Source organism: Lynx rufus, unplaced genomic scaffold (assembly GCF_022079265.1).
Source record: "Lynx rufus isolate CCGP_SWC_20201006 ecotype Redwood Valley unplaced genomic scaffold, mLynRuf1.p SCAF_3, whole genome shotgun sequence".
Lineage (NCBI taxonomy): Eukaryota > Metazoa > Chordata > Mammalia > Carnivora > Felidae > Lynx > Lynx rufus.
In genome coordinates, this window is record NW_025814845.1 from 62091314 (window position 1) to 62359600 (window position 268287).

Below are 268287 nucleotides of genomic sequence, written 5' to 3' on the forward strand. Positions count from 1 at the left end.
TCTTGTTTTTCTAAAAATTAAAGAAGATTGAATCTCAGGCACAAAATACTTATATCAGGTTTGTTGCTGTCAAAGAGAAGACTTGTTATGAAACTTGAAAAAAGTGATTGTATTATGTCATTTTATTTTATTTCATTCAGTGCTCTTATTTATTTTTTAGGTTTTTATTTTAATTCCAAGTAGTTAACGTACTGTGTAGTTTTGTTTTAGGTGTACAATATAGTGATTCAATACTTACATAAAATACCTTGTGTTCATCATGACAAGTGCACTCCTTAATCCCCATTACTTGTTTCACCCATACTCCTCCCCCCACTCCCCACTGGTAACCATCAGTTTGTTCTCTCTAGTTAAGACTCTGTTTCATGGTTTGACCTCCACCACTCTCTTTTTCCCCCTTTTCCCCTTCACTTTGTTTCTTAAATTCCACATATGAGTAAATCATATGGTGTTTGTCTTTCTCTGACTGACTTCTTTTGTTTAGCATGATACTCTCTAGCTCCATCCATGTCATTGCAAATGGCAAGATGTCATTCTTTTTTATGGCTGAGTATTCTTCTATTGTGTGTGTGTGTGTGTATATATATATATATATATATATACCACATCTTTCTTATCCATTCATTAGTTGGTGGACACTTGGACTGTTTCCATAATTTGGATAGTATAGATAATGCTACTATAAACATCAGGGTGCATGTGTCCCTTTGAATTAGTATTTTTGCATTCTTTGGGTAAATACTAGTGCAATTTCTAGATTGTAGGGTATTTCTATTTTTAACTTTTTGAGGAAACTCCATACTGTTTTCCCAAAGTACTAATTAATTATTTTTGAAAAGAGCAAAATTCTTGCTCAGAAATAAAAGAAATTGACCCAACAAAACCTTTTTGAAAAATTTCCCATTGCATAGTCTCGCACATGCATGTAAACTTGTATCAGGATTTTTACAATAGAGTACTCTGCAGCTAATAAAAAGAATGTGGTTGATGTGTACATTTTCATGGGGAAATAAGAATTAGTTGTAAAATTAAAAAGTAAACCAGAATAGTGTATATTTTACATGCCAAGTGGTACTTAAAACTCTATATAATTTATATCTATATATCAGTAGGTATGAGTTTTTAGGTGAGAATTTTCTCCAAAATCCTCCAAGAAAATTTTGATAGTATAACTTCCAGAGAGTAAAGCTACCAGGATAGAATAAGGGAGAGGTACTTTTAATTGCATATCCTTCTATATTATTTGAATTTTTATTATAAGACCTGTAGTTTTCACAACAGAAAGAGTAAAAAGAAAATCGTTTTGGTAATTGGAATATAACTTTTCAGTATATTTCAGAATATAAATGAAACCAATTGAAGAACATCTCAGAAAAATATTTAATCACAGCATCGTTTTTTGTTTACAATCAAAATTGTCCAAAGGCAGGATTTACTGTGTCAAATCACCATGTCAATTCTATTAATAGAAGTGTTCAGGCATAGGCTTATAAGACAATAACTTTGGAGAAATCTATGCAGAGAATCTAAGCACTGAAAAGTAGTTGGACTGGATGATTTCAAGATCCTTTACATCTCTCAACTTTTAACAGTGTCCTTTCTTAAAGCATACAGAATGGTGTCTGGGGCACCTGGGTGGCTCAGTCTGTTGAGCGTCCAACTTTGGCTCAGGTCATATCTCACGGTTTGTGAATTTGAGCCCCGCATTGGGCTCTCTGCTGTCAGCACTGAGCTTGCTTCGGATCTTCTGTCTCACTCTCTCTCTGCCACTACCCCACTTTCTCTCTCTCAAAAATAAATAAACCTTAAGAAATTAAAAATAAAAAGAATGGTGTCATGCTTCAATAATAAAGTACATATACAAAGTGGTGAGACTTTCCTATTTTTTCAGAATTTTGGTAGGTTTCTGAATAATAGAAAACTATTATTATTACTTAGATATTTAAATATTTAAATATTTTAAATTGGCATGTTGAGATACCATAAGCATTTTGTCTCCCACAGGAGGGAAATGATTAGAACAGTGTGAATGTAAAGAGTGAGTCACATTTATTTGACCCAGTGGTATCAATGTTTTTTTCCTAGAAAATAAGTAAAATTTTGTGTCCCTCAAATTCAGATACAGGACTTAGTGGAAGAAAAAGTACGAGATTCAGTATTTTGAAATAAAAGAAACCTCCTTCTATTTACCTGAGAAGCAGAGCACAGATGAAAGAGGTGTGGTTACCATGGCTTAATGTAATCCTAGCTTAGATCCTAGTTTAAAACAAAAAAATGTTGGAATCAATAAATTTGATAAAGTTTCATTCATACTTCTTATTCAGATGAGAAGAAAGTTATACACATATACATATACACACATATATACATATGTATATATATACATATATATGTACATATATACATATGTATACATATATATACATATGTATGTATACATATACATATGTATATATACATATGTATGTATACATATACATATACATATACATATGTATACATACATGTGTGTATATACATGTGTGTATATGTATGTATACATACATGTGTGTATATACATGTGTATATATGTGTACATATATACATATGTGTACATATATATACATATGTGTGTATATATACATATATACACACATATGTATATATAAATGGGCAGAAGTGAAGAAAATAGGATAAACTGTTATGGGATCCAGGAATCTTTTATGGAACTGGCGGATCTGTTAGCAAGACGAACTACTGGAGTAAGGCGGGTTCTGCTTTGATTATCATCCCCTTTTTGAAAGGGTGTTTTCTTATAAATTGGAATATATAAGAAATTTATGTGTCAATAAGGCCCTGGATGCATGCTTCTAAAAGCTGAATATTTGACAAACAGCCTAGTAGTAGTATCAGTGTGAGTGTAGCGTTTTGCCAACTTAAATCTTACCATTGAATAAGCAGATGGAGAGAAAAATTATTGAACGGTATAAATGTCACCTTCACTTTTTTCCATACAAGCAAAGAATTGTGTGCCTACTTGCTTAGAAGATTTTTGCTGGACAGATGTATGCTCAGATCCAGCCTATTTATTAGAGAACAGTCTCGGATCTCATTTTCAATTTTAATCACTGTGTCAATTTTAAAAGGGCAGTTCTCATTACATAAACATTTGGAAGTTATAAAGCTGAAAGGTCAGGGTATAGACAAGACAAAAGATAACATGCCAGCAGCTGGCATGCACTTCCATAAGCAAAATTTTTCTCCCAGCAAGTTCAACCCTTAGATAATAAGGTCCTAAGACACAGGAATCATTAACCTTTCTTCTTTTTCTGCAGAAAAATAATTTTACTTGTATTGGGAGAGTTACACATATCTTTCCACCTAAGGAATATGGAAAGTACAATAAAATTTTATGATAGTTGATATCATGATTTGATTCAACAAAATATAATCTAGAATAATAATGATAATTACTACTGTTCATTTAGCAATACTATGTAGCAATTGTTTTCTCTGTGTTACCTCATTTAATCCTTACCACATCTCTGTGAGGTGGGTATTTCCATTGCCAACATGAAGAAATTGAATTAGGATATTGGGAAATTAAGCAATTTTCTCAATTATCATACAACAGGTATGGGTGCATCTGATGCTTTAACCCACGCCATTGTAACTCTGAAACTGTGACATTAACCTCTATACTACACTATCTCCTTTAATGAGTACTGCTTGGGCTGAAGGTTTTATTCAAGATGCAGTAAAATTTGTACTGTAGGATTCAAGAAATTCTAAAACACCTGAAGCGCAAAGGAAGTATCGTAAATCGTTGACATCACTTTATCATCTTTATCTAAAAGGTGCAATATAAACTGAATGCTATGAAGAGTCCTGTGGGGACTCCCAGTTAAATACGGCAATTTTTTTTCTCATTCTTTTTCTTTGAAACGAGCGGAAAATAATATTAAAAATACATGGGGCGCCTGGGTGGCTCAGTTGGTTAAGCGTCCGACTTCAGCTCAGGTCACGATCTCACGGTCCGCGAGTTCGAGCCCCACGTCGGGCTCTGGGCTGATGGCTCAGAGCCTGTATCCTGCTTCTGATTCTGTGTCTCCCTCTCTCTCTGCCCCTCCCCCATTCATGCTCTGTCTCTCTCTGTCTCAAAAATAAATAAACGTTAAAGAAAATTTAAAAAAAAATACAGAAAAACTTAAACCCAAAACATACTTGCAAAGTAATATAAAATCAGGACCAAAATGCAAGATAAAGAGGAGATTTGACCTCTTTTCCTCAGACTTTTCCTAAAAGTAAGGAGTGTCATCTCCAAGGGCCCATACAAATGTAACGTTGAGGAGAGAGACAAGAACCGGGGGTTTATGTGCATCACCGGAGAGAATGGATAAGACGCTGTTAGAGCTTCTGTTTCAGACCACAGAATGCAAAGGGAGGTGGACCTGAAGGATCAACTGTAGATCAGGTACTTTTACGTTCTCTGTGTCAGTGTGCGGAGCCACTGGAGGGGAAAATAGGATGAACGAGTAAAGGTATCAAGTGATTATATTGTAGCAGTACAGACAGCTGCCACGCAAAGACGTCTTCAATAAACCTCTTGGGCACTAAACAACAACAACAACAATGACAAGTAAATTGTCTTCAAGGCAAAGGAAATAACACATTTATTGAGTCCTCGCAACCGTAATTCCAAGAAGAAGCTGATTTCTCCCCACATGATTCTTTAACAAATAGTTAGCTTCATTTAAGGTAATGACAACAATGGAACCAGTATAAAACTTTTAGGTGGGGAAGGGGATAAATAAAGAACTGGAACATAGGTTAAATGCAGATGAAAGACGCATATCACAAGAGTAAACAGCTAAGAAAACAGAAAAGGAAATCATAAAACTAATTCTTTATGAATGAAATCTTGCCATTTGCAGCTGTGTGGATGGAACTGGAGGGTATTATGCTAAGTGAAATTGGTCAGTCAGAGAAAGACAAAAATCATATGACTTCACTCATATGGGGATTTTAAGAGACAAAACAGATGAACATAAGGGAAGGGAAACAAAAATAATATAAAAACAGGGAGGGGGACAAAACAGAAGAGACTCATAAATATGGAGAATAAACTGAGGGTTACTGGGAGGGGGGATGAGCTAAATGGGTAATCATTGTTTCACTATATGCTAACTAATTTGGGTGTAAATTTAAAAAAAATAAAGAAAATTTTAAAAAAACAATGAAAAAGCCATGAACTGTAAAAATAAAAAAAAAACAAATTCTTTATGGACATCATTGTATTTTGTAAAGACAAAAAAATACAACTAAGCTTTCAAAGATAAAATTACAAAAAAAAGGAAAAAAAAGAAAAATCAAGAGATGAGATTGGACCAGCAAACTTTAAATCAAATGTAAGAAGAAAAGTACATTCAGAGAAGAAATCTGCATTAAAAGTAGCAGCAAAACATATGTGACTTAAAAGAGAAAATGGTAGGTAGAATAGAGAAAATCACACAAAAGGACATTCAAAGAGATATACAGAAGTCCCACTTTTTACAGAACAGTTGTATTGAACTCATTGCACAGATAACAGTTATTAAGACATACAAAACAACCAAACAACCATATGCACCACTGAAGAGTAACCAGGAACAGACAACAGCTGGAAGAAAGTGAACCTTTTAAGAACCTTTAAAGAAAACAACAACAAAACAAACAAACAACAAACAAACAACAACAACAAAAAACCTTTTAAGAAACTTTTAGAAAAAACCTTTTAAGAAAAAGGGAACTGCACTATGTGACATGGCTTTTAAACTGAGGGCACTTCCCAGTGCTAGCAAGATAGTAAAAAGCTGTAGTCTTCCTAGCTGGAGAGGTACCAGGATAGAGTTTGGAGCAGCTAGAACCAGGAAGACGAAGGTATTGTGTTGGGGAGAGCCACTGGAGAACACCAAAATTTAGTGTATGAACTTCTCATTGTTTTGACCCAAGTTTGCAGATAAGTGGACTGACTCTGGTAAGAGCAGGAGACAACAGCTGCTAGCAAGTAGAAAGTTCAGTTAGCCTTCTGCAGGAGAGAGAGCTGAGTTTGAGTGAAGCCAAGTTAACTGCCTTCTCAAAGTAAAGCAACACTCTTTCAGAGAATATACAGAATTAGAGTCTCTACAGTGGATTTCCCAAAATGCATAGGATAAAATTAAAAATTATGAGAATTTCAAAGAAACAGGAAAATGTTACTGGTAATAAAGATAAAAAGTAGCCACTGAAACCAAACCTTAGATGACCCAGACGTCAGGATTAGCTTATAGGAATTCAAAGCAGCTATAAATGTTTTCCAAGACCAAGTAATGGAGGGTCACAATATATTAATAAACGGATCATTCCAACAGAGAAATGGAGGCTATGTTTTTTTTACAAAAGCAAATTAAAATTTAGAAGCTAAAATAAAGTATCTGAAATGATAAACTCACTGAATAGGCTTAACAGCTGCTTAAAGATGGCATCAGTAAACTTCATGACAGACTAATAGAAAATATTCAATCTATAAATAGGAGATTAAAAAAAAGTAAGCCTCAATGGACTGGAGAACAATATCAAGGAATCTATTACAAGTAACATATAATCTCAGACATGACCAAGAGAGAATAGATCCGAAAAAAAAAATACTAGCTAAAGTTTACCAAGATATTATAAAAAAACATAAGCTTACAAATGCAAGAAACTGAATGAAACCAAGCAGTCAGGTAAAAACCAAAGGTAAAGAAAAAATATTTAACGTTGCCAGAGAAAACAACAAATTATACACAGGAAAGAAGTGATACAAATGATAGCAGACTTCTTATTAGAAATAAGAGAAGCCAGAAGATAATGAAATGATATCTTTTTTGAAATAATATCTTTAAAATGCTAAAAGAATTCTATATTCAGTGTCAATGTTATTTATCAAAAACTAAGGAAAATATAGGCATTCCCAGAAAAATCAAAACATGGAAAATTTTAGCAAGACATGCTAAAAGTTCTTTTGGCTGAAGGTATGTGACACCAAATGAAAAATCAGACTTACAGAAATAAATGAGGAACACGGGGGATGATGGTTATGTGCATTTTTCTTCTATTAGTTTCTTTAAAAGTATGCAAAGGTTTAATAAAAAGCCGAAAGAAAAATTTTAATGCAATACTAAAAATTGTCCGATTATCTCAAAGGAAGGCAAAAGAGAAACAGGGATAAAAACCTGAGGAAACAAATAAAAAGAAAATAGCAAATGGTAGACATAAATCCAATTAAATAAGTTGATTGAATTGTATGTAAAATGAACATTCCATTTCAAAATCAGAGATTGTCAGACTATATAAAAAAGTAAGATTCAACTACATGCTTTTTTTTTTTTTAACGTTTATTTATTTTTGAGACAGAGAGAGACAGAGCATGAACGGGGGAGGGGCAGAGAGAGAGGGAGACACAGAATCGGAAGCAGGCTCCAGGCTCTGAGCTGTCAGCCCAGAGCCCGACGCGGGGCTCAAACCCACGGACTGTGAGATCGTGACCTGAGCTGAAGTCGGACGCTTAACCGACTGAGCCACCCAGGCACCCCTCAACTACATGCTTTCTATAAATGACTCACTTTAAAAGATAGCTGGAGTAGATAAATATGAAAACATATACCACGAAGACAATACGCATAAGAAAATTGTCACGACCATATTAACACCCAAAAATATGAAAGGTTATACCACCTTCATGGTTTGGAAGATTCAGTATTGTAAAATTGTAAGTTGTCATCAAATTAATGTATAAATTAAATCTAACCATATGAAAATTGGCAAGATGATTATAAAATTTATGGAAATGTAAAGGCCCAAGTATGTCCAAGGCATTACTGGAGAAGAACAAGGCTGGATGTTACAATGCTAGATATCAAGATTTATTACAAAGGTCTAATAATTAGGAATATATGGTAATAGTGCAAGGAAAAAGAAATAAGCCAATAGAACAGTATTTGAGAGTAGAGAAATCATCATCTCTTTTATGGTCTGGGTGACTATTCAATGCATTGCAGAAAGATAGTCTTTTCAATAAATGGTGCTGGGCAAGTTGAATATTCATAAAAAAATAAATTATCACCACTGTCTCACTTAATGTACAAAAATAAAGTCAAAATCTAAACATTAAAGTTAAAACAATAAAGATTTTAAAAGAAAACATAGGAGAGTATCTTCATGACTTTGGAGTAGGGAAATATTTTCTGAACAGGATACAAAAAGTGTTAACAAAAAAATTTAATAAATCAGACCACATTGTAGTCGGGAACTTCTTTTCATCAAAAGCACCATTAAAAGAGTAAAAATCGAGGCGCCTGGGTGGCGCAGTCGGTTAAGCGTCCGACTTCAGCCAGGTCACGATCTCGCGGTCCGTGAGTTCGAGCCCTGCGTCAGGCTCTGGGCTGATGGCTCAGAGCCTGGAGCCTGTTTCCGATTCTGTGTCTCCCTCTCTCTCTGCCCCTCCCCCGTTCATGCTCTGTCTCTCTCTGTCCCAAAAATAAATAAACGTTGAAAAAAAAAAATTAAAAAAAAATAAAAAAATAAAAAATAAAAGAGTAAAAATAGCAGAATATGTTTGAATTACATATACATTCAACAAAACATTCTTACCCAGAATATTTAAAGAACATCAAAAAAATCAATATGAAAAATGCATACAGCAGAATACAACAGAAAGGAAAAGGTGAAAAATACCTGAAGACAAAGGAGAACACACAGCAAGTACTCAACTTCACTTGTTTTTCAATGATGTTTAAATGATAATTATAATGTGATATATGTTTACCCCCAACAGAATGGCTAAAATAAAAAATACTCTTTCTGTGGAGCAACAGGCACTCACACATTGCTTGTGGACTAGAAGTTCGTAAAAGAACTTGGAAATTTGTTTGGCAAAATCTACTGAAACTGAATACGTGAATGAAATGTTCACCAAAAGACAGGTACAGCAATGCTTATGGCAGTTCTATCGGTAATAATTTCAAACTAGAAACAAACTGATGTCCATCTACCTTAGGGTCACCAAATAAATTGTGGTATATTTTACACAATGGACACATTCACACAGAAAACTAAAGAACAAGAATGGACAATCTACAACTACAAGAATAAGAAAGATGAATCTCACGAACAAAATGCTGAGCAAAATAAGCCAATTACAAAAGACTTCACGGTGCATGATTCTCTCGATATCAAGTTCAATCCAGGAAGCTACCTACGTGTTAGAGGTTGGTGTGGTGTCCACTTGAGAAGGTGAAGGAACAGATGGAAGGGGACAAGTGTCAGTCTGAGTCCTCCAGGGGGCAGGAGCTGAGGTAGATTAGGGGTGAGACAGGTTTATTGAGAAGTAACAACTGAGATTTAGAAGTGAAATGGAAGCCTGACTGGGAAGTGGAAGCCATTATACCCTATGCTGATCTGACATCTGTGAAAGGAAACAGACGTGAGCAAGAAGAGCCTCAAAGTCAAATGTGAATTTGCGAAAGTCTCATCCAATCCAAGGGGAAACTCTCCAAAAAGATTACCACATGGAGGAGTTCTACATCAGGCACAAATGGTCAGGCCATAGTAACCACCTGTGTGCTCAGCGACTAGCTTAAGCTGCCACAGAAAAGTGGCGGCCAGCTCACTGCACTCCTGGCAGATGAAGACAAGTGTTTTCTCACAGAGAGATGGGAGCGACACTTCCATGGCCGCCACGGGCGGAAGGGGGACCTCCGAGCTGCCAAAAATGTAGCTTTCTTCACCCCACTTCGGTTTATTACTCAAGTGAGCTCACCTTGTGAAAACTTTTTGAGCCCTAAGCTCATTATGTGGGTATTTTCTATAGTATATTATACTTTAATAAAATAATTTGCTAAAAACTACTCTAATCTCTTAATGTTTGGCATATTTTATTCTTACTTGGGCCAGTTCTGGCTTTTGGCCTGTTTTTGTTCAGCTCTGGGGCGGAGAATGGTTTTTAAATTTGTAAAAGATTGTAAAACGCCCCCTTCTCCCCCTACACACACAGAAATCATCACAGCCTAAAATATTTACTCTCTGACCTTCTACAGAAAGAGTTTTTCCACCTCTGCTTTTGCAATGGTTCTTCTAGAACTAACATGTCATGTGGTGAGAAAAAAAAAAAGTTATTTTTTTTTCTGGATGGAGAGGTGGCATGAGAGGCGATGTCCATTGGACACACCTGAAGTTGACCAGTGCACCTGGTGATCTGGTGACCTCGTGAGTCAGGTGGGGTTGCCAACATGTCCCAGCACGGAGTGGTGTCTAATAGAGGCAGCAGAATAAATCTAAACTTCAGAATATCTTTACTTTTTTGTCTCAAGTAAAACTCTATTATTAGATATTATTGTAGTATGTTCATTTTTGTTCTATTCTTTTTATCTGTATATATACATAAAACTATGTCTACAATAAAGGTAATTAAAAACAGCAAAATTATTTCTAGTTTTTGGAATGACGAATAATTTAAAAAAGCCTCCTTAGAACTTTTCTTAGTTACATGATTTATATGAAATGTGACCATCACAGCTGAAAACAATAAAACAATAAAATCTATTTATTTTTAAAAATAAAATAAAATTCTAAGTAGATTGCATAGTTTGATATCACCCCCACTTCACACACATACACGCGCGCACACACACACACACACACACACACACACACAGAGTTTAATGTAATAAGATATAGAACCTATTTGGTTATCTTGCTAAATGCTGCATTTCTTAGTCCTAGAGATCCACAGGAAACAGCAACATATGATGCTGAACTAGCATAATGTGATTTACAAGAAACTGGTTCATCAAATATTGGGCTTGGTGTGTTGTTTTCTCAGCAAGGAAGAAATAAATAAGGAGGAATCACATGAATTCTGGAAGTTCCCACAAACCACAGATGCGTCTCTCACTTCAGAAGCACAGTTAATCTTACCCAACACCATGTGATTCTTTCTTGCCAAATATCTTTTGATCTGTATGCTCCTTGTTGAAACAACCAGAATTTTAAAAACTTTAGTAAAGCCACATGTAAGGGGACATTTCCTATGACATTCTGTGACCTCATATACGTGAGACTTTACCATTGACTTGACAGAACTCTAATTCTCTAGTTCTTACTTCCTCTTCCAACCCTCTTTTCCTTCCAAAGAGTAGGGCCCATTAGAAAAAAATACTAACCACAGATAGACTCAAAGTCTTGTATTAAAATCTTTCTGCCTATCCTTGACAAAATTAGTTACTTGCACTGAGTCTCCATTCCTCGTTTGTAAAATGAAGTGAAAGGGGATTCGGATGAGTTTTCTATTGCTGTGTAACCAATGACCTACCTTAAACATAAGGACTTCAACACACAACAAATTTAATATTTCTTGTTTTCTGTGTATCACACAGGTTTGCTCAGGATCTCACCAGGCTGAAACTCAGCTGTCAGCTGGGTCTCTGGTTGCCATCTGTGGCTCAGGGTCCTTTTCAGAGTGCAAGGGTCGTTTGCAGAATTCCTGTCCTTTCTGGTGTTGAACTGACACCCTCATTCTCCTACCAGCTGCAGGTGTGGGACCAGTCTTACCACCTGGAAGATGGCCACATTCCTTGCCACGTGGTCCCGCCATCTGCAAAGCCAGCACTAGAGAAACCTCTCACACAAAACCTATTGTTTCTCATCTCTGACTTCTGTGTCTGACCCGCAAACCCAGACTTAAAGGGTTCTTGTGATTAGATCCGACCCACCCAGACAGTCTCTCTTTCTTAAAGTCAGTAGTGTCACCTAATGTAATGTAATTACAGAAGTAAACCCTATGAGATTCGCAGTCCCAAGAGCAATGTATAAAAATATTCAAGTATGGGGATCTTGGAGGCCATTTCAGAATTTTGCTTACTGCAGGATTCTTTTAAGGGTGAAATAAAATAACATGCAAAAATACTTACCTGAATACCTGGCTCTAAATAGGGGCCTACTAAAGTGTGATTTATTCTGAATATATTTGGAGGGACTAGTCAGTAGTAGTGAACTACTGGTAGTTATCTACTCAGTTGAACATGAGAAATGACCATTTTGTAGATTAAAAATAGTAATGTCTTAACAATTTCACCTGGTTCCATTTACCGTGTCTGCTTAATATTATATTTCACAAAGCATTGAAGAAACACCTCTCTATTGATTTTTCATCGGTAATTCATTCTCTTCTTTCATTCATTCATTGGTTCATAAGTCTGGCCTGGAATGTAATACTTAGGATGTACTAGCCACGGGCAGAGCAATTCAGAACATCTGGAAAAGAACAAGACAGCATCTCCAACCCTCAAAACTTTAGGATCTAATGGGTCTGAGTCCTCATAGATTTTAACAGTGCAGTTGATACTAAACAAAGCTGCTTCTGACAAAGCTAAAAGAAGCAACACATATAGCTGTTTCATGTGTCTAACCTCACATTGTTTATAATCATATGACAAAAACAAATGGAGAAGATAAATTTAGAAGAAACTCGGTACTACACAGGCTCTGTGACAAATGGAGTTTACAGTGTTGGCAAGCAGCCCCCAAGGTTTTTCAGTGCTCGCCGGCATCCTGCTTTGGAAATACCTTTCTTAGTTTCCCAGCAACAGTTCAGATACGACAAACAATTCTAGTGTCTCCTTTTTTGGCTTCAAATAAAATAGCATAAGCATATTTAAACATCTAGCTTCTTCTGGCTTCTAAAATCCTCTCTCGCATAAGCACTTAATTCATGGCTCTGTGCACCTTGCTAGAGTCTCCCAAGGAAAGTTTTCCAAACTTGCCTGGAAATTGAAAAGTTTCCTTTGTAACGTGACTCAGAATTCCGTCCTTTCCCCATTCATTCTTCAGAATGCAGGCAATTACTGCTGCAGGGACAGATTCCTTTTCCGTCCGGCTGACTGACGGCTCTTTGGTTGAGTTACACTGTGATAGAAAGACAATTCCCGAGTCATTTTTAAGTCTGTTGTGTTGATACAATGAAAATGATAAAAGATACAATAGAATATATCTTTGACACAATCTAGTCGAATCCCTCTTACACTCTGAACTCTTACTGTAATGTCCATATGCAGCTGACACTCAGTGTCTCCTCAAACACTGAGATTAAAGGGAACTCACAAGCAGAGAAGCATTGCTCACATATTTTGTTCTTGACTTCCAAGTGGAAAAAAAAAACTGCATTATAACTACATCACTGCTGAATATCTGGCATTTGGACTGGCAAGAAAAGACTCCCCCATTCTCCCCATATACACACACACATTAGATTAAATTCTGGATTTAATTAGCCATGGACACAAATAATTAACAGAAGCAATATGGACCACACAAGTGAGACACAGATGTAATTTATCTTGATGTGATTTTTCCTGGCCCTCCAGTTCACTAAAAAGGCAGAAACGGATAACACTTTGAACAGTGTAGGATAATGCCTTATCTATGAAAACAGTCTACTTTTTTTATACCAGGAGGCCTTTATACTCAGGATTTACAATATACTATATTATAACATATAAGAGTGGTACCTCCTTCCTCCCCCCAGAACCTGAGACTATGCTAAGTTTCTTGGAAAAGTGGGAATTAAGGTTGCAAATAGAATTAAGGTTGCTAATACTTGACTTTAAGGAGTCCAATGTGATCACAGGGGTCTCTTAAAATGAGGAGGGAGTCATAATAGGAGGTCAGAGTGATATGATGTGAGAAGAAATTCAGCCAGTCTTTGCTGGTCTTGAAGTTGGAAAAAGAGGGTCATCAGCCAGGGAATGTAGGTAGCCTTTAGAATCTGTGAGAATATTCTCCCCTAGAGCCTTGAGAAAGAAATGAAGCCCTACAACACCTTGGTTTTAGTCCAGTGAGTAGCTTTTAACAGTGACTTGATTTTAACTCTTTTTGACTTCTGACTTTCAGAATTGCAAGATAACATATTTGTGTTCTTCTAAGTCACTGATTTTGTAGTAATTTATTAGAGCAGCAAACCAAAAGCAACTACTCTTTAGTTAGGCTGGTTTTAGGCTCTGGAATAAGTCTATTATTAGCAAGTGTTCCCAGAAAAAAAAATTGTTTAGGGGTGGAGGGAAGTGACATCAGCAAGGAAAGGAAGCCACTCAAGGGAACCATTCCAAGCTAAGTCCATGGGACTTTGGCTTAGTTCCACTGGGGAGCTCTGGAGACAGTGTGGGTGACTTCTCCAAGTCATTCTAAATTAAACGTCCACGGGACTGAGTTCCTAATTCTCTTCTGCCTGGACATTGCTTCCTCACTGCCCATGGTGGTGAGGCTATAGGATTCAACTCCCAGGTATTTTTAGATCTCTATGCAAGTAGGAAAGTGGGATCTGAAGGTCTGAGGGCACTTGCCTACCAAGAGACTCAGTGGCTAGCTCTGAGAAGTAACAGAGCTCATGTATGGGAAATAATAGACACCTGACTGGGGATGGGTTGAGTGACACAGCGTCTGCCACAGTTGTCAATGCCTTAGGCATTGGTCTACCCTACGCATTTCCACTCATATGAAAGTTCACACAAATTAGATTTTTCTGTGTTTTTGTATCAAAGTCTTCATATACAAGGCCACATAAAAATCAGGGAAAGAAAGCAGAATCAGTGCTCAGATGGTTTTGGGAAATATCTTTGCCTTCTCAAAGATCTAATCATCATTAAACAGCTTGAGTCCCTACTGTGTTTCAGAAACAATTCTGAGTATCTAAGATTTATCTCACATTTCCTAGACTTCAGTGGGCATACAAATTTTAGATAGATAGATAGATAGATAGATAATCATATTGGGTGAGAATAAAATTTTAGATAGATAGATAATCATATTAGGTGAGAATAATCCCATTTTATATTATCTGTCATTGCCCTGCTAGTATGCAACTATATAACTCCAAATTTGTAAGAATCACCCCTGCCCGTCCCCACAGCCCCAACTTTTCTTTATTAACTATCTATAAGTGGATCTGTTTCTGGGAGAATTAGCTTTCCTACATTACTTTTGTAAGTTACCATTTACCTTGAATGGATATTGTCTTTAAGATGATATGTTCAAAACTGATCGTTTTCCCCTTTAAATTTGCTGTTTTGTCCTATGTCTTCCTTTATTGATGTCGCCACTATTATTCTGGACTTGTATGTTAAATGTATCAAGCTTGGATTTATTCTCCAGAGTCAACTTTGTCACTAAGTCTTGTGATATCTCAGCTGTGTTCCCCATGTCCCCAACTCCTGACACAATTTTTGTTTATGCTGCTGTCACAGCCTAGTGTAGTGAGTCCGGTCTGCAATGAATCCTTTTCCACAGTTCCAGAAATGTTTCCAAAATACTGTTTAGCACTTTCCACATGAAGGGTCAAAAGCCCTGATATATCTCTATTTACTAAACATTTTTTCTATTTGATGCTATCCTGTTTGTGTCCTTTTTTTTTTAATTTAAATTCAAGTTAGTTAACATACAGTGTAGTCCTGTTTGTGTTCTTTATAGCCTTTCCAACATTTGAAATTATATATATTCTATGTTTCCTGATTTATTTTCTATTTCTTCAATTAAACTATAAGCTTCCCAAGGGCAAGAGCTAGACCTTTATGTTCTCTGCATATCTGGTACCTATTAGAGGCTACTGTAGGTATCAGGCAAATAGAAGTTACTCAATAAACACTTGACATAATGGAGAAAGGAAGTAAGGGTGAAAGGGGAGGGGGGAATTGTTCTGGTTTTCTCACTGACCACACCTCCTGCTTCTTTCCTTCTCCACCTTCGCCTCACACATATACTCCAGGATAACTATCTGCCTTTTTTTATGCTCTACTTCCTCTGTCAGATGTTTTCCTGTTGTCCTTCCAAATCATCAACTCACAGGTCAAGTCTTGTCTCATCTCAGCTTTTCCTGATTTCTGCACCCATGCTCCTTCTAACAGAGGTGTTTCTCACACTTAACTCCCTGGTGGTTTCTATCTGTACAATTCTGAGCACCTGGTTACATATTTTCTTATGCTGTCATATAATTGTCTTAGCATTTGGTATCGTTTCCGCAAATAGGCGATATCCTCCAATGTTTGGCCTCTACCTCTCAGGTGCACACTGCCTTCTTTCCCTGCTTTGCTCTGCATTATTTTCATCTACTTTGACCAGGCTGCCTACTCTCTAGCTTCCCAGTAAATTCAGTAATGGGAGGAATTCATGGAAAGGGAGAGGGAGGAGAGAAAAACACAGGACACTTCTGTTTTTCAGCAGCCATTCTTGCAGGTGCCACACTTTATCCGTGGCTCCAGCTCCTGTCAGGCAGCATCTGACATGGGTGTGTCCTCTCACCAGATACCCCAGTTCCTGGGTTCTGATAATATCATGTCTTCCTGTTGGTTCCCTATCCATTAGGAAGGTCAAGACTTCCTGCTGACTAATCTCTGGGTTACCCCAGCCTGACTTGGTTTGGCTTCTCAGTTCTTCCATTGCATCTATCAGCAACTCCCTGCATCGAGTTTCTTCATTTGAAAGACTTGAAATGGTTTCTTTTGTCCCAGCAGGACACTGACTGATATACCTTCGTAACCAGGATAAATTGTGAATCCTGTTTTATAGGATTAGAAATTGCCCTACATTCTTCCACAGCTGGTTATATGAAAATTGCTTATGCATATGGATTATTCTCTATGAGCTCCACATGTTTACATCAGAGACAATCACCTGGAAAATACTCCACCGTTCTTTATAAACAAGAGTCAAACAGGAATCCCTATTGCATTAGAGACAGTGATTTTGTTTTCTATAGAGCTCACCTAAACTGCCTAGGTTTTACGTTCTCTGCATTTAACATTACACATAAAATAAGCCTTCTTCTCTCTCGTTTTATTTTGCGTACTGAGACACATCCTAGATGACTATAAGAAGTGTTAGCTAAGACTCTAAAGATAAGAATTCAGTGTTAAATTATAACTAAAGTTGCAGTCTCTGCTTTCAAGCATAACAAGTGTAAACTGTGTATCAGTTAATAGACAAGATGTAATTAAATTATCTTATTCTCCTCACTGGAAATGAAACAACCTCAAAGCTTACCACACACACGCCTTTTAAATATTCTGTTGTTGTTCAATGTATTATTTATTTTTTTATTTATATTCAAGTTAGTTAATATACAGTGTGGTTTTGGTTTCAGGAGTAGAACCCAATGATTCATCTCTTACATATAATACCCGGTGCTCAGCCTGAAAAGTGCCCTCCTTAATGCCCATCGCCCATTTTCCCCACCCCCATAAAGCCTCAGTTTGTTCTCTGTATTTGAGAATCTCCTATGGTTTGAAAACTGTACTTTTTTCTTACTTCATCCTACCACTGACTGAATCACATTATCATATTTTCCAGTGTATTCTACTTTTTTCAACTCAACAAATGACCATATTCCAGAAAATTAAATGTGAAGTTTTTTTGTTTTTTTGTTTTTTGTTTTTTATCAGAATAAAAGGCGGCAGGCACCAAGGTGGCTTATTCAATTAAGTGTCCAACTCTTGATCTCATCTCAGGTCATGATCTCATGGTTCATGTTATTGACTCCCACCACAGGCTTTGTGCTGACAGCATGGAGCCTGCTAAGGATTCACTCTCTCTCTCTTTCTGCCCTCCCCTTGCTCTCTAAATAAATAAATAAATAAGCTCTTAAAAAATGTGCATTGTTCACGCCTATCTGAGTATAAAACAGAACTGTAAAATTTCAACACAAAGGCTCTAGATCTAGAAAGACTGGATAGTGTAGTGGAATGGTACTAAATCCAGTGCTGTTCGAGACATGAAATGTGGTTTTAAGAAAGTCAGTGAATGGGTTGTTTCCTCATCCTCAACATTCAGAGCTGGACAGACTGATCTGTTAAGACTCTTGAGCTAAAGAAAGAAATTGATACAAACAAATAAAACCCAGAATCAGGTGGTACTTCTTTTGAAACTAGTAAAAGACCAATCACAAATCTTTTGTGCATTGAAGGACTGTAGAGATCGAAGCTCATACCAGGAGGCTCCAAGAACACATTTGTGATCATTGAGCCGGTTCCTTTATGGACGACTGAACATTGAATAGATTGAGAAATAATCTTTTTTTGTGGCAAGAGGTAAGCAAGTTTATAACATTCAAGACTGAAAATATAGGTTTAGTTAATGGTATTATATCATTTTAAAGCTATAAAGAGACCTTGGAAAACTCCATGCAGAGTTTTCTACCCTTTTGAAGGAAATCATTTTCCCATTGGAAAATCATTTGAAAGCTATGCATTTTTCTAATAAAAACCAAACAAACACAAACCTATGTAATGAGAAAATTGTACATATAATTTTGGGGCATATATAGACCTGCTGAAGTGATCTTTGTGACCCATGATCAAGCCATCTCCATTATTTAACAGGTAAGAAATTTGGTACTCAAAGAATTTAAACAGATACTCCAGAGACAGCAAGATACTTATAGTGAAAACTATACAAAAATACACATCCCTTACTCAATTACACTATTTCAAACTACTTACTTGGCTAGCAAATGTTAACAATTAATATTATTGATAAAATATTGATAGTTATTGTGCTACTTAACGTTATTGATTTAAAAAGGAAAAGAACATACTATTTGAACCAAGTGGTGAAATGTCCAAGAGATAGGATTAAAAGATATATATATTAGTGAAAGGCTTGAAGCAGGTGTGAGAAAAGCTAGTAGAGAATGTATCTGGCACTTTCCCAGTAAGATTAGTATAACTCAGAGAGTTATCTATCAAAAGAGCAGATAAGAAAATAAAAGTTAATTTCAAAATAAGTTCTCAAGTTTTTGTTTGAATTAATTGAATATCATGATGAGACTCCACAACCATACTTCTTTAGTTCCTCTGTCCTCATGTGTAAACTCTAACCCTCCCTGGCTTTGACTCCCCCTGGCAATGAAGTGGAGAGACCCCTTGTTGATTGTTGGGTCCCGCCTCTTGTCCTCTCTCTCCTTTTCCTCCTGCATCACAAAAGCATATCAGTGCAGGAGCTACTCGGGATTCCAAGAGAGGGTAAGAAACAGCATGTGAAATCAATATCACATTTAGCAAGGAGGGGTTATGGGAAAGACCAAGAATATTCATTATTTATCATTGCATTTGTTTCTGTGGATTTGAGCTACCATCTGGAGCCATTCCCTTAGCCCACTTGAGCTGTGTTCTCTCCCACCTCCTTTTCACTGTTAATGGCAAATATATTTCATCTCTATAGATCATAGGCTCAATAATTCATTATACATATATTGATTTGTTTTATACAATTGGTTTTTAAAATAGTTAAGAGAAGACAAAAAATAAACATTTGCACTCTTTCATAATTACACAATAACCTTTACAGATGTCCTTTGTTTTTTTGTTTTTGTATGAATTTGAAAATATAAGATCCTGTGCTTTTAGCCTGAAAGACTTCTTTTAGTATTTCTCAAAGGTAGATCTATGAATAATATATTCTTTCACTTCTAGCTTATCTCTTAATGTCTTTTTCCTACTTTCTCGTTTGAAATGATTCAGAATTTTCTGAATATTGGTTTCTTGGTTAACAGTTTCTTTTTTGAGCACTTTGGATTTGCTATCCCACTGTCTTCTGGCCTCCCTCGCTTCTGAGAGAATTTACCTGTTTACTTTATTGGAGTTCCCTTGCAATGATGACTCATTTATTCTTGCTCCTTTAAGATTTTTTCCTTGCCTTTGGCTTTCAGCATTTTTACTGTGACTTGTAGATCCCTTTGCATTTATCCTATGGAGTTTACCGATGTGGAGATTGTTTGTTTTGATGTACCTTGATGTATAGATCAATGTTTTCTAAGACATTTGGCACATTTTCAACTATTATTTCTTCAATACTTTTGTTTTTCTCTTTCCTCTGCTTCTGGTATTCACATGATTGTGGTTTGGTATACTTAGTAGTGTCTCATATTTCTCTGAGTGTCTGTCTATTTGTCTTCATTTTTTTTCTTTCTGCTCTTCAGATTGCATAATCTCTATCAACCTACTTTCAAGTTTGCTAATTATCCCTCCTACTAGTTCACATCTACTGTTGAGCTCCTCCAATGAATTTATCATTTCAGTTATTGAAATTTTCAACTCTAGAATTTTCATTTGGTTCTTTTTTTAAAATAATTTTTATCTCCTTATTGATACTGTCTGTTGCAACATTGTCATAATAATCTTTCTTTACTTCTTGAATCATAGTTTCCTTTAGTTCCTTGAGCATATTAGTGATAGTTACTTTGAAGTGAAGTCTTTATTAAATCTGACATTTAGTCATTCACACAATCTGCTTTTTCCCCAATGTATGGATCGTATCTTCTTGTTTCTTTGCGTGTCTCATACTTTTTTGTTGGAAATGACATTATGGATAATGCATTGCAGCAATTCAGGTACTGGTCCCTCCCCTCCAAGGATTGTCATTGCTGTTGCTTTTCTACTTGTTTAATGACTGGCTGGACTATTTTAGCAAAGTGTATCACCCACGCCATGCCACCCCCACCCACTACTTGAATAGCCCACGGTCACAGCCTTGAATAGCCCACAGTGACCCTGGTATGATAGGGTTTTGGCAGGACTCTCTCTGGTCTCTTTCTGTGCCCACACCTAGCTGAAACTACAATAATTGTCAGCTAATTGTTTTATTATTTTCAACAATGTCCTGGGGCAAGAAAGTTCAACAGACTGATCCAATCACATTTGGGCTCCGTTGAAGGGATAGCTCCTAGGCCATTGTTTGAAGTTTGTTCTAGCCCAAGGAGTGCTCCTCCCAGCTGTCTCTTTCCCTGACTCTCTTTGGCAAACTAGCTAGCCAACACTATTGCCTATGTCCCCAATGACTCTACCAATCTTTTACCCATTGTTTGGCACCACAACTCCTACTGATTTTGAAAGCAACCTTTAGGCTTGAATTTCTCCATACTCTGTCGCAAATGAAGTCAGTTCCTTTGGGAAGAGATTCAAAGCTCTGTAATATATATCCTGAATCTCTCTCTAGGCAAAATACATTAGTGATAACTCTGGAGCTAGGTATGGTATGATGGTTAAGTCTCTCGTCTCTCTCTGAGACATTTGCTTTAGTACCTGAGTGCTGAGTGGAAAGGGGCAGATAGCCTCAGGTCTTCTCAGCTTGTCTTTCTCAGCATGGCAAACCAAGAAAAAGCAAGCCTCAGGATTCTCGGTGATGCTGTACACCAGGTAGAGTCGCTGTTCCATGAGTGAGAGCAGAGTGGAAGAAAGGAGCCCCACTTGTCAGTCATACTGACCCAGAACTTAGCCTGAGCAACAGATAGCTCAGAGCAGGTTGAGAAATGCAGTTGTCCTGCTTCTTCTGGGAAATTGCCCTCTGACTTGGAGCTAGGATGAGAGGGATCCCTGGGTTCTTAGCTATACAAACCTAGACTGGATTTTCCACGTGGCTGAGACGGGAGAACAAAGGAGGGAGTGGGTCTTCATTCACATACCACCAACTCTCACTGTTCTTGCCAAACTGTAGTAGATTTTCTTGAATAAACACTTCTTCATTTACATCCCTTTACACGTTGATTTTTGATATTTGTCATTAGTTTTCAGGGAAGCATATCCACAGAACTCCTCATACTATTATCCTACTGGAGGTAGAGCTTGCATATGACCTTCTTTTATCTTTGAATATTTTGAAATACTTTGAAAAAAATTCTGTGAATTTAAGTATTATTATCTTGATTTTATAAAGAAATTGCTCTTATTTCCCATTGCAATTCATTGGTGAGCGAGGATTTGAATAGAGTCCTTAAAAATACAGATTTCAAAGCTCCTTCTCTTAATATATAACACTAACTAGTTTAATAACAAAGAGGGGATATAGAAGAGAAATAATTACTTCAGAAAAATTCTAGACAACTTACTTGTGATTTTGAAGTACAGAGGCTCATCAGAACAGGTGCCTTAGAGAGCAGGTGCCCTGTGTTATTTTATTTTGTGAGGGCTAAGGGAGTGTCTCGTAATAGAGATTATTTAATAGGTTTATTGCTGAGTTAATACAAAAATGAATTATGGTGGGGGAAACTTTAATGGCTTTGTTGTTTCATTTTTAATTTCAGTTGATCATTTTGAGATAATATATGATAATTTTGTAGATTATGAGGAAAAATTCTATGTAGAAACACTGGAGGTAAATAGCCTAAAGGACTCTATATTGGCAAAGATAAATCAAGTCTAAGAGCAATTAAATCATTAGGAGCATTCATAGGCTTTACATCAACTTCTGACACTTCAAGACAAAAGAATACACAAATAAATAAGCAACCAGCTCATGAACACTATGTAACCTCTATGTAATCACTTCAACATAGGTTACTTCTTTTTATTTGCAAATTTTCATGAAAAGTTTAAGGTAGATAGCGATATTAAATTAAGAAATGATTATTTTACTTAATGTTAATGGTTTTAGGTAATTATATATCTATGAAAATTATTTCAGATAAGTATACTCTTAGATAAGTATATATCCTATATGATTATGATCAACATTATACTATAAATATTCTGTCCTGTTTGTTGTATACACTTAAATTTTGATAAATTATATTTTAATATATCCAAATAGCTATAATAAATATTTGTGTTTTTACCTTAAGTATTCAAGTTTTAATTTATTTTGAGTAATATTTTTAAAGTATGAAAGTTTTTATTTTTCTTGTTTTTAAAAACTATATGGATGAAGTCTATACATTTAGCAATTTATGGTAAATGGCATCCTACAATCTAATGGTAGTTACTAAAATTACTGCCATAATACTTAGGACAGCATTTGCCCAAATGTGATACTCAGACTATCTGCAAAAGAAATTTCTAAAGTCCTTCTTACACATGTGCATCCTTTGGATCTACCCCACAGCCTTCCAAACAGAATCTCTGGCAATGTGGCTCAAGAATCTAGATTGTTTTGTTTTGTTTTGTTTTGTTTTGTTTTTGTGTATTTGTTTTAGAGAGGGAGAGATTGAGTGTGCGTGAGAAGGGGAAAAGGGACTGAAGGAAAGAGAGAATCCTAAGCAGGCTCCACTCTTAGCGGGGTTCAATTCCACGACTCTGGGATCATGACCTGAGTGGAAATCATATCAAAAGTAGGATGCTCAACCAAATGAGTCACCCAGGCACCCCCTCCCCTTCTTTTTTAGGAATCTAGTTTTTTATTATGCATTCCCCAGATGATTCGTAAGCACACAAATATTTGAGAACTATGGATCAAACAAATCAAATTCTAATAGACATACTTGAAACATCCAACCTATTCCCAATATATCAAACACTAACCCGGGATAAAGCAAAGAACCTTTGAAGAAGACACTAGAGCAATCAGAGGTGAAGGGATGAAAGGACTGTTCAGTGATGAAAAGTTTCTTTGCCAATATTTAGAGTTAATATGTAAAAAACTGTAAGTCCGACAGAAGAGACATGGAAAATGTTTATTTGGGATAAATAAGTTGCAAGCCACATATACAATCAGAACAAATTTTAAAAATATGTTTAGTCTTGTGTGTGAACGAGCATAATTATAGTCCCTCAGTCTTGGCATATGATAGGGCAGTTTAAGTTTGATATTTCCTTTTGACGGTAGACCTCTAAAGGGATGAAAAGTATAGAAGATAATTTCTCCTTTTTTTATGTTAGGTTAAATGGGTAACGGTATATTGAAGAATTAGAACTTCATCAAAGGTCATTTAAAGCAAAGCGCTGTAATTATTCACTTTTTATGGATACTAATTATGTTTTCACTCATGCTTTTCAGTATTTCAAAATGAAATTGCTGTACACTTTCATGCCAAAACATCTTTACAGAAGTTGTTACAGATTATTTCCAATACCTTTTGCTCAGCCATTTGGCGTCTTCACCATTCAGGCAACAATGTTCATATGGTAATAGTTAAATTTGTTTTTCACTAGGGCCCTCTCAACCAAATTTTTCATTTGTAGCTTGCACATGCTGAACTCTAGAAAGTGTTTTAATTATTTTATTTGAACGTGGGTATTTCTAATTCAATTGATCTCAGATATGTTGCCAATTTTTTTTATTTTTTTTTTTGCTGAAGAGTAGGCCTTACTGTACAAATTTAAGATTCCTTTGATTTTATTTTTTAGATTTCAGTTAGTCAGGCAGGCTTGGGTTTGAATTCCAACTCTACTTTTTCCTAGCTGTGTGACATTATGAGAGTGTTAACCTCTCTGAAATTCACTTCATTCATCTCTAAAATGCAGTAACACTCACTGTGCAGTATAGACAAGATTAAGGGAGTTGGTAGAGATAACGCGCAGAGCAGAGTAAAATGGCACATACTAATTGGTTGTTATTGCTGCCTAACAAATTACCCCCAAATTATGAGAGCAAACATTTTACTTTGTTCTTCATGTATTGGTTATATATTTGAGTAAAGCTTGGCTGGGCTATTTACTCTAAAGTTCTCTGATACTATTGCACTCAGATGTTGGCTGGGACTACAATCATCTGAAAGTCTAAATGGGCCGGATGTCAAAAATGGCTCGCTCAAATGCTGACACTTGGAGTTGACTGTAGGCTGGAAGCTTAGCTGCACCATTGCTGGAGTGTCTACCTGTGTCTTCTCCAGCATACAAATATCAAGATAATTAGATGTACTACATGGTTTCTGACTTCTCCCAGAGCAAACTTCCCAAGAGAGCCAGTTGAAAGATTCATGATCTTTTCTGATCTGACCTTGAAGTTGCATAGTTACATCTAGTACATTATCTTAATTACAAGAGTCACTGGGAGAGAACCAGGAATTCCCTGGGAATTACAAGATTCAATGGGAGGGAACTTTAGACCCCAAATCTTGATGAGCAGATATGCAAACAACTTTTTTTAAAGCACCACATAATCTTATAGATTTGAGATATGAATAGTCCATGTAATTTTGTTAACTTTTCTCTTAAGTTTTTATATTTTTTTATACCAGGAGTATATAATATATTGGTTATATATAGAGAGAGAGATGGGTAGATATAGAGTGTTTACTTGTTATTATACATGTACCTTACATGTTATATATATATTTTTATATGTGTGTATTTTATTTATTTATTTTTTTAACATTTATTTATTTTTTTTTGAGACAGAGAGAGACAGAGCACGAACGGGGGAGGGGCAGAGAGAGAGGGAGACACAGAATCGGAAGCAGGCTCCAGGCTCTGAGCCATCAGCCCAGAGCCTGACGCGGGGCTCGAACTCACGGACCGCGAGATCGTGACCTGAGCTGAAGTCGGACGCTCAACCGACTGAGCCACCCAGGCGCCCCTATATGTGTATATTTTATACATAAATTCTCCCAACATCTACATCAATCAATCAATCGATAGATAGATAGGTGTAGACATTAGGAAAATTCAACTACAATTGTCAGGTTTTAAAATAGATTATTAACGAACAAACATGAAAATATACTCAACATCACTCATCATCAGGGAAATGTTAATCAAAACTACAATGAAACGTTTCCTCACATCTGTTAAAATGGTTAAAATCAAGAAGATAAGAAGCAACAAATGTTGGTCAGGATGTGGAGAAAAAAGAACCCTCATGCACTGTTGGTGGGAATGTAAATTTGTATAGTCACTGTGGAAAACAGTATGGAGGTTCTTTAAAAAATTAAAAATAGACTTACCATATGATCCAATAATTCCACTATGCACTCCCATGTTAATTGCACTCCCAATAAGATATATGCACTCCCATGTTAATTGCAGCATAGCTTATAGTAGCAATACAAGGAAGCAACATAAGTGTCCATCAATAGACAGATGGATAAGGAAAATGTGGAATTTATACACAATGGAATATTATACAACCATAAAAAGGATGAGATCATGTAATTTGAGACAACATGGATGGACTTAGAGGTATTATGCTAAGTAAAATAGGTCACATTGAGAAAGACAGATGCCATATGATTCTACTCATAAATGGAATCTAAAACAATGAATAAACAAAAAGCAGAATTAAAACGATAAATACAGAGAACAAGCTGATGGTTGCCAGAGGGGAGGGGGTTTGGGCAAAACGGGTAAATGGAAGAGTGATATAGGTGTCCAGTTATGGAAGGAGTAACTTACAGAAATAAAAGCAGAACATAAAGAATATAGTCAATGATATTGCAATAGCGATGTGATGAGATAGATGGTAACTATAATTGTGGTGAAGACATCATAATGTATAAACTTGTCAAATCACTAAATTGTACACCTGAAACTACTGTGATATTGTGCATCAACTATATTCAAATAAAATAAATAGACCGATAAATAGATAAATAAATAGTGTTTCTTCCAGAGGATTAATTTTTTAACATAGGTGTGTAAATATAGGCAAAGACACTGACTACAAAATGTTTTAAAATTTATAGCAACCTAAGGGTTCTATAAATCCATATTCTGAAATAAAACAGAATACACAAAGAAATTGCAATTTTAGTCTATTCAGATACTGGTCGCCAAAAGAGCAAATTGAAAACATCTTGTAAGCATTCCTATCATATGCATGTTCTTTTGCTCAGTCATTTCATTGTTACATCCATGAAATTTTTCTGCTCAAGAGAATGAGTTCATACGTGAATGCTCAACTTTGATTCATGCCCCAGTATTCTAATACCCTAATTCTCCATGAGATTACTATGGTCATCGATAAACATACAGATTAAAAGCAAAGTTAAATAAGTTTCTAAGGACAAGTTCTTCATCAATGTGGTAAATTTCCAGATAGGAATTTGGCTTTCTTGCTTCCAGTGAATTAAAAATATAGGTATTCAGATCAGGAGTTTTTGCCTGCGATAACAAATACCTTTGTGGCCAGAGCTGCCCATCACAAGCTGGGTATTACCAACCAAACCAAATGATTCAGGGGGCATAATAGCAATCCTGTGTGTGAATGGGGAGAATTTTTCTTACAGGTTCAGACTTGAGCAGGTTCAGAAAGAACAAGCAAAGTACATTCACAGACTTCCATGGAAGCCATCACTGTTGTACCAATGCCTTTCCTTCCCTTCAAACCATATCTTCTAAAGGTTGACCCCTCTGGCATATGCTGAGATTTGCTACCCAGATCTCCCTTCAGGAATAAAGGACTCATTAACCCCACATACTGTGATAACCAGCCCTCAGCTGTCAGCCCTTTTTGGGATTGCCTCAGCTGAACAGAGCTTCCTTGCCTAAGATCTCTTCCTTTCTTGGGTAGCCTACATTCTGTGACCATTGATAAAGGATACAAAGAAAGGTCTGGTGCCTTTATCCAGCTCAGGACAGCTCTCAAGAGTCTTCTGGTCTTCAGCCTTCTCTTCAGGGCTATCTAAGGCATTCCACAGACACTGTCACAGCTCAATTTTCTTCCTGCCCAATCCTGCCCCCTCCCTTTTCCTTCCACAGATATTGTTCTCAAGAGCACACTCTAATAAATGTCTTGCATGTTAAATCTTGCATGTTAAACAGAGTCTGCTTCCTAGGAAACCCAACCTGAAACAATTATGTCCAAATAACAGAGAAGGAAAACCTCAGGTCTGGTCCACAGATGGTAATACATTGGGACCAGCCAGAAATGTACTGCGGCCACACCACAGCCTCACTCAGAGGTGGCCCCAAAAGACTGTGGTTAAGGAGATTCTATCAATGTTAAAAACTGTGAGCAGTACAGTTCATTTTTTACCATGTGTGGAAGGGATAGTTGAATTATGGGAAGGTTGAGTTATGAGTATACATTGATTCCTGTGCCTGAGGGAACAATAATAAAAAATCAGAGGCAAGAAAGTCTGGAGAATAGACCAGTTGATGGAACAATGGAAGTGGACAGAGTATGCAAATGTTCATGGCTTACATTAATAGCTACTGAAGAGCATTCAACACAGAAAAGGAAATCAACAACTCACTGGACAAGATGATCCATCTTGTGTCAATCATCATATTTATTGAGCCGAATGGGGCTGACACAATGAGTTATGAATGATGTGGCCATTGTGCCAGAGATAAAGACTACATATGGACTATACAGCATGGGCTCTCTCTCATCCAGAATGATCTAGCCTACCATTACTGAATGCCCTATCACCAGTGGCAATGTAGCACCGTCATGGAGGAGAATAGCCAATCACTTGATTTCAATTCCACTGCATTGGACTTCTTCCATCCTTTATCATCCTTACCAGAATTGACATCTGGGTTTTTCTTTTAGGTCTACAGAGCAACTCCAACACTACCATTAGAGTATTTGCCTAACAATGAACCATTGGCATGGTGTCACGTACAACGTTGCCTCACACTAACAGGTATTGCTTTTTACATTTCAGATGTATCATACATGTTTATTGCAATTCACAATAAGATGAAACACAGCACACGCTCCTTGGCATTGAGGTCTGACTCCACATCGTGAGCAGTCACAGTCTCGTGGGCAGCTCTTTCTTCCCTCTGGGGTCAGAGTTAAGGCAGACTCCTCTTCTGAGTACTCTATAGAAGAAGCTTCTGTTTGGTCTGGAAACTGGACGACACATTTCTCTTATGTACCCAATGCTGTATTTCCCTCACTTTCACTTTCACGGGTGTCATTGAAACATTCAGTTCCATCATCTCATGCTGCCAGGAGATGGAGACACACCCTGTAGCAAATTGAACAGAGAAGGTGTCATCTGTGGTGCCCAGGTGAGTTCCTTTCACTGTGGAGAACTGCTCAAAACCCAAGACGTCTTTGTAATAAGCTGCATGGGGATCGAGACAGAAAGGGGGAATCTAACATATTTACTTCCAGCCCCTTGAAGCTAATGTTCTTAAACACAGGGTGTTGTTTTCTCCAGCTGCTCCATGGCCCTCACAGCCCAGTTGTTGCTGAGGATTTTGGGTGAGTAACAACAGCCGCCATGTCTGAGCTCCAGCAGCAGCACGGACCTACCTCTCCTGACTGTCCTGACCCCTCACACGTGCTGTGCTGTGCCTACCTCATGGCCTGTATACACACTCTGCCCGCTCCCCTTTTGTGAAGTTTATTCTTTATTCAAAGTGTAAAAATGTACTGTGCTGCACTATTGCAAAAATTCATGGTTCAAAACATTTTGCAGCTAGTAAGATGGCAATAAAAAGTAGATTTTTAAAAAACTTTTTTTAAATTTTAGACAGAGGGATAGAGAGCAGAAGAGAGGGGCAGTGGGAAAAGGAGAGAGAGAGAGAAAGGAGAGAGAGAGAGAGAGAGAGAGAGAGAGAGAGAGAATATCTCAAACAGGCTCCATGCTCAGTACAGCCCAATGCAGGGCTCAATCCCTTGACCCTGGGATCATGACCTGAGTAGAAATCAATAGTCTGACACTCAAACAACTGAGCTACCCAGGTACCCCTCAAAAGTTGATTTTTAAACTCATTACTATCAATTATTCTTATAGTCCCTTGCAAATTCAGAATTTCAAATTGTATTTTCTTTTTCTAAATTGCCCACAGTACTCAAGGTGCCTGAAGCTAAGGCAGTTGTTGCAGAAAGAAGGAGAGTGAGGAGGAGATAGCAGACATCAAGGGATTTCCGTTTCTCTTTTGCTGCCCATGTACTTCAGGCCATCAGCCTGGCTCTATCTGTAAGCAAAAAAAACAGCTCTGCACCAGTCTGGATGGCTTTCTTAGCCAAATTCCCTATCCTGTGATCACTGTAAACAATCACAACTTTTGCATGGCACTTTGGATTTACTGAATAATTTGCAAAATGAATTTTGTTGCCCTAACAGGTTGCATCCACCACAAAATCATTATTTAAGTTGAATAGAAAACTGCACATGTATTTGTCATATACTTCCTTCTTCTCTCTGCTTCATCTTGAGAATAAACCCACTTTACCCCAAAAGAGGCAAAAGAATAGATATATATCCACAGAACCCTTTAGACTTACCATGTACGATATCAGCTGAAGGAGAAGAGCGGACTATAGACTATAGTAGAGAGGTTTGGCAAAGGCACCAGCTCAAGTAGCATCCTGTGAGGTGCAGTCCTCCAGAATGTGGTTTGTATTCTGAACGAATGGTTCATTTCTGGTTCTGTGCCCCCAGTTCATTGGATATACAGGTGTGGGAACCAAGGGTAGAAGTGGGGCTGGTACTTCTCACCATCACTCCTGGTGACACACTTTCAGAATGCATGCTTCTCATCACCATCCTTTACATTACATCATCATTAGTTCTATTTCCCAGGGTGCACTGCGAGCATTCTAGTGTAGCTGGAGGTACAACTACCATCTGGTCATGTTGGGCTCATCATGCCAGGGAACCAATAAGCAAAGAGTTAACTCTACAGGGGATAAAAATTGACCTTAACAACCATGGGGGAGTTAGTATTGCTGCTACACCTTGGGGACAGGGAGGAATATATCTGAAAAAGAGGAGGCTCCCTGGGACGTCTTTTGGTGCTTCAGCACTTAGTGGTAATTAAGAATCAGCAGGTACAGCAACCACAGCCCAACAAGGGCCAGGCGGCTAAGGCTTCAGGATAAAGGTCCCGAGTCGCTCCACTGGGCACACAGTTAGACCCTCCTACTAGTCAAATATAACGGAAATTCAAAATACATAGTGGAGGAAAGAAAATACTGATTATGGCTTTAGGATGTACATCCAAGCAGTGAGGATAACCTTCATTCAACCCACCTTTTATTAAATCCTCTCAAATTTGCCTACCACCTTAAAAGGGACTCTGTAATGGGAATGAGAGAAACTGAGAGGTAAAAGGGATGGACTGTAGTAGACGTGCCTTGAACTCTGCCTCAAACCCTCTCCACATCCTACTCCAGGACTGCCGTGATGACTTGTTCTTTGAAAGCTTCACCCAGCTTTCCATAGGGGCAACCTGACAACATTTGACTGAGGCCTGTGGTAAGTATCTCTCAGTTTCTACCTGGGTATTTTGCTTTTTTTTTTTTTTTAAGTTTATTTACTTTAGAAAGAGAGGGAGACAGAGACAGAGCATGAGCGGGAGAGGAGCAGAGAGAGAGGGAGACACAGAACCCAAAGCAGGCTCCCGGCTCCGAGCTGTCAGCACAGAGCCCGACGTGAGGCTTGAACCCACAAACCGTGATATCATGACCTGAGCTGAAGTCAGATGTTTAACCGACTGAGCCACCCAGGTGCCCCTGTTTGGTTTTGGTTTTGATGCACCTGTGTGGAAAGTATATAAGAACCTGTGCATCATTCAGAAGTGCAAAGGAGCATTAATGTGGTTTCCCTTGACCAGTGGGGGACAGAAGATAAAAGATGTATCCACCATTTTGATACCCTAGTTAGTCACTTCTGAAACACATACATAAGGCTCTTTAGAAAAACAAAACAAAACAAAAACAAAAACAAAAACAAAATACCACTTTGAGTACCACTGGTGTGGCCAAACTTGTAACTCATCCCTAAACTGGCTTTTCCTCCTTCCTGTTTGATCCTCCACATCTTGCTTTCCAGTATCATTTCCTTCTTGCCTTCCAGCAATTCATGAATATACTACCTGCACAAAAGCCTTTGCCTTAGAATCTGCCTTCAGAGAATGTCTAAGACAAGTGACTATTAGGAAACCTAACGTTATGGTAAGCCAGAATGGAGGGATTTCTGAAACATGATAGTGTTACCCAATTTGAGGCATTACATTTCTACACAGGAACCTGGGAAACTCGTTTGTTATATCAGGATTCACCTCAATTTGAAGCTTTCAGAAAACTAATTTATGGGGGCATTTTATCCCCATTGCATTTGATTCTAAGCCTGGAAACTATTCTGATAGCTAGGTTGTTTTAAAAATCCAGCACACGATGTAGCCAAGTCTAGAGGGATCTCAACCTGACACTCCCAGTTATGTCACTGGGATGTGCGCATGAAGGTCCAGAGACAATGCTTGGCTCGCCTTTAAACAAAGGGCGGTCTCCATGCTGTGGCAGACTGATTTCAAAACACTTCCACTCATCTCTGGACATTTCTCAACACAGCTTGGGAATCTGGTGCCCTAAAAATGCAAGAAGCAAGATGAGTTTGAGGTTCACAGACATTGCTTCCAACTTTCCTCTGTGTGGCACATTTTTTAAGCATTCCACATCAGTACACAAATGTTTCCATGTTTTCTTTGAATAAACAAATTCTAAAACATCACAGTCTCTCTGCTGGCATAGTAGATTTAAAGATTAGACAAAACATGTAATGCAAGTGATTATCAACAAAGTTTAATCATTCAGCTTTTCAGATTTATCACAAATTCAACATTGTCATGTCTGAAAATTAAATCTGGTTATTTTTAAAATCTAAAATAATTAAAAAATGTTTCCTATGTACATATAACACCCTTACCAAGCAAATGTGGAGGGCGCTGAAAAATTTTTTTGGGCATTTTCAAATTAGATAGCAGTGATAATTATGTAAAGTTAATAATCAGAAGTTATATGCTATCTTCAAACATAAAATGTATCATTTAAAAATTACTGTATCCTTGACTAACCTGAATTTAAATGAATAATGATGGTGATGATAAAGACGATCATAGTTAGCACTTACTGAGCACTTTCTGTGTCCCAGCATTTTGCTAAGCACTTTACATCTATCATTCCATTTCATTCTCCAACAACTGTATCCAGTAAATTCTGATGTCACCTCCATTTGGTAGCCACAATTCCACAGGCACAGAGAGATTAAAAGGTTCCACAATAATAGCCAGCTTGGAAACCATGAAGCAGCAAGGAAAACCGTTCAAAGAACCAAAATAGAGGGGAAAATCATTTCCTATCTCTGAGAATTCCAGTCATGACCATGTCTTTCAGTTTAGGGGAATGGGAGAAGAGTAAATGATAACAGATACTCCCTTAAAATAATTTTAGTACTCCTGGGGCGCCTGGGTGGCGCAGTCGGTTAAGCGTCCGACTTCAGCGAGGTCACGATCTCGCGGTCCGTGAGTTCGAGCCCCGCGTCGGGCTCTGGGCTGATGGCTCAGAGCCTGGAGCCTCGTTCCGATTCTGTGTCTCCCTCTCTCTCTGCCCCTCCCCCGTTCATGCTCTGTCTCTCTCTGTCCCAAAAATAAATAAATGCTGAAAAAAAAATTAAAAAAAAAATAACAATTTTAGTTCTTATTATGGATCTATCGACAATACTGAAGAGTCACTTTAGAAACAGGTTTAAAACAAAAATGAGGGGCGCCTGGGTGGCGCAGTCGGTTAAGCGTCCGACTTCAGCCAGGTCACGATCTCGCGGTCCGTGAGTTCGAGCCCCGCGTCAGGCTCTGGGCTGATGGCTCGGAGCCTGGAGCCTGTTTCCGATTCTGTGTCTCCCTCTCTCTCTGCCCCTCCCCGTTCATGCTCTGTCTCTCTCTGTCCCAAAAAAAAAAAAATAAATAAAAACGTTGAAAAAAAAATTAAAAAAAAAAAAAAAAAAACAAAAATGAGAGGCACCTGGGTGGCTCAGTCTGTTAAGCATCTGACTTCGGCTCAGGTCATGATCTCACGGTCTGGGGGTTCGAGCGTCGGGCCCTGTGCCGACAGCTCAGAGCCTGGAGCCTGCTTCAGACTCTGTGTCTCCCTCTCTCTCTGCCCCTCCCCCACTCATGCTCTATCTCTCTCCTGCAAAAATAAACATTAAAAAAAAATAGGTCACAATGGGATCAGTGACACTGAACGATTGAAAGGACTTTAAAAATATGTATTTCAGTTATGAAGATACTGTGGGACTTCACGCCCTATGGTTGTATCAAGAGCATCTGTTCTTAGGCTTTAGTAAACATGTCTGTCATATTACCAGGTGCTAAAAAACATACAAAACGTCTAGCCTTGTGGCAAGTGTCAGTTGCCCTTCAACGTGGTCACACTCTCAACTTGCATTTGGTTTGTCTCTTCTCACACTGTCCTTGTGCTTGATGAAAGTGCCCTTGGGCTCCTCAAGTTTACTCAGCGAAGGGGTTTCTGGACCCACTGTAGAACCCTTGGGGCTCTTCCTGTTCATCCCTTCCCAGGCTGTTCCCTCTCCACCTGGCTGGGTTCCTACTAGATGATGCAAGGCTGTGAAATGGGACCGTGTTTGGGATCCAGCTGAGGGGAGAGCATTCCGGAAAGGTCACAGAAACTTCCACATAAACATCTGTGACTTGACCGGTTGTGTGTTAGCAGGACTAGAGGCTGCTTGTCCTGCAGAGGGGAACACACAAACAGTACTCAACAAGCCCCACTCCAGAAACGCTTCCCTGTCATTTATGCACCAGTGGGAGGGGCCTTTGACAATGTTTGCCCTTGGCTTGTGAATAGGAATCATGGTCTCATTACAAATTATTTCACCACGTGATGAATCTTATTGTCTGACCTGCAGAGCAGGCCCTTAAGCACAATCGTGAAGCAAGCCAGATTCATCCACGGAAGCCTCCTCCTCTTTGGCGTCGTCCGTCACCATTATCTTTGCATTTTTTGTTGAATTTTGAGTATTTACTTTGTGCTAATCTGACGTCAAAGTGCCACACCTAAGCCTGATCTCCCTGATGGCTCAGTGGTCTAAAGCTTATCACAACCCGAATTTACTAGACACTGTCCGCTTCTTAGTTTATCACCTCAGAATCTGTGGTCTTTAACTGGCATGTAGTTTTCAAGAAGAGTTGAGGTGTTCATTAGGTTTAAATTTTGGACAGCCTTTTTGGCAATAAACCATTATGCCCCAAAGCAAAGTTCACAGGGAGAATTCAAGCCATACCTGACACTGGAGAGGGCTTTATTTGTGAATAGGTAGTTTCCCCTGTCCCTGTGCCACCAGTGCCTTCTCCACTTCGTGGTTATGTATTTTTGCCACCTCTGGAGAAGGCAGAACACATTTTAAAAAATTCCTAATGTGTAATTCTCTTTATCTTGTACAGTCATTTTGTTTATTGCTTGGAATTCTTATCTTGGAGGATTTCCCAGGGTCTTGTAATCCAGGTCTCAGCCCTGCCAATCCTTTCCAGTCTGTCCAGTTTGCTCACTTCAACCCCAGCTATGAGCCTTTCTCCAGCTTTATCTTTCTTAAAATAAAAACCAAAGGAAGGGTAGGCACGAGTGAAGGATCTCTAACACATACCCTCCAAAATTCTCAGCCTAAATAAAACTACTAAATAAAAATACTTACTAAAAAGTATGGTTTTTAGGGGCGCCTGGGTGGCGCAGTCGGTTAAGCGTCCGACTTCAGCTCAGGTCACGATCTCGCGGTCCGTGAGTTCGAGCCCCGCGTCGGGCTCTGGGCTGACAGCTCAGAGCCTGGAGCCTGTTTCCGATTCTGTGTCTCCCTCTCTCTCTGCCCCTCCCCCGTTCATGCTCTGTCTCTCTCTGTCCCAAAAATAAATAAACGTTGAAAAAAAAATTAAAAAGTATGGTTTTTATATATACAGTGGAATACTACTACTTGGCGATGAAAAAGAATGAAATCTTGCCAGTTGCCACAATGTGGATGGAACTGGAGGGTATTATGCTAACCAAATAAGTCAAAGAAAGATATATGATTTCACTCATATGTGCAACTTGAGAAACTCAACAGATGAACACAGGAGAAGAGAAGGGAAAATAAGATAGACAGAGACAGAGGAGGCAAACCATAAGCAACTCTTAAATACATAGAACAGACTGAGGGTTAATGGAGGGGTGTTGGACAGGGGGATGGGTTAAATGGGTGACAGGCATTAAGGAGGACACATTTCAGGATGAGAACTGGGTGTCATATGTAAGAGAGAAATCACTGGGTTTTACTCCTGAAGACAAGACCACACTGTATATTAACTAACTTGAATACAATGTTAAAAAAAAATAGGGGCACTTGGGTGGCTCAGTCAGTTGTTTAAGCGTCCAACTTCAGCAGCTCAGGTCATGATCTCATGGTTTGTGAATTTGAGCTCCGCGCTGGGCTCTGTGCTGACAGCTTAGACCCTGGAGCCTGCTTCAGATTCTGTGCCTCCCTCTCTCTGCCCCTCCCCTGCTTGTGCTCTCTCTCTCTCTCTAAAAATAAATAAACATTTAAAAAAATTAAATATGTAAGTATATCCTGTGACAAAAAGAAAAAAGAGAAAGAAATACCCTATGGAAATAAGTAAACAAAAGATGTTTTAGACTCAAAAAAAAAAAAGTATGGTTTTAATTAATAATCTGACTTACCCTAAGGGAATATCTACATTAGCCAGAAATGATCAGTTCTTCTTTTAAAAAAGTTTTATTTGGCTCAGTATTGTAAGCCTAGAGGGAAAAGGATAGAAACTAGAGTCAAAAAAAAAAGGGATGTTCAGTTCCCAGCTGTGTGGGCTTGAGCAAGTTAGCTATCTCCCTGGCTCTCAGTGTTTTTGTGAGTGAAATAGGTAAAATAAAATCTAGACTGCTACAAAATTAAATACCATGAAAGGATACACATAAATATCCTTGTTTAGTAACATACTTTACACACAAAAAGGAAGAGAAACTCAGCAATAAACAACCAGCCAAGAGCAAGCAAATGTAGGTCCTTAAGTGTTCTGTGGTCAATGCCAGTTCCAATGGCGTGTGTGCTCCTTAAGGATGTACGATTCCCCAAGGAAAAGAGGTAAGTAGTCATACAACATACAAAGACTTGTGGGAGCCAAGCTATAGTTTCTTCTCAGCCTTTTCTCCCAAGGCCTCAGTCTTCCTCCTTATGGTAGTGTCATCCCAAACTGCCTGAACTCCCTCAATTCCTCTGTCATGTCTGTCTCATCACTTTTTGCACAAACCAATCCGCCCACCTAGAAAATACGTTTCCATCTTAATTTCCTGAAGGAACTAAGACATTTGTACATACTCATGGGCGCCCACATGCACACACACACACGCACATTTACTCAGTTGTGCCCATGCTATACCACAAAGATTCTAAAAACAGGGTTAACCCCCAAATGCAGTTTCACAAATGACCTTCAGGAAATAAAATAAACTCTCAAAATCACATGCAGAGTTTTGTTTCTATGCGCCTTTGCACATTTTTCGCAAAAAGGGGTTTGCTGCTTTGATCACATTCTCGTGAGGGTCTGTGATCCAAAACAAGTAAGAACTATTGTTGCAGTTCTGGGTGCAAATCACCACTATACTGAGACATTGTTTGCAGGGATCATGTGTTCCTGGCCGCTAACGTGTAGAGTGCTCAAAAGGTATTTGATGGATATTTAATTGCATTTGCAAGAGAACATCCTCTGGGTACCGGAAATGATGGAAAAGTGTCACACGAGGAAAAGTGACATTCATAAAACAGAAAAGTCCATCCTTGCCCAGCTGCTATAAACTAAAGCTTGGTTGGTGGAGTTTACAATTTGCTAATAATTAGTGCTTTTCTATATACAAAATTAATTATAGCATAATAAAATCCAATAGCATTTGTTCTTAATTCTCCTCTGATCTGCATTCTGTTGTTTATTCTCATTTGTTCTGATAAGGTCCATTGTCTCTAATGTTGCTTCATAAAGGGTAAGAAATAAATCAATGGTATTTAGCTTTTCTAACCATCTGGTCTGGCAAACATCCCAAAATTAATGTTTAAATCTGGGTGCAGTTCATGTATTTTGTCTTGTCTTAGGGAATATCTCTGGAGAGGGGAAATGAGGGGTAGGAATTTCCCTCTAATCTCACTGAGAAATTTGATCTTTTTGTGGATAGTGCTCTATAAATACTGTAGGTTTTCATTGCATGTTAGGAGGTTCAGTTCTACAACAAAGGCCATGATTGGTCAGTTTGAAAGCTCTCGCTTAGGGCACTTTTTTATTTTTTAGAGAACGAGTTAGCAGACCTTTTCCACTAAGTGGCTATGTAGTAATGATTTTAGGCTTTTCCGACTATATAGTTTCTGTTGCAATCACTCAGCTCTGCTGTTGGTGCGAAAACAGCCATAGACAACATGCAAAGAAATGGATGTGGTTGTGTTCCAATAACATTTATTTACAAAAAGAAGTTCCTCTTTAAGTCAGATTACTGAGGTTCGTTCACCAAGGACCCTGCAGCTTCCTCCTGATTCTCCTGGGATGCTCACTCTGAGGATGCCTGCCTAATTAAGAATAGTATTTAACTCAGCCTTCTAGAACCTCCATATCCTGACGCTGAGCGGCTTTTCCTGCCTTACCCTGCTCTAACCCCTCCGTGTATGGTCTGCTCCCACATGTATCTTCTGTGACAGTGTCACCAGTGGGACATGTAGCTTCTGTGACACCATGCTGCTGCTTGGTGGTTGGGGTAACTGGACACTGAGAGGAAAGAAAACACAACGATTCTGGAATTCTGAAGTAGGATGAAGAAGAGGTATTACCTTTAGTAGAAAGGCTGAAGTCACAGTAGGAAACTTATTTGAAAGAAAACATGAATCTCTCTAGCATAAAACCATTGCAATCATGGAAATCCTGTCTTGTGTAACCCTCCCTTCCTTTGCACATCTCTCACTTTAGCCTATTGGACTGACAAAAACCCCATCCCGGTTAAGTTCAACTCTGATTGTTCTGTTCCTCCCCCAGGCTGAACACGGCTGGGAAAAGCACACAAGTTCAAATGTGCACCACTGTGTACCAGGCCCCTGATTTTCCTCAGAAACCACATCCATTTCCCTAATCTATCCACTTCCCCACAACTAGAGGACCATCTGGAACCTCCTTCTCTATGCTCATATGCCCCACATTTCTGCTTCCACCTTCACTTGAGCCATTGACCTTGCTTCCTATTCAACAGGGAAAGAGAAACAATGGAAATGCAACCCCCACAGCTTCTTGCATCACCACATCTAGCCACCTCTCTGCCTTCTTGCACATGCAGTCTTCCAAGCTTCCTATCATCCTGCAATTCTTTCTCTTTTCCCGTTTTCCCTCTCCACCAAATAACTTGCATACAACAGTTTGTATGCATGCTATCATCTCTCCCAGAGGAAGAAAGAAAGAAAGAAGAAAGAAAGAAAGAAAGAAAGAAAGAAAGAAGAAAGAAAGAGAGAAAGAAGAAAGAAAGAAAGAAAGAAAGAAAGAAAGAAAGAAAGAAAAGAAAGAAAAAGAGTCCTTCTCTTCTACTCACAGACCCCCTCCAGCTCTAAGTCCACACTGGTCTGGTCTTCCTTTTAGAAGTCGTTTGCATTCATGGTATTCATTGTTTTTAAGTTTCTTCTCCCTGACTCTGAGTTTTGCCCCCACCATTGTACTGAACTGGCTCTTCCAGGTCCCCAGTGACTTCTGCATTGCTAAATCCAGTGCTTAATTCTCAGTCCTTACCCCTCACCTCCCTTCAGGGTTTGACACTCTTCAAACTCTTTCTCCATCTGGCTGCCAAGATTTCACACTCTCCCAGTTGCCCTATACCTCCATGTCCACTCCTTCCCTGGCTCCCTTGTAAGTTTCTTGTTAGGTCCCCAACATCTGCACCTTGGCATGACCCAGAGCTCAGTCCCTCAGGCCGCCTCTCTTTTCTCTCTGCACACACGACCTCAGCGATTCATCCGGTTTTGTGATTTTAAATATCATCTATAGGATGATGACTCCCAAATTTACAACCCATCCCAGACCTTCTCCTGCACTTCAGACGCGTGTGCCCACCCTCTTACCTTATTTCTATTTCCATTTGGATGGCCAGTAGGTATCTCAAACTTATTGTATCCAAAACCTGACCCCTCCCCAAACTTCACAACTGTCAGTCTTTGGAACCTCAGTTAATAGCAATGTTTTCCCTCCTGTCTTTCAATTAAAACTTTGAAATTATCCATCATTTCTCTCCTCATATCTGGCCTATCAGCCAATTCTTTTGGTGCTATCTTCTAAATATATCCAGATTCTTACCTCATCTTCCGCATCTATTGCTTCCGCCTTTCACAAAGCTATTGTCTCTTGACTGAATTATTACACTGGTTTCCTAACAGATGTCTCTGCTTCCACACTTGCCCACACACTCTGCATTCTAGTCTCAACACCCGCCACATCATGTCAGCCCTTCTCCTAAAACTTTCTGTTCCATTCCTGGCTCATCAGAGACCACACCACCATCTTTAGAGAAGCCTGTGAGGATCTCTACATCCTGGCATCATCCTCTCCCCTCTTCTCCTGCTCTTCTGCCTGTCTGGTTTCTGTCAAGGAACACTTGGCCCTGGTGAGCATTCCAACAATGCTGCTGCCTTAGAGCTTCTGCACTCTGTTTCCGATGCCCACAAGGCTCACTCTCTCACTCCATTCAGGCCTTCATAGCAGTACTGTCTTCCCTGTGAGGTCTTCAGCGACCACCTTATTAAAAGTTGCACCCTATCCTATCCTTGGTCGCCTTTTCCTGCTTCCTTGTGTCTGTAGCACTTGCACCAGCTGACTCAATTTCAGCCTCATTCTACTCCATGGAAGCCCGGATGTGGCTGTGCAGCTGAGGCAAAGTCCTGTCGTGTTACAGCCTCACACCCCTGGTTGCTGCACCAAGAACTGGAGTAAAAATGGCCCAAGAAGATGTAAGACAGGACATGTGAGCACCCAATACAGATGTCAACTGGCATAATCATACTAAAAAATCAGTCTGCAGTTTCTAACCTATTTAAAATACTGCCTCTCATGACCTTCTCAAAACTGATTGTATGAAAATAGATTTGGAAACAGACTTCCCTTTCTCTATCTGCTTAACCTTTAAACCAGCACATTGATCTTCCATTCACTATTTGCTTTTTGTTTTTTTAAGAATTAAAAAAAAAATTATGCTTACCCAACTGTGCCTTCAGTCCACAAGTGAAAAATGTACTTGACTCTATTGACGTTTCTCTAATCCCAATGCTCCAGTTTGTTGCACCTCTGGAAAGGTGACCTTTTCTGTGAAGGAACAAGGACACAGAATTTTGCTATACTTAGTTATGCTTTTGTTGGGATGCCTTATCAAATAGGTTTTTTAATTCATATTCTAACAACTTGGTGTAACTAAATATGGAAGCTATGTCCCTCAATATGTGCATTTGTATGTTTACATGTTTTCCAAAATAAAGGGAAAATACATAATATTTGGGAATAAAATATGAAAATCATTTTCACAAGTTACAGATGCCCTGATAACTCAGAAGTGGTGAAATTATATAAGGTCATCTCTAATGAGTGAAAACATTTTTGGTTTCACACTTCCCACATCTTATACTCTCTTTATAGGAATTATTTAAGATCTGAAGATTTTAAGAATTTTTTAAGTGGTTATTTATTTAACTATCAGAACCTAGTAAATACATCTTTATACAAATTTGGTATTACTAAGCTTCCATTTAACACAAAGGGACTTTGACATTTTTTAAGTTGATAGCGGAAAGACATTTCTTATAACTCAGGGCATTCATCATAAATTCTGTTGTTTTATTTTCTGACCACTATAAATCAATCTACCTTAACATATTTTCCATGTGGCAGAGATTTTTTTGTGGGTTTTATGATATAATTGATCTCAGAACAAAAAAAAAATTTAGAAATGTATTCACTTTGTAGGCCAGTTCAGGGATGGAGTTCAGCAGTAGAAGCATAATAATTTAAAAAATATGTTTCACTAGCTTGGAGTATTCCAAAAATCACTAGGAAAGTAACTTGAAATCCTCAGCTCACAGCGGTCACATTAATTATGTGCACATTTACCATAACACCTTGCCTTCCATACCAGTGTGGAAAAGACAAGAAGAGACCAAGTAAAAACTCATTTATTGGAACCTCGGTACAAAGTGAGGTATGTGACTCTGACCTGACCACTCACAGTATCAATCCAATGGTCATGGTCACCAATTCAGGTATACATACAGGGGCCACCATCCCTAGATTTTTTCATGCAGAAGCTTTTGGGAACTTTTTCATTCCTGTGAGTTCCCTGAATTGGGATGATATGAACTCGAGGCTATGTATAAACATATCACCTGCCACATGGAAAAGTTTACATAGAGTAGGAGAGAATGAGACCAACAAAGACAGGTGTGAAATAATAAGAAATATATATAGTTCCTTCCTCAATGGTGTTGCACCTCTCCTTATGTTACAGCCTGTTCCATAACTAGAGAAAATGGAAACATAGCAGATAAAGTGATAATTTGGAAAACACGAGAAACCTAAATTCCCTCCAGACAATACATATCAGATGAATGAGAAAAACCTGCATCAAAATGGGTAGGAGAGCCTGAGACACAATCTCATCCGAAACCCCAGCCCCAGTGCAGTGATACACCATCAGGAGGGAACTCATAACCCCCAGCTTCCTCGGAGAAGAAGTGCTTTCCCCACATTTGCTACCCAACTTTTAAGACCTGTGCTGAGAGAACACATCCCAAAACATCTAGCTTTGAATGCCAATGGAGCTTGCATATACAAGACCCACAAGGCTATAGTGCCCTGGGAAACAGTTCCTAAATAGTTCATGCAGACTCACCCTGGCTCTACCCCAGGGCCCAGTACAGAAGCAACCAGCTCAAACCAGTCTTTCTGTGAGAAAGGCCTATTAGTTTATCTTCAGAGCTGTGGCCTGAGGGGCAGGCTGCTAGTTCAACATACTTCTAAACACCCTCTGTAATCCTCTCCAGAGACCTTAGAAAGGTGGGCACTATCTTTGTGTCCTCCTTCTGCATGAAGATACATATATTAGTCTCTGCCTCTTGTTCCTGCTGATATTTAGTCTTTGATCCTGATTCCTCACACAGAACTCTTAAAACCCGCGTAACTTCCTGTAATCTCTAAAGCACAAGGTTCAGAGAGCTTCCAGTTTGGTGAACACATCCACCTGCCAGGAGGGTGGCTCATCCCAACTCCATAAGGATAGAAGCTTCTGTACGTACGTGGGTCCCTTCTGGACCTTTGCCTGTGTATCTCTTCATCTGAATGTTCATTTTTATCCTTTATCATATCCTTTATTATATAAAATCCAGTAACCGTCAGTGAATGTTTCCTTGAGTTTGATGAGTTTTTCTAACAATTTATTGAACCCAAAGAGGGGGTTGTGGGAACCCTGATTTATAGCTAGGCAGTCAGAAATATAGGTGACAACCTGGGGCTTGTGACTGGTATCTGAAATGGGGACAGTCTTGTGGGATTGAGCCCTTAACTTCTGGAATCTGATGCTATCTCCAGGGAGATTGTGTCAGAATTGAATTGAATTGTGAACACTCAGCTGGTGTTGGAGAATTGGGCAGTTTGGGAATAAACCCACAACCCACACCTCTGATGTCAGAAGTGTTATTAAGTGTGGTTTTCCCCCAACAGCAAGAGATCAAGAGAAAGGGAGTCTTGGTTACATTGCTGGAATCCTGCAATCTTGTACCTGAGTCTTGCTTGTACAGCAATAGTAATAATAATAATAATAATAATAATAATAAAAGTTCCTTTGTTTCTTATGGTAGAGTTATGTTTGTGTCACTTTTAACTAAAAGAAACTTGATTAAGAGACAATCTAAGAAGTTAGTAAATCAATGAACTAATTAATTAATGTGTGATTAATGAAAAAAACTCCCCACTACTGGGACTATTAACTATTTAGTATGCAAATTATTTAATGGTAACTTAGAAACCTGAATAACCAGCATTTTCCTACTGTTTTAAAGCACTCTTAGCAGTATACTTCAAACCAAATGCTTTACTGCTTTATCTTTAAGCACACCATGTCAGAGGTTTAAAACAAGGGCTGCTATCAAGAAAATGGATTTCAAGACACAAGAAATAAATCACAATGACCTCCTTATTTGAGGAAAGTTTCACCTGCAAAGAAAGGAAAAGGGGAGTGTGGGAAAGTGTCTTCCAGAAAATTATATTTTCCCAAAGGTCATTTTGAATTTTAACAATTTAATCAGCCATCTGATTGTGATTTCAAGATTCAGAGGAGTTCTGAAGTGAATTCATAGAGGTTCACTTTATTATAAACAGAAAAACTTATAGTCATTCAAATATTAATGACAGAGAATATCACCATTAACGGTACCGAGCAGAAACCAGGAGCCAAATAAAGGAGAAAGATGCTTTGTTACTCATCAATTTTAGAGTATTTACCACCCCCCAGGACCATCCTAAAGCCAAAAGTGAGGAAATATTTCCTACTTTTGCACATAATGATTTTTACTCCCTTGCTTGCATGATCCGGGTCTCTGAAACTTGGTTTCTGTCGACGTAGCTACAGAAAGCCTTATCAGGGTGAAATATACATCTTTTGCAGGCATTCATGCGATCTCTGGTTTGGGGTTACCAGTGGCCTGAACGAAGAGAAACTAGGTAATGCATGGACAAGGAGAGAGCGGAAAGCACAGAGCTGCCCTAATGCCGTTGCTCTGTTCACAGTGAGGATTGAGCCATTCTAATCCCCTTGGATTTTTTATCTACCAAAACAGCTTGGGCCCATCAGCAAATTGCAGTGGCATATGGTCCAGGTTTACGAGTAATCTGGCACATGATTAAGGCAAGGGGGATGTCATCCTTCAGCAAATACTGAAAATATTGCAGGAGAATTTGGTGGGGTTTTAAAAAGTCAAACTGATAAAGATTATAATTATTAAATACATTCAAAATTCAACAATTTGGAATTTATCACGTTAAAATTTTCTTCAGATGTAGGAAGTTACCATGAGGGAGAAAAAAACCCATGCCCAACGTGTTTAGAATTAGTAGTTCTATTTCTCTGCTGTAGAATTAGTGACTTGAATGCTGGATCCCATTGGGCTATATACACTAGGCGTGGATTTCATTGCAGACAGTGTTTCTACTTCGTGGCAATCAGTTCGCTACTCTAGGGTCCCAGTGATGAGGGAAAAAAGTTCAAAGAGAGGTTGATGTGCAGAAAGGTATAATGACAGATCATATCTAATATAACCTCCTCCCTGGTCCTCAAGCTGTAGTAAGCCTCCACCTATAGCATTGGTTCTTACCCTTGGGCAAATTCTAGATTCACCTGGGGAGATTTTTAAAAATATCAATGCTAACAATCTTTCCCAGAGACTCAGATGTAATTGGGCTTTGGCGAGGCACAGGAGTTGGCATTTTTATGTAGGTACCCTAGTGTGTCCACTGTTCTGACAGAGCTTTGACCCTTTGAATTAGGGCAACTCCCGTGGGCTCAGCGGTACACAAAACTACTGGATAAAAACGGAACATGTCTCTCTGGAAAACTAATGTTACTCAAAGATTTGGGGAAGAAAAACTGGCATTATTTTTTCTTCCTCTTAAAAGGATACTGTAGGTATAAGACATTATATAGATGTAAATACACAGTAAAGCACAAAATTCACATGAGATTTTCAGGTGAAGCTGTGCCCCCAATACTTTATTCGTTCATTATTCTCTTCCTTCAGAGACATATTTTAAGTAATAAAATACATCAAATATTATAAGTTCATTGAAACTACCTCAGCACTTTCAATTTCTCCCATTTCTTTGCTCATACACAACAATCTAATAATTACATACCTGAATATTTATCTAATAACCAATTTAACAATATATGTGTGTCTGGATGTGTGTGGATGAGGTGATCTTTTAATCAGGAAAAAGATTTTGAAAAAAACAAACCCCATAATACTCAACTGCATCTAGTCTTGAACAAGTTTAGCACTTACAGGTACAGTTACATAAGCCTGATTTACATTCTAATTCCTTCACAGATTATTCAGCATTTATGAGTGAGAGAAGGCTCAGTAGCAAATCGAGCAGCAGAAAGAAAAGAGGTAAAAATTTTTATCTCATTCTGTTTAATACTGCAGTGTTCTTTACAGCCACAACATAGAATAAAATTTTTTTCAGGTTTTCTGGTTGTTTCAGGCACTGTATTCTTCCTCTATCAAGTTATTTCTCATTGGATTGAAGCTAGTTAGTAATGCAGAAATTCATGACCATATAATTCAATCTGTGTATAAAAGAGATTAAACTTCCCTGAATTTCCACATTCAGCACATGCCATAGGAGAAACAAGCCAAGTTTAACTTCACTGTCTTTTAGTCTTTGACCTTGAAAACAATACCGGCATTTGCTTCAGTAGGGTTCCAGCAACTACCCTTACCAATGAATGACCTTATGTTTCTTCTATTGTCTCTTTAGGGTTAATTAATCAAAATTAATCAAAATAATCAAAATTATTTATTGCTTCATTTTTACTACAGCTTCCGGGGGTGGGGGGGAGGCATAGTTTTATTTTACTCTCATCAAATTAATTTTTGCAAAATCTCCTGCTGGGTAAATCAACCAGTGACCACTTGGCCAGCTGCAGTGTCAAAACAGCATCACACCATCATGTGGAGACCCCCCCCTCACCCCCCACACTGTGTGGGCTTTTAGGAGGGCTCTGTGTCCAGTAGGACAAACTGACCCAGGAGAGCAGACATGAGAGATTCACGACTATGGCTCTGTTGAAAAAAAAAAAATGTCTCAAGTTTTCATTTAAAATATTCGGGTTGAACACTCAACATCATTTGGAAAACCCCACAACCATAAATCAAGAATATGTCACAGGAGGTTGGACTTGATCTTTGGCATTGGAGCAAAATCTTGAAAAGGCCACAAAGTCCACTGGTGGATGGGGGAAATGAGAGGTGGTTTCCAACACTGAAAGGAATCAAGTCACCTCCCCCACATGGAAAGATTAGAGTAGATTTTGGTGATCTGTGAGGAAAGTCATTTCAACGGGTGGGAGCTGTTTTGCAGTCTGTGGATTTTGAAAGCAAAAAAGCAAAAGGATCATAGCATGAGGAAACTGTAGGCTGGGCCAGAATCAGTGTAAAAGTGTTGGAAGCGATTTTCCTGGCTTTCCCATGAGTTATGTACATTCTAAGGGTATTAGAGTGAAGTTTTGGAAAAGGAATGAGCTACTTACCCCCAACAAGATGTTTTCAGGGCTGATAGAGAAGGAATTAGAGTCAACTGGGGCGGGGGGTTGTGGGGGGAAGCCGACATTCATCTAAAACACAAGATCCCAATGCAAACCCAGAGAAGAAACAAAATAGCAGATTAGGTAAGTCAAGGGGGTTTGCTGATAAAGATCATAGACAAATTATCCATGGGCACATTGGAGACAGTATATTTCCTATTAAGTAAATTAAAATAATTTCATGTTAATATTTCTTATTCATAACTCATGTGCACTCAGGATTTCTAGGAAAATTGAATACTGTAGGCAGTGATTGTCATTGGAACTCAAGAGTTTACAAAGTCAAAGAAAATTCAGGAAAGGTGCAAACTAACTAGAAAGGACAGCCACACACTCCCATAATGTTTTACCTTTTCCCAGGTTGAGTAGATTTGAAACAAGAAAAATATTTGTATTATTCACAGAATAAAAAAAGAACATCCTATATTTCTGCTTAGGGTGTCCAGGTGTAGGCAAAAAATTGATATAAAAAAAAACACAAAAAACATTTGTTAAAAGTAACCAGGTAGAAATGTTGCAGTTTTTATTAAAAGCAAGGAAGGCTTTTCACTTTCTAAGGAGTTAACTAATTCTGAAACTGGTATAACGTTTCTGGGTTATATATTCTGCTTGAAAGCCTGGTTAAATTAATATATATAGTGTATATTATATATTATATATTATATATTATATATATACACTATATATATAGCATATAATTTGTAGCTAGAGCTCTGATATATATATATATATATAAAATTGTATATAATTTGTAGCTCTAGCTATATGTGTGTATATATATATATATATATGCCAAAGATCAAGATATATATATATATATATATCAGAACTCTAGCTACAAATTATATACTGTCCTACCAGATTTCCTCCCAACAAATAAAACAGTTAAAGTAATAGTGCCATCAATAGTTGCCATTTACTGGGTGCCAACTAGGTGCCAGATGCTTCCAGAAATTCTGAAGTATAGTTACCAACCTAACCTAGAATTCATAGATAAGGAAGTTGAAATTTAAACAAGTTAAGCAACTTGCCCAAGATTTGGCCAGGGTCCTGACTCAGAGCTCTCTGATTTAAGAGCTCATGCTCTTAACCACTGCCCATTGCCCATTACCCATTGTCCCACCTCCCAGGATTCGCTCATTCCTTCCTTTAATAAATGCGGCACACTCGCTCTGTGCCAGGTGTGTTTTAGATACAGCAATAAACAAAATGCTACAAATTTCTGCTGTCTTGGAGCTTACAGCCCATGCTCTACACATACATTTCAGGGGCTATTAAGTGCTAGGAAGGCTAGAACAGGGTAGAAACTTCGATAAGTGAATGCCTCTCATCCTTCCTCACCTCCAAAAATGCAGCTTGACCTCTCAGTTATACTTTTTTCTTCATTACTGTTATTCCCAGCTTGTCTTTTATTCCTATCTCATGACAATCCTCTTATTCTTGTAAACTCTTCCACTCTCCTCTTCACAGGACATTTCCTAGATCTCAATGTCTTTGTGAAAATCTCTGTCTGATGATACCATACGCCTAAAAGCCCACTGAAGGATTATACTGAAAGTCAGCATTTGCAGTTTCAACTCTGTGTGGCCACACAAAATCTTTGCTTCTCTAAATTCTTGCAAAAAATAAGAGCTATATCGTGCACATTATCTCCATCTCTTTGTTTACTTCAGTCATCTCAGTGATACTTGGTTTAAGGTTTTCCTCTCTGCTTTAACTTTTATCATTGTTCTTAGTAATTTTTGCAACCACGTGGCTGAATTAGCCAACAGCAACTCCAGAACATATCTCATCTCCACTGTATACATGCAACCATGGCCCTAGCCAGGACTTCACCACCACCCCGAGCTCACACACCTCTGAAATCTTAAAGTTCTATGTCCAACCTATCCACAGTTTCCTATCCTTTGAGCTACTGTGTTTGTACTAATAACATGTTTGTTTCCCAACTTTAGTGAGACTTGAAGTTTATTGACTTCCCGAGTCTAACCCATCAGTCAGCCTCTTCCTGTCCCCAGTTCCATGGGGACAATAATCCAGAACTCAAACCACTCCTTCACACATCATATTGTTGTACCAATGCCATGATCCCCACTACTTAAAATTGATGGGGGAGAATAAAACATGAAACTCTGTAGGTCCATGTCACTGCAGGTTAATAGTGCCCAGTAGGCCCTTAATATTGCCTGAAAATACTGTCATGTTCCTAATCAGCTTGTCCCTCACTATCCAGAGTAACCATACCGTTTTACCTGTGTCTCCCAAGCTCCCTATCAATGTATGTATGTGATCCGTACTGAGCACTAGGCCTCCCGTCATGCTTTACAGAGAAGACAGAGACCATCAGGAGGAAATTTGGCCAACCTCATACTCACCACCCATATGTTTGCTATATTTGCTTTCTATTCATTTTTTTCTGTGGTTTCCCTAGGCAAGATATTCTATCCTTCTTTCTAAAGCTAATCCTGCCATCCCCTCCAGTTCCCATACAGCAGTGGTTCAATCATTTATTCTCTTATGGTAAATTCCCTGACTTCTCCCTCTTCATTGACCTGTTCTTTTTTGCATACAGGGCTATTCAAGCCTCTGCCGGGCAAAACATTTGCCTTTAACCTGCTATCCCCTTCTAATTTGCACTCAGTCTCTCCCCTTTTAAATAGAAGTCAGTTCAAAAAAATAGTCTGTTAATAAGTATTTTAATTACTTATCATTCACTTCACTCTTTTATTCTTGCCATCTACAACCCCACTCCAACTACTTCATTAAAATAATTCTTCTAAATGTAGTTCTTTGCGTAGAGAACTTCTGGTTTATACTTGTTGTCCTAACATAGTCATCAGTAACAATCTCTGTATTAGTCAGGATTCTCCAGAGAAACAGAACCAACAGAATGTGTAGACAAATTGATAAATAGATTTACAGGTAGATAGAAGATGGATAGATAGATAGATCACAGATAGATAAAGAGAAAGATAGAGATGATACAGTTATAGAGATAAATGATACAGAAAGGGCTTTATTACAATTATTGAAGCTGAGATCTGCTGTCTGCAAACTGGAGAGCCAGGAAAGCTGGCTGTGTGTAGTTCCAGTCCAAGACCAAAGGCTAGGAGAGTTGATGGTGTAAATTCTAATCCAAGTCTGATGGTCTGAGAACCAGAATTGCCAATGGTGTAAATCCCAGTTTGAGGGCTGGAGAAACCAATATTCGCACTCACCTGACTTCAGGTGGAGAAATGGTGAATTCTCCCTTCCTCTGCCCTTTTCTTCTATTCAGACTCAACCGATTGGATGGTGCCCACCCCAACTGGTGAGGACAATCTGCTTTACTCAGTCTAATGATTCAAATGTTAATTTCATCTGGAAACACCCTTACAGACACATCCAGAAATAATGTTTAGCCAAATATATGGGCACTGCATGGTCCAGTTGAGTTGACGCTTAAAGCGACCATCACAGTCCCTTCTCTCTCAAATTTATTCTATTTTGGATGATGATTTATATCATCACTCAACTTTTTGATCCTTAATTTACTTGATTGCATTGCAGCGATTACCTCTGTGACCCAGCTCTTTCTTTGAACTCCTTGACTCCGGGAGACCATTCTCACGTGGTTATACTCTGACTTCACCAGCTAGTCCTTCTCAGTCCCTTTTATAACATACTCTTTCTTTTACTTCTCCTTGAAAGTTAATATTTCTCTACCTATATCCCTTGGCCAACCTGACAAATACACCTATACTAATGATGGCAACAACTATTATGACTATTCAATAATTCCCTATTGTACATGTCTAAGTCCAAATCTCCCTCCTCCTGACTTCCAGGCTTTTATATATAACCACTTACTGGAATTTCCACTTGGATGCCAAAAAATATGCCATAAACAGAACCCATCTCAAAGTGAACCCATTAGCTTCCTTCCAGATCTGCTTCTTTTCTCAGATTACCCTAACTACATAGTTGGCAACATCCATACCCATTCTTCAAATCAGAGACTTGAATATCATCTTTGACTCATCATCTTCCCTTACTCCCCTATTCCACATCAAATTTGTCATCAGTTACAGTTAATTCTGCTCTTTTGGAGTACTTCCTGAATTTGGGGAATCTGCTTATGTCAACTGTGATTTCCTTGGTTTAAGACTTTATCAGTTCTCACTTTGTTATTATAACAACCTTTTATCTGGTCTCCCAACCTCCACTTTTAGCCACTAGTTTGATCTTTCTAAATCCTGCCATGCCTTCACAGTGACTTTAGGCAACACCTTTATCTAAGTCTACCCATCTAGTCCTTGCATTGTATATACCAATATACTCAACTCAAAATTGCTGATTTGAGCCAAGTCTCTCAGGCTTTTGTATATACTTCTTCCCCTCCCTAGAAGAACCCTCCTAACCTTTCCACTCTTATGTGGCCTCAATATCAGCTGCCTTTGAAAGTCTTCTAGGCTGGGTTAGGTAGTTCTTCTTACACAGCATCTGTTGCCTCCTTTCACCACAGAACTCATCTTCCTATAGTGCTAATTGGAAAGTTGGTGTTTGTCTCTATTACTAGACTATGAACTTTGGGACATCTCTGCATCCACTGTGCCTAGCTTAAGACTTGGCATAGAACAGGCACTCAGTTAAGTTTTGTTAAGTAAGTCATTGAATGGATGATCAGCCAATTAGAAACAATTTCTGCCACAATAGATGGAGTACAGGGGCCTGGGTGGCCCAGTCAATTAAGGAGCTGACTCTTGGTTTCGGCTCAGGTCAGGATCTCATGGTTCCTGATTTCAACCTCTGACTCTGACAGTGCAGAGCTTGCTTGGGATTCTCTCTTACCCTCTCTCTCTGCTTTTCCCGCACTCAGATGCACGCTCTCACTCTCTCTCTCTCTCAGTCTCTCTCAAAATAAATAAATAAACTTTAAACAAAAATAATAGATGGAGTACATTTGAATAAAACATTTATATTATATATATATAATTTCTTTTCTTAAAAAAGATTTTAGTTCAATCCAGAGACTTTACAGTGCTGCAGAAGTGCTTAAGTTACTTGCTAAGTTCTGCTACACAGTCCAGGACTTCCATTTCACACTTCACCATTTAACACCTGTAGCTTCACTTTTTTTCTTTGTTATTTATTATTTGATCATTAAGTCATACCCTGCTGTCTGTTATGGTTATATTAAGGCTGTGCTTGTGCAGTATTTCTGGCTTCCAGAAATGCAGGCCAGCCAGTATAGACATTCTTTTCTTGTACAACCACCTGCTTCCTGAGACATATGTTTCTCTCTTTTCTAATACTTGTGTTTCTGAAGCACTTTTAATCTAGACATTATTCTAAAGACCCTTGATATTAGAGTTTTACTTCTCTTTTAAACTCAAAAGGATGAGGGGGTAAATCTCGTTTTCTTGGCTAATTAGCAAAGTAAGATATTTTATACCTTGTTTAAAAGAAAAACAACGAAAGGGAAATAAGGATCTGTCATTAAAATGGGAAAAGGAAATCTTCCTGTTTTAGCCATGCTATCCCAATTGGAAAGTATGAAATAGTCATTTGCTACGAAAGGTCTAAGCAAGCATCAACAGGAGATTTGATAAAACGTTGAACACAGAAATATCTCATGCTTATTACCTCACAAAACAAAACAAAAATCCATATTGAAATATGGCAAATTCAAGTTGGAAAATGAAAGAAGCTGTCACCTATGGAAAACCTAGCTCACTTTATCCCTACGAAGAGTTTTGGGTGGAAGGAAATAATAGAAATATTTTTTATTCCACTAAATTTCTGTTAGAAAGTGTTAGAAAGCTTTCCCTTGCTCCCATTAGATCAAAAGTCTCTAGGGGCGCCTGGGTGGCGCAGTCGGTTAAGCGTCCGACTTCAGCCAGGTCACGATCTCGCGGTCCGTGAGTTCGAGCCCCGCGTCGGGCTCTGGGCTGATGGCTCAGAGCCTGGAGCCTGTTTCCGATTCTGTGTCTCCCTCTCTCTCTGCTCCTCCCCCGTTCATGCTCTGTCTCTCTCTGTCCCAAAAATAAATAAAAAATGTTGAAAAAAAATTAAAAAAAAAAAGGTCTCTAAAACTTCATCCATAAAGAATATTGTTGGTATCTGACCCTCTTCCTTAATCTTCACTGTGCTTTTCATAGCCTTACACAATGGTAAAATGGGGGGGGGGGGAAGACTATATAAAGACTTTGTATATGCTGCAGTGAAACTTAAGGTAATGAGAAATTATATAAAATATATCTAAAGGTGTGTCCAAAGAGGGTAGGGCTGGAATTACTCATCCAGCCTCCCATCCAATCCAGCAATCTCATTCAGTCTTTCTCTTTAGAATTCCTCGCAATAGAGGCATGTTTGGATGTGTCTTAACCTCAAGGTTCTTTCACTTTGTTTTTAGTCTCTGCAGACTCTTTTGTGCAGGCCTAAAAAGCATTTAGTTAAAAGTTTATATAATTTTTTCCATAAGTTTATTTTAGAATAATCTTCCGTACTTCTAGAAACAGGGGCACATCTTATTTCTTTAATATAAAGAAAAACCTGGCATTGGAAAAAGACTCTAACATAAAAGAAGAGGCCAAAGAAAAGGATTAAAGGAAACATTTCAATTAATTTTCCCACAGAAGTTAGAAATGAGTTTACAACCATGTAATAAGGACAGACTAACATAAATGGAAAACATTCAGAAAATGGGAAAGTGCTTTAGGAGATTAAAGATATGAGAGAAGAAGTATAAATAGCCAAGAAGAATGCTGTAAAATAAAGTTGAGGAATTGACTGAGAAAGTAGAACCAAAGGACAAACAGAGGGGGGAGGTCAGAAAATGATCAATATGGGACATCAACCTGCAACTTATAGGGGTTCTAGAAAAATAATCTTTCAAAAGAATCAAAGAGGAAAGTATTTACGACAAAATACAAGGAAGTTTTCTATTTTCTAGAACTTAAGAACATGTGTCTGTGATTTCAAATTTCGCAGCAAGAACACCCTAAATGGAAAAAAGAAAGATGGGGGAGAGGGGAAAAAGAGGAAAGAGGGAAAGAAGGAAGGAAGGAAGGAAGGAAGGAAGGAAGGAATAAAAGATTGCAAAAGCTTCCAGAGAGACAAAAAAGAAAGTCATTTACCAAGGATCAGTAATCAGAATAGTATGAAACTGCTTAGCTGCAGTGCTGGAAGCTAAAATAAGAGATAGTGAAAAAATGACACACAACCCAGAATCCTATAGCCAAAGTACCAATGGCTGATAAAATAGAATAGAGATATCTTCAGACATGCAATGCTTCAAAACATCCATCTCTTACACAGCTGTTCTCAGAAAGCTACTGGAGAATGCACTCCAACAAAATTAGGGAGTGAATCAATAGGGCAGAAAACATGAAAGCAATGTGAGATCCAAGACAAAACAAGGACAAGACGGCTGTGAAAAAATCCTGGAAGATCTGGCAATTGACAGGGAAGATTAGAAAAAGAAAACTGAAAGCTCTTGGAGAAATATTAAAGAACTCAAAGAAAAAAAATCATTAAATTGACCTCTTACTTGATGTGTTTGGTCAGTTCTTTCAGAGATTTTTATGACTGAAGAATGCAAAAGTAAATGAACTAAAAAAGAATTATTAGCTTTTAAAAAGACCTCAAAATGCAAAATGCAAAAATTGTGAAAATATAGGAAAGTCACTTTATTATATCAAGTGGCTTAGCAGTTGACATCTATATAACCAAAAATAATGTAAATACTGAATACCGACTTAATCAAAAGTGGCAAAACAACTGTATTAGAATGATAGGGGAGAGTCCCATGTACACCTGAGAGAGGGCTGTGGGAGGGATGGGGGTAAATATTTATTATCTGTAGTAAAAAATCAAATAATAAGGTCTAACATTTTTAAATAAAGAAATATTTTGCTATTTAGACAAATGGAGATGAATACCAGAAGCAAAAGCAAAAAAAAAGTTCACATTGAGAAGTGGAACTCAAGGATGGAGAATGTATGATAGGCGGACCACTTGCTTTACTTGAAACCTCTGTACATAGTTTAATTCAAACAAAATTTAAACGCACGGCTTAATGTATCCAAGAAGAAATATAAAACTTAAAACTCTATTAACCTTCAAAGGCTTCTGGCCTCTTCATGTAATAGTGGCTCTTCCATCAACGGCATGATTTCTGCCAGTTCTGCCAGTGAAAATCAAGTCTTGTGTGGTCCCTTACCTGGAACCCCACCTGCCTCTCTCCTGGGGCTTCTTCCAAGTTTAACTCTTGAAAAACCAGGTCATTCATTTACACAGTAATACACTACATTGCTTTGGTCACCAATTTGAGCAGCACAGGCAATGCTCTTGATGTACAGTAAGTTTGCAACTCTAAATATTCACTGTGCTTTCACCCCTTTTCACGTAGACTTCTGATGAAGTCTCAGAGCCACCGATGCAAGCCCAGATCATTAGAACTGGGTGCCTCAGTCTGAGAGAGCATCCTATTCTTACCTAAGGAGGCAAATGTCCTCAAGTCTGCTCTCAGCAGGGGAATCTTTGGAATTTACCCCTCACTAACAAGGAAGGGTTCCAGCTAGCAAGTTGTAAACCTCACCAATATGTCTTTTAAGCCCTTCCAACCCATACACTATACAGAGAACAATCCACTGTGGCCAAGAAGAACCAAACCCACAAGCAAAAAATAAATCATTAGTACACAAAAAATTCTGCGAATACAAGATTGGTTTGACAACCCTTTGAAATAATCATGCTTTAGTACTCACAAGAATGTGTGACAAAAATACATTTCACAATATTGCAATGAACTATTTTTAATTTTATCTAAACTTGGTGAGCTTTTGAGAGGTTCTTACACCTGTGGTAATTTGCCTCCTCATAAACATGTCTGGATTGCAGCACGTCTTGGCTTCTACTTAGATAGTTTTCTCTTAGTATGGGACCCAACCAGAACTAAAAATTCCTTAGAAATCTCATGATGAAGTTTGTTTTCAGAAAGTTTCAAAGTGAATTACAATTGTATAAGCAGCTTTTAAGAATCTCAGTGAGAGCAAGATGAAAACCCTTCCCAAGTGTGACCCCAGATGTAATTCCAACAATTGTTCTAATGCACCCAAACCCATTGTTACCTCTTTAGTCTTTGCAGAACCTAGACCTAAGCCATAGAGCACATTTCTCTCTGACTACAAACATCAGCTGTCCACTTGTGGAGGCTGATTTATGTCAGTCAAGACAGAAGCCACAAGGAAGCCAAAGTCACCATTTGTTTGCTGAAGTCTGGTACCATCTGGTGAATTTCCAGGAATTTAGGAACATTCTGTCTCTACTCAATGACACTAGACCACAGTGACCATTCGTGGGGTCCAAAAGTGAAGCAAATCTATGCCCAAGGAGGGAAAATGCCCCAACTCAAAGAGTTTACTCCTCCCAAAGCAAGCCACTCTTATGCCTGAGGAGAGACTCTAAGCTCATTATCTATTTAAAAGATGCAGACAACTTAGCTTGATATAAAAGTGAGTTGTTACCCAATTAACTGTCATAGAGGGTTGCTCTCCTTGTCAAACAAGCTCTCAGGGCTGCTGAAACGAATGACATTATAACTAGATCATAGTTAAGGAAAGACATAAGCATGTTAAGGAATAGGTCATCTCATCAGCCAGAAAGTGGATGCCAAGGAGAAAGCAAGAAGAAAGGCAAATAGGGTCTAATCAAAGTGATGATTTTTTGCAAAGGGATTTTCATAAGAATCAGTGGCCAGAAGAAAATTCTCAAATGGAATATTAACTTTCCATGACTCATGGCAAAAGAAATTGGGAGCACAACTAGCCAACAAGAGGAAATATTTCCTACAAGATATCCAACAAAACATGACTGATTACTTGACTTTTAACCATATTTTTGTACTGATTTATATTTTTTGGGTTTAAGAGATGGGGCCATTTGTCCAAAGAAATAAATTATTCTTAGAAAATATTCCAAAGGAGATGTTATGTCATATCAGATTTTGACAACTGAAGCCCCCACATAATAAATGACACACACACAAACACACACACACACACACACACACACACACACACACACAAAGAACATTGGGTCTCTAATAGAATAAATCATGTCATAATGAAGTTGAGTTCACAAGCTTTTCTAGTTATTTCTGTACCTTCAGCTAGCAAATGTTTACTGAATAAATGAATGAATGAATGAGTGAGTGAATAAATCTATTATGGTGTCTATAGCAATGACTAACAATATTAATAGTCTCTTATCTTAATTTCAACACTTCAGCCCTATGAGGTTAGATTTAGAATAGATGGCAGATCACAATCTTAGCCATGTTAGACCAGGGGCAATCCTAAGGATATTCTCACCTTGCTCACCTCTGAAGAAGAATGTACCTAAGGCCAGAAGAAACTCAGAGAGATGACTAATTTTCCAAAATCTATAAAAGATTTTTCATCCTGATTTACGAATTCACTGGCACCTGTGACTAACAGTTTGCTCTAAAGCAAAATTCAGCATAAGGCAGGTCCATCTTGAACTCTATCCAAAGGGGTTTAATTACTGAATCACACACAAAAAAATCTTGTTATAAAATGGATTTACCCAAAAGGCAGCCAGATGGCCTACTTCCAATGCATTAGTGAGGATAAAAAGAATGACAAACATGTTGTTTCCCCCCTAAGATGTTTGTTGTGTTGCTTAAAGGAGTCAAAACCCAGGTAATAAGAGGAAGTTGATGCCTGAGAAAGGAGATGAAATCCTGCATCAGCAACTGAATAGAATCCTTTGGGGTCTCAGCAGATACTGGGGAAAGACCATTCCTCTAGACCAGGATCACTGTTTCCAGAAAATGTGGGTGCTACTTGCCTCCATAAGCAACTGTATCTTAGGAACAGAAATTTTAATTGACTGAAACCCACTGTGTGAAACTTAGAATGGAAATTGGGTTCTCCACCTCCGCAGCACCTTTATTTTGGGCTATGAAGCTTTGGAAGGACAGCAGGGAGTATAAACTGGCTATTGGTTGTCTCCTGTATTATTCATTTATGTGGAAAAAAAGGGGGGGGGGAAGAAAAAGAAAAAAAAAACCTTCCTGGTTCTGAAGAAGTTACACAAAAGATAACAGCACTGTTAGAGGGAGGTGTGCGTGTTAGCTTATGAAGTAAACGAACCTTTTGTACATTTCGTGATGAAAGGAAGAGCAGTTGTCATCTGTCATCTCTGAGAAGAATGTCACCCATGAGAATTGCACCATCCCTCTGTACTGTGTAGCTTTATCCAACTCTGCGAAGGGATCTTCCAGAGGGCAGACACTGTGCTTTATTTATGCTTGTTGCCCCAGAGTCAACAGACTGCCTGGCACTTAGTAGGTTCTCAATAAATATTTGTGGAATGGAAAATCAGATGAACAAATGAAATAATGAATCCATCCTGTTTACACTTCTGCATTTTGTTAAGTTTATTTATTTATTTTGAGAGAGAGATCGAGCAAGAGCATGCGAGTAGGGGAGGAGCAAAGAGAAAGAGAGAGAATCCCAAGCAGGCTACCAGTGCTAACAGCATGGAGCCTGATGCCAGGCTCGATCTCACGAACCCTGAGATCATGACCTGAGCCAAAATCAAGTGTCAGATGTTAACCGACTAAGCCTCCAAGGTGTTTAGTATACTAAGCCCTGTATACTTCTGTATTTTTTAAAAAACACAAAAGTACATAGGCAGAGCATATTACAGAATAGAAAAGAAAATGATTCGTAGGAAAAGATCTTAAAAATCAGCAGGTTCAATGCCTTTATTTTAAAGATAAGGAAAACAAGACTTAGAGAAATTTAACATTTTATATTGACTAGAGATCTCAAGGTTTTGAAAAATACATATGGAATATGTGTGAATGCCACACTGTTTCAATCATATCCACAAGTGCCCAATTGTTTAATGACCTCCAACTCACTTCTGGGTTCCCTTCATGTTTATTTGCCCAAAGAATGCAAACTATTTTAAAATAGCTTCAGTAAAACCTAATTAAGTAAGCCGTATATGGAAATAGTTTCTAAAACACAAAAGGGCCTGGGAGAAATTGTACGTTAAAAGTGTGTCTTTTAGGTAGAAAAACTCACAGCGCTGCAGGTAGGTAGATAAGGATTCAAATTCGGGTGCCATCAACACTTTCTAGCCATGCAAACTTGGGAAAGTTAATCTTTTGAAATTCAGTATTCTATTTTTTTTTTTTAGTCAGTAAAGATTTGACATCTCATCTTTAAAAGTCATTACAAGAATTATATTAAATATTACACGCAAAAGCACATCAGTGCTTGAGGAATCGAAGGAAAGGGGCAAGGTGAGGAGAGCTGGTTTTGTTTGGTGATCAAGCATGTCTATTAGATGATCTGAGTTAAAATCCTGATTCTCTTAGAGGCTGTGCAACTTTGGGCAAGCTACTTAGCTTCTCTGTTTTTACATCTATAAATAAGAAATTATAATAGTACATATGTCACAGGATAGACTCAATGATATCATAGTGGTGACATGGTAGTGTTTGGGCTCAAAAAATTGAGTTTAGCTGCAGAAATGCAGCAGATGTATCTGAAGAGATGGTAAGTAAAGGGGAAGCATGTCAAGGAAACAGATAGTTAGTTGTACAGGGCCTTTAAAAGGAGTATCACCGGGGTCATGAAGATCTACTTATTCAAATATTTACCCAGGTATATTCATTTTTATTTTCTAGCATCTTTCTGAAAAAGCTGAAATTCTTTTAATCTGATGTCTTGGACTTATTAGTTGTAATCTGCCTTATTTTGATTTTGAATTTAAAGCTAGTGTTCAACTACTGGCCTTATGCATGTACTTAAAATTAGCAAGTGAAAACATAAAATATTTACATCTCCACCCTTGCCAAACTGACTACAGCTGAACCACCCTTCCCTTAATACTGAGGCTAAACAGATGAGGCTTGCCCTGTGCCCTGGAGGTTAGAGCTCTCAGGCTGCAGCAGAATAACAACATAAATGAGTTCCAAAATGGAAAATTCTCCACCGTCCTAGCAGAGTTCAAACTCAGGACCTGACGAAGTCAATGGATATCACTAATGGGAGCACTTATATCGCATCACAAGTTCTAACTTACCTTCTTCTTGAGATCAGAATCTCCTGGTAGTTATTGGAGTATCTGTTTGTACTTAAAAGGTAGGAAGTAAAGAAGTATCCAGCCACTGAGCTTGGCCGATGTGCCTGGTAGAGTGAAATACTATTGTCAAGTCAGTCCAGTCCTCTGTGTCTGGGCCCAACATGGGTTCCCGAATGAGATGGGTTAAATTATAAACTTCACTCCTGATCCTTTCCATTTCAGTCAGATGCTTTGCATTTTACTCTTATTACTCATCACATTTTACTAGTAAATGACGTTTTTCTTTTATATATTTTACACATAGTATAATGTACAGAGCTTATGTGTGGAGTTGGTTGAATGTTGACAAATGACACACTTATGTAATATCACCCACTCAAGATGTAGAATTCTTTTACTCCCTGAAGGTTTCATTTCTAGACAATCATCCTCACCCCTTCCTGGAACTTTATTTTATTATTATTTTTTAAATTAATGTTTATTTTTTGAAAGAGAGACAGAGTGTGAGCAGGGGAGGGGCAGAGAGCAAGAGGGAGGAACAGAATCCAAAGCAGGATCCAGGGTCTGAGTTGTCAACGCAGAGCCCCATGAGGAGCTCGAACTCACAGACCTCGAGATCAAGACCGAGGCTGAAGTCCGACGCTTAGCCGACTAAGCCACGTAGGAGCCCCGAAACTTTACTTTAAAGTTTTTATCACTTTAAATTAATTTTGCTTGAACTTGAACTTCTTATAAATATAATCATGCTGTATATACTCTTTCATGCTGTTTTCTTCTGCTCAGTATATTTTTGTGATTCATCCATGATGTTGAATGTATCAGTATTTTTGTTACTATTTTTTCATCACATGAATATAACGCAAATTGGGTTCTATTTTTATCTTGATAGACACTTGATTGTTTACAGTTATTGGCTGTTATAAATAAATATACCACAGGCATGAATGTACAAGTTTCTGTCAAATATATGTTTTCATATATCTTGGGTAAATACAAAGGAGTAGAATTGCTAGCCTATAAGGTAGGTGTATATGTAAGTTTATCAGGATCTACTAAACTGGTTAAACCACTTTACAATTCTACTAGATATCTGAGAGTTGATTTGTTCCATATCACCACCAACATTTGGTATTGCCTATCTCTTTTGCTTTAGCAATTCTAGTGAGTGCAGGAAAGTTGCATTTCTTCAACGACTAATGATGAACATCTTCTCATATACTTATTGACCGTTCATATACCTTTTTTCATTAAGTGTCCTTTGCCCATCTTTTTGTGGTTTATACTTTTAAGTTTATACTTTTATGATTTATACTTTTAAGTTTGTGGTTTATACAGTTAAGACCTTTTGTATACATGGTGGATTAATGCACTGTAAATGTTTTCTTCGAGTGTATCACTTGTCTTTTTATTTTTAACAATGTCTTTTCACAAACAAAAGGTTTTGTTTTTGTTTTTAGATGTTTATTTATTTTTGAGAGAGAGAGAGCGAGGGGCAGAGAGAGGGAGACAGAGAATCCCAAGCAGGCTCTGCACTGTCAGCGCAGAGTTCGATGCAGGGCTTAAACCCATGAACCATGAGAAGGTGACCTGAGCTGAAACCAAGAGTTGAACGCTTAACTGACCTAGCCACCCAGGCGCCCTCACAAACGAAAGTTTTTATTAATTTTGATGAAGTCCAATTGTCAATTATTATATTGTATAATTGTATTATAACTATGTAGTATTTAATCGTAAAGCACATTGTATTCTATTGTATATTTATAATTGGTTGACAATTGATGCATTATATTATATATGTTTGTCCTATCTAAGACCTCTCTGCCTACCTCAAGGTCATGAAGATATTCTCATATATTTACTCCTATAAGCTTTGCAGCTTTAGCTTTTACATTAAAGTCCATGGTCTATCTTCAATTAATTTTTCTGTATGCTGTGTAATACACAGTTTGTATATTTTGTTATGGCAGCCTGAGCAGACTAAGACAGCCCCTACCCTATTCACCAGGCGCTAGACACATTAACCTCCTTTTAGTTCAAGTTCAGCTAATCCCTCTCAGCTTCAGGACTTGCTGTTCCTCCTCCCCAGAATTAGTTTCCAACTCTTTCCATCCTTTAGATCTCAATTCATATCTTATATACTCTAAGAACTCTCCTCGAATAACCTTATCTGAAAAAGACTTCCCCAGTTACTCTCTACCTAACCACCCAGCTTATATTTTTCACGGCACTTTTTTTCATCTGTATTCATTTATTTATTTACTTACCGACTTGCTTACTCACTGTCACTCATCACCACTCCCCAAGCCACACACAATCAGTCCCTTCTGAGCAAGGAACCACATATTCACCAGTTTACTGCCAGCTTGTAGCATGCCTGACTCACTGCCGGGATTCAATAAATATTTTTTGAGTGAAGAAATAAATGACCAGTTAATGAAGATTCTGTGATCAAATTAAATTCTTGCTTTGATAATTCAGTTTATTGATAGACTTTATTGAGTGGCGACATAACATTGAAAAGAAAAGGATTAGGATATATTTTTTTAAAGGGGCAGATTCTGATCTGCCAGTGATTTCCATATGACTTTGCATAAGTCATTTACCCTCCCGGTTATTTTAAAATGGGTTTAATAGGGGCGCCCGGGTGGCTCAGTCGGTTAAGCGTCCGACTTCGGCTCAGGTCATGATCTCACGGCTCATGAGTTCGAGCCCCGCGTCGGGCTCTGTGCTGACAGCTCAGAGCCTGGAGCCTATTTCAGATTCTGTGTCTCCCTCTCTCTCTCTGACCCTCCCCCGTTCATACTCTGTCTCTCTCTCTGTCTCAAAAGTAAATAAACGTTAAAAAAAACTTTTTTTAAAAATTAAATGGGTTTAATAATATTTATCCTACCTGCATGAAAGAGTAATTCTGAAACTTGAGTAGGGTTCTGTATTTAATTGAGTTTATATATTTATTGTAAAATACTTTATAAACATGAGGCATTGCTTCCTGTTAAGTACCAGACACCTTAGGGAAGAGGAATAATTTGAAATATACTCTCTTTGGCATTGAAAACTGCATTGCCCAATATTGTAGCCTCTAGCCACATGTAGCTATTTACATTTAAATTAATGAAAATTAAATAAAATTGAAATTTTAGTTCCTGAGTTACACGAGACACTTTTCAAGTGCTCAGTAGCTAAATATGTCTAGAGAGTATTCTGCTGCATAGCACAGATATAGACTTTGTCCATCATGGCAGAGAGTCGTATTGGAAAGCTTCTGTCCAGAACTTACAAGTTATTTTAGGAGACAAAATAAATATCCTCGAAATAACCTGAAAACAACCAACATGATATGTTAGCATCTACAAAGTAATATTCTAAAAAATAAAATAATATCATATAAAATAAAATACTAAGGAAGCATACAAGACAAGGAGAGTGGGGGAGAAGTCAGGGTGTGGCAGGTGGATTCAAAAAGGCTTCCCTGGAAAATATGATTTTGAAATGTCTCCTTAAGGAGGTGAATCGGGAAAAGGACAGATGGACTTCAGGGGGGGGGAAAAGAGAAGGCATGTCAGGAAGAGAGACACCAAGACAGAGATTAGTATATGTGACATGTGAGTTTCTAAACTAGTCCAAAGATCAGCAGGCATTTATTTATACACTAAACACTTATTTCCTGGTACTAGTGTTAAGTGGTAGGAATTAAGAGTACACAGACTCATAATATATAGTTTCTGTCTATGTGCTATAAGAAATAGAAGACTACCAAAAAGGCCTCTAACATGCAAGTCCAAGTAAGTGTTATATAATTGTTATAAAGGCTCTAAGGAGTTGTGCACTTTTTACTGGTGAGGGGTTCCTGGAAAGGGTGCCAAATGAACAGAACTTAGAAGAACAAGTAAGATTTGGGGAAACATATGTGATTTCAAGGGAAAATACTGGAGAGAAGAAGAAGAAGAGGGGCGAATTCACCAGGCTTTGGATGGTCCAGCTGAATGGAGCCTAAATGCATACATATGAGAACTGAGAGAAGTCTGGAAAATATAAACCTGAGGATATAATGGTTAAAAAGATTCAATTCCTAGCCTTATACCTTGCAAGTAATAAGGAATCTCAATGCAGAATGATAGATCCTCTGCTGAAGAAAATACAGGTGCTCTGGAAGCATAGGGGGAAAGAGTGTCTAGCCAAGCCTTTGGGGCCAGTGAAGTTTACATTTAGAAAGTGTTCTGAGGGATGATATTGGAAAGTTGAGTAGGGGCTAACCAGGCAAAGGGTAGAACATAATGCTCAACAAAGACAAAAATGTTCGCAGATTCAAGAAGGGAGGGATGTGTTGCATTGAAGTATATTTCAGTGGGTTCAAGGCAAGAGGTTTAGTTAGAGAGACATGCTGGAGAGGAAAGCCAGAACCAGGTCATAAGAGCCACTGCAATCCACTTCCAGTTGTTCATACTCAGAAAATATTTGGGGGAACCTGGGTGCCTCAGTCAGTTGAGAATCTGATTCTTGATATCTTCTCAGGTCGTGATCCCAGAGTCATGGGATCAAGCCCCACATCAGGCTCCACACTGAGCATGGAGCCTGCTTAAGATTCTTTCTCTCTCTCTGCCCCTCTCCTCTACTCACACACTTTCTCTAAAAAAAGAAAAAAAAATAAAAAAAGTAAAAAAAGAAATTTAAAGAAAATATTTAAAGATTTTTGTCAAGGATGAGTCTAAATCAGAGTTTCACTCAGTCCCCCCTCCCTTTCTCCATAGCTCCTGCTATCTCTCTCCCTTACTGCAATGTGGATTGGAGAGAAAGGAGACCAGGAAGCCAGCCAGGAGGCTATTGTAGCATCTTTGGATGAAAGGCAATGGTGGTCTAAATGTAGGGAATCATCATGGGATAGAGAGAAGTGAAACACGGGCTACAGATGTTTAAGTAGTATAATAACAGGACTTGACCATTGATTGAATTTGGAGTTTGAAGGGAAGAGCATTTCCCCCTTTGATTTCTGGCTTGGGCAAAATGTGGGAGGTTCTGTTTTGGACATGTTGAGTACAAGTTGAGTCTGAATTATCCAAATGATTGGTATGGGACAGTGGGTAAAACGAGTCTGGAGTAAGAGAGACCTCACTGGAGATAAAGACTTAAAATTCTATGGCACATTGACAACGCTATAAGAGCTTCCAGAAAGAATATGGCTCAAGTATTTTCTAAGCAGATTAGCTTTTTAAAGATGGATCAACTCAATTTTATTGTGTTGTGGTAATTACCATGCCATTTCTTGAAGTAGTTGTTTTCATTTCTTGTCATTTACCTCCCCTATATATATATTAAAAAAAAATCTAAAATAATCTTCTGCATGAAAATCTCAAAACGCCTATCATAATCTCAATCCTTCCATTTAACTGTTTATTTTTCTTGGGATATTCCTAGAAACCTACTGATACTTCAATGTTGAAATATCAAACTTGATCTTAGTTTTGTAAAGTAATTACAGTTTGAGGAGGAAAAATATTGTCAAACACCTACCCTTTGAAATACCCCTTTTAAGATATTCTTTTCTGGGGTGCCTGGGTGGCTCAGTAGGTTAAGCATCTGACTTTGACTCAGGTCATGATCTCGCAGCTTGTGAGTTCAAGCCCTGCGTCGGGCCCCGTGCCCAGTAGTTCAGAGCATGGATCCTGCTTTGGATTCTGTGTCTCCCTCTCTCTGCCTCTTCCCCAGCTCTCTCTCTCTCTCTCTCTCTCTCAAAAATAAACATTAAAAAAATTTAGAAAATAAAAAGATATTCTTTTCTGTGACTTACATGATTTCCATGCGTGCAAAAAGAGTTTCTTGATCACGCACAGTGTTTTTGCTTCAGTGCAGATTAGGATTCCACAGATATCTTAATTTGGAAATTTGCATCCAATACAAAGTAGCATATGGAGTGAAAAAAAAAGTGGAAGTAAAAGTTCTAAAATCACATTAATCCCTCTATGATTATGAGGTGCTTTTCCTTCTTTAATTTTTTTGTGTGTTTTTATGATTTGTAAGCATTATTTTACATCATTAAAAAATAAATATTATTGATACAGTGGCTTCACTATCTTACTGCGTCGTATGTGTACAAAATATTAGCGTTGGTATTGTTTTTCATGCTTTGAATTGTATTATACAGCATTCCTTTAAATGTCTTCATTACCCATAGACTCATTTTAATTTTATTGTAAGCAAGATGTAGTCCAGGTACAGATGGTATAAGATGACTTAATAAGTAGGGAAAAATCTTCAGCAATCTGGTTCTATATCCATCATGAGACTGTAGTATTAAAAATGGTCTTTATCATACAGATAATGCTGAGGGAGTCGATCGATGGCTGTACAAGTTGCCACTACCTGGCAACTTCGCATATGGGGCTGGGGATAATTATTACCATTTTATACTTTTTAACAAGTCGATTCAATTGACCTTTCTACTTCCAGACTCAGTATAACTGGCAAATCAATATTATCAACAGTAATTAAAACTGCCAGCAATATGAAAGAGATCAGCCTGATAAATTGTATACAATTAAACTCTTATTTAAGTGGTTTTCTAAAATTATCACAAACGAAGGAACGAAGGATGAGAACCACATTTTCTAAAAGTGTAGCACATGCTCTATACTGGCTAGAAAAAAAATAATTCTGAGCACTCTTCTATTTGTCTCTCTGTAATCAAATGCTAACGTATTTGTTTTGAGAACTAAAACTAAGCATCCCCTACATACTCTATACTTCATGGAAGTTTTAAAAAAGCAGGAGAATAATGAAAAGAAAGAAAGAAATGCTCTAGGCACTCATCAGTAGTGTCAGGGAGAATAGTGTTCAACGAAGTATATCTTCCATTTTAAAATAATCAACTGGTTGATTACAAACTGCTCTGCACATAGAACAAAAGTCTCCTATAAGAGTTACTTAATAGTAGTTATAGGAAGACACATGAAAATTCAGATTTTATTATTTTTGTATTTAAAGTATTTTTTTTAACATTTATTTATTATTGAGAGACAGAGCATGAGCATGGGAGGGACAGAGAGAGGGTCAGTCACAGAACCTGAAACAGGGTCCAGGCTCTGAGCTGTCAGCACAGAGCCTGACGCTGGGCTTGAACTCACAAACCACGAGATTATGACTTGAGCCGAAGTCAGACACTTAAAGAGCTGAGCCACCCAGGCTCCCCGAGAATTGAGATTTTAAAAGGGCATATTATTTATTTACTTTCAGTAAAAATATTATAGTAATGCTTCTGTTTATTCACTAAGGCAATGGGAAGAAATGGAGTAATTATTGTATATAATACCTAAAACAATCTCATTTATTTCATTTCATTCATACTAGCCTAATATTTTGTTTTGTTTTTTTCTCTAATATAATAAGGTGTCAAATAACATAATTTCCTGTATATTAGTCATAGCCCTCTTTCTTTTTCCAAATAAAATGTTGGTGGCCAGATGCATAACCTACCAGAGTCCTGTTAATGTCTTCCCCTGGAACATTTCAGAGACAGATGTGCTGGCTGGTTTTTGGTTAAGTTTAGTAGTTCCTTAAGGAGAAAATTATTTGTTTTAAAAAATGAGTTAGAAGCAGTTCATCGCAAGGGCACAAATAAAAATCATTTCATCTCAAATACATCTCCAACTTCAAGTGATTCTAAACATGGAAGATTACTTTTTTCATATGCAAATGTATCTAGTGTCTTTTTAATTTTATATCCATTCTTTAGAAATTGTGGCTAACAAATATAATATTCTTCTCACGAGCATATGATTGTACATTTTTGTTCATTTTGACGTTACCTAATAAAGAGTACATGGTAGGTTAGAGCCTGAAAACCTACCTATAGAGAGGAGTGTAGAAAGCCAGAGGGGAAAGGGCAACATTAAAGCCTTCTGCTGAGACGTCCTTTCTGACAAGAGCCTGAGACAGAACACTCTTGAACAGCTACTTCTTCTTGAGCAAGTGATTAATGTTGTTGGCAGAAAGACATGACCACAACATATAGCTCAGCAACTCAGTCTCCTGTACCAGATTTATGAAGCCTGGGTCAATATAAATTGTTTTAAGAGAGCTCACAACCTTGTAATTCACTAGGGACAATGATGGAAAGGAAAACATGGCCTTGGTGTTGTCTTTGCTCACCATTTTCATTGGCAGATGTATAATTGAGTAAAAAACTATCTTGGCATTTAATGAGCAGGTAAAATATGAAGAATAGCTCTCTTTGAATCCCATCTTTAATCTTCAGTGATAGCTCAGGCATTAGAGACAAAGGTGAGTTTAAAAGGGGCAGAGTTGACACGCTATTCCATTAGAGGATTCATCAACCAAGTTCACTGGTTGAATTGAGGTATTTATTTTTGTGTTTTTACATTTCGAGTAAAAGAATTCTTTTAAAGCATGCACATGTTGGGAAGATATTTTGCATATGAAAACCATGCCTTTCAAAAGTACATAATTGAACGATTCAACATAATACAAAAAGTTCCTGACTTTGAAGTTTATTTTAAAGTCAAATGGAAACAACCACCTACACTATTATCTTCATGTAATATATATCCACCTAGATGATTTTTAAAGGACCTTTCAGGCCATTAGACTAAAATAACAAAATAAGTCATAAGCACAGCATCACAAGCTTATTATCACCCCATTGTCATCTAAAGGGCTCATTCCTTTTATTACATCTATTTCTCATATTATCCTCTTTTAAAAAAGCATTCACACTTAAGCAAAATTGTTCTCATCAATAAAAGCATTGTCTGAATTACATAGTTCTTCAAGTGTGGTGTTCACTCTTTAAAGTTACTCTATGGAACCAACTCAGAAAGGGCAGTCATTCATTTTTTTGAGAGGCACATCCTGGATCCTGAATGAGATGAACAGTATTTAATTTCAGTTGTAGTTATAGAAGGGAAAGGAGGAAATGGATGAGTCTCCAAGAAGATGTCCAAGTGAAAATCAAAATGGAAAGTTGGTAAATAACTGTGGTCATATCAACTTAGATTGGTTTACAGCATGTCACATGATTTTGCTACTCTATTTACAAAATGCATTTCTGAAAGTTAGTTTAATTTTTTTTTAACTTTTTAATTTATCTTGAGAGACAGAGAGAGCAGAAGAGGGGCAGAGAGAGAGGGAGAGAGAGAATCCAAGGCAGGCTGTGTGCTGTCAGCTCAGAGCCTGATACGGGCTTGAACTCATGAACCATGAGATCATGACCTGAGCCTAAACCAAGAATCAGACACTTAACCAACTGAGCCAAACAGCATCAGTTTAAATTTTAGTAAGACTATGCTGTACAACCTAAAAGTAAAGTAAAATAAAATCAATATTTTCTATTGTTTTATTTGTTTGATGAAAAAGCTAGATATCTGAGAACAAATGTCAGGGTGAATTTATCTTTCATCTGAATTGTGTAGCAAGAATATTACATATGTCATAATCTGAGTACTACCAAAGGATCCTTGTGGAACTGCATTTCCAACACAGCATGTCTGGACGGTATGTATGTCTCGAATTCATACTGTCAATCACTTTTTCAGAGGAAAGTACCAACAGTCCTTATTAAAGTAAGAAAACAATTCATTGACATAGTAATACCTCATTACAAATTAGTTTATGAGATTAGCTAAATAGTAAGATGATAGTGATAATATTAGCTAACACCTGTGATAGTTGAGGACACAGGGCATAAAAGGTTGGGGGCACAGTTAGGCCACATAGTATCAATGGTGTTACAAAATGGAGAATATTCTTCCCACATACACCCCCACAAAGAGAACTGTAATGCCTCACAGTCTTGCTGAGAATAGGTGACTTATAGACTGAGATGGAAAAAACATATTTGTGCATACACAAATATATATACGAATACATATATGCACACACACTTATAGAGGGATATGCACATATACATATATGCACACACACATGCATAACAGGTTTATATAAATGTGAATATAGCTGAGACATTAGTGATAATATGAACTAAAAGAACAATAGTGTCCTAAAATCTAAGGCATAGAATACCTATATGAAATCTACAGGGTTAAGTTCTAAGTACACTTTTCAGAAAATTATATTTAATTAGGTTCAAACAGGTATATCTCATTTAGAACTTTTTTCAAGTTTTGCCATTCTTTTCAGTCATTTCATTATCATTAAGTATTATTTATTGAGGAAATGCATGATTGTTTATTAAGGGATTGAAGTAATTATTATTTATTGAGTGCTCACAATATGCCAGGGACGGCTGGCAGAGCGTAAAGGGACACTGTCCTACCCTTGAAGAATTCATCAGATAAAGAGGAAAGACAGATGCACTTGGCCTTAGCCTTTAATGAGGTTATTGGTGCTTATGTTACACGAAGAGGATGTTCATGCATATGAGCGTGTGTGTATTCAAACAGTATGCCACTGACTTGACTATTTCATTTCATCACCAATTAATTCATAGAGGTTTGGCCCTCAGAAAGTTGAGATGAAAGTCACGTATCATGTTGGAAATTAGTACTATTATTGGCCTTGTATAATTAGGAAAGGGTCCCTGATGGTGTTTGGTTCCTTAAAATCATCAAGTACGAATGCTTTTAAACATAATAACAATAAAATAAAATACTATAATAGATACTTGTATATATACCAGTGAGAATAAACATATGTTAATATGTTTTATTATTATATTAGTTAACATCTATTGTATTTATTTATTGTATTATTGTATTATTTATTTATTTACTTATTTATTGTATTTATTAGGTGTCAAGAATGAGGCTTGACATAATTACCTCACAGAACCTCCCACTCCTTTCCATTTCGTGCTGACCAGAGGTACCTACACTGATGTGTATCATTCCCCTAGGGGTTTTTGTACTTTTATTCTGTCTATATTTATCCATAACATAACATATACTATTGGTTTGTTTGCTTTAAAAATTTATACAAATTTTACCATATGACATATACCTTTAGGTAAGTTACTTTTTTCACTCAATGTTCTGTTCTTGGGATTTCTCCATATTGATACATTTATTTTAACAATGTGAATGCTCCATGGCTATTCACCCTGTGGTCCACAAAAAAAGCATTAGATGATTTCCACTTTTTCATAAGCATTGGTCCCCAATAAACATTTGCACCCAAAACTCCATTTCACCATCTGCTTCTTAGAAACCAGCCTGTATAGCTCAGGGAGGTAGTTCCAGGCGCTGTGTTTTGTGATAGGTTTCTGATTCCTAAAACAGATATCCAGACTTTTATGGTGCTTATAAGCCCTACCCATTCTTATCCTTCTTATCTCAGTGACTCCCTCAATTTCCTGCTATTTCTAGAAGCTCTATTTTCACCTTCTCACCTTTTTTTCCCCCACCACATAAAAAGACAAAGAAAGGCCCACGTCCCATTCATGACAAGGCTTCTATGTGCATTCTGGATCTTATTCTGCTCTTTGGGGACTTGGGTCTGGTATCGCATGACTTCCTTCTCTACTGGCTTCCCCACACCTTGGTCAATAAATAAATTGAAGTCACCTTGTTTTAGAAGGAAGCAGTAACAAAAATATAATCTCTTTTGATCTACGAAGTCCAATATCTGACCTTTCCAGCCAACCTCCCCATTAACTTCTTATCCCACTGAAATCTGGCTTTTACAACCACTAGTTCACTGAAATTATTTTTATCAAGGTCCCTAGTGACCACTTGATTACTAAATCCAATGGATATTTTTCAGTCCTTGCCCTACTTAACTTTCTTCAGGACTTTCAAAAGTTAATCCTTTTTTGGAATTTTAACATTGTAAGTATTTCAAGTACACAAGTGTCTCAAATATAAAAATTCACATAATAAATATAACAGACACTCATTACTTGTCATTTGGATTAAACGAATACAGACATTTTGCCATATTTTTTAACTCTATTAATAAATAAAACATAAAAGATGCCATCCTTTCCCTGTTTCTTCCTCTCCAGGAGTAACTTATAACCTAAAGTCATTGTGTATTATATCCACTTCTTCCTTTTCCAAATATTATGATTCATTAACTTATACACATCACTCTTTCTTGGTTCTCTCACACAATTTGACTATCAGTTTTTACAATCACTTTTGGGCTCTACTTCCATCCATATATTCCTGCTACAGGTATTCCCTGACAGTCTATTGAAAATTGCCATTTATATATTTCACAAAGGCAAGTGGGTGGGACCAGAACTAAGTTCATTGTTCCCCCACAATAATTAGAGTGAAGCCTACTGCTGGAATAAATAAGCTTGTTTGTCCCCTATATTAGTGCAGTAATTTTAAAATATGTCCACAAATTCTTTGACACTCCCCCCTTCAAAAGGTGGAGCCTAATTCCCTCCCATTGACTATGAGCTGGACTTAATAACTCCATTCTAACGAATAGGATAAGGCAGAAACAATGGTACACAGCTTCCAAAACTAGGTCATTAGAAAGCATCGTGTCCTCTCTCTCTGTGTGTGTGTGTCTCTCTCTCTCTCATCTCTCCTCTCACACTTGCTCTGGGGTGAAACCTTCTAAGTCATAGGGACACTACTCATGGAACTCTGTCAAGAGGTTCATGTGTCTATGGACTGAGGTCTTCTGTCAAGAGCCACCTGAGTGAGTTATCTTAGAAGTAATTTTTGGTCCAAGTCAAACCTTTCCACATTAATGACTCTTGCGTGTCAAAGGGGCCAGAGTCAGAAACCTGTGGGATGTCTTGATTCCCCAACTCCCTTCACCCCATACAGGTAATCAGTCACAAATCTTGCTGATTCTAACCCCATAATAATTTTTTTTTCCAATACATTTTACTTTCTTTCTCTTCTGTCATTACGGCTAAGACCATGGCAACAATCTCCCACTGACAGCCCCACAAATTTTGCACACTCTGATCCATTCTCCTGCATAACTTGTCAAACTCCACATCTGATTATATCTCTTTTGCTTAAAAATAAATTTTAATTAACAAAATAGTCCTGATTAGTCCATTACCAAACAATTATCTTCTAAGCACTTTAAAATAGGGGGCAGGGAATGGTTAGACATGACATTGGAGTCTTTGAGTAATTTTCTAAGCTCATCTCATGACATTTTCCTCACTTCAAATTACAGATTTCAGCCATGCTAAACTTCTACAATTTCCCCCCAAGTGGACCATGTTCTCTTTTGCTTCATTAATACTATATATGCCTCTCTGCTCCTCCTTCATCTGTACTCTTTACCTACTGAGTCTCATTTAAAGCATCACCTTCCCCAAGAAGTTTTTTCTGAGTACCTAGTCGGTATTTGTCCACTCTCCTATAACCCCCTATGCACAAATATCTATCACTTTCTTTTCTCTGCCACTGGACCCTTTTGGAATTAGAAGCTTAACTATGCTTGCGTACATAGTAGATGTCCCCTGAAAGATTTTTTTGAGGCAGGGGTGGTGCAGGGGGAGATGGAGACAGGGAATCTTAAACAGGCTCCATGCCCAGCGCAGAGCTCCACGAAGGAGGGCTTGATCTCATGACCATGAGATCATGACCTGAGCCAAAATAGAGATTTGGATGCTTAACAGACTGAGCCACCCAGGCACCCCCCAGAAGATATTTTTAAATGACCAAATGCATGTATGGATGAAGCAAGTCAAATTGAAAATTTAGTTTCTCAGTCTTTCTAGCTATATTTCAAGTGCTCACATATGGCTAGTGGCTACTCTACTGTACAGTGTAGATTTACAGATTTCCATTATCTCACAGGTTCTATTGGACAGTGCAACCTAAGATTAGATTAACTGGAACAGGAATATTTAAGAAGAGAAAGGGAAAACTAATGATAGCTAGTAAGAAATAGGAGAATAAAGAAAGGAGGAAATTGGTTATGATTTCTAGATGTCATGATTAGTTGATGAGTTGACAGACATAGGAAATGCCAAGCTATGCAGAGGCCAAGATGAGAGATTATTCGTGTCGTTGCTGTGGTAGTTGTTGAGTGTGAGATGACAGTTGCACATCCGGTGGATATTTCCTGTGTCACTGTCCAAAGTTAATATAAAAAACTCTGTTCTACAACTTGCCTTTGTAACAGGAGATCCTTCATTAAACATTTTCTTGTTTCTCCTGTTTAATTTAGAGAACCATCCCCAAACAATGCTGGATTCTCACTGTCCTTATGATGTCCTACGTTTAGAATAAATGAGTTTGGTGAAAATCACCAAATTGGGTTGTTTCTCCATTCAGAAATATATATTTTTTCCTGTGTATTAAATTTAACCACTTAAAAAGTTCACAATGGTATCATGGGGTAAATGTATACAAATTTATCAAGCATTTGAACTTTTTTAAAAATTGCCCACAAAGACATCAAAGGACTTTAAAATTTTCTCCTAGAATGATACAACACTAACTCCTACTTTAACAACACTGACATACTGCTCCTTAAATGCTTCAATACACTACTCTGAGCTACTACATTTATCTTGTAAAAGGCATCAGGGATTTATACAAATACATATTAAGTATGATAGATTGATTACCTTAGAATTCATATTTTGTCTATAATGGAACACAGCTGTTAGTACTTGCCCAGTAATTGACTGGTTAAATTTTCTGAATATAGAGAATTTCCCTATTCCATAGAAATAAACTTTGTTTTTAAGCCAAATCTCTGAGCAGGATGTTGAAGAAATCTGTGTCCTAAAAGATCTTTGATATCTCATGCTCTAAATGTTTTAAAGAGCATTAAAAATTATACAAAATTCTGTCCAATTAATTAAATAAAACTGACTTGCGTTTTCCTTTTTATATATTAATCTCATATCACATAGGGATCAATAGATGTTTTTGAAATAAGCCATTTAATTTTTCTTCCAGTTTGTATATCTAAGCCAGTCATGGGACATCACGTTCCTTTAATTTCAGGTGCCCCCCCCCACTACCCCCCGCAACCTACTCCTCTATTTTCACGTGTGTTTTCCTTGTTAAACTTTTTTTGCTGATAATTAGTTTATGTTCTTCTGACATTTACATTGTTTAGTGGGTTTTATTTTTATGGTATTTTTATATTTACTCCAAAATGTAAGCCTTTTTTTTTGAACAGTGAATCTTTATATTTGACTTTTTTAAAAAAAAAATTATAATTTACATAAAAAGTTTTCTAAACACTTAGTTCTGTTGATAGTTTCTTACATCTATGTAACTATCACCCAAAACAAAGTACTGATTCTCAAAGGTTTGCATACATTTAAAATCTGTGAGAGGGCTTATTAAATACAGATTCCTGGGTCCCTCCTTCTGAATTCCTGTTTCTATTTCAGTAGGTCTGGTGTGGGACCCAAGAATTTGCATGTTCATCAAGTTCCCAGGTAGTACTTACATTGCTGGTCTGGACCACCCTTCAAGAGTGACCAGTTATAGAGCATTGTATTCATACCCAACACATTCCTTCATTCTCTTTTCTGGTAAACCCAATACTCTGCACACTGCCTATCTAGCCATTTGCTGACTTCTTTCACTGTAGTTTAGTTTTGCCTATCCTTGGGCATAATATAAAAGGAATGATTATTTTGTGTCTTCTTTCACTCAATATGAGCCACTGAATTTTTCAAGTAGTCAAACAGTCATTGTAACATATATGTTTGGTCTTCGGATATTTTGAATTTTTGATTTCTGTATTTTATCTTTCATTAACTGCTCATCTTTTTTTTTTAAGTTTTTTTAAGGTTATTTTTGAGTAAGACAGAGTGTGTGAGCAGGGGAGGGACAGAAAGAGGGAGACACAGAATCCGAAGTAGGCTCCAGGCTCCAGGCTCCCAGCTGTCAGCACAGAGCCTGACGCGGGGCTCGAACTCACCAGCTGTAAGATCATGACCTGAGCCAAAGTCGGTCACCCAACCGACTGAGCTACACACGTGCCCCACTGCTCATCTTTTATATTATTTGTATTTGATATGTTAAATTTTATTTTGATTTATGCTTTGCTATACTTATTTTATTTATTATATTTTTGTGTCATTGAATTAGACTTACTTTTACTTTCCATTCTATTTTAATCTTTCTATGATAAAATGGAAACCACTGAATTTTAAGAAAGAATTTAAGTAATTTTTATTTGTGATTGTAAATGATATACTTTATTTGTGATTGTAAATGATATACTTTATTTGTGATTGTAAATGATATACTTGGTCTATCATTCTGGAACTTTAGTTTCCATAGTTTGTCTTTATTTTATGGTTATTATATTGCTACTTTTTATGATCTTCGTATAAACAACTTTGTTTTGTTTAGCTTTATTTTTGTCTTCCTCAGTTATTTGGAAATAAATAATTTACTTTTAGCTCTATAAATGTCTACTTTTGAAATGACTTTAACATTTTTTTCAACATAAGTGATTCTAAACACCAAATTCAATAAATAATTTACACATTCTTATTCTCCCGTATGTAAAATCTCAACACAGGCTACCTGACCAGGTTCTGCGACTGCCCTTTGCTCTAGGTAAAAGAAGTGTGTTTTAACCATTCAGCAAACACCCAGTGTAATTTCTTTGTTTCTGCTCATGCTGGTCTATAAAAGTCTTTCTCTTCATGCACCTCTTTGGAGTTCCTTTCTACCTGTTGATTGGATGCTGCCTGATTCATGAATCGCTGAATAAAAGCCTATTTGGTCATTAGATTGTGGGAAAATTTCTTGAGACATAAGTTAGCAGATTAAGTGAGGTAAGTGATTTAGTGTAAGGTCTTTCAAGTTCATCATCATGGTTTTATCTTTTGTCTCTTTTTTCTTAATTTAAAAAGATTCTCTGTGTTTTCAATGTGACTAAAGATTCTGCAGCATCTATTCTGATAATACTGTTTTTTGTTGATCTAGCTATTCAAATTTTAGTTTCTTTCTAGTTTTTACCTTAACTCACTTAATTTCCTCTTCATCTCACTATTGTAGTCTTTGTATCTCACACTATTAACTTTTAATTTCATTCTTTCCTTTTATTATGGATATTTATAAATAGCTGCATCAGAGATTCCAATCCAAATGGCATTTTAAAATGGAAATATATCTGCTTTTGAGTAAAATTATAATTTCTTAAAAATAAAATTCAGTAGTATCACTCTTTTCTGTACATCAACTGCTATATTTAAATTTATGTATCTAAATCTTCATGTGCATTTATTATGTGATTTTAATAGTTTTTTATAATGAAATCATAGTATAGCTACATATTATAACCTAGTATTTTTAAATAAGTATATATATGTATATATATATGTATACTTATATACGCATATATATACTACACATTTCCCATGTGATCGAGTATTCTTCAATATATCATATGTACCAGAATTTAATTTATTGCTGCCCTATTATTGTTATTTAGATGGGTTCCAATCCTTTATTATTATTGATTTGTTACAATATTTAATCATATGGTTATAATTTTGTCTTTAATTTTTTTCTTTTTTTAGAAAACATAAAGCAAATTTATTTGATTCTAGAGAATGCACATACTAATTGCCTTCCAGAAGAGTTATTTATTCTCAATAACAGTAGAACAATATATGACACTAGAAAACTACACACACACACACACACACACACACATTCTTTTTTTTAATGGTGCCAATTGGTGATTGACTCAATATCCTCTTGCAGTGTTCTTTAGCTTTGTAACAGGAAAATTGAAAGCAATAATTCAGAATTAGGGACTTGCTATGGTGGATGTGTGGCCAATGGCTATAGACAAAGAACAATACTGTTGAGCCTTTCAAAATTACTAGTAAAGAGGTGTTGGTTAGCATGAGGAAAACCAGAATTTTTCCACCTGAGTTTCAATAAATTGGATTGATCTGAAATTAAAACAAACATAAATTTTCAAATGCCATTATGCAGATCTGAGTAATTTTTAATTCAGTTTCATTCTCAAAGCATATGATATGAATTTAAATTGTTACTTGAAATAAATTTATTTCAAGGAAATATTTTCACAGGCCAAATTCTTAAATTCATTCTCTATGTTAGTGTGATAGACAGAATAATACTCTCCTCACCCAAAGATGTCCAGATCATGTGATTATGTTACTTTACATGTCAAAAGGAACTTTTCAGATGTGATTAAGATGAAGGTCCCTGAAATGAGATTATCCTGGGTTTTCTACCCAATCTAATCATTCCTTAAAAGTGGAAGAGAAAGGCAAAAGACTAGGTCTGAGACATGCAAAGTGAGGAAGTCTGACTTGCCGTGGTTGGCGTTGAAGGAGGAGGAAGGAAGCCATGAGCCAGTAGATGGGGTTGTCCCAAACAGAAACCCAGACACCTTAATCCTATAACCTTAAAGAAAGAGATTCTCCCTTTTGGCTCCATAAAAAATGCTGTCGGACTTCTGATCTACAGAACTGGAAGATAGTAGATTTGTGTTGTTTTAAGACATCAGAGTTATGGTAATTTGTTATATCAGCAATAAAAAAAAACTATTAAAATTAGAGATAAGAAGCCTCGTAACATTCAAGAATCATGTTTCTATCTTTTTCACTGCTGTGAATCAGTGACCAGCAAAGTGCCTTAGCATGTTGCCAGTAATCAGTAAATATCTATTGATTTAACTAATTAATCAAGCTCCATACATTGTTTTCATTATTTTGGCTTTTCTTAGTAGGGGAAATAGTCTCACTAGAGTTCAGAAGAGGAATAGAAATTAAATTCTGTTTTGTAACTAGCTTAAAAATTTAAACAAAACCCTGGCAAAAGAGTAATTTCTTATGTGATTAGCTAAATATAGCTTTGTATGAATGGGGAGGTTGGATCCTTCCAATGTAATGCTTGATCTCATTTTATTTGATTAGGCAAATTATGGAACGACAGCACGAAATGCATTGCTATAAGATTGTTGGCTCTAAAATGTGAATCTCATTATAGCAGTGGCCTTGAGGCCTTTTAGTGTTGAATGGAAATGAACAAGTTATACTAGTTCAAAAGAATGTTTACACACACACACACACACACACACACACATTAATTATACTCTTTTGTAGAGGAAAGCTTAACTCTTGGGCTACAGTTAAGAAAAAAAAGAGGAAATGGCACATCTGTCAATTTATAAACATGATAAAAGTAGCCAAACAATATGAATGTTGCAGCAATTCCAAAAACGGAATTTCTGGGTGTGGAGGTTCAACTGAACTGCTGTTGCTCTCAGGGGGTGGAGGTGAGGCATGGTGGTCACTAGTTCAGCCTTGCAACCTGTAGTTAAGCCTCGTGGCTGCTAGTTGAGGGTGGCCCCTCAAGTCACTGCCTCTTATTTCCACTGGATGGAAGATGGAATCCAGCAGGAGAATCAGAGCTCACTGGCTGCTTCCATGGAGTGGGAAGGGGTTGAATGATGGAGGCACGGGGGCTTGGAACAGCAGCTTCCCACTTGGCTCCCGTGTAAACACCAGGGTTGGGTGAGCGTGGCCTGTTTCTGTTGTTATTTGGTTGGATTTGACCAAGTATTGCCAGAAAAGCTTTCCGTTGGTAGGCCCCCTTTCCCATATCCTTTAGCTGTTGAAAGAGGCTTTCTTTGGGGTTTTCTATGTCCTATTGGGGATTCCCAGCTGGAGGTTGTTGGGGAAGCCTTTCCAGGGTAATGCAGTAAGAAAACCCAGGGACCTGCATGTTATTCCTCGAGTTCTATGGCCTCTGCCTTCTTCTTTCCACCTTTCACGGGCTTCCTATGTTTTTGTTGTGTTATGTGCAGGAATTTTGGATTGCAATAGGGAGGACATGGGAGAAACTGGGAATACTCAGTCATGGAGGAACTGGAAGCCTGAATAATCAATTTCTAGCTCATTAACAAATATTCAGTGAGAGCCTAGTATGTGCCAGGCACCCTGCTGTTCTGTTATATCTATGTTGCTAAGTGAAGAGGACTAAAGCAAAGAGGGAAGGAAGGAAACACTACAAACCCTCACAGTCTCAGCGACAACTTCACTGCCCTCTCTAATGACTCACACTAGGTTATTCCCCTCCCATTACATGCCCCAATACCACTTTATATTTCCCCGTTACAGAACTCATGACCTGGAATTGTCTTGTTCAATGTCTGTCCTCAGTTGCCAGTAAGATTGCCGAGACCAGTTTGTCTTTCTCACTGCAATATCCCATCGCCCTGTACACAGACTGGCACTAGGTAGGCATCACCAGTATTCATTAAATCAGCTAAATATGTGAATCCAAGGCGGTTTCCTCTCTGCCTGACTTTGCTCTTACCTTTGCTTTTCATCCCTTGTAAAATGGCTGCGTTGACTTCTGACCTCCTTGGTCAGGTTTTGGCAACAGAACCAACTCCCTGAATTTAGGCATGGGGGGGGGGGGTCTTCACATTCCTGGCTACTAAGCACAACTAACCTTTCCTACCCCCAGGACTCCACCCCAGACACATCATGCCGCCATTCTCCAGGAGCTATGGGAACATTAGGTGCTGAAGGATTGTGATACCTGGCTTCATCCTCTGCAGCATTGTTCTTCACCTGCTTTGTGTAGGTCAATTGGTAAAATGGAGGGGAAACATCGATGTCAAAGTAGAATAAATACCTGGAAGAGTTAATCGTCACAAGATAAAAACGCAAACTATAAATCGAGTTCAGTTTTCCATGGTGAAGGGTCACTTCACCATATGATCCTTGGAAATTAAAACCAAGACTGAATTAATTATCCTTTTACTGTCTTGGGTTTTCTTTCCCTTCTTGTTCAACATTAACTGCCTCTGAAATTATGTTAAAGCAATGATCTCTATCATAATGTCCTTCAGCTGGCCCTGAAAACAATTTCCTACAGAAACCTTCATTTTTCCTAGGAATCATGTCAACCTTCTTAACCTCATCATTTTTATGGTATTTTGTTTTGTTTTGTTTACCCTTAGGGTATATTAAATTTTTATGTGGCTTAACTTATCTGTGAGTTAGACCAAAGTAATGTTTTAAAGTACGTTAAATGATTTAAAAGTATTTTGCTTCCTCAGGAAGGCTGTTAATATACACGGAAAATTGTGTGGCAGCAAAATGAGATACTCTCAGCGGTACAGAGTTTATCTAGGGTTTCCCATATAAAGCAGGCCTCATTTAGCATTAAATCTCATTTTATGTGATCAGGGTTTATTTTTAAATGGGCCACTCAGGATTCATGCTGCAAGACTTTTTTTACTGAGCGTCATGGGAAGGCCATTTTTTTTCCACCCGTACCCTTATACCACAATTTCACACTCAATTTGCGTAGGTTTTCACCAAATTTGCACTGTATACATAGTATGTAGCCAATACATATTTATTAAATAAAAACAATGAAAAATACATGTGGAAGTACTTTGGAAAATTATAAAAGGATATATAAATGCAAGTTATGAGTGTTAAGTGATTTGCCTGGTTTTCTTTGAACGTGCTAAGAAATCATTATTTTCAGATGTCAAAATGCTTATGTCAATAATCCGGATATCATTAGGATTGTGAAGCTGTACACGAAAGTTCATAGTTTGGGTCATTTATAGCATTTTCTAACACATATATGTTTATTAGAAGGAGCACGTGTGTGTATGTGTATGTGTATAGCTATATAAAGTAAAAAATATGAGAGATGTAAATGCTATTCCTATCGCATGTAGGGAATCTAATAATTTCTTCCTAAGAACTCAAGGTTCATTGGCACATGATATAATATTTTAGGGGAAATCTGGAGAAACTGATCCCTTTTATTTCTATCATTTAGAGTTTATCAATTTGATTGCTACTTGAACAATGTTTGAAATAAATGTGAGTTTTATTGACTTTAAGATCACTCTCCTTTCTTACTATATATATGTGTATATGTATGTATATATGTGTATATATATACACACACACGTATATATATGTATATATATGTACACACGTGTGTGTGTGTGTGTGTGTGTGTGTAATATATATATTATTCTAGGAAAACAGTTAATAGGTGGGGGCAACTTACTATATAAGATCTATATAATATTACCTTAAACCCATTCATCAGTTTTGAATGGCCAGTTCTCAATATTTTTGCACATTTTCAGAGAAGCTCATTTTTATATTAATCTTAAGGATCATTTTATCCTGCCTTGAAAGTTTTCCTGAACTCAAGCAACTTCCTTAAGTAACACAAAAACGGAGTTAGCCTACAAGTGAAATTATCAGGCGGTGGGGCTTACACTGCAGGAATGCCTGCCGTTGAAAACAGAGCACCAGGCATTTCCATTCTTAAAAACACAAACATCTCCTATCATTTTCTCAATTTATGCTCTAACCTCCTACAGTGTTGCTCAGTCCTTTTCTCTTCTTTTTTCTCCATTTTATTTCCCTTCTATTTCAGGGGAGGGGGGAATGCCTCCAAGATTTGTTTTATGCAGAGAAATTCAGTTTTGCTCAGCCGCCGCTGCAGAACTCGGATGGGAGATTCACGTCACGTGGGAGAACTGAACTGAAGCTTCGAAGGGACGACTTACAAGAGCCCCTCCTCTCTGAGTTAAGTTCTTAAGACAAAGGCTGTCATGCTCTTTCGCTCGTTACAAAGAAGGAAGCAAAGGCAGTTTATTATTCCAGTTACCCAAGCGCACAGGCAACTAGAGTACAAGATATTTTTAACTCCTCGTATTGCTTTGAATAATACCAACTTGAAATACAATTCCTCTATACGAATCGCTGTTCTTTGGGAAACATATGCATGAACTTACACAAAATTTTAAGGAAGAGAAGATCTTTCAGTACTTCACACACATCTCCCTGCTTCCATTTTTGATTCCTAATACTCTCCACCCAGGAGTTAGAGTCATTTTTTCCCATGTCTAAAGCATAACGCATCACTATCCTGCTCAACTCCAATAGCTTGCTTCCTATCATGGTGAGAGAAGTCCCGTTGTTTATTTTCTAGTTCCTCACTTGAATGTAAAATCCACAAAACCAGAGATCTTATCCCCCTTCGCTATTCTTTCCCCAAAACCTTTTTAAACAAATTATGACATAACATTAAAATGGGAGTCTTTTGTCTAAGGTGTAGCAGAAGCCTCAAGAGTTGAGGAGTGACATCCAAATGTGCATTACACTAGATCTTCTGGGCAGGACATGCTGTGATTGTTGAACTGGTTCCACAGGTCACAGGTCGCCTAGCATTCACAGGTCACTTCTAGCTAATGTGAGGGTAAGGAATCTAAGAATGACAAGAGACACAGGGGGAGGCCAGACCCCAGGGATCTAGGCACAGGGGTGACAAGTCCCACAGAGATGGAGTGGGGGGGGTAGGTAATACCATGGCCAAATTATTCAAAATAGTAGTACTCTTTTTGAATCTTTAAAAGTAACAGAAAAAAAAAAAATACAAGTGTGAAGCAAGAATGACTAGTTCTAACTTTAAACACATGGCATCTGTTTAAAACTGAGGGGTATGTTTTAATTGAGGCAGTAGAAACTAAATGCTCCCATAATTCAAGAGAGTATAACAAGCTCAGAAATATAATATCCAGACAGTGCAGTGATGTGAGACTTTAGGAGAGATGTTGAATCATTTGTGATACACCCTTTCCTTGATAGTCTCCTCTCTAATCTATGCCTCAAAATGTCAACCTAGTAAATATTGTTTTCCTGCTTTAGACCTTCAACGCTTTAGACTTTTCAACCTGAAGAGACAGTAAAAATTGTGAACATGGCCCTACACTGTCTGATCCTTCCTAAACCACCCTGTGCCATCCTTTTCCAGTCTTCTTGGCTCTCTATGCTGTAATTCATATCTCTTGGTCCTCCCAGGTAGCTTAAATTTCTATTAATTCTAGGGCATGCTTTTTCACTGTCCACAACATTCTTCCTTCCTTCTTCCTTTCTGTCCTTATCCTTCCAAGTTCTTGCTTCTTCCAGTTTTTCACTAAAACCCTCAAGCCAGTTAAATCTTCACTATTTGCAAACACAGCACTCACACATTTAAAATACGCATCCTACTTGTTACCTATTCACTTAAGGTATTTTCTTCTCCAGTAGAATGTAAGCTCAGCTTATTTATTATATCACTTCCCTAGTGATCCACATATTGTCTGGCCCTCAGTAGGCATTCAATAGTTATTTGTTGAATTTTCTGTTGTGGAGTGTGTGTTCTGGAGTGACATTATACATGGGACCAAACAATACGATTAAGACTCCATTTTAAGGGTGCCTGGGTGGCTCAGTCGGTTAAGCATCTGACTTTTGATTTTGGCTCAGGTCGTGATCTCACTATTGTGAGATCGAGACCCGCACTGGGCTCAGCATGGAATGTGGAGCCTGCTTGGGATTCTCTCTCTGTATCCCTGCTCACCCATGTGCACATACACTCTCTCTCTCTCTCAAAATAAACTTAAAAATATATATAGGGGTGCCTGGGTGGCTCAGTCTGTTAAGCGTCTGACTTTAGCTCAGGTCATGATCTCGCCAGTTTGTGAGTTTGAGCCCCACGTCGGGCTCTGTGCTAACAGCTCAGAGCCTGGAGCCTGCTTTGGATTCTGTGTCTTCTCCTCTCTCTGCCCCTTCGATGCTCATGCTCTCTCTCTGTCCGTCAATAATAAACGTTAAAAAAATTTAAAAATAAAGAAATAAATATATAAAATATATATATGAGGTAAGATAGCAGCCAATGACCTATATAAACACAGGGTGTGTCATGTGTGAATGCCACAGGATTTGGGACAAAATAGTCAATACAAGCATTTAAGAAAGGTTTTTCAAGTTCTTTTTTACATGTGTATTTCTGATGTTAGCAACATCCACTTATTTTTGTCCTTTGTCTCTAGTGATATTTAAATACCTTCTAAATAGATTTTCAGTACCATAGCATAAAGTATTACAGGGACTAAATCTAGGTTAACTTCTGGGCTTGTGCAGATAGGCCAGGTAAATTCTCCAGAGGCAACAAAAAACTGCCCATATGCTTCTCAGCCTTGTGTGAGGTTTATCATCTGGCAAAAAAAATGTTTCAAGAATTTATCCCTTGGCATTTTTCCTTTTCTGAGAAGAATTTCAAGTAAAATATAAAGCAGTAGAATGGGGACAAATGGAATTCCTCCAAAAACAAAATCACTTGTGTGATGACAAGATCTAAAGAATATGGGCAGGCAAGGATTTAATGGAGACAGTTGAACTCAACTGGTATATTTTCTTAGGGTGTCAGATGCAAGGAAAATATTTAGTGAAGGTAAATCATTCTAATGTTTGTGGTAAGCTGAATAATGCTCCCACAAGATGTTTATGTCCTAATCCCCAGAACCTGTGACTATTACCATACATGGCAAAAGAGACTCTGCTCGTGTGATTATGTTAAGGATGTTGAGGAAAGAAATCAGAAAAACAAAAGGTGACTGTAGTAGAGGTTGGAATAATACATTCTGAAGATGGAAGAAGGGGCCACAAGCCAAAGGTTACAGAGGATGACCAGGAAACTAGAAGCTGAAAGTGACCAGGAAACAAACTCTCCTCTCAGAGCCTCCAGAAGGAACGAAATCCGCTGAAACCTTAACTTTTTAGCTCATGGAAACTGATTTTGGACTTCTGACCTCCAGACCTATAAGAAAATAAATCTGTGTTTTAAGCCACTAAGTTTGTGGCAATTTGTGACAGAAGCAATAGAAAAGTAACACAAGCCCTCTCTTTTCAATTTAATTGATATCAAAAACATTTTTTTCTGAGTTAGAAATTATAGACATATGCATAATGTCCTTGGGTTGAAAGTTTTGGACTGATTTTGGAAGAGTTGAGGGAAATCTTTTTTAAAGCATAGTAATCCCTCCCATTTTATACATGATTAGAAAAAATAATTTGATGTGTATACTAGGTTTACTCTACCAGTTCAATGGATTTAATAATTTTGAAACCATTTGTGTATTGGTCTTTATCATTTGAATTGAATTTTTAAAAAATCATTGATTAAACATATCATTTCAATGCTTTCTGGATGGTTGTAGGAATACAGAGATACTGAACATTAATGCCACTGTGATTTTCTTTTTAGTGGTATGCCATATTATTCTAATCACATCAGTGTCCTTTAAAATGAGATAAAACACACTGAATATTTACCAATATAATTTGGTCTTTGATACCCTTTTAAAAAATATACCGGTTAACATCCAACTTCTGCTCAGGTCATGATCTCGCTGTTCCTGCGTTTGAGCCCCGCAATGGGCTCTGTGGTGATAGTTAAGAGCCTGGAGCCTGCTTCAGATTTTGTGTCTCCCTCTCTCTCTTCCCCTTCCCCATGCACTCTCTCTCAAAAATAAACATTTAAAAAATTAACTATATACGTGTGTGTGTGTGTATGTATATATATATGTGTGTGTGTGTGTGTGTGTGTGTGTGTGTGTGTATATATAATCTTTTAAAGCTTTCTGAAATATTCCGCTCCTTATGAAGAATCCCATGAAATTAATTATAGAAGTCATGGAACTTCTTCCATTTTTTTTAAACATTAAGAATTTGTTGAAGATATTTTACACTTGAACATATTGTTTAAAATATAATCTTTCTCCCCATGTGACAGCCTCACACAAACAAAGTATTTAAAGAAGATGAAGGTCTGTCATTGCTCTATTTAATTAACAGAGACTTTTCGGATTATAAGATGTTAAGAAAAGAACTCAAAAGAAGACTTTAGCGTGATAATATTAATCATCTCATTTCACATCAGAACTTCAACTGGTAATTCTATTTACAGGTGTCATTTGCTAGAACTAGTCAATCTTATTTTATATTGTGAGTTTTTCTTTCCCCAGCTACTTACACAAATCAGATGGTGACGTACAAAAGCATGGCTAGAGGTTTACATTCGCTTCTAATTTAGCCTATGATGTAACAATTTCTTTTTTCTATCATCCATGATTTTGGAAGCTCTCAGTTCCTTTGTTTTGCATCTACATTGTTTAATCACCTTGCCTTTTAGTGCATAAAGGCAATGCGTATCTTTTGGATAGTATACATTCTAGAAGATGAACTCTTGATGTTTCTAACCAAATTGAGATCTACTTAAATGTACATTTTAATAACTTTTACAATTACTTTTGGATTATCCACTGACGTTTACAATCTTGTGAATATTATTTACCTAAAACATAAATAACTTTATAGTAATTAGGAGACAACGTTAAGCATCCATTTTCTTTTAATTCTTACTTCCAAAGTTCTCTTCTACAATAAGACAATGGTAACTGTGGAAGTTTAGCAATTCTAAAATACTACATATCCTGAGTAGTATTGAAATTACTCAGTAAAATGTCTTCCACTGAATACTTCCCATGGGGGATATAAGCACAGTTATCGTCAATGAAGATTGTTTTCCAATTTCGACTAAGGAGAGAAAAGTTTAGTTTTTCTTAACTTCACTTAAAGAATAATTTAACTTTCTGCAGAGTACACAGTACCTCCTCATTAAAATTAGTAACATAAATATATTGTAACGATTTCTGTACATCTTTATACATGCCTTTGAGACACCTGCTATGACTGTAAAGTCAGAGTGAAATACACAAGATATGTTTCCCACTATCTTACTCATCATTTCAGAGGTTTCATCAGACATAAATTTTATTATCAGTTGCCTCTTTGACAAATTCTAGTTGTAAGAAATTAACTGAGAAATTGCTCTATTATGGCTAATTATAAAATTATGTAGTATGGTTCAATGTCTTTTTGGTAACTAAATGGCAGTTTACAGAGCTAATACTGCTGTGCTCTCCAAATGAGGAAAGTCATTAAAAATATGAAATATATAAGTACTAAAACCTCCAATATGACTGTATTCACAGAAATGTTGTCAGAGCTGGAAGGAACTTGAGACCTCTCCAGTGCACCTCTAGTCTATGGTTGAGAAGCTGATCAGTTCAGTTTCAGCAAGCTAGTTGTAGCTCACTCTAGGAGCCGGGACATCCATCACCTGATTCCTAACAGAAGATGATGTGTACCACATCACACTGACTTCCTCTCTTTCTTACACACACATACACACACACACACACACACACACTACCTTAATATAGTTCTTGTAATCTGAACAAGCACATTTTAATATAAATTTGCATGTTCTACTGTGTACTTTTTTATCAGCATTTTCTTTTGGCAGAAGAGCACCGAAATAAAGTACACTTTTAAAAAATAGCACAGGGCTTGCTGCATTATGAGTTTTCAAAAAAAATTTTTTTTCCTTTGACCAATTTGACTGAATTAGATCCTAGTAAGTGTAGGAATATACCAAAATTAAACCTCGAGACTAGAACACATGGCTGCACTCACTTCATTATCTACAGACAACATTCTCCAGCCTCACCTGCTCGTTTCTTTCTTTAAATATACGGCAGGTGTACCCGTTATTCTGATTCTACATTATACAGTTCCTTTCATATTAAAATAAAGAATGGATATATTTCTTTCCTGAATTACATACCCACCAAAAACTTTTTTGGTAATAAAACACTTATAAACTTCCTAAAGTAATGTGATGCTATCTGCCACTTAGTAGAAGCTAACCACGGGTTTTGCCATGGAGGAGGAGGTTACAGTGCTTTACAATACTGGTAATTGTGGCCTGATTATATTTTGCTCTCTTAAAATTCAAAAATAATATATGTGAAGCGATCAATCAAAAATGTTTTAGATGCCTTTTGGCCACAATACAGACAGTGTATTAATTTTAAACATAAACAAATAAATTGCCTCAGAGCAGTAAACAGTGGTCAGTGATACACAGATATTAAAGTTACTAACTTCACAGAGACACCCAGATCTTATATCCAGTAAAGATTTATTAGAAAAACAGATATTGAATAATTTATGATGTTAAATCGTTCAAATAAATTTCAGGTGGAATATAAGCAAATCATTTCTCAAACAATCTGAAATACAGGAGGTTTAAGCCTTCTATATTTTTGTCAAAATAAGAATTATCTGTAGATGGCAGGTACTGCGCCCTACTTAATGGAGGGTCTCAAATTTGACTCTGCATCTCATTGGGAAGGAAATATAAATTTTTAAAATAGAATTAACTTGGGGAAAGGCATCAGTGCTGTAACTCTTAGCACCAAATGTTTTTTCTTGGAGCACCAAATGCTTTAAGGAAAACATTCCAAGTATCAAAGTTTTCAGATAGATAAATATTTATGGATCAAATCCATAAAGAACAGACATTGTTATGAAATATATATAGATGCCTTCAAAACTTTCTTTCCAGGCAGAGTAGACACATAAGTTAGGAGTCATTTCCCACTTAATTGTCGTTGCAACCTTATGCAACACAAATGGATTACGGATAAAGACTTATTCGTTTAGACACAGAAAGTAGATCTTGACTGACATTATGTCCAGAAAATTAAACAGGACCGATTCCTCTCTACAAAATATTTAAAAAATGTTATTAAACTTATAGAAATGGCTTTATTCTAACCTTTTATTTTCCTGACTAAAAGGTATAGAGGTTTTGATTTAGTTCTTTGGTGAGAAAAGAGTACTCTTTCAAAGCAAATTCTTCTATTTGCTAGATAGCAAAATGAGAAAAAATGGCATAGATCTGGTTCGTATCTTTAAGTGCAGTGAAAATCCATCTGTCTTTGAACTTTATGAATTGTACTCTTTTAGTCTACACATACAGGCCATTGCCTCTCCCTCTTCACGGAGAGCTCTTCATAGTGGTATTAGAACTGGAACCCCATTTACATTCCAATCTACAGAAAGCTATTTTTCCCTTTAAGGGCAGAGGTCTACTCCCATTGCTCATGTAGCAAAACACTAACTCAATACAAATGCCATACGATAGTAGACAAATTCCAAGTAACTACTGAAGAAACAGCCTTGGCTTCTGTACTATCTTTGGTGCTCTTAAATACCATTTATGGGTGTGCATGGATCAGAAATGAAGTGCTAATTTGAGAAAACAGCAGTAAATGCCATCCCAGATATAAAAATGTAGAACAAAGGTCTACAAGAACTCATGGGGTGTGTATCAGGCTTCTAAGTCACACTTGCACACATGGATAATTACTGGCAATAGTATCATTTGTGAACATAAGCGACATTTTGGAACTGAATAGAATTCTGTCCTGAAACTAACCAGGACAATTATATATTCAACCAAACAAAACTTGAGTTTATGTGGGCTTAAAGAAAATGGTAGCAGAGGCACAGGTAAAATTTTATTTATGAATATGTAGACACATGACTTTGGATCCAGCCAGCCAGTGACATAAATAAACTTGAGCAAAAAGATTCAAGCTAGAGGATATGCATGTATACTTATATTTGTGTGTGCTTGAGTAAGGCTTCTCGGAGCAGTGCCACAGATCTGGACACCAACCAACAGAATCACTCCCGTCCTTTGAAATTTCCATTAAGAGCACAATGGGGGTAATTATACTGGGATGCTCCAAATCGCTCTTTCCATCTTGTGCACACACATGCCCGCCAAACATGAAATGCTCGCCTTCTCCCTTCCAATGTGATGGTTGTTGAACTTATTTTTAGTGTCATTTGATAAGCCTTTGTGCTCACAGAGAGACATCCCACTGACCCAGCCACTGGTCATTGTCTATACCAGTTCACATCAAAGCAGGCGCGCTTTGTCAGGTTTCGAGTCGAATATCCATTTCGCATCTGAAGTACAGTATCGAAAGTGACTAGATCATTTGAGCTTTTTTCTTCAGCTGCTGCCTTCTTCCTCCCCCACAGTGTTTCCACTCACGCTAACATAATTTGGCATCGTCGACGTGACACGATGGTGGTTTTTCTAAAAAATTATAATACATACATTTCGGTGTTTTGTGGTGGCCGATCCTCCTGAAAATTTAATTTATAAATTGATGAGAGGAGGTCTTTTTTCCTCTACTGAATCATAACCAAGGTGGAGTGCCCCTCAAAATCCAAGTAATGCGCATACAGTAATAGGTCATTCAATGTCAAAAGGCATAAAAAAGATGAGCAAAATCTTCACAGGCTGCTGCTTGCTGTTGCCTTTAATTATATTAATTAAACTTTGAAATTTTCATGCAAAGAGAGTTGCTGGCTTGTGACGCTGAAGAGCCCTTGGAGACTTGGAGGAAGGAAAAACCCTGAGCGGAAGCTTTGTGGTTACTGCTTCCTTTAAATTAAAAGCAAAACAAACTCCTGGTATGTTTACAGATATTAATGCTTTATGCACTACTAAACCCTAAACATAGAGAGAGGGGTAAATCTACCAATCCCAGAGACAAGTTCTCAAAGCACAAGTCCCTTAAACTCCATTCAAGATCTCTGCTTACAGGCTGTCTTCCTGTGGAATAACGCTCTATTAATTTTCTTCTTTTCCCGGGTGCATAATGAAAGAAAGGTGTCTTCAAAAACTAAAGGGCAAAATCTTGCTTGCTACCAACACCTTGAGGCATCCTGTCTACATTTTGTCATGCGTGTGCACTTTTCAGTGTTAGAATGACAAGATTTTCCAGTCAGAAGCTTCCCGTAAGGCACATTGTGATAGGGGACTTGGGAGGATTTTGTGATCTGACATAGCTATAAGGCAATGGACTCCTTTATTTGCTTGGCCTGGTGGGATATTCCATACTCTGCCTGTGGCTAACAATCTTGCGCTGTGAAAACACAAGTGCCATGTTTCCATATAAAACACTCCTCTCTCCGTTACAGATCCATCATGGCCAGTTGTTCTGTGGTCCCTGTTTTGATATCATCTTCATGCCGTCGTTTTTGCTTTTTCCTCTTCTACACTTTCAAATGCACTTTCTTGTATAAACCATAGCGTGTAGATTAACATTAGTCTTTATTTTCAATGTCATGAATCATGAGTTACTCCTGGGTTCCATCAACTCTCGTGTAGATGGCAGAACAAGTATTTAAAAATGTTTGGTGCAAGCAAAGCAGAAGGCAGAGAAAACATTTCCTGACTGAGAGGAATAAAGCTGTTCTTCCAAAAACTTCTGAAATGCATATTTTTTTCATTTGGTTGGAAATCAGCAGTGTGAAGATGTATCTTCATACCTTCTTGGTCTTCCTGTTTTCCTTTTACTGAGATGGAACTCGAGAGAAGTTTATGCACCGGCCCTAGAAAAGAAAAAAAAAAACACTATTGAAATATTAAAGCAATTATAAAAAGGCATAAGAATACCTAGTTTTCCTACCATGACATAATAGACAATTACCCAAGAACACGTCAATGTTAAGATGAACCGTTAAGTCATGTTTTTTTCCCTTGGGTCAAAGCATGGTGGTGGTTCATTCAGATCTTTTCTGGAGCAAGTTCACCTACACAACCGTATGGTAAAACTAGAGTGGAAAGAACTCTATGTAAAACAGAACTATGTTATTGCTATTTAAAGTATAGCATTACTATCTTAGCAATAAAAATATCAAAGCCAAACCCTATGTTTCTTTCTATAATGGATTTAAATGAAAGTATTTCTTTATGCAATCTGGTGCTTTTAAAACTGATATAAAAATGGTGCTTCTAAAATGTATATATGAAGAATGCACTTGAGAAGTAGTAAGAGACGGAGGATAAGGAGTCAGGGAGAAAGGGAAGAGATGGCATCTCTTTCTGTTTGCATTTTAATAACAGGCTTTTGCCAAAGACAGTAGAAAACTCATCCTCTGTTGTTGACCATTTCTCTGTGTGCAACTACACACCATCATTATGTGTTCTTAACAAAGGGCGACTATTTGCATTCTACATTTTCTTTGCTTTCTTTTTTTTTTTCTTTTTTTTTTTTGAGAAAGCACCTGTGTGCACGTGCGCGAGCCAGGGAGGGGCAGAAGGAGAGGAGGACACAGCATCTCATGCAGGCTCCATGCCCGGTGCAGAGCCCAACTTAGGGCTCGATCTCATGAGAATGAGAGCATGACTGAGCAGAAATCAAGAGTCAGACACTCAACTGCCTGAGCCACCCAGGCACCACTACTGTCCACATTTCAGAGACTGTCATCCCAATTTCTTAGCATTTCAAGGAAGGTTATGGAGACACATTGTTTCCTATGTAATTGTAAATAATCTAAGAATTATTTGAAAACAAAGTTTTAAATTATTGATAAAGGATCTCCTCTTTCGGTCTCCTGGGTACAGCCATGGTGATACTCTGTACGACATAAACCATATCCAGATTTCTCAATAGGCCAAAGCTAAGCATACTGCTTTTCTCTAGTTTTGGGTAAAGATTATCATCTTACTGAGATTTTCCTATTTGTCATAATATCTGCTCTTTAACTTCAGATTTTAGAATTTCTCTTTACTTCTCTCTAAATGTGAATAATAAGTTTGTTTTAAATATCCAATATATGGTAAGATTCAAAAGAAACAACAAATATTGTTGGAGAAGACAGCTTAGAACATAAAAAAAAGATTTTGGTCCATTTTCCTCTCAAAAATGTTTGCTCAATAAATTTAGAAATTTCAGAAATTAATGAAAAAAGAGAAAGCATAAAAGCAAACTTGTTTCCATCAGCTTTTGCCTAAAAGGCAGACATTCATCAAAAATTACACATCTTCTAAACAATCTTGGAGGCAACATTATTACAACTGTCAATTTTATTACCTACTTTGTACCTAGTGTCTACAAATAATAGCTGTGCAAATGAGAGTGGGAGAAAAGCAGAGAGAAGACCCTCTTAGAATGAGGTCAAAATTCCTTGGTCATAGGTCAGGGACACAGACTGTATTTTTGTACTGTCTAGAACCTTCAAACAAGAACTTTAGGATGAATATTAAGTGAAAAGATGCTCTTCTCCAGATTAACTAATAAGTATGACACCAAAAGCCATGGAAACATTAAAAACATTATTTTCATTACACATCCCTTTTCTAAACATTTTTTAAGGGGGAGAGGTAGAAAAAAATGACATGATTAATAAATGTTTGAGCAAAGCAATAAAACAGTGCTTCTAAGCCATGATAGTGTAACTTCATGTGCAATAAGATATAGTTCTGAACTATGCATATTAAAACAGTGATGGACTGGGTTTTTTTTAATAAAAATATTATCTTCTGGAGCCTTTTGGATTGTATGTCCTGTACAATGTCACTGCAGTATCTAACATAGATCCAACTTGTAATAAATATTCACTTAGAAACAAATGAATGGATGGATGACGAACATAAAAATGAATGAATACATAATAACCAGACCTCAAAAATAGGAAGACAGAAGAAACATAAATTTGAAAGAGAAAAAGGATTAAATAAGATTTATTTAATAATTTATTTAATATTAATTTAATATTAATTAAATTAAATTAAATAATTAATTTAATATTAATATTAATTTAATATTAATTATTTAATAAATAAATAAGATTAAAGGAGAAAAAATACAGCAGTGGAAAAGGTGAGAAGAAAATATAGAGATACTGGAAGAGATTAGCCCTAAAAAGGGAAAAATAAAAACGATAACCAAGGAAAAAAAAAACTATTGGCCAGAAAGGAATTTTTATTCAGTATTCCATCAGGGATCTTACTCCTAGGGGAATCTGTTGACTACTCACTCTGGGAGTCACCTCCAGCTACCAACTATGCCAAAGTTTTCAATGTTCCTATAGATCACCTTGTTTACTCATCTTTGGGTTGTATTTACAGTTAACATCCTGTTTGAATCCATCTGAATGCAATTCTACTCAAGAGTGCATGGTTTGGGGCACCTGGGTGACTCAGTCGGTTAAACGTCTGACTTCGGCTCAGGTCATGATCTCGCAGTCCGTGAGTTCGAGCCCCACATCAGGCTCTGTGCTGACAGCTCAGAGCCTGGAGCCTGCTTCAGATTCTGTGTCTCCCTCTCTCTCTGACCCTTCCCTGTTCATGCTCTCTCTCTGTCTCAAAAATAAATAAACGTTAAAAAAAATTAAAAAAAAAGAGTGCATGGTGATGATGCAAGCCAATGATGAATACATCTTACAACCACTAGTCAGCATTTCATTTTTATGATACACATTTCTAAGAGTTTCCATGAAATGCCTGTTCAACCACTTACACACAGCCTATCTGAAGTTCTATGCATGCTGGGATTGATTATATTTAAATAATAATACAGGAAAACTATTCAAGTTTCATACCACATCGATCTTTCTAACCATATGCCTGGTATCTAGAGGTACGTATTTCTCTATTCAATGAACAACGTAGAATATTTTACCTCTGGCACTAATGGTAATAACTTTGGAATCCTGTCTCTCCAGATCAGTTGGCAAAATTATCTCCAACTGGGAGGGAACTTCTAAGTGAAATGCCAGCCATGTATTTCTCTGTCAGGTTTTATACTGTAGTCCACGTAGTCCATTGTAGGTGCCTCAGGGGTCACCATGGCTGGCACGGTGCACAAGGGAATGAGGTGGCACACTGCAAGCCCCTCAATCCTCATTTGGCTCAAGGAAGTCCATCTCACCTACCTTTAAAATTGCAATTCACTACAAGATTTTGTTTCTATTTGTATTAAAATGAATTTTGATAACTATTATTCAAGATATTCATGCTTATGTTAAGGCAGGTCACCAATAAGCTACTTATATATCTGGACTTTGGTTTCTTTATTCTTCTTTAGACATGCCTTCCTAGATCTACGACACCATTACAGCATTATTCCCTTGACTTTTGGTCATAGGAACAGCCCAGATGACTTCTGGTCATATAAAGAGAATTTTATATTTTGGAAAATTGCTACTGAGAACACAGATATTAAGGGATCAATTCTTGAAATTAAGAGCTAACTAGGATAAAGCTTGTCACTTCTGGTAAGTTTATGTGCTACCCTTACATAATGGCAACTATATAACTCAGCCTTTCTGTTTGTAATTTGGCTTTCAAAAAATGCAGGCACATAATGTTGTAGAAACTATGACCGCCCTTAGCGTTCATTTTCTAGTGTGACTATATAGTGTGACTTTCTAGTGTCCATATAGTGTGACTTTGGCCCATAATTATTTTATTTTTATTCTGTAGTTTGATGGTATGTTTTTTTCTTATGATTTCTTTAGAAGTAGACCAGGTATAAGTAAATTTAAACTAATATGTATTTCTTTCTTAATTCTCAACTTTCATACACATAAAGATTCCATATTCAGGTAAACCTTCAAAACCCTCCAACAAATGAATTGCCTCAACCTCTATCTTATACCAAAAGACAGTATCATGTTTACTTCCCTTCTTTGTTGCTTTTTCTTATTCTGGTGGGACCTAATGAAGTATTCTGCAGACAGTTGATGTCAAATGATTATTAATTTGAACTTAATCTTAGTTAACTTAGATAATTAATATGAACTTGAAGTTTATACTTGTAATCATATTAAAACTATACTATTCTTCATAAAATCCCAAAAGTTCTACAAGAATAAATATCCTAGGTCTAAAGATTGAAAGCTTAACTTTGTTTTCTTTGGCTTCTAAAAAAATAAGCACAATATGATTCTTTATAAACTTGAAATACATTAACATCTCAACTCATCTATTAGAATAGAACTCTATGCAGAAGATTTACTGCATTATCCACTTTCCCTCCACCTGAGAAGGAACAGAATGTACCAAGGATAAATCACAAATAAAACTCTGGTCACAAAGTCTAAATTCACAATTAGAATCTGTCAGCTTTAACATCACTTAAGTGATTTTCAGGCATTTAACAAGTATCTATTAGAGTAAGAATTTCATTGACATTTCTCCAGAAATCCTTGTTGGAAATATCTTCTTTTGGGTCTCTTAATAAGTGGGAAAGGGAAATTGATGTCCCAAATAAAAGTATCTGGTGTTACTGCTCTACAGTTAAGTAAACCAAGAGATGAAAACAATAGTCGAAACTGACATATTTGCTGGTGGTTAAGTATGTAGACCCTAACTCTTTTGCAATATTTGAAAACTGATTTCACCTATTCATTTTCACTGTAGCCAGTAAGAGTAGCGTTAGCCAGAGCAAGTGCCATGTTTCCCATCTTTTTTAGCATTAAAATTCTGCTGGCATTAATGCTAGTGAACTCCTTTACTAGCTATCTGCACAGGATATATTTCACTGCTATAACTGTTATAGTATTATGCTCACCTCATAAATATCCATTGACAAGCTGAAGCATACAACTGCACTTTAGTTTAGACTTTTCAAACACAGATAGCTGATTTATTTATATCTCCACTTCTAAATGTACTAAACCTTCGTGCTTTGTGCAACAGTAAACAGTGATTCAAATTTAAAATTGTATACAAAGCGTGGATACATATAGAAATAGACACAAAACAATTCAAGAGGTCCAGAAAATCATGATTATCAGGAAAGAATGTCGACTTGAGGACACAATAGGCTCTTTGGGCAGAGATTTTCTGAAGCAACTGAAGGTACAAGACTGAAGACAGGGCATATACTATCATCTTTCTCCTATATATGCAACAGAGCTCTATCTATGTATGAGATATATATCAAGAGAGCAATTCATATATATAAACACATAAAATTTTACATCATATATATATATAAATATATATATATATATATATGGGAGAGAATCCTTACTATCCTCTGCTCAAACCAAAAGTGCAAGATTTGAGCTGAAATATAAGTTACACATACTGTCTTGTAATGGAAGTTCAACCTATAAAAATCTCATTTATGGTTAGAGACCACACACCATACGGATATTCAGTAGATGTCATGAAGTGAAGTGCTGAGTTTGCTTGACAAATTTACTTTCAAATGCTTTTTTCCCCTTTTCTTTCTATTATGGCACCTGCAAAATTTTAGTGACTCTATATGCACACTATACGAATATTGCAAATATTCAGGTCTCTTAATTTTTCTTTATACACACACACACACACACACACACATATGTACACATACACACACATACATATGTAAAACTTTGATGGTTTTCCAAAAACACTGTTGGCAATGCGTTCTTGGGCCTCATGATACATTGTAATGGGAAGAAGATGCCCAGTAGAATTATTTATGTAAAATCAGAATTCCATACGTTGTTTTAGTTGGATACATTGTAAGTAGTGTAGGAATAATTTTCTTCTTTCTAATCTCAATTAGAGTATTATTTGTATCTTAGGTCTTAAACCAATAGTAAAAAAAATAACTACTTAAAAATATAACTTAAAGCTATAGAAAAACAGAATATAAGTTCTGTACATGCACAGTGTAACATTATGGGTATGTAACAAAACTGAAAAATACCCAAATACCCATCAGTAAGAGACAAGATGAATAAACTATAAGATACAGATAGATAATAGAATATTATAAATCATATACAGCTGTTAAAAAGAATGGAGGAGATGTCTTTATACTACTATAGAATAATGGCCAGGGTCTATTAATGGAAAAAAAGCAAGCTGCATATAATATATACATTATGCTATATTTTATGTTACAAAGAAGAAAAATACACTAGAATTGCTACATACTTTTATTTTCAAATGGAAATTAAAAGCCAATATTTGCTTTGAAAATAAAAGCAGTTACTGATAGGTGGAAGAGGGGACTCAGGTTGGGACCAGGATGAGGGTGTAAAGGAGATCTTTGAACAGATCTTGTTATATACTATCAAATGCAATCATAAATACATACATTTGCAAAAACATTCAATAGAAAAGAAATCCCTACAAACTAAAATAGGCTTCACTAAGTGCAAGTCAGAACTCTGCCAAAAACTGAGGACATGGCAGAAAAGCTAAGGGAAATCCCTCCATAGTACAAGAAGTTTTCCCTGAGAACAAGAATGTAGTCAACTAAAAGAAGGGAGAAAGGCAGGAAGGAATAGGAATCTTTCCCTCTCCAAAGGGACCTTCCTCCAGGGAAAGGAAGCAGCTCACTGAAGGTTTGTGGAATGGCAAGAGTGATGAGAAAAATAACCCTGAGGCACCTGGGCCTTAGCAGCCAACTGAAAGTGTGAGAGCAGGAGAACTGAGAAAAATCCCTCCAAGATTCATGAGGCTTTCTGAGAGTGCAAATCACTGGTCAGTTAAAGGCTATAAGCAGGAATCAATATGGAAGCTGGTTTCTCAAGATACAGAAAGTTGCAGAGGATGTGAGTGAGGGGATGTGATACTGGCAGCTGGAGAGCAAAGAAAACTCTCCTGCTACCCACAAAGCTCACAGGTGGCCTGTAAAGCAGAGAGAGAGAGAGAGAGAGACAAAGAGAGAGAGAAAGAGAGCGCTCTGATGAAAAGAAATCCCTGATCCTGCCCTCAAAATGTTTTAAGCCAACAGGGAAATAAAAATAACTTAAATCGCAACAAATTGTGACCCAGCTCAGCTACAGATTAGCAACATGACAGAGGAAGTGATAGCTATGTTTCTAGAGGTAAATATTATCCAGTGTCTATTGTTATGTACAGTGCCCAGCATAAAATAAGAAATTATAGTATACACAAAGAAGTAGGAAAACATGACCCATAATTACTGGAAAACACAGTCAGTATAGAGAAATATGCAGCCAAAAGATACAAACTTTAAAATAACTATGATAAAAATATTAAAATTTCTAGTGAGAAAGATAGGTAGCATGCATAAAAATGTGGTGAGTTTCAGCAGAAACTATAAATAAGAATGAAATGGAAAAGCTAGAGAGAAAACTGTAATATCAGAATAATGCTTTTGATTCATGTAAAATAGACAACACAGCAGAAGAAAAGCTTACTGAACTTGAAGGTAGGGGAATAGAAATTGTTCCCACTGAAAAACAAAGAAAAAAATAACTAAAGAGAATCTGAGATTTGTGGGGACACATCTAATGGATTAATAAGTAATTGGTGTTCCAGAAGTAGAGGAGAAATAATGGACAAGAAAAACTTGAAAAAATAATGGCTGAGAACATCCTAGAATTCATGAAAGGCATAAACCTACAGATCAAAGAAACTTAGAGACGCTCAAGCAGGATTAAAACACAGAAAAATATATCAGGGAACAAATAGTAAAAGCCATGAAAACCAAAGAATATCATAAAAACATACTTCTCTGTACCTCATCACCCTTCCTAGACATTACATACAAAGAAAACACAAGCAGGACAGCCAACTTTCTATCAGCAACAGTGGAGGACACAAGACAATGGAATTCCCCAAAACATGCTAAATGGTGTTAAGGGAAGGTAAATCAACCTATATTTCCATATCCAGAGAAAATACCCTTCAAAAAGGTAGGCAAAATAAAAACATTTTAAGATAAGCAAAACCTGACATAAATTTATCTACAATAGACTTCAAAGATAACAAGTGCTAAAAGTTCTTGAAACTAAAGTAAAAGACACTAGATGGAAGCCTAGAGTTGCAGGAAGAAATAAAGAAAAACAGAGGAGGAAATATGTGAACAAACAAGAAATACAAATATAGAAAAGAAATGATTACTTAAAGTAAAAAAAATCCTATTATTGAATTCCTAACATATGTAGAAATACAATATATGACAACAAAAGCACACAGAGTTAGAGGCGGAAATGTGAATTAGGCCACTGTAATGTTTATATATTGGTCTTAAACTGCTATATTATGTGATAATGAATTGTGAAAAATTCTAAAAGCAAATTGTTATTTCTAGAGCAACCACAAAAAAACAGCACAAAAATCTACTTAAGAGAGGAGATGAAATGGATTACAAAACAACTACATTAGCACAAAGAGGGCAGAAAAGGAGAAACAGAATGAAGAATGGATAGAACAAATAGAAATCAAATATGTGGATGTAAGAACTGGACGCAAACTGAAACAAATGAATTGGATACACAAGTACATCCAGAAAATAAGTATTTCAAGTGACTAAAACAGTATTTTGCCTGTATACCAACAACAGAATATAATCCAAAGACAAATATGGCAGCAAAGAAATGTTTTATTTCATTAATCAATCTTAATTTTATGAACAGTACTTTGTTATTAATTTGTAGGTATGTATCTGGTAGGTTGAAGCAAATAAGTAAATACTTCAGTACTATTAAGGCCAAGATTTTTCATGTAAGGTAAAAGAGATACAAGTATAAATTTTTAAAAATATTCAGTAAGAGCTCTTAATGCTAAGTTAGAATTGAAAATATGCCATAATAAATTCATGATATTTTTCAAAACTATTCAATTTTCTAGCTTTATGTTCTGAAATGCTTAGAAGCAAGACAGCCCAATAACAATTAGCACCCCTAATATTCAAAATGTGTTCTCTAAATACCATTATCTACTAAAAACATCTTGGGCTCTTTGGAGTTGAATGGTTTATGTCAGTTTTTTTTTTTTTAGAAATTTTTTTAACGTTTATTTATTTTCGAGAGATAGACAGAGTGCAAACAGGGGAGGGGCAGAAAGAGAGGGAGACACAGAACCCAAAGCAGGCTCCATGCTCTGGGGTGTCAGCACAGAGCCCAATGTGGGGCTTGAACTCATGAACTGTGAGATCGTGACCTGAGCTGAAGTCGGATGCTTAACAGACTGAGCCACCCAGGCACCCTGGTTTATTCCAGTCTTAAAACCAAAATGTAAAAGATGAATCTGGGACACATTATGCCAAAATAAAATAAATTTATTAAACACTAATGTGGGCCATGTTACAAATATATAATAATCAATATGATGGATCAGACTCTTACAACCTGCTTTCTCTGATCTATCCTGGCTACCTAATAGAAATTGATGTGATGCATTATAAAGTGCACAGCACCACTTGTGAAGAATCCATGCCGAAAGAAAAATATAAATCTGAATCAGAGTAAGGGGGTACAGAGTATCAGTATATATCAGTCTGTGTGGGGGACCATTGCTGGAGAAGTTGTAATTGTTTAAAAAATGTTGAGGTAGCTCTTGAGCAGAGATTCAAAGGAAGTCAATGAGACTGTGACTGTGGAAGAGTAATTCTGTTAGAGAAACCAACTGCAAAGACCTTGGGGTAAAACACCTCTGGCATATCTATAGACAAGTAAACCAGTGTGGCAGGAGTAGACTGAGCAATGGAGAAAGTGTAAGATGAAGTCAGAGAGGAAGTAGAGATCCTATCATGCGAAAGCCTTGTAGGGTACCTGTTACAAATTCTCCTTTGTAAAGCAAAGTTACTAATTATACAAAGTTAACATCTGGATCCCTCTCATCTCTTTTACAGTAGATAGAGTTAAGCTGTTAAATGAGCTACTTTTCAAAGTTCTTAAGATTCACACGTACCAAAATATTCTCCCTCCCTTCCCTCCCTTTCTTACACACACACACACACACACACACACACACACACACACACAGACAATATCACAATAAAGAATTCAAATACCCACCATTATATCAAATAATGGCTAACTGAAACCTCAATCCATATTTGAATTATGCATTTAGGAAAATTTTAATTTTAAAAATCCAAATGAAAGACATATTAAATCACTACTGTTAAATTAGGTGAGAAATAGAATAAATTAATTTACTCACGGTGGAAGAATGCCATGTGAAAATACTAATTTGCACTAGAATATTTCTAAACTTAAAGTTTTATGTTAATATCACAGAGCAAAAAAAATTACATGCAATTCATGGATTTTTTTCCTAGAAAATCAGGCACTGAGAAAATTTGTCTTATCAAATTGCTTTTGTCACATTTAAGAGAAATCCTGAATAGTTAACACATATTAGCACTGAAAATAATCATGACCCTAGGGATGTAATGATGCATCTCTGGCTAAATTAAATTTCTAAGAATTAAATCCTCACCTTTGGGACCCTGAAACAGTATGTGTTGTCCCACTCAAAAATTAATAACTAAAAATATGTTGATGAATTCAGCCTGCACTTGAGTCACACAGATTTTTATTAGCTCTCTCTACTTAAAAGTATTCACAGTTCTTTGGGTCATTTGTCAGATAGCTAAATTCCCGGCTAATTTGAGACTAGGATTTTTCAAAGAAAACCAATTATTAAAAACTTCACTTTAAATTTTTAAATTGATATTGCATGAATAATATCAATTAAAGATACTTTATAGAAATGGACAGTTTTTAAAGCTTCACTTTGAAGAGTAATTACAGATTAGTTTCTAGAAGATTATAAATAAAAAATGTTATGAAAAATCTGCCTACCGCTTTAGCTGGAAAATTAGTTACTCTGATACTGTTTTCTTTCAGCATAGCAAATATTTATGAACTCATTCAAGGCGTTCAGTCTTAATAGAAAATATATGTATGTATTCAACAAATTTATGCTTTACTTATTTTACTTATGTTTTATCAAATATTGGAAAAACAATTTTATTTATTTATTAAGTTTATTTACTTTGAGAGAAAAAGAGAGAGAGAGCACGTGCGCACAACCATGAGCGGGTGAGGGGCAGAGAGAAAGGGAGAAAGAATCCTAAGCAGGCCCTGTGCTGTCAGCATGGAATCAGACACGGGGCTTGAACTGACGAATCATGAGATCATGACCTTAGTCGAAACCAAGAGTCAGACACTTAACTGACTGAGCCACCCAGGTGCCCCTGGAAAAACAATTTTAAACAATTGCTAAGTCGCTTTTATATCTACTGAGAAGATATCCAAATCCCCAAAGTCAGGACTTAAAATTTTGTATATTTATTAAAGACTAATATTTAGATATATGATACGAAATGATATATGCTTTTCTATAACATTTGAGTAATGTGGATTATAATTCTTCACATTATACCTCTACATTTTAGACTGCTAGCACAGCAGCCAAATGACTACATTTATTACTAAACTTATACCATGGAGAACAAAACTTCAAGTGGCACCTTAAATTGTATATACCAAAATTAGGCTGGTAGCAGCATGAAATCTATCCCTACTTTTATGTGCAGACACCTTTCAAACATAGCCACAGGGATTTATATTGCAAATATAGATACCACTGTGACCCAGATGTCATTTCACTGATCAGTGAGAATAAAATGGTATTTAATAGAATCCCTTGTTCACAGTTTGAAAAGAAACTAAACATGCATTAATTTGTCCCTTAATCAATATAGACATTCCTAGTCTAAATAACGTATCAACTAACTAGACTGATTTCTAAAACAACTGTGGAAGTATTAGACCCTCTCTGGAGATATAATTAATCCAACATAATTTCCCCAAACAGGAAGACTAAACTTTCAAAGTTTAAACATTTATACACATAAAAACATACAGATGCGTTCAAATAAGTGAACAAACATGATTATGATAGTGTTTCCAACTACTAATTACTCACTTGTGTGTAATAAGTTACCTCTATATACAAAGGACAGTTTGCTTATTGGTCCATAGAACTCAAAAAAGATGAAGACATGTATATTGAAGGGTCAAGGAACAAAAAGCGATTGGCTTTATTTAATCTCCATTTGACTGTCTATGTAATCACTCAACATAAATCCCAGTAGAGTTTAGATCTATCTACAAGTATTGGGCCTAATGTTTGTACAAAACAGATGATAGATAAAAAGGTGAATAGATAGGAAGATATATAGACACACTGATGTGAATATAGAGTCATTTTTCAGTTAGTTTAGAAAAACAAATTCTGATATTCTAGGCCAAAATGATTTTCTAAACCCAAAATTATATTACTAGCCCAATATCTTATCCTACTACAAAAAAATAGACTCTGGGTGATAGCAAAGTTTGTTCAGCATTGTAACAGTTCTAATTTATTTTTAAATTAAAAAAAAAATTTTTTTTCAACGTTTATTTATTTTTGGGACAGAGAGAGACAGAGCATGAACGGGGGAGGGTCAGAGAGAGAGGGAGACACAGAATCGGAAACAGGCTCCAGGCTCTGAGCCATCAGCCCAGAGCCTGACGCGGGGCTCGAACTCCCGGACCGCGAGATCGTGACCTGGCTGAAGTCGGACGCTTAACCGACTGCGCCACCCAGGCGCCCCTCTAATTTATTTTTAACAAAGAAATCTAAGTAATTGTTTAAGTTCTGTCTTCTTTCCTAGACTGCAAGCTCCATATTTTTTCCCCACCACCACCATTTTGCAAATTCCTAAGACAGTGTTCACCCTACAGTTTAACTCCTTAACAATATTTGCTGAGTTAATAACTACAGGGTTTGAAATATTAAATTTAACCTATGCAGCTAATATCTCTCTGAAACATGTAACTGACATAGATATCCATATGAATACTGAGATAGTTGAATCTGGTAACACAATGATTAGCAAGCTATAAAATAAAATAGTTCACTTGTCTAAACATTAAAACACAAAACAACAAAACTGTACTTCAGTTTTTGCTAACTGACTTGTAATTAAGCAATAGTGGCCATCATTCCATGGGCAAAAGTCTTTCTGGCTTATTTTGAGACATGAATATTCAAGCCGTCCTAGATGTTCCATTTCCTATATGCCAGGCCAATGGGTAGGCTTAATAGGGAGATGGCTGAACCACAGGATAGAATTGTTCTAAGCTGGGAAACAAGTAGGCATCAGAGAGGAACTGAACTTGGTGTCAATTTTAAATGGAGAGCAGATGGTAGAAAGTGAGGTCTGTTTCATGCTTGAAACCACCAACAGAGAAGATAGAGATAAAAGTATATATTCTAAGCCCATTATGATTCTTAGATCTAAATCAACACATGCTTTGACAAGCAGGAAGCAGTCATTACAAGCAACCCAACCACATGTAAACATGTTATGAAGTAGTGAAACATTAAATCAATGCCGAGTTAATTAACTGATTTCCTGGGCATTTATTTTCCTTTATCCCTCAGTTATTCCCTGTCAAAGAAATCAATATTTGAAGAAACATGGTATTTCTTCACACAAGTGGCACACCACTTTCTATCTCTACATGTGTTAAAAAATTCCAGAGACTAAGTTATGCATCAAGGAGGGATTATTCTACATTTGTTACTAACATTATTGAATTTGAAAATAATACAACACAATTTACGCAGATTTTTCAAAATACACGTTTTTATAATACTCTCAACATTGGTGGCATTTGCTGACAAATGTGAAAGTTTAGGATTTAATGGATACGGGGCTCTTTTTATCAAAAAGAAAGATTTGGGCTTAAAAAGATTGAGAACACTCTTTAAAAGCATAAATGTAACTTGAAAAATCAATGTCAATTAATACATCTTTAACCCGCATTCCATTATTGGAGTTGTTGTTCTTTTGGTGAGAGGGTATTAGAAAAGTATTAATTCTATGGCAGGACTCGAGCAAAGAATGTTCTTCAGAGTCAGGAAACGTGAAAGGAAGGGACAAGAAACTGCCTCTTGCAATTGCAAAACATCTAATATTCAGAAAGCTTGCTTTCTTTAAATTCAGCCTCTGGTACACTTTTTAAATATGACAACGAAAATTCACTTTCAAAACGCTGCCACTTTAAAATATCTCTTTGACTGAAACAAAAGCGAGGTAGTCATGCATCAGTACAATGCCATAATAAAAGCTGTGCCAAGCTGTCATCCTCTAACCTGGCATCCTATCATCACAAATAGAAAGGCTATGTGAGATGACAATGTAATGTGTTGCTTGAATGGCATCCCTGAGAAAAACCCAACTGCAGCAGCACGTTTGTAGATCTAAATATGAAAGATTGGTCATTCTAAATATATATCATTGTATTTTTTCATCAAAGTCAACACCTATCTTTGGAACTCAGAGAACACTGAATGAATAAAATATTCTGTATTGGCAAACCCCAAACATGGACAATCATATCAGCATTTTTATTCTCTTCTGACAACATCAATGCACCTTGCAAAAAGAAAGCCAGATGTTCATTCTATTTGGTGCTATTAAAAGTCTGTTGTATAGACTTGAATTATATTCACTGTTTTTTTTTCCTAAATGACGATGGCATTGAAGCTTTTAATAATGAAGAAAACATATTTTTATGTGGATTTTTGGTACTTCTTGCTTTAAATACACAATGTAACATACGTTTGAAACGGAGCATATGGAAATAAGAAAAAGAAAATCTGAATTCCAGCCTCAAATATTGGTTCAAAAGCTACTTTACAGTAGTTTCAAATCAGGCAGGTTATGGAGACTCAGAACTAACAGAAACATAATCTCTTTACTGTAATCATACTAACCTTCAGGACTTAAAGTTTCCACAGTCGATGGCTTACTATTCAGGTTCTACCAAATTTATTCATGGATTTTTAAAGATTGTATCAAGAGAATCCTTCTCCTTGTATGACTTGGGGTCATTTTGTATTGAACAATATTAAAAATAACACTTGTACAAATCAGCCAGTGAATAAATTAACAGCAACCAATACTATTAGTATAACAACCTTCATCTATCCACTTAACTGCATTATCACAGATGTGGTGTCCACGAAAAAGTAAGTACTGAGCAATCAAAGTCTGACAAAGAAAATTTGACATCATTCAGGTATTCTCAAGACAAGACAAATGTTAAAGCAAGCAGTTTTCTTTGGTCGCTTTTCACCTTTATGGGAAAAAGACAAATTCTACCTAATAAAATGATCTTAGAAATCACCTTCCACCAATCAGTGTGTTCTTAAACAGTCACTTCAGTGTCCTAGGTTATTTACCTTTGGAGAACTCTACACTAAAAACTGATTCAAAATGATGGCTTTGGAGACCTTTCAAGATTGCCAAGGGTGTGCTGAATTAATAGTGATTCATATGCATTGAGTGAATCAGCCGATATTTGTGAATGAGAATCTGAATCCAATTTCTGTAAGAATTAATAATCGATTGAAGAGTCATATGTTCTTGTGCATGTTTTTGAGAAAGTTTAGTTAACCAAAATATTTCACTTACCAAAACACAGCAACTTCAATCATGTCTATGAAAACAGTTTACTGTACCATGTTGTCAATGAGATAGGAAATGTGTCTAACATGATGTCAGAAGTAAGGTTCGAGTTCTAAACCTTATTATTTTATAGACTACATGTCAGCTTCCTATCTTGAAGGTTGTGTTAGCTTATGTGAGTTGAAAGAGAAGTGAGATGGTTGCCATATTGAAGCAAATTAAGAGATATGATTTTAAGCTTAGAAAGGAAAATGAGAATTTATAAAGATCTGTAAAGACTTGCATGTGAAAGTAACTATTTTATTTTAAAAATAAATCAATTTCATCAAATGTGGAGACAGCTGAACATAACATGTCTGTAGATATTTTTAAATGAACTAAGAAATCCAACTATGTTTCTTATATGGGAAAGCTGCTATGAGGTTACCATAATTTATCAGATAAGTCTTTTATCTTTGTATTTCCATGCCAAGCAAAATGCCTGAGTTGGAAGTACACACTACCTGTTTACAAATGGGAAAAATAAGTAGAAAAGTGGAAACTAAAAAAAGCTTATCATTATCTCACTTCACATCCATTAAGAGAGCTACTCTCAAAACCACAGATAAATAAATAGAAAAAAACCCACAAGTGTTGGAGAAGATGTGGAGAAATTGGAATCCTCATGCATTGTCAGGGGATGTGTAAAATGGCACAATATGGAAGACAGTATCGTGATTCTTCAAAAAATTAAACACAGAATTGTATGTTCCAGCAATTCCACTTCTGGGAAAACTGAAAGTAGGGACCCAAACAGGTATTGTACAGTCCTTATTGCACACTCATATAGTTAGCAGCATTTTTCACGATAGCCAAAGGAAACAACTCAAAAGTCCATCGACAGATAAATGGATAAATAGAACACGGCATATACCTACAATGGAATATTATTCAGGCTTAAGAAGAATGAACTTCTGACACATGCTACAATATGGATGAACTCAGAAAACATTATGCTAAGTAAAATAAGGACAAATATTGTATGATTCCACTTTTATGTGGTACCTAAAATAGTCAAATTCGCAGAAACAGAAAATGAAATGATGGCCGCCAGCGGCTAGGGGAAAGGGAGAAGGGGGAGTTATTGTTTAATTGGGATGATGAAAAAGTTCTAGAGATAAATAGCAGTGATGGTTACACAATGTCAATGTACTTAATGTTGCTGAATTGTGCACATAAAAATGGCTAAAATTGTAAATCTATGTGATGCATATTTTACCACGATAAACAATTATTATTTATATGATTTTAAAATCAGCTGAAATATCATAATTTGTAGAAGTCAGTGATAAGGTGATTTCAAGATATAAAAAAATCAAAATATCCCATATACCAATAATAATTCAGTTAGGAATATCATGGAATATTTATGTTTAAATAAAAACACTTATTAATATATTAAAAATATATAACAAATTTTACTATAAATTCCTAATACGTGGTTATCTCTACATATTTATCATGATTATTTTATTTGCCATGCTGGTCAATTCACTTTAATGTTATAAAAACTAATGATGGCATGTAAGAAAGAACTAATTGTTGGCTCATATGTATTTTTATAAGATAAGAAAATATCTGACACCTCAAAAATTAACTCAAAATCTAGTTTAGATATATTACTGTACTAACCCAAATAGATGCTAACAGAAGCAACCAAATCTTAACCATATGTAATAGCAGGGAAACAAGTAATTCAGAGTGGAACAATTAATTATCCTCTTAATTGAGAGGAGAAGGCAAAGAAACTGCCGCTTTCCCCAGCCTCTGTTCTGTTCCCAGTCATCTGAGTTGGCCCTGGTAAGGAGTCTTCTCCCCTGTTGCCTACCCTCTGGTCCAAATCCAGGAGCTGCCATTTACTGGGGATGAACCTAAGTAGCCACCACTGGGCTGGCAGACTTGGTCACCAAAGATTAAAATGTAAAGACTTAGCTATTGTTAGCAAAAGAAAATTCTCCTTAGCTGTTCTTAATTCTGCTGCCACCATGAGTGTCTCCAACAGAGACAGGACCCAGGGCCCAGGACAGGAGCAAAGGCTATAGCATTTCTTTCTCCGAGTGCTAACATTGCAATACGACTGTGAGTTTGAAGACTTTTCCAAACAGATACATAGCTAAATACACATAACATAGTACAGCAGAGAAACCAGTAATAATCATTTTTTTCAACGTTTATTTATTTATTTTTTGGGACAGAGAGAGACAGAGCATGAACGGGGGAGGGGCAGAGAGAGAGGGAGACACAGAATCGGAAACAGGTTCCAGGCTCTGAGCCATCAGCCCAGAGCCCGACGCGGGGCTCGAACTCACGGACCGCGAGATCGTGACCTGGCTGAAGTCGGACGCTTAACCGACTGCGCCACCCAGGCGCCCCAATAATCATTTTTTAAAAATATAATTTGAACCATAACCAATTATATTCCACATGTATATAATCAGTTGTTTTCTGACAACAGCAGCAATAACTATGACTAACCATTACACAATTTAGTCCTTACTATATACCAAATGCTTTTCTGAGGGCTCTATAAGTACTGGTATTACTTAATAATCACAAAGGCCCTATGTAGCAGGTATTGTATTCAAAATTTATGATGAAACTGATGTTTGGAGAAGGCAAATCATTTATTTCAAAGTCCATCCCAAGTGAATGGCAGCTCCTGGATTTGGACCCACGAGTGTCAGCTTCCAACACTCATAATCATTGCCACCCTAGCACTAACAAAATTCTGTATCTTGAATATTTATATAGGTCTTTTAAACTACATTAGACATAATAAAATATTACTGGATGAAAAAATGCCCACTTCTATGAAACTTAAATCCAGTGAAAATACAAAAACTAAATACAGGACAAATTTAGTCTGAAGAGCATTATGAAAAGGAATATAAAATATATTAGGGAAACTTATATGAGAGACTTTTCCTATTTGAGACCACAGAAAGTGACTCAGATATCTAGAACCGAAAACATAATACAAGCTAGTATGTAAAGATACGTGTAGATTAACTACATTAAGTCCTAAAACTCTGTATATTTTAGAATCTGGATGGAACTCTCCTTGAGAATGTATTCATACTTCCATCATCTTAAACTGAGTTATCTGCACATGTTCTCATATCATGATATAACTCTGTAATGATGAATATTAATTATTATACTAGGATGTAGTCAATAATGTCCTCAGAGGATAACAGGGAATGTGAGGCTGTTTTTCTTCCTACATCATATGACCCCCCAGGGGCAGTGCTGGTCTAAGTCTTTTGTCTATCTTCTCTCGTTCTCCTCCCTGCAATGCTGACCTCTCATTACTGTGTCGTATCTATCTTTTGTAGATAGATAGATATCTATCCTTCTGCCTCAATTCTATATCCCTTCTTCTAATTTGCCACCAATAGGGAAACCAGATAATCAAGCCCACTAAAAGTAGGTATGAGATAAGAATAGATAATAGTGTCAATGAGCTGGAACTCTTCAACATCTATTTTTACTGATCAGAGAGTTATTTATTTCCATTTACAGTTCTACAGTGTGATTTAGGTATAGGAATTACTGATCTATTCTGTAATACCACATACAGTTTACTCTCAAACAACACAGAGGTTAGGTGCATCACCGTGCCTCTCCCCCCATAGTTAAAAATCCACATATAACTTTTAGCTCCTAAAACTCAACTACTAACAGTCTCCTGTTGACTGGAAGCCTCACAGATAACGTAGTCAATTACCAAATACCTTGTATGTTACATGTATTATATACTGTATTCTTACAAGAAAGTAAGTTAGAGAAATGAAAATATTATTAAGAAAATAGAGAACCATGCAGTTCAAATACATATTGTTCAAAGGTCAACTGTGGTTTATAATATAATTGCATGAAGATTCTACAGAATAAATTCAGTATCCTGATTATATGTTGAATATTGAGCCATACTGTTCCTACATGATTGTAATATTCTTAAGTCTACATTTCAACACGTTTACCAAAATAGAGTCCAATTCTAGCAGTCTACCAAATCTAAACAACAAAACCAAACTCACATTATGTATATTCACTGTCATATAAGCGCACACATATTCAAATTGTACATAATTTTTCTCAACTTGAAAATTTTGCAAATGTGCTTTGTTATACTTCCTTATTTAAATGCTTGGTTTTATCTTCTTTTGCATATCACAGGCTAAAAGTAAATAACTATTATATTTTATTTTTTAAGAGAACGCAGATGAAGAGTTAGCTTTACAAGGGTTGAAGTCAGGGACACCAGCTGCAAATATTTTATGCTCACTGATGTGTCTTGTCTCCTAAATTCCACTTGTGCCAACAGAGTAAAATAAATGCTCTTAGATCTCTCCCTCTCCTCCCCTCCTTTTTCTCTCCTTTCTCTCTTCTTTTCTCTCTCTCTCTCTCTTTCTCCCTCTCTCTCTCTCTCTCTCTCTCTCCTTCCAGATAAATGCCAGTCATTTGGCCAGGGCTAACTCACAGAAGGTACAGCAGGCACAGATGGTACTAATGCATAAATGTAATCTAGTAAAAGAATGCCAACGCCAACCCAGAAAAGATTCCAAATAACTGCAGTGCACTTACAGGAAGTCTGTGATTGGCAAGGTTAAAGCGGCGACTGTGAGAGCTCACTATTTGTTCCCAGAGCAACAATAGAAATTCTGGAACAAATAAGCATATTTAATTCATTTTATTTGCCACAAATGCATTAATTTAGATGGTATTTAGATGAATGATGTATCCTTAGGAATAATACAAGAAGAGGATACTCTCTTTTGTGCACCCGCCTGAATGCATTCACATATTCATGTGTATCTGAGTATCTGTAGACCCTTCCCACCTATTCTCTATTTCCTTACCTCATTTTGTTTTCTTCAGAGTTCCTGTTACCTGAAAATCTTATTGGTTGCCTATTAATATACCAAATATGCCCCCCACTACTCTTATTCACAGAATTCTTCACAGGACTTCACATTCCATAACGAAATTATTTGTTCTGTGGCTCTTGAGCTAGAGGTAAACCTCACAAGAAGAAAGACCTAATCTGTCTTGTCCACTGATGCCTCTCAGTACATAGTAATAAACTGCTAACTCCATGAATATTAAAGAAAAATAAAGGAGGGTATAAAGGCACTCATGTGTCACCTACGTTCACACATTAAAACTCTTCTGACATACAAATTTATTATAAACTGCTAATATAATATTATTTGAAGACTATCTTAAAAAAAGAAAAAGAAAGTATTAACTAAGTCAAATTAGCAAACTCTAAGTTTGGAATCCCCAAAAATATCCATTATATAGGTATATTAAGTCAGGCCTTTACTATTCATATTCAGTTAATTAATACAAGCAAAACATTAATAAAATGGCCTTTATTAAGTAACCCCACCTGTGCCCACCTCATAGTTAAGTTTGTTTCATGAAGACTGCCCCCAAGAGGAGAAAAGGGTTAAACATTTAATGTGTGATTCAGTCTAGAGAGAGCAGAAAGATTAGTGAAGGAGGCATTTCAGGAAGGTAGTGACTGTACGCAGAAAGAATTTCCTTGTATAATTATTTAAATGGTTCACAACAACTCTTAATGGCATAAAGGAGTGGTGTATTTTCCTTGGAAAAAGATTTCCTTCCTAATTTGTCATTATAAACCTATTCATTTTCTCCTCAAATGTACCCAACTTGCAATCAGATTCATCACTGCTGCATTGGTTACAATAGTGTCCTTCCCATCACTGAGAAAATTATTAAATATCCAAACACAGAGGATTCCTAAACTGATCATAGTAAAATGCTTGGAAAATGTCATATGACGGTTATCATAAAAGCTATGTAACAATATGAAAAATAATAATCATATAGTTTTAAAGGAGACTAGAAATCAGTATTTATATAGTATGATTTCAATTATATTTAAAAACAGGCTCAGAAAAAGTTTTGAGGTAATACTTTCTTTAATAGTTTTGGTTTGTGTGATAGGGGAAGATACTTTTTTCTTTGTCCTGAAACTTTTGCAAATTTTCTTTAATATAAAGTACATATTTGTTTTGTAATAAAAAGTTAAAACTTACCACCTCATTTATCTATTTACCCCCATCTTCCACGTGCAAGAAACATAAAGTTACTTTTTCTAAATTGTTGTCTTCCCACTAAATCAAATTATTGGAAGAAACTAATTAGTTGCAAATAATTTTACTTTTTCCCTCAGATATAAACTGTAGCACGTTTAAAAAAAAGTGTATGGGAGCATCTGGGTGGCTCAGTTGGCTAAGCATCCGACTTCAGCTCAGGTCATGATCTCATAGTTCGTGGTTTCAAGACCTGCATCAAGCTCTGTGCTGACAGCTCAGAGCCTGGAGCCTGCTTCGGATTCTGTGTCTCCCTCTCTCTGCCCCTCCCCACTCTCATTCTGTATCTCTCTCTCAAAAATAAACAAACATTAAAAAAAATTTTTTTACAAGTGTATGGAAAAAGCAACAGAAAAGAGTTTCTGTGACAAGAGTATCAGTAAATGACTGTCAATGCTTTTGAATAAGATGGAAGCAGTGGTTAAGAGGGCAGGCTTTTGTTGTCTTTGAAAACCAAATCCGCCATTTTGAGAGGCATCTGACTTGGAAGAACGCATCTTTCCACCTTATTTCCCTTACTGATAAAATTAGAAAAGTGGTAGTACTGCCTCATAGAATTAGTGGGACAAGTGTGAGCTTGCACGTGAAGCCCAATCTTTGACACATGATAAACATGCATAAATGCCATTCCTACAGTTGCTCCTCATTCTACTATTACCTACTATTCCTTCTCCTACTACTAGTCCCATCTAACAGAGATGAGATGGCAAGTAGTTTGATGCATGGAATTATTTTAACTATAACTTCAAAGCAGATATTGGAGCAAAAAACAGAACTTTCATTAGTCAAGTTCCAAACCAAAGAACTATCTACCTATTCAGAACTTCTTTCATGAGGGACACACACAGTCATTGGGCGAGAGATCCTGTTGTGTGTTAAGAGAACAGACTCTGAGCATTCTAAGAAAACAATGAAATAGCGCTAGCAGTTGCTAAAAATAGGTAGGTTTATAACACTCTCGTAAAATTAAAGTGCATGCCCTCTACAGAGTTTAAAAATTATATGTTCTGGGTATTTTTTTTTAAGGCACTGCCTTGGCCAATTAGAACAAGCTCCCTTTCTTCCAGGCTGACTCAGGGTGGCCAACACAAAGTGGGCGGGATTTCAATAATTCTCCATTATTCCCTCAGGTTTTACCTTTATGCAGGGCATAATTCGCTCAACTAGAAACAGCATTCCTGAAATTATAGGTAACTTGTGATGGGACATCATGGATCACAAATGTGAAAAGGAAATAGTGACAAAGAGTTGGCAGCGGATTGTCTAGGGAGAAATACTGATCATAAAAAGAGAAGCTCAGGGGCACCTGGGTGGCTCAGTCGGTTAAGCGTCCGACTTCAGCTCAGGTCACGATCTCACGGTCCGTGAGTTCGAGCCCTGCGTCGGGCTCTGGGCTGATGGCTCAGAGCCTGGAGCCTGCTTCCGATTCTGTGTCTCCCTCTCTCTCTGCCCCTCCCCCGTTCATGCTCTGTCTCTCTCTGTCTCAAAAATAAATAAAACGTTAAAAAAAATTTTAGAAAAAAAAAGAGAAGCTCAAAGGCCAGCTGGTATGACAAAAAGGGGACTTGAAACAGGGAAATGCCAGAAGGAGCAGTGACTTGGGTGAAGGCTGGGTCATGCTAATATGAGGAAACAGAGTAGAAACTAAAGTGCAAGCAAGCACATTGCTATTTATAATGAAGTGCTGAAGGTATGCAGAATAAAGTAGAAAGAAAATCTTATTTCTTTTGGCTACAGAAATTGTGATGCAAAGACATTGTCAGATGTGTTTAAAATTCAGTCAAAGGACTTGGAAATCTAACGTGGGTTAGAAAGGAGTATGTTGTGACCATTTGTGGGTACATTGACTGCTTGTTTTCAGAAGGAACACTGGCCATTTTACATCACTGCCATAATACGCAGTGCAATTCAACCACGGTCTAGGTGTTGTAGAGTCATATTAAAGAGTGACACTCCAGTCAGTATACTCTCCGGAGATGACTTAGCTTCTGTTAGGATCTAGTTTCTTAAACTATAAGTGCATCTGCCAACCCACGCCCCCCAAAAAGGACCAAGAACTATGATCCCATTCTACAGTTGTAAGAAAATGTGATTTACCAGGATTTGACATATTACAACTTAACTACAGATCACATATTCTAATACAGAGATAGCATTCAGTTCTAAATGTAGGAAGTAACCAGACATCATTGCCAGCATTACTCTGATGTTACTTTTTAAGGGGGCCAGTGGTTTCAATCATCACTCAAGTAAATACTACATATGATATAATTATTTAATTCATAGGTACATTAATTTTTGCTGGATTTTTAAAAATCGATCCCCATTCAGATAAATTTTTAAATGATACATTATGGGGGGGGGCGCACCTTAGTGACTCAGTCAGCTGAGTGCCCTATTCTTGATTTCAGCTCAGGTCATGACCTCCTGGTTCATGGGTTCGAGCCCCATGTCTGACAGTGCAGAGCCTCTTGGGATTCTCTCTCTCCCTCTCTCTCTACCCCTCACTCACTCATGCGTGTGCTCTCTTTCTCAAAAATAAACATTAAAAAAAGTAAAATGAAAAAAAAAAAAAAAGTAAAATGATACACTGCTATTTAGCTGTGCTATTTTCAGATCTTCTTTCATCTGAACTTGGCTACTCTCTTTCAAAACTATTACCATTCTTTTCCCTAAGTCAGCACTATAATTGGTAGCACTACATTAGAATCCTACTTTGAGACATCCCATACGAGAAGCCTTCTCCTCTATCTCACTCCAAAACCTAAATGAACAGGTGAAATATTCTCACATTTTTCTAACTCTATTAAAGCTTCTTTTCCTTTTAAGAGAATTTATTTCCCTCATAAAAGTTCATGTATAATTGCTGATGGAAGAAAATAGTGAGGTATTTCTATAGCATTCAAGTTGCTCTTAGAGACTGGACAATGATACAAAAATAAATAAATAAATAAATAAATAAATAAATAAATAAATATCCTTTATTAAACCTAAGAGATAGTGAAGAAAAAAAAAACACATGAAATAATTAGAAAGCAATTAATTAAAAAATTATTGCACAATCTTTAAAATAATTAACTTTAAGCTCTGGTAATTTATTGCACTGTGGATTTTGACCTTTACACTTATACATGATACAACAGTAGTATCCAAGGTTTAGATACTATACTTATTTATATAAGCATGCTTATATACACAAGGGTACTAACTAAAGGTAAGAACTATACTTTTCTTCTTTCTATCTCTCATACAATTCTAGGAACAAAGTCAGCAAGTAATGAATAATTTGATTATGTGTTCATTCAATCACTTGGAGGCATTTCTCATTTTTATCTTCCTTACAAAGAAGAAAAAAAATATACTGCTGATCTTTTTCTTTACTCTTAAGAAATAAATGAATTAGCCCTAATTTTATGCAGTTTAAAAATACCCATAAACTTAATTAAGCTTTTAACTCAGTTATAGAGAATAGGAGTCAATCACTATAGTCTCAACAGCAGCATTAAGAAAACAAGGTGCCCATTTCAGTTTCTTAATGAGGCAATTACCAGTAATAGGAAAACCTCAAAAGATTCAGATTTGGCTCAATTAAGGTCCTTGAAAACCAATCTCATAGAACCATCTAAAACTGTACAGCATAGGGCAGAAGAAGAAAGTCTCCGGAAGACTGTTTTAAATATCCATAAAAATTTAGGCTAGCGCGGCTGGTTTCTGATTACTTACACTTGGATGTATTTTCATCAAAGTCCTCACTATAGTACATCCACAAAAAATTGGCCAGTTGCAGGTTACTTTTTTCGCCACTCACCTGGGTTCCTTTTTCTCAACTCTGATTTCCAACTTATATCTACCGTGATAGAGGTACTACCCAGAATGTGTCATTCTCAAAAAGCAGATTTGTTTCACTATCTAAACTAGAAACAGAAAAATAAAAAAATGTTGTGTGTCACTAACAAAGCACAACTTGAGCAATTAAGTGTCGACTGAGGCAATTTTTTATACTGAGCACCAACTGTGTACCTTGCACTGTGCTTGTGTTTTTAAAACTCCCTAATACTATCAAATAATTCATTGCTTTTCAGTAAAAACAAGAAATGATATTTTGACAGCTGGTTCCTATTTCATTCTAGTTTTTATTAATAAATGACTGCCTTTCCCATTCCATATTTTTAGGAATTTGTTGTTTCAACTTCTTGCAAAAGCTTCCATGAGGTTGATATAAGCATTACTACTGTCCATTTAGACAGAAATGGTCACATGGAAAGAACACTGAACAAGATGGCAAGTAATCTTGCTAAGTCTGATGGCAAAACGTCATTCATTTCTGAGTTTGAACCAAGTTAATTAAAACCTGCCAGAGGCTTCGCAAAGCCTAACAACACTGGTAGTGCTACTCATACAAATTAACAAAATATTTTACTCTAGAGGGTATCTTTGTGAAATGCAGAACGGTGATGGAAAAGCAGGAAAAAGAAGAGAGCTCTAGAATTCAAGCCCATTAAATGTATCTGAAACACTTCTGTATTTTCATGCCAAGCTCTCTATAACCAATTTAGTTCCCTACAGAAAAATTTAAATAATGCTGAGAAAGTAGTACATTACCTTAAGTATCGCTACTTTGTTATCCATGGTGGTTAATATATTATATTATACATAGGAATAATTACTACTGTTATACTCATTAAAAGCCACTAAATCACAAGACCATTTTAAACTGCTGCAGTAGGAGAAAAACATTCAGATTTTTAGAGTATCATACTCTGGCACCATACCAAAAGAATGATGTACTGTACTGCTCGGGGGGAAAAATGTGAACATGAATTCTTGTACTTAAGTGTATATTTCTAATTTGTATGACAAATAAAAGGTATATTTTTTTGAGCCTTCACACTAAAAAAAGGCCTACTCTATGCCTGTCACAATATAAAAGCAAGCCACTGGCCTTAGCTGTAGCCCATATGGTTGTTATACATACGTGTGTGAGTTTGGTATAACATGCCTTGTGTTGGCGATTTTCATTTCAATAGCCTATTAATCCTTTAAATACATTAAGCATGTCCACCACTGCTGCCAGATGCCCTGCCCCTTTGATTGTCTTTCCTTCTAGCCCAGGATTCTCACCCTAGAGCTGGAGGTTTCCGCAGAGTGACTCTTGCCAACAAAACAATAAAGAAATTCAGCTAAAATTAGAGTTGTATTGTAATTCCCTCAAGACATGGCAGTTTTCTACGCTTGAGCTTTCTAAAACCAAGCATAAATGGTTTTCCAACAGGTCATTCTTGACTTTTAAAGCATTACTTGACTTATTTAACTCCTGAATGTGGGCTTAGTTTCCAGCAGCTACACTGGAGATCATGGATGCATCCACACTAGAGCTGCTACCGTGAGAGTGGATGTTCTCTCTTCTTTCTGCCACATTTCTTCTCTCAGCATTGCCCACTGAAGGCAGGGATGAGAGCGCAAGTATGTGGAGATCTCTTGCCCAATTAGAAGTCAACTTAGTACAGTAAGCAACGCGTGCAGAAGTTCAATATGGAAATCTCATTTTTAGGAGTGTGCCTCAAAGTTTCTTTATATAGCAGTAGTTAACCTAAATATGGAATAATCCTCTTCCCCGAAATTCTCATTATAATTTCAGCTTCCAGATTTTCATGTCAACCATCATCCATCCCATATCATTTTATTGGAAGAAATGCACTGATTTCCTATGTATTGTAATTAATGACTAAAATAGTTGGTAATATTTATGGAGTGTTTACTCTATGCCAGGCAACGCTCTAAGTGTTTCACATGAATTAACTCCTACGACCTCCACAGAAATGAAGCAGGGTATTTATATGACACAACATGAAGCCAGGGAGGCAGTTTTGTTTTCTGCCTTAATAAAATTACTATCTATTGATGTGAGATCCTCAATACAAGCTGAAGCTGAGATACTCAGCTTTTATGAGGCTCCTTTGTGTCAAACAGCATTCAGACTCACTCGGTGGTGTTTGTTGGGCACCCCTCCAGAAGACTGGGCCATCCTGCTTCTGATATAACAAGAATGGAAGAAGGAGCCCCATGCATTCAACAAGGTCTGAGTTACAACAGCTAGAACCTAAATTAAATGTATTCTGGTCATCACAAATAGGCCCTCCTTTAATATATTTGTTCTTACACATAAATGCATATCCCAGATTTTTTCACTACATAATGACCTAAAAATTTACAAATAAAATAAAAATAAACTGAGCGGGGGGTGGGGAGGAAGTAAGCTCTTCTAAAGCAGAATACGTATGGTGGGAAAATGTGGCGTGAGAATGAAATTGAGAAATAGAGACTACCAATATAATAATCATCATGGTAAAAAATAATAATAGCAAATATTTATTATGGACTTTCTGGGTTTCAGTCACTGGGCTATGTGCTTTACTATCTCATTTAATCTCCAAACAACCCTTTGTGGTAAACCACTGTTATACGACAATTTCTATTTTAAATATTGAAAAAAAGAGAAATGAGCTTTAGAGAGCCTAGGAATTTGTGTCAAGGCAGACTTAGTAAATAGTACAACCAGGAATGGAAGCCAGATATGAAAAGAAAGCGATGGGTTACTAAGTGAGGTCATGTCCCCCTGCAAACAGACTCTAAGGTAATTATTTGTCTGCAAAATGTTCCCTGGGAGTGCTTTCAGAAACAGCCCTGTTTCCATGAAGAAAGCAGGATTGGGCAAAACAAGAATTTGTATTGTGTTGCAGTTCTCCCCACTTTACTGGGGATCTCTGGAGTGGGTAAGGCCCTCCAAATTGTTCTGAATTGAGCACCTCACATCAATTAGCCCTTGAATGTGGGTGGCCCTACTCTGTTTTTGTTGAACCATCAGGGGAAATAGTTTTCCCATGGTTTTCATGAAATGCTCAACAGAAAGAGAAAAGAAAAGAAAAGAAGAAAAAAAAAGAAAAGGAAAGAGATGAGAAAAGAAAAGGAAAGGAAAGAAAAGAAAGAAGGAGGGAAGGAAGGAAGGAAGAAAGAGAAAGAGGGACAGAGGGAGGAAGAGGAAGGAAGGAAGGAAGGAAAGAAAGAAAGAAAAAAAGAAAGAAAGAAAGAAAAAGAAAGAGAGAGAGGGAGAGAGGGATGGAGACAGGGAGAGAAGGATGGGGAGGGGAAGAAGGAAGAAAGAAAGAGGGATGGAGGAGAAAAAAAGAATGAGAATAGGTGATGAGCCACAAAAACCTCCTTGTTTTTGTTTTTAACTGAAGACATTATTTTTTAGGATGGTTAATCTACCTAAAGTTACATACCAGATAGTTTGCATCCTGTATGTGTATATTGATAATCCTAAAACTTTAGGAAGCAGATACCATACAAAATAAAAACGGCACAATGCCTTCTCTCTTTTCTTACTAAAGTGAAGATTCATACACCCACAGAGACAATATTTCAAATTGCTATGAATCTCTACTATGTGTGAGATGCCTGCTTCCTCTGACCAGAAACAGTAGGAACAAACAACAATAACTGAACTGTAATCCCTATTCCTTAGCCAGATGGGGCTACGTGAAGACCCAAGGACAGTAGTTCTTCCCATTACAATTGTTCTCCTTCCTTCAAATTTTGGGCTAAGAGGATCACATTTGTCTTAAACTAGCCAGTATACACAGAGAAGAAAGTTCACAAAAGGAAAATATGAAACTGGAAGAAAAAAATGATAATTATGCAGCTCTATAGTGCTACCTCTCACACCAAATCTGCTCTTACATACTGGTTCAATTAGGTAAATCTGGTTATTTGGATAGCAAGGTCCTATTTACAACAAGGATTGGTTTGTCAGGGCAATTATTCATGTTTTAAGTGCTACAAAGAAGCAGCAGTGAGACAAGCTCTTAATACAAACAACGTGAAAATGTTTATTATTTTGTTCCAGTAGAACATTTTCTAACTTAGCGCTCCTAAGCACCCTTCACTATGGGTAATGTCAAAAACACTTATTGCACAAGCAGAGATCTGTGTTTCCTTTGCCACAGACAATAAATCTTTAGTGTCTTCTCCTGATACGCATCACTCCACTTGCTCTCAAGAGGCAGTGTAAGCCTCTCTTGCCTTCCCTCTCACCTAACAAGGTCACTGTTGAGTGATGCTACAACTTCTTGCAAAAACGTATATACACATGCACAATAATGACCTAACTATCTTGTCAGTATATCACAAAACTCTAAAAACGTTTGCTCTCCAAATTTAATATAATATACACATAAACTTAATCCCACAAATATAAATTTGAATAAACCCATCTAAAAATAGACTTCTGTCCTTTCTATTCATTATTGTTATAAAATTATACTTTATCCAGAAGGCCCATATTTGAGAAATTAATTTTACTTCAGAGAAATCAACCTCCTTTTCCTTGAGTGATACTCTGGGAAGTAAAAAATAAATAAATTGCTAGTTGGCTGCATTCACTTCTGGCTTGCAAAACCAAAGCCTTTTGCAATTAATGAGAAAAATAGTGGTAAAAATATGTAAAGTGGAAAATTTTCTTATCCTCAAGACCTGTGGAAGTATCTATTTGTATATGATACACTAACTTCTCACCCAAGCCTTATGGTAGTTGTATGGCATCCTTGGGACAATGAGATGATAGTCCCTTAAAATATTTCCTCTGTTCTGTGATTCAGCTAAGGAGCCTCAATTGAAAAATTCTCTTTTTTAAAGGTTTAGAAAGCTTACATAACTTGCTCAAGGCCAATCAGCTGTAAATTCAAAATCTGGTATTTGAATCTGGACTTTTGACAATAAAGCTGGGATAAATCACATAATAAATACAAGGCATGCATTATTACAAATTTCAGGCATGACTTATTTTGTTTTCTTAAGCTGTCAAATTAAGATACACAGCAATTCAGAAGCACATTTTAGACTAACTCCCTTAAGTAAAATAAACCACAACAGATGCCTATGAGTGGGTCTTAAACAAAATAAAGATAATACAAGTCTTAAAAAAAAAGTCGCAATCTTCAATGTCTAAGACAAAGCAATTTCTAAACCCATTCAAGAAATACTGCAAGAATATTATAATGACTTAACATCATGATGGAGGTCCTTTCCATTTGAGTAATTTAGTGAATCCCTTGTGTCTCCCTCAAACTAAATGCATAAAAAAAGGAAGGGAGGGAGGAGAAGAAAGAAAGAAAGAAAGAAAGAAAGAAAGAAAGAAAGAAAGAAAGAAAGAAAGAGAGAAAGAAAAGAAAGAAGGAAAGGAGAGAGAGAAAGAAAGAAAGAACAGAGAGAGAAAGAAAGAAAGAAAGGAAAGAACAGAGAAGAGAAGAGAAGAGAAGAGAAGAGAAGAGAAGAGAAGAGAAGAGAAGAAGGAAGGAAGAAAAGAAAATTGTCCTCGGAAGTAACTCAGATTTAAGTTAAAACAAAGTTTTTCTTATCAGCATTATAATACCCTCTGTACAGGATTTATACTCTGGATTTGGTCATCATGTTTCCTTGAGTACCATTCCTTCCTCTGATTTCTACTTTAGCTCTCCAGTATTTTTAGCAGGACAAATAGAGACTGTACATCCTTTGGCCATTATTTTTAAAACAAAGGAGATGAACTTCCAATATGAATGACAAAATGAAAATGCTTCATTTAAGTATAAAGTGTATCGGAACACCATGAGAAAAGAAGAAAGGCAGAGGACACAAGTATCCACAAACAAGATGAGAGCACAGGAGCTAACATGGGTTTGGTATGTCACATGATGCTCACATGTCTGGGATGACCAAGAGCTCTGTTAAATAGGGGGTGACAGGTAGTAATTATTTTAATGCAATACACTGTACACTAAACAAGGATGGCTGGGATAAAGTGTCACATGCAAGTCATTAATGATGACAAGGGCTGGATTCGGCTGCAGCACCTGTCACTGTCCCAGGTGGGTAACCATACTGCCATAATCCTTATCTCTATGGAGGTCCTTCCTGGGAAAGTGCGGGCTTTACTACATCTGCTTAGAAAATAGAAGTAATAATATATACAGAAACATGCACAGAAAATCTCAGTGTCCTCAATGCCCCAAGAATTTACTCCTTCGTAGATTATGTCTGTATAAGGCACTAATTCCAGGGTAATATAAGTGAGAGCTTTGATGTCGTCAAACTCTGAGTTTAAACAAACCACTGTTTTATTTTTGTTAAATTCCTTTGTGCATAATGGAAAACCTACTCTTTATAAGGATTAAGTTAAAAACCAAATGTAACACAGCTGGCACAAAGAAGCTATGGGATAAAGTTTTGTTATCTGCTAATCCACTGAACAAACTGATCAAATCTAGATTAAGATTGCTTTCTCCAAGGAACATATTCTTACATACTCTTATATTCTTACAAAGTTTTGCTGAAAAATACATCAACTTATAACTACTATAACTTCTGAATTATGGTCCAATATTTTAAAAATAAGGCATACAACTGATGACTATATTTATACGCGTAGGAAGGGAACAGAATGGCTATCATATCAGTGCTGTCCTCTTTGAATATGCATCATTCCAACTAAGTTTATAAAACCACTAGCAAACTTCTTTAAAAAATTCCCACTCAATATTCATTATTTTATTCAGCATCTGGTATATTCTTTTTAACTGAACAGTCATCCTGACACTCTCTGTTGGATCATCAATCTTAGAAATAGTTGTAGAAAAAGGCCCCAATTTACTTTATCATATCTTCATTCATACCCTAAGACTGCAGTAGTTACTATCTGTACCATTTAATACATCAAGTATCATCATTCATGGGGCGCCTGGGTGGCTCAGTCAGTTAACTGTCTTAGGTCATGATCTCACAGCTCATGAGTTCGAGCCCTGCATTGGGCTCTGTGCTGACAGCTCAGGGCCTGGAGCCTGCTTGGGATTCTGTCTCTGTCTCTGTCCCTGTCGCTTTCTCTCTCTGCTCCTCCCCCACTTGTGCGCTTGCTCTCTCTCTCAAAAATAAAACGTTAATTTGTTTTAAAAAAATATCATCATTCACATCATTCTTTAACATTGTTTTCAGATACAACAGCTCACAAGAACCTACAGACCCACATCTCTCAGTTACTATCCATGTTCATTTGTGAAACTCTCACTGCTTTAGAAGAAAAACCACATCTCTGGTAGCTACATATATCTCTAGCTCTTAAAAGAATTAAGCTGCTCTAAACAGCTGCAAGTTAATAGCTACAGAATTTTACAAACCAAAGCTACTATTTCTTCTTTCTTCTCCCTTCTTCTCCATTCTCTCTGCCCATCCACCCTCCATCGTAGATTATTCAAACCCTTCCTTTTTTGTATCTTTCATGTTACCAAAAATGGCAAAGAATTGGGAAATAAAAACAACTGCCAATGAGTGGTCAGGAAGATATTTCTAATTAAAACAATAAAATAAAACAGATGTGGTTTTGATCTACAAGAGAGAAAATACGTGATATAAAGTAGTACAAACTGATCCTCAATCTCTTAAACACTGCCGCAGTTTCAATTACATAAGGAGCCTCTCCGGTCTCCATATCCAGGTCTGATTTTTCTGACACATCTAGTATTTCCAACTTCCTACTGAGCATTTCCAACTTTTATTTTTCAAGCTCAATTCCATGGCACCATCCTCAGGTGTTTTCTCTTCTTTCTTTGGCCTCTCTTTCTTTCTAGATGTATGGCTCTCTCTAGTGCCACTTAGTAATGAAGTCTTGTTAGAAGCCCCTTTCTAATTCCTATTTCCCATTCTGATGAAATCCCATTGTCCCTTCCTCCTGCATTAGTCCAGCCTTCTTCTGTTCTCTCTTTCAACCTATCCAGGAGTATATATAGTGTGGATCACCAAGCTAATTCCTTTGAAAAATGTTTTCATGGGGGCACCTGGGTGGCTCAGGCTGTTAAGCGTCTGATTTCACCTTAGATCTCACAGTTCATGTCTCTTACACAGTCTCTCTCTCTCTCTCTCTCTCTCTCAAAAGTCAATAAACATTAAAAATAAATTTAAAAAATAAAAATGTTTTCATGAAGAAAACAGAATTCAATAAAATATCTTTGGTGGGGCAAAGGTTTTAAAAAAAACTTGAGACACAGAGCAATAAGTATGTGCTGGACATTGATTGCTACATGTTAAGTCTAATATCCTAGACCCTTGAGAATGGACATGACCTTGATTTATTCCCTACTATTTCCCCCATATAGTTTGGAAGTTCCTAGAGAAAATACTTGAACCACTCTCCTAGAACAAATGTTAACTTTCCTACCTTTTCCACCTGTACAAATCCTTCAAAGTTAACTCATATGTTTATTTCTTCATTTGTTAACTAGCCTAGTCTGAAGTGCTAATCTCCTTCAGACTAATCTCCTAGTCTGAAGTGCTCTTCCCTGATAACTCCAATAGCAATTAATGTCTAGACCATTCATCTAGAAAGCAAACGATACTTTCACAACATCTCTTTGTTACTGCCTTGAATTGGTATTTAAATATTCCATTCTCTTGTTTTCTATATGTACATTCTTGGTCCTTTGAGTAGATTATAACTTTATCGAGGACTGTGTACTAAATATTTTGGGGTCTCAAAGATAGCTTAAAGTAGTGAGTGTTCAAAAAGAAATGAATCATTTTATTTTTATGCCTCTCATTATTTTAAACTACCAATTGTTTCTGGAATTGCAGTTATGGAGATATACATGTATATATACATACATACATATATATACATGCATATGCATATGTAGATATGTATATGAGACCAGGCTTTGCTATAAATACATATTATAAATACGTATTATAGATTATCTGTAACACATTCATGCATATATTATTAAGAATTGATATAAAGCAAAAAATATTTTAATTCTTCAAAATACAATATTTATCAAAGGCAACATAGTCATATATTTCAGGCAATACAATAGTAGAAAGTTGGATTAAGAATTAGAAACCATCTAGATTGTTCAACTGGCTTCATTTTTTGTTTTTGTTAATTGAACTTTACCTGATTTGCTTTGAGTTGTAATTTGTGAGCTTTTCTTGATCTCCTGCCCCAATAGACCATAAATTCCTAGTAAGTAGGGACTATCTAGTTATCATTAAATTTTTTAAAGGGTTTATTGACAAGACTGTAGTTCATTTTCCTCTTGGTCTAATTTTATTAAAAAACATTTTAACCAAAACTTCAGAAAAGACAAAAGTAAGAAATGTGTTTAAATGTTCATTTTTTCCACACACCAAGAAATAAAATTCTAGCATTCATAATTTTCAAAATTGAATATTCACCTGTAAACTTCTAGACCATATATTATAATTGTGTTAATATCATTAATTATTCCTGTGTTTTCCTTGTTCTTACCTACAAAAACAAAGCAATGTTTAGAAATGAATAGAAAACTATTTATTCTAAATCTTACAACTTAAGATTTAAAATTTAGTTCATATAAACATTGTCCTAATTCCTTCAGTTACATAAATTCATCACTACTATCACTATTAATATTAGTATCTTTATATGGAAGGGAGCACACTGAACATAACCTGGGAATAAAAAAGACTTATTATTTCTTATAATTTGGTAAAGAGGTATTTTCTCAGCAAAATAAAAACAAAAATAATAATGGCATCAGCATGCTATGACATGAAAATCTTTCAAGAGGCCTCGTTGAAAACAGAATCATGGGATCAGTACATGGGATCAAGTCTGCCATTGGGCTCTGCGCTGGGCATGGTGCCTGCTTAACATTCTCTCTCTCTCACTCTGCCCTTTCTTCGCTTGCACATGCATGTGGGCTCTCTCTCTCTCTCTCTCAAAAAACAAACAAAACAAAAAACCAAAACATGCCACAAGAACCAAGGGCTGGAGAGTATGTATAGAAAAAGGAACACTCTTGCACTGTTGGTGGAAATGCAAACTGGTGCAACCTCTGTGGAAGAAAGTACAAAGATTCTGCAAAAAATTAAAAATATAACTACCCTATGATCCAATCATCACACTACTGGGTGTTTACCCAAAGTATATGAAAACACTAATTCGAAGGAATATATGCACCCCTGTTTATTGAAGCATTATTTACAACAGCCAAGCTCAGTAGCAGCCCAAGTGACCATCGATAGATGAATAAAGAAGATGTGGTATTTATAGACAACGAAATATTATTCAGTCATAAAAAAGAATGAAATCTTCCCATTTGCAACAACATGGATGGATCTAGACAGTACAATGCTAAACGAAATAAGCCAGTCGAAGAGAGATAAATACCACCTGATTCACTCATATGTGGAATTTAAGAAAGAAAATTATCAAAGGAAAAAAGAGAGACAAACCAAAAAACAGACACTTAATTATAGAGAACAAACGGATGATTACCAGAGGGGCAGGTAGGTGGGGGGATGGATGAAATAGGTAACGCAGATTAAGAGTGCACTTATCATGAGGAGCACTGAGTAATTGATAACTGTGGAATCACTATATTGTACACCTGAAACTAATATAACACTGTATGATAACTGCACTGGAATTAAGTTTAAAAAAAATAAAAAGAGTAACCTGTTGATTTATTTGCTACCACTACTTATATCTCTCTTTTTTTTTTTAAGGAAAATATGTTTTATAATAGTTCCTAAGCCTTAGTCCTTGTATAGTATCTGTAGATGCTCAAAAATCAATCCACAAATGATTTTCTGACCCCAATATTTACAACACTGCATTTAAAATGCTTAATATTTATGTTTTGAATATTTTATGTTTAAATAGTCACTAGTGATGCTTAGGTTATTTAAATAGTTTAGTAGTATTTCCCATGTCTATGTTGGCCTTTTCAATTTAATTTCATTGGTATGATCTTCTCAATTCAATGCATGAGCCTATATATTACAACTAAAACAATGAATTTTAAACTGTGGTGCATTTTCTGTACAATTGGTCAATTAGCTTTAAAACATATATTAAAGTAGAATTTAATTGGCAAACAAATTCCTCCAATAATGTATTTAAATTTCAAAGAACGTTAATATCGCTCACTCACCAACTACCTGTGTGATTCCGGCAAATTACCTGGCCTTTTTGTGCCTCAGTTTCCTTATCTATAAAATGGGGATAAACATACTCTGCAGTGAGTTGCTCTGAAAATTAGAGCAACATATACAAGTCACTAGTACAGTACCTGGCACAGAGCTGCTTCTCTATAAATAATGCTGGGTTTTTAAATTAATGATGGTATCAATAATGATGGTGAGGTGTGCTGCCTTCCATAGAACTAAATTCTTAAGCAATTTTTTTAGTCAAGTCTATTCAAGTTTTGATTTTCTTTTAAAAAAATTTTTTTTTCAACGTTTATTTATTTTTGGGACAGAGAGAGACAGAGCATGAACGGGGGAGGGGCAGAGAGAGAGGGAGACACAGAATCGGAAACAGGCTCCAGGCTCTGAGCCATCAGCCCAGAGCCTGACGTGGGGCTTGAACTCATGGACCGCGAGATCGTGACCTGGCTGAAGTCGGACGCTTAACCGACTGCGCCACCCAGGCGCCCCAAGTTTTGATTTTCAATGCTGGCCATCACAGTTTTGGATCCTGACACTGTCCCAACATCACTATAATTACCTAAGATCTATGTCACGTTGGGGTCTTTCCTGATTTTTTAACTTTGCCTGTTTTTTTTTAATGTTTATTTTATCTTTGAGAGAGAAGGAGGACAGAGTGCAAGTGGGGGAGGGGCAGAGAGAGAGGGAGACACAGAATCCACAAAGCAGGCCCCAGGCTCTGAGCTGCTAGCACAGAGCCTGATGTGGGGCCCAAACCCACAAACCAGGAGATCATGACCTGAGCCAATGTCAGATGCTTAACCGACTGAGCCACCCAGGCGCCCCTATCTTTGCCTGTTTTAAGGTCATAGGGATAGAAGGCACAGTGCAGGGAACCCAGTGGGTGGTACCATAATGGTGCTGTATGGTGACAGATGGTAGCTATACTTGTGGTAAGCAGAGCATGGCATATAGACTGGTCCAATCACCATGCTGTACACCTGAAACTGACATAACATCATGTCTCAACTATACTTCAGTTAAAAAAAAATAATAATAAATAAGCAAATAAATAGGTACAGCCTGTGGAAAACAGTATGGATGTTTCTCAAAAAATTAAAAACAAAACTACCATATAATCTATGATCCAGAAAAAAAAAAAAAAAGAAGCTAAAGGTTACTAAATGTTGCTGTGTTTCCATGTCTTCATCTTTATAATTCCCAATAACATGTTGCTATTTATATCCACATTGTATTCTTAATGAAGTCTTTCTTTGTTTTTTTTATGTTTATTAAGTTTTGAGAGACAGAGCATGAGCAGGAGAGGGGCAGAGAGAGAGGGAGACACAGAATCTGAAGCAGGCTCCAGGTTCTGAGCTGTCAGCATAGAGCCCAACACAGGGTTCGAACTCATGAACTACAAGATCATGACCTGACCCAACGTCGGACACTTAACCAACTGAGTCAACCAGGTGCCCCCTTAATGAAATATTTCTGATATATGTTTGAAATATTAAAGATCTAAGAATTTGAGGCCAATATTAACTCAGGATTTTTCAATATATAAAGAATACCTAAAATATGTTTTTATCTAACTGATCAAGAGTAGTAAAATAATTCTACTATAAGAATAAAACTATGACAAAAACCATTGTCCTTAGAGGTTTATGTTAAAAGCTTTCAAAGGCTAGAGGTCACCAAAAGTGTTATTTGTCATCTAGTTAGGGGAAAAGACCACTTAATACAAGGAGTGTATTTGGTTAATTTAAATCAAAATGATTGATTTTCATTTAACATTTGTCCACTACTGATAACTCAAGTTGGAAAATCAATTTCAGAGTGACCCAATGGGAGAAGGGTTCCATGTTAGCTATATATATTTAATGAGAGAAACACATTAGTACTTCACTACTTATAACAGCATTAAATGAAAGAAACTTTGTGTTGAAATTACTTTGCAGTTGTGACACAATGCAGGAAATTGCAACATACCAAAACGACAATGGAGATAATCCAATATCACACATAAATATCTTCTCTTTTATTTTGAAAGAAGAAAAGCAGTAATAGACTAGTCTTATAAAGACAGAAAACTGGCATAAAATTTAACTATGCTGCTCTCTTAAATCTGTATTCTTTCTACTTTCTTCCATATGCAGTTATTTTCAATTAATTTAAAGCATAATAGTAGCAAAATATATATTATGGATCTAAAATCATTATACTGTTACAGTTATTCAGACATACTTCAAATACTGTGAGGAATACATACTATTCTTTAACTCTTATGGTAACGTGTAAAATGTTTATATGTATTATCGTTTTTTATTTTAATTCCAGTGTAGTTAACAAATAGTATTATATTAGTTTCAGGTTGTTTCTATGTATTATTAAATTATTGATGGGCTGACAAAATGTCTAATTACTAAAAAAGTATAAATTAGTTTAAACAGGTTTGTAAACAGTAGATCAAACTTTCTACTTACACAAACTTTCATTCACCAAAGATTATTATTAAAGCCTACTCTCTGAGAGGTAATGCACTACGTCCTGGGGATACCCCAGGGAACATTACAGGAAAAGCCCTGTCTTCATAAAACTGGCTTGGTTGGAATTAGAAAAAAAAGACCAGACTGCAAGAATTCAAAGGTATCCTTGTGATCATTTATTTCTCTATACATAAATGAGAAAACTGAGGACCAGAGAGAGGAGGAGATTTATGCTGGGCTTCAAGCTAATCAATGACAGTACAGAGATCCAAGTCTCTGGACCCCCAGTGTAGTGATTTTGCCAATACATCACCAAGCGCGTTAGAACTTCGGTAATTCTGCTTTCTTCTCATAACTTACTTCCCCAATTCTGACGCTCTTGTGCCAGCCTAGAACACAACTGTTCCTGGAATACACAGATATTTCATCCCTTTTGTTCCTCTGAACATGCTCTACCTTCTGGGGCATAGAACTGAAATGGAGGGGAAGTTTCTGCGTAGAAAGGTGATGAATTACACAACTTCTAAGGTCCTTTATGATGCAAAAGATCCTTATTAACTGTCTGTAGAATTTATTGCCAATTCTAAATATTATCTTTTATTTACAGATGCAGCTTATTAACTTTCTATGGAATTTATTGCCACTTCTAAATGTTATCTTCTATTTACAAATGCATGCAAAATTAAATGTACATTATATAATACACAGAAATAGAACATGCATGCATTCTGTATATATTCCAAAACGACTTATTGACGTTGGCATCAATACAATATTAATAATTTCCATATGAGAATCAGACTCAAAATTGAAATTTATTTAAAAGTACTTTCCTACATGTATAATAGTCTTCATTCAGTCTATTATTGAGTGAAAGAGGGAGAAAAATAAAGTGCTGCACTGTAAAATGACAGCACGGCACAATGGAGTTGCTCACTGAACCAGAAATCAAAAAAACTTGGGTTTGAATCTAAGTTCAGTTACTTTTCAGCAATGTCACCTTGGGAAATTCACTAAATATCCCTGAGTCGGGGCGCCTGGGTGGCTCAGTCGGTTAAGCGTCTGACTTCGGCTCAGGTCACGATCTCGCGGTCCGTGAGTTCAAGCCCGGCATCGGGCTCTGTGCTGACAGCTCAGAGCCTGGAGCCTGTTTCAGATTCTATGTCTCCCTCTCTCTCTGGCCCTCCCCCGTTCATGCTCTGTCTCTCTCTGTCTCAAAAACAAATAAACGTTAAAAAAAATTAAAAATAAATAAATATCTCTGAGTCACATATTCTTCATCTGTAATATGGGAATAATATGACACCCAACTGTTAGCACTGTGAGGAACTGAATATACAGAACATACGTAAAACATAATAGGCAGTCAATGACAGTTAGCTAATTTGAGTTCTGAATCTATCCTATGAAAGATTTCCTCCTTCCTGAAATTAAGAGCACCCTCAACAAGTACAAAGCACTGTCACCCCCATTAGATACATAAACACTGCAAATATATATGCATATGTACACATGAACACACACATGCATTTTTATCTATCGGTATTACAAGCCTGAGCCTTGGTAATATCAAGAAAAATATCTGAAGCCAGTAATCTCTTTTTTTTGTAGCTAATAAACCTAAGTTGATATCCACCCAAGAACAACAACAACAACAAGAACAAAAGATAGGATTCCTATTGGAAAAGCGTTACTTTACCCAAGAAACCACTTGATGACTTGACAATCCACCACACTTTCTATATCAAAATTTATATACAAGTCTTTTTTTGTGACTCATGATGAAAGATAATATTCAAAGACAAAAGCATTGAAAGCAAGGCTAAGCCATACAGGAAAACACAAATTATCTCTAGTCCTGTCACAAATTTATTTGAGAACCTTCCAAGAGCCCAGTTCTAATGTTATTTATGTTACTGCCCAGCTCCAATCCTTTACTGGCTCCCCATGGACTATAAATTAAAATCTAAACCCTTGACACCTGCAGATTTTTGCTTGTCTCTCCAATAATTACTCGGTACAAAATAAATAGCTGAATACGTAAAATAAACACTATTTCACTTTCACATTTTCCCCCTATTTACACTTAAAGCTAACATAAAAGGAAACATTGCTGCAAAGAATAAACATATGTCTCACAGCCAAATCTGGGATTTCAAATTTGCACACAATAATATTCAAGCCACTGATGACAACTTTCTACTGAAACTGACTTCACAGTTATCAGAAGTAAGATATACATGTAGAAACTAAATGGATTTAGCGTGTCGCATATTTTCATTACAGACCTTTTTGGTTTTTTTTTTTTATTTTGTCCAAATGCATGGAGAACATGAGACATAAGACCGAAATCATGTTCTTAAATTTCGAGCCTTGTGTGCTTTTTAAGGAGTTCTTCTGCAAGAATTGCAAGCCATTTTTCACAGACAAAATACAATGAATACAGTTTGCTGTGATTTCACATGGAAAAGTATCACAGAATAATAGCATAGATTTAATAGTGAAGGGAGATTAACCTGACAAACATGAATGGAACAGCCACAGGGGGGAGAAAAACAAAGAGATTTTAAGAAGATGGCTTAGTCATTTTGAGGGTCAATTTCATTCCAAATTGAAGTCCAGCAGAGCAGGAAGCCCTACAAACATATAATCTGCAGCTTATTACTTAATAAATAAACACTTGAACCTCCTTTTGCCCGCATGTGCTTAAGAGGAATCATTTTTCCTCCCCAGTTTTCATTTCTTTTTCCTCTTTCTTCCTTTCCTCTTTCTGCTCCTGATCCTCCCTCTCTCTATCTCAGCCCATAATCTGACATGTCGTCTTCAGTGAAGTATTTTGTATGCTGGTAACCAGTAAAGTAATATTATTCAGATTTACTGCTGATGCTATACCTAGGGATTTTATTTGGATTTATTGTTACTTGTCTATAATTCCTAACTGCCCTACAGTAACTGTCAAAAGGTGAAGGCCTGAATATTAACCCAGGGAAATGTTTGAAAGATGTAAATGAAAATATTTATGTAAGTCTCTCTCCTCTCCTCTCCTCTCCTCTCCTCTCCTCTCCTCTCCTCTCCTCTCCTCTCCCCTCCCCTCTCTCCCCTTCTCTCCCCTCCCCTCCCCTTCCCTCCCCTCCTCTCCTCTCCCCTCCTCTCCCTTCCCCTCCTAAACCTCTTATCTCATAAAAGAGCATCTGATGCCAAAGTATGAACAGTGTATTAAGGGCTTAGCTTCAGTATTAATAACTCAGATTTAAAACTCTTGGCAATTAATTAAGATTAATGACAGAAGTCATTCCCTTTTCTTCAATGTAGCAGTCCTTCCTATCTCTAATTTCTCATTCCTGTGACCACTCCACGCTCATTTCAGGCTGTGAAAACACAGGGTCCCAAAACTTTGTTCCTGTTATCTGTTGCCTTTTGTATCTGAGATTAACGAAGTAGACATTAGCAAATTTACAACCAACAGCTCAGACAGCTCTGCCCTACTTTAAGCGGTTAATGGAAAAGGAACTAATCTAGTTAAGAGCACAGGACTAGTTCATAAATCTGGATTCAGAGGATAGATAAAGACATCACACCTCTTCTGGAGAGTAGGAACTGAATTCAATCAGCAGCTCCCTTCTCTCTGTTTGCTGGGAAGAGCCAGCATTTCTATAAACTGAACTCAGAGGCTAGCATAAGCCACATACAGCCCTGCAGAAAGATGATTATGGAAGAGATTGACATTAATGTATGATTTCATTGGGACAAATACAGGCTTCACAAGAATCCCAATCACTGAAAACTCTTCTTGGATCAAATATGAAACAAAGATTAAATCTGTTTTAGAAAAAAATAAGCAGAATGCAGCTGCAAGCAACAAAATAATAAACGTATCTTGATAAAGAGAATTAATAAAAATTACAAGCCTTCATCTATTCAGAATTCCACCTAAAAGGAAAAGATTGTGTCATGCTTTTATTACTCAGAAAATGTTTAATAGATTTAATTATAAAAGTTAATCACCATCCAAAATGATAAATCTTAGCACCATATAAATAACATTTTTATGTATCAGCATCCTCAGCTATATCTTTATAAGAAATAATTCAAATTTATCAAATTTCCTAACTGCTCTGTGTCTTGATTTTTGTAGTCCCATAGTCTCAGGGGAAAAATCATGAACCTAAAATCGTAAGTCGTGATAATAAAAGGTTTGAAATTGTACAAAGTCAAAATGATGTGTCTCTCAAGAGTCACTAGAGTCTAATACATATATTCCTCAACAGCTCATCTTTATTTTCCATCAATTATAATAGAACTAAGAGACATTAATACACACAGTTCTGTTCAATATCCTGTGCACATTATAGTGAAATATTGTGATTTGCTGGCACAGGACTTCCTATCCAGAATGAGAAAGTTAAAGTCTTGACTGTGCTCACTGCATTGGTGGGAATCATGAAGTCAGCTGGGCCTCAGCTGAGATACATCAGGTGAGGGGCAGAGATGAACAGACTGAAAAGTTATATGGTAATTATAATTTGAAAGCCATACATAAAGAATACAGTAGAAATCCAGGTGAACACAGATGATGTGGTGACAAGAGAACATTCAAGAGGAAATTCATATAAGCTCTCAGAGACGTGCAAGTAGAATTTAGGAGAGAGGAACGAACCGACTAAAAATGATGTACTTAATGATGATAGCAAAGCAGTGAAAAGTCCATGTGATCTCTAGAGAAGAGTGAGATGTGAGAATACCAGGAGACCAAAGGTTAAACCTGAGGAACCAATAAAAGTTAGGAGGAAGGAGAAGAGAGAAAAATGAAAGATGTAGAGAAAGAAATCAGAGAATAAACACTCTTAACTCTAGAGCTTTTATCTCTACACTATATATATAGATGTCCTATTTGAATTCTTCATTGAAATATGTTTTACAGATTTACTTTGTTAGGCAAGTAAGATATGATTTGATATATAATATGATATCAGTGTGTATAATTGCAAAACCATATATTCCTGTGTGTGTATAGCCAATTCTCATTAGGGTAGATCTTAATGCTATTCGAATAAAATTTATTGAATTCATTATAAACTCTTTGTTAAGATATCATTAGTGTCAGGAAATGGCTCTAATAGAAGAATTTATTGTAAGCAGGAAACAGTGCTTGATTTAAGAAAAAAAAAAAAAACCATCTAATTTTGACCCAAAACCAAAACGTGCTTAGTACTGGAGAAGACTCTAAAATATAAATAGAATATATATTATTTTCACTACATTAACCTGCTTGCTAGGAAACATTACGGGAATCTAAAGTTTAGGAAATTAGATGTATTCCTTTTTTCCACAGTCTTAAATGAAAAGAGCTCTCTAGGAGAAAGATATGAGGTATATCAGAGAATAAAATCGCTTTGAAATGGGAACAAGTTTGTAAAAACCATCCCAATCTCATTAATTAAAAAAAAAAGCAAAAAGAAAAATAAACAAGAAATTTCTCATAACCCTTTGAAATAAAAGAATTAATTTTTAAGCCAAAGTCATACAATGGTAAACAAATGTCTACTGGTATTCTTAAACAACTTCTTGCAAAGTTTGAAAAGTAAATCATTTTTATTTTATACTTCAAAATTACGTAAGTTTTAAGTTTTTCAAGTGTTAGAGGTTGTGATTTGATTCAGGGCAGAATTAGGGGAAAATACAAAGATTATGTGAAGTAATTTTAAAAAGGACTTACTTAGAGATTAAAAGGGTATATTATAAAAATACTAGTATTTTATTTTATTTAGAAATAAAAATGAAAGATATTTAGCAAGAGAAGACATTCCTTAAAAGTATATACATTTGTATAATGTGTTAATACAAATTCCTTTTTAAGAATAAGGGAACAATAAAAGCTTCCTACTCAAGCCAATTTCCTTAACTGAGTTATGAAGCTCTCCTTAAACTAAACTTATAAATTGGGGCTCTGGTAGACATGAAGGCACCATCGTAATGTGCTTTGGTAAAATAATAAACTGTCTACAAAAATGATGCACTTCCCCCCACCCCTTGGACTGTGTCCTTTGAGCTCTAAATTGAAAACTTAATATTTAATATATGCAGGATAATATACATTTTTGTAAATCATTAGGAATTATAAGATGATTTACTTAAATACACTTAATCTTCTGCAATTAACATTATTAAAAGGCCATACATAAAGTACTCAAAACGGTAAAAAAGAGAAGTTAAAAATTGTATCTGTGCTGACATTTCTGCTCCCAGCTGGATGACTGAATTGATGTCCTCAAGATGTTCTACAGCAATGCTGTCTATTAAGCCTAAGAAAATAATGTATTTAGCTCTAGACAACTGACATTAACTCTTGGTATTTTTAAAGTATTGTTTTAGTGTGCCAAGGCTCACGGATGATGAAAAAAAAAAGTTTATTTCTAAAATCAGCACATTGGGGCGCCTGGGTGGCGCAGTCGGTTAAGCGTCCGACTTCAGCCAGGTCACGATCTCGCGGTCCACGAGTTCGAGCCCCGCGTCGGGCTCTGGGCTGATGGCTCAGAGCCTGGAGCCTGTTTCTGATTCTGTGTCTCCCTCTCTCTCTGCCCCTCCCCCATTCATGCTCTGTCTCTCTCTGTCCCAAAAATAAAATAAACGTTGAAAAAAAAAATTAATAAAATCAGCACATTGCTTTGGAAGGAGGGTATTCATGCTAATATAATAATTTTTGCCTCTTGATATTCAAAAACTTGTTGATCAATTTTAACCAAGAAATCTCTCTACCTAAACTTATTTATAAGTTGATACATAAAATATGTATGAGGCCACTAAATAAAAATTATGCCTGGTTTGGGGGGTTAAAAAGCCAAGTAAGTATCTAGATTTTATTTATACTTTCTTTGAAAAAATAAATCTTCCTGTATAATTTAAATCATTACATTTCACATATTCTATATTTCACTTTAGGGAACTAAACTGAAGTCAACACTTTTGTCAGCTTATACACATAATTAAGAGATAGTTTTATTTAAGCTAAGAAATAGTATCCAAAAAAGCACTCTATTTCATGAAATTGTTATTTTCTACTTAAACAAGCATTAGCTGATGTCATACACACAGAGAAAATATGTTCTATAGGTATACACACAAAAATATTTACAGTAAACACACACACACACATACATACACTTACTCAGTGGAATTGGAGTAATAATGGCAGGTCTATCTTGTGTTATTCTAGTAAAAATTTATCTTTCAAATGTATATAAACCAAGTAAATTATTTCTACTAGTTTAAATGGGACATTTTAGGTATTTTCAGAATGCCCTAAAATATTAAGACAAGAGATAATAAGAATGAAAGACACTGGTGATAACAAAGAGGGTAGAAAAATCTGATGGTTTTCTTTCCCAGCGATATCACATCATAATTAGTTTAAAGGATCATGTAAAATTTCAGACCTTACAAAAATAAAGGTAATCATCTGAGTTTTAAAATATCTCAGTATTTTTCTGAGTTAAGAATTCAAAAAAAGAAAAGATCTGAAAGTACCATGGGCATTTTTTAAATATGAAATTTATTGTCAAATTGGTTTCCATACAACACCCAGTGCTCATCCCAACAGGTGCCCTCCTCAATGCCCCAGAGGCATTTTTGTGTATAGTATGGACTTAATGACTCAGGCTAAAATAAAGGGTTTTCTTATAGCACTTAAAATTGATTGCAAAGTCCAGCTACATGATACAAAATATTAAGATGGAACCTAAAAACTAAGTGTAAAAATGCAGTCATTAGCTGCATACTTCCAAGCACTGAAAACATTTGAAATTTCAAATCATGTGAGTGAAGGTTTCAGTCTGTTCATAAACACCCACAAGTGGTCTACATTTTGCAAATGTGATGAGGAACTTAAAGGCAGTGTGACACAAAATCTCTGCTACCAAAATGCTATTCAGTCTGAAGATGAAGTGACTTAATAATAGCACTGAGCACTGGGGTATTTGTAAGCATGATGGACTTCAACAGCGATCCTCAGGAGGTTAGGATCATTGAAGAAGCTGCCATTGAAGACAGTGAGGCCGGTTTGTTTTGAACTTGAGAATGCAGATGCAGGACAGGCAGAGGAGTGAACATAAATCTAGAACTAGAGATATAAACATCAGAGGTCCAGCCTTAATCATTTGCCACTGAGGTTATCAGCTTTCTCTGGTGCCTTTAAAAAAAATTTTTTTAACATTTATTTATTTTTGAGACAGAGAGAGACAGAGCATGAACGGGGGCGGGGGGAGGGGGGCAGAGAGAGAGGGAGACACAGAATCTGAAACAGGCTCCAGGCTCTGAGCTGTCAGCACAGAGCCCGACGCGGGGCTCGAACTCACGGACCTCGAGATCATGACCTGAGCCGAAGTCAGAAGCTCAACCGACCGAGCCACCCAGGCGCCCCTCTCTGGTGCCTTTTAAATGAGCCTGTGCTATCTATGTTCTCAGGGATTCTTTTTCCCTGCAGATTTTTTTTTTTTTAATTGGAGGATTGACATTGGCTTCTGTCAAAATGGACTTTGTCTTTTAATGCAGCTACCATCAATCATCTCAAAAACTGAAAATTATATCTGTACGATTAATAAAAGTCCTCTCAGCATAAATTTAGCTTAATTGGAAACTCACTATGCACTTCTGTTGCTTATTTCACTACTGACTGATGAAAACTTTGCCACAGTCTAGCAGGTCTCCCTAGGCCATTGTTCCCTGGCTATTCCCACTCCAAAGGATACCTCTGAGTTAGCACCTTTTCTTTATCTCAGAGTAGCCTTGCAGGTATTTCCTCAGGTGAGGAAGCCTAAACTTTATTAATAATAACAGTTTACATTACCATAAAATATTATCTTACTGTACCCTGGAGCTTTATTTGTCACACTAATGTTTAAACCAATTCTAATTATGTCACATGAGTGTGTGCACAACTATGAGCTTTTGCAATACTGCCACTGAAAAGTATACACGTTCTTGAATTTTTCTCTGGCAGAAAAATCCCTCAGAAAGAAAAATGTTTCCTTGAACATGCACTTCTTACTTTTGACTTATAATTGTATTTTTACTATCCAACTATAGGCATTAAGTAAAGTCTTTTATAAATAGGAAATTAAAGCGAATAGAATTTTCTCAATTTTGTTTTGCTAAAAATTTACATCCATCTGAAAAAAATCTAATTTCATTTCACCCCAAGTAGTAAAAAGCCGCATGACAGAAGTTTAAAAGCAAAGAGTGGATGCGCTTTATGGGTGTTACTATTACCAGGGTTCTTCTATTGCGGCGTATAAATTTATGTTTGCTTACTGGTGAATGAGGGATTGCGGTCTGAAGGTTAACATAACCTCCATCACAGCCAAGAAGCTCCTTGGAGATTTAATTGGTTTGTGGAACAACTCCAAAACTAGTGCCGCGCTTTCTTCTTTCTTTGCCTTTCTGCTTCTCCAACTCTCACTTTTCAAATGAAAAAGGAGAACGCGTGGTAATGCATCATTTATAAATTACCTTGTTATTGCAAAAACAAAACACCGCTTTGAAAACCAAACAAACTCCTGCTGCGGACTCCAGCATGTTTGATGGAGGCCCTTCAAAAGAGTCCATGGCTTAATGGAGGTTGTTTATGTGGAGACTTCAATCTGTACCTGCTGTCCCCCGTCACTCCCTGGAAACTTGGCGGCAGATGTTGCAGCGTTAAGTTGTCTCTGAAGTGGCTTTCTGTCCTCGTCTCCCCACCGCAACGGAGTCAAACTGCATTAGATCTCTTTATTTGTGCCTAAGGCAAGTTTGGGAGCGCAGCTGTGTCCATCCCCACTCCTACCTTTGGTGTTTCAGGCCTCCAGGCAGCGAGTGTGAGACCAAAATGGTTCTGCCGCTCTCAACTACCTCCGCTGACAATCCGGCCGCTCGCTGCGGGCTGGGGAGGCCGCTGCCGCTGCTGCAAACAGATGTCGGCGACAACCTGCTAGCTTACACCTGGACGCGCGGCCCTAACCTCGCGCGCCGCGCGCTGAAACATTCATGACTCAGAGGAGTTGCAGCCACAATCAAAGCCCGTGCCTGGTCTGTGCGCCGCGCGCGGACCCCGCCACCTCCGCAGGAGCTGGCGGCGCGGAAAGCGAGCTGGAGCGAGGGACGGGCCAGAGATTCCTCGCGCCGCTTTGATACTTTATGCCTGAACTTCAATTACTTGATCAAGGACTTCAATTCAGCAGTGAATTCTTCTGCAAATGAGCCCGGTGCGGCCCCGGAGCCATAAAAGGAGAACATTTGGCTTGAAATTCAGCGTGACGGGCCTTGCAGAGTAAATGTGCTTGACTCCGGGTTTAGTTCTACGTACGCTGATTTGTTTATTAAACTAAACTCTCAAGAGGCAGAATCTGCAGTAAACAACTTATGAATAAATGACAAGATTGTTTTCCAAGGTGGAAAACGTGCTGTTGACTAGGCATTGGTTCCGTTATTTTGGAACCATCAGCCACAACCTGAAAACAGTTGTTTTATTGTCTCCCGAGCAGCGCTAACTTTGTTTTGCCTTTTTTTTTTTTTAAGAAAGAGACTATTATTTCCTTTAAAAGTCACAAATGAGAAACCATTCTTGCTTATTCCTTGACAATATGAAACAAACTATCCATTTCCAACGACTAGACAATTCTTCCAAAAGTCTTCTTAATTTCTACAACGTACAAATTGCCCATATATATACACATGCCTCGTATGACATTGTACAAATACTTCTAAGAAGTATAATCAAAGGTGAACACGCACAAGATTTTATGAGCACAGGAAAATAACAAAATTATTGGCAAATTTTTTCACCTATTTGTACGTTGATAAGAAAGTTTCTTTTAAAAAGATTGTCCTTGACTAGCTAATAACATTTTTCCAGTGCATTATTTCATATGCGAACGGTTTTTGTGGGAATCAATATACCTACGCTGATACAATACTATTTACCAATTCCCTATTATTTAATGGGAAAAATTAATGGAAAAATAGATTTGTGAAATCAAAGTAATAAGTTTGGAAGGACAATGATTGTCTTTACTGTATACATGTGTGCTGTACACACACATGTATCAAACCTTTCATGACTACTTTGAGTAGTCTGAGTTTAATTAGGTACTGATTGGCTTCAGGGGAGTAAAGTTGAAGATAGGATTTTACCCAGCCACATGCTACAGCATCCAGTCACTAGTAAGTATGGTTTTAAGCTATCAAAAAAACCTCCCAAGACTAATTTACTCCTTCAATGATTCTATTCTGGCCTACTTGGAGTATTCAACATGAAGAATAGCCAGAGGAGTGGAGGCCTCTGCCATTTGAATATCTTAATCTCCTAAATTTAAAATTTTCTCTACTCCATGTAATCCTGGGAGACAAACCACGTCTGCATACAGTGAATTGGTGAAAATTGTACAGTTGAGTCCATTTAGTTTTTGAGGGCTTAACTAGCCATAGTAAGTAGAAGGTAATGGTGAGCCAGTCTGCTTCTCATGAATAAATAAAGCCTTACCAAAGCAAATCATCCCATTTTAATATCCTACACCAAATGTACATCAAAATTAGCAGTGCAAAATATGCTCCATATCCTAATTCTATTTCTACCTCTAGGTCATTTTCTTACTAGGTGAATCACTTTGATTTCTGAAATGAAAGATACTCTAAAGGTAAAAAGGTACTGGAACTTAAGAAATATTGTTGCTCTCTTTTTTAAAATCAAATTTGTGGGATGTTGGAATGTCCATACAGATTATGGCCATGGTGCCATGCAATCATGATTTCATATAAACAATTAAATATTATTTTCTGGATAATATTATTTGACCTGGAGTTAAGAAAGAAAGAGATGGGGCACCTGGGTGGCTCAGTCGGTTAAGCATCCGACTTCGGCTCAGGCCATGATCTCACGGTCCGTGAGTTCCAGCCCCACGTCGGGCTCTGTGCTGACAGCTCAGAGCCTGGAGCCTGTTTCAGATTCTGTGTCTCCCTCTCTCTCTGCCCCTCCCCTGTTCATGTTCTGTCTCTCTCTGTCTCAAAAATAAATAAACGTTAAAAAAAATTAAAAAAAAAAAAGCAAGAGAGAGTGTGCATACTCAAGGAAATGGACTGAACATATCTGAAGAGTAGTAAGTATGGTGGGGAGAGGACATGGGTAACAAGAGAACAAGACAGGACATTTGGGGTCAAAACAAGTATTTCAGTTATTGTACAGTCTTTTATAAAGTTGACCCAACATGTACTATGATTATGTATGCCTTATGATTGGTGTAGATTTTTTGGCACAAATATCACAGAGTCACATGGTTGGCCTTGTCAATAACAATATTTACTGTGCTCAATCTCAAAAGATTTCTTCTCTTCTATTCCCAACCTGTCATTCGGGTTTCAATTCCCAACCCTCAGACTAGTAATCCACGAATCACTGTGTTCTTGGCTGCCTCAGAGACTTTGTTCCTGATGTTTCATCCATGGAAAAGCTCATTCCACCTAACTCCACCTGTTGAAATCCTATTCATATTTAAAGATAGAAGACCTATATTTTTGAAGAAGCATTCCCAAGTTCCTCCAGAAAGAGTTCATCTCTCTTCCTTCTGTACACTCAAGAGTACTTGATAACTACCTATACTGTGGCTCAGATCACCTTCTGGAATAAATATTTCTTTCCTAGTTGTCTTGTTTCCCAGACAAGTTTTAGGTTTCTTAGGGGCGAAGGCTACAGTTTGTATCTACCCCTCACTAGTACCTGATGTCATTACTAAGGCACATATATAATTCAAAAACTACTGAATTAAATCAGAATTAGTAGAAATGATGAAAGACAAAACTAAACTTTAATCATAAGAGTGAAAAGAATATATACAGTATTGGCAAGAATGGTAGAACCACTGCCTGCTTTTGTCAGCTAATACATCTTTAGTGCTATCACAATACCCAACACTTGTACAGGTGAAAATTATTAAACAAATAAATTAATGTCTAATCTGGGGAACAGAAAACTAAGAAGATGCACAACAATGATTTTAAGACACACACAGTGAAAGGCTGGCATATTAAAGAGTAAATAGAGTTTACTTTCTATTAACTACAGTGGTCTGGAAATGAACGAGGTTGTTCCATAAACCACCTGCTTCACTCTACCTATGGTCCAAGCAAAGGGTAAATGATCTGTTGAGAAGTCTCAAACTGTATTTCCTAAATAGTTGAGCTCAGAGGTTTTTAAAATGACCCCCATTTTCCTAGAAGTAAAATTTTAAGGATTTAGATGTTTTTGTATGTTAAGCACCAAGCTAAAATATATAACACTAAACATAACTTAATTTGGCACTGTAAAATAAATATTAGTGTCATTAATCATTCATCTTAAAAAAAAATAGCCTATCAAACCTGAATGAACCTAAAGTCCTCTGAAGTTGATGTGAATGAAGTTCACCTACGTTCCCTGGGCCTCTCTGCTGGTAGATGCCAAAGAAAGGATCCTCAGTCTGTCCTAGTCTGCTAGGACATATGTCTGCTACTAGTCCTCAGTCTGTCCTTCCCACCTTGGAAAACCTCAGAATGTGATGTCCAAGTCAAAGGCTGAAGCAACGAGTGTGCATATGAAAGTATGTGTACAATAGGCCATAATTTTTACATACTACTTGAGAAGGGACTTGTGTTGAGCCTTGACTTGCAAATATAGTGCAACAATAGAAAATAATTTATTAAGCACCCTATGTAATAGGCACGTGTAATAGGAACATGTAAGACGATGATTCCTTCCTCAAGTGTGACGAGGGCTTTAAATTCTTTTTGATCATTATTTCCCTACCTTCATTATACCGATCCAAGCACTCCGCTCTTTCCTAACACATCCCCACATACAAACCTCATCTCCTTCCTGAGGCCGCATCAAGGAAACCCGGTCATACTGCCGCCGTAACAAAGCCCAGAGTGCATCAAGACGACCCTAAAGGGAAACAGGATTTGTAAATTCTCAGTGGACGTATTCAACCTCTACTTACTAAATAAACGAACAGTTACAATGAAGAAGGTAAAGTCTTAGTCTCTCTCTCCTTTCTTTACTAAATTAAACAAATAATAACAAAAATGGAGGTTCTTATTGCCGAGAAAGCAGCATTCAGTTGTTAGAATGTATGATGAATGTCTGCTACTTGATGTACCTTGGTCCTCCTTCAGACAGTTGGGAGCTTGGGGGAGCTGAAGAAGTCACATTTTCTCTAGTTACGGTTTCTCAGTTAAATCATACAAAATTTAAACAACTACCTTAATTGGTGTGTACCACTTTGTCTGAGGAGGCTGGTACGTGGGTTTGGGACGAGGTGGTCTAGGCCTGACAGGTTCCTCAACTTCTTCAGGAATCCTCACCACAGCATTTTTGGCTTTCTCTAGCCTCGCGCCTTCTTCAGTAGACCCTTTATCACCCCAACGGACCTTCAAAACAATGGGGAAATACTTGTATCAGACATATAGTGTCCTAGAAGAACAACCTCTTATTTAGTAGATGGTCTTTTGGCTCACCATCTTGGAATAAACAGATGAGTAGTATACTAACTCTGAATTTCTCCTCTTCTGAGACTAAATTAGGTATGTTCCTCTTCTAGCTAAATACGTACCCATATGTACTGATGGCACTGGGGGAAAGAGATGATGATGACAATTCACATTTACTGAATGGCTACCATGTGCCAATTTGCATTTAATCCATACAAAAATGCAATGGAATAGACAGTATAGGTACTATATTCTTTTCCTTCCAGATGAGGAAGCTGAGGCACAGAAAGGTTAAGTGATATGTCCAAAGTCACACAGCTAGCAAGTGGCAGGGCAGGGATTTGAACGTAAGCAGTCTGAAATAAGTACCTTTCAAATAGGTTTGAATTTTACATATATAATTTACATGTATTTTACAACTTTGTAAAAAACTTTGTATTTTATACAAAGGAGTAAGTTGTTCCTTCCAAAATTCTCATCAAGTTTGCCTAAATCAAAAAGTATGATTTTAACATTTAGACTTTAGAAGTAAAATAATTATATGTCTGACTATGGCTCAGGTCATAATCTCCCAGTCCGTGGGTTCAAGCCCTGTGTTGGGCTCTGTGCTGACAGATCAGAGCCTGGAGCCTACTTCAAAATTTGTGTCTCCCTCTCTCTCTGCCCCTTCCCAGCTCACGCACTGTCTCTCTCCCTCTCTTCCTCTCAAAAATAAATAAAAACATTAAAAAAAAAAGTCTTTTAAAAAAATATTTGTACACGTAAAATCATTATATACAATTTTTCTTTAATTTGTAAAACTTGACTTTGTAAAGTAGCTTTTAGTCTTTAGTTCTGATGCTTATTTGGGTATGGTTATTTGACAGGTCAATTCTTCATTGAGAGGAAGGCAAATCTGAAAAGACTCTGCTTTGAAAAGAAAAATTCAGAGGCACCAGAGAATTCCACAAATATTAGGGCATTTCCTTCTCTGAAAGCTCTAGACATTGAAAAACTATAGGGTCAAATGATTGTTTTCTTTATTCTTCAATGAATAAGAATTAAGAGCTAAATCTGAGCTAAACTTTACCACCGTATAGGTATGGGAATAGGATGTGACTCCTGGAGAAAGATTTTGTCCACCCAGGAGCAGTGGAGAAGTCCTACAAAAAGCAAGGACATTAACAAAGACGATAAGGATAAGATAAGTGAAGGTCTAAAAAGAAATACGAAGCCTTGTCCAGAGCACGCTGATTCACCAGAGTTAAATGATTTCTACAAAGGAAAAAAAAAATTAGGCACTTTTTAAAGCATTTTAATGACCTGAGTTAGTGGGTAGGGATACAGATGATTACTGTTCACAGGAAGAACTATTCATGGCTTTTCGATAAGGCTTACTTAGATGTTTTTACCTTTTTTACTACAATTTTAGAACAGGCTTTCAACTTCAAGTAGACCCTGCTGAGTCATTAAAATGTATCTGTATCTTTCAGTGTGATCAGTGGTACTAGAATGTTCTTTATGAGGTTGTTAAAATTGTTTTAAACACCATTAAACCTTTAGAGCTAGGTAGTTGGTTTTCTTTCCAGAGAAATGACCTTCTCTTTCAAATCACAGTGTCTTCACCTAGATAAACTAAAACTTATGAAATCTTTAAATATAGCTAACCTGAGCTAAAAAAATAAAAACAAAAACAAAAACAAAACAAAACAAAACCCTCTAAAACCAGAATATTATTCCGGCAGTTGTGAAGTCTCAATTTTAAGGGAAAAAAAAAACAAAAAGAAAACAAAAAAATATACACAGTTAAGTAAACAAATGAATGCCATAACTCAGAAAAGTAATTCAAATTAAAAATGTAAGTAGATAAAGGTTAGATCTATTCAGAACTTATAGATTTAACATACACAGCTCTCCAGGCTGGCTCGCTTTCACAGTTGGTATCTTAGAGGTAATGGTAATCATATTCTCCAATTATCATTGGCACCATTCTCAGATAAAGAACATGAAGAAGGTTGTTGAACTGGAGTTCTGACTCAAGGTATTTCTAGACACTCAACTATTAAAAGACTATATTCTGTGAAGTAGAGTTGCTGAGGTCTAAAGGAAATTCATTAGTTGAATCCTTAGTGTTAGTTCCTAAAGTAACTGGTCCTTCATCGTCACCATTATCACAAAGAACAAAACAAATAATTCCCATTCAATTTCAAAGTCTAAAATTAGGAAATACTTCATAGATTTTTCCTAAAACTCTCCAAGCAATTACAGGCATAACCTCGGAGATATGGCGCATTTGGCTCCACACCTCCACGATAAAGCAAATAGCGTAATAAATGAGTCAAATGAATTTTTTGGCTTCCCAGTGCATATAAATGTTATGTTTACACTGTCCTGTAGTCTATTAAGTGTGCAATAACATTATGTCTAAGAAAGCAATGTATGTACCTTAAGTAAAAATATTTTATTGCTAAAAACTTCTAACCATCATCTTAACTTTTAGCAAGTGGTAATCACTGATTGTAGACCATCAGAACAAATACAGTAATAATGAAAAAGTTTGAAATATTGCAAGAATTTACCAAGACATAACCCAAAGACACAAAGTGAGCAAATGCTGTTGGAAAAATGATGCTGACAGACTTGCTCAATGCAGGGTTACCACAAACCTTCCGTTTCTAAAAAACAGCATGGTATCTGTGAAGTACAATAAAGCAAAGTGCAATAAAACAAGGTATGCCAGCAAATATATATATACATTTAGTTGTATAAATTTTAATATTTTAGTTTAACCACTTTAAGATAGTCACAAAAGGATTTAAAAAAACAGACAAATAAATTGCTAAAGGGAACTTTAGCAGAATTAATATACCTGGCTTTTTTACTATGGAAAAAAAAAATAAGTGCAAGCTTGATAGCTAAATCCTTCCAACTCTACTTGGCTTTCATAATAAACAATAAAATTCCATAATTGCCAGAGTATATTTGGATGACTAGGAGGTTGTATCATAAAGGAGCAATTTTAGAATTGAGAAAAGAAACAAAAACAGTTTCACGCTGAATTGGCAGAAACACACATTTGAAGTCATTAGGTATTGTGGATCAGTTGTGCTAACAGCTGTTATTAACATCAGCTCAGTTCCAGCGTTCTGCAAATTGCCATTACCGTAACGTTTAAATATTTAATTTAAAGGAAGAGTAAGAAAAAAAAATCTATGTAAAATCCCTATCCTGCCTTAAAATAACATTAGTTATGAAGATTTGTTCTGTAATTCAGATGTGCACATAACTTCTAGAATTCCATTTATTTTTCCTAGTTAGAGGTATTTTTTTAAGGAAAATACTTTCCAGGCTTAAATAGGCATGGTTTTAAAACAGATTAAATTTTCTATTTTCCCTAAGTTTAAATAAGATCAGGTTTGAGAAAGTTTCATGATGCTTAATTCTTGATTCAATTTTTATTGTGTATTTTTATGTATTGTTTCCCTTTTGTAATGTTCACATTTCCTTTCTCATTTTTTCTCATTCCCATTTCCATCCCTATACCCTATTTACCCTATGTATGGAATACCCTATATACCTACATACCCTATGTATGGAATACCCTATACAATGTAGCCAAAATTGTCCAAAGCTAAAATGCACCCCAATCATTAAAAGTGGGTCCTTTTCATAAGTTTTCTTAAACTGAAAAGGACAGGCAATATCATTTCACATATTAAGAGTTAATAACTCTTAGAACTTGAAATGTGAGTTACTCAAGAATGTGCATGAGCCTTTGGCTTTCTTGATCATAAACCAATACTATTCCTTTGAACTCAGGACCCCTTCAGGAGCTCATGTGTATGCTTTTTTTTCCCCCTTTAGAAAGAGATCTTAATCTTTGGTACACTGGAATATTAGACTCACAAAAATCTGGCATAATTCCTCGTTTTTTCAGCAAGAACATTATTCAGTTAAGGCTCACTTACTAGCATATCCTTATTTCACGGTCATGTGGTATTTTATATGTGTGGATTTCAAAATAGAATTAAATGTATTATTTTGACTCTGAAGTAGTGCATGCTCATTATCAAATGAGTTAGGAAAAATAGGGAAATACATAGCACAAACTGAAAATCACTCCATCCAGAGAAATCTACTAACATTTTGTAGTATGTCTTGTCAAAACTTTTTTTCCCTTGCACACATTTTTTTACATACACATTTTGGAATGAGGTGAAATAAGCTAAAAATAAGTTGAGATAGACAATATTAGGATATCCAGAGGTAACTATTTTATCTCCAAGTTTATTTTTCATATACATTAGATGACATAGTCTATTCTTTCCCCACCCCTCCAAGCCTTGAATGACACAACAAAAGTAAGCAGAAGGAAATGTTCCTGGTTCTGTGACAGGCAACAAAAGCTAGCATAGCCACGTTCTTGTGGACTGTGTGATATTCTCAATCACTCACAAGAAAACACATACGCACTATCTCTTCCAAAAGACAAACTTAATGGCTTCCCGCATCTCCTTTCTCCATGGCTTATTAGCAATGACGTACCTGTCTCAGTGGATATTTCAGCAATAAAGTGGCATGCTTTTATGGAAAGTGTGCATTACTTTAACATCTAATGTGGTCAAGAAAGTGAGAATCACTATCAGATGGCTTGAGTAACCACTTCTTTGGAAGAATACTGAAATTTATTCTGAAAAGGGGAGACTCTCCTAGGGAATCTGAATTTTATAGAAAAGTATAAAAAGAGAAAACTGCAACCGTTGTGAGGTTGTTTATTAATTGGCTTACTGGTTTTTGCTGGCAGTGACACGACAAGGCAGATACGGTGGTACACGATACACGATACACGATACAAGGAGATACACGATAATTGCAGAGCACATAAAAACTCCTTCTTATCAAGAAGTAAAGTTAAAAGGTAACTAATAAGGAAGAAATGCCAGGATCTGTGTTTCATAATAAAGTCAGCCTATCAATGACAAAATTCCTCCAACTGTTCCTTGAGGTGGGATGCTGGCCTGTCTACACTGTTGCTAAGGGCTCAGTGCTGGCAATAATGGCTTATTATTAATTAAGCTATCACCTTGAGAACTATTTCTGTGGTGGCAAGAAGACCACACTTCATTTTGAAGATATAATATTAAAGTTCAATTTGAGCCAGTCTAAAAGTTCAATACAGGGGCGCCTGGGTGGCCCAGTCGGTTAAGCGTCCGACTTCAGCTCAGGTCACGATCTCGTGGTCCGTGAGTTCGAGCCCCGCATCAGGCTCTGGGCTGATGGCTCAGAGCCTGGAGCCTGCTTCCGATTCTGTGTCTCCCTCTCTCTCTGCCCCTCCCCCATTCATGCTCTGTCTCTCTCTGTCTCAAAAATAAATAAAACGTTAAAAAAAAATTTAAAAGTTCAATACATTCTGTAAGTGATATTTAAAATTAATTATGATGGGGGTGCCTACGTGGTTCATTCGTTTAAGCATCAGGCTCTTGATTTCGGCTCAGGTCATGATCTCATGGGTTCTGAGTTCGAGCCTCCATGTCAGGCTCCGTGCTGACCATACAGAGCCTGCCTGGGATTCTCTCTCTCTCTCTCTCTCTCTCTCTCTCTCTCTCTCTCCATCTCTCTCTGCCCTTCCCCCACTCATGCCCATTTGCACTTGCTCATGGGTGCACCCTGTCTGTTTCTCTCTGTCTCTCAAAATAAATATGTAAACTTTAAAAAAATAAATTAAGTTAATTATAATTGTTCATAAGTGGTAACTAAAAGCTGTTTAAAAAAAAAAAAAAGCCTAAATGTGCTTCCTTACATTTGTGATAAGGTCATACCCATACCACTGAATATTTTCACATTTTTATCTCTAAACAGTACATAACTATTGGATCTTTTCAAAGAAAAGCATTGTTGCAACTTTAAGTGGCTGGCTTCTACAAAGTTGATGCTGTCTGCAGTAATTTTTTCCAAAATAGTGAGAAAAACCCTAACTTTGTTTTGCCCTTTAGAGTTCAAACATCTTATCAATGCGATGCTTTGACTAAATGAAGTCAGTTCTTCTTGAATGGTTTTGAAATGGCCAGGATGATCCCATAGAAAAAAAATTATATCCAAAAAAGAGCCAGTGTTAAACAAAATTGGACGGTATTATTAAATTGTGAAAAGCACAGTTTCCATGGTTTAATAGTTCTAGAATTACACGTTCAGATTAGCAGCTTCTGTTTTTTTTTTTTCTTTTTTAAAGATACCAACCTCCATTCTTTTAATTCCTCCAACCCCTCGGCCACCGTAATAGGAAGCGTCCACCGTGGGCCATTTCTTGGTGGGCAGAGGTTCTTCTTCTTCCTGGGTAGATACAAGTTTTTAAACACGGGTTTAATTAATTTCTTAAAATACTGTTTCATCAGAACTAACTCACATTTAAACGTTTCTTCCAAATAATGCCACTGACATGAAAGAAATGTGGTAACAATTACGTAGAGGGCATGAGGATGTACTTATGCTTACATGCATAAATTTCAAGTGGAATTCTACAGAATACAAGGACTCCTGCCCTTCCAATTTTAGGAATCTCCCTTATTTCACCAGATCACCAGAAGTTGCTCCCTAACTATGAGCATCATTTATTTTTCCAGTTCTATACATCACTTCATATTTAAAAAGACATTAACTTTAGAACAGCATTTAAATAATCATTTAAAACATCAACATACATGTTGAAGTTAAACTGCAAAATTTGTACTAAAAAGATAGGCAGTTGCAAAGTTTTGAAAATGCACTACACCACTACCTTCCATATTTCATGATACGAACTCAATTTTGGCTAACAAAGAATGGAATATAAAAGAATCATCTTGAAGAAAGGAATAGCATCTTTAAACCGTCAGCTTGGATCTTACAACTTTTTATAAGTAACATCCGGACTATTGATGTATTGACATAAAAAGAAAAGTAAGTTTCTATGTGCTATTGATCCTCATGGCCAGGCTATATTTGTCATTTTTTGAAGGTTCTATTCCTCAAGCACATGAAAGAAGTCATAAGAAGATGAAAAATAACAATGAATTTTCGTAAGTTCAAAAGTCAATGACAGGTATCACCGTTGTCTAACAACAAAGTAAATGATCATATTTGGGGATAGTATCTGAATACAGAAAAAAATATCCACATCACTTATTAGGCACTGATTTACCACTTTCGGTGCAGGAGGTGGTGGTGGAGGAGGATCCTTGATAACCTGTCCAAAAAAAAAAAAAAATCAAATGTAAAAACTTTGGTGGCATAGGAAGGAGACAGCAAAGATGTATATAAATAACTAGATTAAATAACAACGTGGTAGTGCTAATGAAATATTGGTAGTGCCGTGTGATCCTTGCCTCTCCATGTGTATGCCTCTCCCTTCGAATACAGGCTTGCTTGTAACTAGCTTCTGACTGACTAGCATGAAGTACAAGTGCTACCACGTGACTTCTGCAGCTAGGTCAAAAGAAGCTTTTCCACTTCCCTCTTCCTTGGGACGCGCACTCTGCAGGAAGCCTGCTGTTATGTCGGAAGTCTATCCTGAGACCATCAGACCAGGAGGAAGCCCAGGATAACCTTATGGAAAGGTTGGGTAATGAGAGAAGTGCCTGGCCAACCATCCCAGCTGAAGTGCCAAGCATGGCTCTCTCAGACCTGGAGGTCTGTTGAGCTTTCCGAAGACTCCAGTCCAGCTGCCACCGGACTGCAATCACATGAGAGAACCCCAGAGTAAGAATCTCCTAGCCTGAGCCAGTTTCCATAGAACTTGTCGCTTGAAGACACTAGGTTGTGGAGTGGTTTGTTAGGCAGCACTAGATAAAAAGCACCTAACGATTTACAAAACTCCTTCATATGCATTCATTCCTTTTAGCTTTAGGCCATAGACTTATTAGTAGCTTCATTTTTCAGGTGAAAAACAAGAGCAAAAATTGTCAAATACTTCGCACAAAGTTTCACTGAATGGTTCTTCTAATGTCAAAATGCAACCACTTTTCACTAGATTACAGTATGCCCCTTCAAACAGAGCAGAAATTTACTAGCAACATCTTCCTTCTATGACTCATTGACTTTTCCATGAATTTAAAATGCACAAGTTAGCTTGCTTTGGAAGAGATGACGGGGAAATTAACATTTTCTCTTTCCGCACCCTTTAAGCTAGAAACAGACATTCTTAACGAAGATGCCTTTTCTGTGAATCATTACTCAATATATTCTTTCATGACATTGTGTATGGCCGATTCTTTATGTGATAGAAATGAAGCCTAAGATCTAATCTAAACGACCTTTACCAGTACTGGGGTACCTAGACTTTCACACCATCGTGATAGAAAATTACTGACCAAGTGTCAATGGCTTCTGATAATTTAGACATACTTCCAAGTCTCTAGACAAAGAGGAAAAACTGTTTGAAAATATAACTGCTTCACCTTAATGTCAAATATTTCAATTATGTTTTAAATTTTTTAAGAAGTTTAAAATAATAATTTTGAAAATGAGTATTGTCAAAGAATTATATTACTATTTAGGTATATTACTGTAGTCATGGGTATGTTTTAAAAGAATGTTCATCTTTCTAAAGATATATACTGAAAACTTTTCAGATTAAATGATATGATTCTGATATTTCACCAAAATAATTTGGGATGGGTAAGTGGAAGGGATTACAGATGAAATACAATTAGCCATAAATTGAGAATCAATTGAAGCTGAGTGAAAGAGACATGAGGGCATTCGTTATTTTAGACTTTCTCTTTCTATATGTTTGAGATTTTCCATAGTGAAAGGTTTTTAATATGCAATGCTATTGATAATGTTGAGAGAACCGACTCTTACTTTTCTTTATGTATAATATTTTCATTGTTCAAATTTTAGTTTGGATCTAAATTTCAGATAGATCCAGTCTCCACATAGATGTAACTAGACAGTAATTTGACAGTTTGACTGAATCTCTAACTTATTTAAAACTTTGAATGCTACCAACAATGCTGTTATTTCTATTTAGCCCTTTTATTTAATTCAATTTTATTTTATCAGCAATATAAAATTCCGGTTCTCTTTAGTAATTTTGAAGGATAAAAAGTTGTGAATTTTTACAGTTAGCCCAGAAATAAATGCCAGTGGAGGATAAGATTTAAAACAAAGTGAAGGTTATCAAGCTACAGGTGCATTTATAGAAAGAAAGTGCCACATATCATTATCCAAACTGCATGTCCAAACGCAATCAGTAAAAACTGTATCTATTAACATTTCGCACTCAAAAATCCAACTCTTCTTCCATGTTTCTTTCAAGTAAATTACTTTTTCCAGTTGCAGCCTCAAAATTTTTGCATAATCAATAATTTCTTCTTCATTTCTATATGACTTCACCAAATCATTTACCATGTCCAACAGATTTTTTGAAATATTTCTCTCTCTGTGTCCCTCACCTTCCCACCCAAGACTTTCCCCAATCTCCCCAATGCAGGTAAGATTCCCCTCATATGCATAAATGCCTATTTGGAAATTCATGTCTGCTTTGTTCCTCAGTGCATTCCCAGTACTTAGTAAATTGTCTGGCACAAAATAGGTTTTCTATTTTGTAAGAAAGGAAGGAAGGAATAAAGGGAAGTTAGGAGGAGAGGAAAAGGATGGAGATGGGAAAGGAAGAAAAAAAAGAAGGGAGAAAGGGACAAAGAGAGAGGAAACAAGGAAGGAAAGAAGGAAGGAGAGGAAGAACAAGGGAAGAAGGAAGGATTCTTTGCATTCTATTCCCACTATTTCCACCTAAAATCATAAACTCATAATTCTCTGGACCTTAAAAATATCTAGTACACTTTTCAACTTCTCCAATGCACATTCAACCAAAACTTCAAGATTCTGACAACCTCTCACCAAGTTGTAGTCCAACTATGTTTGAATTCCCGTAATAAAGAGAAATTCACTACCTCACAAAGCAATTCATTCCATTGGCAAATAATTTGCATCATTTGAAATCCCCCCCCCCCCCCGCAAAGAAGCCAAAGCGCCTCTCTCTCTGTAGTTTCCACTCTTTAGTCCAGATCCTAGGATGTGGACACACACACTCGGATGGACACACACACACACACACACACACACACACACACACACACAATTAATCTTTCTTCCAGAAGAGGGCAGTTCCTATTTTTGAATACTAAGATAATAACTATATATCTACTGAGCCTACTCATCTGGAAGCTAAACATCACAACAATTTTTCATGCAATGGTTCTGAGTTATTCAGTCATCTTGGTCCATTTCTTTAGCACATATTCTTTTGATCAATACCTCCAAGCAGGCTTTCCAGAACTGATAATAGCATTTTAAGTGTAACCAAGCCATTATAAGTAAATATATGGTACTCACATAAAACAGATGCACCCTCACCAGTTTTTACTTCAATTCTATGCATTTTAACTAATGACACACTGATAACATTGATTGGTAGTCAATAATTGCCATAGATTTTTTGGCATCAATGTCCACATGCTCTACTTACTTAAACTAGACATTTATCTTGTTTTTCTATCTCCGACCCATCCCTCATTCTAACCTGTGTAACTAGGTATATTTTTCTAACAGTAGCCTAAGTGTTTCTCTGGTCAAAATGGATCAATGGTTCCAATGACCACAATTGAAATCATTGAATTAGTGAATTGTACTGGATGATCCTTACAAATGATGCTTGTACTCTTAGCTTTGCAAATTACCTTAAACTACTCCCTAGAGTTTTTCACTAGAAAAAGACCAAGGTACATATTTCATTCCACTAAGTGTGAGTACGTTGTATCTGAACTCCTTTTCATTTCCTCATAAAGATTTCATATTTGCTCTGCTTATTACCTATACATCTTGTACTTTTATACATATTTCTGAGGACATAAACAGTATCCCCAAACTGGTTCTATATTATATCCTCCTGAAAATTACTGAAAAATCTTCCTCCATGACTCATCCTTTTTTACATCATACTTGTCATATTCATTATCCTGTATAGCATCTAGTTTTAGTGTTTATACGGGCAAATTGAGTTTTAATATAAATTCTTCATATGACCACTGCCAACAGACTCACAATAGGTTAACAAGAGGCATCTTTGCATTTTTTTATAAGCCACAACCTGGAAAACCAAAGCTTCTTTTCAGTACAGGACATATATGTGAACCAGCAATTCTATTCTCATGGTTCAAATGCATCAGTATGATGCAGTTATGCCCTCACATCCTATCTACAAACATCCCTATGTGCATCGCTACTCCAGAAAAAGTGAAGATTATTTTGCTTGCCCCAAATAAAATGCCCATTTCCATGTTAAGTCCCATCCAACCTTCACGGAACCATTCCCCCAACTTTCTACTGCTTTATCTAAAATCTTGAAAACTTCTAAAAATAAATGTTGCTGCACAGTTGAATCATTCATGCTTCATTAGCTTGGACTTATATGTTTATTTGGGAATTTTTCAATTACCCCATAAGAGTGTAGACTTCTTAAGGGCAATAATCATTTCTCCTTCTTTACAAGTATCACCAGTTCCTCAGAAAGTGCTCTGAGAATAGCGATACTAAAAATATGATTGTAAGTAACCTGAAGGAGCTAGCTGAGGATGTTCACAAAGGCTTGTAGCCAACCTCTACATTTAAAGAAAAATACTGAGAAAAAATATATAAATGATAAGCAAATAGACACAGGTTCCCATGAAACTAAAACACTGCTAGTTTCAAAAAAAAATGAAGCATCAAATTTCTCTTTCAACCAATAAAATCAGAGAACTAATTAACTAAATGGCAGGTGGGAAGATGTTAGACCATCCTAACTTTCTTCATCTGGGAAATAAATTTGATTAATTGTAGGTCATTTCCAACATGAAAATTCTGACAGAACACTTAAAAAATATGTATCACATTTTTTCCAGCAGGTCTTTGCTTCTAGGCCTTTCCATAATTAAGTAGGCCATATATCAACATGCATTTGTATCCACCTGGTTCCAGAAAAGAACATAAGGGTTTGTTTTTCCGATAATGTGTAATCTCATTTATGACTAAATGTATGACTTATAAATTTCAATTGATTCTGAAGTTCTAGCAAGTATATTTTCTACATTGTTAACAATGGAAATACACCCCTTAAAACTCTGTCTACATCAAATTTTGATCTAGTAAATTAAGGGACACAACCACCACCACAACGAATAGCACCTTCAGAAACTGAACCAGAGCTCAGGCTCATCTCTGTGCTGTTATGACTATTAACAGCAACCACCCTTTACTGGTGCTACAATATGCCACATGCTCTATATTTCCCTTATTGTCATAGTAGCCCTGTGCAGTTACCATACTTGTCCACATTTTAAATATAAGGAGAGGGAGATGCTAATTTCGATAACTTGTCTAGCGATGCACAAAGAGAAAACAGAATTAGGACTCAAATCCAGGACCCAGGTCCATCTATCTCCAAACTCTGAGTTCAACTTCCTCTGCCACATGGCATCCATTTAAAATAAGGTTTGGAATGGGGCGTTTGGGTGGCTCAGTCGGATGAGGTTCCAGCTTCGGGTCAGGTCATGATCCCACGGTGGTTTGAGCCCTGCATCGGGCTCTGTGCTGACAGCTCAGAGCCTGGAGCCTGCTTCAGATTCTGTGTCTCCCTCTCTCTCTGCCCTCTGCCCCTCCTCTGCTCACACTCTGTCTCTCAAAAATTAAAAAAATGTTAAAAAAAATTTTTTTTAAATAAAATAAGGTTTGGACTGCAAAGGGGAAGGATGAAAAGAAAAAAGACCTAAGATGTGTTGAGTATCTGTTAATTGCTAGAATGCATGAATGGATGGATAGATGGATGGACGGGTGGATGAATAAGAAGGTAGGTAGGTAGGTAGGTAGGGGGAGAGAGAGAGAGAGAGAGAGAGAGATAGAGTTTAATTTAAACCTTATAGTAACTATGAAAGATAGAGGTTATCATTCCCACTTTATAGAGACATAACTTGTTAATTAATATGCCCAACATCACTGACCTAGAAATGTTGGAACAAGAAATAAAACGGCTTTTATGTGATGTTTCAAAATGTTCCCCCCCCCCTCCACTCTATTACAGGCTCTCATAAGTAACCAAAGACGGTGAAAATAATCTGAAGCCATTTGGTTCAAAAGCCAAAATGGCAAAAATCTGTGTCCAACTGATATCCCTACATTTCAGTAACACTAGTGCAGGAGAAAAGGAAACCTTACTGTCAATGTAAATACATTAAAAATAACAGTCATGAGAATCCCATTCTTGTACTAAATAGTGCAAGAACACATCCATTTCAGAAAAGGATGTATTCATATGCACCATATTTTATGAGAATTTGCAGATTTTAAAAGGCATAATATTGCCTAGTTGCCAGGATTTTTTCCACTTAGCATCCTTTAGTTCTGTATTGAAGATTCTGGAAAACACTTTCACCACTTTATGAACCATATGTAGAGTTTGATTCTCCTCCAATTTTTTTTTTTCATTTGTTATTATCATCATCAGGGAGGATTACATCTCATCTACTTAGCTGCTAGAATGAAGATTTCAGTTTGGAGGAGAGCCGATTTCTTAAAAAAAAAAAAAAAGTTAGCTGCTTCAGGCAACAGTCCTTTTGATCCGCTCATTAACACTTTTCAAATGTTCGAGTGATGTGGGCATTCTTTGCGCTAGAAAATGTCAGCACTGGAGCCTGCAGCCAGCTTGATGCAATCATATGTTCCAATATTCAGAAAAGAGTGAAAAGAACTGTCAACAGTGAACTGCCTTGGATTAAAAAAGAATAAGATACTGTACAACGCCTGTAGATCAAGTCGTGTTTCAGGACTGATTCTTGCCAGTGACAAAAACAAATGCCCAATTTATCAGCAATGTCATCTAAGCGACTAAGAGCCCGCAAACAATAGAGAAGTCACTCTCAGTGTTTAGAAAAGTTTGTTTGAAATATATGGGGTCTTCCTTTCATTCTCCTTTTCTTTTTGATAAGATCGGAGAGCAAGTGTGGTGCCTTTCCTCTGAAGTGCATAAACACAAAGTTCTCTTACATCCGTATCTGGGACTTTTTTTCCCCTGAATCTCACCAAGTTAGATCCTTTCATCACCCAGATCAAAATACGGTCTGATTTATCTCATCCCCCCTTTCCTCTTCTCCTTGACACACTCATCAATGATCAAAGATTCCTACTCTGAACAAATAAAGAGCTGGTGGGAGGTCTGGACAATAAATATAACTTAAAGCGCCAAATGGGGATTGGGAAGAATAGTGTGAGAGTGTACTTTGCCAAGAGTTAAGTAAAGGTGCTGCTGTCAAAGCAAATAAACTAATACCAGGGAGAGTTTGATACCCTGTTTTCGCAAATGATGTTCTGTTGGAAAACATCACCATGGAAGCTGTAAGTACTAACATCACACTCTATTTCGAGGAGGCAACCAAACATAAATCATTTTAATTAATGGTGCAAGGAAGGCATATTAAAATTCAAATTACTTCTATTTTATTGTGCATTCCCCCCCAAAAAATCAGGCTATTCTCAAAGTAACTCAATAAAGGCACCAAAAGCCCTCCTCAACAATAAAAGACAAGTGCAATATAGAAGCATTATTACTATTTAGAAAGAACAGCACAGCTGTTGCTGGCTAAGAAAATGATTCCATGGAGCTGCAGTCAGATATATCCTCATCATGAAAGCTCAACTTACTTATAAGCAAATTGGGCTTTAAAAAGATAACTTTTTAAAATGGTTTTTTAAATTAAGATTTATGAGATCTTTATGTAAAGTCTTAAATGCTCCAAGGAAAAACGAGCTTGCAATTTTCCCTTGAGGATGAAGAACTTTGGCCAAGGACACTAGAGCAAAGTGAACATTTATCATTTCCAGCATATTCAGATATTTATTTGCAGCTGTAGAACACCCTCTAATTGACAACACTCCAGAAAGCCTTTGTTTGCCACCTCATTAGCCTTACATCTGTAATTCTGCAGAGTGTCTGGATATTCCAATGATACAACTATAGGACTATCATTTCTGCCATCCTGGCAGTAAAACAAATCTGTCATAAACTCAACAGAACTTCTAAGCTAAACAATGATGAAAACACCCATATTTTCTGCTATTCCACTCATGACTCAGTACATGATAGGTTTTTTTAACCTCTCCTGCCCTCATTTTAAATTTAAGGATTAAGGAAGGATGCAGCTGACGTCTTTGCTAAAGAAAAGCAGCTCTAAAGGATGGATGTGAGGATCCTCAATGAGCAGGATACAGACTCTTAAACAGATGGTAAGAAATAACTTCACACAAAATGAGAACTTTTCCCCTTACGGAATAGTTTGCAAACCCAACACACTCTATAATTCACTAATGATAGTGCCTAAAAATTTCAGCTTTGCATGAAGACTCTTTTACTATGATTATTATTAGGTAGTTTTCCAACTATCATTGTTTCAGATTTCTATTTGTCATGGAAAGCTCTGGTACACAGAGGACACTATTCTGCAACATTTTAATTAAAAAAAATTTTTTTTTATTATTTGTTTTTTGAGAGACAGGGAGAGAGCACAAGACGGGGAGGGGCAGAGAGAGAGGGAGACACAGAACTCAAAGCAGGCTCCAGGCTTGGAGCTGTCAGCACAGAGCTGGGTGCAGGGCTCGAACCCACAAACCGTGAGATCATGACCAGAGCTGATGTCTGATGCTCAACCAACTGAGCCACCCAGGCACCCCTATTTTAATTTTTTTTAATATTTTTTAACTTTTATTCATTTTTGAGAGACAGAGGGAGATAGAGCATGAGTGGGGGAGGGGCGAAGAGAGGGAGACACAGAATCAGAAGCAGGCTCCAGGCTCTGAGCTGTCAGCACAGAGCCCGACACCGGGCTCAAACTCACAAACCGTGAGATCATGACCTGAGCCGAAGTCAGACACCTAACCGACTGAGCCACCCAGGTACCCCTATTCTGCAACATTTTAAATGATCTCTCTCTCTCTCTCCCTCTTTCTCTCTCTTATCCTTGAAAACACTCATTAAACAGAACTGAAAGATTTAAAATTTGTAAGTAGTCTCATTATTTTTTTATGTTTATTTATTTATTTTTTGAGAGAGACAGCAAGCCGGAGAAGGGCAGAGATGGAGGGAGAGAGAAATCACAAGCAGGCTCCATGCTATCAGCACAGAGCCCAATGCAGGGTTCCAATTCAGGAACTGTGATATCATGGCCTGAGCTGAAACCAAGAGTTCAATGCTTAACTGACTGAGCCACCTAGGTGCCCAGTAAGTAGTCTGTGAGTGGACAGATTTTTTATTGCACAGGTTTTTCCTTAACATTTTTTATTCTATGCCCTTTTTTGGCAATCTGGTGAACCGATGGATCTCTTCCCAGAATAATTAAGTGACATTAAAATAAAAAAGGTTTAAGGAATCCAATTATATTGAAATATAATGATCAATTCTGTAAACACACACACACACACAAATTTTTGATATAGAAATATATGCTACTTTATTAATTCATTAAATAATGAGAACTGAGAACTATCCTAATTTTGAAGTTATGTTACTTGTAAAAGATATTTCAAAAATATCTGAAGAATTGTATGTGATATAGGATACCTGTAAATACTATTGGTGACAATAGTTTTGTGAATAGCGGCCTACATTTATAAATGAAGGAAATGATAAATTTCAGTTGGAAGTAAAAAGAAAGATTTTTTTTCCCACCCAAGTTCACAATTCTCAGGTTTGAAACCCCTGTGGGGTGTATATAGAAGCAACTAAAGTTAAATTGCTTCTACTTCAGAGTTTTATTATAATAAAAAATTCTTGGGGACCCTGGGTGGCTCAGTCAGTTAAGCATTTGACTTCAGCTCAGGTCATGATCTCGTGGTTTGTGAGTTCAAGCCCTGTGTTGTGTTCTGTGCTGACAGCTCAGAGCCTGGAGCCTGCTTAAGATTCTGTGTTTCCCTCTCTCTCTGCCCCTACCCTTCTCACACTCTCTCTCTCGCTCTCTCTCAAAAATACATTTTAAAAATTAAAAAAAACTTAAAAATAATAAACAATTTTATGTACTTGTGTCTTACTTCTTGTTGTATAGAAATGGCAAAGGCCACCTTTCCTATTGTATATACATTATAAAGAATACCTTTTAAATAAAATCAGTGAAAATCATACAAAGAACTAAGAGTATACCATAAATCCTCTCATGCAAAATGCTTCTCCATAGTTGACAGAATTTTGATTAAAACTGGCAACAGATTACCCTATTTTGAAGTCGTCTTCCAGATAAAGAGATGTCAAGTGTTTTAAGAATTGAAACAGTTCAAAGAAGATAATGTATAACACGCCTATGATTAAAATACACACAATACTTGACTTCATGAAATTAGTACACTATAAAGTGAGAGAAATGTTCAACAAATGATCACATAAATAATTTAATCTTAATTTCATTTAAGTATCACCAAAAATGTACCATTGGGTAAATTTTTGAATTTATTTTTAATGTTTATTTATTTTTGAGAAAGAGAGAGACAGAGTGTGAGTGGGGGAGGAGCAAGCAGAAAGAGAGAGAGGGAGACACAGAATCTGAAACAGGCTCCAGGCTCCGAGCTGTCAGCATAGAGCCCGACACAGGGCTAGAACTTGAGACCAGAGAGATCATGACCTAGGCCAAAGTGGGATGCCCAACCGACTGAGCCACCCAGGCACCCATTGGTTAAAATTTTAATATAAAATATTCTAGAGGGGATAGTTACGATTTTGATGTGTTTCTTGTTCTTCATGCTAATTTGGTACAGCTAATGAAGTATATGTCATAGTTTCAGAGACATATTTAGTTAAATGTTTGAATTCTTTGCTTTTCCTTCCAGAGTAAAATGGTCACTTTCTAGCTTTCAAGGAATTCAGTGGTTCAGTTTCTGAATATGAATAGGATGGTACTGGCCTCTTCTAGCAAATAACAAGCACCCCGAGGGGACCGTCCATGGATCCCTGTTGTCAAATGGTTCTAATGACATATATGCCTTGAATACTTCTGAAAATTAGAAACCTGTTTCTTCCCAAAAATTCCTTGTCACTCTGAAACAGTAAGTAACTTCTACTCAGTATATACAACATTATGCACATTTATTTTATGGTTACTCAGAACAAAACAGAAACGTAATTCTAATTTTTAAAAATGCATATTGATTTCTTAATAGCCTTGGAACCACTGCTAACATTTTAAAGAATATTTCATTGTCTTCCATTTTACAACCTCTTGTACTCCGTGAACAGTTTTTGCAACGAGCTGCTCCGAAGACGTGTTACATAAGAATTGCCAAAATCAATAGCCCTGGGCAGTCATTCCCAACCCTGGGGAATATCAGAATCATTTAAGAACTGTATTAGTTTCTTAACATGGCTGCAACAAGTTACCACAATTGCAATGGCTTAAGACCAGAGAAAATTTATTTTCTTACAGTTCTGGAAGTCAGGAGTCTGAACTGAGTCTTATCAGGCTAAAATCAGGTATTAGTAGAGCTGGTTCCTTCTACAGGCTCCAGGACTGTATCTGTTGCTTGCCTCCCTGAGCTCCTGGTGGCGGTGAGCATTCCCTGCCCAGTAGTTGCATCTCTAGTCTCTGCTTCCATGGTCACACTGCCATTTCCCCTTGAGTAGGCTAATCTCCCTCTGTCTCCCTCTTACAAGAACACTTGTGACTACATTTAGAGCCCACCAGTAGGTCCTCCTGGATAACCTCCCTAGCTCAAGATCCTTAATCTAATCACATTTCAAAGTCTCTTTTGCCATATAACATTCACAATTTCCAGGAATTAAGACCTGCATATCTTTAGAGACCATTATTCAGCAAACCCCACAGGCTTCTCCAAATGGCACTGAATCCTAGAGAAACTGCCCTGTCTTTCCCTTCAGGGAGAATCATCACCATGGGAAATCTTACCACTACTGCTCTGAGACCTTCTGGTTATTTGGGGCAGGAAAAAAAAAAATGAGAACCACTGTCTGAAGTATAAGGAACACTGTCATTTTTGAGTTATTGATCAGGTAAATGTGAAATTTTGAAATTTTAATCTCTGAACAATGAACAAATCACTTCATAAGATATTTACATAAAATATGAAATGATTGAGAATGTGTGACAAATATTATGGACTCTGTTCAGAGCTTTATATCAAGGCTTTCTATCTTTATAAGAGCCCCTGAGCATGTGATCCCCAAGGAAGTGGACCATGGACATAATCTAAATGTGCCTGAGAACAGACATTTTTAAGCTCTTTAGTCATGTTTCAGCTGAAAGATTAATTTTTCTAATGTTTATTTATTTTTGAGAGAGAAAGGTGGAGAAAGAGAGACAGAGCGTGAGCAGGGAAGGTACAGAGAGGGAGACACAGAATCTGAAGCAGGCACCAGGCTCTGAACTGTCAGCACACAGCCCAACATGGGGCTCAAACCCACAAACAGCGAATTCATGACCTGAGCTGAAGTCAGACACTTAACCGACTGAGATACCCAGGCACCCCAGAAACATTAAATTTAAATGTTTCCCCCTAGTACTTCATTTTTTAAAAATGTTTATTTATGTTTGAGAGACACACACAGAGAGAGAGAGAGAGAGAGAGAGAGAGAGAAGGCATGCAAGAGTGTGTGGGGTGGGGGCAGAGATAGAGGGGACAGAGGATCCAAAGCTGTCTCTGTGCTGACAGCAGAGAGCCTGATTCAGGGTTCAAACTCACAAACCGTGAGATCATGACTTGAGCAGAAGTCGGATGCTCAACCAACTGAGCCACCCAGGTGCCCCTGCCACTAGTACTTTAAAAGCACTCAAACAAAACAAAATTTGTACAACACCAAGCTGAAATAAATGCATCTCATTTCACATTAGAAAGTAATATTACTGGTAACAATAGTCAAAGTTAAATTGATCCTTAATAATTTAACTGCAAAGAATTATTTAGCTAACTCCATTCTAAGTCCAGCATTGCACAAACATATTCTCTAAAAGGAACAAAGTAAAACAAATATCCTGCAATTGCACCACAACACCCTTTGACACTCTCAAGATTGTTTCACAAGGCTAAAGTCCCTGTGCCCCTTTCGTCACATCACCTCTTCATTTTTCCCTAGCTCACTTAGCTTCTACCTTAACTCCTATCTGCACTTTGTTAGCATTCCTTTGCTTTGGCCATATCCAAGGTGCATCATCTGTCACTGGCTTTCCATTTCAATTGTTGATGGAAACTCAGCTGGATACAGACTTAATCCTCACCAGGACCAGACCTGAGTAGACACTGCTGTAAAGCAAGCAAAGCTTCTTTCAGGGGATTATACTGAACAAATCTCTCCAGTGGCTTCTCATCATCCCTGGGGGGAGCTCAAGCTTCCTAAAAGACAGAGGAAGCCTCCCTAAATGAGATTCCTACCTAAATCCCAAACCATCTTTCACACTTCCCTTTCACTGGCACACTAGGTAAGCCTCGGCCTGGTGCTCCCCAAAGCATGCCAGAATAACTCAGTATAATTCCACACACACACTTCATCTGAAATCTCTCTCAACTGCAAACATCTTATTCATTATTCAAAAGTCAGTGTGGGGTCATCAGCCCAGTCAGGTTTCTCTGAAACAATCCCGTGACTCTGGTAAATCCCTCCTCCTTATGTTCTTAGTGTGCTTTACAAATGTTGCTATTGGGACACTCATGCCTCTCCATTTAAACTTTGCCCACATTTTTGGAGCATCTAACAATGCTCCAAAGAAGCCCATTTTAGTTTTCACACGTCTTTTAAAAAAATCGTATACTTCGATGCTTTTGAGCCCTCTGATCAATAATAAATGAAAATGCAAAGTAAGGAAGGAAAGGACATCCACCACGGCCAAATTTAAATTAAAAAATCAAGGAGCGCAAATCATATTAGGGCACCTTTCTGCTTTCAATTTGACTCAAGAACGTTAGCCACCCGAAAATAGCCATATCTAGGATGATCGAGATTACAACAGGAAACTGTCTGAGCATAAACTGCTATGGCAGGAAACTGATTAGTTCAGCAAAGAGACAGGATGCTTCTTGTCTCTACCATTGTCTGAGTTAATTCTATACCTCTTATATGGGCCAACTGCTCTGAGATAAAGGATTGTAAAGTTGACTCATGAAAACGGACTGAAGTACAATTAATAATAAATGCAGGAGTGATGCAAAGTAGTGCCTTAATCGGGGCGCCTGGGTGGCGCAGTCGGTTAAGCGTCCGACTTCAGCCAGGTCACGATCTCGCGGTCCGTGAGTTCGAGCCCCGCGTCAGGCTCTGGGCTGATGACTCAGAGCCTGGAGCTTGCTTCCGATTCTGTGTCTCCCTCTCTCTCTGCCCCTCCCCCGTTCATGCTCTGTCTCTCTCTGTCCCAAAAATAAATAAACGTTGAAAAAAAAAAATTAAAAAAAAAAAAGTAGTGCCTTAAGTTATAAGGAACTTGGAATTAGCAAAGGTGAGGGAGAAAAAAGGCAGTCTAGTAATATTAGGTACAACACCACAGTGATCTATAGAATATAAAGTTCTACATAATACGCTGATAATAAAAAGAATACTATCAAACTAAGTAGGAGGTATGCTTTGAATGAGTGCTTCTTCAGGATAATCTTTTCTATGAAACTTGAACAATCCAAATTGGGTTGTGTGAAATGTGCTGAACTTAAAATTTTTTTTTTAATGTTTATTTATTTTTGAGAGACAGAGTGTGAGCAGGGGACGGGCAGAGAGAGAGAGAGAGAGAGAAAGACACAGAATCTGAAGAGGCTCCAGGCTCTGAGCTGTCAGCACAGAGCCCAACACAGGGCTTGAACTCACAAGCCGTGAGATCATGACCTGAGCCAAAGTCGGATGTTTAACTGACTGAGCCACCCAGGTGCCCCATAAATGTGCTGAACTTTATTACTCAACATTCCATCCTGTGGTAGGCAGAATAATGGTCCCCCCAAAGCTGTCCCTGGAACTATGAATAATTTTCATTACATAGCAAAAGGGACTTGGCAGATATGATAAAGTTAAGGATGCTGCGAGGGTAGATTATCATGGATTATCCAGCTGGGTCCAATTTCTTCACATGGTTTCCTAACATTGGAGGTCCTTTCTCAGCTGGCTGAGACCCGAGGGAGATGCAACTACAGAAGAATAGTCAGAGAGATGCAATGTTGCTGGCTTTGAAGATGGAGGAAGGGGTCCACGAAACAAGGGACGTGTGTGGTCTCTAGAAGCCAGAAAAGGCAAGGGAACAGATTCTCCTCCAGAGCATTAAGACAAGAATGTAACTCTGCCATTCCCTTTTAGCCCGGTTTAGTCCAGTGAGACCCATCTTGGATATGTGATTAAATCACTGTTAGATAATAAGTTTGTGTTGCTTTAAGCCACGGAATGCAGAGCAATTTGTTCAAGTTGCGATAGAAAACAAATATAAACCTGTAGTCTTTCAAAGGTTTTACTCAAACAGGAAAAATAACTCAAATAAACTGTTGTAACTTCAAAACTGTCTGTGCAACCCTAACATCTGCACACAATTTATTTCTAAAATGTTTTTTTGAGAGGCAAACAGAGATGGTCCTGAAATAGATTTTCCAAAGAGGTAATGAAAGATTCAATAAGCAACTGACAAGAAAACCTGACAGATTAGCAACTTCTCCCCAGGAATCCAACAGAAAGTATCATTCAACTTACTGGAAATTCTTTTGTACTGGAGTAGAAAGCCCTTTATCCCTACTACCTCTTCCCCTACCCTCTCGCCCTCTCCCTCCACGCTTCATTTTGAAATGTTTTTTAGATGAAGTTTTATAAGAAACATTTATTGGCATGCATGTTTTCTAGAACTTATTATAGTAATAAAAGCTCCTAAAATTCAATTTGCTAACTGAAACTTTGCTGTTGTTGACCAAGTGGCATTGATTCACAGTCCAGGCCTTACTTGACATCTCACTGCTTTACAAACAAGTAGAGTTGAAAATCCTCCTTACTCACCACTTTGCAGCACAGGGGCCAAAACCACCACATCAAACCAATGCCCAGTAGTAGCAGTAACACCAAAATAGCAATGATGGCTGCAATCCCATTAGACTAGAAGAGGCAGAAGACAAAAACAAAGTGGTCAGTAAAGCGCAGAGTTAAATCCCAAATACATGTTTTTGTTTTTTAAGGAACACCAGAAAACGATGCGAAAAGCATAATGATGTCAAATCAGAGTTCTATTATATTCCTTTAAATTCGGTAAATTCCTTTATAGTCTATTTCATATATGTTAAAACAGTCAATAATAAATACAAAACCTTCCAAAGTGCTATAGACACTTTTAAATGATGGCTTAAAGAATGCAGGAAAAATCACTATCTGGGGTTATAGGGAATGGGCAGTCTGGGTCTCTATCTTTGTCTCTGGGAATGGATTACTTTGATTGCAAGCATGATTACTTCTAGGCAGAATGTATGCAGCATTTTCCCAGACTTTTTGATGACAGAAAACTACTTGCATTATGTATTTAAATGCCAGGGCAAGAGGAATATCAAAAATCACCAAGCAAATGAGAAACCAACAACAATGGTTCTTGTTGGCAAACGGTTCATATGCATCAGTGCAAGAAAGCAACCTCTGCACTCACATATCAGAAGATTTCTCACCACAGCTCAAGCACTAACCACTCAACCACACTGGTGTCTGCTCGCTTCCTAATGCCAAGATCCTCCAGCCCTACGGAACCTGCTCTTACCTCTGCCTCCAATCCCCTTCCTGTAACCACCACCTACTCATCCTACAGTGCTCAGCTTAAGTCACTTCCCCAGGAAGCCTGTCTTGCACCCTCTGGGTAGAAAATGCCCCTCCTTGAAATAAACCATAAGAGACTCTTAACAATAGAGAATAACCTGAGGGTTGATGGAGGGGAGGTGGGTGGGAGATGGGCTGGATGGGTGGGTATTAAGGAGGGCAATTGTAATGATGAACACTGGGTATTGTACATAAGTGATGAAACATTAAATTCTACTCCTGAAACTAATATTACACTATATGTTAACTAACTATAACTTAAATAAAAATCTGAAAAACAAACAAAAACAAAGTGTTCCATCAACTAATAAAAATTTTCTAAAAAAAAGAAAAGATAGAAAACATCTCTCTTTATTACACAATTCATAGTTCTCTGTACTTCAATCTTTAACATTTATCATAATTTATTTTTAATTTTTTTTTTTTAGTTTTTTAAAAAATGTTTATTTATTTTTGAGAGGGGGGAGAGAGACAGAGTGTGAGCTTGGGAGGGGCAGAGAGAGAGGGAGACACAGAATCCGAAGCAGGCTCCAGGCTCTGAGCTGTCAGCACAAAAGCCCGATGCAGGGCTTGAACTCACAGATCATGAGATCATGACCTGAGGTGAAGTGGGACACTTGACCCACTGAGTCACCCAGGCGCCCTCCTCCTTTTTTTTTTTTTTTTTTTAATGTTTACTTACCTTTGAGATAGAGAGACAGAGTGCAAGTGGAGGAGGGGCAGAGAGAGAGGGAGACACAAAATCCTAAGCAGGCTCCAGGCTCTGAGCTGTCAGCACAGAGCCCCACGAGGGGCTCGAACTCACAGACCAGACTGCAAGATCATGACCTGAGCCAAAGTCATACGCCTAACCGACTGAGCCACCTAGGCACCCCTGTTTGTTTACTTTTGATAAACTGATTTCTTTAATTTCTCTTTTCTGCCACTATTCGTTAGGAGCTCTAGAAAGCCATGGGGTTACATCCAACCTACTTACCCATGTACATTCCATGCTTGGCATTTAAAATTATGAGCTTGGCATTAAGAAAATGAACTCTAAAAAACTAGGCTGCAAAAGCCACTGATGCGAAGACTCATATTTACTGAATTTTTAGTGTGGGGATAAAGTTCCCAATGGGACAAAGCATGTCTCTAAAATCCTACTCTGGTATCCCCAGTAATAATGTTTTGTTTTTTGGTATGTGTGTCTTTCTCTTCCTTCCTTTCTTTCTTCCTTTCTTTCTTCCTTTCTTTCTTTCTTTCTTTCTTTCTTTCTTTCTTTCTTTCCTTCTTTCTTGGAAAGAATTCAGGGAAGGAAAAAAATGTAAATAAATCAATACACTCTCCAGGTGGGAATTTGGAACTTCATGGGCAGTTTTTCAGAAATACATGTCCTGTCATTCAAAACAAATAAGAAGTACAAGCCCAGAGGTCAGAGTGAGCTACTTGTATCACAAGAGCTGACAGCGAGAGGGGTGGCAAGGTGTGGGGGGACCCAGCAGTATCCGTCTTGGAATGGCACTGCATTAAAAGTATTAGTCTAGACTTTTAATTTTAAGCAAGTTGTTTAACTTCTCAGGGACAGTTTTCTAATCTACAAAACAAGAAAGCCAGTTGTTCCCAAATCATGAAACTCTTTGTGAAAAAAGCCATTACTATTATCTCTCTCTTGTAGGAAATCATTCTGGATGTTAACATACTTTTAAGTATCTGAATACTGCAGTAAAGAAGTTCAACTTACATCAGCACAGAACCATTGTTTTTCTCATAACATTTGAAACATCTAAATATTTAAATTTAGGATTCCCTAGAATCCACACTGAGAACTGATGGGATCGATCAAAGCTGAGAGACTTTCTGATGTTTCAGTGACAACGGTGGTAGTATTCAGTCAGAACATTTTATAGTGGGATTTAAAGTGGAAAACATAATGCCATACACACAAAAAGAGATAATAATCACTATGTAGACAGTTACATGTAAATAACTGAGAAGAGAAGAGAAGGTAGTTTTCAAAACAAGTGGCAAGAAGTGCTAGCCAAATACACTTGGTTCAGCTAATCAGAAAAATCTTGACATGTGTATCATTTCCCTGTACCACCAGTTATTATCACAAAGGAAGAAAAAGGAAAAACGATGAGCATATAGCGGCTTGGAAGCTATCCCAAAACAGATCAATTTTTATAGATACCGATTACTAGCAGCCTTTCAGTTTTAATAAATCTACTTTTAAAATAATTAATTCACAGAGCAGCATAAACCATAAAATATTCATTACTTTCAGAAACTTTCAGAAGATTAAGATTCAACTACACATGAACAATTAAAGCTATCCTTTGATTTCTGATTTTGCATCTGAAAGGAAGAGGGAACAACCATAGGAGGTAAATTTCTGTAGCTGCTATTAGGTTGCAAATGAACCCAAACTGGCACCACCAAGGTATCACTTAGAATCTTTGATCATTTTATTTAACTTTTCTCACAGAAGACAACAAAAATAACTTTCGAAACTTCACACAGGCACACACTATCTTCACCGAGTTCTATCATTCACTATATGACCATTCTTAAGGCTCTAGAAGATGCAACTACATGATATTTACCATAAAGAATTAACCTAAAATATAAGAAATAAAAAGACATGGACTCATGTAGCAATTTCTTGATGTGGAGTCTGGTAGAATGAAAATATAACCTCAAATCTAGTTATTAATATATCTGAAATATCTAAATCACTCACTGTCTTGCACATAGAAATTCCTGTGTGTGTGTGTGTGTGTGTGTGTGTGTGTGTGTGTGTGTGTACATATGTGTGACAGAGAGAGAGAGAATATAAATACTTTTCAGAAATTTTCCAGGCAAATATCTAAGTTCTCTGTTCCTAAAGTCAAAGAAAACAATTCAGAACACACATCAGGCTACCTAAGAAATACTCAAAGTACATCTTTCTACACAGACTTCTAAACATTCATGAACAAATCATGTGACTCTCCACAGCCTTGATTACGCTAAGCTCTAAAATCTAGGCAAACAGGAATATGACAGGAAAAGAATGTCAAAGAAACACATAGAAAAATGTGATATCCTATGGCAGAAATGCTGTCAAATGCATAAATTCATGATTCTACCTTCAAATATAAGGTCTTATATAAGATACTCCCCATCTGACTGTTTATGTACAGAATGAATACAGCATTCCCTACCAGTCTTTTCCCACATTAGGATCTAGTCACAGCACTCATGGAAATGGCTCACCATTTGTCTGTACTATACAGTTTTCAAAAAGGTTCTATGAACATTTGGTTTCCTCTTTTCTTAGAATTCAGACTCTGTGTTCAGAAATAAGAACATGCAACCAGAAGATACGAATCTGCTAAAATTTTATTGGTGTCTTTCTTTTCTTTCTATGAATGTGTCATTAGCAGGAAATTCAGAAAATCATACTGACAGAATATACAGTAGATGGGCTCACCATGATAGGCAGTGAAAATTCTTAATTTTTCCTCCAAAAAAGTAACTCTATTAGGAACATTAATAAGACACTATGCACATCCACACACAAATATATATTTATTATGACAATATTATCATGTCAACGGACTCCAAAGATTCACCTTCAATAAAATTAAAAAGAAAATACACACTTTCTTTTTCTTTTTAATTTTTTTTAACATTTATTTATTTTTGAGAGACAAAGAGAGATAGAGCATGAGTGGGAGAGGAGCAGAGAGAGAGGGAGACAAAGAATCTGAAGCAGGCTCCAGGCTCCGAGCTGTCAGCACAGAGCCCGACTCGCAGCTCAAACTCACTCACAGTGAGATCATGACCTGAGCCAAAGTTGGACACTTAACCGACTGAGTCACCCACGTACCCCAAAAATACACACTTTCTAAAGACCTACAGACCTAATCTTTATCATATTTAACCTGAGCATGATGGAAAGCAGGTCAAAGGAAGCAAAGAATATAATATAGCCCAACCTTGCCATCAGTGCCCTAAGTATATGACACAGTCCCTGGATGCCCCAGTCCCAGAAATTAGCTCAGTTAACTGGATACAAATTCAGGCTTTCCCAGTTCTGTTGTTTTCATTTTCCAGAGCCATTATCAGAGCATGAAAGACTTCATCTTGAAAGGGAAATAATTTCATTGTTCACATAGCTTTATAAACAAATTAAGGAAAGGTCAAACACATCGACTTCAGTCCTAAGAGCAGACAGCAAGATGAAAACTGCAGACTTAGGAGACAAATGAAACTAGCCATGATGACACATAGATCTGTGTCACAGGCAGAAACTACAAGCCACTTTTTAAATAAGTAGGTGCCAAAGTTACCAAGTTGGACAAGTCTTCATGAAGCCCACAGGTTAGTTGGAGAGACAAACCTTGAGCAAGGTTTGAGCAAGGAAGGCAACTACGAGAGAGACAAGTAGAGACTAACCTGGTCTATAGTTCTAAGAGGACCACTTTGAGGAAGTAAGAAAGCGCAGGGAGAAAGTATGGTAGAAATAGTGGCTTCCTGCAAGGACAAGAGAAAGACAACTTTGGGCGGAACATAGGTAGAGGGGATTTAGTAGCACCTGAAGAAGCTGAAGAGAGGGTATGAAACACAAAGTTCTCAAAAGTGGTAGTTCTTTTTAATACAGAGAGACTTGGCCATCTGTTGGATTAATGTCCATTTGTTGGATAACCTTTCTTTTGGCCATTTGTTGGACTGAATCTTTCTAACCATAGTTTTGAAAAAATGGCATTCTCACATGTCTGTGAAGAGTAGGTTGTGCAAGTTAGCTGAGGAATCCAGTTTGAGACTTACTACCCAGATGATGGTTACAGCTATGAAGCCAAAACTCTTTTAAGGGTTAACTGAGGACATACCAGAGCCTTGAGCTCGACAGTGGGGTAGAAAGAACATATTTTGTAGTCATCCTGGACACACTAAGTTTTTGAATTTCATCTGCATCTGATTTCCTTTTCTCCATTAAAAGTAAGTTTTCCAATCAAAAAGTTCACTCTGCCTAATGTAAGTGAAATTCTGGCTGAGAGAATCATAGAAGCATAAAAACAAATCAGTCACAGGCGCTTGGGTGGCTCAGTTGGTTAAGCGTCCGACTTCAGCTCAGGTCATGATCTCACTGCTCATGAGTTCGAGTCCCGCATCAGGCTCTGTACTGACAACTCAGAGCCTGGAGGCTGCTTTGGATTCTGTGTCTCCCTCTCTCTCTGCCCCTCCCCCCGTTCATACTCTGTCTCTGTCTGTCTCAAAAAAAAAAAAAAAAAAGCATAAAAAAATTTTTTTAAACAAATCAGTCAGTACTGTACTTGCAAAATAACTATGAGAAAGGAATCACTCAAAAATTTCAAAAGTGTTGTAAGCTACCTAGAAAATAATTAATCACAGCAACCACATTAAAAAAACAAACAAACAAACACAAAACCACAAAAAACAAAAAACAAAGACAGACTCAGAGAAGGGGAAATGGGTCTCCACAATTTTTGTTTCTATGTATTTAGAGTTCAGGGAAGAAAAATCAGTAACAGAATGGGTAATGATTTCATGTTCTGGATTCTTTTGGAACATTTGATATCAGGAATTAGCAAACTATGTCCCAAAGGCCAAATCAGCTCACGTGTTTCATAAGACCCCTGGCAAGTTAAGATTTTTTTCTTTTATCTTACTACATAGCCAAAAGAAATTAAAACAAAAACAAAAACAAAAACGTTATGGGGTGTCTGGGTGGCTCAGCCAGTTGATTGTCCAATTCTTGATTTCAGCTCAGGTCATGATCCCAGGTTGTGGGATCAAGCCCTCCATTGAGCTCCACGCTTAGTATGGCACCTGCTTGGGATTCTCTCTCTCTGTGTCTCTCCCTCTGCCCCTCTCCCATTTCCCTCTCAAATAATAATAATAATAAAAGAATATGTTACAAAAAATTCAAATTTCAGTGTACATAGCTTTGTTGAACCAGCCACATGGATTTGTTTACATAGTATTTACAGATGCCTTTGTGCTAGAATGGCAGAGTTGAGTAGCTGTGATGGAAATTGTGTAGCCCTGAAACCCTGAAATATTTACTATCTGTAAATATTACTATCTGTACCTTTTACAGGAAAAAAAAAAAGTTGCCAACCCCTGTTTTATATAAATCAAATTAGGACCTAGTTACAAATGGCAGATTGCACAAGTGGTCAGGCCAGGGTGGGCAGAGACAGACTTGGATTCAATTGTTGATTCTGCCACCTACTTGATATGAGCAGATAATTTAACCTTTAGAGCCTCCAGGCTCCATGTCCCCCCTCTCAGGGGCAGTGAGAGCTAAAATCAACCGATGTTCTTTCTCATCAAGCCATACCCCCTGCTGAGGGTTGGGTCTACCTAATAGAAGAAGCACCTTCTGATGTGTTTGCATATATGTGTACGAGAGATAAGAGGTGGCTCTCTGTTCCTCATCTGTAAGATTAAGGTAACAGTAAGAGCCTCCTCTTAAGTTTTAAGTATTAAATGAAGTCATAAAGTGCTTAGCACATGTATAGTGCTTAGCACAGTGTCTGGCATTGTGTGCTCAAGAAACATTTTTGATACTGTTATGTCAAGAGTCAGAAGAACAGTGGTTCAAAGGGGGAAGAAAGATACCTTTCACTATTTCTTTTAAGCAGAGACTCATTTAGGAGATCTTCTGACATAGATAAAAGGAGATGACTGTCTAAATACAAGCCCTCCTTGGGCCCTAATTTTAAATCTCATAAATCGAAGCTTCATTTTCCCACTTGTAAACTAGATCTACATCCATTCATTTAACAAATAATTTTGGAGCACAAGCCCTGTGTAAGGACCAGGCACTGGGAGGAAGGCAGGGAGTGAGACAGGCCCTGCTGCCAATATCTCAAAACAAGTAAGAAAAGCCCAGAAGTAAACAGGAAATTACAGTTCAGTGACGTAGTGCCTTAACAGAACTGAGCCTGGATGCCCTGGGAGCACACAGAAGGGCTGCTTTATTTGTGGGATTTCTATGAGGATTAATCGATTGCCAAAGCAATGGTGTTTTATTTTCATTGGCTTTCAAATATCTGTGAAAGCCAAAAGCATCAATCCTAGAATGAGTAATACTACTAACTGCATCTCATCATATCTGAAAATGCCTGACAGACTGAATACCACTTAATACAACACCCGAGTGTTTATCATCATCTTACCCACTCTCCTAGTCTGTTTTGAAAAGAGATTTAATGCACACATCAGCAGGAGCATCTCATGGCAATGGTCTCACTTTTCACATCTACAAATGTTATATAATATCACTGCCACACTCTAGAGGTATTTGAGTTTGAGTACAAAACAATGACTATTCTAATAGGAAAAATGAATTATGCAATGATTATTAGCAATACAATAATGAAAATTATAGTATTTATTATCCTATAATAATTACTGGAATAATAAAATTCCCACAGAAAACTATACATCATCAACCTAGACTGAAGCATCAAGGTAACTGTGACCCCTCTGACCTTTCCTCTTTCACCTCTCTGAAGCACTTAATGCTGCCTTCCTTTCATATTGGAGTTCCATCTTCCTTCGGCTCCTTTATATAGTAAGTGTCCTGGTTTTCCCATTTCTTGAACTGTTCCTTCTCTCATTCACTTCACTAATTCTATTGACCAACATAGGCTTACATTTTTCCTCATCTTGATTAAACTTCAGATTAAGTTTCCTCTTGGCAATAGGTCCATGACCTCCCTTTTTTTGAGAGAATCTACTTTAGAAAACTTCTAATTGCAAGGGGTGGGAGGTAGGGGAGGGTGGGTGATGGGTACTGAGGAGGGCACCTTTTGGGATGAGCACTGGGTGTTGTATGGAAACCAATGTGACAATAAATTTCATATATTGAAAAAAAAATAATACCTACTTCACACAGATAACAGTGTTATCTGTTGTATAACACCATTGCCCTGATACGTTTGCATATCTGTCTCCTCCTGTTAGTTTATATACAGCTGAATTAGCATTCTTGATTGAATAAATATTGAATGGTCTGGCACTGTGCTCATAGCTTAAAAAAAAAATAAAAAAAAGAAAACTTCTAATTGCAAAATCTTTCTCTCCCTCTTTGAAATATATTTAAGTCTCTTTCCAGTTTTATAGATCCAAGGGGGAAGGTCTCTCTCAACCTGAGAGCTACCCCTTTGAAATGTATTCACCAAACAAGATGGTAACCCTATCTCCCAGTCTCTGTGGAAGGGCAGTAGCCTAACTTCATGGGTGCCTAGCTCCAAATTTTAACACTACCCCCTGTCAGTAAAATAAGAGAAAGTTTATTTCTATTTTGGGTAAAACCAGTTAGCATATACAGGTGGCCTGCAATTCTTCCACTCCCTTGTCCCACCTCTGTTGAGTTCAATCTCTCCCCTATTGCAATAGTCTTTTTTTTTTTAAGATTTTATTTTATTTTATTTTATTATTTTTTAATGTTTACTTATTTTTGAGAGAGAGAGAGACAGAGCTCAAGAGGGGAAGGGCCAGAGAGAGAGGGAGACACAGAATCTGAAGCAGGCTCCAGGCTCTGAGCTGTCAGCACAGAGCCCGATGCGGGGCTCGAACTCACGAACCGTGAGATCATGACCTGAGCCGAAGTCGGACGCTTAACCGACTGAGCCACCCAGGCACCCCGAGATTTTATTTTTTAAGTAATCTCTATACCCAATGTGGGGCTTGAACCCACAACCCCAAGATCAAGAGTCACATGCTCCAGTCAGGCACCCTTATAATAACCTTGAATAAGGTCTTCCTTACCTGTTTAATGTTGTTGAGTGCAGTTTTTCTTTATTGCTACATATTTCTCCCATTCCAAGGAAGAAAGGAGAGCCAGGAGGGAAGAGAGAGGGAAGGAGAGAATAAAAAACGAAGGAAGGGCTGATCCAACAAATTATTACAGTTATCCTTTCTTCAGTTAAAGGATATTGCAAAATTAAAGTGGCAGAAAGAACAATTTCAGAATAAAAGAATTCTTTCAAGTTGAATAAATCTAGCATTATGAAAAATATAATCCATTTTCTTTTCTTTTTTCATTTCAGCACAGACTTCTGTGCACTGGGGTTTAGGAACCACAGGCCTATGGGATGAACTCTAAACTCCACCTGGTTGTTTCCGTCTTGGAGGCTACTGATAATCTGGTCTAAATTTTCTATTTTCAAGATTCCCTCCCATCTTCACTCCAATCAAATACATCCACCCTCAATTTCATTTTTCTCTTCATCTGTAATCGGCTTTTCCCTCCTTTCTTCTTGCCTAGGTCCTGCTTTCCTTTCAGGACCCAGTTTATCCTGATTCCTCCATGAATACAAAACCTTTCTCAAAAACAAACTGGTGGTTGCCAAAGGGGAGGGGTTTGGGGGTATGGATGAAACTGGTGAAGGGGATTAAGAAGTACCATCTTCCAGTTATAAAACACATGAAACACGGGGATATAACGTACAGCACAGGGAACATAGTCAGTAATATGGTAACAACTCTGTATAGTGACAGATGGTAACTACACTTACGGCGGTCACCATTTCGAAATGTACGTAAATATCAAGTCAGCCATGCTGTACGCCAGAAACTAATACAATACTGTATGTCAACTATTCTCCAAATTAAAACAAAATAAAACCTTTCTCTGGTGCTCTTTCTCTTCTTGCTCTAACCTCTTGAAAGTCACTTTCTTTTTCTTTTTTCAGTAAAAATCATGTGGAATTTCATTGACTACTTCACTCTATACAATGCCCAAATGTGTACTTTCAACCCAGACCTCTCTCTGGAATTCCCGACTTGTATATTCAACAGCTTTATGATATTTCCACTGAAATGGCTGTATAGACATCTTTCACTCAACATTTCCAAAACAAAAGAAGTCCTCATCTTCTTCCAAACACTGCTCTACCTGATGACAACATGTTCTTCTAGTCCCTCATGTGAAAACACTTAGAATTATTGTGGGGGTGCTTGGGTGGCTCAGTAGGTTGGGCATCCGACTTTGGCTCAGGTCATGATCTCACCGTCCGTGGGTTCGAGCCCCACATCGGGTTCTGTGCTGACAGCTCGGAGCCTGGAGCTTGCTTCCAATTCTGTGTCTCCCTCTCTCTCTGACCCTCCCCCACTCAAGCTCTGTCTCTGTCTCTCTCAAAAATAAATAAACATTCGGGGCGCCTGGGTGGCGCAGTCGGTTGAGCGTCCGACTTCAGCCAGGTCACGATCTCGCGGTCCGTGAGTTCGAGCCCCGCGTCGGGCTCTGGGCTGATGGCTCAGAGCCTGGAGCCTGTTTCCGATTCTGTGTCTCCCTCTCTCTCTCTGCCCCTCCCCCATTCATGCTCTGTCTCTCTCTGTCCCAAAAACAAATAAACGTTGAAAAAAAAATTTTTTTTTAAATAAAAAAAAAAAAATAAACAAACATTAAAAAAATTTTTTTAAATAAAAAAAAAGAATTACTGTGAATGTCCTTCTCTCACACCCACATCTACTCTGTCTAGGCATCCCATAGATTCCACCTTTACACAGATGTATTCAAATCCAATCACTTCTCACCATCTCACATTTAGTGGAGCCATTCTCCCCTCTCCTAGATTACTGAATTCGGCAAGGAATTAGTCTCTGTATTTCCACATTTGCCCCTCTCTGCAAAATCTATTTATACACAGTAGCCAGAATGATCCTTTCAAAGTATTAAGTCATATCATGTCACCTTACAATGGCTCTCCAATTAACTCAGAAGAAAAACTCACGTCATTCATATGACTTACAAAACCCTATCCAATCGGTCCCCTTCCCCCCCCCCCCCACTCTCTCCTACTCTTCTTGAGACTCCTGCTCTCCCAGGATACCTCCATTCCAGCCCACTGGCCACCTTGCTTTGCTTTAAACTTGTCAGACAGAATGACCCTTTAGGCTTTGTTCTAGCTGCTCCTGCTGCATAAAACACTCTTCCCTTGGGTGGTCTTCAGGGTTCACGTTCATACCTTCCTCAAGTCTTTATTCATATCTCACGTTTGCAACAAAAATTACTTTGATCCCTTACTTAATATTACAACTTGCACCTTCACTCTCTCCATCTCTGACACAACCAATGTCACTCTTTCTAAAATCACCTTACTCTTAAACTACCTTGAGTCACAATGTGCTCTCCTGAGAACCGGAAAGACCTAGAAGACTCCCTTAAAAGTACAATGACTTGTAAATTCGAAAATGAGTCATTTAACCTCAGCTTCCCTGCACACCAAAATTGTGAGTGCCTGTGGGATACAAGTCTTTGTATCCTATACAAGGATGAGAAGAGATGGCTAGAGGAACAGAATAAGAGGAAGGACGGAGAAAGAGTATCATTTAGTGAGCTAATCACTGAGAAACTATGTAATTTGTAATCTAACCACATCCTGAGAGACAAGAAAACTTGCAAATTGCAACATGAATTGCAAATGAAGAAAGAAAAAAAACCTAGATATTTTCAAACAGAGACAGGTGTTGATAAAGAGCTATCCAGAAAATTTAGTAGTGGCCCAAGGTCCTTATGGATGTTTGTTTTCCTTACAATGTTTTCTTACAGTGAGAAAGACAACTGTCTCTATACAGATAATATTGAGTTACTTTGTTTTTTGAAGGAAGGGACACCTAGGTGGCTCAGTCAGTTAAGCATCTGACTCCTGATTTAGGCTCAGGTCATAATCTCATAGTTTGTGGATTCAAGTCCTCTGCCCTGGCAACGTGGAGCCTGCTTGGGATTCTCTCCCTCTGTCTCTGTCCCGTTCCTGCTCTCTCTCCCCCTCTCTCTCAAAATAAATAAAAATAAAAACATTTCTTAAAAAATGAAGATCAAAATATAAACCCATGCAACCATGAGATGTGAGAAAATGTTTTGGTTTGTAATTTTGGTATTTTGAAGGGCAAGAATTTGGGGTTTCTTGCTTTGATTACTGCATTTTTTACAAAGATAATATACTCATAAAAATAATAGCCATGTGATCAGTCCCTTTTAGTACTTTCTGTTTTCATGTTCAACTGAATATGAAAACTTTCCATGAACCCTAAAAATTATCTACAAGGAAAACACTATCTTAACAACAAAGTTTACATTTGACATTATTGCATCTTAGGTAATACAAATCAATCATCTCAACTAAAATAGAGTTTCAAACTAAGATACAGCAAACTATTGAAATCAAATTATTTACTCATGTTAGAAAGCACCAACATTTAAAAGGGACAAAAATATGAGCTCACCATTAAAACACACTCAATTTCAAAAACGTGATCAATGTCTTAGACACAATAACCCAACCTTCATAACACACACAAAAAAATTATCGCATTTTGATAATTAATGTTTTAATAAAAATGTTTCATTTGAAAATCATTCTCCTAGCTTATTTTGATTTTAAATGACTTCTGAGTTTTATGAATATCAGAACAAAATTTATCCTATCTTAAAATCTCTTTTTAATGAGACTAAAGGAAAAAAACAGGATCTAGAATGTATTCTATACAAAGTTTTCCTTGTGGTGCTCTCCAGTGTCATTGTTGGCATCTTCCTTATTATAATATGCAACAGCACTCAGAATCTGTAAATTATTTCTGGATGGAATCATTTTTAAAAAGTAACTTTATGCAACTTTTACTTACACATTCTGTGGCTGTGACTATCAATGAGCTTGAGATAACAGATTTTCCTCCATTAAAGCTCACTGAAACATCAAGAGTTCTGAAAGAAAATGAAAGAAACAATAATTAAAAATAAATTAAAAACGAGAGGATTGTGGGAGATTTTTATTTCTGCATATAATTCAAAACAAGCAAGAATGTTTACTTTTGATCAGTTATCCCAACTTTTTTCTTTCTTAGCTCCAGTCATTACTTAGTAGCCAGAGGCAAATTCCTTAAATGATCTAATTGTTCTTAAAAGAAAGATTAACATAAATAGTAACATTAAAAAATTCCTTGAGAGAAATGCTGAGGCTGTCTTCCCAATACCCTAAAAAGAATTAAAAAAAAAAAAAAAAAAAAAACCACTTAGATCCTATTTACCATATTTCCCCTGTCTTCAGTCATTACTACCATCACAAGATTATTAAGAATAAAAAATTGGAGGGGTATGTGGGTGGCTCAGTAGGTTAAGTGTCCGACTTCTGCTCAGGTCATGATCTCATGGTTTGTGGGTTCGAGCCGCACATTGAGCTGTCAGCTCAGAGCTTGGAGCCTGCTTTGGATTCTGTGTCTCCCTCTCTCTCTGTCCCTGCCCTACTTGCGCTCTGTCTCTTTGTCAAAAATAAACATTAAAAAAAATTCTTAAAAAATAGATAGGTAAATAAATAAATAATTGGAAATAATAAACCATTCAAGGTTAAAATATAGAGAAAGTGATAATACAGGAGAGAGAAAGTGAAGAAAAACGAGAATGCAATGTCCATGTAGGTATTTGTTGTAGACGATCCTAGGACATCAAAATATCTTGACAAAGGTAAATGTCAATACTACCTAAAGCTATCTACACATTCAATGCAATCCCAATCAAAATTGTACAAGCATTCTTCTCGAAACTAGAACAAGCAATCCTAAAATTCATATGGAACCACAAAAGGCCCCGAATAGCCAAAGTAATTTTGAAGAAGAAGACCAAAGCAGGAGGCATCACAATCCCAGACTTTAACCTCTACTACAAAGCTGTCATCATCAAGACAGCATGGTATTGGCACAAAAACAGACACATAGACCAATGGAATAGAATAGAAACCCCAGAACTAGACCCACAAACGTATGGCCACCTCATCTTTGACAAAGCAGGAAAGAACATCCAATGGAAAAAAGACAGTCTCTTTAACAAATGGTGCTGGGAGAACTGGACAGCAACATGCAGAAGGTTGAAACTAGACCACTTTCTCACACCATTCACAAAAATAAACTCAAAATGGATAAAGGACCTGAATGTGAGACAGGAAACCATCAAAACCTTAGAGGAGAAAGCAGGAAAAGACCTCTCTGACCTCAGCCGTAGCAATCTCTTACTCGACACATCCCCAAAGGCAAGGGAATTAAAAGCAAAAGTGAATTACTGAGACCTTATGAAGATAAAAAGCTTCTGCACAGCAAAGGAAACAACCAACAAAACTAACGGAATGGGAAAAGATATTTGCAAATGACATATCGGACAAAGGGCTAGTATCTAAAATCTATAAAGAGCTCACCAAACTCCACACCCGAAAAACAAATAACCCAGTGAAGAAATGGGCAGAAAACATGAATAGACACTTCTCCAAAGAAGACATCCACATGGCCAACAGGCACATGAAAAGATGTTCAGCGTCGCTCCTTATCAGGGAAATACAAATCAAAACCACACTCAGGTATCACCTCACGCCAGTCAGAGTGGCCAAAATGAACAAATCAGGAGACTATAGATGCTGGAGAGGATGTGGAGAAACGGGAACCCTCTTGCACTGTTGGTTGGTGGGAATGCAAATTGGTGCAGCCGCTCTGGAAAGCAGTGTGGAGGTTCCTCAGAAAATTAAAAATAGACCTACCCTATGACCCAGCAATAGCACTGCTAGGAATTTATCCAAGGGATACAGGAGTACTGATGCATAGGGGCACTTGTACCCCAATGTTTATAGCAGCACTCTCAACAATAGCCAAATTATGGAAAGAGCCTAAATGTCCATCAACTGATGAATGGATAAAGAAATTGTGGTATATATACACAATGGAATACGACGTGGCAATGAGAAAGAATGAAATATGGCCTTTTGTAGCAACGTGGATGGAACTGGAGAGTGTGATGCTAAGTGAAATAAGCCATACAGAGAAAGACAGATACCATATGGTTTCACTCTTATGTGGATCCTAAGAAACTTAACAGAAACCCATGGGGGAGGGGAAGGAAAAAAAAAAAAAAAAGAGGTTAGAGTGGGAGAGAGCCAAAACATAAGAGACTGTTAAAAACTGAGAACAAACTGAGGGTTGATGGGGGGTGGGAGGGAGGGGAGGGTGGGTGATGGGTATTGAGGAGGGCACCTTTTGGGATGAGCACTGGGTGTTGTATGGAAACCAATTTGACAATAAATTTCATATATTAAAAAAAATATATCGGGGCGCCTGGGTGGCGCAGTCGGTTAAGCGTCCGACTTCAGCCAGGTCACGATCTCGCGGTCCGTGAGTTCGAGCCTCGCGTCAGGCTCTGGGCTGATGGCTCGGAGCCTGGAGCCCGTTTCCGATTCTGTGTCTCCCTCTCTCTCTGCCCCTCCCCCGTTCATGCTCTGTCTCTCTCTGTCCCAAAAATAAATTAAAAAAAAAAATATCTTGACAAAGGTACAAGAAGAAAGAATAATTTCTTTTTTTCATGGCTAAGATACATCAGAATTAGAATACAGCTCTTACTTTGGAAACATGATTTCAAATTTTAAGATAATTAATAATAGTTAAAACTTCATTAATTCAGATTCTAGCAATTATTTGTGATCAGTCAGCCAGGAGTTGGTAACTTTCTAAAAAATAGCTCTAAGATATCAAAAGGGGAAAAAATGACAAGGGGATTTTAAAATAAAGGTAACAGCCCTTTTCCAAAATAGTTTACACAGTATATTATCCTATAATATTTGGAATGCCAACATTTCAAAGCTATCCATTCATTAAAGCAGAAAGTAGTAGATAACATTTTGGTAATCTAACTTCTATACAGTGCCATGCTCCCGTTCTCCGAAAATATTCTAAATTCCAAGAATTAATAGGTAAAAACTTTGCCTGAATTACTCTGAATCAACAAAATGTTATATTTTGAAGTTTTCTTCTCTATTCCTTGAATTGAAAGCCAAATTCACTACCACTTACAAAGAATTCTGATAAAAGAGAAGCAATCTCAAACCACTGGTAAAATTTCAATTACGATGCCAGAGATGGGGATGAGAAATATTATTTAGCCCCTGCTATGTGCCAGATACCCAGCCTAGGCATTTTATGAACATCATCGTCACAACAGCCCTTAAAGAAAGTAGTAGTTTCACAGTTGTGCAGATGGGGTACATCAGGCCCAGAAATGCTAATTACCTTGCCTAAAGTGGTAAAGCTAGGGTTCTAACTAATTTTGAAGTCTTTCCATCAGACCACGCAAGCTTGTTGAAATCAGAGTCCTTAGTGTGTTTCTTTTCTCACCGTGATATTTAGTTTGGATTCACACAGGAACAAGAGACACCAGGAAAGACTCCTAGCAGACCTGAAGCTGAACTCTTCTTCAAAAATCAGTAATACTTCTGTTTAAAATATTTCTTTAAATTATTCCCTTCAAAATACTTTGTTTAAAAAAAAGGTTTAGCTATATCCAGAAAAGAATGAGAACTTAAGATATTTATATCAACTTGTTTGAACTTTTGAACTAGTTCAACACAGAATGCCAAGTGGTTTATTTAAGAAAGAAAACTTAAACCCAATTGCTTATTCTGCAGAACCAAGTGCCTTGTTTTATTTACTTTTTTTGAAGACTAAGCAGAGTTGAATCCAAAAATAATCTTTCCTAGTTCCCAATTCCTCTACTTTGAAACGTACCAGAAAGCATATGACATGGTAAGTATGGTTTTAGTTTGGGGGAAGGGACTATCGATTCACAATAATGTATGATTGTTGCAAATAATCTTACTGATTCAACTTTTATGCGTTCAGCAGATACTGACTGAAGTTGTTTATAACCTGGCACTTAGAACTCACCAGAAATAAACCAGTTCTCTAATTAATGAAGGAAACATTAAAAATTTTGATGCTTCCAGGCTGAGAAAAAAAGAAAAAAGGATTTTAATGCTTATCCAAGTGGAATAAGAACAGAAGATCTATTTTACAACAAAGTTCTTTCCTCTAGTAGAAATGCATGCCAACGAGATCTTCTAGGCAGCCAATATAACTGCAGTTATCTCCAAAACTCAGTCTAGTATCATGTGGCTGGTTTCACATAAAACTGAGACAAGTCTCCACAGATGGAAAGGCACCTGATGTTTCTTTTGACATGTGGACTCAACTGAAACAATATGATCTTTACCTTCTTGAGAGCAGAGCATGGCCATCAGCAGCAGCATTGATAACGATGGCGTTTATCGAGTCCCTACTACGAGCCAGACACACGGCTCTCCTCTCATTTAATCTTCACAGAGACCCCCTGAGCTAGGCAGCAGCATTTTCTCCACTTCCCAAGAGAGGAAACTGAAGCTTACAAAGGTAACTTGCCCAAACCTTAAACTTCTCTGACTCTGGAGTCCAAGTGCTTCTTTTATTTCTACCACATACTTCTTTCATCCCTGATAAATATGTGAGAATCTTACATTTAAATTTCTCTCATCGGCAAGAGCTGAGTAACACTCCTCCAGGTTTTTACTACATTCATTTACCATATTGCTCATACTAATACATTTACCATATTGCTCATGGTTAACTAGAATGGCATTTACTAACTGCTAAGATAACACAAAAAACACACTCCAAAAGTTACTCTTGCATTTAAATGTTGTTGTTTCTTTAGTGAAACGTTTTTGAAATTATTGGTATGATACTGGCACATGAATGATACCTTTGCCCAAAGGTATGCTGCTCCTTTGCATGCAGATTGGTAAAGCCACCTCACCCTCTAACCCAAACCTAATACCCTGACCTTTTGTTGACTCAAAATTCCAATACATATATTTAATGTTTGCCATCTTATTTTATGTCATTTCCATTCGTATCTATGCATTGCTCATTCCTACATAACCCCTACTTCTGGTTAGTGTATTACTAACAGTAGAACCCACACTCACAGTTGATAGACACTTTGTTATGGATGAAAATGTATGAAAGCCATGTTGGTTTTACCTAATTCCACACAGAAGTGAGAGGTGAGGGGAGAGTTCATTTTTCATTTGTCCCAAGAATCCATTAAAATTATAAAAGGGGAGAGGTCTAGCCCACAAGTTGAGAAATCAGGAGTCTGGGTTTGAAGCCTAGTCCCTGTACTCTCAACCTTGCATTCCTCAATCTGTAAAATGGGGATAATTTTACCTATTTTGGAGCTGTTTGGGGGAAGAGAGCCTGGAAAAGTAATAAGCACAAAATACCCAACATAGGATACAGCAGTTATTCTTATATTATTGTAACACTTGACTATTTTTCTAACAGATTATTCAGAATAACAAGGTACTTTTATATAAACCTTTTAGACCAAGTGAAAATATAACACAGATAATACAGAAGAATATCTAGCAGCAATAAAATAATTACCTAACACTTTTTGGCTCAAAGAACTTTTCTACTCACTGCCATGTAAAACTACAGATAAATTGTTCAAAAACTGCCTTGAATATAACATCATCCAGGTTCCTGTACAGAAATGTTTCAGTGTTATTTCCTTCCTGTTACAAAACATCATCTGATTAAACCCAACATCATAGCTGTGTTGGGCTGTATGTTTACACCTCAAACCTAAAACTGCACTCTAAATTGGTTTATGAACATTTGCCAATAAGTTCATGATTCATTTAATCACTCAATCATTCTATTACTAGTTAATTAAACAAATACTTACAAATTGCTACAATAGGCCAAGCTAGGCTGTGCTTGGTAACAGGACTGCAATAACAAATAAAACACAGTATTACAATGTAAGTGAAAGGAAGCCACATAAACAATTACAATAGAGTGTGACATTAACTAAAAGAGGTATAAGCACAGGAGTACTAGCGGACCTAGTTGTGAGAGATACAAACTGTTCAGCTTTGCCAAGGGGACATCAACAAAGGCTTCCTGCAGGAAGTCACTCAAAGATGAATCCTAAATAATGACCGGGAGATAATAAGGAAAAGAGATTAGAAAAGGATCCACGAAGAAGGAGGCTATTTGATAGGCTGGAAGGTAAGGAAGGCACAGAACAGTCAAGGAACTAAAACCATTCAACGCAGCAGCATCACAAGATGTGAGAGTGAGAATATATGGCCTGAGGCTGGAAAAGGGAGTAGGAAAGGATCAGGAAAAAGCCAGGATGCCATCTTTAGACATTTGGAATTAGTCTTAAGAGTTTTTAAATTATGTAGAAATATTGGCAGAACTGTGTTTTTACAAATATCGTTCTTATTTACAGTGTAGAACGTGGATTGGAAGAGTAGATTCTACAGTAGAAACACCATTTATGGATGTCGTGGTATATTTCACATTAGAGCCAAAGTAGAAATGAACTAAAATAGTGGCAATAAGGGTGGTGTGAAAATGAAAGTTGGGAGATCTTAAGGAATTAAAATAAAAATGATTGGACATTTAGGATGTTAACGGTGAGGAAGAAGGAAATAGTTAATGATGACTTAACAGTTTCTATCTTGGTGTGAGGTGGGTTGCATAGGAAACACAGGAAACAGAGCAGGTTTGAACAGAAGTACCTAGGCTTAACTTGGGAGCTTCAAGTTGAATGGGCCATGAGAAATCCAAGTGAAGCAGTAGACTTTCGGATAATGGACTTTCGGATAGTGCCTTTAGAGCTAAGAAAAAGATCTTGTCTTGAGATTTGGAGCTCCTCAGCAAGAAAAGGAAGCCTTGAAGAAGATGCATTTATGAATCGGTATGCCAACAATGGTGATAACTGAGAGTAAGGGACAGTAAGAAGAGGAGCCTGCAGTGACATCTGAGAAGAAACAGCCAGCTAGGTGAGAATAAAAAGTCATGAAAGACAAAGGGAGAACCTTCTGAGACAGGAATGGCCCACAGTGCCTAATGCAGGGTGGTTAGGGAAGATCAGTCTAAGAACTGAAAACTTCCAACATCCTTTTCTATAAATTGGTTCTACATTGTTCAGAATTGCTCACAAATATCTTAATACACTCTTGGTTCCATCCTTGGAATATTCTTTTTTTTTTCAAAGTAGAAGGATCAGGGTGCCTGGGTGGCTCCTTCCATAGAACATGCAACTCTTGATCTCCAGGTTGTGAGTTCAAACCCCATGTTGGGTCTAGAGCTCATTTAAGTGCAAAAAACAAAAAACAAAAAACAACAACAAAAAAACAAAACAAAGCAGAAGGACAGAAGAAACCCAAACAACTCACCATAGCAAAAAGATTGTTTGAAGTACATTTTAATGTCAACTGGTATTCAATTAATAGTGATAAAACTAAATTCATTCCACATGAATTATTAAATAGTATTGTGATATATAATTAAGTAAATAAAATTCAGTAAGTCCTAATGGTCACAGTGAGTTTATTTAAAGATGCAGGAGAGTTCCCAAACAGAATAGCTCAGTGCCATATGTTAGAGCTACTTTGATCTAAGAAACTTCACACACCATGAACTATGGTTGACATTTCAATCCATGGTAGCCTATTTGCAAAGTATTCATTTACTACTGACTTCTTGTGTAGCCAATAAAAGATGCCATTTTATGATCCATTAAAAAAGATGAAAAAATTAAATAAAATTATGAAGTAATAAATTGCCAGAAGTAATAAATAATTTACCTCCAATTTGCACGTACTGAAAATTAAGCTGGCAACAACTCAAAAAGTTATAAAAATTATGGTGACTTAAGATATTTTGAAATCAAGTGCTACTATTAAATACTCTGCAGAGCTTTTTAAAAGTTAGTTTTGTGCATAATAAAGATGAAGAGTTGAAAAATAAGTCTTCATATTTGTGAATAAAGATTTCACTAGATTTCACTTATAGTGATAAGTATATGTGTAAATAATGCTTTATCTAAGGATATCTTTTTAACGTGGTTAAAGGGTTCTTGAATAAAATAATTTCTTTTTAAGATATTTCAAAATATGTGTATACTAAAACAAACATTGCAGTTGGGAAATTGCTAGATTTCAGAAAGAACAGAAAGCTGTATTCAGAAATGTGCTGGCCATCACACCTGAAGCTGTACTGCAAATGTTTACAGTACTACCCTGAAAATAATCCCTTTCTAACTGTTTTTGCATATTTTAATAAAATAATGAAAAGATACTTGGAAATAATCACTCATTTTTAGTGCCTTTCATCCAAAAAAAGCCAAAGTAAAAATAAAATGATAATACAAAATTTAGAAGCAGTATTTAAGAGGACTGAAACACATATCTAAGGATATCTCTATCTCATCATATATCTGTCCGTCTTTGAACACTTGTGGTTACCAAAACATTCTCTAAAGTGTTAGAGATCTTCTTTGTATTGAGCTGAAATGTGCCTCTCTTTACCTTTTGCTCTTTCCTTCTCCTTTCCTTAGAGCAATAAAGAATAAGTCAGCTCTTTCACATGACAGAGCTGATGTTTGAAGACATCTGATAGGTCATGCCTGAATCATATTTTAGAGTATTTTCAATTACATCGTATTTAACATTTCCATACTTGGCAACATCTTGTTGGCCACCTCTAGATGTGCTCCAACTAATTGTTCCTCTTAAAAGACAATTTCCAGAACTAAAAATAATACTTAGGATGGAGCCCCAATAAGGATTAGGTGAACTGATCACATTTATACGTATAATCAGAAAGCAATACACTATGGGAAAGAAAAAGACAAAATGCCCCACCACTGGGGTGGGGGATAGAGAGATAAAGAAACATAGATGGTCCTCAGCCTTAACCCATCTCACCAAGATTCTAATGCTTACATTCAAAGTAAAGACATAACCACTGTCCTAGAATCTATGATAAAAATAAATAAATCAAGTGTCATTCCTCATAATGAAAACAAGAGAGAATAAAGGCATTCTTATATCATCTGCTACTAAGGTAATGTTATTAGGTATTGTATAGATATATATACACATGCATGCATAGGTATATTTTTGAAAAGAAGTGTTCATGTGAGAAGCTGTGTTAAAGGCAGAATTTGTCCAGCCAAGAAAGAGAAGTGGAATGAATCAATTTTATTCCAGGTAAATCATATTGAAAAACTAACAATGTTGAAGAAGAAAATAAAAAGGTTCTATTACCAACTTAGGCTCTAACCCCAAGGTGGCCACACCATTCATCTGAATGAACCTTCAATATCACATGCCTAAAAATTTCCACATACGCTAATGTCCCACCACTTCTTACTCAAAACACTCTGTCATGTGTCTTCCCACATTGCCTTTTAAGAGAACTAATACTATCAGTTTCATCTGACTTAGATATTTATTTCATATTTGCCAGAAGATTCTGGCCAATGTTTTTGAAAGCACATTTAACTATACCATATGCCTCCTTAAATCATCTCTATCAAACAAGCTGTAGGATAAGGCTCTGGTTCATTCTGTTCTGTTTTTCTTTCTTCACAATGTGTTTATGTATATTTACCCAATTTGTTCTGCTCTTCTTGCCAAATTACAGGTTTGAGGATCCCAACTATTGCAGAACAGCTGTGCTATTGTTGACATCTCACTCAACAAGGGTCAGAGGAGAAGCCCATCCTTCAAGTACTGGGGACACCTGCACTTACACCATAAGGCGAATGCCCTGCGGTGGGGAGGATTCAAAGAACTCCACAGAGTCTTTCCTATTCAGACTTAAAACACTGGTACAAGTGAGCCACTGGCAGAAGTAAACTGCCAACAATCTACAGATTTCTCTCGGTAAGACAATTTGTTTAATCACATGACATTTTAAAATTAAACTGTATCCAATGAAAGAAGTACAGAAGAACGACCTCATTACCACCACCTTTACATTCTTCCCATTTAAATACTAAGTATCCAGGGGCACGTGGGTGGCTCAGCCAGTTAAGTGTCCACCTCTTGGTTTCAGCTCAGGTCATGGTCTCGTGGTTTCGAGAGTTTGAGCCCCGTGTCAGACTCCACGCTGACAGTGCAGAGCCTGCTTGGGATTCCCTCCTCCCTCTCTCTCTGCCCCTTCCCCACTCACACTGTCTCTGTCTCTCTCCAAATTGATAAATAAACTTAACTAAAATAAAATAAATAAATATTAAGAATCCATTCATCTCAATCTGGAAATCTATATCAAATAAAAAATTTAATAAACAGAAATCTCTCTCAAAGAAAGTACTTCAAAGACCCATTTCAATAACACTGACTAATGATAGGCCTGGATAAGATTTGCCCAGGCAGTTTTAATGTCTGTTTACTCCACAACATCAACTTCCAAATGCAAAGCTATGGTCCTAGCTCTGCTGCTATATTCTTTGTCCCCATCTGCAAGCAAAGCATCTTCATATTAACCTTTTTACAAACTAACATTCACAAGTGTTTAGGTTTTTTTAAAAGAATAATCCTCAAACAAAAATGGAATTCAGGAAGTAACAGCAAGATGCGAAAGGAACTGATAGAGCAGGTTAATGAGATGAGGCACATGTCCACGGGTCCAGCTCTGAGAGTAGGCATCTGGCTTTGAGGCTGTCTATCCAGGGTTACTTCACCAGGGTGTTGTTAATTATTGAAGTGAGAGAACAGGGGGAACCATCACCACATCTGTCACCCTCACACAGGAAAACCCTTCATTCGTTCTTGGGCCAGATGTGTTTATTTGAAACATAGACTAACTAGCTACTTAATGGGTTTGAATTCTTAGCCAAAAGCTAATTAGGCAAACATATTAAGCATCAGTCACCTTACAAGGCTAAACTGTTTCAGTTGTGTTGATTTTTATCCAATCTCATAAGAGAGCTCATCACCTACAGAGGTATCTAAAGAAAAGTCAAGGCAAAGGAAAGGTCCGAATTACTTGCAACATACTTAGAAGAACAATAATGATATCCCCAAGTGCCCAATATACTAACAAATAAAACCTCATGTTTTGCCTCAGTGGTATCACGTGCTTGATACCAAAAAGAAAGCAGGAAAGCAAGAGAAAGCAAAAGTAATTATCTAAAATGTCCTTCCCCCCAAATCTCCAGTTCTCTTGTAGGTGAAATATTAATGTCAAAAGCCAAATAAATGATGACTTCTCATGTCTGATATTTATTATGTTCTATATGTTTTTTTTTTTTAAATCACATGTCCTGGGTATTTAGTCAATCTACAAATCACTGAAGAATATCAGCGGTCTCTATAGTCTCTTAAAAAAAAAAGAGGCAAATTCTAGAGAATACAAACTCAGTGTCTGGGATAAAACAGGCATACTGCATTTTATAACTACTTTGGAAAAGATGGTAAGATGTCTTCCTTAACCAATCATTGCTATTAAAAAGTCAAGATAGTTTTCTGTTCTCTTTTTCCTTTTTTTAAATGTTTATTTATTTTGAGAAAGAGAGCTGGGGAGACTCAGAGGGAGAGGAAGAGAGAGAATCCCGAGAAGGCTCAGCACTGTCAGCACAGAGTCCGATGCAGGGCTCAATCCCACAAGCGGTGAGATCAGGACCTGAGCTGAAATCAAGAGTTGGACGCTCAACCGACTGAGCCACCCACGCACCCCTCTATTCTCTTAAATGGCATGCCCCTCCCATAGGATTCTGGGCATTTTTCTCCTACCTGATATAAGTCTCTGACCACCCCCAGCAATCAAAGGTACTTTTTTGCTCTTAATATAACTCGTAATTCAAAATATTTGAGGAAAATGCATCCATCCTCTCATCTAGCAAACATTTATGAATCTATTGTGTGCCAAGCATTGCGTTTGGTGTTACAGATACAGCAGGAATCAAAACAAAATCTATCCTAGCAGGAAAGAGACCCAAGAGAAAATAAATGCTTGGGAGAAAAAAATAACCATGAGAAGGGAATAGGGAGTGCCAAACGCAAGAGGAGAAAGACTGTATTGATTAAATAGGGTGACCAGGAAGGGTTTACTAAGAAGGTGACATGTGAACAAGGCCTAAAGAAGGTGAGAATGAGCCATGAGGAGAAGAGCATTTCAAGCAGCGGGAACAACAGGTATACAAGTGCCAACGTAGTTGAGGAACAGCAAAAAGGCCTGTGTGACCATCACAAAAGGGGCAAAAGGAAGATGAATACTCTGTCATGGTGAGGGGCCAGATCCTACAGAATCTTGTAGAACATGGCAATGTTTAGATTTTCACTCTGAGTGGAACAGGAAATATTATCAAGGATTTAAGGGAAAGGTGATATAAATGAACAGTTTTAGGGGCGCCTGGGTGGCGCAGTCGGTTAAGCGTCCGACTTCAGCCAGGTCACGATCTCGCGGTCCGCGAGTTCGAGCCCCGCGTCAGGCTCTGAGCTGATGGCTCGGAGCCTGGAGCCTGTTTCCAATTCTGTGTCTCCCTCTCTCTCTGCCCCTCGCCCGTTCATGCTCTGTCTCTCTCTGTCCCAAAAATAAATAAACGTTGAAAAAAAAAATTAAAAAAAAAAATAAATGAACAGTTTTAAAAGGATCGCTATGCCAAGAACAGAAGCAGAAAAACCAGGAGAAGCTAATAAACCTTGTATATTTTATTTGCCTCTGCTCTATATGCAAGATCAATTTAAAGTAATTCTGTATCTTATTATCCTAAACATATTCCTTCCACTACTTTTGGGCTAAGGAATATCTGAACTGTCTGCAATCATTTCCTTCATAATAGAGTGTAAAAAAAAATCACAAATGGAAATACTAAATTATGAACAAAATTATCTGTTTAGGTGATTTAAATAAAAGCTCTTCTTCCAAACTAACATCCTTTATTTTAACCAGCTATCATTATGGTTTATATTGTCACACCAAAGAACATGAGAAAACAGACCTTATAGGATGTGGGTATTAAATTAAAGCACAAATACTTCCTAGTCCAAGGCATGCCTTATTGAGCCATGCTCCTTTTGCTGTTTAATCTTGATATTGAAACACCATAGTAATTAGTCAAAATCTCACTTTGTAACTCATGTATGTGTAGATGTGTGTAGGGGCATGTGTAAATTTAATACTACACAGTTCAAAATAATGCTTTGGCTCTGATTATTTAAAGGCTCTAACAATATCTCTTACCCATCCAGATAAATACTTATGGAGCCTTTTAATCAATATTTAAGAAATACGATAAAGCTGACTGAAGCATTTTCAACCTACTAAGAGTATATATGGTTAAAGTACTAGCCAGAGTAGTTTGCCTAGAACTACTATTTCATGTTCACTCTGTACATAAAAAAAAAAAGATGCAATAACATAATTAATGCATATTTGTCACCATTTCCTAATAATTTGTACCTAAAATGTTTTTAATATGTTTTAAATGAAGTACTTACTCTCCAACTTTATTCAGTGTAGGTGCGGGACAAAGCATAGAATTAAGCTCCACACTTACTGGGTAAACACCTAGAAAATAAAATGGCACTGAATTAATAAAGAGCTTTATTTTTTCTCAGTTTCATTAATAATATGAAAAACATGGGGTGCCTGGGTGGCTCAGGTGGTTAAGCATCTGGCTCTGGATTTCAGCTCAGGTCATGATCTCATGGTTTGTGAGATCGAGCCCCACATTGGTCTTTGCACTGACAATATGGGGGACTTTCTCTCCCCCACTCTCCCTCTCTCTCTCAAAATAAATAAATAAACTTGAAAAAAAAATTTTAAATTATTTAAAACATAATGGCAAGAAGGATTTAACAGTGGAACATTAGATATATATTAGAATGAAAAACCAAATAGATTCTCATTGAAAAAGAGGAGAAGGAAAAGAGAATGAAAAAAAATAGAGACTCTAGGCCTCACTGATATACAGTGTTGGTAAATTGTGATTTTTTTCTTAGACTAAATTCACATGTATTTGTAGATACTATAAAATTATCATCTTCTCCATCTCCATTTTTTAAGTATCTTAGGCTTTTAAGGATAAGTGATATATATTTAAAAGCAGAATTTAAAAACAATGGAGAGGGGCGCCTGGGTGGCTCAGTCGGTTGAGTGACCGACTTCCGCTCAGGTCATGATCTCGCAGTTTGTGAGTTCGAGCCCCGCGTCGGGCTCTGTGCTGACAGCTCAGAGCCTGGAGCCTGCTTCAGATTCTGTCTCCCCCTCTCTCTACCCCTCCCCTGCTCACGCTCTGTGTCTCTCTGTCTCTCAATAATAAATAAACATTAAAAAAAAATTAAAAACAATGGAGAAAAGATGAATATCCAAAGAAGAATGAAGGTATTTCAAGGCTTCAATAAAATAGTTGTATCTACAATAAATAAATACATTTCATAAAACAGAATGCTTAAATTGCCCTAATAATTTTAATAATATAGGATAAAAAAAATCTGGACTATAAATATTCAGAAAAGTTACATAAACAAATGGATAATCCTGGATATGAGGGATGAAAATACAACCTGACTCTACTCATTTGTTTGAGAATTTAGTTTAATAAACTTAATCTTATGTAGCTAAGGGATAAATATGTTTATATTATAATCAAACATGTACCCAAAGGGAGCTAGGTAAAGCTAACTCTTAGATTCAGATGGCTAGTGAATAAAAATAAAATTACTTTGTCCTCTACAATTGTAGCATCTACTATGAAGCATTTGTTACAAATATTATTGTCTTGCTTTACCAAAATGATGATCCTAACAGGAAAGAGAGGAATTAATTCTGACATTTACCATGCTGAGATCCTCACCACGTTAATTCAACAAACACACACTGAACAGTTGCTGTGTACATAGCCAAAGCTGTGCTATTGGAGTGCTTAGTACCATCAGAAAAACAGCAAAATTGTAGATGAACCTCTCAAAACATAATTCCACCAGAGTTCACAGAGTTATGGTATCTGCCTTACAGATTAAAATTTTAGAAGCCATTATAATCATCGATAAGGAAAAAATGTCTCAATAGAGACCCAAAACGCTCAGAATATTTAAGATCTATTTAAGGAGTTTTTCTCAGAATGAAGATTAAAAACACTATCCTCATCTGCTTTTTTGAAAGCCATGTTAGGGAAAATAAAACCCCATTCCATAAATATGATAATTTTCAATAAACAGTGCTGGGTGGGCACCGAAGATAAAAATACGTGAAACATTCAAAAACATAAAATATATGAAATATCAACAAGGCAAAAAGCCTCTCTCAAGAAGCTGACTGGCAAATTATTGGGACATTAGATGAAGAAAATGAGTGAGCATAAAATAAGGCAATAAGTAGTAGAGTGGTCCAAGATAGTTAGCTTTCAGGCAAGAGTGACAATAAATAAATCTGGAGAAAGAGGCAATTAAACCAAGCAGTTGATGCAGTCCACACAGAATCAAGTTAGGAAAACTGGGTTCAACTCTCAGCTCTGCCCATTATTGGCTGTGTCACCACAGGCAAGTTATTTGACTCTTTCAGCCACTGGACCACTACCCGTAAAATGAGGCTACTCAGGATAGGGTTCAGCATCTCTTAAGTTATGAACAAAGGTTGTAATCATGAAACAACAACAACAACAAAAAATTGTTATTACTACTGGTAATCTCACCAGACTTCATGTCTTTCTTCCTTGATTGAAAAATATAGCATAGTTGATTTCAGCTGGGAAAAAGAGGAAAACACTTGATACTTATATGCTGTACAGATATTCAAGCAACATAGAGATTATGAGGCACCTACTTTTTGTGTATGTTTCATTTACAGTGTAAGTACAGAGAACACTCCCATTCCGACTGCCCAAGATGAATCCTCTTCCATTCAAAACAATTTGAAATTCCTCTAGAAGCAAAAAGAAAAACAAACATTTTAACCCCTGCTTTACAAAAAATAAAAAGACATAACTTGAAAGGTCAAGGTACACAGAATTAATTTCTTCATAGTATTCAGCCAACTAGTAACAATGAAGACATCGTTGTCTCCAATTCTACTTGCTTTCTCGGACCCTCTAGGGAAATTCAGGGAAGATATCATTGATTGTCACATAGAAAGGTGACATTATTTAATTTTTTAAACAAAGTGGTTTCCAATAGTAACCAAGAAATTAGAACTAAAGCCTAACACTTATCCCCACGTACCACAGGAACTTCCCCTTACCCTGTCTTCTCTGTCCCCAGAAGAAAGAAAGAAAGAAAGAAAGAAAGAAAGAAAGAAAGAAAGAAAGAAAGAAAGAAAGAAAGAAAAGAAGGAAGGAAGGAAGGAAGGAAGGAAGGAGAAAAAAGAAGGAAGGAAGGAAGGAAGGAAGGAAGGAAGGAAGGAAGGAAAGAAAGGAAGGAAGAAATTCTATCCTTAGGCAAATATCAGTAGGAAAGAAGAACCCTCTTTGTTTTCTGTACTCCCAAGTATTAAGATGTGGGAATGTAAAGAAAATTACTTATTCATGTTCTTTGTTTCTTAGAACAGTTTTGTATTTTCTTTAATCTCTGACACCCCATACAGAGTTCTTTAACAGTTTCTTGACATTACTAATCTGGTTTCATTTTCTTTTGCATACAAATTTAGAACCCAGCAGAGGACATGAACTTTGGATTACTAATCATCTATGACCAGTCAATAAAGGAAGTTTATTCAACGTATTGCTCAGGACTCTATACAGGGGAAGTAGTCACTAAATGTTAGACAGTAAGATAAAATGCTAGAAAAAACGTTAACTGATCAAATACCTTGATAGGCCATTAAACATTTGCTATTTAGCTAGAAGAAGGCATATTAACTATTTTAACAGTGATTAACTCTCCATCTTCTCAAGCAATCTCCTAGCAAAATCTAACATATATACAGTAATGTATTATCAAGAAAATATTGCTATGCCACTCCGCATGGAGTATATTATAAAGGGAATTTTACTTATAAAGGGCAGGTAAAACTTACAATGTGACTGTGCAAAAGATCATGGGCTTCAGAGTCAGATAGACAAGAGTCAAATAGGACAATTACTAAAGCAAATACTGACCCACTCTGCCTGGGTTTCCTCATCTGTTGAACCAGTGATTATAAAAATGTCAAATAGTGCTGGTATGAAGATTAAGTAAAGTTAATAAAGGCAAAGGGATGCTCTGCGATGTTCAAATGCACTATTCCTTTTAAACATCTCAACCATTAATTAGGGACTCTAAAAGATATAGAACTTAAGACTCTATCCAGAGATTGGGAGGCTCTGTGGTAAATTACACAGCACATTTCCTCTTCCATCAGACCCAATATATTTTTCCTTTTCTAGTAAAGTCAGGTTAAAATGAACTCCAGGTCAGACTTGAAGAAGAAGAAACAGAACAAGCCAGAGAGAATCACATTCTCTTTGGGTAAGGACAGCCTGGAAATGCTAAAACCTGAGTCTGTTCTTAGCTAATGAAGCCACCTGCTTCCTTCCTGCCATCCACCCATACATCGCTCCCTTCTGTGCCCTGAGCTGGAGGGCACTGCACTTCGGGCCGGTCATCAAATCATGGAGCTCAAAGTCTACAGATACATGACTGTATAATCAGATAAAAGAAAAAAACTCATATTTTATTTTACTTGTCATAGGAAAGGTCTCAAACATGAACTAAATATACAGAAAATTCTAAAAGCCTGTCACACAATATGTTCATTATTTAAAATAACACTCCAATCTTAAAAAATTTGAATTTAAAATAGAAATATTTCAAGGAATTATTTAAAAATTCTTACAGAAAAGGATGCCAAAAAAGTTAATTTTGTTATTCTCATTCCAACACGAGTTTCAAATCATATATTTTAACTAGGGGGAAAAAATACAATTTCTTATATGGTATTTTTAAATTCTAACCACTTACCCCCTACACAGACACTTGAAGGCCGCAATTCCAGGATTTCAGTGCATGACTGAGCTAGTATCTAAAAAGGAAAAAAGAAGACCGAGATAGAGAACTAAATTATAACATGTAAAGTGCATTATAAGATTGCTAATAACCTCAAGGTCCTCCCCTTAACTTTAATAGATGGCAGAGAAAAACCTATTAACTGTTGTATATACAGCTACCAAGCTCTTAGGAAATTTCTGTGCTGTCTTCCAGTATATATTCTACAATTGTATACTGTAGGAACCCTTACTCAATTAGAGTAAATATAAATAGGCACCAATAAAGCGGATGTTGCCTCAAAGTCTGGTAGCCTTGAATACAAACAGATAACTAAAATTTCTTGATGGCCATGAAATCAATGCTAACTTTCCCTATTAGGCAAAAACAAGATAGCAAATCAGACCCCCTCTTTAATTCTGAAAATTTAATGTCATTTTATTAAGAGGTTCAATATAATATCCATAAAGAAGCACTTCTGTATTTCTGGCATTTCTATCCGATTTCTCAGCCTCCTTTCCCACGGATGCTAACCCACCTTGTATGCAGCAAACCTTATGGTTGGAGGACACAGGCTCCTTAGATGAGCCCAACATTTTCCTCAAAAACACAGACTCTGTACTCCAGCATGCCCAGAGCACAGGAACAGAATGGCCCTTCTTAGCTCGTTCTGAGAAACAGAAACCACCATACAAGGCACAAGGCTACAAGTGAAAAACAACAGTGATGAAATAAGCTGGTCTGAATGGACCCAACAATCCTGTCTTTATTTTTAGAACTGCTCTGCACTTCATTATCAAATTCAGACAAATTCCAGATGATCTTTGAACGACATTCCTTTCTTGACAGAGTTGAAGACAGATGACGTACAATGGTCTCTAGCATCTCCTGCTCGTAACTAGAACAGGAAAGAAGGAAATAGAAACGCTTTCTATGCTTTCTTTAATAACAGTGGAAGTATAAATTGTCAGACTCTAAAAGTCAGCTGGTAATTTTTGCTGCTGAATATGCATCACTGAAAAGGGGAATCATTTGTACTTTTTAAGATCACTTCTCAGTGAATCCACTTTTCACAAAGCAACTGAAGCTTTAGTGATTAGGAAACAAATACAGTAAAATTTTATATCTGAGACATTCTGGATGAGGCCTATTTAAACTCATAAATGACCAAAAAGATTGATTCCATGGTCACCCACAGACCTTTCAATGCCCAAAGACCTCCTCTTGGTCTGTTATTTTATCTCCTATAATCAACACTCATTCCTCTGAAGACTGTGTACCTTTGTTCAATTAAGAATTGGGGAAAGAATTGAGGACCACTGTCAAAGGTTAACATGCCCTCTTGGAGGGCAAGTATCTCAAATCAGTGACCTCCTTAAATATTTTAACACGATACAGGTAACAAGACTCTGAAAGGAACAAAACAGAAAAGTTTTGCTAAAGGAATATGGAGCTAAAAAGGTTCTGACAAAAATGGAGCATTATAGCATTCACTTTGGCCGATCTGAGGTAAAAGAACGGTGAGCCACACAGACGGAGGGGTCAAAGGAAAACCGTAAAGCCTCCAAATCTACTCTACCTGCCAGCAAGTCTGAGGGAATCTATTTTAAAATAGATCCCTTAAGGATATCAGTTCTCAATTTCTTTATTAGTTATTTCAGGCACACCTCTGGCAGCATTACTGAAAATGTTTCAAACATCAAGAAAAATTATGAGACGCTTAAAGACGGAATCCACTGGAAACTGTAACCATTTTTTAAAAAATTGCTTAGAATAAGATAAATCAAGAAATTACAATGAGGGGGCGCCAGCGTGGCTCAGTCAGTTAAGCATCGGACTTCGGCTCAGGTCATGATCTCACAGTTCGTGGGTTCGAGCCCTGCTTCTGTCTCTGTGCTGACAGCTCAGAGCCTGGAGCCTGCTTTGGATTCTGTGTCTCCCTCTCTCTGTGCTCCTCCCCCACTTGTGCTCTGTCTCTCTGCCTCTCTCAAAAATAAGTCAACATTAAAAAAAAGAAATTACAATTAGATTTTCCAAAGGTCATGTCAAAGAATATGCAACCCAGAATGACCTGTGTGAATTTCTAAAATTGTCTTAGTTTTGTCTCTTCTACCAATATTGACCATAATTAAATCAGATCTCAAAATATTTAAGACAAATGTGTGTATCTTGACTTTCTCTTTTAATTTGATGTAATCCATCATATAGTTCAAAAAGACAGTTCCAATAGCAAAATCAAATGATTAATTCTTGTGGCGTTCTCCATAAAACTGGAGAATAAATACCTTTAAGTACTATTGATGGTATACATCTCTGAAGCCAGACCCTATTTATCCCTTGTAAGGTATTTTGATTTTAAAGAAAAAGGTTCAAAATTATTTAGAAATTTATTTTCTATTCAAGTCTGAGATTAAAGAAATCACACTACATTAAGCAGAAGCTAAGAACACCTAAAGATTGATTATATAGTGCAATATATTGTATAATATACATTTATACATTTACATTCATTTATACATTCATTTATACATTTATATTCTTATATAATATACAAGAATACATTTACATTAGTTTAATATTAATACTTATTTTAATAAAATGAATTTTATAGAAATGACATTACTGAATGGAAAAGTGACTCCAGTAACACATTCATTGAAAGGCAAGTAGTTTGGGGACACCTGGGTAGCTCAGTTGGTGGAGCATCTGACTCTTGGTTTCAGCTCAGGTCATAATCTCACAGTTTTGTGGGTTCGAGCCCCACATCAGCCTCTGCACTGTCATCTTGGGATTCTCTCTCTCTCCCTCTCTCTCTCTGCCCCTACGCCACTCATGCTGTCTCTCTCTCAAAAATAAATAAACTTAAAAAGAAGGAAAAAAAAAGAAAAAAGAAGGGCAAGCATTTTAGACAATGAGTCATAAAATTGGACTCATCATCTAAAGTAATTCAGTTGAATTCCCCACAGGACATTACCTACCCCCCTCTAAAGTTTGTATTGATTTTTTTAAATATATTTCTTTGGACCTTATGTTATATTAGTTGAGTATACGAATCACCTCCTCTATTAAAGACAAACTCTTTTGGGGTATAAAAATAGGATATTATACTATACAACCCTTTAGAACTAGCAAATTGTTTTGTACATGTAGTACAACCGATAAATGCTTAGGGAATACAGGTTACATGAATTAATGAGAATATAAAAAATGTCTTTCTAGTAAGCAAAGCAACAACCATATTATGACTATGATAAAGCAGAATAAAGTTATGTGAAAAAGCCAGTAAGTTGTGAATGTTGGAAATCCAGAAACCCACAATTTGAGAGGAAGTTCACCCAAACCACCCAAAACATTTCCAAATGAAAAACAATCAAAGAGAGGGACGGAGAATGCACTGGGGAGAAATTGAGACAGGAGAGTGTATGCACTTTTAAAAAATAAAATTTGTCCTAAATTGGATTTTTCCATCTAGTGTTTACCATGTTCCTGTATTAAGAAAATAACACCTGGGTAGCTCAGTCAGTTAAGCGTCTGACACTTGGTTTCAGCTCAGGTCATGATCTCACAGTTTCTGAGTTCAAGCCCTGTGGTACGGTTTGCACGGACAGCACAGAACCTGATTAGGATTCTGTCTCTCTCTCCGTCTCTCTCTCTCTCTCTCCCTCCCTCTCTCTCTCTCTCTCTCTCTCCCCATCCCCTGTACACATGCTCTCTCTCTCTCAAAATAAATAAATAACCATTTTTTTAAAAAAGGAAAACAACTGGAAATTCAAATAATTCAATGTTTGTATGTATAAACAGTTCCATAAACACAAAACAGTTTATAATTTATTTTCACCAAGTAATTGCACAAGTTCAAATGTTCAAGATATCAAAATAGGTCCATTATATTAAAATTGTCATCACTAAATGACAACTGACAGAGACGGCAAATATTTTAAACACTCTAGCTAATTTTTACAGTATTTAAATTAAATACTGTTATTGATTGATTGAACACTGGATCAGGTGTCCCATCTATGATAATTGATGCATTATCTTTCATATCTGCACTTCCATCATTTGTACAACAGAGCATCTTGTAAGGATGTTTCTTTAAATATGTGTTGCCATCTGTCTTCATTATATCTCAATAGACACAGAAAATAGTTTCCACTAAAGGTTGGCCTAGGTTGACATCAGAGAGAGCTAATAGCACCATAAACCAAATTTAAAGACATGCCAAATGCTATTAATAAAACCAGGGCACTGCACACACTAGATGCAAAACTGCATCATTTGAGATTCTGAACTATTTATATATATATATATATATATATATATATATATATATATATATGTGTGTGTGTGTGTGTATACATATATACATATATAATATAAATTATATTATGTATTATATACATATATAATATAAATTATATATACGTATATATACATATATATAAATGTATATGTACATTTTCCAATATAAATTGGCAAAGAACTTGATGGTCATTATATTATATATTATATACATATATATAATATAAATTATATATATAAATGTATATATACATTGTCAATATAAATTGGCAAAGAACTTGATGGTCACCATGAAGAAAAGTATACTACTGAAGCATCTGTTCACTCACAAGCATCTGTTCACTCAAAAAGTAATATTAGTGTTAAGGGATATTTACAAATGAAAATAATAGGTACATTATTACCTACTCCCTACTCTTAAGTCCTCAAATATTAATATGTGTAACAAGACTGAAATTTACTAAAAGTCAAACTTCCTAAATTTAGTACAAATATCAGCAGTCAAAAATTCAAAAGATTATGAAGGAAACTGAAGAAGATACATTCCGTGCAAATGGATTAGAAGAATAAATATTGTTAAAATGTCAAAACCACCCAAAGCTATCTACACATTCAATGCAATACCAATCAAAATTGCACCAGCATTCTTCTCGAAACTAGAACAAGCAATCCTAAAATTTGTACGGAACCACAAAAGACTCTGAATGGCCAAAGTAATATTGAAGAAGAAGACCAAAGCAGGAGGCATCACAATCCCAGACTTTAGCCTCTACCACAAAGGTGTAATCATCAAGACAGCATGGTATTGGCACAAAAACAGACACATAGACCAATGGAATAGAATAGAAACCCCAGAACTAGACCCACAAACATATGGCCAACTCATCTTTGACAAAGCAGGAAAGAACATCCAATGGAAAAAAAGACTGTCTCTTTAACAAATGGTGCTGGGAGAACTGGACAGCAACATGCAGAAGGTTGAAACTAGACCACTTTCTCACACCATTCACAAAAATAAACTCAAAATGGATAAAGGACCTGAATGTGAGACAGGAAACCATCAAAACCCTAGAGGAGAAGGCAGGAAAAAACCTCTCTGACCTCAGCCGCAGCAATTTCTTACTTAACACATCTCCAAAGGCAAGGGAATTAAAAGCAAAAATGAACTATTGGGACCTCATGAAGATAAAAAGCTTCTGCACTGCAAAGGTAACAATCAACAAAACTAAAAGGCAACCGACAGAATGGGAAAAGATATTTGCAAATGACATATCAGACAAAGGGCTAGCATCCAAAATCTATAAAGAACTCACCAAACTCCATACCTTAAAAACAAATAATCCAGTGAAGAAATGGGCAGAAAACATGAAAAGACACTTCTCTAAAGAAGACATCCGGATGGCCAACAGGCACATGAAAAGATGCTCAACGTCACTCCTCATCAGGGAAATACAAATCAAAACCACACTGAGATACCACCTCACACCGGTCAGAGTGGCTAAAATGAACAAATCAGGAGACTATAGATGCTGGAGAGGATGTGGAGAAACGGGAACCCTCTTGCATTGCTGGTGGGAATGCAAACTGGTGCAGCCACTCTGGAAAACAGTGTGGAGGTTCCTCAAAAAATGAAAAATAGATCTACCCTATGACCCAGCAATAACACTGCTAGGAATTTACCCAAGGGATACAGGAGTGCTGATGCATAGGGGCACTTGTACCCCAATGTTTATAGCAGCACTCTCAACAATAGCCAAATTATGGAAAGAGCCTAAATATCCACCAACTAATGAATGGATAAAGAAACTGTGGTTTATATCAACAATGAAATACTACTTGGCAATGAGAAAGAATGAAATATCACCTTTTGTAGCAACGTGGATGGAACTGGAGAGTGTTATGCTAAGTGAAATAAGTCATACAGAGAAAGACAGATACCATGTGTTTTCACTCTATGTGGATCCTGAGAAACTTACCAGAAGACCATGGGGAGGGGAAGGAAAAAACAAACAAAAAAAAAAGAGGTTAGAGAGGGAGGGAGCCAAAACATAAGAGACTCTTAGAAACAGAAAACTGAGGGTTGATGGGGGGAGGGAGGGAGGGGAATGTGGGTGATGGGCACTGAGGAGGGCACCTGTTGGAAGGAGCACTGGGTGTTGTATGGAAACCAATTTGAAAATAAATTTCATATTTTAAAAAAAATTCAAAAGAATCCCGAACAATGGTAATAATAATTATCATTTATTGGGGACTAATTATGTCCCAGGAAGTGTGCTAAGCACTTTATCTAAATCTCTTCAGTTAATCCTCTCAAGTCTTATGAATACATAGTATTTTCTTGTTTATTTATTTATTTTGAGAGAGAGAGGGAGAGCATGTGTGCAAGAAAGAGAGAGGGGAAGGGGCAGAGAGAGAGGAAGAAAGGGAATCCTAAGCAGGTTCCCTGTGCTTGTCAGCACAGAGCCCAACGCAGGGCTCAATCTTTCAAACCATTAGATCATGACCTGAGCCGTTATCAAGAGCCACCCATGGTGCACCCCAAATACATACTATTTTTATCCCCACTTGATTGATGAGAAAACTGAGGCTTAGAGAGATATTTTCTTTACTGTTAATTTTTTTTTTCTAAGAAAGAGTAGTTTTTAAATAGCATAGCAAGATCTCCTCAGGTTTGATTGACTCTAAAGCCTACTGTAATCAGTGCACTCTGCTATCCTCCAGGATTGTGAGAGACAGTCTAATCATTACAAAATCTAATATCTACAAAACTTGTGCAATTTATCTGTCTGTTTTGCCCAGATTCTTTTTACACTATCAAAATGATCTAAATCTATCTCATTTCAAATAAAAATCACAATTCTATTCAGCAATATCACTCACTCCGTCTTTATCTCTTTCCTTCCTGTGTTTTTGTGCACTTCTATGCATTTTATAAGCTGCATCTCTGAAAAATAAAATTTGAATCCTACTATATGGAGTTGTTGTTTGCTTTTTCAGTTAATATAATTACAAAGTTCTCCCCATGTCAAGTAAATAATGGCACATCCAGATAGTTTACAAATATTAAATGATGTCTTAGAACAGTGTTTCTCAAATCTTAATGAGTGTACAAATCACCTAGGATATTGTTAAAATACAGGATCTGGTTCAGTAGGTCTTGAGAAGAGTCCCAAGATTCTGCATTTCTAACAACCTCCCAAATAATGCCACAGACTGCTGGTCTGTGGGCCACACTGAGTAGCAAGGGTTTAGAAAATATATATATTCCAGTAATAATGAACACACATAAGTTTCAATGTCTGGCTCATATGCAGTGAAATATCACATCAATGGAGTGATAATCCTTACACACAAGGCAGGAATAATACAAACATTTATCAAGTGTATACTATGTATGCATATAGGCCCCAAGATTATTAAAAATCTAATTACTGGTCAGTGTCAATAGATACCAATATTTCCAAGACTCTGGATGCATACAAAGGACATTCCATAGTGACAGAAAGCAGATCAGTGGTTGCCAGGGAACAAAGGGAAGGGCAAAGAGGGAGGAAACTTTGGTGGATAAGTTCATGATCTTGATTGTGGTGGTATTTCCATGGATACTTTATACATAAAAATCTGTTAACATTTATCAAATGGTACACTTTAAATATATGCAGTCTGTTATCTGTCAATTATACTTCAACAAAGCTATCTTAACATGAAAAACAAGTAAAATTCATGTTATATTTTATCTTCAAAACTATTCCATGAAGCTTTCACCCCCATTTTTTAAATTTATTTATTTTTATTTTTTTATTTTAGAGACAGAGAGCACAAGTGGAGGAGAGGAGCAGAGGGAACCAGAGAGAGAATTTTAAGCACGGGGCTCAATCCCAAGACCTTAGGATCATGACCTGAGTCAAAATCAAGAGTAAGACACTCGACCAATTGAGCCATCCAGCTGCCCCTCATCTACATTTGATGGGGTTTTTATAGGTTTAAAATTTCGAATTCCACTGACTGTGAATAAATTAAAACTTTAGATCATCCTATCAATTAGTAATATATAGGATATGCAAATGCTTAGGGCCCTCTCTCTTTTGATTTATTTTTGCTTTCTATTGTCTTATTTTATTATCGCTTTCTATCTCAAATGTGTTTTGTACAGATAGAACACTTGTACTTCTTACTTCTCAGCATAATCCAGAACTTAAAATACATGAGAGGCTATACTAGAACCACAAAAGGTCCTAACTCTGGTTTGAGGGCACCAGAAGCACTTGGAAAACTAAAATCAAACTGTGTTTAGAAAACTTAATTTGTTACTCCATCGTAGAACACATATTTTTTTTCATAAAAGTAATATGTCAATGGCATTGAAGGGTATTTCGGTTTCATATGTTTCTAGAACTTGCCTGAGTCCTGGGAACAGAAAGGACATTTGGAGCCAGAAGGCAGAAGGCTGGGGGTTTTTTTGCTTTGTTTTCTTTCATTTTTCTCCATTTTTTTCTGGATGTGGAACTGGCTTTAGGAGAATTTTTGATACAGAGTAAGTTAGTCCTTGTGCCTCCCTCACTCATGGTGTCACCTAGGTTACTAGACACACAGATATCCCTTTTCTAAATGCCATCACTGTCCAGGTTTTCTGCTGCCCAAAATATTCTATTTCAATGAGGCTGTTCTCATTTCATGAACTTATTCATGCTAATACATAAATAAATATATGAGATGATGGCCTTTCAAACAACCTAGATGGGGTTATACCTTGAAGAGAAATTTTTTACCCATAAAAATCCCTACATATGGAAATTCAGGTAGCACAACCATTTAGTAAAGCAAGAAATGCAAGCAGCATGAGGGAAAATGTTCTCTAAAATGGGATACCTACATCAGAAAATGAGGTCTGCTTATATGTCTGCATGACAGAGACTTGTTCCTCTGTTATTCTTTATCTTGGTTTCTTTCCGTCCTATATTTGTGAAAACTTTGTAACCTACAGTTGCACCCACAGGGCCAGGCTGGGTAGGAGATGAAGGTATGAACTTCCAGGAGAGAGAGATCTAAGCAAAGTAGCCATTGGTATACACAAGGCCATCTGCAAGACTTGCGTTTATAAGCCAGTGCAAATCTATAATAGAAAAGAAGTTAAAATACATAGAATTCTAAATTCTGGTTCTTTGTGTAAAAATTCTACATTCCAACATGTTGTCCCAAACTGTGAATTAAATGCCTAAAGATGGTTTTATATATTTAATCTCTATAATCACAGTCACTGTCCTTTCTCGTTATCAAAACTTTCTGTCCTATTTAAAATGTGTTTGTTTTGGGACGCCTGGGTGGCTCAGTCGGTTAAGCGTCCAACTTCGGCTCAGGTCATGATCTCACAGTTCGTGGATGTGAGCCCCGAGTTAGGCTGTGTACTGACAGCTCAGAGCCTGGAGCCTGCTTTGGATTCTGTGTCTCCCTCTTTCTGCCTCTTCCCCCCCACTCTCTCTCAAAAATAAACATTAAAAAGAATTTTAAATGTATTTATCTTGAATGCTTTCTTTTAAATGTATGATAAAAAGTCTGCCATGCATTATGATAATAAAGTCAAAACCTAAATATTTCCCCTCTTCCAAGTTGTTTGGGGTAAAACTCCAAGTGGAACAATAGCATTCACTCTTACAAACTGTCATTATTTTTCTGTTGCTAACTGGTTGTATATAATTTTAATTCACTATCTGCACAATTCTGATAATCAAAATTTCTCATTAGTTCCATGTACACTGTAAATACTAATTTCATGGAATTTCTCTATTGGGCAATGGAGGGGGAGAGAATAGATAAGGTTATTTATGCCTCCCTCTGGGTTGGTTGTCGGTTAGCAGTAAGACCAGATGCAGCCTTAGGAGTCAGCTCTGACCTTGTGCCTGCTGGCCTCTCTGAGACTATAGATGTTTGGCAGAAGATCAAAGTAGATCCCTTTGTGCTGTCGCTTCTCTGCAGAGCTACTTGAATGAAGTACCAGAATGGTGTTTCACCCTGACTACTCCAGGCATGTTCCAAATTAATTTGGATTGAATCTACATCTAATGTCATGTGGTCCGGTTGCAGGATTTCACGGTAGGCCAAATTTACATATAAAGTAACAAGTGGCAGAGATGTATCCTGAAGCTAGAACCGGCAATATTTGTGGGAGCACAGGTAAGGACAACTGCTAAGTCAGACACAACTCTTTCAAGAATCTCATTGGTTACAAAGCGATTTCTTATCTTGTTTGTCTTTAAAGTTACAATCAGTTCTTTATATGTATGGAATAATAATCAGGTAAAATGACAGCATTATCGAGGAACCATCTACAACAGAAATAACCAGACAGCATCATATTTTATCTCTTCTTTCTTAGATATTTTAAGAAGCATATTAAACCGTGTAATGAGATCTTATAAATTCCTCAACATATTTACATCATGAACACAGGCTATAATTATAGATATGGGGCACGGAAGAAGTAGTGAAAGCCATATTATGGCCTGAAAAAAATGCATACAAGTATATAGTTGTGGCCTTTTTCTTCTGGCCTTTACGATAAAATGGGATTAATTAGTGGAGAACCCTGGTTGAGATATACCCAAGATAAAACTTAGCAGAAATTAGTTAAGATGGGGAAATGAAGTCAAAGTATGACTTAGGACATACCATGTCTCTCAAGTTTATGTTGAAATATCTAGGTTTTATGATTTGAGAATCAAGCATTCAGTTAAAAAAAAGAAAAATTTCCCACAACTAAGATAAACCAAAATAGATTTTAACATCTGTACTTTTTCCAATTTCTAAATGGCAATAGAAAGGTTATAATATTGGAAAATAGAATAGAGCCCATTCCAGAAGAAACTAGGTAAACATTTCTCTAATGAATGATAATGCCATATATTCAAAACCAATCTAATATAAAAAGCAGATAGCACAATATATTAAAAATAGCAGCTGCTCAATTAATGTTTATTGAATTAATTGAAAGAGTACCTGTAAAACTTTCTAATAAAAATCATGAGCATTTTGACTATAAGACAAATAAATGAAGTGTGTAACACTGAACAGTTAAGCATACAAAAAAATACAGAGCTTAATTAGGTGCTACTTGAATTAATCAAATCACATCTTCAGTCACACACATGAAGAGAAAGCTTATTTGCATAGTACAAATTTTGGTAATCAATTGAACCCATAAAGCAGCAAACCAAATGGAAAAAAAATAAAACAACACGAAAAGAAACATGAATTTAATATACATATCTTCTTTTTTTTAATGTTTATTTATTTATTTTGAGAGAGAGTACAAGCAGGGGAAGAGCAGAAGGAAAGGGAGAGAGACAGGGAGAAAGAATCCCAAGAAGGCTCCCGGCTGCCAGCCCAGAGCCTGAACAGGACTTGAATTCACGAACTGTGCGATTATGACCTGAGCCAAAACCAAGAGACAGCCTCAACCAACAGAGCCACCCAGTGTCCCTAATATATGTTATTTTCTTAAGAAAAGAAGGTTAATTCTAGATAGGATATGTGAAAAGAGAAATAAATAAATAAATCCCACTGAATGGTTTCCTTTGTGATCTCATTTTTAAAGGTCTATTCTAAATATTAGAGATTTTTTCCCCCAAAATAGAATATTGCATTACACTTAAATTCAACTGCTACCCAAACATCTATAACATTTTTTAAACGTCATTAAAAATTAAAAATATTCATCCTAGCAATAAATTTTAACACTGACTTTGGGTATATAACATCATCTACAGTAGAACATCATAGATAATTTACAGGCATCCAAGGTATATCTTTAACAGATAGAAACCGCGAATTTCCATGACATACAACATGTCAGAAAATATCTGTAAGGATAAGAATAAGTCTAAAAAAGCAAGCATTTTTTTTTCCTTACTCAGGGAGTAGTTTTAAACACTATAGGAGTTCATCCTAATATGAAGGATTCCAAGCTTCTATCTCATAAGGAAAAATCACTGAACAGCATTATTCCAAAGGTCCCAACAAAATGAAGCCTTAGTAATTAACCATATATTTGTATAAAATAAGCAGCTAAAACAATTGTAAGGATGTTTTCACAGTTTTTTCTTGTTTGCTTTTTAGCTTTCAGTGTTCAGATGATCTTTATTTTCTCTCTGGCTGCCAAACATCCCTATCAAATATATTTTTCTTTACGAGGTGATACATCAATGAAAAACAATTATAATTTGTAATCATAGGGCACCTGGCTGGCTCAGTCAGGAGAGCATGTGACTCTTGATCTCAGGGTTGCAGGTTTGAGCCCCACATTGGGTGTAGAGATTACTTAAAAATAATAAAATCTGGGTGGCTGGGTGCCTAGGTGGCCCAGTCAGTTAATCATCTGACTTCGGCTCAAGTCATATCTCATGGTTCATGAGTTTGGGCCCCACATAGGGCTCTCTGCTGTCAGTGCAAAGCCTGCTTCAGATCTTCTGTCTCCTTCTCTCTCTGCTCCTGCCCTGCTTGTTCTTGCTCTCTCTCAAAACAAATAAATGAACTTTGAAAAAATAATAATAAAATCTTGGGGCGCCTGGGTGGCTCAGTCGGTTAAGTGTCCAAATCTTGACTTTGGCTCAGGTCACACTTTCACAGTTTGTGGGTTCCAGTCCTGCCTCAGGCTCAGGGCTGACAGGGCAGAGTCAGCCTGGGATTCTCTCTCTCCCTCTCTGCCCCTCCCCTGCTCACACACTTCACTCTTTCTCTCTCAAAATAAATAAGTAAACTTAAAAAAAAATAATAAAATCTTAAAAAAAAAGTAATTTGTAATCACATGTTTTGGTTGAGTTCATTTCTAAAAAGTGCTTGAAGCTTCAAAATACCAGTTGCTCAATACAGCTCATTCTGCACTGGCCCATTGCTAAAAATGGATTCTCTCTTCCTTCCAAGTAAGCGAGTTGTATAAGCACAAGTGACAAATTTTTAAACAAACTTTTACTCTAAGAAATCTAAGGAAGAATGTGAGTTATAATCATTGCCTTTTACTCTTCTCAGCTCCAAACATAACAGATGAATCGTTCTGATTATACTGTTGGTGAAAATAATGCCCATATCACAAATTGTGAAACAAAAACCCCAAATGACATTTAGGTCCTCTGCATCTCACAACTATAATTTTCAAAAACGATTCATGTTAGCAAGTCTTCTTTTCTTGCTACAACATAGAAATCTGCCAAAAATAGTTGTGATTTGAAACAAAAGCTTATCATCTTTTTTTTTTTTTTTTAGTCAACACAAACTCAGAACAATCATTTAGTGCTTTCTTAAAGGATGAAGAATCTCCATAAAAAGCACACTGAAGTTATGGATAAAGTTATAACAAATGAACTATTTGTTTCAGAATCTAAAGAAATTGAGTTCCAGCAAGTTTTTCACTCTGATACATATATTATTTCATATTAGTCCTATTTGCCCACTCTCTTGTTTTCTTAACTAAAACATGAAATCCATCTGTCATTCTAAGTCTATATTTGTCCTATTTGATTTTTTAAAATCCATAGTGGCAAATAAAATATTTCCCTATGTAACAAGAATACTAAAAAAAAAAAAAAAAAAAAAGCCTTATCAACTCTTCTATTTAGTTTTACAGTCAAACAAACATGCCTCAAAGCAGTCAACTCAGAAAAGTCAAGGGTACCATACCTATCCTTGTAACCCAACACCATAAACGTGTGTTAAACATAGTTTAAAAAAAAATGCTTCCAAATAAATTGAGAATTATTATATTTGGGTAAAAATAAGATATAACTCAGAAATCATGCATTTATCTATTATAATTCATATTGGTGGTACATTTAATTCATAAATCTTAATCACTGTAGCCTCCTTTTCAATGTCCTTCTACTTGATTGAATTTGTTTTCAAGAAAAGGTAAGCCTCCAAAGGTCATCTTTTGTAGCCCAACAGATTGATGTTAAAAAACAACCTTCTGGCACTTGAGTTTGGCTAGGTAATGCTATGGCTAGTTTAGTTTTCTCACAAAATATCACAAAGCTGTATTTATTCAAAGTAGGTTTGATTTTCTTAAACTATAGTCCCAACCACATAAAGAAAAAGAATAATATTGTTATCAAGTAAAATTATCATGCAAATGCAAACAGAGCATTGGACTATGGACATCAAGATAAGATTATAAAATTTCAGTACATAAAATGAATAACTTAAAACAAATTTTCTATTTGTATTTTTTAGTTAATTAACATCTAGAAGGAATGAAGTGTCTAATTAGAATATACGTCAGAGGTGCCTGGGTGACTCAGTCAGTTAAGCATTCCACTTGTGATCCTGGCTCAGGTCATCCATCATCTCAGGGTCATGAGATCAAACCCTGTGTCGGACTTCATGCTGAGCACAGAGCCTGCTTAATATTCTCTCTCTCTTCCTCTCTGTCCCTCTCCCCCACCTGCACTCTCTCTGTCTTGAATAGAATAGAATAGAATAGAATAGAATAGAATAGAAGAATAGATGTCAAAAATATTTAAAGGTATTTGAATATAGTGGACTATAATAGCTATTGATTTTTTTTCCCTACCCAGAACACTTTTTTACCCTTAACGTGTCTATGAACAGTGTTTCCTTTCTAATGAGAAAGTGTTCTCCAGTCCATGTGGTCTGAGTGATGCTATGGATCATGATGCCTCCTCCTTCTCCACCTTGCTGTCAATCTCTTATCACGGGGTAGGCATGATGCTCAGGCTGGTCCAAATATGTTGACAGGGATGAGCACTTGACTCAACTGAGTCACTCAGAGTCCTTATCTGGGACAGAGTATACTGATGCCCCAGAACAATAGCTCTCTCTTTCCAATATGCTTGGTAATTGAGGCCCATACAACCCTGAAACCTTTGGCAATTACCTTCATCGGACACTCATTTGAACAAGAAAAGTATGAGGCTAATAAAATCATGGGTAAATTTTACAAAGAGAGATCCTAAGAACATAGACCGATTCTCTGGATCCAATTGTACTTGAGGTAATTTCCTCCCTCTGCACCACCCAGTTATATCAGTCAATAACTTTTTTTTCCTCTTAAGCTAGTATGAATGTGGTTTTTGTAAACAAAGTCATAATACAGTGGAATATAAATAAGAAGATGAAATAAAAGTTATATGGAATCATGTTAATTCAAAATATTCTCTGGCAAAGAAAAAATCTGGTTTTTTTAATCTTTAAATACACCATAACTATATTATAAAACTATGAAAATATGTTCAAAAAGCACTGATTTTATTTTCCATTCATTGATAAATATAAATTAACCAATAACTATTTACCCAGTGCTATATTAGGCACTAGACAAAAGAAGGATTAGGAGGAAATACAGTCCCAACCTTCCTACCATTAATGTGAAAGATGTTATAATGAGACACCTCATCTATATTCAGTATTAAAGATTCTTGGATAAATAGAAGCCCAGAAGAAGCTGATTTATTGTGAGCCTCATATTATAGTCAATCTTTTGTTAAAAAGAGCCCTAGAAACTGGTCTCCAATTTTGAGTAATCCTACCAGTTTTGGGGTTTTCCTGTGGATATATCTTTACAGTTAGCTCAGACTTTAGATTTGTTTCATCAAACCATGATTTTATAGAGATTTTCACAACTAAGCAGTCAACATTCGTAGCAGAACCTGCTAAAATCACTTAAACTGAGGTCTTATCAGAATGTTCATTAGGTACCTCTTCTATGAAAATGATTTGCCTGTAAAGAAAACAATTTTGCAGTGTCTTCTCATCTCATTAAAACATAATGTAGACACCTTTCTTAGAAACTTTTCAAAACAACAACAATAGACATTACTGAGAAAAAACAATTTGGCTGCAAAGGTCAGATGAAGCTTACATTTCCAGTACTATGAATGAAGCTATTTCTTGAAATGTATATTGCACTTTTTCCCCCTTTATAAACAACCTATTACAGTTTTATTTAAATGTCCTACACGTATGAGTGATCATTTCCTTCCTATTTATGTTCCCATACTTCCCCGTTAGGTACTTAGGAACTCTGGCATTAGCTGCCATCACCTAGGATATAGTGTTCTTAATTCTTTTGGATCAGGGTTATTTATAAAACCAGTTTCACAACTGATTTATCTCTTCTGCTTAATACATTCTGAGGTACTCTATAAAACAATTGTTGAAATAATTGCAAAGAGTATAACATCCCATGGCCTTGCTTTTAGGGGAAAAGAAAAGGAGAGAGGGGGGTTTTCCACAGAGAATTTTTATTTTTATTCTTTCCATATTATTCACCAATCTGAGGTGTTATTTTATTTTGAATGCTACCATCCAAAGCACTGCGTTATGAAACACTGAACCAGTACGCATGTGGTACTCACACATCAGTCTGACCTATACTAGTTCGAATACTAGTTCAAAATTCATTTTCAAATCAAAGCCTGGTAATCACCTTTCCAAGAAACCAAAAATAATTGTTTAACATTCTAACATATTAAAGATAATCTAAAGAGGAAAACAGAAGAATTATGTCCTGTGTTTGTAGGCAACGGGAGGGGAAAAAACACAAGAGGAGGAACAATGACTCAATTCTGAAGTTTTCTGACTTGAACATTTTGCTGGACCTCCACTTCCCAAAGGGACATTCCCCACAGGGACTTCCCAGCCCAGTCCCACTTCTCTTCTGTCCCTCTGTCCAATTCCAGTGTGTTCTCTAGCACTCTGTGCCCCTCTGTAAAAACAGCTTTCACTCTCACTGCTTCCAGATGGGGGGCAAAATGCCCAAGTTATATTCGATTCCCCTGTCTTTTTCACCCTATAACCAGTCATCTCTCGGGTTCTATTAACTTTCAAGGTTTCCCAAATGTACCTTTTTATTTCCAGTTTCACTGCCATCACAATAATAACAGCAGTTAATGTTTTCCAGACCCATTAGAGACTGGCTCAGCAAGAGAAAACAATTTTATCCCTGGAGGTTCTGCCCCACCCTGTTCCTGACATGATTCTGACCAGGGCAGAGAGTTTATTACATGTTTTCCTTGTGGTCCTTGACCTAGTTTTATAGGGAAAGACCTAGAATCTCAGTACCTAAAATAAGTCCTAAGGAACTATGGTCCACTGAAGATGGTTTTTCCCCCCGTAACAACTAGGTTTCTACTTTGAATCACTAAATAGCACTACAAGTTCCCTGACAAGAACTGTGACTCTTTTCTGAATGCAGGGTCCTGAAATTCTACATGACATTCTACCAAAAAAAAAAGTTTTTGTCATGGGAATACTGAATCTCCTTTCCCAGTTGTTGGCTGGGTCCTAGCTCCATGGCCTGAAGATTCAGAACTAGGACACAGCCAAATATCTGACTTTGGTTAGCTACACCATCTAGAAATCCTTGTGCTTACGACCCACTTGCTAGATTTGATCCTCTCACATATCAGTGTCATGCTCTTCTAAGACACTGATTATTTAGAATTCTAGTCTCTCTCAGTGGACTGTCCTGCAGAAAGATCAATAACCTATCCTATACGGTCCCAACTTCCTGCCATTCCTAGTTGCCTACCAAATGGTTTAAAACCCAACCCTTCTGAGTTAGATCATTCTTAATCATTGTCTCATTTTATTCACAAAACAACCCAATGAAATAGAATTGTCCCCATTTGACTTGATGAGAATTTTAAAAATCAGAGAGATTACACTTAGGAAGTACACCAGGCCACATAGCTAGACAGTGGCAGAGTCAGAACTCATACTCAGGTCTTCCTATTCCCAATCTCAGCACACCTTTCCATATTCCAAATTATCCTATCCATTCCTGCAAGAATATTCTTCCTAAACGTTCTCAGCTATCATATCAATCCCATCCCCAAACTGCTCCTCCATCATTCCCCAATTACTTATGAAATAAGTGCCAATTCCCCATTCAAACACTTAAGAGTTTCCAGAATCTGGATCCAGCCTGATATCCTTCATATCCCTCCATAATCCAAGCCAGGCCACACACTGCCTCCTGTGCTTCAGCCACTCAGCCCAGGTTCTTTCTGAAAATCTGTGTTCCTTGTTTCTAATTTACTCCAACTGTCAGAGCACAGTTCAAATTCCACCACCCAAAGTCTTCCATTACTTAACATATCCAAACTTATCCCATCCTTCTGTTAACTTTACTCTAGCCATATTGGCATCTTAACACAAATTGCATGATAGGATTCCTTTTTATCACCTAGAGTGACTCACTGAAGTTTCCCGCCTCCTTGTCTGCGCATTTTGCAATTCCTGCAAGGGGAAAACCATATTCCAAACCCCCAGTCGTCATTCTTCAAACTCCTTTAGAAACAGAGAGTTTGTCTTATTTAAGTTTATGTCCCTTCTTCTGAGCTTAACAGTGCCGTAAGCATGTTCGAGCTCAATAAATGAATGAATGAAAGAATAAATTAGATAATGGGGGGGAAAAGAGGTGAACAAGAGGAAAGTTTTACCAGCATCTACTTGAGACAATAATGAATTTTAAACCTTAATATCCCTAATTAAGATTGGAGATTAAACCCATATTCCAAAAAATGTCACATATCACGTTTGCCTAAAAGTCTAAAAATTTTGAAATGATTCATTCCCTTCCAAATTAAAACATTAAAATGATTTTCTGAATCAAGTAAATCTTAGAGAAGGTATTATATTGTTAACATGCAAAATGTTCACAACAAAGGCCTTTTTCAGTCCCTGGCTTTTGAAGTTACAGAAGACAGTACTGCTACAGAGCTTCTTTTTTTTTTTTTTTTTTTTTTTAATTACGGGAAGGAAGGCTCCAAAATGAAACACCTATCCTTGCTGATTAAGAAGTGGATTTTAGACAAACGATGTCTTAACAAAACGTGGTATACAATAAGGGACCAGACCATCTAGGTCACTGGATTTTGGTGGGCAGGCGAGAGAGGATCGAGAAAGCAAGAAAAACACATTACATTTTTTCTCAAAGAAATTCTCAATCAAAGAAATTCATTCATTGGCAATAAAGCCAGATGTATTTGAAGAACTTCTCGCAGGAAAAAGAAATTATCTCTCAATTTAACTAATATTTTGCCTTCAAAGTACCAGACATGTGGGGGCACGTGGGTGGCTCAGTTGGTTAAGCATCCGACTTGGGCTCAGATCATGATCTCGTGGTCTGGGAGTTCAAGCCCCCTGCCGGGCTCTGTGCTGACAGCTCAGAGTCTGGAGCCTGCTTCAGATTCTGTGTCTCCCTCTCTCTCTGCCCCAGCCCCACTCATACTCTGTCTCTTTCTCTCTCTCCCTCTCAAAAATGAATATTAAAAAAAAAAAAAATCAAAGTACCAGACATCTGAAAGAGTTAAATTTTCTAACTTTTTATATTTGCTTAGCTTTGCATAAATACATTTCACAGCACAATTTTGTCTACTAGTTTGGTAAATCATAAAGAATAAAGAGATCATCTCTTCTCTCTGCCCTTACCCTGAAATAGATACAGTATATTTGTTTTAAATACCAAATATAATTTTTTGAAGATAACATGGTACTTGGTCAGTATAAAGTGCAATTCAAATCTAAGGCAGAATTACAGCTTTTGTATATTATCAGAGATGAGGCAACCTCTGCCTTGAAGAGAGATTAAGTGTTTGAATTGCCTTAAATTTCTGCAAAGTAAGCAAAAATCCCAAGCTATCATGTTGATAAAAATCTCAACCATTAGTGAGATTAACTTTGGTTGTGATGACTCCATTTGTCCCCCTGTCAACTCTGCCATGTTACTTCCAGGCTTTCCCCAGAGGTTGGCTTCCCTGAGGAGAATTTACTCCTCCTTTAGTGACAAAATAGCTGAAGTGGAACTGTATTAAAATGAACGCTATACCCATCGGCCTCCACCAGATGAAACTCAAGAGGCTTTGTTTGCAATCTGTAGCTAAAATAACACAAGTCTTTCTAATTTCATGCTAACTCTTTCCACATAACTTACTCAAGCTAAAGTCCATCAAGAACTCCAGGCCAGAAAGACTGCAGTTAGAAATTCCATTCTAAAGTTTCTCCAATACAAATAAAATAAATGAAGTTAAACAAATAAAACAACAACTGTATCTTCTCTGGTTGTCAACTAATTTCCTACAGGAGAAATATGCAGTCATAGCCCATAAGCAAAGAGTTTTAAAAAACCAATTAGTCTTTTGAAGTGAACCTTTCTTATACAGAGAAAAAAATTCCAAATAAAATAATCCAGAGAGGTCTTCTCTCCTTCCCAGTATAATTATAAAAATAACTGCAAATTCCCAAGCACAATGAAATTCTATTTAAAACACAATCTGCTGGTTTGTTTATTTATAGGATCAAATTATCCTCCCTTTTGCATTGACCATGCATGTTTCTGTATTTTAAAACAAATCACAGTTGCAGAGTATTTACCTTGAATCCAAGTATAAAAATATTTACTGTTTTTTACATTGCAATTTTTTCTAAATACTAAGCATAATTAAACTCCTAAAATAACAAAATCTCTGTTCCGTTCTGTATTTACATTCGGCCTGCCCACTAGAAGTACCGATATGTGATAGAACCAAATCGTATTTTTTTCTTTGGAAAGTTCCATGAGTGAGGGGGGAAAAAAAAACTCGCATGCTACTTAAAAACAAAATCAATCCATCTCACTCTGGTTGTGAAACACATGAATGATCTTTAAAGAGAAATTTTAAAAGCCAGAACGAAACATCCGAAGACACTGAGTTGTTTCCCCCCACCCCACCGCCCTTCAGTAAATACCTAAAGATTAAAGGAAAGGCTCTAGCTTAGAGACTATATATTACTCGCTTCCATTTTAGGATGGTGTTTACCAAAATATCATAAATACTTAATAGCAACTGTTCCTAGTGCTTCTAGCAAAAGGCAGTAAAATGAAACATAAACCTCAGCAGTGAAAGCCTAGGAGTTTTGCTTCACATTTCATCATCCCACTTCCCATCATACTCTTTAGGGTAGCCTCGATTCTAACGATCACCAGAGACAGAGCAACTGAATTCCAAACAGAAATATTACGAGCTCCAGTGAAACTATTAATCATTAAAATGGAAAGAACAACAACAGCAGTCAAATACTCGGCCGCTGGGGCAAGGTGCCTGACAGCCACGAAACACCGTATTTGGAGGAGGGAGAAATCACACAAATTCCAATCCAAATTTTTATTTTATACTTCCTCCATAAATCCTTTAAAACTTACCAGATATCAAGACAGTGAGGAACTCCACGTTCAAAGGATATAAGGGTCTCAGGCTGTCTAAGATCTTAAACTTGAAATCACAAACCCAGGCTCACCGAGTTCAACGTCTAAGAATCAACACCAAATCTCACAAACAAAATCTCAGATCTTCCGAATTATGCTGTGTTCACAGTACCAAACAAACTTCCTTTTTAACACAATGACTACCTGAACTGGACATCAAGATTACTGCCAACATTTGTAAAATGTATCTAAAATTATGAGCCTTTCTTACTCCCAGAAAAATACTCACAGAATTAATTATTCCTTTAAGAGCTTGAAATCCGCCTTTGACAGGGAAAACTTGTTCCTTGGAATCAGCGATTCTTTCCAGCTTTAGTAAAAGGAGGAACATTTAATTAACGGGTAGTTGAGACATACAAGATTTTATACACTTCATTATGTTTCAGTTATGTTCATCTGAAAAATTACACTACAGATTAATTCACCAGGGTAGCCTGTCAGGAATTGAAGGAGACGGCACCAGTGTCATTCTAAATGTATCACAATGAAATGAATCAGCCACAGCCCCTTTACATTGGCCCCAAGTTTGAATCTCAAAGCAGTGCAGAGCTCTGCTAGCTGTAAATGCCATGAGACACAGGAGTCCTATGTCACATTCAACCAAACGTTTAAATGCAAAGTCATCTTGGTGAGCAGAAAAAAAATAATAATAATATATAAGCCCTCAAAACTTAATTAAAAAATTTTGTTTTCCCAAATCCCTGCACTCCTAAGAGTCAAGTTTTCAATCAAACTAAAATACCTCTATAAGACTGTCATAATAATCCTGTCAGTTGAGTTCAAGAAGGAGCATTCATGTTATTTTAATCCAAATGTATATCCTACAATATTAGTTCCTTCAAATCAAATGAATAGTCACAAAATTTAGAGTTTTGTTTTCAGTAATGAAACCTATCAAAACTAGACATGACTGATGCAGCTTTCAAGACATACGGCCACCTTATAGAAAACCTTTGGCAAATGGTTAGCATCACAGTAAGTCATCAGTGAAAAAAATTTGATAAGCTATCCTTAGGACAATTTAGATTAAAGTTTGCAGATCTGCTGTACTCACTTGAGCTTGTTCAAAGTCCAGGACACCAACACAATAAACTCTAGCGCCAAATGACCTGGATATCTTTGCCTATGGAGAGAGAGAAGGACAGAGAAAGACAGAGGGAGAGAGACAGAGGTGAATTATCCAAATATCAGGCTATCCATACAGAGACACACAGCAAAATACACTGGGGTATAAAGAACAGGTTCAGTTCAATACTCACCTCTCTCTCTGCATATGATGGCACCAGACCGTCCAACTTACCATCTGTCAGAGCAATTATGATACTGGAGGTTTTTAAGCCTCCTGCTTTCTGAATTTGTTCATTTGCCTGAAAATGAAGAATAATTATCCAACTAAGAATTTTAACTTTTAACCAGCATGCCCCATCAAGCTGAATTTAGGAGTCTGACAAAATCAAAATATTATAGACTGACTTTTAAAACAGGGTATTTTGGGTTAACTATTTTATTTGAAATGTGCATATATTCACAGTATAGAGTAGTTACTATTGGGTTTAAAGGAGATAAATTTTAAGCTTTGATTGACTAGTCTGAATGTAATCACACAGAAGATGAAAAATTCCTTAAAAAGCAAAATGCCATCCAAAGTTTTCTTATCACCATGGTAAGTTAGTCTCATCCTTAGAATAACAAAAGCATGTTTAAAAACTTTTAAAGATAAACATGTAATGGGGCCTTTGAGTTTTACTAGAGAGTTACAGTTTATTGTATTACAGAATAAGAAAACATTCTCCCCTATGCTTATAAATGTAAAAGAACTTACTAGCTTTAGTCCCTCGTGGATGTATGTTTCTCCTACTGGACTAACACGTTTTAAATCCTCCAAGCCTTTACTAATCTTGCCCCTGAAAAATAATGCATTATAACATCAAACAAAAGAAAAATGAGCAAAGATCACAATAAGCACTTATCAAAAAATATGGCAGTATTACAACTCAGGTTTCTTCAGTAAGAGGAAAGAACATGGACCTTGAGGACAGATAACTTCTCATACTTTTCGCTATTTAAGTATTTAATAGCATTTATATTTTAACTACAAAAAGTAAAAGTACTGATGATGTGAAACATCTTGAAAAATCTAGGGATATTCTAGGCATTTTTGAACTGAGAACAGATAATTTCTATCGTATTTTTTACTAAATGTTAAAACATTTTCCTTCATCCAAAATAAACAAGGACTGAGGAGGTCAGCTGAAGTGAAAAAAGCCTTTCTGAAGCACTTAACCACTTCCCTACACGTTGAAAATTTTCTTTGTTATTTGCAAATTTCCAAGGCACATTACTTAATCCTCAACTTATAGAAATCATCATTCTCCATTTTTGTTTCCAGAGTCAAATATCTCAGAATCTAGTCATTTTTGTAACATCTCACCCATCCGAACACTGGACAGCTCATTGTCTTGAATACGGCAGGTAGTAATACATATTTGATGAACAAATGAAAGAATAAATGGGTAGATGGGTGCATGGGTAGATGGATGGACAGATGGATGATAATGGATTCTTCCAAGAGGCAGTATAAATGAAAAAGATGAAAAACTATAGAAGAATCTTTTCCATCATGACTAATTAGTGTTCCAATGTGGTATGTCTAAATGAAGTATGACTACACTATTAAGAGCTATTTTATGTGTATTAAGTAAGAGAAGACTCCTTTTTCAGGGTTTTTTAAATACAGGTTCCAAAGACCCCTTGAAAAATAAAGAAATTGTAAGAGTCATGTGAGATAAATATAACAACTTTACAAAAACAATCTGAGATAAACTTAAAATTTCATTTAAAAATTTTAAGTTTAAAAGACCAGAAGAGAGATCTTAACATATTGTTTTTGAAATTTTAGTTTTTAAAAAGAAGCGAAGAAAAATACCTTTCTAAACAGAAGAGCCTTGCAATGGTAAACTGAAGTATAATACTTTTTTTTTTAATTTTTTTTCTTTAATGTTTGTTTTTGAGAGAGAGAGAGAGAGAGAGAGAGAGAGAGAAATGGGGGGGAGGGACAGAGACAGAGAGACACAGAATCCAAAGCAGGCTCCAGGCTCTGAGCTGTCAGCACAGATCCCGACACAGGGCTCAAAACCACGGACCATGAGATCATGACCTGAGCTGAAGTCAGACGCCTAACCAATGGAGCCAGCCAGGCGCACCTGAAATGTAATACTTTAAATAAAACATGAAGAGCACCTGCACTACTAAGAATGATAGATGAAAGATTAACTATAAAAAGTGAATTATCTGAACATCAAGGAACTACTGGAGTCATACATAAACGTGTGTGTGTGTGTGTATAATACACTATTAAAACATGTCAGAAATAGTAAAAAAAAAAAAAAAACTTATGCAGCAATGTTGTATATCAAATACTTGAAATAAATGAACCATTTACCAGAGCTCCAATCATGTTTTAAAAGTAACTTCTTGATTATATGTTGACATGGCAATGAAAATTATTATCAGACAAGTTTTCCATCTCAAGAAATGTTCCAAAAACACAAGACAACTTTCAAAGTTTGATCTTAATCTTCTTCCTTCCTGATTCAGTCATCTCTTCCTAACATCTCTGTCTCTCTTAATACCTGGTTTAAAATCACCCTATTCTGGGGGTGCCTGGGTGGCTCAGTCGGTTAAGCGGCCAACTTCGGCTCAGGTCACGATCTCACGGTCAGTGAGTTCGAGCCCCGCGTCGAGCCCCGCGCTGACAGCTCAGAGCCTGGAGCCAGTTTTGGATTCTGTGTCTCCCTCTCTCTGCCCCTCCCCCATTCATGCTCTGTCTCTCTCTGTCTCAAAAATAAATGAACATTAAAAAAAAATTTTTTTAATAAAATAAAATAAAATCAGCCTATTCTGAACCTATCTTTAATTTAATCACACTCTTTCTTGTAAGGTACCGCAAATAGACCCTTGTTCAACTTTTACTTTAAAGAACACTTTGGCTCTCAAAAACATTCTACTTCGAAATAATGTAACTAATTTAATTTAACTGAATCTCATATTTTAACTTCTCAATTAGAATGCAAGTTTACAGTGGGCTATCACTGTGTCTATCATTTATAATGTATCCCCTTACTCTGCACTTACTGCTTATTATAATGCCTTTTTTTTTTTTAACGTTTATTTATTTTTGAGACAGAGAAAGAGCATGAAGGGGGGAGGGTCAGAGACAGGGAGACACAGAATCCGAAACAGGCTCCAGGCTCTGAGCTGTCAGCACAGAGCCCGACGCGGGGCTCGAACTCACGGACCGTGAGATCATGACCTGAGCCGAAGTCGGCCGCTTAACCGACTGAGACACCCAGGGGCCCCTATAATGCCTTTTACAAAGTAAGTGTTCAATAAATGTTTCAATCTGTCCTAGGAAAAAGATTTCTAATTCCACAGATGATGGAGTAAATCACATAATTTATAAGCTTGTTTTACCTAAATATTTATGTTTAGTGTCTACAGAAACAACTTGAAGCTGATGCTGTCTCAATGTGGACAAAAACCAACTATTTGATGCTTCCCAGAAATGAGTGGTAGCATGGCTTCAAGCATTGTTTGCTACCAAAAAGGAAATGAAAAAGAAAACTGAAATTTAAGTTTACACAGATTCTGCAAGGTAAAAATCACCCTCTCCACTCAGCTTAGATTCACTTCACCTTTTAATTACTTCTAAGAACCAGACACCAGACAACAGCAGCAGACAACTCTAAGTTAAATGAACTTGCCCAGTGTGGAATTCACAGCTTTTTTGGAAGGGATGTCTCAGCTAGCTCATTTCATTAGAAGTAGAGTGCCCCTGGCTTTTCTATCCATACCCACACCTGATACCATAACATTCTACATAGCACTGAATTCCATCATTCCTTTTGCAGCCGCACTGTCCCTAGAGGAAAAGCGTTTCTTGCCCACAGTCAACATCAACACACATGAGCCCTGGTCTTATCTCCTTCCAGTGTAACCACACAGTCTGTCAGCCTCTACTGCCTCAACAAGTATCACTTTAGGGGGAAGGAAAGCTAAAACAAGACAGGGCAGATCTCAGGGCTTCAAAAAATCCCAAGCCACTAAAAAGAAGTTCTAAATTTGTCTATTCGTAAACAGCTAATTTAGGGGAAAGCAAATGATGTTGAAGGTTAAAAACAGGACTCATTCATCTACACTAAGACTTGAAGGAGACTCTTTAAAAAAAAAAGGCAAGTGAGGAATGATAAAAACAAAAAAATATTTACACATTACAAAGCTCAAATCCCACAGCATCTTAGATCATGCTCACCAAGTTTGGTTTTAACTTTAGGTCTTCAACTACAGGAAGAGAGATACCAAAACTACTTTGGTATTTGTTGTGAAGCGGTAGTCAAGGGCACTGCTATCATAACACATAATGTCCCCTATAAGGTCTCGAGGCAGAAGTTTCTTGTCATCCCTGAGTAATCGCTACATACTTCCTCCATTCTGCTAACTACAACTACGTGAACTGTTTCTTGCCCTGATTATTGGGAAGCTCACGGTAAATTTCTTACTCATTCACAGAATTCTGCTACGCTCCTATGATTAACCTATTGCTACATCCTCTTTCGCAAGATCTTAACTTTTCTTTTTTTTATGTTGTTATCTTTCTGCAATGTTATTATGTTCAGTGACGCCTCAAATACTTTTTGGAAAGAGACTTGAAACAAGTAAAATGGGACATTAAAGCTCGATTTTTTTGTTGAGAATCAGGGGGCCAAAATGTATAATCAACTCTTTCTTTTTTATGTTGTAATTATACTGATTAGAGAAAGAGAGAGAGGGACAGGGAAGAAAGGCAAAAACACACAGACTCATTTTTTAAATCTATAAAATAACACTTTCCACTCTGTTAGTATCTTTCAAATTTCTCTGCTGAGTAGGGAAAGGAAGAGATAAAAGGGAAGGGAAAGGACAAAAAGACAAGAGAAGGAAAGGAAACACAGCAACTACAGCTGCCATATAATGTGCTACATCAATGGCTTTTCCCCACGCATAGAACACTTTGGATTTTGAAAAGTGTTCAAGATGTCATAACTAAACATAAATATATATTGTAAATAGGGGCATAATAAAATGGTTGGCAAAGAATTCTAACTTGCCCAACTAACACAAATGAGGCACTTTTTTTTTTTATTTTAAGTAACTTTTACCTGTGACTAAGGACATTATGTTTATACAGTATATCTGTATGGTAATTGAACTTTTCAGATTTCAAAGCTCTTTCCAGATTTTAGTCAATCTATATCCCCCTGCTGAGCACCCACCGCAAGTGAACACTGAATCTATGTGGTGATATGAGAAGGGCTCACAAATAGTCCACACACATCTCTACAGATGCACCTTAGTTCTCCACCGTGGCTGTACCCTGGAATCAATGATGGGCTTAAAAAAAAATCTCTTCAGGGCTCTAACTGAAGAGATTCTAATTTACTTGTTTTGTGAAAGATTCAGGTATTTTTTAGAAACTCCCCAGAGCATTCTCATGTGCAGCCAGAATTAAGAACTTCTAATCTAAACTAATTTAAAAACCTTTGCATGTTATTGGAATGTTCTTTTCCTTAACTATTTTGCCAGTCAGTCCTCTACTGAAGGGGCTGGGGGGTACCTAGGATAATCTTTTAAATTGTACAATATACTTTCTCAGATGGTACAGCTTACAGCCAGAGATAATACAGATTAATTCCAAGCCCTATCTTGTTTCTTCATCTGTAAAATAGAGGTGAAAATATCTACCCCACGGGGCCATTGTGAGGATTCAGTGGCACATAAGTACTGAGTAAGCTGTAGCTACTATTGTTGTTAAGTTGATATTAGTCATTTCCCGTGTTAGTAGGATTTTGTTCACCCAGTCTACTTTCTCCTTGATTCTAAGGAGAGCTCACCCAGCAAACTGAGAGTTGAACATTTTGATATAGAAACCAGAAAGCAGGAAAAGGAAAAAGAAGAGAGGAAAGAGTTATAGTAAACTCCTGGAAAGAAGTTAAATGGGAAGCTATGTAATGAGGTAGGAAGACTCAAGGATTAGAGCAAATTAAAAATGAACTGCAAGTCTGGTTCTGCAACTAACGAACTATATAATACCAGCAGTTATTTAATCTCCTGGAGCTCAGTTTCCATATCCATAAAATGTAAATAATAATGCCTGCTCCAGTCAGGTTTTCATTCGTTCATTTTATACGTATTTATTGGGTGTCCACTATGATATTTACAACATAATGTTATTTGGCACCTTTGAGCATTCGAAAGGAAGTAAGTGACTGGTCAGAGAGGGTATTAGGAGAGAGACAGGAGAAAGAAAGTAACTAGCACCCAAAACAAATCCTCTTCATTATAGTTTCTCATTTTCATTGCTATGTTACTCTTCTGGAAAACCTATCATATAATGCATATGTATATGTGTTTGGTACAAAGTGAGTGCTACGTAGACTTTAGTTATTATTCTCTTCTCACATAATGTGTCAGGGATGGAGTGGGGTCATCCACAAGCCAACCCTCAATTCTTTCATTATGCCACTCTGCATCAAATAATGAATGTAGCATACAGGTCAAGCAATGAGGCCTTGGCCTCAGTTCCCAGCCCTAATGCCTCTTAGTCTTGCAACATTGGGTAAGTTATGTAACCTCTCTAGTCTTCCATTTCTCCCACCTGAAAAATGGGGGTGGTGGTAGTACTTACATAGTAGAGTTGTTATAAAAATTAAAGATACTGTTATATGTAAAACACTTAGTATACTGCATGGCACATAAGTATTCAATTATCAATACCAACTTTATGTCTATTCACTGTACTATCTCTTTATCCATAAAAGAGAACATAAGCATGAATTATCAGCTTTGTTAGTCATGGTTTATAAGCCTCATTTGAGAACTATCCCTTTAATCGTCCCTGATGAAACACACCATTTTAAAACTGTACATTAAATCACACAAACTACAAATCATATGCATAAGGTTCACTATGGCTCTTGAGTAAAGTCAAATACCAACAATCTCAAAATGTTCTTCTTTTATAGCACAAATTTTTAAGATTTTTTTTAAATTTTCAGTCATTTCTAATTAATAAAACTTCCATCCTCACGTTGTATTAGAAAGTATTTCTGGGGGCGCCTGGGTGGCACAGTCGGTTAAGCGTCCGACTTCAGCCAGGTCACGATCTTGAGGTCCGTGAGTTTGAGCCCCGCGTCAGGCTCTGGGCTGATGGCTCAGAGCCTGGAGTCTGTTTCGGATTCTGTGTCTCCCTCTCTCTCTGCTCCTCCCCCGTTCATGCTCTGTCTCTCTCTGTCCCAAAAATAAATAAACGTTGAAAAAAAATTAAAAAAAAAAAATAAAGAAAGTATTTCTGCATATTGTTAATTATTAAGTCCTTGAGAGTTTAAATTTAATAATACCATCCAAAATCATGGAGGTAAAGCAGAATGTGCCAATCTATTCTAACATAACTCAAGAAGGACATAATGGTAATATTAAAATAACAAAAGGGAGGGGCGCCTGGGTGGCTCAGTCGGTTGAGCGGCCGACTTCGGCTCAGGTCATGATCTCGCGGTCCGTGAGTTCGAGCCCCGCGTCGGGCTCTGTGCTGACAGCTCAGAGCCTGGAGCCTGTTTCGGATTCTGTGTCTCCCTCTCTCTCTGACCCTCCCCCGTTCATGCTCTGTCTCTCTCTGTCTCAAAAATAAATAAACGTTAAAAAAAATTTTTTTAAATAACAAAAGGGAATGTATTAATGTTGTTAATAAATATTTTAATATATAGAAAACAACAAAAGGAATGAGAGGAAAAGGGTAATAATAAATAATAGAAGTAAAGGACACTTGGCATTTAAAATTACTGAGATGGATTATGGGTCATACTAGAATCTGAAGACTAGCACCAAAATCACCTATCTCATTTGTTATTTTGGTTATATACAAGTTTTATATTTTTTTTCTCTAACTTAACATATTTATTTCAGAAGAGATTCATCTTGGAATTTCATTATTACTTTTTATAAAATCCCTAGTAGATAATCTCCAAATATGACCTCTGTCAATTCCTTCCCACTCATGTATGCCCATTCTTCCATCAAGAGATGACATTTATCTCCTCTCCCCTTGAATCTGGTCTACTCCCGTTACCGTTTGGCAATAGAATAAGGTAGAAGTGATGTTGTTGGACATCTAAGTCCAACCTTTAAGAAAACCAGGGATTTTGTTTCCTTCATCTTGTAATGTTTGCTCTTGGAATGCTCTCTCTTGGAACCCAGTTATCATGCTGTTAGAAACTATGCCACATTCAGAGGTCCCATGGAGGAGAATCAAGTTATTCCATTGAACAGCTCTAGCTGAGCTCCAGAATCAACAACCAGCCTCACACACAAACAAACCAGCCTCTGTGACTACAGCACCAGGTAATACCACATGGGGCAGAGAAACCTCCCAGCCAAGCCCTCAAACCACAGAATCGTTAATGGTAATAAAATTGTTCTTATTTAAGCCCCTAAGTTTTGGGGTGTTTTGTCATGAATCAAAAGAGAAATTGGTACCAGAAGTGTCATATTTCATCTGTGTGGATATTCCCAATTCTTTGATTAGGGCTCAACTCTACTTAGGGGAACTGTATCTTTGTGGCTTTCAGCTCCATCCTCTGGGCTTTGGTCTTACTTTCTGAGTCATTCTTTTTTCGCAAGTAGACCACGTGTGATTCCTTCCTGCCCATATAAAATTGAAGCCCAGAAGTCTCTCATTTTGAAATCTCTATCTCGTTTAATCCAAGTTGAAAAAAAGCCCTTTAAAAATTTTATGATTGGGGTGCCTGGGTGGCTCAGTTGGTTAAGCGTCTGACTTCAGTTCAGGGCATGATCTCATGGTTTCTGTGCTGACAGCTCAGAGCCTGGAGCCTGCTTCAGATTCTGTGTCTCCCTCTCTCTCTGCCCCTCCCCTCACTCATACTCTGTCTCCCTCTATCTCTCTGAAAAATAACACTAAAAAAAAAAAATTAAAAATTTTAGGAGATCCCCATGTATCAAATTATGTACATTTTCTATTTTGCACATTACCACCAAAGGACAATGGTCCTTTCTGCTTCAACCTCCAATTTAACAATTTTGCTCACTGCCCTTCCAGTTTTCACTATCAATCTCTTCAAGGTCATTTGGCACCCACCTCAGTCACATTTCCATTTTGGCCATAATCAACTACACTAAAATTAGTGGTGTAAAAAACATAATTTCCTATTCCTCATAATCCTGTGCATTGAATGGGCAGTTCCTAAGTTTCACACATTGTCAACTAGGAAGTAGGAATGGCTAGAAGAGTTAAAATGCTTCACTCACATGGTTGGCAAGTCAGAACTGGGCTGGCTATTGCATAGCTCAGCTAGGACTGTTGATCATTCTCTTCTCCACATGGCTAGGTTGGATTTCCTCTTATGATGGTGGTCTTGAGGTAATCAAAGTTTTTATATGACAGCTGGCTACTAGGAGCACAAGAAAGGAAACTCCCATGCCTTATTAAGGCTTAGTTCCATGTTTTCATGGGCTGAACTCTATTGGTTTAAGTCAGCCATAGGCCCACACCAGATTTTTAAACTTTATATTTAAATGAATTTATAAACTTAAATATATGTAATTTAATTATGTATTTAAATATGTGTGTGTGTGTGTGTGTGTATATATATATATATATATATATATATATATATGTTTGTATGTGTTCTTTACTTAAATGGAAGCCACAGAACAATCCTCCACAAAAGCTACAAAGCTTCATATACTTATGCTACCAAATGCCAATTTAGATAAGTGCATGTGCATAAATGTTATAAATATTTGTATCATACGTCAATTCTGTTTGTCCTCAAGAGATTATTAGCCAGGAACATTAATTCTTGAAATAAATAGTAACTGTGAACAAAATGTAGTGATACAGTAACTTTGTGATGATCAGCCAATTACATAGAATTATACAGTTTTTTTAATGTTTATTTATTTTGAGAGAGAGAGAGAGAGAGCATGCTTTCAAGCAGAGAGAGAGGGAGAGAGAGAGAATCCCAAGCAGACTCCACGCTCTGTACAGAGCCCAACGTGGGGCTCTATCCCACGACCCCAGGATCATGACCTTAGCCAAAATCAAGAGATGAACATTCAAGCTACTGAGTCACCCAGGTGCCCCAATTAAATGTTTTCTAGAAGGTAAAATTTAGCAGATTGAGTAGAATATGAAACACTGTTCTCAACGTGTTCTTTTACATCTCTACAAATTACCAATAATTTACAATCCACTTAGCACTTTAGTCCTTAGTACTCTACCCGAGCTATTGCATATAAGGCACTTAGCAAAATCTCTGACACATAGTAAGTGCTCAATAAATTCCATCTACTACTTTTACTGCCTCCTTCCATTAATAAAACATGATACTGGGGCGCCTGGGTGGCTCAGTCAGTTAAGCCTCTGACTTCAGCTCAGGTCATGATCTCACGGTTCATGAGTTCGAGCCCCGCATCAGGCTCTGTGCTGACAGCTCAGGGCCTGGAGCCTGCTTCGAATTCTGTGTCTCCCATTCTCTCTGCCCCTCCCCTGCTCATGCTTGGTCTGTCTCTGTCTCTCAAAAAATAAACATTAAAAAAATAATAATAACAAAACACGATATTAACCAAGCTGATAAAATTACAAAAAAATAATGAAGGAAAATCTGTTCATTCACTGAAATATACCCACTTTATTTAATCATGTTATTATATACTACTATATTACCTACTGCATGAAGGATAAACTGCAAAAAAGTAATTGCTCTCTACTAGCTCCTCAACTTAAAAAATGTTTAAAGGTTACAAAGCAGGGAAGGAGTATCTTCTAAGCACAAACATTGCTAATGCATTCTAATATCTTAGGAACTAACAGGTTTAGCTAACTTTATTGTACTTTATATAAAAACTTGCTCATTGTTTATTTAGCATGTCACTCTAAGACCAACAAATGCCAATGTCTCCATGGCCCAAAGTCCAAACCAAAGAATCCAAGGTAACAGTCCTGGACTCAAAACTATCTGCTTACAAGATGCTCTGCACAATCTGTTTTTTGTGAAAAACATTCCCTCCAATTTAGTCTACACTTACTAATGTATGCTACATGGTTCACACCTGAAGTCCATACTCGCTGCAGTTTGTGTATATTTTTATGCCATTTCACTATGCTTTACTGAGGCATGAGAAATTGACCTCTACATTTAACCACTTCAGTATGCGGGTTTGTCTCCCAGATCTGAGTAACAATGTATTTAATTTTCTAGAATATAAAGCAGATGTAGGACTGCACTGAAAGTAACTATTAGCACATCCATGACTAGAATCTGAGCTGCTATCTTGCCCAGACCTCTCAGGATTAGTACAATGTCTGGCCAAAACTTACTTTTGTAAGCAGAAGTAATTACTTCCCTAATATAATTAGCAACAACCAAAAAATTATAGTCACTTCTCACCTAATGCATGATGGATAAACTGCAAAAAAGTTTGTAAGAGAACAGAGTAAATTTGGAAGATGAATGCGTCTTTGAATTATGACACATTCTGACTAATTGTGAGATGTGGGGAAGAGGGAACATAGAAATTCTGAGGCAATGCAGTGGTTAAGTGCTTACACTCAGGAGTCAGACCTGGGCGTGAATCCCAGCTCTCCCTACCTGGCCGTGTCACTTAGAACAAATTCATTTGACGTCTCCATACTACTGTTAGAATCCTTGCACATTAGGATGAAAATAATGATGGTAGTATACACTGATAACCTCCAAATCCCATCTCAGCCTGAGACCCCTTTCCACCCAACATCAGTTAGGCTTTCTCATGCATCATATGTCTTTAATCATCCCCACCTTGCTCTCCGGGAGAAATGATTAGCTCCTTTTAACAGACAAGAATTGGCCGACGAGATGAAATTACTTGCCCAAGGTACACAACTAGTATATAGTTTCCATGTCTACTTGACTCAAGGTCCACTCCTGGTGTTTTCATTTTAACAAGGAGCTTTCAGGACCCTCCAAGGTAGCAATTGGATATGTTATTCCCAAATGCTTTCTCTCTAACCCCCCCTTTTTTTTAATTTGAGCATTTATTTAAATTTTTACAAATAATAAATTAATGTTGAAATAAAATTGAATAACCAAAGTGTATGGAAATTAAAAAATTAAGATTCTCCCCACCCTGAATCTCACTGCGAAGACAGTATTGTCCTTAGCAGTTTGTTGCACATTTTCCAGACTTTTTTCCATGCATTTATGATCACACACACAGACACACACACACACACACACACACACACACACACACCATAAAAACAGTTAAAGATTTTTTGTTTTTATTTTAGAAAAATAATATCACACTTAGCAGACTGTTCCTGCTTTTCCCAATTAATGTATCTTAAATATATTTTCATGTTAATATATATGGATTTTCCAATTCATTTAATGACTACATAGTATCCCATTCTATATATATATATGTTTTAATTACAGTATCAATTGATAAGCATCTAGATTGAATGTTTTTCACTATTATGAACGACACTGCAGTGTCCAATTTTGCACATACCTATCTTTGCACACTGGTGCTAGTATTTCAGTGGAACATGGTCCTAAAAAGTAGAATGGCTGATAGGAACCTTCTAACCTTCTACAGATACTGCCAAATTTCTGTGCAAAATAAATGAATCAATTTATAAGTTCCCAATTCTTATGAAGGGCTATTTTATTACAAGTAAATTTTTAACTCAGATTTTAAGGAATTAGAAGAAATCTTTTTAAATAACAGAAATGTATATATTATCTAAACTTAATCAAATGACTTCGATTTAATTTTCTGTAAGTTTGCCTATGGAAACCTCTCAGGTCAAACAATTATATGATTTATTTTTAATATGGGGAACAAGTATATTAAAAAGACAATCGGAGGGGCACCTGGGTGGTTCAGTCGGTTAAGCGTCCAACTTCGGCTCAAGTCATGATCTCACCACTGGTGAGTTCTAGTCCCACTTCAGGCTTTGTGCTGACAGCTCAGAATCTGGAGCCTGCTTTGGAGTGTGTGTCTGCCTCTCTCTCTGCTCCTCCCCCCACTCATGAACGCGCTCTCTCTCTCTCTCTCTCTCAGAAATAAACATTAAATTTTTTAAAAATATATTCAAAAAGAGAGAGTTGGAAATGTTTATAGCTGATCTATAAGAATAGGAAAGAAAATCTAAGTCATCATTTCTCATTTCTCAAAGAAAGAAAATATATGACAGTACTTAATAATTCAGGTTCTAGTGTCAGACCAATTCAACCATTCATTCAACAAGTATTTGTTGAGCGTCTACTGTGTGCCAGGCTCTGTTCTGGTGTTGAATATATGAACGAACAAGACAAAGAAGACCCCTCTGCTCTCTCACAATTTATGGTAGGGTGATGGAGATAAAAATTAATTAATAGAACAATTTCAAAAACTGATAACCAAATAGAGTATTGTGACAGATTTCTGGGGAGGAGGGCCAGGGTTCCTGTAGACTTGATCCTGTAGGCTAAGGGTCTTAGAGAAGGGGACACATGGGATGGTGCCTAAATGGTAAGAATGAGCTGGCCAGGGGAAGTTCTGGGGCAGAGGGAGAACAAAATTTGTAATCTGGAAACAAGCTCAGTCACCTCAGGGAATGGAAAGATCTGTGGGCTAAATTGCGGCACACAATGTTGTAGAGGAGGACTGGGTAAAGCCATCAGGTAGGGCTTTTAGGCCACCAGGAGACATGTGCCTTCTCTTCTAGGCCATTAGAACTGCCTTAAGCATGAAAGTGACATGCTCTACTTTATACTTTAAAAGAGCATTCTGGCTAATATACTGCTCCCCACGTATTAAGTGTATGTCCTTGGATAAGCTACATTACGTTTCTTAGCTGATATTTCCTCATTTGTAAAGTTAAGATAATAATAGTATGTATTACATGTATTAATATGAGGATGAAATGAGGTAATGAATGGAAAGCATTTTGCACACTGCCTAGCACATAATAACTGTTCACTAAATGTTTTCAACTAAATCACTTTTACATCATTAAGATCACATTGAACTGAAGTGAGCATGGTTCACCATCCCCAATTATGCAGCCTAATAGCAAAAAAATATCTTTTAAAATTAGTCCTGATTCAAATCTCTACTATTGGGAGGCTGGATTTGTCCATATTGAATCAACATGGCACTTTTCTCCTATCTGATCCTATGATACAGCCCTGAGCTATTTATGTGTATGTGCACACTCCTTCCTCTCACACACACTAGATTATTTCATCTCTGTGTTGGTCCCAGAGCCCATAATGCTCAGTACATCATATATAAGGTAGGCAAGCAGGTAAGTAGGTAGGTGGAAGGATGGGCTAACAGATACACAGAGGACAAAAATCATGGGGGTGAGAGAAAAGAAGAAAGTATTTCACTGAAACACTTAAAAGAGTAAAGTTTTTATATTATGAGTATGCAAAATGTATAACTGATCCCTTCTTGCCAAGTTTATTATTCTATTCATGTATTTGCATAGTAGTGGACCCTATGCTGAAACCCCATAAGAAGACGCTGCACTATCATAAGGACTTACTGCCTTCCAATCTTGATTCATCTCTACTGAAAATATTTAGCAATACTCTGAAAAACATAAAAGCAGTACTTCTCATAATAATCACTGTACTGTAGATTTATGAGCAACAGAACCAAAATTGTGAAATCTGCCATGTTTCCCATTTGCCCGGCTCTCTTTGTGAGTGTGATATGTGACATCAAGAGTGTTTACATGTAGAATTCCAATTTCTAGGCTTTGAAACAAAGATCCACAATAGTAGCGGAAACATTTGTTCAGTGATTTTGCATCTAAATATGTGAAAGATTTCCACACACCAGAGAATGTGTAATAGATGACAAGTGACCCTATATCCAAATACACAGAACCACAGAAATTTGAGAAGTTACTGATTTAATAAAATAAAATCAGTGAAAGAACAACTAAGAAATAATATCCTTTGTCCTGTGATATACAAAGTACTTTTTTATGCAATGTCTTATTTTGACCTTCATAACTCTCTTAAGAAAATAGCAGATAATCAATAATAAAAATTACAAAAAGAGAAAAAAAATATGGCCAACTATATCCGAAGTTCATGGACATAAAAACTGACACATTGAGTAGATGACCTGCCCCAAGTCTCTAAATCAGTACGTGGGACAGCTGTAATTGTAACCTAGGCCCTCTTAGTGCACTTTCTGCCATCCCATACTAGTTCAGCATGTCGCAAATAGTGCAATTCATTAAAACTGAATGTATCCCTATTTAAGAGAGAAAGGAGCAAACTGTATATAAGTTGCAAGTAGCATTATTGAAATTTCTCCTAGAATATTATAAATCCTTTCAAGCAGGACAATTGTCCCTTTAAATAAGCATAATTCCTCGCTAACCACTAAAATACTACATATTCCCTAGATCCAAACAATAATAATAGTAATAAATAATCACAACAACAAAGCTTTCATCTCCTGAATACAAACGTACCAGACTCTGTCCTGCATTCTCCACATTCACTGAATTTAGTTCTCACAACAATCTTATGAGGCGGATATTGTTATCACAATCATCATTGTCATCATTACGCAAATAAGTGGACAAAACTGAGGCATCAAGAGATTAAGTATCTTGCCCATGACCATTTGGCTACTACATTGGTTCAGTGACTCTTAACTGCAAAATGCTTATGTTTATGCTGCCTCTTGAAATAGGAGCCTCTTTATCCCATTCCTTTCCTCAATTAGATTCAACCAGTGATAAAGGAAAAATCTCTAATTTAGATTAACGATTTAAACCATTTCCACGCATGTCTAAGCAATACCAATTTTGTTGACCAATGACTACACTTCATCTTCCAAGTGCTGGAAGATCCATATGTAAAGTGCCTAACAGAGAACCTGGCACAACATATGCAGGTGACAATTACTGAGAGTCTACTATGTGTCTGGCATTATGCTAAGTGCTTTTCCCTGCATATGCACCCCATAAGTGTTAACACTGTTCTTTCTTTCTCTTCATGAATACACTCCATTAGAACTATCTGGATCCAAAGCTGTTTCTTTGAAAATTAAGCTGGGCAATGAACAAAATTTCTTCTCATGGAGGCAAAGAGTATTAAATCACCAGGTATAGAAAGCTATTGTAGCTGGGTTATAAGGGACTACTATTGCTCTGGCTCTTGATGGCACACAGATGCATACAAGAAAGTATGGAAGGAAAGTATTGATGAGACGACTGAAGGCATAAGCTGGACTCCTCACCTACAGAGCTTATTTCCTCTCCAGAAAAAGTAAAACTTAAAGCACAAATAAATTATAAGTTCATTCATGTATATACATGTATGTACATATATATGTATGTACTTAGGGGCTGTATGTACATATATATCTATGTACTTAGGGGCACCTAAGTGGCTCAGTCGGTTGAGTATCTAACTCTTGGTTTTGGCTCAGGTCATGATCTCAGGTTCATGGGTTCAGGCCCCACGTCAGGCTCTTCATTGGCAGAATGGAGCCTGCTTGGGATTCTCTCTCTCCCTCTCTCCCCCTCCCATGTTCATGCTCTCTCTCTCTCAAAATAAATAAATTTAAAAAAAAAGAAAAAAGAAGTTTATATACATATATATATATATGTATATAAACTTTTTATGTATATGTATATATATATGTATATAAACTTCTTTACATATATATGTATATAAACTTCTTTATATGTATATGTACATATATATAAACATAATTTCCAAATTAATTCTGTGAAGTATAAATAGGTTCTTTCCCTGAGTCCTTTTAAATATTATGGTTCCTTAACTAAAATTTAAATAAAAAATTGAAACAAACAAATAAGAATTATGTTCTCTTGACATTTTTAAAGAAAAAAATAATTTATAAAAAAAAGCTGTATTCAAGTATAACTTTTCAGAAATCTGCATATTAAGCAAAACACAGCTTTCACAAGATTATATATTTTTTCATTTACATGTATAATCTTTGTATTTGTATATCTTTATATATATTTAAACATATAATATATATTTTATTTGTATATATTTATAAATTTATATATAATATTATATGTATATACATTATAAATAAAAGTAGCAAGTTCCTTTACAAGGATAAATATATTCAGCATCGGTGGACCTCAGCATAAGACTGAAGATCTGTGATGTCTCCTGAATCTAGTAATTATACAAAGAGATCTATATCTCTCTCCTCCCTAATGTTCTGCAAATTCCTAGTCGATTAATATGTTACATTTAAACAAGAAAGATGTAGAACTACTTATAGCAAAAGAGAGGTAGAAAGCAGCAAATACACCACTAAGGCAGAGATCTGGGTTTCATCGTACATTCCATGGACAATACGAATGATATTGATTTTCAGATTATCTGGTCTTTTATATTACGCATACCTCCTTTCCTTTCTATTAGTGAAGAGAGCTGAATTGTCTGTGCATTTGTTTGAGTCCACTGAGAGGCCCGAATCACCACTTGGAAATATCAATCATTCCTTCCAGATTAGTCTCTACTAAGAGTCTACAGTGAAATGATAATGCACTAACCTGTCTCCAGTTAATGGCAAAATAATGGTTGCTTGAGAAGAAAATACAATGAAAGATAATCTCATTTGAGGGCTGCAAAATAAGAAAAGAGGCAGTTAAAACATTTTTAAAAGAAATATTGATACAATACAGATATATAGTTATGGAGTCTCAGTTAAAATCGGACTCTGATGGTCCAGGCTTCTTTTAAATAGAACTCCCTAAATAGATACACTAACTCTGCTTAACATTACTGCATAAGCCATTTTGGATTCAATCAGTGCTTCTCAGCACTCAAGCAATCCTCCATGACCCATAGGGCCATTTAAGGAAGAGACTAACTAGAAAGATAAATTCTAGGCCAATGTAAAATCCTTTTGTAGAAAACATTTCTTCCCTTGGTTCTACCTCATCTCCTTAAAGGAAGCCAGACCCTTCTGAGTGATTGTCATTAACAATATTTAGGGCTACGGAGCAGCTGGTTTGATTTAATCACCACAATTACGATAGGAGTTCAAACAAAAGCTATCTAGAAGTAAGAATACTTATAGAGTGCCATGGACAATGTGAAAGAGACCAAGCAATTAGTTTGATTAGACATTTTCAATTGCCCAAGTCTCAAACATCATATTTCTATATGGCAACACCTGCCCCAGTTAGCTACATCCTTTAAGCTTAGGCATTTCTCTCACGTAATGGTTCTTGACTCCATGATACTCTATGCAACTATTACTAAGACCTGAAACTGCCCATAGGAAACAAAGATCTGTAAACTGAAGATCAGAATGATCTCAAAGACTTATCCATATTTGAAGTCATTCTCTGCAGCAGTCACCCTTTATTCACTTCCTACAATGTTTTATGAGTCAGTAACTAAGCAACTAAATTTGAGCCAGAGAACTGTGTATTACAGAATTCCAACGTGCAAACCAGACCAAATAAATAAAGGCCCCATTTCTTAAAAACGTTGTATTGAAAGGATCCGTTGCTTTCGATCAAAATCTGTGTGATACGTTCTGCACTCTCGGATTAAATGAGAAAATTTATAAACAACTGTCTCTACTGCCTTTAACATTTAAAGATATAGGGCTTATTTATTTTTCTTTCCTAGACAGTTTTACTTCAGACCCTGTCCAGAAATGAGAGTGTTATACTTGGCTTCTTAAGCAGGAGACTGATGATTGAACATGGACAAGCATACATTTTTATAGGGATAAGTTTACTGCTGCCAATAACCGAAAGCAAGGATTGCCTAGGCCTCTACAGATTGTTTGAAGTTACTTGCAACATGACTTTCAAAATGTTTTGATCATCCAAGCCTGTTTTACAGAAAACATTTGGGCTAACAAGACTGAAAGAAGCAATATTTAATGATACACTCCTTTTTGTGTCCTTTGCATTATCTTGATAAACTTGCATTTGCTCGTTGCATTTTTTCCTTTAAAAAAAGAAGGAAAAAGAAGGCTCAAAAGCCTGGTGTCCTGGGGTTATTTTTAAACAGAGATGCCACTAATTTCTAGTTACCTCTAAATAAGAGAGTAAGCTGGATTTCATAGCAGTTATGCTTTTTATAGGAGAGAAAACCAGTCTTTCCTAGTAAGGCTTATTGCATATATAGAACAGTTAAATTTTAAACCAGCCACACACCCACACATTGGGTAAACACAACTCGTTTCTTTAAACACACACAAGTGCCTTTTCTGGTAGTGGGTTATTAACACATGTTCATTTGAAGTTTACCAACACTTGTTTTTTTCTTAATGAGGACCTCTACAATGCTAAGAACTGTGTGGAAAGAAAAATATATTATGGATACTATTAGCATAAAATTTGTTTAATGTGATAAATTATGAGAAAGCATAACTTAAATTCAAAACAGATGAAAATTCAGAAAGGAAAAGACATTTGGAATAGTATTTGAAGATGCTTCCCCAGGGCCTGAGCCAAATTTCTGGGATCCAGATGATAAAAGCCCTGAACAACTGAAGGGCTGTCCTAATAACTACATGTATGTAATAATGATCTTGAGGCACTGAAAAATCAACATCTCAGTAAAGACTCTCCCTAAAAAGTTTTCAAAAAAGGGATACCTTACACTTCAGTCTACTTCCTTCCACCTCAAACCTCCCTGCCTAGAAAAGTAAAGTGGGGGAAATACCTCACAAATCTCTCTGTAAGTTGCTGGACAAAATTGTAAATTTCAATCCAATTGTTTGCCACACTCCCAGACCTGTAAAATGAAAACGAACTGATCAGAAAAAAACAAAAACACAAACAAAAAATATTTACATAGGGTAACCTGACCTCCTCTTCAAGCAAAATTTAAGTGTATCAGTAGCTAAAACTTAGGCGCTAGAAGAATCAAGGAAATCAAGCCATCTTCTAGGACCACCTGCCTAATTGTTTGGAGTAGATCTCAACTCTTCAAAATAAACACAACCTCCCCTCACAGGAAATGAAAAACACCCTGAGTGTGTGGACCCTAGGTTTTCCTGGCCACAATGAAAGCGCAGTGATCAGGAGAAGACCAGGCAAACTAGCCAGTGAGGGTGAGGACAAGGCGGGGCGGGGGGGGGGGGGGGGGGGGTGCCGAGGAACAAGCCAGTCTGGGTTACAGAGATGCAGACGGCTACCCCAAAGAGACACGCTCCCATTTCCCAAGAGGCCCCAAGACTGGCAAACAGTGACTACCCCACTTCCCCAGAGAGCCCAGCAGCTCCGGGCTCCTACGATCACCTCCCCCCCGCCCACAACACACACGTACACACGCACACGCACACACACACACACACACACACACACACACAGCCGGCACAGATAAGAAAGCCCTTGCCCTTTGGACAGGGCACAAAGTACCCGTCCTCGGGTTTCCAACACCCCTCCCCAGAGAGCACACACATCTCTGTCTCCTCAGCCACAGCTCATCCAGTGCCACCAACAGAAGACCCTGGACCTCCCTCCGGCACTCACTTGTCCAGGACGAAGTAGAGATCAAAGGCTCCTCTGCAGGAGGGCTGCTCCTGGGCGCTCATCAGCCCCCCAGGACAGCTGAGCACCAGCAGCCACAGCCCAGGGACCAGCCAGCTCCCGGGACTGCGGGCCAGGGACAGCCCCGCCACCATCCTGCGGCCAGGGGCCTGAGACTGCCTCTTGCTCGCAGCCCCCTCGACTCGACTCGGTGGGGACGCTAAGGTGGCAGGAGTTACCAGGGACGCACCCTGGGGTGGGGGCCAGCGAGCAGCGAGGGCGCCGGCGCCCGGGGCAGCAGGACCCACTAACTGACTGAGGGAGGGAGAGAGGAAGGGAGGGAGGTCCTAGGAGGACAAAGGGAGACACTGCAACCGCCGCAGCTGCCGCCGGAACTCTTGACGAATCCCAGTGGAAGAGCGATCCAGTCCTCCCCCTCCGCAGAGTTCCTGCAGACAATGAGGGCCCACGGCGACAGCGCTCAGGAGAAGTTCGCTCCAGGCTTCTGGCCGAGCCTTTAGCGGCAGCCGCGGACCCCGACCCGAAGCCCCATTCCGTCCGGAGCGCTGATGTCCGGCGGCTGCAGTGCCGGGCGGGGCAGGCGCCCTCGGGACGCGGGGACGGCAGCGCAAACTTGCAGCGGAGATCCCCGTCCGCTCGTTCCCTTCCTCCGGCGGCCCGACTCCCCCCGCCCGCGCTTCAAACTTTCTTCCCAGTGTTCTGCTCTGGCGCGGCGCAGCCGGGCGGTCCCCTTTAGGGGAGGAGGCAGAGCGGGCCCTGGGGCTAGCGATTCCAGGGAAGCCGCTTCAATCAAGGCCAAGAGCAAGATCTGGCCAGGTCTCTCTCTGTGTGTCAGCCTGCGTCTGAGGGCGGGGGCGGGGCCTGATCTGAAAGCACACACGCACACTTGTGGGTTCGTGCCTGAGTTCAAGTTGACTAACGTTTGCCAGATTTTGAAAGGGGAAAAGGAGTTTACAAAAACAAGTGTCCCCTAGATACTAAACATATCCGTATAGCCTGCAGGCCTGGCCTATTTCAGCAGCTGTGCAGAAAGGCACTCTGTGTTTGCGAGACCAAAGCCTAGCAATTCCAAGGGAGGTGGTGGCCTCCGCCCCACCCCCACTACCGCCGGCGCCCTCGCAGCTGTACTTGCTGCGGGTCTACCTCCCTAAGGCAACTTCCTCTTTGTAAACCTGGTTTGTAGTTTCAACTTGCAGAGCCAAAACGGGCGGGGGCGGAGGGCAGACGGGGGGGGGGGGGGGGGGGAGGGAGGAGAAGCCTCCGCAGAACTCGTTAGGAGCGGAAAGTTGTGCCTCAAAATATTCCATCCAACTGGCGTTACCCCCAAGTTCCAAATAATTAAGAATTTCATCCCCTGGCAAGGTAGGCCGTCCTTGTCAATCTTGGGCCGGGGCTGAAGGTCCAAGGGCACTCACATTCTCTGCTTACTCATTCTGCAATTCCTCCCGTCTCCTCCCCATCACCTCCACCTGTGACCTCCCCGTTGTTGAAAATGGCTTTTAGAAGTTGCAGTTTCACTGGTATGATGAAAGGGGAAAATGAAGTATCCCCTCCTCCTTTATATTTTATTTAAATTGGTGCTTTATGATAAAAAGTTCATGTAGTACTTAATCATATACTACCTTTTTAGCATCTCGTTTGTTGTCATACGCATTTAACTTTTCACTTACATTACCTTCGTTATACAACCAGATTTGTAAGCTCTTTGAGGATAGAAACCAGGCACTTTAAAAAGGTTTACTGAGTACCAACTATCTATTAAGCACTGTTCTAGGACTTACAGTGAAGGCACAGAACAAGAGCAGTCTGGTTGAGAAGGAAAAGCAGACAAAAGTAAGTAAATGTCCATATTAGCAGGTGGTTTGCAGAGATTTCAAATATGGCAATATGACAGGGAATGACTAGGTGACTAACAAAAGGCAGCCAGCTATTCCAAGAATCAAAACAGAAATCCCTAGCTTTTGCAGGTCACCATAGGCATTAGCTTAGCACATTTAAGAAACAGAAAGGAAAGCAGTATGGCTACAGCTTTGTGGGAAAGATGAAGTAAGAAAGGCAGGCTGTGGGCAGATTATGTGGTGCTTTGTAAATTGTGATAAACAATTCAGATATTTTACATTACGTTACATGTATATTCTATTAAGTGTGATAGAAGCCCATTAGAGGAGTTTAGCCTCTGGGATGGGGTAGAGGATAAAGTACTATGATCTATGTTTTTCAAAAATCTTTCTGGCTGATATGCCACAATGTATTTGGAAGCAACAACAATGAAAGCAAGGAGGCCAGTCAGGAACCACTGCAGTATCAGGGCACAGTAAAACAGTACTTTGGACCATCGCCCCTACAGCAGCTTAACTGAGGGATATGAATGGACAAAAGCTTTAATAAACCCAGACAGGAGCACCTGGGTGTCTCAGTCGGTTGAGCGTCCAACTTTGGCTCAGGTCATGATCTCACAGTTTGGTTTGTAAGTTCAAGCCTTGCATGGATTTCTCTGCTGTCAGTGCAGAGCCCACTTTGGATCCTCTGTTCCCCTCCCTCTCTTACCCTCCCCCTCCTTCTTTCGCTCTCTCACTCTCTCTGTCTCTCTCAAAAATAAATAAGCATTAAAAAAAAAAACCCACAAAAAACAGACAGACCCACAGTCTGGAAATATTTGCTACCTGGAGATGGAAATTCCAGGACCATCCACTGGATGTACCACTTCTTACCTGTTGGGGTAGGGAGGGTACTGATAGGACAAGTGGTTGACTGAACGAATGGAAGATCATTTAGCCTTCTGTTAGAAATAAACACATTGTGTTCAAATAATTGAACTCCAGAAGAAAGTCTAAGGAAAGGGATGGCTGTATTAAAAGAATCCTAATTCTTTCCTTCCTCCTTGGCTTCATCTTTTCTTGAGGTTCTGAAATTTTAATTCCTCTGTAGCCATCAGGTCTCCAGGGATTTGCTATCACCTTTTGTTTCACATTTGGGTCCAACTATAGATACACTAATCTCCTTGACTTCCCACAACAAAGCTGAAACAGGCTGACCTTTTCAGGAAACTTGTATTAACAGCTTTTTAACATCTCTTGTCGAGGTTTTTAGTGTTCACCGTTGGTTAAAACAGGTCTCCATTTTCAACTTTTAATCAAGATAAAATCAAAGATATGATATACCTTTAGCAATTAATACTGTATCAGTATGTGACTGAATAAAACCTGGGAGAAAAATCTGACAGAAAGTAATAACAACTGGTTTAAAAGGGGACAGAAGGTGAGGAAATAAGAGACAAGATGCCAACTATGTACTCTATCCTCATGATGAAGTATTTTAAACTCACATTTATTGGCTTTCTTTTCCCTAGCTTCTTGACTCATAACCTGCTCATCTTCTGGGACCGCACACACTAATCTAAGGATCTATCTTGTCCAGGCCTACACTAAAACAAAATATCTTGGACTGAAAACTTGTTCTTCCTCAAAATTCCCTGGATCGCCTCAGGTCCCCTTACTTAGTCCTTCTTTCCTGACTATGAGACCAGCAGAGCCGATGGAATACTAAAGCATATTACCATTCTTTTGGTTATTTGTTTGGGTAATTAATTGAGCCCAGTTCTGGAACTTTTTTTTCATTTCACTCATTTGCTCATGGAAGACCTATAATAAAGCAGGGAATTGGCCTTGCCTAGCAGAAACCAATAATTAATCAAATCTCTTTCATCTAGTAAAAATTAGGGAAAGGTCATTAATTATGGAGGCAACCAACTGTCCAGATTTTCCCCAGACTGAGGGGTGTCCAAGGAGATAGGGCTTTCGGCGCTAAAACTGGAGCAGTCCCTGGGGTGGTCCATGGCAAAGGAGGCTGTTGGTCACTCTGTTTCCAAGCAATAATGAGGGGCAGTGTAAGCAAGGGAAGGTTTGGGAATTTCACCAAGCCATGAAGAAGGAGCAGTATCGACAGCAACCCTCTCTGTTCCCGTCTATCAGGTAAGAGGCCTCCCTCGGGCAGTGTGTCAGCTGGACTCTAGCCAGGTAAGGTTTCAAGCTGACCTTTTTTGCCTCATGACAGACATGCTGGGACCCTGTGTAACTTTCCAAATCAAGAATAGGATGCAGAATGCAGACGTCTAAGCAGAAAGAGACAGGTTAGACTGAGGTATTTAGATACACAAATCTAAAATAATTCTCTTTTATCAAATTATCTGGACTTCTGCTGAAGTATTTTGCTTCACAATCCATGCAAGCATCCATTCTTTGAAAATTACTATTTGTACCAAACCAAACTTCTAATTCCATGCTAGAATCTATTACCGTGTTACATAAAATATGCTAATAAGTTCAAAAACATTTTAGACTCAGTATCATGCAGTTAGACTTGCTGGAGATTGACACTTGATAATTAAAACTGTTCACTATCATTGTCTATCTCCTTTACCTACAGAGCTCCTATGGAATTCATGTTAGATTTTATTTATTTATTTATTTACTTATTTATTTATTTGTTTATTTATCTACTTACTTATCTATTTATTTATTTACTGACTTTCCTTTAATTAATGTTTATTGATATCTACTGTGTAACTATTAATGTTCTAAGCACAAATCTTATATTCCCTGTTCTCAGGAGTTCACCTTTCCAATATGCTATCACCAAGTTTTTTCCATCTCCCCCAAAGCCCACAAACAACTGACAGAAAGGGCAAATAAATGACAATAAACAGGAAAGTAAAATAAAATACACGTATCCTATATGTGTAAAAAAAAATCATATAATCGGGGCGCCTGGGTGGCTCAGTCAGTTAAGCATCCGACTTCGGCTCAGGTCATGATGTCACAGCTTGTGAGTTTGAGCCCCGCATCAGGCTCTGTGCTGACAGTTCAGAGCCTGGAGCCTGCTTTGGATTCTGTGTCTCCCTCTCTCTCTACACCACGCCCACTCACACTCTGTCTGTCTCTCTCAAAATAAATAAACATTAAGTTTTTTTAAAATCGTATAATCTATATTGTTTTCAGTAAATATCTTTGTATGACATCCACAATGACAAATATGACTCTCCTGGAAGTTAAGTACCACACTGGAAGTGATTCATATCCACATTACATGTGGAGTGATTCATTACATGGTATCTACAGTGATTCAGAGGAAGAAAATAAATCTTCAGTATCTATAGGTGACAAAGCTTATTTAACTTTTATAGAATAGAGTCATTACAAGTAGATTTCCCCAGTATCTGAACTAGTTCCTGAGAGTGAAGGAAATGTTTTGGGAAGGTTTGATTACTCCTAAATTAACATCTCTATGTATGACAACAGGGTCTGCATTTGGGATTAAGTGTATTTTAAATCCAGTTTCCCAGAACCAGATGTGAGACTCTGAGATTTGCATGCAGGATGTATACTGGAGCATGCTCTCAGGAGCAAAATGTTGGAGGGGTGAGGGAAGCAGGATGGTCAGAGGGAAGGTTGAAGCATGGCACAATTGCAAAGGAAGTCTCAGCCAACCCCAGTGGCAGCTCTGGAGTTCGGAATGGTCTTTTACAATGGTCCTGAACTGAGTGGGGCAATGCGGCCAGTGTTTGTGTCCCCTCACGGACCAGTCATTAAATGTGGGCTGCCCCTACAGAGGAAGCATACCCTTGGGCAAAGCAGCTTCCTCTGGCTTAGGGCCAGTATAAGAAGAACGTCAGCTGGGAGCTGAGAGTGCCTCAGTTCTGAAGCAGGAATCTAGGTGATGCAGCCACAGCATCCAGAACATCCACAAAAAGCCAGGAGACGTGGCAGCTCGGTTGACGAAAGCCTTATTTCGTGTGTAATGTCAGACCTTCACAAACTAGGTCAGGCTCAGAAGGGTGTCCTGGAATGATAACGTCATGTATCTGTCTCCCTTCTCCAGATCAGTTTTTCAGTGCCCAGTGGAATGCCTCTATAGTAGTATTATAGTCATATCCCGTCTTCCTACACCTACACACTTCAATGTGACTTATTTTCTGAAGTGTAAAGCCAATCACATTAATCACCTACCTAACAACTGCCAATGAGAGACCACTTCCAAACGATTTAAGGCCCTCCACAACAGCAGCACAGATTAGCTCTCTATCCTTACCTCTGACAAGTCCCTCACAGAGGGACCATGATAGTCACTGTACTATCATATATACAACTGCACCTTTGAGTCTCACCTCATTTGTGCCCCTGTTACCTGACATCATGTTCCAGGTGTCAAATTCGATCTCTTCTTTCTCTTCCTCTCCATTCCCTTACAGAACAATTCAGGCCGAAAGCCATTAGGTGGGTGCAAGCAAACAGTGTCAGGGTGGACAGGAGCTATGGTAGTCTAGAGCAGGGTGTCAGAAGCCAAGCAGATTGAGGAATATCCTCCTGGCGCAGGGAGGGGCTTGCCTGGCATGGGGTGTTGGAGCCCAAGAAGAAGAAGAGAAATGTCCACATGGGACGGTAGTGGCCTAACATGAGGAGTCAGAGAATGGCCCAGGTGAGGAGATCATCTCTGAGTGTGTATGTGTGCGTGTGTGTAGCCGTAGCACTGTCCAGTATGAGGTTCCTGAGCCTAAGAGAGGAGAGAAGAACTTCTGTACAAGAGGGATGGTCATTGCGGAGTAGCTGGAGTACAAGCATGGACTTCCATGCAGGCATGTCACCCCCACTGCAGGGTATCAAAGCATGAAAAGGAGAGGAGAGAGTCTATACTGGAAGACAAGCTGTCCAGAATGTTGGAACCTGAGTGGGGCAATAAGGCAGCTGGTAGCACAGTGCAGGGTGTAAGAACCAGCAGTGTGAAGAGGAATTCTGCACAAGGGAACCAGCTTGATGTGGAGCTGAACCCAAACAGAGTAAGGAGAGCTTCAGAAGAGGGAGCAGACTGGCAGGGGATACTGAAACCCAAGTAATATAGAGAGGACTTTTTTGCAAATGTTACCCCCCCCCACAGGGTGTAGAAAGTGCCCAGGCAATGCAGCAGCCAGGTACAGAGTGACAGAGTCTGAGTGGGGGTGCAGGGTGGTGACAATGTCAGAATTCCTGCAGGATGAAGGAATCAGTGTTGAGGGGAAGATAGCAGTGGTGACAAGAAAGTGGTTACATACAGAAGGATTGATAAATTAAGTAAATACAGATAGTGGAAGCTACATTTTTCACCATCAGATAAGGAAGTTACAAATTAGGAAATGGGAAAATAGTTATTCTCATAAGTCCTTGACACATCTTGACACAACTTGATTCATCTTCCAATTTTCAAATTCTAGTCATTTTGCTGTTCATCAACATCCCAGCTAGGGAAGAAGTGAGAATCAAAGAAAACAGAATAGAAAAAGTTGCCTGCAATGGAGGACACAATGAATGCACTCACTGGACATCTAACTCCCCTCTACCATGTTTTTCTGCATGCTAGAAAAAACTTAATGTGGGCATTTCCTAAACTGCCCTATAGGTAGGTCTCCTTGTGGTTTAGAATCCACCCATATATGCTTATGCCAGACTTTGAATCAGAACCAAGTTTCAGGAGGAGAGATGAGGGCATGAAGTATCCTTTTTGCTGGTGCAGGTCACAGCAACGGAGGTGTGTGGGAGAGGCAGCATCTGGGACTCTTTGGATGATTTCCTGGCCCACCTCCTTCCTGATCTCCACAGAGCGGGCAGGCAGCTCCCTTACAGCCCAGTGTGGACTGCACTTGAAGAGTTGTTCCTGAACTCGGCCTTCACTTTCCTTCTTCAACAATCCACATGACTCTCTAAGCTGTTTACACTCCTTAACAAATACCTTTCATTTAAAGAAGCTATACTACATTCTCTTTTCAAAGACATCTACAATTTCTAACATTATGTAATCTCTATGAACCTTAAGTTAGTCACTTTGCTGGCATCTATAATTGCAATAAAAGGTTGTAAATGGAAGAAAAAAGATAAGAAATTGTGAATTTTTGAATTACCCCTTGCATTTATTTGACATAATTCTTCTCCTTGATAAACTCAGATACTCTGGTGAAAAAGAGACATTAGATTTTAAAAAAGAAGATCCAATCGACTTCTTTGAGAATCTTGCAAGATAAGTACAAATCTTCTTAGCTGATTATGGACACAGAAGTAGGAATTTTAAATAACAAATTCAAAGAATGGGAATGACTGTAGATAGAAACAGACAACTCAGAAGGGATACAAAACAAGTTACAGCTAGGAATGCTTAAAATTGCAAAGGACATAAGTAATCTTTCAATTTGCTTCTCCCAGGCTATTTTAAACAAACAAGTTGCATGTGTACACCTACTTTTAAGAGGTTACAATACAGGATAGCATGGAAGAATTTAAATTATCCTTGTAATATTTATTTTATTATGTATTATAATAGTATAAAACTTGGAAAATAATACAAGTGAATTTTGATAACAATTTATAGTTTTTAAGATACTTCTATCTACCTTGTCTTTTTTAAAATGTTTATTTATTTTTGAGAGAGAGAGAGAGAGAGAGAGAACATGAGTGGGGGAGAAGCAGAAAGAGAGGGAGACACAGAATCCAAAGCAGGCTCCAGGCTCTGAGCTGTCAGCCCAGAGCCTGACCTGGGGCTCGAACTCACAAGCAGTGAGATCATGACCTGAGCCAAAGTCAGACACTTAGCCGACTGAGCCCCCCAGGTGCCCCTATCCTCATTGTCTTTTTGATAAATATTTCAAATTTTCAACCAGCTGGCCTTAGATGCTGGGTGCATTAAAAATTAACAGTATTTCAATCTTAATTCTTCCTTATCTCTCACCTCAAAAGAAACAAACAAATAAAAAAGACTGAATGACCCTGGGAATTATACCTAAGGATGATACCTAAATGACAGAGTTCCTGGCTAATCCGTTCAGCTGGGAAATTCAAGTTCGTTTTTGTTTTCTTGCCTGCAATCCGTCATGGGAAAGGGGCATCCTAGACCTTTGTCTCCACCATTTTCATAAAGCAAAAAGAAAAAAAATTAAGTCTCTTCTAAGCTAAGCACTAATTTAAAGATTTTGTAGGCAACATGAAAAAGAAAACTTTTTTTTTTTGCTTGTTTCAAACTTTTTTATATAACATTTAAACAGTCACAGTGTTTCTGCTCCAAGATATTTAAGCTTTGGTATAAACTATTTTTTTAGATAAAAAAGTTTGAAATGTAATTTTGCTATTTGGAGTGCCTACCATAAGTACTACAATTAAAAAGATTTTTCATAGTTTGAGTCCTTGTGTTTCTCATGGAAACCGCTTGATTAGTGCATATCCAACTTTATTTTAACAGCACATATGGCACATAGATTATCTATCCCAGTTTTCTTGGGAAGTTCTTTGAAAGGAGCAGTAGGAAAGTTGTCAATCCCCAAATGGCCAATGGGTTTCATATGTAGCAAATTTGGCTAGCAAAAATACAACTTAAGTTCAATAATATTGGACCACAAGTGCCTGAGGATAATTTTTAAAGATAACTAAACCAGAGGTTTGCTTTTGACCCTGATCTTTTTACAGAGTTAATATAGCTTCATCAAATAAATGGAACTTCAATTGAAAAAATTCATTTTTACAAATGTTTTAAATGTATTAATCAGATAACTATTTAATCCTTACTCTCTGCAAAGCACTGATCTTTGGGATACCCAGAGTCTGTTAAGAAAGATACCCTAGTTATATATTTTACCGATTGAACTAAGATACTTAAACAAATAACCATAAGACCGAGAGTAAAGTGACATGATAGAGGGCAATAGAAATTCCAAAGAATGAGAAATTACTCTTAGCTGGAGAGATCAGGATTAATAAAAGAAAGAGCATTTAAACTGCATCTTAAAAGATAGGTAGTACTTTTAAGATTAGTGCAGACAAAGGGAAGAAAGCTCCAGGAGGAAAAGGCATAACCAGCTTCCATCTGAGGGTGGGGAGTGATAGAAGGATAGCATCAGTTACTGAGTTGAGTACAAGAGCAAGCATATTTTTAAAAATAAGCACAACTTTTTCACTACCTTCCTTAGGTGTCTCATAGTATTACTTGTATCATAGTATTAATATTGCGTTTGGTTTTGTTTCTATTTTAGAGAGAGAGTACGTGAATGGGGGGGGGCAGAGAGGAGAAGAGAGAGAAAGAGAGAATCTTAAGCAAGCTTCACACTCAGCGTTCAGCTCAGAGCCCAACTCAGGGCTCAATACCAGGACCCTGGGATCACGATCTGAGACAAAATCAAGAAGCGGCAGCTCAACCCACTGAGCCACCCAGGCACCCCAGCATTGTGTTTTAATCATGCATTTTATTATGCTTTCTCTGGAGTACTGTCATCATACTTTTAATAGGCTGACCACATATTATCTTAAAAGTTGATGCAAAGGCATTATGTATAGGAAATGTGCCTGGGGAAATGACAGTTCCCCTGTGTCCCACCCCAGCCCCCATCCAAGGGAACAGAATCATAGAATAATGAATGTATAAAGCATCTAAAGGGCACAGAAACTTAATTTCAGTTGAGTGCTGAGTGCATGATGGGATAGAGTGGAAAGGAAAACAAACAAATTTGGATAAGGTCCAATACATAGAATACTTGAGGTCAGTCCTGCCCATCATCTATTTTTATAAATAAAGTTTTATTGAACACAGCCATTCCTGTTTGTTTACTCACTGCTTGTGGCTACTTTTGTGCTACAATAGTAGAGTTGAGTAGTTGAGACACAAACCTTATGTTCCAGAAGCCTAAAGTATTTACTATCTGGTCTTTAATAAAAAAGGTTGCCAACCTCTACCTCAGGTAAAAACATTTTAGTGTATGTACATCTTTGTGTAGAAAAAGTAAAGATAATAAATTTAAACATCAGAGAGGTTTGGACAGGCTATGCTTTTGGAAGGACACTCAGGTTACTGTGGCAAGACAAGTTAGAGAGGAGAGACACTGAGGAGGCAGGAGCCCTTAAAACTACTTGCAAAATAGATAAACTATAGTATTATTACATTGCTTTTTATCTTGCCTTCAATGAAATACTATAGCCTAGATTCACTCAAAATTGTAAATTTAACAGTAAAATCAGAAGAGTGACATTCTTAAGAGGGGAAAGGTAAGGGAATTTCTACACCTCAGAGGAATATACATAGGTAAGACGTGCCTGGAAAAGAGTTGGAGATGGAGCGACTGTGCATGGACAGGATGGGAAGGCACAGGGGAAACAACATATGGGAAATCTCATTGTTGGAATAGGGTCCCAGAATATCTTTATAGTTAATAGCAAGTCTGCCATTTCTAAAATAGTCTTGAATTCAATTCATGAAGATCATCCCAAGAAAGAGGTAAATGTGGTTATAGTATCAGATACCAATGTGAACCAGGTAAAGAAAAAATAAATATTGCTAAGCTATAAAATGTCTCATGGAAACTAAGGAGAGGATTGTAATGGCACTTATGGATGGGACTACAGTCTGCCCTGGAAAGTCAGGTCCCAATATCAAATTCTCAGGCAAGAAGGTTTTGCTATGTTGATTTAGTTCAGATCAGGTGTCCACCCTGCACTGCAGGTCAAGTTCTGAGGCATGAACATGTAACCACTCATGAACATGTAACATGGCAGACAGGGTGCCGTCCCTAATGGTGAGAGGACATTTCCCAGAGACGGGAAGAGAACTTCCTAGGAAGATACTTCCGAAGGTGTCCTCCACAAGAAATGTAACGCCTTTTGTAGAGAGTCAACAAAGAAGCAAGATTCACTTTGCAAAAATTCTGCTTTCAGCCACATTCTTTAGGATAACTCCGTTCCACAGAGTGCAATATCTGTATTGTATATACCAACCTATCCTATCTCCTCTCTCACATCAGACAAAGAAAAGGCTGAAAATGGCTTTTATAGATTAATTTTTAAACAATTATAGTCAACATCTTGATTGATAATCCAACCAACTACTAAAGAGAAATAAAACGCAGTGCATAGTTCAACCAACAAGCTACTGTTTTTGAAACTCTGACCTTGACAAATTTGCATTTTAAAGACATTCATTAATGATTTCCTTTCTGTGGCACAAATACTGAATATAAACCAAGGGAGCTGAGTATACACAGACATCAATATGTAAAAGATATTGCTGATAAATTCATTGCACCTTGAGGTGATTAGTTTAAAACTCATTGAATTTCTAGTCTTTGAATTAATGCCTTTTTTGTTCATACATGCTATAATACAAGAAGAATCATGTGGCAGTCAAAAAAATAAGCTAACACAGTTGATATCTTCACCATTCATCATATTCTTGACACTTCTAACAAAATGGTTTTCCACCCTGAATTGACAGTCCAAACAGAGGGACTTCACATAGAATTTTAAACTGCATTCATGTTAGATGCTATCACAACACAATACCAAACTCATGAGATCAAACAAATAATTTCTCTTTTCCCTGATGCAGACTTAAGAAGCGTATCATCCCTTTTAACTAGTAATCCTTCTTACAAGAGTATCTTGTAGGAGATAAAGTGCATTGACATTCTTCATACATTACTCTATGCTGGGATTTAAACTGAAAGCTAGTTCCATGGGGAAACAAGGAGAAAAAAAATAGTGTTTTAAACTCTCCTTCTGTGGCTTACCAAGAAAATTAATAGTGCAGACTAAAATATATATATGTGAATGTGAAATAAATTTCTGAAGCATTATGACATATATTTGCAATCACCGCTTTACTCAAAGCTACAAGCTGTTCCATTTCCAGTATATAGGAGGATAAGCCCTATGATTGGATAGTCAGACTTCCACTAGCAAAACAGATATTTAATATTCTTGATCCTAATGATTCAGGAAAAAGTTCTGGATTTTATTGGGGGAGTATTTTTCCTCTCCCTCTTTGTCCTCTCACCTTAACTTTGCTGACTTATTGATCCCTATTTATACACATATGTCTCTGAAACATTTGCTTGTGAGCATGTAGATGAATTACTTCCCATATATTGCCCTTAGGACCTGCCTCAGATAAAGAAGGTATTCTTTCCTTTTTACCTGTGCCTTTAATTTTTGCATCTTCTTGAGATTAAACATTCATTTCTTCCAAACTTTCTTCTCTGGTGCTGCACTTGGAGCTTTTATACAAATTATATATTCCGACCTTCACAATTACTTTTCGTCTTTTCTGGATGAGAAAATTGAGGCATAGAAAATCCAGACTTAGCTAGTATACATTGCGGAGCAGAGACTTAAATTCAAGTCTTTAGATGGATGCCACATGTAGTTTCCTTTCCTTTCCACAATGCCTTGGTCCTTGCTCTACATGGCCTTCCCACTGAAGGGCACAACTTCTCAGGCAGCCCTCTCTACACAGGTCTCTGCTTCTAGAATCTTCTCCTTCCTGATCTATCCATTCCCCATCCCTTATAAATCATCTCTCTATTAAATTATCTTTTTGAATGTTTTCTGTTTCCTTCCAGGAACCTGATTAGCACGGTGTAACCCTAAATAGCATTCTCCAACTCTCTACCAACTTCTATCCCACTTCCCATTTCTACCATGCTCCATCTCAACTGCTCTGTCCCTTGCTCCCACTGAAGTACTCACTCCTGCTGTCTTTGTTCTAGACAAACAAGCTCATCAAGCTTTCCTCATTAAAAGAAAATAATCTGATTTTTTAAACATTCACATTAATATTTAGATCACTAATAAATTAATGTATTACCTTTCTACCCCATTTCCAACTGGCCAACAGTATTTGCATATTTGCCTTAATCTCAAAGAATAAACATCTCATGTCAGCATGCCAGGCATCTGCTGCAGGTGGCTTACGATCAGATGTTCTTGACCATTAAGCTCAAAAGTCTGTAGTTAAGAGGAGGGGTTTACAGCATTGAACTTACTCTCTCCCTATTTTGAATCTGATTGGTAATAAAAGCATCTAATAGATAAAACTTGATAGGTAATACATTAAATTAAACAAGAGTAAAAGAGTGTGTTTAGATGGAAAATTTCCAAAGAGCTTTCAATACAGAATGCTTATATATGGTCTCCAATTCTAAGCATATGGGCAGTTTGCTTCACTAAAAATAAATAAATAAATCAATGAGATAATATAGTCAAATAGTTTTCAATGAACATATTCTTTGTCATCGCATGTAATTTTCCTATCTAATATGCAGGCAAGAAGTCTTGTATACATTTCAACTAAATAAAATATGAATATAAAAAATATAACCATTTAAGAATTTCCGATGGAATTTTTTTTTTTAATGTTTTTTTTTTTCAACGTTTATTTATTTTTGGGACAGAGAGAGACAGAGCATGAACGGGGGAGGGGCAGAGAGAGAGGGAGACACAGAATCGGAAACAGGCTCCAGGCTCTGAGCCATCAGCCCAGAGCCCGACGCGGGGCTCGAACTCACGGACTGTGAGATCGTGACCTGGCTGAAGTCGGACGCTTAACCGACTGCGCCACCCAGGCGCCCCCGGATGGACTTTTTTTAAGTAGGCACATTAGAGAGGATTGGAGACTGGATTGTCTGTACATTATCAAATAATAACCCAAATAAAAATATGCTTCCAGACATGTACAGATGGCTGTTTTATAATCACTGAAACTTAAGAAATGATGAAATATGGCTGGCCTTTAGGTTTCCTGGATGAAGACTAATACAGGATGATTTAGCATCTGAGGATCCAGAGGATGTATAACAAGTGTTATCACCAAAATAATGTTGGATAAAGTCTTCAGCCGAGCAGAAGTTAGAAAGCAGCCTGGGGCCTTGGGAACCTTCTGTCTGGCCTGTGGCATCGTTATCTGCCACAGTATCTAGTCTGTACAGAAACCTTATTTTAATTTCACTTGGGATCCATATGTTTCTGCCGACCTTTCCTTGCAAAGATGACTTTTTTCCCACATTTTGCTATTTTCTGCTTTCTAAGCATGTGGGTATTTTTTAAAATTCTTTTGGTTTTGTTGAAGTGACATTTCACTAGCTAAGACAAACAAAGCTTCCAACATAAGGGTGGTGATTAAAAGAGTTTGATAGTATCTTAAATGTACACACAATATAAAGAATATCACAGACTGTGCATTCTATACTCTGACACTAGCACCTACGCTTCTAATGGCAGATTTGTTTAATCCAATAGATTAATCATCTTTAGCTTCATTCTTATCAAAACGAACTCGAGTTCATTTTAGTTAATTGTTGGGTTTTCTTTTAATGCACTTAAAAGAATATTAGAAAACCATATGGATATATTACTCATTTTTAATCCCTGCAGAACTGTTTTCCAACTGTCATTTGAAATACAGAATACTCAAGAAGGCATGCCTGGAATGTGACTTGATATAAGAGAAGGCTTTAACCTAACCAACTGTACTGATACAGCTAAAGAATAAATGTCACCAGATGGTCTGCATGAAGTCAAGGAACACAATTCTGTCAGTGTAGTTTCAGCACCACCCAGAGATGAAGGTGACTTGGCCAGCTGACATGGACATTCTGGTTGCTTGGCAAATATACCCTTAGAGTGTGTTGGGGGACATCGTGTGTCATAATTTGATGATATGAGCCATTTTAAACATCCCATAACCGTTCTGAATGTATTTCTACCAACTCATTTGAATCTCCATGGAAATGTTTTCTGGTTTTTTGGGGTTTTTTTACATGGAAGAGAATGTGCAAAGCAGGTGATATTAGTATTTTAGCTCGTTTGGCAATTGTATTTTTCACTGAAAATTAAGAAACAAATTGTCGCACTGCATTATAAAAATAGGTAGATGTAACAAAATTATTATTTCTATTTTGCTTCCATAGCTATGCTAATGGTTAGGCAACTTTTACAGTTTCCTTTTCTCTTTACCACTCTTCCCCATTTTTTACCTCCAACTATGAACTGTTATCCTATGTATTTTGCAGGGCAATTATGAAAATAAAGTGAAAAGATATATTAAATGTAACAGCTATGTAATTTTGTAATTAAAAATAGTGCCTTCCACATTGCAGATATTCAGTAAATTCTTCACATTTATTTACATGCCACCTTGTTCCACAAAGGAGTTAAGGTGATACAGCAAAAGATTATTTAGGAAATTTATCTCTCATCGTTCTTTCTAGAATTGGCATTCTTTCTTTTAATCTGGTTCTACTCCTCACTCACCTCTCCTTCTTTTTATATACTGTCTGTGCGTATGTATGTGTGTGTACTCAGAGCCAAATATTTATTCCTCTCCTTACTCTGATTTTTCTTCCCATCTTTCACGAAATATTGTCATAATAGTCTTGATTAAGTTTTTTGTGTATATACTATTTAAATATACTATTTCACTTAATATTCAAAATAACCCTAAAATGTAGCTATTGTTTATTGACTGCTTACTGTCTGCTTGATCCTATTTTTCCATTTACCAAGGAAAGAACTAAAGTTTAGAAAATTTAAGCAATATGACCAAGGTCACAGAGCTTATAGGTAGAGAAGCTAAAACTTGAATCCAGATTTGACTTCATGGCACTCTACTGATTGTCTTTATATTTTTATTTTTTAAAAAGTAACACATTTCTCCTTTACTTACCCAACTCCCAATCCTTGATAGAAGGAGAAAAATTGACAAATACATTTTCAAATATTTGAAAATAAGCAGCATTTTCTGCTATTATCTCTATGTTTTCAATACTATGTAATTACAAGTAACATGCTTATTGTGTGTGATATATCCTGATTTTTTTTTGTTAATGATTGCATGCTATAAAAGAGGGGATTTAACTCCCTATACCACTGCCTCACATGCAAACATTTCCTTCCCCCCATCTTTCCATTCCAGAAAAGCTGTATTCCTGATAATATCTGTAGGTCTTTTTTCATGAGCTATGTTTTTACAGAGAAGAATCCTACAATCTCCTGCCTGAGGAATATAAGGTTATCCTCCAGTATTCTGGATGTTAAGAACGCCATGCAAAGGGGTTTCTGAAGGTCTCATTTTTCAGAATGTAGACTTTCACATTTCCCCCATATTTATTATGGTGTCTCCCCAGCATATCCATGCTTAACGGTATCTGATATCTCCAAGAGGAGAACGTCTATGACTCAACCAGTTAACCTCCAAGCTTCTGCATGGGGAGAAGTAAGAATAAGGAGGAATGGGAACTCCTTATAACACTATCAACCTGTTCATGCTGTCAGCTCTGCCCTGCATTCTTACCTTCAGGAGTACCTGGTGGTTTCAATTTGGGAGCCTTTCCAGGGTTCAGCAATTTTAATTAACTTATTGGTAGGCTTAGGTTTCAGCTTTCCTAGATCTGCTAAGTCAGTTACCATTCATCCATCTGCTTGGCAGCTTCCAAAATTATCTGTTGTTCCAAAAATGTACCGGAATGTTAAGTGAGTGATTGAGAGGTGAATTCTTCCACTTCAAATTAGCAAGCCAGATCAACCAATGAGAACACACTTGCCCACAGAGTTCTCAGGATCCTGGCCTTCTCCAAGGCTATTTAGGGAAAGGGAATGTTGATTGAGAGAGGAAATTACAGATTATCCATTCAAGTCTATTATTAAATAACTTTATGTTACTTATCAATTACTTATAAGATCCATACTTCCCTATTATTTCACATAGACTTTTAGCTTGACTACTTGCAAACAATCCCTCTCCTTGGACCCTATATGCTCTTTTCAGTATATCCCCAGTGCCAAACATGCTGCCTGACCTATTATTGGTGCTCAATAAATGTTTGCTGAAAGAATGAACACAAAGAGCTATCCCTCAGGTGGAGGTTTAGTTCATTTCAGCAGGAAATGATTATGATCCATGATTATAAAGAACAGCAGTGAAATCCTCATGAAAAACCTCCTTGTACTTCCTTGTTCACAAGTAATACAAGAATATGAATTTTATTTTATTTTATTTTATTTTATTTTATTTTATTTATTTTATTATTTTATTTTATTTTATTGAAGTTATACCAGTGAAAGAGTCTTGGCACCAGGCAGAGAGACATTGGAGAAGACAACAAAATAAGATTAATACTATTATAAGAATATGAATCCAGGGGCGCCTGGGTGGCGCAGTCGGTTAAGCGTCCGACTTCAGCCAGGTCACGATCTCGCGGTCCGTGAGTTCGAGCCCCGCGTCGGGCTCTGGGCTGATGGCTCAGAGCCTGGAGCCTGTTTCCGATTCTGTGTCTCCCTCTCTCTCTGCCCCTCCCCCGTTCATGCTCTGTCTCTCTCTGTCCCAAAAATAAATAAACGTTGAAAAAAAAAATTAAAAAAAAAATAAGAAGAATATGAATCCTTTTAAAGATATTCTACCTAGTGTCTACTTTGGATAGACACTGAAAATTTAAGAGGAAAAATGTATATAATTTATATATGCTTCACATTTGAATCTCATCTTCAAACTCAGATGTTCAAGAATTTAAATATTATTTCCTTAGCTCTAACTACTAAATTCCTACTGGGGTAGAAAGCCCCCGATATAATTAAACATCTCAGTCAATACCGGTGATTCCACACTCCCTTTTTTTTAGGGTGCAGCTACAATCAGAGGGGTTTCTTTAGTACCAAGGCATTTATATGAGTGGAGGGAGTAAAGAAAGGACAGGTAGAATCTGGTCCTCAGTGTCATCTATCTGCATGGCAGGTACCAACCAATTCAGTCTGCAAAGAGGGAGGCGTGAAGGATGGACGGGCTTAGGAGAAAGGACAGTGGGAATGGAAAATGCCAAGAAAAACTTGATTAATATCTCAGAAGTATTATCCCACCCTTTTCAATTGGAATCCCATGGAGTTGATCAACTTCAATTTTAATTTTATCACATCTTTCCCAAACCTCTTGCTTGTCTTATTTGTCTTTCCAGGAGTTCCCTGCACCCGCTTCCCACATTCCCCAGTGGTTTATTTCGCCTGGCCCAGGCTGTTTGTTTCTCTCTCACAGTTGTCTTGCTGCCAGTAGGGTGGGATGACCAGGCTGAGCCAAGCTATCCGGATAATGTCACTCCTGGCAGGAAGAGAGATTTGCAACAGTAACACACATTGCGCCCTCCTCACATTCCGGACACTCCCAGGAATCATGTGGGGCCCACTTGTACAAAATTGGCTCTCCACTTCATTCATCTGGCAGCCAAGACCCATAAACTAAATCTGGTTTCCAGCAACAGCAGTGGTAACATCAATATCAAAACTAGTTTGGTCCATTCCACAAATGTAAAATTTTTTTTAATTTGTTTTGACAAATACTCCTGTGAGCAGTGTTTCTGGAGACCACCTCCAACCATATTTTTACTGAGAACTTGTCTTTTTATGAATCATAACAATAATAACAACTGACATACAGTGAACCTTTTTCTGGACTTAGGCTAAATGCTTTACATAAACTTTCTCATTAAATCCCCATCATGATCTCCTCTCCATTTTACAGATAAAGAAATAGGATTATAGAGAGCAGTTACATTATTTTCCTAAAGTCACAGAGCTGGCAAATACTGAGTCCAGAATTAACCAGGAATTATGCCAGAACCTGAACTCTTTAACTACTATCATATTCAGCAAGACAAATTGGTGTAAGAATTTAAGTAAACTGTAATTGAAAAGATAGTACCAAGAAATTAGATGTTATTAGGAAAAATCATATTAGCTGTTCTAGGTTAAAATAATATTTATTTACCAATTGAAATATTAGCACATATATATAAATAACACTGAAATGTAACCTGAAGAAAGTGAGAGTGAATGGGTCCATTTTTCTTTAACTTTAGAAACACATTCATAACTATCACAGTGATGAAACCACTAACCAGAGAGCCAAAAACAAAACAAAACAAATAAACCAAAAACATATCCCATTTCGTTTCTGCCTCTATTCCTTTTTACAATTTTATTCTTCTGGTATTGGATAAAAAATACGATGGAAATGTACATTTATTTATCCTCATGGTATAAAAAGATAACCTGACAGGGCTGAGCCACTACTAAGCTAAGAGTCAAAAACTACATTCAGTCCAACTCAACCACTAACCAGCTATAAGAACTTAGTAGACATGTCTCCTGATCTCTGTCTTAAAGAAACATGCAAAATAAGAGGGCTAGACTGAATAAACTTGTGGGTTCTTTCCAGCTTGAACATTCTTTTATGTCAATCATGTAGCTCAAATTACGAATATATCTTTTCTGAATTAGTAGGCCCAGAGGGAGCTCTTGAAGAAGAAATATATAACAGGAAATTAAAAATAAGTAAGGATCTATCATTACAGATTGAGCCGAAAGTTGCATATTTCTAAAAGGTCAGTAATCTTATTTGCTCAACTGCTATATAAATGCAGTGAAAATGGCCCAATAATAGTCTTTTTAGGCCATATAGGGACTTCTATCTTAAATACTATTCCACCTCTCGCTGTCGTACTGCTCCTTTTACTCTGTGTTCTCACCATAAACGTAGTTTACTCCAAGAATTTTTCCTTGGCTCTCTCCAGAGAAAAATAAATCCACCCTTAGCATGCTGTGAATTTCCTAATAGAGTCTTTTTATAATTTATTGTAATTGCTTACGAATTGACTTTTTCTTCTGACAACATCGTAAGCTCTGAGACTGTCTCTTCCTTACTAGCACCTGCAAGAGATGCTGGCACATGGTAGTTGCTCAGTGAATGTTGACTAAAATTTTCTCCGGTCCAATTTCCTCACTTATAGATGAAAAACTGCAGCCCCTGGACACAAAACTCCTGGCAAAGAGCTCTTTTCACCACACAACACTGTCTCTCAAACTTTGAAGTATGCATTATATATTTTCAGACTAGCTTTAAGTAGAGACAGGGATGATAATAACTATATTATAAAATGCAAATATGCTAAGACATATGTGGAGTTAAAAAAAGTCTTGCCCTAGATAAATGCAAGCAGAAAAAATTTAAAAGCACTAGCTGATTGTGAGATGCAGATAGGATCAAAGAAGTTGCAGACAATTCCTCAGCCTTTAAATCGGATTACAACCATGACCAGTTAAAGACATAAGGTGTTTATTCCCAGGACCTGGCAAAAAAAAAGAAAAAAAGGAAAAATCCAGAGTTCTCAGAAGAAAAGGGGAAGTTTGAAAAATTTAACATCTCATTTATAGACAAACAAGAATGATTTGTAAAGATACACGCACACAATACCATCACCACCACCATCATCATATGTATGCAAGAGTTTTTAGGGTTATAACAATATCCACAGGTGTACCTGTGCATCATATGAAAACAGTCTGGATAAACTCTAAAATTACAAAAGATTGAATGAGTTGTCACTACATGACACTGTGGATCAAACTCTGGACACGTGATTTTATTCCTAAATCCGACGCTGACTCATTGGATCATTTTTGGGCAGCTAACACTCCCAGAGTCCTCTGCAGGCAAAATGAAAGCACCCAGTGGTCACGGACCTGAAGCCTTCACCAGCTCATCTGGAAAACTGAATGAAGAAGTCTGGGAAGGGGAGTGGAAAGGATAAGACAGACACCAGAAGAAAAGAGAGTGAAAGAAAGCAAATTGAGGTCCTTAGCATAAGGTCTTCAAACAGCGCACTTCTCACCTTTTATCTAATTGGTATTTTTTGGTGCTGCTGCAGTTATTGGGGTCCATGAAAAAACAGCATGAGAACAAAAAACAATAAAGATGGCAGATTAAAAAGAGGAAAAGGCCTTTTTAATATTACTTGAAGAGATTCTTGTGATTGAATATGGTTTAATATAACAGAAGAATTCATTGAAAATAAGTGATTTATATTCTATAATCAAACTATGTATAGCTCACTAAAAAATTTAAAATAAGCACCTTATACACATTCAATCTAGCATCCACATATATACATATACTGAAAACTGACAATAGTACAGAATTTGTATATTAATGTAATATTAATATCCCCCTGAGTAGGGGATATGACTAAGGGATATTTCTTGCCTGTTTCTAGTTAGAACCTTTTCTCTTTTCTTATTTCCAAATTGATGAAAAGCAGCCTTTTTCCAATGCGTTTGGAAGGAAAAACAAATATATCATTTCCCCATGTAAATCCTCCAATCATTTTGTTATGAAAATGTATCCTGCACCACCATCAAACGTAAATATCCCAAGCTCCCTAGGATATGTCAGCAAAAATCTGCCTCAAAGGCAAAGGGTTCATATTAATATAGGACAAATAAGCCTTCCACATTGGAGAATACATACAAATATTTAGAATATTATCAAATATTTTATCTGTTGCAGTTTAGATGTTATTAATAAAATTTACAATAATAAAAATAGAATGCTTGTGTAGATCGGTAAGTGAAACAATGCTTGAAAAATAGAAAAGATGGTAGATGTTTTAAGTGGGATTTTTTAAGTAAAAAATATGTATCATTTAAAAATATGTCGGAAATGTAAAACAGAACATCAAAACTTAGGAGAGACAAAAGAGATCCTTTAGATCACTTTAAGGAAAAGGAATCTGTCAGCGCTAAGTGACTGAAAGTATAAGAACTCAACCCAGGCTTCTGTACAAGACTTTTTAAACCTTTACTTACAGAACAAATGGGGGGAGGGGAAGATCACTTGTTCAAGGCCATGCTATTCCACCTCACCTAATTTGACTTTGTGTTCTTTATCAGTCTCAGACCCCGAGTGGATTCCCCAACTTCTCTTCGTCATTCTCCTTTGCACTCTCCGCAGCTGGGCTGTGTCTAGTTTTTCTTTTTGCATACTTAGAAAAACATGCCAAACTAAACGCATTGTTCCCATCTCAGTGTCATTTTATAAAATTCTCAGGTTCCCCGATTTTCCTCTCAACTTCTCTTAAAGAAAGAGAAACCCTTAGAATCACAAATGATCACTCCTTCACCAGGAGTAGGGATGGGAAGAAATAATAACCCAAGGGAGAAAAAGTGATAAAAAACAACTGCTTATAGTGGCGTTTGGAGAAAATTATGTAAATATTTATGCAAAGACAGCTTTGCAGAACACATCGAGATGCATCAGAACCGCTTGTGCCAGTGTGCACAGGCAGCCTCACAGTTGGATCAACAGCCTGAAAAGCAGATGTGCCAATTTCCTGTATTTGATTATGATGATTCCTAATTATGCCAAAGCTGTGGCAATGTCCTTCCCTAGAATGACTCTTAATTTTGTTTTGCTAAACCACACACACAACCTGTTTTGGACATGTAATTCATTGTCACGTTAAGTCTATGAAATACTCATTCGCTTGCCTAATAGTTCTGAGGACAATGGCTCACATGAATACTGTTTTCTCTTCTAATTTGGCATTTTCAAGCACGCAGGGGAAAAAAGAAAGAAAACATGCATAGTGATAGAGCCATGCTGTTTAACATCGATGAGGCTCAGGCTTGTCCACCATGGTCTACAAATGAAAGAATACCATTATATGGTTATTCTTAAAAGGGCAGTTTCTTTCTTGCTTTCCTTGCGTTTACAATGACAATATCATTGTCAACAAAAAAACACAGCATCGTTTAGATTAGGGATAGACTATAAGCCACAGTAAGCTGATAATACCTTTATCAGATGTCAAAATTAACAAGTAGCTTGACCCAACTGTATAGTAGTTGGAGGTGGAAAAGGAAAATATGACTGATTCAGTGGTCACAGAACCTTCCATATGAACCTTGAATTTTTCTGGCACATATGTCTGCTAACCTATCTTTAACAGATACTATATCCTTTTGCACTTCAGACCCCACAACTGATACTCATATCTGCTTCATAATTTAAAATGAGCTTTCCACTCATAAACCTTTATTTGCACTGAACAACAATCCAATGAGGTCAGTACTGTTATTATCCTTATTTATACACGTAGAAATAAGTACAGAGAAGTTAAATTACATGTACAAGCACTAGAATCTGGACTTCAACTTGTAAATGGATCGATAACTATCAATTGAGCAATAAAGTAAAAAAAAAAAAAAAGATTGAGCATCTATTTATTAACTAGGCATGACCCTTGTAAAGAATAGTGACACAGGCAGAGCTGGGCTCAGCTCCTTTTTGTCTCCAACTTTTAACAAATTGTAAATATGTCTCTGTCCCTCCAGGAATCTAGTGGCTTCCTGCTTTTCTTTCTCTACCTTTCTCTACCTAAATTCTAGATCTTTCTCTCCAATTTCTTCTCCAATCGTTCTCTCCAATTTTGCTCCTTCATAAACCTAATCCAGATTCACTTGCTATGGAAAAACCTGAGGACCTGATTGTGATTTCTGCTACAATGTGAGCTTAATGAAGGGATACCTTTAGTCTGTTTTCTTCATTCATCTCCAGCAGAAACTTGAGTGGTGCCTGGAACACTGTAGACCTCAATGAATATCTGTTGAATATAGTTGGAGTCCATACTTAAACTCATTTTTAAAAAACTATCTAACAGTCTTAATTTGGGTTTTCTAAACTAGACACCAGAGAAGGACACAGATTGAGGTAGTTTATATAGAAAATAAACTCTGGAAGCAGAAATGAGGGAGTTATAGGGGAGTGCATTAGGGGAGGAGCAAACCCAACACAAAGCTTTGTAATCAAGTTCATTTTCTAGATGACAGGAGCTCAGCTCCACCCCCCACCCCCCACCCCCACCCCCCGCCCAGTCCCCTGCCCAGAACCTCTTAGCTATGTACAGAAGACTCACAGAACTCTCCACTCAAGAAACAAGAGATGGGATCATTTAGCTGTGGCTCTTTTGAAAGACAGCCACCCTGAGAATGTTAATATCCCCATACCTCCAAAAAGCACAGGTAGGTTGCCATAACTTTAGAGAAGCCCCTGAAGAAGAAAGTAGAAATAGTATAGTATAGTATAGTAAATGCTATCAACATGAGAGGAGTCTGAGCCTATGGGAACAAACTAAACATGGTAGCAACAGCTAATATTATATGTGGCAAAGAGGATGTGTAACAAAGAACCAAAGTACACGCTCTACCAACAAAAAAGAAAATCAAGAGATATTAGTGTTATTTGTTATTCTAGCTACTAAAACTAGAAGAAGTTCTGGAATTCTGAAAATACTGGAATACTGACATACTGCTCTTTAGGCATGCAATCAAGAATAGCTTTTCTGGGGCACCTGGGTGGCTCAGTTGGTTGACC

General features: G+C 37.2%; 1 protein-coding gene across 1 annotated transcript; it reads right to left on the reverse strand.

Annotated features, from left to right (window-relative positions):
• Window positions 1-88689: 88689 nt before the first annotated feature.
• ANTXR2 (ANTXR cell adhesion molecule 2) lies at window positions 88690-243581 on the reverse strand. The gene is made up of 17 exons (XM_047091046.1): window positions 243244-243581; window positions 242432-242503; window positions 240295-240366; window positions 223465-223546; window positions 222902-223009; window positions 222697-222765; window positions 221872-221952; window positions 200063-200123; window positions 197952-198050; window positions 195626-195695; window positions 182160-182238; window positions 168738-168833; window positions 152910-152954; window positions 151970-152062; window positions 145526-145693; window positions 145128-145208; window positions 88690-91984 (listed from the first exon to the last, which is right to left on the reverse strand). The coding sequence occupies exons 1-17, from the start codon at window positions 243393-243395 to the stop codon at window positions 91946-91948; spliced, it is 1467 nt and encodes a 488-aa protein (XP_046947002.1). The 5' UTR covers window positions 243396-243581; the 3' UTR covers window positions 88690-91945.
• Window positions 243582-268287: the final 24706 nt, after the last annotated feature.

Coding starts and splice junctions, on each gene's coding strand:
- ANTXR2 (XM_047091046.1), bottom strand. CDS start 243,395: ATGGTGGCGGGGCTGTCCCTGGCCCGCAGTCCCGGGAGCTGGCTGGTC. Junction 242,504..243,243: donor CTCTACTTCGTCCTGGACAA/GTGAGTGCCGGA, acceptor TTCATTTTACAG/GTCTGGGAGTGTGGCAAACA. Junction 195,696..197,951: donor AAATGAAACATACACAAAAA/GTAGGTGCCTCA, acceptor TTTATTTTCTAG/GTGTTTACCCAGTAAGTGTG.